Source organism: Oncorhynchus mykiss, chromosome 1, assembly GCF_013265735.2.
Source record: "Oncorhynchus mykiss isolate Arlee chromosome 1, USDA_OmykA_1.1, whole genome shotgun sequence".
NCBI classification, from domain to species: Eukaryota; Metazoa; Chordata; class Actinopteri; order Salmoniformes; family Salmonidae; genus Oncorhynchus; species Oncorhynchus mykiss.
The window spans coordinates 44235036-44523393 of NC_048565.1; the positions used below are offsets into that span (position 1 = coordinate 44235036).

A 288358-nucleotide genomic window follows, 5' to 3' on the forward strand; every position below is an offset into this window, starting at 1 on the left:
CACCTGGTTAAGCATCAGGTAAAGTATAATGACTCACCTTTGCCAGATTGAAATCTTTTGTAGCCAGGGCTGCAGATCTCCTCCTTTCTTCCTCGATCTTCTGGAGCTGGAGAGCTTGGATGTCCAGGTCCACTCTGTCCTGGTCATACTGTTGCTCTGCAATGGTGAGGCAGAGAGTGTTTGAGATGAGGCAGTGTGCATGTATGAGAGTCTAGCGACAGGCCAGTTTGTGTTGAGTTGTTTCCTACCTTCCAGTCTCTGCTGGTGTCGTGCTGTGGCCAGCTCATGTTGCTGCTGGACGGACCACTCTCTGAGCTGCTCCTGCTGCTTCTTCAGCCTCCCCTGGCTGTCTGGGTCCTCACCCACAAGCCCCGGCAGCATCTGGATCCCGTCCTGATTCATAACTTTGTCCGGGTTGTTTAAGTCATACTCACGCCGGCTACACCGCGGCTGGAAGTTCAGCCAGAAGTCCTCTATGGCTCCCTGCAGCAGACGCTCTTCCTTGAGTTGGCGTTGTTTAAGTAGACAGGCGGCCTTGTCGTTACACACCGCTTCTGCAGCTAGAGGGCATGCATTCCACAGACACAGCCTATGACACTAGCTACTAAACAGAATTCCATTGAATCTCATGAATAGAAGCTTATAGAGCTCTATTATAGGCCTATCAATCATCACATTGAATTGAAACACCTTAGGCCTTTGTGTTTTTGCCAGATATAAAAACGTCTGCCCATACTGTATTTTATTGCACTTACCATATGCTTTTAGTGACTCTGCCTCTTCTTCTTTCTTTCATTCACTTGGGATTCAAGAGCCACTTTATCTGTCAGTAAGAGAAAATTGTCACAAAATGGCTTTACAACTAACATGAATGGACAGATGTCAGACGGTTACAAAGTTGCAGTAATTTACCCTAATTGTTCTAACTTTAGCATTGAACATCCTATCTTGACGTTGCGTCTCTCCATTGCGCCTCCTCTCCAAACTATCCGCAGCAATGCGGTTCGAAAGAAATTCTATATTTTCCCGTACTGTCTCGCTGCAGTTATAATCAAAGGACGAAGGGCCGAAAGAACTCCGCCAACATATTCGTTGCTAGGATACCTTTCTTCCGGATACGTTCGGGTCTTCTGGGTCAGACTAGTATTCTGCCAGCGACACGAATGACGTTTCCTTTGTATGGTAATGAATCAAATCAAATGTTATTTGTCACGTGCGCCAAATTCAACAGGTGTAGGTAGACCTTACAGCGAAATGCTTACTTACAAGCCCTTAACCAACAATGCAGTTTTAAGAAGAATACCAACAAAAAAAGTAACATAATTAAAGAGCAGCAGTAAAATAACAATAGCGAGGCTATACAAGGGACACAGGCAAAGAGTCAATGTGCGGGGGCACCGGTTAGTCGACGTAATATGTAGGTAGAGTTATTAAAGTGACTATGCATAGATAAGAGTAGCAGCAGTAAAGGGGGGGGGGGCTAGACTTTGTGCTCTGGTATAGTTTACCATGAGGTACTTGAAATACTCAGTAGGGTCCCTACTGAGCAAATATGTTTTGTTTGAGGGGCCTGCTGCTTTTTTCCCACTCTGCCCACAATGCAATATTTTGGGGGAACTGGCTCTATGCACACTCACTGCACTCTACCCACACACACATGCTGCTGCTACTGTTTATAAAATCTGATTGCCTTGTCACTGTTACCCCTAATCGACATGTACATACCGTATTACCTCGTACTCCTTGTATATAGCCTTGTTTTGTCCTATTTCCTTTTCTATTTAGCAAAATGTTCTTACTTTTTAACTGCATTTTTTGGAAAGGGCTCATAAGTAAGCATTTCAAGGTTAAGTCTACACCTGTTCTATTTGGCGCATGTGACCATTTTGTTTATTTGATTACATTGTAAAAGACTGTACATGGGATACATATTAACTTGAATAGAACTCTTCTGTCTCAGCTTAAATGGGATGAGAAATACTCAGTAGGATCTCTACTAACCAAATACAGTTAGTTTTGGAAGGGGAGTTCCCTACATATGCAGCAGCACTTTGTTCTCCACTCTTTCCATAGCCCCCAATGCAATATACTGTACAAGGGATACATATTGGCTTGTAGAGAACTTTTCTACACCTCTCAGCTAAAGTGGGGTGACAGTGTTTTTTTGCTACACAATGAAAGTCATTTTCATGGATCCATGGAATCCATTAAAGACTAAACAGTCAAACCAAAATAGTTTTAGACTCATTTATTTATATACAGAATATTTGTAAAAGAAAACAGCACAGTTGTATAGGAGGATCAGCCTGTGGCTATAGTGATGGTGCTGGGCTGATAGACAAGCTACTCAATAGTTTACTGTCTTGGCCGGCTTGGTATCGGCCAGCTCCGCCTCCAGGAAGCGGAAGCGGCGGTGGCGACGCAGGACCTCAATGGCCTTCTGCTCTACGGAGGCAGGGACGATACCCAGGTCCTCCAAGCCAGGAAGCCCTGGATACTTCATATCTGTGGTGTGGAACTAGAACAAACATATTCATGTCATCACACAAATCCATCATAAGACAGTATAAAATAAAATAAGCTTTACAAGGCTGTTCATGTTGCTTTTTCTTACCCGATCTACTTTGTCAGGAGTTGTCCAAGGCTCGAATGGGTTCATTGCAAAGAAACTTGCAACAAGACTGAAACCAGAGACAAAGGTAAGACATTTTTATCACAGTATCTGAAAGGATCGCATTTAAACAAACCAACCAAGCTTCCTTGCCACCTCAACTAAACAACAGCTTGGCACACACCTCTTTATCAGACAGCCTATACAGTACATTTTCTTCTGAGACTAATTGAGGTTACTATGCAGAACCAGCAGTAGGTGCATACTCACTGATAGAGAGGGCGTGGGAGTGGGTAGGGCACAAAGGGCCTGTGTGCCACAGCATATACATACTCCACCAGATCATGAAGGAGATAACGGTTAGGTCTGTGTGATGGAAAAACAAAAGAAATCTAACAAGATGGCTGGCAAACAGGTTGGTTGCTACTGACCTTTTAAAAATAATGTACTGCATGTGTGAGAATGAAATTGCCATTGCACAATCTATTTTATTTTAGATTCAAGAAAAGTCCCATACCCTGGATGAGCACAAGATACAAACCAATGGCACACAAAGAGCAACTCATTAATGAGATGAACAATCGTTTATGACTTATACTAGGTTTACCTTATATTCATTAATAATTAACAGTTTCTAGTCAACGGATTGAATGTTACTTCATTCCCTGAACTGATTAATGCAATTGACACATCCCTAACAAAACAGACAAAAGTCATGCCCATATCAAAGTCCTTACCCAACTAGTGCATATGTCTTGCCATTAGCATCAGGGTCTTTGATGGCGTTGATGATAGCCTTTGCCACATCCACCACCTGAGAAGAGCAGAAGCAGAGTGAGTCTGTTGAGTACACAGGGCTGACATAATGAGGACATACACACTCACATGAACAGGCTGCTTCACGGTCTTCTTTCCCATGGAGATGAGAGGCACGGCACTCCCAAACCAACGCATGTCTGTGCAATGGGGGGGACAAATTCAAAACAATGACTGAGAACTCATCCTGTTTTAAACGATAATAGCATTGCATGAAGACCAATTGGAGCTGTTAGATCACCTTAAACAAATCTTTATTTTGGCCACACTGCAAATTCAAGTGTTCAACCATGCAACAAACAGCTCCCTCCACAGTTGTCAGTCTTATACAGTCAACAAAGGCTGTGTAATTATGCTAACATGATCCCACAAATATTGACACTGTCTGCTTAGCATTCTGACAAGTCACAAATAAAAGATCATTTCACTTTTGAACAGTTTATACACTGAAATTAACTCTATGCTCTGCTAACTCACTGGCAAAATGGTTGAAGAATCTGTCTTCCCTTCCAAACATCTCAGCGGGCTTCATGATGATGGCATCAGGGAATTCTTCTCTCACAGCCATCTCACCTACTGCCTGCAAGGTAACATCACACATGACTTCATCATGACATATTAAACCAAATGTCAAGCTTTACAGATTTTCACCCATCTGAATATTCATAATTGTTACGCATATCAGGCAATTAAATCCTAAAATGAAATATGTTCAAATGACACAGAGTTCAACCATGCCCTGCATTGGCCAGTACCTTGTTCCTAAGGTATTTGGAGGGGCTGCGGATGTCAGCGTTGAGGTGAGATACGTGGATCAGCTTTGTGATGCCTGCTTCCCTGGTGGCCTTGGCGATCTGCTGAGGGATGCTCACATAGGTGTCCTCAAATGGATAGTTCCTTTATACACAGAAAGAGGAAGAACAGAACACTGAGTACAGCCAAGTACATCAAACATTTTCCAGAAATCTGTAAAATAAGTGTAGCACTGTTGAGGTCCTTTGCTTCACTAAGGAGTAAGTCAAGCCTCACTGGTGTAGTTAAAAGTAGGGAGATTCATATATTGATGGAGTGATGGAGCAACTATTTATGTGAATTTTAACCACCAGTGGGTTCTTTTTTAGGAACAATGTATTTCTCTAAAATAATGTTCTGTGTTTAGTCAGTTGGGCCATACTTCGTCTCCCACTCTCGTCCCACCAAGTTGATAACCACATTGGAGTGCACCAACGCCTCTCTGATAGAATCCTTGTTCCTGGCATCCCACTCCTGAAATAAAGTAAGATGAAGGGGAACATATGAGGCATGAGAAAAAAAACACTTAGCTAACAGATGACGAGATGAAGGGATTTCAAAATGAAATGGTTTGAGACGTCACACCTGATAAATAGCATTTCTCTCACCATAAAGATGATCTGGCCGAGATCCCCCATGGGCCTGAGGTACATGAGGTCATACTGGTCACACCGGTGAGGAATCACAATCTGAGAACCCATACGACCTGCAAAACCACTAGACAGGTCAACAAACACATAACTGCTCCATAGGAAACCCTTGTATGCAGTCACTACATTGTATCCAAAAAGGATTAGCACATTACCAAACAAATGAAGGCATCCCTCACAATCACAGAAACATACGACATAAGTAAAGGAAGACCAAGGAGCTGCTATGTCATTTGAAAGGTTATCATGTGAAGCCTTTGGGACAGATGATGGTGAAACTTACCCAGGCGGTTGACAACATATCTGCCCAGGAAGCCAGTGGCTCCGAAGACTGTGGCTGCTACCCCACTGGAGGAGGAGCGCCCCCCTTTCCCTCTGGGGATGACAGCATGGTGGACCTTCCTCTGCTGTACTGTCAAAGGGATGGCTGACAGCACCACAGGGGAGCAGGAACCTGCAGGGGGAGCAGTGCAGAGGACGCTGTAGTCAAATTGCCCAAATCAGAAATTGTCAACCAACCAAAAACATAGGCCTAGTTAGCGATGTTGCATGGGATCACAAACAGATCTTAATTTAAAAAAATGTGTCATATCCAATTGGTAGTTAGTCTTGTCCCATCGCTGCAACTCCTTTAAGGACTCGGAAGAGGCGAAGGTCAAGAGACATGCGTTCTCTGAAACACGACCCTGCCTTCTTGACACACTGCTCGCTTAACCCGGAAGCCAGCCGCACCAATGTGTCAGAGGAAACACCGTCCAGCTGGCGACCGAAGTCAACTTGCCCGCCATAAGGAGTCTCTTGAGCGCGATGAGACAAGGAAATCCCGGCCGCCCAAACCCTCCCCTAACCTGGACGATGCTGGGCTGTCACACAGCCTGGGATTGAACCAGGATTTGTAGCCTCAAGCACTGCGATGTAGTGCCTTAGACTGCTGCGCTTCTCAGGAGGCCACAAACAGATATTTTAACTACTTTTGGGACACAACATCAGGAGTCTGTATTTGTTGGACTCCCTGAGTTGTGAATCCTTCTGGTGGGTGGCGACAGAAAACAACCCTACCAGAATATAGCCGGCTACACCCCCCCCCAAAAAATCATGTCAACAAAGTCATATGTATAATCTCTAGGAACTCTATTTACCAGATTTAAAGTGAAATGTGACCCTCGCTATCCAATAAAAGTCTGAATCCAACTTTTGTACAAAATGCACCATATTCCTGCTATGTAGACAGTGGTAGATTTTGTGGTAGGAAGTCTTGCGTGAAATGCGTGGTTTAATGGCAGCCCGCTGTCTAACTCAACAGGAATATGATACACAGCTCAGGGAGCCCAACCAATAGACAGACTCCCGATTTTATTTATTTATTTTATTTTACCTTTATTTAACCAGGTAGGCAAGTTGAGAACAAGTTCTCATTTACAATTGCGACCTGGCCAAGATGAAGCAAAGCAGTTCGACAGATACAACAACACAGAGTTACACATGGAGTAAAAACAAACATACAGTCAATAATAAAGTATAAACCAGTCTATATACAATGTGAGCAAATGAGGTGAGAAGGGAGGTAAAGGCAACGATGTTGTGTCCCAAAGCTACTTTTTACTAACCTTAGTATTGGTCACTGGGATACAACGAAGGTCCACTAAATAGGTACCACAGTAAACAACAGACATAACCTGGCATGCATATTGACAACCACGGTCTGTCTAGACGAACTAGCTAGGTAACGTTAGCTAGTTGGCTAACTAAATGGGGAAATTGGGAGATAACTAGCTAACTGTTTGGCCGTGGTGTTAATCCAGTGAAAGTGACGCAAATAACTTTATCAATTGGTATTGACTGCCAAAATGGATATACAGGACTGTCAGGAGCCTAGCTTTTTACTGGTTTACATATGACATGGTGCTAGAAACCAGATCGCTACCTAGTTAGTCGTATTCGTCGGCAAGAGTTAGCTAGCTAACCGGCTCCTGTTAGTTACCTAGCTAACTTAGCTAGGTCATATCACAAACAGGGTCACATATGGTTGCAATGTCGCTTAAAAACAATTATGTTTTCATAATAAACATTATTGTTCCCACTTTCTCTCAACAGTGCAGCTACCAGTGCATTTCTATAATATAAAATGGCATGTTTTGGTGTTACTCACTAGAAAACCTGGGAAGGACACTCGCAGGACGGCTAACGAGCACAGCAGCCGCCATGTTTCTTGCTACGGTATGACAGACCGGTCAAAAGCAAATCAACCGAAAAATTATATTCTGCGTTTTTCGTGGAGTTAATAGATTTCTGCATGTAGGTATGTATCTTGTTTGTACAGGTACCTTGTTTTATGTATGTTTGAACATTGTATAATTAACGTGTTGACAATGTAACTGCCGGTCATTTGCTATAATGTAATCACTGTTTTGAAACGTTACCAGCCAGCCAGGGGCTGAAGATGGAAAATATCATAGTGATCCTATTCAATTACTAGTATTCCAATTCATAATGCTATGGAAATTAGCCTGTCGTCAAATATGGTGTAATATTAATAAATTAAATAAAAAAGATTGATCATCGGGCATTCTTACTGATGTTATAACATATTTTTGCTCTTGCAGTGCAGTGTTCTTCTGTGTTATTAAGGTGACCAAACCGGTATGATGATGATATAACTTGATCCGGTGGAATCGATACGAGCGTTCCGTAAGCCAGAATGTTCTTGTGATCACGACAAAACTACCTAAATTTGCTAAAATAGAGATATAATTTAATTGTGTTTCATTGAAACGATGGGCCTGGCTGAGCATAGAACACTCCGTTTTCTGCCTAAGTGTGGCGCTGTTTATCGCATTTATCTGGATTATCTTGTGACCGGAACAAAGCGATTTATTTTACTGAACTAGAGACTGAAATAAATGGTGTTTCTTAATATAAAACAAATAAGAAACAGGACATTTAATGATATCTGAATTGACTCAGAAAAGTAACATAAGAAGGCTTACAGTATCACAGCTAGGTCAAACAGGTGTGCCTGAGGCTCTTGGACTGCTACTAGTCTGTTGTTTCCTACACTGGTTCTTTCTCCCCCTCAAGTCACTGACCCCACACAGACATAAACTTGCATTCCATTACTTACCATGACATCTTTATGAAAAGCCATCTTTCCAGCTGACCAGGGCTCAGGTCAAAAGTCGTGCCCTTTGGGACCCATTGCCTGTTGTATTTATTATGAATCCCCATTAGCTGCTGCCAACAATTAAAACGTTACATTTCATATTTCTGTATTTTGAAAGTTACATATCTTGATGGCTAACAATCAAAACATTCTGGGACTATGTCAACAATAGACTAATGAAACGAATACCAAAATATAATTTTGGGGTGGAATTTTCCTATAAGTATGTGCGCTCAGGCCACTACTCTCAAACACAAAATCCATGTGTATGTGTGTATGTGAATGTGCGTCTGTGTATGTGTGTGTCGCTGCACAGTCTCCGCTGTTCCATAAGGTTTATTTTTATCTGACTTACTGCTTGCATGACTTACTTGATGTTGAATAGAGTTCCATGTTGCAGTAGTGTAAAGTACTTAAGTAAAAATACTTTAAATCAAATCAAACTTGATTTGTCACAAGTGCAGAATACAACAACCTTACCATGAAATACAAGCCCTTAACCAACTTTGCAGTTCAAGAAGAAAATATTTACCAAATTAACTAAAGTAAAAAAAATTATAAAAAGTAACACAATAATATAACAATAACGAGGCTATATACAGGGGGTACTGGTACCGAGTCGGTGTGCAGGGGTACAGGTTAGAGGTCATTTGTACCTGTAGGTAGGGGTGAAGTGACTATGCATAGATAATAAACAGTGAGTAGCAGCAGTGTAAAAGCTAATTGGAGGGGTCAATGTAAATAGTCCGGGTGGCCATTTGATTAATTGTTCTTCAGTCTTATGGCTTGGGGGTAGAAGCTGTCTAGGAGCCTTTTGGTCCTAGACTTGGCGCTCTTGTACCGCTTGCCGTGCGGGAGCAGAGAAAACAGTCTATAACTTGGATGACTGGAGTCTCTGACAATTTTATTTGCTTTCCTCTGACACGGCCTATTAAATAGGTCCTGGATGGCAGGAAGCTTGGCCCAGTGATGTACTGGTTCGTACGCACAACCGTCTGTTGTGCCTTACAGTCAGATGCCGAGCAGTTGCCATACCAGGTGGTGATGCAACCGGTCAGGATGCTCTCGATGGTGCAACTGTAGAACTTTTTGAGGATCTGGGGCACCATGCCAAATCTTTTCAGTCTCCTGAGGGGGAAAAGGTTTTGTTGTGCCCTCTTCACGACTGTCTTGGTGTGTTTGGACCATGATAGATCATTGGTGATGTGGACACCAAGAAACTTAAAACTCTCGACCCGCTCCACTACAGTCCCGTTGATGTTAATAGGGGCCCTGTTCAGCCCGCCTTTTCCTGTAGTCCACAATCAGCTCCTTTGTCTTGCTCACATTGAGGGAGACGTTGTTGTCCTGGCACCACATTGCCAGTTCTCTGACCTCCTCCCTATAGGCTGTCTCATGGGTGTCACATTCATGACACCCAGGTGAAAATAGCAAAACCAACTGGGAACTATATTAATTTGGGGAGGTCAAAACACATATGAACATAACTTTCATGGACGTTTAGCTAGCATGCTGCTGTTAGCTAATTTGTCCTGGGAGATAAACATTGGGTTATTTTACCTGAAATGGATAAGGTCTTTTTTTTTGCTGGATCTTTGAAGGATTTTGACCTATTTTGACCTTGTGTTCTCTACTCCGACAATTCATCCATAGATAAAAGGGGAAACCTAGATAGTTCTTTGATTATTCTCACCTCGTTCGTTCTTCTTCTGTTGATTTTATATGGAGGTTGGCAACCAACTTTAAAGTGCATTACAGCCACCAACTGGACTAAAGTGTGGACCTCATTCATCTTCTTCTTATTTGAGATTTGGTTGGGGGATCCATCCACCTTTTAAGGGAAATACACCGCCATCTATTGTACTGGAGTGTGATGCCAGTCACTGCCTACCTACATTAAATTCTCTTCATTAGTCCTGTTCCTCTAAGAAAGGGAAATAGAGCCCTAGACACCACTTCCCTCTCATTTCCTCCCCCCACTACACCACCCAAACCCCAACCCCATCCGGTCTGTCGAACTCTTTCACACAATCTCTCCCTATCTACATCATGCAGTTCACAAAATATCAACACATGCTCCACCGTTTCCTCCAGTAAACACTCATCACACACATCTGCTTCCACCTCTTACCTACTCTAACATTGAAATCTGGGATATACACCCCTGCCCCCACCGGATTCTTTCAAACATCTGTATATATCCTTAAAAACAAATTAAACCAATTATCTATCTATATATCTCCACACCCCGTCTCACCTGATCGAACAGGAAGTCTATGATACAGTTATACAGACATCCCCCAATGCCTAATGTACTCAACTTGACCAACAACCCTTCCCTCCATATAGTAGCGTAAGCTTTCTTAATGTCAAAACTTGTTCATCTTTCAATCACCCATGTGGGTATATGCTCATTTATAACCAATGAGTAGATGGGAGAGGCGGGACTTGCAGCTAGTCAATTATATAAAATAGAACAAGTTCTGGTGCCTGGCTACGCAGACGCTCATGAGCAGTTTGGACAAAATGATTGAACATGTATACTGAACATAAATAGAAAAGCATAATGCAACAATTTAAAAGATTTTTCTGAGTTACAATTCATGTAAGGAAATCAGTCAATTGAAATAAATTCATTCGGCCCTAATATATGGATTTCACATGACTGGGAATACAGATATGTATCTGTTCGTCACAGATACCTTAAAATAAATAGGCCTCACAATGGGCCTCAGGTACTCGTCACGGCAGTTCTGTGAATTCAAATGACCATCGATAAAATGCAATTGTGTTCGCTGTCCGTAGTTTATGCCTGCACATACCATAACCCCACCGCCACCATGGGGCGCTTTGTTCACAACGTTGACATCAGCAAACCGCTCGCCCACATTACATGTGATCTGCAGTTGTGAGGCTGGTTGGACATACTGCCTTATTCTCTAAAACGAAGTTGGAGGTGGTTTATGGTAGATAAATTAACATTAAATTAACTGTAAATTACCTGGTGGACATTCCTGCAGTCAGCATACCAATTGCACGCTCGCTCAAAACTTGAGACAGCTGTGGCATTGTTTTGTGTGACAAAACTGCACATGTTAGAGGGTCCTTTTATTGTCCCCCGCACAAGGTGCACCTGTGTAATGATCATGCTGTTTGATCAGCTTCTTGATATTCCACACCTGTCAGGTGGATGGATTCAAAGGAGAAATGCTCACTAACAGGGATGTAAACACATTTATGCACAATATTTGAGAGAAATAAGCTTTTTATGCATATGGAACATTTCTGGGATCTTTTATTTCAGCTCATGAAACATGGGACTGTGACACTTAGTCACACAAATAAAGATTGAACAAGAATATGAGTGGAAAGTCAGTCATTTCATGTTATGTTTACATTTTTGTTCGGTGTTTATTTTGCAAAGCTCACACACGAGGCACAGGCCCTTTGGTCAGCAATTACGCTGTTATTTCTCTGCAAGTAAACTAGCATATGATTATATGTAATGGACTGGGTTTACATGGCATAGTCTTATAATTATACAAGACCTACAGTTTGGTTGTAATTTGTGTGTGAATAATTAAGATCAAAGACTGAGGCATACAAGTTGAAGCAACTATTTTATTTCACAATAAAAATGACTCACTTTTCCACTTATATTCTTGTTCAAGCCTGTTACTCTTCAATCTTTATTTGTGTGACTAAGTGTCTCAGTCAATTCATTTAGTTGTATATACTGTTGAGATACAGACAGATTATGGTGACTCTCCCTGTATGCTTGTGTAGCTCGTTCCTTTATCAGATGCAAGTGAAATGACAGCATACATTTCACGAAACACTGTACTCTGGCCTTACAGCTACAAAGATATTATGTCACCAATACAATGATTTTGTGTATGTTCTATTCCTTGCCATTACATTGACTTATAGAAACTGCCATGGGATAACACAAAATGATTCTACTCCCTAGCTGGATATTTCCTGGCAAGCAATATCAAGAATCACATCATTCTCATCTGATTACTTTTACATGAAGAATCGTAGTCTTTTATCCCAGGTACATACAGAGGTAACCTGGTCCCCAGGCTCGAATTGCTGGCATCTCAACAGAGAGAGCAGGTGGGTGAGATAAATACAGAGGTAAAGTGCAAGGATTCTAATACTGCAAGGCACACACTATTAATAGGATTGTCTCTGTCTAATAGTAAAAACAATTCCAAACACAAACATAATCGAGTACAAAATGTTTCTTTTTTTCATACATAGACAATACAAGTAAAACCTTGTCTACACTTTACAATAACCTGTAACATACTCCATACATTCTTATCTGCATTACATACATTAACCATCACAGCAGGTATGTACAGGGGAAACAAGCCATTACAAACATACCCTCTATGTCTGGATAAATGTACATAAACAATCCTCCGCATAATCACCATGATAATAATGTAATATCGTGCTAATCTTATTATTCAATCTAATAAAGAGGCCGGTCATAAAGGTTTGAATAGCACATTTTTGTCTTCCAGGGCACAACTAAGCTGAAAGATCAGCCGTGACAAAAATGTCTCAGCCTTTATTGCACACGCTCCTTCAGAAACGAATAGCCATTTTGTTGAATTGTAAAACCATTTAAAAGGAAGATACTTTTTTTGGTTTGTTTGTTGTTTAAGCCATGCAAAATATTGCACAACACAGCGGCTTTGGTATGGAATATCTACGCAAAAAAAGTACAGTAGTAAAAGATGAACCTAAAATAGAAATAATACATTGTAAGAAGTAAATGTACAAAGGGTAACACTAGGTGGGACTGAGGATTGTGGTCTTGGGTACAAAGGGGACACACAACAAAAGCGTAACGCTGTCGTGCGTGCCAGGGTATTCCACATCTGTCACTTCAACTGATCCTGTCTCTGAGCCTCTTTTATACAGTAAAATGGAACATCAACAATAACCTTGGTTTCAGTCAGGATTGGTAGCTTGCCAAACTCTCAATATTTGCTCTCCTCCATGACGAGTAGACAATGCAGAGTTTCCCAAACTTGGTCCCCGGGAACCCAAGGGGTGCACGATTTGTTTTTTCCCCCTAGCACTACACAGCCGATTCAATTAATCAGCTAATCATCAAGTTTTGATCATCTGAATCAGCTGTGTAGTGTTAAGGCAAAAAAAAAAAAAACGTGCTCCTCTTAAGAGTTTGGGAAACCCTGAGCGAAGGGGACTTTATTAAACGTATTGAATGCGTGTCATAGACCACAGGAATGTTACAAAACAGGAGATCCCCTAGACCTGACCACAGTATTCATTATCCACTTTGCCTCTTTGAGGATGTTAAAGTCCATAACGCCTAGTGCTGCCTGCCTGTGCTGCTACATGATAGGGGGCAGACACTGGGACGACTCCTGGCACTCTCCGTCGGTGCCCACATCTAGCTGAGGCTTGATGATGATGTGCACGGGCCTCTCCACGCTCGCCTCGTGATTGGTGTCCCTGTTGACCTTGGCCACGCCCTCACACAACTGCTCCTCTGCTGACGCTCCAATGGGACATAGTCGCTCAGCGGTCACCATCTTGCCCCCTGCCTTGGCGGAGAGGTCCCTCTTCAGCTTGTTGTTGCTATCGGACCCGATCTTCTCAGCTGCGATGTGAAATGGGAGGACATGGTGTTTCACACATACAAAATGATGTGGTTTAATCCATAAATTGATCTGACACATTGTGAATATTCGCTTTTAGAGAAAAAAGCAAGTGAGAGGCCTGGTCTTACCTGTCCTGTTAGTGACTACTTTGCGGTAAGTGGCCTTGTAGTTGTTTTCTGTGCTGCTCATGCTTTCACTGGGCTTCCTCATCATGGGTCGTGTTTTGGGCCTGAGCTTGTTGAGATGGGCCTCCTGGATCCACTCATGCTGCATCGCCTCATCTGGTGTCATACGCTTGGTTGGATCCCACCTAGATAGCACAGGAATACACAGTGAGTGTGGGTGGAGAAGATGGAGCAAATTACCAGAAATCTCATGACAACAGTAACACTGCTATTCACGACAGTGTCACCATAGCGTAATAAGCCTGTGCTGAGTGCGAGATTTCTAGTGTGTTTGGTGTTGACATACATGAGGCAGCGTCGAAGGAAGTCCAGGAACAGAGGATCATTGGTTTTCAACACACTGGCCAGGTCTTTGGAATTGGGTCGCCTCTTCTTCCCTTTGCTGTTTGTGATGTTTCTGGGGTTTCCTTTAGAGTCTGCAACAAGTCATCAAACACGCCAGTTAGAGACTTACCAAACCTCATGCTTCAAACACAACCCAGAGATTCATCTGATTAATCCTAGACATAATCCTTTGTTAAAATGTTTTATTGCTTGCATTGTATACGTCTATACGGCTGCGTTTAAACAGGAAGACCAATTCAGATTTTTCTTCTCACTAATTGGGTTTTTGACCAATCAGATTTGAAAAGATCTGATGTGATTTGTCAAAAGACCAATTAGTGGAAAAAATATCAGAATTAGGCCGCCTATCTAAACGCAGCCTACCTTATATATCCGAGCTAAAGTAACACCTTTTTACTGTACAAACCACAGAAAGTTCTTACCGAAAAACAATCTTTTCCTGGATGCTGTCTGCACAAAATCAGTGGGAGGCATACCGAATACCTAAGAAATAAAATAACAGAAGGTTATTGAATGGTGATGGATACATGGATTGCTAAAAACTGTGTGTCTGCAGGTGGCTGGCTGTGTACCTCCATGATGCAGGCGATCTGCTCCACCTCGCTCTCCCCAGGGAAGAGCGGGAAGCCGGTGTAGAGCTCAGCCATGATGCAGCCCAGGCTCCACATGTCGATGGCCATGCTGTAGGGGTGGCCCAGAATCACCTCTGGGGAGCGGTAGAAACGACTCTGGATGTAGGTGTAGACTACAATGGTAGGCAAGGAGAAGAAGAGGGAGAGAACAGTGTTTATGTTCAAGTTTGGCTACTGTATATGAGTGCGGTGGCTTTGGAGCTTTAAATATCAGACTTATACCAAGTGTAACAGGTATTTCAATCAGGTGAGACACTCACCTCTCTGCTGCTCATAACAGCTGGACCCAAAGTCCACCACCTTGATATTTCCTTGTCCTTTCTGTGACAGAAGGATGTTCTCCTTTTGTGGAAAAGAGAAGCAACGTTCATTTTCCAAGTAACCAATCAAAGTGCAGCCCAATTAATTTTCTTTATAGAGCACTGGTACTGTGCATTAGCATGTCTGACTCATCAGCCAAATAGTATTTGTGTTATTACTCTATGCAGAGCCGATATAGTATGTCTGAGGAACCTTACCGGTTTGAGGTCACAGTGAATGATCTTCTCCTTATGCAGCATCTGCAGGCACTTGAGCAGGGAGTGGGTGAAACGACGAATCAGGGCCAGACTGAAGCCCTGGAAGTTGTTCTTCTTAATCAGTTCATAAAGGTTGACTCTATAAGAAGACGCAAAGACACAATCATTTAAAGACCTGATAGAACGATAAACACAGCTTTCTGCCACTAGTCTCAGTTCTCTCTTCTTTCTCTTTTTCCCACACTTGCACGTGGCCTCAAACATTACAGTTTATTAGTCCTCTAGAGGGCAGCACTTCAGTGGTTTTTTTTTCATGCCATGGCTCTGTTGAATCTAGCAGGACCGTGCAGTTTAGTAATCAGATATAGAAACGGAAGTGAACATGCTATATCAGATTACTGAACATTCTAGAATGTCTTAACATTAAGAAGAGAGACTTAAGAAGAGAGATATTCCTGGTATTTTTCAGTACTTACGGGAAGCACAAACTTCTCTGGCCAGTGTAACCGGAGCCTTCACACCCCGAGCAGGCAGAGGATAGAGATAGGGCCCTAATCAAGGCATTAACTAAGGGGTTGGGTGACGGTAACGCTAGACAGGGCAAGGTGGCAGTCTACGACGTTTACTAAAGGTCAGCCAGACTGGTATAGAAGGGTTGTTCCACTAAATTAGTCCCTTTTGATATTTTAGGTTGAAATTGTGCACAAATATTGAATTTTAAAAGCCTGATATATTAAATGAAGTGCCCTTAAATATAGACCACAAGAACAATTCAATACATCTGTTTTTTTATATGAATAAAGGCTTGCTAAAGTGCCAAAATTCTGCATTTTGACATGTCCCTCTGTGACCCTTAGGAAGATTTTAAACCACCCACTTAACCCCAACATTTCTACAAGTTTTCACCATCATTGTAAAGCCCTCGTTATTTTGTTGCTTTGCCAATGTAAATTCTGAAGATGATTTATTTCACGTGATTTAGTGATTAATTTTAAGGTCGAATAAAAACCTCTCTCATTTTAAGGTCAACCCTGTTACGTGAACTGAACTCTTGTGTCACGTTCTGACCTTAGCTCCTTTGTTTTTGTCTTTGTTTTAGTATGGTCAGGGCGTGAGTTGGGGTGGGCAGTCTATGTTTGTTTTTCTATGTTGGTTTTTGAGTTCGGCCTAGTATGGTTCTCAATCAGAGGCAGCTGTCAATTGTTGTCCCTGATTGAGAATCAAACTTAGGTAGCCTGGGTTTCAGTTTTGGGTTGTGGGTGTTTGTCTTCCGTGTCAGTGTTTGTCGCCACACGGGACTGTTTCGTTCATTTCACGTTTATTGTTTTGTATTTCGTAGTGTTCAGTTTATGTTTTAAAATAAACATTATGGACACTTACCACGTTGCGTTTTGGTCCTCCGATCCTTCTGGCTTCTCCTCCTCAGAAGAGGAGGACGAGGTTCGTAACATCTTGTTTTTATATGTTTACACTATTAATTTTGAAATAATTACACTACTTAAAAAGGTACTCAATTGGTGTAATGACCCAGAAGACTATCTTGTCTCCGAGGGAACCTAAGGCTAGGTTGTTTGAGGCAGATTGTTCTAGGTGGGAAGCTCACTTTGCTCAAGTAGTGCAGCACATGGAGTGACTAGTGATAAGCGAGCTGTGTATGTGATAGGGGAGTTCAGGGCTTAAGTCTTGTTGTTGTGCCCTGGGAGAGGTGCCCAACCTTGAATACCTTTGAGTAACACATTCATTATTCAGGATTTAATTTATCTTCTACCGGGACTATTTTGATCGTATTTGCGTATGTGTGTGTGTGTGTCAGGGCTGGGGTCAGTTCAAGAAGTGATTCTAATTTCAAATTCAATTGAAATAAATATCTTCTACTTCTCAGTTTATTGATAAGTCATTGCAAATAGATGCCCCTTTATTCAAATGTTGAATTGCATTTCAAGTTTATTTTGTGAATTCGAATTGACCCCAGCCCTGGTGTGTGTGTGTGTGTGTGTGATCGCTTTAATCACAGCCTAATTCCAGTTGTCTTATAATAGTGTTACACACACTACACTCACCCTAGCAGCTCAAAGGAGATGCAGAGATGGTTGCGGAAGTAGAAGTATTCTTTCATATGGATGACGTTGTGGCACTTTTCCCTGTCTTTCCTCCTCACAGCATCCAGGATCTTCAGTTCCACTAGGGCCTGGTGGTGGAACCTGAAGTCCAATAAGAGTTAGTCAGGTCATGTCTCCATTCTGGATTTAACCATTCAAAACAGTATGAAAGCCCAACAAAAATAATATAATATGAACCACAGTGACAGATTTTGACTGACAAGCTTTAGTTTTGCAGTGACCATGGAAAATCTTTTAGCCAATATTTTTCAATTCCAGTTTTAATGTCCTTTGACGTGAGAAATTATGACAGCTGTAAAGAAGGGAAAAGCTCCTCTCCTCTCCCAGGAGAAACAAGACTTTTGAGAGAGGGCTTTGTTCAAGACTTGGCCACAGTGGCGAGACCAAGGCAGCCCTAAGGCTGTTCAGCGCCTATTTTGTTTTCTGCATTATTGAAGGGCAGTAAGCACTGATGACATCTGCATCAATTAAAGTCAAAGAGGAGAAGGGGGAGTTCCATTGACACACAGAGCTTTGGATCGCCTGAGAGAGGGCTCGTAAAGCAATAGCAAGGAGACCCCTTTGGACCTCCCCGTGAAAAGGTCACAAAGAGGTCCATGTTTAATGACCTCACACAAGAAGGTCAGTTTCAGAGTCTTTGAGCACTGGATGCACATTCTGTTCTACCTTTTCTTGTTGCGAATGACCTTGATGGCAACCAGTTCTTGGGTCTTGTGGTCCAGACATTTCAGGACCTGTCCAAAGGATCCCTTCCCGATTACCTCCAACACCTCAAAGCGGAAGCCAATGTGGTCGTGTAGAACCTGGATACGGGACAGACAGAACATTCAATAGGATGTTTTTTGGTGTACTGTGTGTGTGTATGGTGTGTCGGACAATATTTTTTAAATACAAGAGCTTCATTGTATGTACTTAATTAGTAGTTCATGATACAGTACAATGACATCCTTTAATGATGTTTTTTTTTAATGATTACATAATTAACATTTTCCCTACTACTTCCAGTGCCAAACACTAGTTCTGGTCATGAGTCTAAACAATCCTCACAGTGCATTGGACTGCTGTTCTTGTGCCTTAACGTCATTTCAAAGAAGTTTACCGTGAAGTTGAGAGAGAGCTCACAGCATAATGTCTTGCAAATAAACAAAAACACTCCTACTTCTTACCTTAAGGAACCACAATAATATTTGTACATTTTTTTATTTAACCTTTATTTTGACAGGGAGTCATGCTGAGACCAAGGTCTCTTTCACATGTGGGCCATGTATATACATCAATAGACATCAAACACATCAATATACTGTACACATCAATATACACATCAATATTCACATCAATACACAAAAAGCAAAACACAATCATAGAAAATAAACTCATGCTTATGAGAAACATGTATTCAAATCCTTGTTGAAATGTTACCTTGTTGTAGCTGCCGTGCTCGTCGTCGTAGCCTGCGTTCTGAGGAATCCCGTGAGAGCCCTCAAACTTTTTGGTCTCCAGACCCAGGAACCAGATCTCTGAGTAGTCCATGATCTCCTCCTGCTCAAACTCTGTCAGACGCCCCTGGAAGTGCCTCAGTGCCTCTGTGGGAGACATGGGCAGCCTCTGTCCCTCATAAAGCTTCTTCTCCTCCAGCTTGTTGCTGAGGCCCTTGGTGGTGATGGAGTCAGACAGGTTCTCCACGGAGGAGCCGAACCGCATGGGGAACTGGGAGGACGGCTTTGATCTCTCATCCTGCCAATCACAAAAGGACAGAAGAGGTCAGCTGATCTGTTCTCACAACACTTTGGCACTATCACTTAGCCTAACCCTGATGAAACAGGTCTCACTTCCTTTTACATTGCTGGGAGCGATACATGTCAGATACAGCTCAGAGCACAGGAGGCTGGTGGCACCTTAATTGGGGAGAATGGTCTCGTGGTAACGGCTGGAGCGGAATCAGTGGAATGGTATCAAATACATAAAACACATGGTTTCCATGTGTTTGATGCCATTTCATTTGCTCTGTTGTTATGAGCTGTTCCCCCTGGGGCTCAGAGGGTTCATCTGAAGATGTATAAACTATCAAGGACTTATTATTTACATGTGCATTTACAATTGACAACTGGAGTCAAGTGATCTTGGCGGCCAACAGTATAGTGTGACACAGTGTGAAATGTAGCCTCACCTGTTGTGTCTGGTAGTTGCTCTGCACCCCCTTGTTGACGATGTGGGGCAGAATGCTATCGGACTGCTGGTGGTGGAGTTTGGCATTGCTGACAACCACCTGTATCACTGGGGGCTCCAGATGGGGCAAGGTCCCCTCCGAGTTAAACTTCTACAGGAGAGAGAAAAAGGTTCAAATAAAGGAAGTTTTTTTTTAAACATGCAGATGAAAACAGTAAAAGTGCAATAACATATTGTATCGTCGTAACTAGTCTTGCTTGCCAGACTCATGGCGCTCTAACCCCAGCGGTGTCAGAATTACAGCGGCTGTGGGAAGAGACTATGTGGTCACATACTCTATGGCCCAGGTTTGGAGACGGGAGAGGAAGTTGGAGCAAAAATAAAGGGAGGGATAGAGGGAGAGATCTGCTCTGGCCATTTTAAATGTGGTGGCTCAGGTAACCAGGACCCCCAGGGTTGAGGGTGGAATTACTGAGCAGGGTGAGAGTGAGTCGGGGACAAAACATTGGAGACTGGGCCCTGACAGACCGCGTCAGCACTATCTGCTGCTGTGGGGGAGCTGAACTGGAGCAGGCCTTTCTCTAGCTGACATCCTGCTTGCTGTAGGAGCAGGTTTACATGTGTCACTGGCTGCCTTGCAGGAATAGCCAAGCTAATGATGGGGAAAGGAGACCTCTAACCTAGACTGCAACAAGGGCAGGGATCATGAGTTTATTCAGAAAATCATAAAAATGATGCATGCCGGTAACATATTTAATGACTTCCACGGTAATGACTGTATCAGCCTGTATAAATAATGTAAATACATTGATGATATTATAGACAGTTATTGTAAATTGGAACCGGTAGTCATATATCCCTTTGCTTTGGTTACAGCAGGCACAGCAGCCCAAAACAACAGGTTGAAAAGTGCACCCAAATCTTTACATAGCGGTGATATTTAATCGCACGTGCACAAGCTGCTGCAGTAGTGGCCAACTTGGTCATGACGCATAGAGAGACAGGCTGCTGCAGTAGCTGCCAACTTGGTCATGACGCAGAGAGACAGGCTGCTGCAGTAGCGGCCAACTTGGTCATGACGCATAGAGAGACAGGCTGCTGCAGTAGCGGCCAACTTGGTCATGACGCAGAGAGACAGGCTGCTGCAGTAGCGGCCAACTTGGTCATGACACATAGAGAGACAGGCTGCTGCAGTAGCGGCCAACTTGGTCATGACGCAGAGAGACAGGCTGCTGCAGTAGCGGCCAACTTGGTCATGACGCATAGAGAGACAGGCTGCTGCTGTAGCTGCCAACTTGGTCATGACGCATAGAGACAAAGGCTGCTGCAGTAGCTGCCAACTTGGTCATGACTCATTGAGACACAGGCTGCTGCAGTAGCTGCCAACTTGGTCATGACGCATTGAGACACAGGCTGCTGCAGTAGCTGCCAACTTGGTCATGACGCATTGAGACACAGGCTGCTGCAGTAGCTGCCAACTTGGTCATGACGCATTGAGACACAGGCTGCTGCAGTAGCTGCCAACTTGGTCATGACGCATTGAGACACAGGCTGCTGCAGTAGCTGCCAACTTGGTCATGACGCATTGAGACACAGGCTGCTGCAGTAGCTGCCAACTTGGTCATGACGCATTGAGACACAGGCTGCTGCAGTAGCGGCCAACTTGGTCATGACGCATTGAGACACAGGCTGCTGCAGTAGATGCCAACTTGGTCATGACGCATTGAGACACAGGCTGCTGCAGTAGCTGCCAACTTGGTCATGAAGCATTGAGACACAGGCTGCTGCAGTAGCTGCCAACTTGGTCATGACGCATTGAGACACAGGCTGCTGCAGTAGCTGCCAACTTGGTCATGACGCATTGAGACACAGGCTACTGCAGTAGCGGCCAACTTGGTCATGACGCATAGAGACACAGGCTGCTGCAGTAGCTGCCAACTTGGTCATGACGCATTGAGACACAGGCTGCTGCAGTAGCTGCCAACTTGGTCATGACGCATTGAGACACAGGCTGCTGCAGTAGCTGCCAACTTGGTCATGACGCATTGAGACACAGGCTACTGCAGTAGCGGCCAACTTGGTCATGACGCATAGAGACACAGGCTGCTGCAGTAGCTGCCAACTTGGTCATGACGCATTGAGACACAGGCTGCTGCAGTAGCTGCCAACTTGGTCATGACGCATTGAGACACAGGCTACTGCAGTAGCTGCCAACTTGGTCATGACGCATTGAGACACAGGCTGCTGCAGTAGCTGCCAACTTGGTCATGACGCATAGAGACACAGGCTGCTGCAGTAGCTGCCAACTTGGTCATGACGCATTGAGACACAGGCTACTGCAGTAGCTGCCAACTTGGTCATGACGCATTGAGACACAGGCTGCTGCAGTAGCTGCCAACTTGGTCATGACGCATTGAGAGACAGGCTGCTGCAGTAGCTGCCAACTTGGTCATGACGCATAGAGACACAGGCTGCTGCAGTAGCTGCCAACTTGGTCATGACGCATAGAGACACAGGCTGCTGCAGTAGCTGCCAACTTGGTCATGACGCATAGAGAGACAGGCTGCTGCAGTAGCTGCCAACTTGGTCATGACGCATAGAGACACAGGCTGCTGCAGTAGCTGCCAACTTGGTCATGACGCATTGAGACACAGGCTGCTGCAGTAGCTGCCAACTTGGTCATGACGCATTGAGACACAGGCTGCTGCAGTAGCTGCCAACTTGGTCATGACGCATTGAGACACAGGCTGCTGCAGTAGCTGCCAACTTGGTCATGACGCATTGAGACACAGGCTGCTGCAGTAGCTGCCAACTTGGTCATGACGCATTGAGACACAGGCTGCTGCAGTAGCTGCCAACTTGGTCATGACGCATTGAGACACAGGCTGCTGCAGTAGCTGCCAACTTGGTCATGACGCATTGAGACACAGGCTGCTGCAGTAGCGGCCAACTTGGCCATGACGCATTGAGACACAGGCTGCTGCAGTAGCTGCCTTCTTGGTCATGACGCATTGAGACACAGGCTGCTGCAGTAGCTGCCAACTTGGTCTTGACGCATAGAGACACAGGCTGCTGCAGTAGCTGCCAACTTGGTCATGACGCATTGAGACACAGGCTGCTGCAGTAGCTGCCAACTTGGCCATGACGCATTGAGACACAGGCTGCTGCAGTAGCTGCCTTCTTGGTCATGACGCATTGAGACACAGGCTGCTGCAGTAGCTGTCAACTTGGTCTTGACGCATAGAGACACAGGCTGCTGCAGTAGCTGCCAACTTGGCCATGACGCATTGAGACACAGGCTGCTGCAGTAGCTGCCTTCTTGGTCATGACGCATTGAGACACAGGCTGCTGCAGTAGCTGCCAACTTGGTCTTGACGCATAGAGACACAGGCTAAATATAGGTCCAAGCACCTGCCATAACAAGCACATGGATGCAAATACAGTATCATGCTTATGCACAACTGGATTCAAGCTGACTAGACTACTACTCTGTGTTCTTAAACACATCCAGGTCTGACAGTGAGCAGCACCATGATTTTACCCCTTGGGAGTGGTTACAAGGTAGTTGCTCCATATATTCCGTGTACTCCAGTGCCCTCCAGTAGCATGACCTAGCTAGGGTAATGAGTTTTGGTGGAGTGAAAGGGGGAGGGCATAGCACAGACAGAAATATACAGGATTGAAAGAGTGGGTCTGCAGGTGCTCAAATGCTCCGCAGGTCAGGGGTCACCTGTGAGTAAAGGCTCACCTGTAAATAGGGCCGGTTGGTTGCCTGTTGGGTCTGGAGTCTGTGTGAGTGGGGGAAGGCCTCTGGTTTTGAAGACTGTGGAGGAATATGGGAGACTTGACTTAACATTACATTTACACACAAAACTCGCTTCTATATACCTCTTTAAGTCAGTGAGGGGGTGGCGATGGATACAGCATTGCCAAGGGAATCTCTCTAAAATCAGATTCAGTTTTGTTAAATAGATTTAATATGACTCATAACAAGTCGTTGAGGTCATTCATCTGAATTATAAATCACGTATTGTTTTGAATTATAAATCACATATTTTTTTGTATCCGAAACTGATTCACTTCAAAGCATCTCTTTGAATGAGGAGAATAAACAGCCTGGTTGTTGCTGGTGGGACTGAAAGTCCCAGCACAGCGGTGGGTCCCACAGATATAAACAGCCAGTGGGCAGTGAAGTAGGATTATTACCACACAAGCAAAGACGATGCACACTCCCTGAAATTAGAGTATTTTGTGCAAGTCACTACCACAGTAACAATGGTCTCTTTATCACTCAGTTTTTCCACAACCTACAATCCTTTCCTGGAGCATTGGCTCTGATGTTCTATGAAGAGTGTAAGGGTGTGGTGATGATGGTGGTAATGGAAAGGAGAGCAGAGGGCTTGTTGATCGTGGACTTTATTTCTCAAAGCACAATTCAGTCTGGTGCCAGGCTATATATGAGCCACTGCGATTCTATTAGTTCTGGTGCAAAATTGTCCGCATAGCTATGCTAACACGTGCCTTAATCAGAGGGGAGCATGTCAACTAACAGTGTGTTGAGAGACTGAGAGACGCCGTATGGGTGGACTAAAACCTCCAGCCCAGATGGGCACAGGCTAAACTCAGAGAGCCTGAGAGGGCATGGGCAACGGTTGGCTGGGTACTTGGGCAGCAGAACAGATTTATGATTGAACTTGACCTAGACCTAGAGTAACACTATACTTTTTCACGAGTTCACTAAACGGATATCTCTTCCATCCATATGCTCATTATTCTTACTGACCCATATGATAGTATTTTGATTCCCATGCATACATACCCAGGGCCATGTATAAAAGGATAAGGCACGGTTTCTGGGGTGGATTTAGAGTAGAAGGACAATAGTGCCCACACCATTGGCTGTTTGGAATCTGAGTTCAAGGCAGCAAACACACATTCAGATATTAATGCAGGATGCACACATAACACAACCTTGGCTGCCCCCTGGGAGGTTTGTGAGAGTGAGGGTTGTACTGCAATGTGGGAAGCTACCCCATTAATTGGCTGCAGTGCACATCTTACTGGATACTGGAATGGTCCTTGAAAGGGATCACAGTATTCCAAATACACTACATGACCAAAAGTATGTGGACACCTGCTCGTTGAACATCTCATTCCAAAATCATGGTCATTTATATGGAGTTCATCCCCCTTTGCTGCTACAACAGCCTCCACCCTTCTGGGAAGGCTTTCCACTAGATGTTGGAACATTGCTGCAGGGACTTGCTTCCATTCAGCCACAAGAGCATTAGTGAGGTCGGGCACTGATGTTAGGTGATTAGGCCTGGCTCGCAGTCGGCGTTCCAATTCATCCCAAAGGTGTTTGATAGGGTTCAGGTCAGGGCTCTGTGCAGGCCAGTCAAGTTATTTCTGTATGAACTTGCTTTGTAACGTTAAGATTTCCCTTCACTGGAATTAAGGGGCTTAGAAAACCATGAAAAACAGCCCCAGACCATTATTACTCTTCCACCAAACTTTACAGTTGACACTAGACATTGGGGCAGGTAGCGTTCTCCTGGCATCCGCCAAACCCAGATTTGTCCGTCGAACTGCCAGATGGTGAAGCGGGATTAATCTCTCCAGAGAACACGTTTTCACTGCTGCAAAGTCCAATGGCGGCAAGCTTTACATCACTCCAGCCGAAGCTTGGTATTGCACATGGCGATCTTAGCCTTGTGTGCTGCTGCTCGGCCATGGAAACCCATTTCATGAAGCTCCAGACAAACAGTTCTTGTGCTTCCAGAGGCAGTTTGGAACTACGTAGTGAGTGTTGCAACTGAGGACAGATTAGTTTTATGCACTACGCACTTCAGCACCTGGTGGCAACTGAAAGCTCCCGTTCTGTGAGCTCGTGCGGCCTACCACTTCGCAGCTGAGCCGTTGTTGCTCCTAGATGTTTCCACTTCACAAAAACAGTACTTATAGTTGACCTAGGGCAGCTTTAGCAGGGCGAACTGACTTGTTGGAAAGGTGGCATCCTATGACTGCGCCATGTTGAAAGTCACTGAGTTCTTCAGTTTATTTTTTTATTTCACCTTTATTTAACAAGGTAGGCTAGTTGAGAACAAGTTCTCATTTACAACTGCGACCTGGCCAAGATAAATCAAAGCAGTTCGACACATGCAACAACACAGAGTTACACATTGAATAAACAAACATATAATACAGTCAATAATAAAGTAGAAAAAAAGTCTATATACAGTGTGTGCAAATGAGGTAAGATAAGAGAAGTAAGGCAATAAATAGGCCATAGTGGCGAGGTAATTACGATATAGCAATTAAACACTGGAGTGATAAATGTGCAGAAGATGAATGTGCAAGTAGAGATACTGGGGTGCAAAGGAGCAAAATAAATAAATAAATAAATACAGTATGGGGAATTGGCTTTGGGGGTGACCTGAGAAATATACCTGCTGGAGCGTGTGCTGTGGGTGGGTGTTGCTATGGTGACCAGTGAACTGAGATAAGGCGGGGCTTTACCTAGCAAAGACTTGTAGATGACCTGGAGCCAGTGGGTTTGGCGCAGTGCGACAAGTATGAAGTGAGGGCCAGCCTTTCGAGAGTGTACAGGTCGTAGTGGTGGGTAGTATTATGGCGCTTTGGTGACAAAATGGATGGCACTGTGATAGACTGCATCCAATTTGTTGAGTAGAGTATTGGAGGCTATTTTGTAAATGACATCGCCGAAGTCGAGGATCGGTAGGATAGTCAGTTTTATGAGGGTATGTTTGGCAGCATGAGTAAAGGATGCTTTGTTGCAAAATAGGAAGCCGATTCTAGATTTAATTTTGGAGATGCTTAATGTGGGTCTGGAAGGAGAGTTTACCGTCTAACCAGACACCTAGTTATTTAGTTGTCCACATACTCTAAGTTATAACCGTCCAGAGTAGTGATTCTGGACGGGCGGGCAGGTGCGGGCAGCGATCGGTTGAAGAGCATGCATTTAGTTTTACTTGCATTTCAGAGCAGTTGGAGGCCACGGAAGGAGAGTTGTATGGCATTGGAGCTCGTCTGGAGTTTAGTTACAGTGCCTTGCGAAAGTATTCGGCCCCCTTGAACTTTGCGACCTTTTGCCACATTTCAGGCTTCAAACATATAGATATAAAACTGTATTTTTTTGTGAAGAATCAACAACAAGTGGGACACAATCATGAAGTGGAACGACATTTATTGGATATTTCAAACTTTTTTAACAAATCAAAAACTGAAAAATTGGGCGTGCAAAATTATTCAGCCCCCTTAAGTTAATACTTTGTAGCGCCACCTTTTGCTGCGATTACAGCTGTAAGTCGCTTGGGGTATGTCTCTATCAGTTTGGCACATCGAGAGACTGACATTTTTTCCCATTCCTCCTTGCAAAACAGCTCGAGCTCAGTGAGGTTGGATGGAGAGCATTTGTGAACAGCAGTTTTCAGTTCTTTCCACAGATTCTCGATTGGATTCAGGTCTGGACTTTGACTTGGCCATTTTAACACCTGGATATGTTTATTTTTGAACCATTCCATTGTAGATTTTGCTTTATGTTTTGGATCATTGTCTTGTTGGAAGACAAATCTCCATCCCAGTCTCAGGTCTTTTGCAGACTCCATCAGGTTTTCTTCCAGAATGGTCCTGTATTTGGCTCCATCCATCTTCCCATCAATTTTAACCATCTTCCCTGTCCCTGCTGAAGAAAATCAGGCCCAAACCATGATGCTGCCACCACCATGTTTGACAGTGGGGATGGTGTGTTCAGCTGTGTTGCTTTTACGCCAAACATAACGTTTTGCATTGTTGCCAAAAAGTTACATTTTGGTTTCATCTGACCAGAGCATCTTCTTCCACATGTTTGGTGTGGCTTGTGGCAAACTTTAAACAACACTTTTTATGGATATCTTTAAGAAATGGCTTTCTTCTTGCCACTCTTCCATAAAGGCCAGATTTGTGCAAGATACGACTGATTGTTGTCCTATGGACAGAGTCTCCCACCTCAGCTGTAGATCTCTGCAGTTCATCCAGAGTGATCATGGGCCTCTTGGCTGCATCTCTGATCAGTCTTCTCCTTGTATGAGCTGAAAGTTTAGAGGGAAGGCCAGGTCTTGGTAGATTTGCAGTGGTCTGATACTCCTTCCATTTCAATATTATCGCTTGCACAGTGCTCCTTGGGATGTTTAAAGCTTGGGAAATCTTTTTGTATCCAAATCCGGCTTTAAACTTCTTCACAACAGTATCTCGGACCTGCCTGGTGTGTTCCTTGTTCTTCGTGATGCTCTCTGCGCTTTTAACGGACCTCTGAGACTATCACAGTGCAGGTGCATTTATACGGAGACTTGATTACACACAGGTGGATTGTATTTATCATCATTAGTCATTTAGGTCAACATTGGATCATTCAGAGATCCTCACTGAACTTCTGGAGAGAGTTTGCTGCACTGAAAGTAAAGGGGCTGAATAATTTTGCACGCCCAATTTTTCAGTTTTTGATTTGTTAAAAAAGTTTGAAATATCCAATAAATGTCGTTCCACTTCATGATTGTGTCCCACTTGTTGTTGATTCTTCACAAAAAAATACAGTTTTATATCTTTATGTTTGAAGCCTGAAATGTGTCAAAAGGTCGCAAAGTTCAAGGGGGCCGAATACTTTCGCAAGGCACTGTAGCACAGTGTCCAAAGAAGGGCCAGAAGTATACAGAATAGTGTCGTCTGCGTAGAGGTGGATCAGAGAATCACCAGCAGCAAGAGCGACATCATTGATATATACAGAGAAGAGAGTTGGCCCGAGAATTGAACCCTGTGGCACCCCCATAGAGACTGCCAGAGGTCTGGACAACAGGCCCTTCGATTTGACACACTGAACTCTATCAGAGAAGTAGTTGGTGAACCAGGCGAGGCAGTCATTTGAGAAACCAAGGCTGTTGAGTCTGCCAATAAGAATGTGGTGATTGACAGAGTCGAAAGCCTTGGCCAGGTCGATGAATACAGCTGCACAGTATTGTCTCTTATCGATGGCAGTTCTGATATCGTTTAGGACCTTGAGCATGGCTAAGGTGCACCCATGAACAGCTCGGAAACCAGATTGCATAGCGGAGAATGTACGGTGGGATTCGAAATGGTCGGAGATCTGTTTGTTAACTTGGCTTTCGAAGACCTTAGAAAGGCATGGTAGGATAGATATAGGTCTGTAGCAGTTTGAGTCTAGAGTGTCTCCCCCTTTGAAGAGGGGGATAACCGTGGCAGCTTTCCAATCTTTGTGGATCTTAGACGATACGAAAGAGAGGTTGAACAGGCTAGTAATAGGGGTTGCAACAATTTTGGCAAATCATTTTAGAAAGAGAGGGTCCAGATTGTCTAGCCCGGCTGATTTGTAGGAGTCCAGATTTTGCAGCTCTTTCAAAACATCATCTATCTGGTTTTGGGTGAAAGAGAAATGGGGGAGGCTTGGGCGAGTTGCTGTGGGGGATGCAGGGCAGTTGACCTGGGTAGGAGTAGCCAGGTGGAAAGCATGGCCAGCCGTAGAAATATGTTTATCGTGGATTTATCGGTGGTGACAGTGTTTCCTAGCCACAGTGCAGTGGGCAGCTGGGAGGAGGTGCTCTTATTCTCCATGGACTTTACAGTGTCCCAGAACTTTTTTGAGTTTGTGCTACAGGAGCCTAGGCCTCCCGGGTGGCACAGTGGTTAAGGGCGCTGTACTACCAGAGACTCTGGGTTCACGCCCAGGCTCTGTCGTAACCAGCTGCGACCGGGAGGTCGTGGGGCGACGCACAATCGGCCTAGCGTCATCCGGGTTAGGGAGGGTTTGGCCGGTAGGGACATCCTTGTCTCATCGTGCACCAGCGACTCCTGTGGCGGGCCGGGCGCAGTGCACGCTAACCAAGGTTGCCAGGTACACGGTGTTTCCTCCGACACATTGGTGTGGCTGGCTTCCGGGTTGGATGCGCGCTGTGTTAAGAAGCAGTGTGGCTTGGTTGGGTTGTGTATCGGAGAACGCATGACTTTCAACCTTCGTCTCTCCCGAGCCCGTACGGGAGTTGTAGCGATGAGACAAGATAGTAGCTACTAACAATTGGATACCACGAGATTGGGGAGAAAAAGGGGTAACTTTTTTTTTAAGAAAAAAAAAAGAAAAAAAGAAAAAGCTAGCCTTAGCTTTCATAACTGCCTGTGTATATTAGTTCCTAACTTCCCTGAAAAGTTGCATATCGCAGGGGCTATTTGATGCTAATGCAGTACGCCACAGGATGTTTTTGTGCTGGTCAAGGGCAGTCAGGTCTCGAGTGAACCAAGGGCTATATCTGTTCCTGGTTCTAAATGTTTTGAATGGGGCATGCTTATTTAAGATGGTGAGGAAGGCACTTCTACTTCTACAGTAAGGCCCTTCTCATGTCAGTGTTTCCCTATGGAGATTGCATGGCTGTGCGCTCAATTTTATACACTTGTCAGCAACGGATGTGGCTGAAATAGACAAATCCAATCGTTTGAAGGGGTGTCCACATACACCATATATACAAAAGTATGTATTTTCTGAGACTCATATGACACCCGTCACAGTAAAGCATGTGGAAAGTAACGCTTCAATGTCGATGATAATCAAAGTATCGAAAATACCAAGAAGAGCTGAATAAGAGCGACAAACTTTTGCTATTCAGATCAAATAAAATGTTGCATTAACTGAGGTACAGTTGGCTGGTTAGGTTATCAATGTGACAATGATGTTGCAAATAATTAATGACACATGGTTACAAGGCTAATATTCTTTGTAAACAGTGGATGAATGAGTTGCTGGTTCCCTGTCCTTGATCATGTTTGATCCTATTTATGGTGAAGCTATAGAGCTTATCTCAACACCATGACTCATAAAATAAAGTGTAGACTGAAATAGCCATGGATCATGTTTACTGTCTCAGATAATCACGACAACCTATAGGCGAATTAGCCTACTAAATGGGACACAATGTTTAGGCCTACTTCATAACACATATCATAATAGTCTGTATTTGTGAAATAAGTGGAATACAAAAGTGAATCTCCATACAATCTAAACAACAACAATTATTATTTCAGACTTCAGACATAAAAAATACATAACTTTCTGATGTTCAAGCAAAATATAAAATAAAAGTCGAGTAGACAAGAGAACAGAAAATAAATGCTGTAAAAAAATGTTTTGGGTCAAAATCCGTAGCCTAAAGAGATAAATAAATAACGGATTCATGGATATACCCAAAATAGATGATGGACCTCACCTTGTTATTAATTTCGGGAAACATGCTGCTTTGGCACCTGGGTCCTTAGTAAATCCCAATCTCAATGTAGCCTACACGTGAAAGTAACTACTGTGAAATCCAGGTAAATGCAAGGCGCCAGCACATCTTCGAAAGTCCAGACGTCACTTTCAGATTCTCTGACACTTGGAGAAAAAAACGTCAGCAACGAAAGTCCAACCGAGGAGCGACTGTCACTTGAATCAACACGAATTGATCGGGTCTTGAATCTCAAACTGCGATAGACATAATTTAGACCGTAGGGTCAGTATTGCTGTCGTCAGCAGAAGATTAGAGAAAGAGGTAAGCTGTTAGTCTATTCACCTTCACGCGTAAGTCTCTGGAGAGGCCACCTGTTCACGTTTCTGCATCTGACAGCTGGGTCTTCCCGATATAGATTTGTTTTTGGCTACCTATCCTCCCCTACATTCGACTGACACTCCTAAAATCCAATAGTGCTCGGTGAATGTGCGCCATTGCGCACATACCTATACAGTAGCCAATATTCTGTAGCCTACTGCTAAGGCACTGTGGCTAAAACGCACACTGTATCCCTGTGGATAGCCCATACTGAGTCGCAGTGCTGAGTCTCCTCACGTTGCAGGAAATGGTCGTGTGATGTGTTGAGACATGCTGCTGTCCCTAAAAATAACTATTAAATTAAATTTTTTTTTAAAAAGACTCTGTATTGAGGCATAAGACCTCTCAGGGGGTAGATACTTTTTTTGTTGTAAATATGTTAAACATTAATTCCCCCCTGCGAAGTTTTGTCCCCTTTCGACCTCATGTGTTAAAAGTTGAAATTGTAGGTTTGCACTGGCAGACACAAACAATGGTAAAGGCGTGCTGGATTTTACCTCTCTCTCTCTCTCTCTCTCTCTCTCTCTCTCTGTCACACACACACACGCACGCACACACACAAAATAAAGAATGATGCAACACGTAAAGGTAGCCTACATAATATAATACCTGCCTTCTCGTAATGCACAGCTTGTTTTATAATAGGTTAAACCACTTTTATAATAGGTTATACAAATCATCAATATGAGTAGTCCTATGCTGCAATGGAGGCTTATTATGTACCAGCACATAAAGACTAGTTGGGGAACAGTAAAATCACCTCAACTCATGCTGACCCGAGAAACGGAGTGTTTCAATGTTGTAGTGGGAGACAACACCAGGCATTCTTCACACCCGAACATCAATGATGTAAGTGTAAGATGATTTTCCATTGTAACATGGGACAAAGACCGAATGACTAATCACAGACAGCGTGAGGCGGATGAAAACAAAAACCATCCCCTTACAAAATGAGGAAGCTTGGAGTAAAGTTGCAGATGATTCAGTTGAATATGATTATAGAGTGGTTGTAATGCAACAAGGGCTTTCCAGTAATCAGACAGGACTATAGGAGGATGATCTATCCATGACGGAGAGTGCTCCTTCAGTCTACTACCCCTGTACCCTTAGTCAAACCTGTTGGAACTGGGCAGCTCTCAAGTCCTTTCTGATGGAAAACTTGCAGAACCGCCATGTTCGGCATACGCAGGCTTCATTTACAGTGGAGAACATTTGATTGAGCCAAGGCTGATAAATTCTGGTCCCATAAAATGTTTTATTTTTTAATATACCCCTTTTTTCTCTCCAATTTCGCGGACTCCAATTGGTAGTTACAGTCTTGTCTCATCGCTGCAACTCCCGTACGGACTAGGGAGAGGCGAAGGTAGAGAGCCATGCGTCCTCCCAAACACAACCCAACCTAGCCGCACTGCTTCTTGACACAATGCATATCCAACCCGGAAGCCAGCCGCACCAATGTGTCGGAGGAAACACCGTACACCTGACGACCTGGTCAGCGTGCACTGCACCCGTCCCGCCACAGTAGTCGCTAGTGCGCGATGAGACAAGGATAACCCAGACGACGCTGGGCCAATTGTGCGTCCCCATGGACCTCCCGGTCGCGGCCCATAAAATAAAGTTTTAAGTGAAGAGTGGTGGACTTAAAATAATGCAGATTGATCAAGGGATGTTGTCGTCAGTGGTTACTTTTTCACTATCCTTTTCAAAACATACAGTGCATTCGGAAAGTATTCCGACCCCTTGACTTTTTCCACATTTTGTTACATTACCGCCTTACTCTAAAATGGATAACATTTTTTTCCCCCCTTATCAATCTACAAGCAATATCCCACAATGACAAAGCAAACACAGGTTAAGACAATTTTTTTTGTTTCTAAATAAAACACGGAAATATCACATTTACATAAGTATTCCGACCCTTTACTCAGTACCTTGTTGAAGCACCTTTGGCAGCGATTACAGCCTAGAGTCTTCTTGGGTACAAGCTTGGCATACCTGTATTTGGGGAGTCTCTCCCATTCTTCACTGCAGATCCTCTCAAGCTCTGTTAGGTTGGATGGGGAGGATTGCTGCACAGATATTTTCAGGTCTCTCCAGAGATGTTTGATCGGGTTCAAGTCTAGGCTCTGGCTGGGCCACTCAAGGGCATTCAGAGACTTGTCCCGAAGCCACTCCTGTGTTGTCTTGGCTGTTTGCTTGGGATCTGTATCCTGTCGGAAGGTGAACCTTTGCCCCAGTCTGAGGTCCTGACCGCTCTGGAGCAGGTTTTCATCAAGGATCTCTCTGTACTTTGCTCTGTTCCTCTTTCCCTCGATCCTGACTAGTCTACCAGTCCCTGCCGCTGAAAAACATCCCCACAGCATGATGCTGCCACCACCATGCTTCACTGTAGAGATGGTGCCATGTTTCCTCCAGACGTGACGCTTGGCATTCAGGCCAAGGTTTCATCAGAACAGAGAATCACGTTTCTTAAGGTCTGAGAGTCCTTTAGGTGCCTTTTGGCAAACTCCAAGCGGGCTGTCATGTGCCTTTTACTGAGGAGTGGCTTCCATCTGGCCACTCTACCATAAAGGCCTGATTGGTGGGGTGCTGCAGAGATGGTGGTCCTTCTGGAAGGTTCTCCCATCTTCACAGAGGAACTCTGGAGCTCTGTCAGAGTGACCATTGGGTTCTTGGTCATCTCCCTGACGAAAGGCCCTTCTCACCCGATTGTTCAGTTTGGCCAGGCGGCCAGCTATAGGAAGAGCCTTGGTGGTTCCAAACCTCTTCCATTTAAGAATGATGGAGGTCTCTGTGTTCTTGGGAACCTTCACAGCTGCAGAATTTCTTTGGTACTGTCATGGAAATTTTACACAGGGACACTCAAAGTCAATCTTAAATGAATCCTTGTTTATTATCAGTGCGCTGGAGAGGTTCCAACCAACTCAATGCACCAAGTACACATGTCGATCAGGAGCTCTACCCGGGGCAGTCCTGTTAGTTCTCTTATATACAGGCAATCATTAACGTCATAAACGTTTGCTTCATTCATGTGACCGACCAATACTTGGTCATGCATGTGACAGACCAATACCTCATAAGGATTATTTTCTCTATGCTGAGACCTTGAAACTGAGATATCCCTTTCTCAAAACAAGGTTCTGGGCATACTGCCAAATTGCAGGTACTTGATAGTGAGGATTTGTTCAATCAGTCACTTGCATGAACACAGAAAAATGTCCATAACAGTACCCTTCCCCAAATCTGTGCCTCGACACAATCCTGTCTTGGAGCTCTACGGACATGTCCTTCCACCTCATGGCTACATGTTTGCTCTGACATGCACTGTCAACTGTCAACTGTAGAACCTTATATAGACAGGTGTGTGCCTTTCCAAATCATGTCCAATCAATCAATTGAATGTACTACAGGTGGACTCCAATCAAGTTGTAGAAACATCTCAAGGATGATCAATGGAAACAGGATGCACCTGAGCTCATTTTCGAGTCTCATAGCAAAGGGTCTGAATTCTTATGTAAATAAGGTATTTCTGTTTTTTATTTTTAATACATTTTCAAAAATGTCTAAAAACCTCTTTTCATTTTGTCATTATGGGGTATTGTGTGTAGATTGATGAGGGGGAAAATAATTTCATAAATGTTTTAATAAGGCTGTAATGTAACAAAATGTGGAAAAAGGGAAGGGGTCTGAATACTTTTCGAATGCACTGTACATGTACATCTATTCATATCTCAATGTATGCTGTCTCTGTTCCTAAGGCAGTAAGACTGACTTGCCTCTGAGTATGCTGGCATGGTGCCAAAAATCTTGTCCTCAGAGAAATTACCACTATCCTGTCAAAATATGCCTCCTACACATCTAAAACTAAACTCTCCTATCAGTATAAAAATAGCACAGGTGTTCTCTGATCAATAGGACTGAAAAGTACAAAATCTCACATATCGGTTATGGTGAGACAGATTTATACTGGTTATAACTAGCTCACACATCAGACAATCCTTTGACCAGGATCCTTGCACAGCTCCCTGTGTCAGCCAAATAATGAAACAATACTTGAATCACAGCACAAAAAATCCACACTGGCAGATAATGATGAGATAAGCTAGAGCGATGCTGCAGTGCCTTCTCCTATTTCAGCACTGTGGTCGTTATCTCCTGTAATCAAACACCGCTGTTCAAGCACTTCTGACCACCAACACGCCCCCCCCCCCCCCCCCCCCCCCCCCATGTCCACCTCATCATCTCAGCCCCTTCCTAAAATATCTTCCTTTACCCAGTTCAAAATACCTATCTACATTGCCTGACAATAAGTAGAAATATGGAGTCGATAAAATGACTCAAATTAACTACAGTTAATTTGCAATGGTTTGAGCTGAAGTGTTACAATTGTCTAGTAATCAAACTAAAAGGTCCATGTATTGCTCAACAATGTAAATACAAATGTGTTTAAAAATGAAAGATGGGGGGGGGGGGATACACTGAAAAACAGATGATTCTGTTAATGTCTCAGTCTGTAACAGAAAGGATGTTAATGTTGTTAATTATTATCAAACACCAAGTACATAAGCCACTTTTAGATCTGCCAGAGTCCATAGGGGAGACAGACACAGTCATTATGCAGTGTGTCTTTTACCACCCAGGTGACTAAGTCTGGTTTAGCGAAGCATAGCTAGCTAAAGCAGATCGAGTCACTGTGCAATGTCATCGTCACTGCGAATTTGCCAAATGTATAACATAACGTATCATTCACCACAGTTTAATTTACTTTTGTTGCTAAGAAAATGATCACGAGTGACTCGACTGAAAATAGCACCATATCAAAACAGAAAGCAAGCCAGAGAAAAGAGATCGAGTTCTAAAGATGAAGCGATTGAGGAAAAGAGAGCCTCAGTTTACCATCTAAAGTCTACCCACCAATGTAACTCCCTCTGTGCCATGAATTACCTCATGTGCCTCAGGCTGGACCCTCCTGTTCCCGCAGCCCTGGCTGCCCCAGCAGCCCTGGAGGAGGTTAAAGCCACAGCAGGCAGGCGAGGTCCCGTCTCCCCCCATAATGAAGCTCCTCCATGCTGCCACACCTCAGCCCCACCACACCCAACTGGAGGGGGTTATTTTAGAGATTAGGGTCAGATCGCCCCAGAGCAGAGGGAGGATGCTGTTCCTTAAGACTCGTTTTACAAAACCTTTTTCCTTGTCTTCGCAACACTGGTAATGTAGATTTTTTTCTAGCACTCCTTAATAAGGCTTCCTCTGGTAATTCACATTGTGGAACAGGTGGAACAGAAGCTGGACTGAGCAGGGTGGTTCCCTGTATCATCTGTATCAGCCCTCGCAGAGCCTGGGATTCTCTCTGGTCCAGGAGACAGATGGGCAGGCAGGCAGGCAGGCTCACAGACAGGGAAAGGAGGCTGCTGCTGCTGTGCTTGGTGAGGAAGGAGGAGGCTTATGTGTGGAGGGGGTTCGATGAGGGACCCATCCTGAACCGGAGTTGCCACAGCAGGGGCCTGGCGCTGGCTTCCTGTGAGAGGGGCCTCTTGGGGAAGAGGAGTGCAGGTGACAGATCCCTCTCCCTCGCAGGTGGGCTCTTCATGGGGCTGTGGAGCCAGACAGGGGCACAGGCAGAGCACTAATAGGGTTCCCAGGAGGCCCGGCTGACGCCTCTCCCTGCTGCGGTCTCCTGGAGACAGAGCCACTAAAGCTGTCATATTTCACCCTTCACCACCTACTCTGCTGCAAGCCCCACGGGATGCCGCCGCCTTGCTGACAAACAGTGCAGTGATGAAATCTTATCCTGGTGCCTGCCACGCTGCCAGCCTCCACTGCAGCAGCTGGAGGCTCCATAGTCCACACCAGGACAGAGCCCAGAGGATGACTGGCGGTGCTTTTTAAAGGCAGGAGTTTAGCGGCACTAGGCCTAAACTAAGCTTAATGTTACAGCAGATGGTCGATAGGCCTACAGGTAAGAAACTCTGTGAACTTGTGACATCACACTCAGAATATCTGAGTTATATTTTACCACATCACTCCTAAGGCCTTTAGTCCAGGCCTCACTTTAGTTTGCAATTGTTTCAGCATAATGTCGGGACAGTGGGTCTCTCAACTGACATTCATGACAGCTTGCCTCGCCAAGGAGGCAACCTTAGAAGACTTATCTTGATCCATTTTGTCTCTGGGTACTCAGTACATACTGTACGTGCAATGAGTAATGTGTCTTTCATGGTGGAAACATACGTGTGTGACTATGTCAATCAAACTACAGCTATTGTTGCATGAAACAGCTGCTCTTCCCTACTAACGTCACCAGGCATTCTGGAGCAGTGCAGAAGTGTCATCTGAGGCTGCCATTGTCTTTGTTTCCTCCTCACGCAGCCTCACACAGCTTTACCAAACAGGAACACCTGAACAGACTGCTGGATTCCCAGGGCCCCCAGATAGCTGGGGTTTATAGACAGGAGCTCACAGTCAGTAAGTTAGCCAAGCAGGGAGGAGACTCATGGGAGGGGAGGGAGGGGACAGCTTTGAAAGTATTCTATTTACATGGTGAACAGCAGGCAGGCAGGGTCTAGCAGGCCAAACCTCAGACTCAGAGCCAGAAACCCTGACCTGCAGCCTGTCGTGGCTCCCTAATAGGAGTCAGGTGCCAGGCGATAGAGGCGACGTGAGCGAGCTGCCGCCAGGTGACAAAGCGCAGTCAGTCTCTTGACGCTTGGCAGAGGAGGAGTCTGGGTAATGACCTGGCCAAAACCCAGCTCGGGGTAGAGATGTGGGTGATGATAAGGTTGCCCCTTTACAGAATTGTTTATGGCGCCAGTGTGAGTATTAGTAACCAGATACACACCACTTAGAATTTGCATGAGGCACATCAGAAATTAGGTTGAGGAACTCAATGAAATCAACATGTAAAAGACTTTGAGACCTACTGAAAAGTGTACATGTAAATGTTATCCAGACTTTTTATCATCAAGTATTTATCAATGCAAAGTTGTATACTATGCCCATCTAATAACAACTTATGTAGAGTCCTCCTGACACCCATCAAGATGAGTAGCTGACAGCATGTTACAAAGTAATTTCAATCACCAGAACCTCTCTATTTATTTATGTCCATAAAGTCAATGTGGCCCTGTGGTCACAGTGTCCTGTGTCAGAGTAGCTGTGGACATAGAGCTGCAGAATAATCAGGCTCAGGCCAAATCCCATTAACCATGTGAAGAGCCTTTCACAATCTTGGCAGGGAAAGCCAAAGCTGGCCTCCTAGCCAAAACACAAGTTTCACCCAGACAGACCAAATTGGAGGGTAGGTATGCCAATGTACTAAAGGATAACTATTAAATTATAAATATACTGTATGTGAGCTAACAGACATTGGCAGCTTTGGGCTTTTGATTACACATAAATAAATATATATATATATATATTTTTTTTGTAAATACAATTTAAGTAATCTCACAAACAAAGCCATCAAAATAATACTATTACTCTCTCTGGCTGTTTAGGCCTATAATATCTTATTGCAGGTGTTTAAGTGCTCCAGATTGGCGGTGGGCAGAGTGGACCAGTGGCTTAGTCACTCAGGGCCAGCCCTCTGGACTGACAGAACTCATATAAATTATATCCCCACAGTACTGACACTTTCCCACTAATACTGGATTCATATTCTATTCACATATTCTATTCTATTCAGTGTGGAAAACCTCTCATCACACTAACGAGGTATGGTGTTGTCATCTCTGGTTTAACCCCAGACAGACAGATCAGAACCTCGGAGTGGATAGATGCCAACTACAGACAACATGGCACACATTCTACTACGTATATAGGGAGCACCTTCTCTGGCCTGGTTTGGGGAATGAGTGTACTTTAGAATTACAGAATTGTCTTGTTTTATTTCCTTTGTCCCCTGCCGGAATCCCTCGAAACCAAATCCCCAACCTACCACGAGCCACCACTTTGTCCTACACGATCACAATCAGCAGTGTGCCAGACTATCTATGGTCTGACCCTGAACAGGAGAGAGTCATTCTCATCATCGCATTATAAATGTAATGGGTAACTAACTCCTAATGCAGCATCCACATCATTTACAGTCGTCATCATGACTAGACTCTGCATCCTGCCAACTTGCTCTTGATGACCCTGGGCAATGCAAACAATACACAGTATCAAGAATATATCAGACAGATAGGGTACCGAGACCATTTCCATACCCCTGCTCTCAGCAGAGAAGCTTCAGCAGTACAATGAGAACCAATCAATATCAGCAACATTGTGCTGGCCAAATCTGATTTAGTCAGATTTAGTTCATTAATTCCGCTGGTCTTTGCCACGCCCCTGCTACACTGCACTCTAAAAATATACCTGAATGCAATTCCCCGTGCGGGGAAAATGACCGCCAGCTGAGCGCAATTAAGGAAATGCAGGTAAGGATGTTAATGTGAATGGGATCATGGTAGGTGGGCGGGTGTGGTCACGATAGGAAGCCTACAGTAAGTACTAGACTGTGCAATAGGCTACACTGTAAGCCTAATGACAGAGAATGTATTTTGTTTGTTCTGTATTGCATTAAAGAAACCCTGTAATCTCAACACTGCTTGTTTTCACCACCAAAACATGCACACACAAACACACACACAGTAATTTTACAAGGCAAAGATCAAGTGTACAGTAGGTACAGTACTGTGTGTTCTTTCAATTTCTTATCCTTCAAATAAGCTAAATGGATCAAGAGTTGCCATGATGTGCAGAGTAAAAATATAAATATCGGAATTGATTTTTTTCAAACAAAACAACCTATTTAATGAGCTCAGGGGCACTATTTCCTGCCGATCAGCTACTGTGCAGTATTATCCTAAACTGGAGCAGACTGCAATGCTGTTGCCTTCTCGATGCCAAATGTCACACTGCTTGAAGCAGCGTGAGCAGTACATACCGCAGTAGGTCAGTAGCTCCCTGGAGGTCTTACCTCATCATCATCCCCGTCCTCACCCAGGGTCTGCTCTCCCTCCTGGGCATGTGAGCCAGCCCATGGCCCCATGTCCAGCTCCGGTTGCCCCAGAGAGCGTGAGAGGTGGCAGGGGAAAGCAGGTAAGATGGACCCTTGGAGTACTGGCTCCCTGTCTCCAGGTAAATGGCTCAGACTGAGGTCTACGGCTGGGGTGAGGGGTGGCAGGGTGGAGTGAGGTGGGGAGGTTGAAGACACTAGCTGCATTGCTGGATAGTTCTAAATAAAACCTACTGTATCATGTGAGGCTTGCCACTGGTGGTGACCTGGCTGCCCCAGACAGAGCACCTAGCTGAGCCAGGAACCTGAGGATGGAGCAGTGAGTGATGATGGCCTCGTGTCCCTCTGTATGGCCCTTGACCAAGTCCTCTGATGGATGCCCTGAAGGGCTTTGGTGCCACAGATATTAGGGGACCAAAATAGTTCATTATTGTATATTGAAATTGTTCGATGTGCAAATTGACAATAAGGAATCTGTTGACAATTGCCCTGTTTATCAAAAGTGCTGTAAAAACTTGTCAATAATCAACTGACTGGCTTTCTTGATGTGTGACTGCAACCTAAAAGGTCCTAAATGATGTCACCATTGCTCTTGATTCTAAGCAATGTTGTGCTGCTATTTTTATTGACTTGGCCAAAGTTTTTGATACGGTAGACCATTCCATTCTTGTGGGCCAGGTAAGGAGTATTGGTGTCTCTGACAGGACTTTGGCCTGGTTTGCTAACTAACTCTCTCAAAGAGTGCACTGTATAAAGTCAGAACATCTGCTGTCTCAGACACTGCCTGGCACCAAGGGAGTACCCCAATGCTCGATCCGAGGCCCCAAGCTCTTCTCAATTTACATCAACAACATAGCCTAAGTAGTAGGAAGCTCTCTCTTCCATTTATATGCAGATGATTCAGTCAAAATACTCAGCTGGCCCCTACCCGGATTTAGTGTTAAACGCTCTACAATAAAGCTTTCTTAGTATCCAACAAGCTTTCTCTACCCTTAACCTTGTTCTGAACACCTCCAAAACAAAGGTCATGCGGTTTGGTAAGAAGGATGCCCCTCTGCCCACCAGTGTGATTACTACCTCTGAGGATTTAGATCTTGAGGTAGTCACCTCCATACAAGTACTTGGGAGGATTGTTAGACAGTTCACTGTCCTTCTCTCAGCACATATTAAAGCTGCAGGCTAAGGTTAAATCTAGACTTGGTTTTCTCTATTGTAATCACTCCTCTTTCACCCCAGCTGCCAAACTAACCCTGATTCAGATGACCATCCTACCCATGCTAGATTACCAAGACGTAATTTATAGATTGGCAGGTAAGGATGCTCTTTACCATTCGGTCATCAGATTTGCCACCAATGCTCCTTATCCTCCACATACAACACCCGTTCTGCCTGTTAAAGGTCCCCAAAGCACACACACCCCTGGTTCACTCCTCTTTTCAGTTCACTGTAGCTAGAGACTGGAATAAGCTGCAAAAAACACTCAAACTGGACAGTTTTATCTCTTCATTCAAAGACTCAATCATGGACACACTTCCTGACACTTATGGCTACTTCGCGTGATGTATTGTTGTCTCTACTTTCTTGCCCTTTGTGCTGTTGTCTGTGCCAAATAATGTTTGTACTATGTTTTGTGCTGCTACTATGTTGTGCTGCTGCCATGTTGTGTTGCTGCCGTGTAGTTGTCATGTTGTGTTGCTTTACTACCATGCTGTGTTTTCATGTGTTGCTGCAATGCTATGTTGTCGTCTTAGGTCTCTCTTTATGTAGTGTTGTGGTGTCTCTTTTGTCGTGATGTGTGTTTTGTCCTATATTTTATTGTATTTTGTATTTTTAATCCCAGCCTCCGTCCCCGCAGGAGGCCTTTTGCCTTTTGGTAGGCCGTCATTGTAAATAAGAATTTGTTCTTAACTGACTTGCCTAGTTAAATAAAAGTTGTTGTTTTTTTAAATAGGATGAGTTGCTGCTCCAAGTGTATAGTGAATGACCAGTGGTCATCATAGCCTCCTCTGCCAGCCTGTACCATTCTTGGCCGCTTTCCATGGTCCAGGAGAGGTGACAATTAGAGGAGCACTGTGTCACCCAGGTAAGACGAGCGTCATGATGTCACCGCCAGCCCGTCTTTCACGTGAACTCCCACAACCCCTGTCACCTTCCACAACAAACTTTGTAAGGTGATCCCCTTAACCCCTTTTGTCACAGACTGGACACAAAAGGTGTATTCCAAAACCAGTGAGACAGGAACGAAAAGCTCCCTTCAAACTAGAACAATTACAGAACAATTACCGTTAAATGGGGGAATTAACCCGACGACATCATGTGTCAATGTACTATGGGAATGCACACTTGTTTTCTCAAGGTCCCAAAGCCGCCAAATACAAGGGCTGTTCCAAAGCGTGTAATCAAATCACATTGATAGCCGGGTCTTTGACAGAGATACCTTCACAGAGCTCCCGGGCTCCCGAGTGGCGCAGCGTTCTAAGGCACTGCATCTCAGTGCTTGACACCCTGGTTTGATTCCAGGCTGTGTCACAACTGACAACTGGCCATGATTGGGAGTCCCATATGGTGCGGCACAATTGGCCAGTGTAGGCTGTCATTGTAAATAAGAATTTGTTCTTAACTGACTTGCCTAGTTAAATACAATGTTTTTTTTATTTTTATTAAAGAAGACCCCATGGCTATCTTTATCAGATTGGGTAAGGCGCCATTCAAGCATCACTCCAGGGTAAGCCTACACAAAACAAAACCCTGGAAAAAACAATTGGAACCATTTCCTTGTTTGCCTGCTAGGTTTTATGGTTATTATGACTCGTACTGTGGTACTCTATACTGACACACTATGGCCTCAAAGGCCTTTTCTGACCAACACATTGCAATTTTAACATTGCCCTTGGAATCATTCTTTTATTTTCTGTCTCATTATGTTTGACGGAGTGTTAGTTTGTTGTTGCTGTAAAGTGTCTTATAATGTTTTTGATATAAACTCAGATATCTCAGATCTCACTTCATTCTTCAGAAATCCCTAAAATAGAGGGAGGTGAAATACAACATTCTTAATATCTTTCTGAGCAGGCAGGTGTTCACACATTACACAATGATGGTCTGGTCCCCATGGAGGAGGTGGGTTGTGTTTTGGCACTACCATCCAACCGTGCATACTCTACCATGACTCAGTGTTGAGGAACAACAGAGTTTAATGCGACAAAGCCAGTCACTAATTAACAACCCTCCTGGGTTGCCGTTTACCCAGAACTCACTGCAAATAATATGAATGTTCATTAGACTTGGGGAGCCACCCAGCTGTCCTCTTTCAGCGATGCCACAGCGACCGTGCCATGGAAACAGCGTCCAGGACAACGGTCTGTCCCATTGTTCCACAGGGCCGTAACAGCCGCCCCTGGCAGAGGGGACACCTCTTGGCTCACTGGCTTCATTGTGGTGGCAGTGGAAGAGCTCCACACGTTTGTGGCCTCGACCATGTGACAAGCTGTGACAAAAAGCCTGACAGCCGTTGTGCTCGCTGGGCACTGTGACCCTGCATACAAGCCTCAGCGACCCTTTTAACTGACACATTTCACCTCCATCTTAACACTGACTAAGCAACAAATGAAGTGGAAAGAAAATAGTCTGGAGATTTTTTAGCAAGAGAGTGGGTTGAATGAGAAAAAGTAGTTAGGATGAGTGGGTATACATATGTGTGTGATTCTGACCTGTGCGGGGATGGGGAATGTATAGGATTCTCACTTATGAATATCAAGTAATTCATGAGTGTAACTCCTTTTTTGCCTCAAGTTAGGGCTGACTATGTCTCCATCCTCTGGGCTCCTGCCATGCGAGTAAAGTGACACTGTGAACCCCCTGCTTTCTGACCCAGAAACAGCCCTGTAATCCACTGGAGGTGAGGTCTCTCTAAATTACCTGCTTTAATTCAGAGCGTCCAGTGTCAGCCGAGGACAAAGCCGCGATGAGAAACCATATCAGGGACAGGAGGCAGTGCAGTGCATACGGTGGCCCGTCCCCAGGGGGGTGGTAGGCTGAGTTGGCTAACTAGAAGTAGGAGCTGAGCCTTAGGGCTGGAGCACAGAACATGGTCCAGGCCACACAATCCACTGGAGCCAGTCTTATGAATGTGCACCCGGTCCTCCCCCTACACTAAATGTTTTACCACTGCAAAACAGAACAGGGTAGAAAAGTACCCACTAAAAAAACTAAGTATGAAGCAGTTGAGGTGTTGAAAGTGTCTTTTCATGTAATAGCACTTCTCCTCTGTGTATCGAATAATTCAGTGGAAAGTATGTCATTGCAGCAAAATACCATTGACATTTTACATCCTGCAGTGAGGCACTTCATGCCTCTGTGTCTTGTGATGCCGCAGTGGGTTTCCAAGGCTGCCTACAGAGACCAGCAACAACAACATCACCAGTCGATAAAAGAACCTGAAAGTCAACCAGCCTCTGCTAAAAAGCTCAAAAGATATCTGTTTTCTTTTGCAACAGTTCTTGTTGAACATTTCTCATTATGTACAACAGGTTCTTATTATCAACTTTGTATGTCTCTCTCTGAATGAAGTTAAACATTCTTCAGACAAACGCTGACAGTGTCAATGCCAACTAATAAAACATCCTAGCCTGAGGCTGTAATGTTAAGTTCAAAGCACTACTCTGGGAAAAAGGTCAGGGAAGGGCACCACTGCCACCATGCTACAATTAGATTTACATGAGTTAAATTAGATGATTGACATTATTCATGATTGACAATGTTAAAGGACTTGACTGTAGTAGCACATTGAAGTTTCCATATTTCTGTTGTGCCTTTGGACTGGGTAATTTATATTTGTTTGTGGTTGCTCATGTCATTTCAGAGAACATATGCAATGTTTTTCCACATTATCACAATCTGACTACATGTCATTTCTGTGCTGATTGAAACGACCAACAAGGAATTCTTAACCACTTCTAACCATTTTTCATCCAAAAGAGCCCCGTCATACTTCATAAGCTACCTTGTCTTAAGCCATTTTTCTCATTCGATCTTCCATTCCTTGTTTTTAGCCTCATTTCACACTGACATTCTGTTGAGGTAGTTATTAATAGACCCAGTCCCACGTAGCATGGAAGACACTTCCTGTTCTGTCTCACTTCAAAGAGAATTAGTCATTTCTGCCTGCAGGTGACTGTCAATTCCCATTGCAGTGGTGGCCTGTATGAAAACTTAATCAGCAGAGAGTGGAACCAGAGTGGAACTTGGCCTGGTGTTGAGATGCGCTGTATGGCCCGCATGAATCTCCCTGAGGTCCAGGTGAATGGGTCAGCAGGGGAGTCAGGTCAGGGTCCTTCCTACATGCGCTGCTGGAGCTCTCAACACTAAGAAAGCCTAGAGAGCCCTCTATTGAAACACTGTAGAATGCTATGCTGCACCCAGATTTGAATGATCCAAATGTTCCTTACTTTAGAACAAGTCTCAGTTTAGTCGTACAGGCGTATGGATGCACGCAGGGTACACTTCACATTTTCCTTTAGATCAATGTGATTTTTTCTACAAGAGTTCCATGACCATGTAATTAACTGGGTTTGTGACACGGGTCTGGTTTACTCTGTTGACAGTAAACAGGTTGTAGAGAGGGCAGAGGCGAGAATCAGCTGGTGGGCAGTCGGTATTTCTAATAGTACATGCTCAGTGAGTGTGGAGTTCACAACGGTCCATCACCCTGTCTTCCAGCCCAAGGGGCCAAGACTCCGCAGGCACAAGGGAAGAATGTCTTCATGAATAAATCAGCCAACTGAGCCCACACAATGAGCCTAAACATTTGTTTAATGGCTACTAAATGAGCATGGGCCAAATTGACTGCTGCACACACCACAGCGCCTCCCTCCCTCTCCTAACCTCCTGATCTAAAGAGCTGCTTATGGAAAGGGGGTGAATAAGAGCAGATAAGCCCTATTAGCTCCTTCTCATTTCTCTATCAAAATCAAGCCACTTTTTTAAAATGTATTTATTTTTATTTTTTTTACAGTGGCTCAGTCTAAGTAAACATAGCTAATGGGACCTTTGGAAATAACACCATCGCTTTAGGGTACTTTGAGCAGACATAAGGACCTACTGTATTGAAAAGAGTAATGGCAGGCTCACAGGCCAAATATCTGGAAAACACCCCCGTGCATTTCTGACAGTGTTTTTGTCCTACCTTTTTTAGCAGTGGTAGGGCGACATTATTCCTCTCCTTTATCAGGTTTTCCAACTTCTTCGTCATTGCATTCCTGTAAAAAACTAATTAGATTAGAGTTTATTAGTCAAATGCACAAGGTCACAGATGTAATAGCAGAGTAACGTGAAAATCTTAAACTCCGAGCTCCAAAAGTGAAGGTTAGAGAGAAGTGGATGAAATAATAATACAAATAATAATATACATATTTACAATGGTAACAATGATAAATGTCCATTGGGGGTGAGGGCAGAAATACATAATGTCCTGTGATATAACATATTTATGTTAGGTGTTTTAACAGCCTCGTTTACCTCAGAGAAACTAAAGGTTTTCCAATTCGTTTTTTTTTTTAACTAGAAAGGATGCCCTTTTCTTGGTTTGTGTAGGCTGAGGTATATAATAGCCTAATCTCTACAGCTCCTACGAGCAGGGAGCCTGGATCTGTTGTAAACCACTGACCCCCACTGGCAAAGACCTGCTTCAAAATAAAAACATTACCCTTTCTCCATTCCTTTCTAAATGGGCTCATTCTTGTTCATAACTTCTATAACACGTAATTTTTTGGGCTATGATTATATTTTTCCAACACCTGCCACCACTGCTACAATACAGTAGGCCAAGGCTAGACTATTTGGATAATATTGCAATTTCACATTGCTATTACAAATATGTCATGTAAAAATCGGACATGTAATTATAGTCAATCACATAACATGAAAAAACATGTTGTCCCCATCTGCTACGAATAGCCTACTAACCTCTTCTCCGTGGATCTATTAGTCGCACTCATGGTTTATCATAGTCTATCTACTCTTATGGTAAAAATCTAACATATTACTGTGCTGTGACGGTCATGGTTGACCAATGCTGATAACGTGAGGACGGGTCCCGCTGCGTCAATGTAGCTGAGCTGTGGAGAGGGGGTGTGCCTCCCTCGCTTCAGCCTTGTCGCTCTATGGCGCTCTCTCCGTAACCAGGGGGATGTCTCATTACTCCAAACATGACTGATCTGATGGCGTCACAGTTACATTAGTTCCCTAACGTCTATTTGTTCTAATTCCGTCCGATGCCATGAATCCTTTTGGTGTTACAGTTGAAGTCGGAAGTTTACATACACTTAGGTTGGAGTCAATAAAACTCGTTTTTCAACCACTCCACACATTTCTTGGCAACAAACTATAGTTTTGGCAAGTTGGTTATGCCATCTACTTTGTGCATGTGTAGCCGATGTGAAATGGCTAGCTAGAAATTGTAGTGCGCGCTAGTGGCGTTTCAACAGGTGACGTCACTTGCTCTGAGACCTTGAAGTAGTGGTTTCTGCGGCTTTTGTGGAGCGATAGATAACGATGCTTCGAGGGTGACTGTTGACGTGTGCAGAGCATCCCTGGTTCGTGCCCAGGTCGGGGCGAGGGAACGGACGTAAACGGACGTCCAACAATTGTTTACAGACAGATTGTTTCACTTATAATTCACTGTATCACAATTCCAGTGGCTCAGAAGTTTACATAGACTAAATTGACTGTGCCTTTAATTAGCTTGGAAATTTCCAGAAAATGAAGCTTTTGATAGGCTAATTGACATCATTTAGTCAGAAGCTACATCAGGCTAATTGACATCATTTGAGTCAATTGGAGGTGTATCTGTGGATGTATTTCAAGGCCAACCTTCAAACTCAGGGTCTCTTTGCTTGACAAAATCAAAATAAATCAGCCAAGACCTCAGAAAAAAGTCTGGTTCATCCTTTGGAGCAATTTTCAAATGCCTGAAGGTACCACGTTCATTTGTACAAACAATAGTACACAAGTATAAACACCAATGGACCACGCAGCTGTCATACCGCTCAGGAAGGAGACACGTTCTCTCCTAGAGATTAACGTAGTTTGGTGCGAAAAGTGCAAATCAATCCCAGAACAATAGCAAAGGACCTTGTGAAGATGCTGGAGGAAACAGGTACAAAAGTATCTATATCCACAGTAAAAACGAGTCCTATATCGACATAACCTGAAAGGCCACTCAGCAAGGAAGAAGCCACTGCTCCTAAACCGCCATAAAAAAGCCAGACTACAGTTTGCAACTGCACATGGGGAAAAAAGATTGTACTTTTTGGAGAAATGTCCTCTGGTCTGATGAAACAAAAATAGAACTGTTTGGCCATAATGACCATTGTGATGTTTGGAGGAGAAAGGGGGAAGCCTGCAAGCCGGAGAACACCATCCCAACCGTGACGCACAGGGTGGCAACATCATCTTGTGGGGGTGCTTTGCTGCAAGAGGGACTGGTGCACTTCACAAAATAGATGGCATCATGAGGACGTAAAAGTATGTGGATATATTGAAGCAACATCTCAAGACATCAGCCAGGAAGTTAAAGCTTGGTTCCAAATGGGTCAAATGTACAATGACCCCAAGCATACTTCCAAAGTTGTGGCAAAATGGCTAAGGACAACAAAGTCAAGGTATTGGAGTGGCCATCACAAAGCCCTGACCTCAATCCCATAGAAAATATGCGGGCAGAACTGAAAAAGCGTGTGCGAGCAAGGAGGCCTACAAACCTGACTCAGTTACACCAGCTCTATCAGGAGGAATGTGACAAAATTCACCCAACTTATTGTGGGAAGCTTGTGGAAGGCCACCCGAAATGTTTGACCCAAGTTAAACAATTTAAAGGCAATGCTACCAAATACTAATTGAGTGTATGTAAACTTCTGACCCACTGGGAATGTGATGAAAGAAATAAAAGCTGAAATAAATAATTCTCTCTACTATTATTCTGACATTTCACATTCCTAAAATAAAGTGGTGTTCCAAACTGACCTAAGACAATTACTTTTTTCTAGAATTGTGAAAAACCAAGTTTAAATGTATTTGGCTAAGGTGTATGTAAACTTCCGACTTCAACTGTATCGGGTTTGGACCAGGTAGTGTCCTTCCCCGAGGCCCCAAGGTCATAAACGTATTATAAAGAATGACCCAAATAAGAAAGGGATTTTTTTTGTCACTTGGCATGTACAGTAACTGTAGCCTACAAGGTCATTTCTACAATGGTAGGCTATGCCTGCTGTGACTTTTTTCTTCATACATCTTCACGTCTGTTGTTATTAGGAAATGATCTGATTGTCACTGATGTGTTTACTCATCATCAGCCAACAGTCCAATAAGCTACTGAACAATTCCACTGATGAAATCAATATCCTTGCAGTTGTCACCAGATGCAGTATACCCCATCAAGATAATTCCTGATTGAATTCAGTGAAACACCTGTAATGCTTATCATGCAGTCACTCCAATAAATTAAGTATGACAATAACACAGGAGTGGCTATACATCCCAATAATAGTGGCTAGGCTACCTGAGATGTTTGTTAAGTTCAGTCTATGTGCGATTTGTGGCTGAAAAGCTGTCATCCGGGATGGAGAGAAGTGTAAGAAAATCAGTTAAATACCTGTAATGGACACAGCATGCATATTTAATATGGGTCTTGTCTATGGATTGTGAAATCAAAACCTGCTTTAGTCCCTGTAACTCCAAACAGAGCCCTTCTAAGGTACCAAATGCCTGTAGAGTTCTACTACAGACACAAACAACTGGCTCACAAACAGGGCCATTAAACAAGTTTATCCCTCTAAGCCAAAGGGGCATCAGAACACAGTTCAGGTTTCCATAGATACTGTATATTGAGAGTATAGTAAGCCTAGGCTACAACAACACATGCTGTATGTTTGACTGTCATGACAAGAGTTACAAATGCCAACTGAGAAAAATAAGACTTACATTCACTGAAAGTGACTTCTGTTATTTTTGGCACTAAATAAGGTATGTGTAAAGCTAAAAATAGATAGATAAATAACTAAATTGTAAAATTAATCATTGAAGAGCTCATTTATGAAACCTTACCACTAACATCTTACCACTAGCACAGAAGCCACAGCCAAGCACATCTATAGGTACTAGTATGCTGTTTAACTAAAAACATTGTTGAAGACTTTGAAGTGTCCCTTTCTTTATTCTTCAGTGTTTTTAGGCCTCTTTTCACCTGCTTTCTTAGAGGCTGAGCTGTTTTGATTTTCTTCCCCATTTCCCACTTTCTTTCTTCCCCATTTCCCACTCCTCATTGCTCTAATCCTCCTCATCAAAAATCTGGTCATGCTCTGATGGGTGGTTTGGTGGAAACAGATTAAGCCTAATCCTAGGCTAAATTGCACTTTTAAACTGGGCTAACTGAAATTGCATTTCTCAGACATGGTTTAAAATAGTCTCAGGCTTGCCCTGGTCTAGATTGAAAAAGTCTGATTTCCAGAAGGACAATTAGAGTTCATCTAGATCTAAGTGAAGGCTTAAATGAAACCTGGCCAGAGGCAGGCTTAACTTCAGATTAATGGATGTTGGCCGCCAGGTTGACCTTGGCAATGGAGGAGAATGGATTACCTGGACTATTTCAATGATGATCAAAGAGCACCACCAAGGCCAGACAGAAAGGTGGTTATAGACAGGAGTAACCCACGGAAGGATTTTGATGAAATCAATTTCCATGACCATTTCCGTATGTACAAAGAAATTGCAATTGACATTATTTGTTTGCTTGAGCCAAGGCTTTTAGATGACTCTCTTCATGGGAGGTCCATCTCTCCTTCCCTATAAGTACTGATCACCTTGAGGTTTTTGGCATCTAGATGTTTGTGCTGTAATTGAACCGACTGTATGTAGAATAGTCCACAACGTCTGCAATGCTATGTGTGAACTGACAGTTGCATCAAGGTCCCTGATGCTGCTGCTCAAGACAACTACGAGGAAGAGTTCTATGAATATGGGTTTCTTCCATGGAGTCACTGACTGTATAGATAGATGTCATGTTCCCATAAAGTGTCCCTCTTCATCAGATGCTGAGGAGTACAGGAATCTTTAAAAAATGGTTCTCAATAAATGTACAAAGTGTGTGCACTACCAATTTGCAGTTCTCCAACATTGTTGCGCTAGCATGGCTATGATTTTCCCTATGAAGATTCATGTTGCACGGATGGATTCACTGATCAAAATAGTGCCTAACTTGTTGGCAGTGTGTGAAGATGTTTTTCTTTGTGACACCTACAAAACATGTAGCGTTTTTATTTTTTAATAAAAAAAAAAATCAAAATACAATTTATAGGCCTACATTCTTTGAATCCTAACTGAAAGATTAGCTTGATTGACACTGTCTCTTGTCTCTCTGTGGTTCTTTGACAAGGACCCAATCTTTCTTGCTGGGAGGTCCTTTCAATACAGGCAAAATCTTCATCTGATTGTACAAAAAATAATAATAATCCAAAACCTGTGGCTTTGACATTCTGTAACAGTTGGTATCATCATCATCATCCCCATACCATCATCAAGCTCCATCAAGTCCGAGTGATTTAATTGGTTCTTGGCTCTGTTGACAAGAGCAAATAGTCCTCATTCATCACACTCAAACGAAACAGTTATCATAGTCTTTGCGGCTGGGTCGTGCCATGTCATTTCAGCAAGCCATGACACCCACGATCTCAGATTGTTCTGAAATCATTTCTGTAGTTAGAAACAGATCAAATTAGCATTCCTGCTACATTATTATGGTGAAATATACTTTTATCTGAGAAATTAAGTTTATTGATTGCACCCAAATTGGCAGTTTTAATTTATAGGATGCATATAATATTAAATAAAGTACCTAACATCCGAGCTGGACAAAACTTTTTTATTTTTTCTAACAATGTGTTAGGCATGAGGTATCCAAAGGAAAGGTCAAAAGCCACCCACCCATGAAGCGTGAAAATGCTAATATAGGTACCATTGACTTGCATGGTTGCTGTCATACCTGGTCCATAAACTGCTTACAGGGTAAGAAAAACAATGTAATTTTACATGGGTGAACTATCCCTTTGTGGCCAATAAAACCAAAGCATGTTGCTGTCATACCTTGTCCATAGACTGCTTACAGGGTAAGGAAACAAATGTAATTTTGAAATTTGGGTGAACCTTTAACATTGAGGGGGATCTTTAAACTTGTTTTACCTAATGGCAGGAACAGCACCATCTAGTGGTCAGGGTGTAGTATGGGACATTAACCTAACTTCAATGACTAATTTCTCTGAACAGGGGGGAAAGAAACATTAGCAATTTCACTGGGAATACATTACATAGGATGAAGAAACAATTCTCAGAGCCATACTAAAGTCAGACACAGAGAACTGATACTGTATAGCTTGCTAACGATAGTTGCTAAATGACGTCTGAAGTCTCTTAACAGTGTACAAACTATAACAAATGAATACTAAATAACTTAGCTAAACGGCCACATTGAAATAAGTACTTGATTACTTATTTCAAGCAATCCAGCGACAAACGGAATCTGGCACATCTCTATTGTGTTTCTGTTTAGATGATTCGTTCTTTTTTTGTGTACGTTGACAAAAATGTTGAAATATATAACCTTACTGTTAATGACAATGGAAAACCATTATTCGACAAATAAGATATAAAACTCCATATGGTTCCACTTGTGTGTCCTACATTTACAAAAAAAAATACAATGACGAAAGTTGTATTTCAAAAGCCCAGCTAGCTCAGTTGTGTCAGTCAGATGATTGTCCAAACAAGGACACTTACACGGGCGTCAGTTTACATCCACAAAATACTAATGTACAGGTAAAACTAGACTTCTCCCATCTTTATTCTTCTGAAACAAATGTATCACGGCTGCAGTACGATTAGTGTCAATATTGTTGTTATTGGTTGCACTAAGCTAGGCACCGACCACTGCAATGTTAGCTACTATTGCTAAGCTTTAGTTACGTAACCTGACGCATCATGACTATATACAATACATGACCAAAAGTATGTGGACAATTCATCCTAAAGTTGTCCGATGGGGCTGAGGTCAGGGCTCTGTGCAGGCCAATCAAGTTCTTCCACACCTATCTCAACAAACCATTTCTGTATGGACCTCGCTTTGTCCGCAGGGGCATTGTCATGCTGAAACAGGAAAGGGCCTTCCCCAAACTGTTGCCACAAAATTGGAAACACAGAATTGTCTAGAATGTCATTGTATGCTGTATCGTTAAGATTTCCCTTAACTGGAACTAAGGGGCCTAGCCTGAACCATGAAAAACAGCACCAGACCATTCCTCCACCAAACTTTACAGTTGGCACTATGCATTGGGGCAGGTAGCGTTCTTCTGGCATCAGCGAAACCCAGATTCATCCGTCGGACTGATTCTTCATTGGTGAGAATGCGTTTCCCCTTCTCCAGAGTCCAATGGCGGCGAGCTTTACACCACTCCAGCCGACACTTGGCATTGCACATTGTGATCTCAAGCTTGTGTGCGGCTACTCAGCCATGGAAATCCATTTCATGAAGCTTCCTTTCAAACAGTTAGTGATAGTGAGTGTTGCAACCTGAGGACAGATTTATGGGCTACATGCTTCAGCACTTGGTGGTCCCATTCTGTGAGCATGTGTGGCCTACCACTTCGCGGCTGAGCCGTTGTTTTTCATAGACATTTCCCCTTTACAATAACAGCACTTACAGTTGACCGGGGCAGCTCTAGCAGGGCAAACATTTGTTGGAAATGTGGCATCTTATGACAGTGTCACGTTAAGTCACTGAACTCTTCATTGAGGCCATTCTATTGTCTATGGAGATTGCATGGCTGTGTGCTCGATTTTATATATCTGTCAGCAACAGGTGTGGCTGAAATAGCCAAATCCATTCAATTGGTGTCCACATACTTTTGTATATAATGTATTACCTAACGTTAGCTGAAGGGACCAATGGGGCTAACACATTAATGCTTATTGTTTTTACTAGCTAGCTAGGTATCTGTCAGCAATCATCTGTATCATGCAAGCCTGGTAGTTAGCTAAATTATTATATTTCCAATAGATACTAAATGGCCCCAGGCTATTTCTGTAGCCAGCAGATCCGACCCGGTTGCTTACAGCTGCCCTGGGGTCGGACAGGCTTCCTGTGTAGATTAAGATACTGCAGAGCCGGCGCAAGATATGGCCTGGAAACGTACCTCACTCCAGGGATGAGAAATACGTTGTACTCCGAATTGTCCCATTATCCAACTGTTACACCGAGAAGATTGAACGACTACTTGTTTTTTATCAGTCGTTCAATCTTCTCGGTGTAGCAGTTGGGATAATGCAACAATTTGGAGTACGACGCATTTCTCATCCCTAGATTGTGTTATGTTTTCCAGGCCATATTTTGCGCCGGCTCCACGGGGTCTTAATCTACACTGGAAGCCTGTCTGACCCTAGTGCAGTTGTTAGCAAGTGGGTCGGATCTGCTGCCTATAATTTCTGTAGAAATTGAGAATGATAGCTTGCCTAATAAATCAGACTATGATACAAGCTTTCTGGGTGCACAGTCTGAATTAAAGCCCTGCAAAGACTTGGAAAGTTTGCTTACAAGCCAGATTACTGTACTGGTTGTCCCTGTTTGTTCTTATTAGGGTTGAAATTAAAGAAGAATTATCCAAAGGAAAGTATTATTAAACCGACTTTTCATAACTCTGGTGCTGCCATTGAGGTTTCTACCACCAGGCACATGCTCAAAACCACGTAAACACCTGCAAGACTTTCAGTTACGTAGTTTGCGTGCATGTACTTCCGTCTTGTGCACCTGCCGTAGATGATGAGCAAGCAAACCATGATGGCCACCGACAGAGACACTCGTGTTTTAAGTCACGTTAATAATACTTATTTCCATCCGAATAACAACAAAGTCACCGGACAACATTCTTGCTAGGAAAGGGACTGTTTGGAAATTTTTGTTGTATATGTTCGAGAGGAAGGAAATTCCGCACTGATTGGAAAGGGGCAAAATGATAGTTTGAGATGCATATCTGGTATACATGACACAGGATGTGATTGCGTTCTTATTACTGTACATATACTCACTACTCTAAATTGAATTGGTTTATAACTTCTTTCATCTGCTTTCAGCTGAGAAAATGAAGAAAAACAAGGGAAAGGTGAACACCACCACTGAGAAGGAGTTTGTATTTCGGTTCAGGGCAGGGAGGAATGTCTGTGTCCTCAAAGTACCTCTGCAATTCCCTGTCCAAGAAAATGTCAGTGACCTTCATGGACGACTTATGCTGCTGCACAAAATACCTTGCTTCGTTGAGAATGGTGAGATTTCCATTTAACTAAATAAAATGAAACTTTATCTCTTCTATTCATCCAAACATACCTTTTGGTACTAATCATTTAATGTATCTTGGTTTAGAACTGAAGAGCACACTGTCCACCTTTATTGAGAGTGAAACCATCCAGGACTATGACAGAGAAGCAGAGTTGGCCCTACAGAGACTGACAACAGGAGAGGTGGACATCAACCAGCTTACAAACACATGGGCTAAGGCCTACTCGGAGGTAAAAGCAGAACTCAAAATCAAAGACAATGTTTAGAAGCATATTTTCATATTAACTTGTTTGTCCCTAAAGCTAACCCGGCTCCTGCTTCTGTCCTCTCGCTTCTTCTCCCTGATCCCTCGCTTCTGTGTGATAGTGTCGCACCCGCCGAATTATATATATATTTTTTCATTTCATCATGTTGTTCACCTCACATTACAGAAGTGGATGACACTGTTGGATGTATGAGACTACAGTGCAATCTGTATTCTTATGTTATTTTCTGTATGGAACAATCCAATTATCTGAAAGATGAGCTAGAGAAGTGTTTGCGTACTGTGCCTCCTGATAATATAATTATCTCCCAGTGTCTGAGTTGTGGTCATAGATCATTATATTGATACAGAAAGTCAGTGAGTCACAGACAGTTGACTGCTCCTTAAGTTTCGGAAACAATGTATCAAATTAGATTGGAAAGATTTGCTAAAAGTTCTCGGGAGTTGCCAAGATGTAGTGTTTGTCTTTGAGTTGCAGCTCATCAATTTTATACAAGCAAGACCTGCATCGTCATTAAAATCATTAAAACATCTGTGATCTGAAGAGCGAGATTACTAGACATGGTGGCTTTTACTTTAAATGGATGAAAGCGGAAACTCCCTTTGAAACAGAATATCTTCCCTATTTTTTTAGTCTTTTAAAGTCGACAAGATCATCGGCTTCATGCACTTCAAAGTTCTGGACTTAAAATTCTGCTGCCACTTGCTCAAGCACTTGTAAAAATTAACAAGGCTGGCGCTCCAATAAAGCTTGGTTGCTCACTGCTGTGATGTGTACAGGGTAACCATTAACATTTTACTGCACTAGTGCAGAAATACTCATGGACGCTGTCCAGTGTATTTGTAGGAACTGCGAAGGTCTTTTTAATGTATATCATGTTTGCTGCGTAAAGATCCCTGGACTTATATTAATAGAGGAAGACTCTAAACTTTTCTATGCCCATTCTAAATATGGCACAAGTACAAGGTCCCTCTCGTAGCTTCCCCTCTATTACGTTCGTTAAGGAGAATCGCCTCTTGCTTTTCACACTGTCCACTCACAATTGTTGCCCAGGTCTTTTGTACAGCACAGTCACTCACTTTTTCACTTCCTACAATTTCCTCTGATCTACTGAACAATGTCTTCCTGTGATTTTCCTTTACTCTCAAAAGGTTACTCCCAGATGCCATCATCCTCTTTTCCTTGTTCCTATTTAGACAACGCTGGAACATGCTCGTCCTGAGGAGCCCTGCTGGGATGAGGACTTTGCAGATGTTTACCACGAGCTCATCCATTCCCCGGCCTCTGACACCCTGCTCAACCTGGAACACAACTACTTTGTCAGCGTCTCAGAGCTCATCAGTGAGAGAGACATGGAGTTGAATAAGTTACAAGAGAGGTTGGTATGATCATAGAGATACGTCCTCAATTGCAAAGGAGCCAATTAAGTCATCGTAGTTGAAGTTAGTTTCATATAACAAATGCATAATGCGTTTAGCATTGTTCTGTTTTTCTCAACTCCCAGACAGGCAGCAGAGATGGACAAAGTCATGCAGGAGCTGGGAAAGACCATGACTGACCAGGATGTAAATGCAGTTGCCTCTCAACACTTCGATGCCCAGCAGGTAAGACACAGAACCAGTCAGTTTGTCCGTTTGAGCTACAAGCATTGCAATGCTCTATGCACAGAGCTACACAGTCATGAATATTCATGATTGGTCATTCTTCTCTCTGGTCAGGTGCTGGAGAACAAGTGGGCCAATGAACTGAAACAGGTGACTCATATTCAGAAGCAGGAGTATCAGGAGTGGGTGATCAAACTGCACCAGGACATGCAGAACCCCAATAACAGCACTATTAAGTAAGAGAGAGAGAGAGTGTTGGTGCCTATGTGTGTTTGCGTGCTTGTGAATGCATATGTGCAGAAATGTACTTGCTCTCATGTAGCTTTTTAGGGGGGTGCAAATCAGCATTTTATTTTTCTGTTCCTTGAAATCCTACTAACACTTTCAAGGCTCACAGTGAAGCAACATTGGTTAAATCAAGATAATGAGTAGTCGAGTCAGGTGGTTAAGTGCTTGGATGGGAAAGAAAGCTTGCAGACACAGTGGAATGACACAGCAGCACTTTCAAATGCACGCTCAAGAGGCATTGAAAGAGCATCCTTGCTGATTTTATGTTGTTGTTATATATGGTTTATTCCTTTTTATGTGCAATTCGTCAGTCCCAATGCACCTCATCTGGGGTTTGATTGATAGAATTTATTTGACAATTTGTAAAATACATACATGGTGACGCCTCCACATACAATTTAAGAAAATCATCAAGGATAACACAATAAAGCTTAACAGCTTATTTTCATCGTGGTCCTTTTGAAGAAGGAAAGGGGAAGGTGAAATACAACAAGGTTAGGCGGCAATTGTAATGACAACAGACAATGACAGACACAATTGTTGTTTGTTTCACAACACCTGATAATTAATACAATTTCCTTTCCTAATAAACAACTATGGACAGGTACATCTTCCTTGTCTCACATACCCTTAATATATAAACAGTATATATATATATATATATATATATACTAACTAACTAACTAACTAACTAACTAACTAACTAACTAGAGGTCGACCGATTATGATTTTTCAACGCCGATACCGATTAATCGGCCGATTTTTAAAATGTATTTGTAATAATGACAATTACAATAATACTGAATGAACACTTATTTTAACTTAATATAATACGTCAATAAAATCAATTTAGCCTCAAATAAATAATGTAACATGTTCAATTTGGTTTCAAAGATGCAAAAACAAAGTGTTGGAGAAGAAAGTAAAAGTGCAATATGTGCCATGTAAGAAAGCTAACTTTTAAGTTCCTTGCTCAGAACATGAGAACATATGAAAGCTGGTGGTTCCTTTTAACATGAGTTTTCAATATTCCCAGTTAAGAAGTTTTAGGTTGTAGTTATTATAGATAAATAGTCCTATCTACTGTCTAACACATTGACAACAGCCACCCTCGAAGCATCGTTACCTATGCAGAGCAAGGGGAACATCTACTCCAAGTCTCAGAGCGAGTGACGTTTGAAACGCTATTAGCGCGCACCCCGCTAACTAGCTAGCCATTTCACATCATTACACCAGCCTAATTTCGGGAGTTGATAGGCTTGAAGTCAAACAGCAGAGCTGCTGGCAAAATGCACGAAAGTGCTGTTTGAATGAATGCTTATGAGCCTGCTGGTGCCTACCATCGCTCAGTCAGACTGCTCTATCAAATCATAGACTTAATTATAACATAATAACACACAGAAATACGAGGCTTAGGTCATTAATATGGTCGAATCCGGAAACTATCATCTCGAAAACAAGTCGTTTATTCTTTCAGTGAAGTACGGAACCGTTCCGTATTTGATCTAACGGGTGGCAACCATCAGTCTAAATATTCCTGTTACATTGCACAACCTTCAATGTTGTGTCATTATTACGTAAAATTTTGGCAAATTAGTTCGCAATGAGCCAGGCGGCCCAAACTGTTGCATATACCCTGACTCTGCGTGCAATGAACACAAGAGAAGTGACTCAATTTAACCTGGATTTCTTTTAGGTAAATATGCAGGTTTAAAAATATATACTTCTTTAAGGCATTGATGTTTATGGTTAGGTACACGTTGGAGCAACAACAGTCCTTTTTCGCAAATGCGCACTGCATTGATTATATGCAACGCAGGACACTCTAGATAAACTAGCAATATCATCAACCATGTGTCATCATCAACCATAACTAGTGATTATGATTGATTAAGTTTAATGCTAGCTAGCAACTTACCTTGGCTTCTTACTGCATTCGTGTAACAGGCGGGCTCCTCGTGAGGCAGGTGGTTAGAGCATTGGACTAGTTAACCGTAAGGTTGCAAGATTGAATCCCTGAGCTGACAAGGTAAATATCTGTCGTTCTGCCCCTGAACAAGGCAGTTAACCCACCGTTCCTAGGCAGTCATTGAAAATAAGAATGTGTTCTTAACTGACTTGCCTAGTTAAATAAAGATTAAATAAAGGTGTAAAAAATGTTTTTAACCGAAATGAATGATTTCCGATTGTTATGAAAACTTGAAATCGGCCATAATTAATCAGCCATTCCGATTAATCGGTCGACCTCTAATACATACATACACAAGACAGTCACAATATAATAAACAACAGGCACCAAAAAGGCAGACCCTATGCTATCCCGGACATTTCCCTCCCTGCCACCTACTTTAATCTTACCACTCACTTTTGAGACATGCTACTATTTAGCCATTTTTTCAGTGAGAACTTGAAACAACCTATGGAGGTTATACATTTATAAATTATTCGGAAGATTATTCCAAAGAATGGCAGCCGAGTATACATTTTTTCCCTATACCACTTTTCAATCTAAAAGGAACAACGTCAGTTTCACTCCTTCCAGTTGAATAGTTATGGTTGTCCCTTACTAAATTAAGTAGTTACCTGGGGACCATACTGTGGACAATCTTATGTACAAGACACAATTTTATCTGAGCAACTCTCTCCTCCACTTTTAGCCATCTAAGGCTTTCAAAGTGGGAATAGTCAAGATGTGTGCTGGAAGTTTAAGAATAATCATGACTAAATTGTTTTAATACATTTTTTTATATCTTGGTGGCACGATTGTACCAGGAAGAGCTTGCATAATCAAAGTGGCACTGAACAAGAGCCCCTGCCAATGTCCCCATTGCATTCTTATTCAGATATTTGGAGGTTCTTGCAAGGAACCTCATTTTATGGTTCACTTTGGCGATAACATATTGTGCCATGCTCTCCCGTCAGATGGTTATCTTCGTAGCCCTGTGTCCAGTCATCTTCCAGTCCCAGATCTGTTTGTGCTGTTTAGCCAACTTCTATGCTCATTAGCGTGGGCAAGACGGCAGACACAGGTCCGGGACAAGGCTAGTCATCTTGTGAACCCTGCCCTTTACAGTGTGAGGTTGTGTTTGTCAGTGAGGAGATCAAGGTGCAGCCCAGTCAGCTGACAGTGGAGTCTGAGCCTGGGGCCAGGCTGTATGAGGAGCACCGACAGCTGGAGGAGAGCTTCACCATCCACTTAGGTACTATACTGTCTGTGTCCCCATGGAAACACTGCTGCCTGGTCCACAAGCCTATGATAAAAATGAACCCTGATGACAGCCACTGGATTTATACTTTACTTCCTGACATCGTAAAATATAAAGACGTCCCATACGTGTTGAGTGTATATTTTTGTTTGTTTCTGATGTATTTTGACGGTGTCGTCCAGGTGCACAGCTGAAGACCATGCACAACCTGCGGCTGGTGCGGGCAGACGTGCTGGACTTCTGTAAGCACCGTCGGCATGGCAGCAGCGGGACCAAGCTGCGGCGGCTGCAGACTGCTCTGTCGCTCTACTCCTCGTCCCTGTGTGGCCTGGTGCTGCTGGTGGACAACCGGGTCAACTCCTATAGCGGCATCAAGAGAGGTGAGAGGTCAGGGGCCAAGGGTCAGTGGTCAACATTAAGCAGGGGACCACACTGTTAGGCCCTGTTAGTTACCCATTTATCATTACTGAATCAATTCAATCTTTCTTATTGCCATGACCACATATGAAGATGTTTGGCTTGAGGACACCAGTGAGTTAGATGTTTGAGCATGACGATAGCTCATAAAGGTTTTGTCACAGAACATACGCCAACCCCTAACCTTCATAAACATTGTGAGATTGTAAGACTCCTCATCATGTGTTTGTGTGTGTTCCCCAGACTTTGCCACAGTATCTAAGGAGTGTACAGACTTCCACTTCCCTCGGCTGGAGGAGCAGCTGGAGGTGGTCCAGCAGGTGGTGCTTTACGCCTGGGCTCAGAGGAGCAGCAAGCACAAAGTCCAGCCGGGTGAGTCAGTCACACACACACACCAACAGGGATGAAAATGATTGGCACCCCTGTTTTCAATACCTTTCAATACATCCCCTTGCGAAGATAACGGCACTGAGCCTTTTTCTAACTGTTTTACGAGGAGAACACCTTGGGAGGGATGTTGGACCATTCCTCCATAGAGAATCCTTCCAGATCCTTGATATCCTTCATCTGCTCTTATGGACTTCCCTCTTCAATTAAATCACAGGTTTTCAATGGGGTTCAAGTCTAGAGACTGAGATGGCAATAGCATTTTTTTTGTGGTCAATTAACCATTTATTTTTGGATTTTGATGTGTGCTTGGGGATATTATCTTCCTGGAAAATCTTTTTGGCTGAAATGTCCTGCTACTGGGTAAAGTTCATGATGGGGCTCCCGAGTGGTGCAGCGGTCTAAGGCACTGCATCTCAGTGCTAGAGGCGTCACTACAGGAACTGGTTCGATTCTAGGCTGTATCACAACCGGCCGTGATTGGGAGTCCCATAGGGCGGCACACAATTGGCCCAGCATCGTTAGGATTTGGCCGGGTTAGGCCGTCATTATAAATATGAATTTGTTCTGAACTGACTTGCCTAGTTAAATAAAGGTTGAATCATTTTTTTGTTTTTGACCTTAAAGGTCCAATGCGTCCGTTTTTATCTCAATCAAATCATTCCTGGGTAACATTTGAATTACCCTACTGTGATTATTTATTTACATTTTAAATGAAAACAAACAAAAATAGTTTCTTAGCAAAGGGCAATTTCTCAAGCAAGAATTTTGCTAAAACTGGGAGTGGTCTGAGTGGGGAGGGTGAAAACTAAGAATTAGCTGTTATTGGCAGAGTGGTTTGGAATGCTCTTGCTTATTGGCCAGTCAAGTTCTTCCACACCGATCTTGACAAACCATTTCTATATGGACCTCGCTTTGTGCACAGGGAATTGCCATGCTGAAACAGGAAAGGGCCTTCCCCAAACTGTTGCCACAAAGTTGGAAGCACATTGTATGTCATTGTATGCTGTAGCATTAAGATTTCCCTTTACTGGAACTAACCCCAGACCATTATTCCTTCTCCTCCAAATTGTACAGTTGGCACTATGCATTGGCGCATGTAGCGTTCTCCTGGCATTCGCCAAACCAAGATTCCTCCCTTCGGACTGCCAGATGGTGAAGCGTGATTCATCACTCCAGAGAATGTGTTTCCCCTGCTCCGGAGTCCAATGGCGGCGTGCCTTACACCACTCAAATTGACACTTGGCATTGCGCATGGTGATCTTAGGCTTCTGTGTGGCTGCTCAGCCATGGAAACCCATTTCATGAAGCTCCTGATGAACAGTTATTGTGCTGACATTGCTTCCAAAGGCAGTTATGAACTCGGTAAGGAGTTTTGCAACCAAGAACAGACGATTTTTACGCGCTTCAGCACTCGGCGGTCCCGTTTTGTGAGCTTGTGTGGACTACCACTCCTAGACGTTTCCACTTCACAATAGCAGCACTTACAGTTGACCTGGGCAGCTCTAGCATGGCAGAAATTTGACGAACTGACTTGTTGGAAAGGTGGCATCCTATGACGGTGCCACGTTGAAAGCCACTGAGCTCTTCAGTAAGGCCATTCTACTGCCAATGTTTGTCTATGGAGATTGCATGGCTGTTTTATACATCTGTCAGATCCTGGCCCAGTAAAGTCATGTTTGAACAAGGGCAAAGTAAATGGCAAACTGGACATATGTGTTAGGGATTATGTCAGGAGGAAGAACAAGGCTCTTTTGACATCATTGCCAACGTGTGTTGTCGGAAACCTCTGTCAAGATCCATCCGTATTACAATCCCCATTGAATGGCTGTTTGAGTGGAGAGCTATCAGAGAGCTGAGTATGGAAATAGTCCTCCTGGCTATCAGGCCTTATATGACCTGTGACCTCTGTAGCTATTGTCATTTACTTCCTGAAAGGTCATGTTTGCTCACACGTTTTCCATACAGGAAATTCTTAACTCATCTCTTGTTTTCCTTTTGACAGAGGTTCCTAGGAATGGAACTAATAGTGAAGATAAAAACAAACATTTGGAAAGGAATCCCTCCAATATCTTACCAGGTAAAGTTGACTGAATATATGGTTTTGACAAATTCTTTAAGGGACGAATCCTGACATTGTGAACATTTTACTTAAATATGCACTATGCAGAAAACGCTCTGCCATTTCCTGGTTGCTAAAATTCGAATAGTTTGCCTTATTTCAAATTGTGACAAAGCAAGTATAGTGTAGCGAATTTCGTTCTACCCCTGAACAAGGCAGTTAACCCACTGTTCAGTCATTGGCAGTCATTGTAAAAAATAATTTGTTCTTAACTGACTTGCCTAGTTTAGAAATTTCATAGGGCCTCCCGAGTGGTGCAGTGGTCTAAGGCACTGCAGTGCTTGAGGCGTCACTACAGATCTGGGTTCGATCCCGGACTGTGTTGCTGCCGGCCTCGACCGGGAGACCCATGGGGCAACGCACAATTGGCCCAGCGTCGTCCGGGTTAGGAGAGGGCTTGGCTGGCCGGGATGTCCTTGTCCCATCGCGCTCTAGAGACTCCTCTGGCAAGCCGGGCGCAGGCACGCTGACACGGTCGCCAGGTGTACGGTGTTTCCTCCGAACACATTGGTGCGGCTTGCTTCCAGATTAAGCGAGCAGTGTGTCAAGAAGCAGTGCGGCTTGGCAGGGTCGTGTTTCGAAGGACACATGGCTCTCGACCTTTGCCGAGTCTGTACGGGAGTTGCAGCAATGGGACAAGACTGTAACTACCAATTTGGATATCACGAAAATTGAGGGGGAAAAAAACACACACAAAAACAAGTCATAGGCTGTCATTTCTAATACCTTATCTTACTCCCTAAATTCTCTTCTGTCACGGTCTCAGGTGAATTTTACATCTCCCGCCACTCCAACCTGTCTGAGGTCCACATAGTGTTCCACCTGTGTGTGGATGACAACGTGCGCTCAGGCAACATCACGGCCCGGGACCCTGCCATCATGGGCCTCCGCAACATCCTCAAGGTCTGCTGCACTCACGACATCACCACCATCACCATCCCTCTGCTACTGGTCCACGACATGTCAGAGGTGAGAGAGAGCCTCATATTATGTGTGTAAAAGGAGAAGATTATTTACCTCGAGGTCCCAGAAGTCAGATGCATAATGCATGTACAGTGTTGTATATTATTTACAGGTGAGAGATGACAGTTATACATATATGTATGCATAACTGGTGCGGTGTGACTTGAGTTTATGTAAGTTCAGGTCACAAGCAGTTACCATTATGCTACATTTTGCATTGTTATGAACACCAATCAAAATCGTTTTTTGGGGTCCAGCATGTTGGTGATGTTTAATAGGAAAGAGTTGTGTGAAGAGCTTTGATAACTTATTAGTTAACTGTACAGTTATATGGTGTAAACCCAGTGAACTGTACTGACCACTCCTGGTTCCTTGGTTAGATGATTAGTGGGGGAAGGAGAAAAGGATGGAAAAATAGACTGAGGAAGAAGGAAAGGCGGAGTAGTGAGGGTGTTATTTCAGGCCTTAGGAACTGATTTGCCCCTCCTGGCCTGCAGTTAAACAGTGCTGCAGACCTGGGTTCAGATGCAATTTCAAATACCTCAAATTATTTGAAATTTATTTAAAATACTTCCAATCTAAGTAGTTGATTTAGGCCACAAGATTTAAGAATACTCAAATACACAGAAAATAAGTATTTTAAATAACAAATAATCAAATACACATATATTTGAACCCAGGTCTGCAGTGCAGTGGGCTGTTGTCTCCATTCCTAGTGTCATCCTGACATGTTCCTACCCTCCCCGATGGCACATTCACAAGCCTTTGATACTGTCTCTCCTTTCTACTTCCTCCTCCACGTCTCTCTGCTTGTTTGTTCAGTGCAACCTCGGCAGTGTTCTGGCCTGTTCAGCTCTGGTTGTGAACTCTCCTTAGCATTTCCTCCATTCAGGAGTAGATGAGGGAAAAGCGGAGAGTCGTGAACATTTGTGTTTACTCAAACTGAGTATACAGCACTCTGTACACACAGAGGAGGGTAGCGATAGCATTGAAAGACAGCAGCACTCCTGAGTCCACATTAGACAACCCAGAACCTGAGAACAGCCATTTCTCAACAAGCTGCTGCCTGATGTAGACCTCCTCACTGCGGTGCAGAGAGGGCCCTCTCCTTATCGTGCCACAACATGCCTGATGAAAAGTCTTCTCTCAAGTCAAAGCAAGAGCGTGTTCACAAATGTATTCTGTATAGTATGCTCACTTCCTAAGGTGCAGGAACCAGTCTCTTTTTCAGTTGAAAGCATTTCCCTCGGGATTCTTCTTTTCCAGTGCTTTTTCCAACTGAAGAAATTGTACTTTTGCCCAGCTCATTTTATATGTACAGTGACATAATGACCAGCATAGTTTGTCAAAGGAGCCATAGAAGGCAATGAGAAAATGTTGATTCTTTATGAAAATATGCTTTTTGACAACGTCAGGCAGGCAGAATAGAAGGGAACAGTGAGGATTAGTGTGTTCCACCACCCTGTGGCCTGACTGACTCCTCTTATTCTCTCACCTGCAGGAGATGACCATCCCGTGGTGCCTGAAGCGGGCCGAGCTGGTCTTCAAATGTGTCAAAGGTGAGATAGTAAGACGCACCAGTGCCATTTTCCACTCTTGTGTCTCCTCTGAGACCTCTCTGTCCTGACTTAAGATGTTTCTCTCTGCAGGTTTCATGATGGAGATGGCGTCGTGGGATGGAGGGATCTCACGGACTGTCCAGTTTCTAGTTCCACAGGTAAGAATAGTTCTGCTGGTAAACTGGCCAGAACCTTGATGACTCAGACCTAGCTTGCACTGTATTTCAGTATTGCAGAATATATACAGTACCAGTTAAAAGTTTGGACACCTACTCATTCCAGGGTTTTTCTGTATTTTTACTATTTTCTACATTGTAGAACATTGTACAATAATAGTGAAGACATCAAAACTATGAAATAACACATGGAATCATGTAGTAGCCAAAAAACACATTAAGAACGAAAGGAATTCCACAAATTAACTAAACAAGGCACACCTGTTAATTGAAATGCATTCCAGGCGACTACCTCGTGAAGCTGGTTGAGAGAATGCCACAAGTGTGAAAAGCTGTCAAGGCAAAGGGTGGCTACTATGAAGAATCTCAAATATAAAATATATTTTGATTTGTTTAACACTTTTTTTGATTACTACATGATCCCTTCACTATTATTCTACAATGTAGAAAATTGTAAAAAAAAAAGAAAGAAAAACCCTTGAATGAGTAGGTGTCCAAACTTTTGACTGGTTGTGTGTGTGTGTGTGTGTATTTATATATGTGTGTGTAAGATTATTTATATGATTTGTTTTGGTGAGAGCTCTTATTTCTCTATAGAACCATTCCCTTTATTAATGTGGCTCTGTTACAGGTTAGTTATATAAGTCTATTGTTCTGAGGGAGTTTCCCTATAGACTGGGTTGCCTATACTATGCTTACATGTTGACAGGCTCAGGGGATAAGACCAGCATCAAGGGTTATAACAGCTTTTACGTCTGCCAGCCTTACGCTCCGATACCATTCAAAATAGAACTTCTAAAACAGCATTTTCTACACCTCAAACGAGACACAACGTCAGGCAGGTAGAATAAAAAATAGAACTTCTAAAGCAGCCTTTTCTACACCGCTAGGTCTGAAGACGAGTGTTGTGAGTGGAGACGTTAATACTTAAAATGCTTATTAGAAGGCTTGTTAGAGTTGTGACCTAACATATTCCCTATGAGAGCCATAGCTGTCAGAGCACACATGATTACAGCATCTTGACTGGTCCCACAGGAAATGGGACACCGAGCTAAAGGTTCCTGCTTAGGTTTTCGTTAACTCTTGTACACAAATAAGCGACAACAACAAAAATGTTGTGAATTTGTATGTTAAGAATTTCCCCCAAGTTGATGTTGTGCATGTAAGCCGTTTGTGTCCGTTTAGGCTACTCTGTTGGAAAGACATCCGTTCCATGCGTGCTCACTAAAAGCATTGCTGTCTGTCTGTGTTTTATTGACAGAGTATATCGGAGGAGATGTTCTACCAGTTGAGCAACATGCTGCCTCAGATCTTCCGCGTCTCCTCCACCCTCACGCTCACCTCCAAACGCTGAGGGAGACACAGGACCAATCACATTGGCTTGGAAACTGTCAACACTGAGTTCCAGCAAACATATTTAAATAGTTGCATTTCACAGGGGTTAGTGTGATTGATGACTTTAGAGCTTCCTGTCACAAGTGATTATCAACCCCCTTGCATAATTAGCATCTTGAGGCAAGGCGGCATCATCTCGGGGCAAGGTGACATCATCTTGCCAAAAAGATAGATTGTGTTGTTGTCCGAGACGAGCATTATGCAGTTTTTGTGCATTGCAGTGAATTATAGTGAAGGCTCTGTCTGTCATTATTCCTCTCCACTCGAGTAACAGCAGAGGGCACTGTTCTCAGAGACAAAGCCCCCAACTCTCTGATAGATGTTTATTCTACTTTGTGCCTAAACATGGACTTTATATTTTATTATGAAACTGACAGTTGGCATTAAAGTTGCACCCTATTGAGCATACACAGGTTCAGCACTTAAACTTTTCGATGTGGCATTCCAATGAACTCATTCCAATTTACTCCGTGTTTACACCTCGGCGGTAAATGTTTTTAGTAGAAATGTATGTAAGGAGTGTTGAAACTGTTTCAAGGAGAATGACAGGCTGTGTATATAGTCACAAACTTACATTACTGATCTAATGTGAATCTCATCTCTGTGAAATGTTTCTGATTTGACATTATTTACATTTTACTGGGGCCTGAAGCACTGGAGTATAGTCTACACCATATTGCAGTTTCTGCACAATTTTATTTTCTGTTTAGGAATAATCCACGATTGGCTAATCTCCCTGAAGCTAATATGACATAGTAATTGCATTCCGTTTCTGCTTGGATTAAGTCATTTTAGGTAGATGAAATCATTATTATTGTCAGACACTCGGGCTCCCGAGTGGCGCAGTGGTCTAAGACACTGCATCTCAGTGTAAGAGGCGTCACTGCAGTACATGGCTCGAATCCAGGCTGCATCACATCCGGCCGTGATTGGGAGTCCCATAGGGTGGCGCACAATTGGCCCAGGGTCGTCCTGTATAGGCCGTCATTGTAAATAAGAATTTGTTCGTAACTGACTTGCCTAGTTAAATAAAAAAATAAAACACTTTCCTGCCCTGAATATCAGTGTCAGTATTGAGATGTTTAAACAGATCAAGTGCACTAATCAAAACAGTGTCTTTTTGAAGTGAAAAACAGATGGCTGTTGGCATTCTCCTCCGAGCTCTCAAGTTGGTGTCGTGTTAACTTGCCGCACTTTTTATACCGTACTGCAGTGGTGAGAACCCACATAACGCTACGGAAATGTGTCACTGAATGCCTTGCATTCTTGCCATTGGTCTTGGTGGCCTTAAGTGTTGGGTTCCCTGGGGCAGAGGAACCATGGTGCCGAGTCAGCAGCATCATGCACCGGCCCGGCCCAGTGTTTGTCCTTCCTCCTCCCTGGTGTTGTGTGCAGCCAGGCAGCCTGGATTTCAGAGCCTCACACATAGGCCCTCTGACGAGGACAGCAAATCCCTTGAACAATTGACCTCCTAGGGGGGTGATTGGTTCCTGGGTTCGGGTACACAACTAGCCCCATGTGGCACGTTCATGTCAGACTAGTCTTGGTTTGACACGCTTTACTGACTATAGTCCCCATGGGGAAATGTTGTTGCAGCATCATGTACGTGTTTATATACAGTAGACAACAAATTGACAATACAAAATTCACAAGTTGCATTCAGTATATACCAATGAAAGAGACTAGCCTGCTGACCTTACTGGGTGGATAGGAACATTAGCCCGAGCTGTTTAGGAGGGATATCACACTTGGCACAAATTATTGTCTAGTTCTGTTTTTCCTGCTGGGGGTGGGTGCTCTGTTTACAGTACAGGGCCTTGGATTTAATCAAACCGGTAAACAAGACATGAATGCTCTTGCACAGCAAGAAATAAATTAATTGGAGATTATTTTAGTTTCACACTGTTGATTGATGGCTTTTTCTCTGCCAAGGAGGGTTCAGATATGAGTATGAGTATTCACTTGTATCTCGCTGTTATCTGTTTTAGTAACACTTTAATAATAGCTTTGTTATTGTGTAAAATTGAGTTTAGGGGTTATTGCTGCGACACAAGTGGAATAAGGACCATTCGAAAAATGTGTTAACACAATATTATTACTATAGAAATACTACGCCGGCATGGAGCTACGCTGAAGTTTTACTTCTGTATAGCACAGTGCATCCTGTCCACATGACGCAGAAGAGACTCTTATTGGCTCCCGAGAAGCTAACAACAGTGTGCTGTTTTATGTTACCGTGCCAATGTGGAGGATTGACACAAGCTTATGACTGTTATGCATAGAAACCATAAGAAACTCAACAGATTATACAGTGAAAATTGATTTTAAAGGAACGTTCGCAACCTCACCAGTTTATAATTGAAGTCTAGGGAATGGCCTCCGGGGGGCTAGATGTCAATGCATTAAGCATGGAGGTGACCACAGGGCTATTAATCTCTGCCTACTTTGGCTTCATTAATGTTAAATAAAGACTAGGCTAGTCTATTATTAATATTGGTAGTAGCTAGTGTTATGTTGCCCAACTCCTTATACCTCTGGGTAGGCAACATGATGGTCCTGACACCTGATTTCATTCAACATGTCTTCTGAAATTGTGTAACACTGAAGTATACTGACCCCGCAGGTGAAGAAGACGGATATGGAGGTCCTGGGTTGGCATAGTTACACATGGTCGGTCTGTGGTTGGACGTACTGCCAAATTCTCTAGAACGGCGTTGGAGGCAGCTTATGGTAGAGAAATGAACATTCAATTCCCTGACAACCGCTCTGGTGGACATTCCTGCAGTCAGCATGCCAATTGCACACTCCCACAACTTGAGACATCTGTGGCATTGTGTTGTGTGACAAAACTGCACATTTTAAAGTGGCCTTTTATTGTCCCCAGCAAAAGGTGCACCTGTGTAATGATAATTCTGTTTAATATGCTTCTTGACATGCCACACCTGTCAGGTGGATGGAATGTCTTGGCATAGGAGAAATGCTCATGAACAGAGATGAATTTGTGCACAACATTTGAGAGAAATACGATTTTTGTGCCTACAGAACATTTCTGGGATTTTTTATTTCAGCTCAGGAAAAATGGGAATAACATTGCATGTTGCATTTATATTTTTGTTCAGTGTTGATGTAATGTAAACATAGCTTTGTAATTTTGACATGTGTCCCATCTCTTTCTGTTTGAGTCAGTATTTAGAAATAAAAACAATTTCTTCAAATGCCCTATTGAGTTCACCATCAAAATAAAGTGATTCAACTGTTTGTGTTACATTGAGTATCTGATACATTGTATAATTGATAAGCTGATACATTGTGTCAATCGTATTATTACAGGTGGATGTAAAATAAAGGAGAGCAAAAAAAAATCGTCTTCACTAGAGTTCAGCATGAAGTCTACCATTGAGCCCCTCCGCACTCCTCAGGAAAACAGTCGCCTCCATCATCCCATGATCTCTCTCCTCTCTTCCCCCGCTCCATAGAATCCCTCAACGTCACAGCAGTCCTTCCTACAAGTTGGGCAACGACGGAACATCGTGAAAAGTGGACAAGTTGCTGCATGGATTTACGGGAGTTGCGTCGACAAGGTACAGTATTTCGCAATTATATCTAAGAATTGGCCATTCTTATGCCGGGTTTGTTGTGGTATGCAACATACTTTCCGTGTTTCCAAATGTAGCGCCGCAGCTCGCGATAACTGAACTACTAACATGTACAACTTAGTAATTGTATGTTTATAACTTCCGCTTTATACAACGCGCCCACTGCAGGTTTATTGGTTTAGCTTTTGAAAAATATAATGCTTTGCTTTGAAGTCCTGTTGCGGTTATGGTCTATCGAACGAACTAAAGCAATGTGATGTTTCATTCAAAATGAGCGCATGTGTCTACGACGTTGTGGTTTTTGAGGACCTTAATAAGTTGTTTCTTACTGTCTTAGTTGCCATATAGTTTGCTCTCTATAATTTGATATTTTGCCAAGTGCCATGGTGGCAACGAGTGTCTACCGATTGCAAACTCAATCAGTGGCTTTCTTTCTCCTCGAAAGCATTTTTTATCTTTGCTCTAAACATTTGGCGCTGTTGGGGTGACCCCTGCTGTTTTGACACATGGATGTGGGGGAGGAACCGTTTGCAAGTATTTTGAGGTCATAGAGATAAACCTTTTAAAATTAACTAATTGGTCAAGTGGAAAACGGTGTACTAACAGAGTTGTAATTCTTCTATTATAGTATGCTCCAATTAACATGAACCAGGAATAGAAAAATATATATATTTTAAAAAAGGGTTATGCCTAATACAAAAAAAATATTAATTCAACAGGGAAAGTAAATTGCTTTCACATACAGTGCGACATGGCAAAACTGTCCCAAACAACTTCTACGTCATAAATCTGGAGATGAATTCACATGTTATGCTTGCTTATGCAACGAATGTTTTTTTTTTTTTTTTTTAGAGTAGATCACAACAGCTGACATTTCAATAACTTGACATTTTCATACTGTTGCCCTTATATTTTCAAAAGTAATTTAGGCCAATTTCATACATTCCTGGAGATCAAACATCATGATGTTTCGTGTCCTGAATGGCGCAGTGGTCTAAGACATTGCATCTCAGTGCTAGAGATGTCACTACAGACCCTGGTTCGATTCCAGGTTGTATCACAACCGGCTGTGATTGGGAGTCCCATAGGGTGGCGCACAATTGGCCCAGCGTCGTCCGGGTTACGGTTTGGCCGGGTTGTAACTAAGAATTTGTTCTTAACTGACTTGCCTAGTTAAATAAAGGTTAAATAAAAAAATATATATATTTTGAAGATGGATCCTAGACATTCAATCTGCCTAGAGTTTCAATTTAGAGATTGGAGTGACACATTTTCTCTGTTGTAGATTTAAAAGAACTGCTCTCAATGCTAGACGAATGACTGTAGAGCCATTAGTCAAATGGTCTGTGTTTTTTTCTCTGTTTCTATTTAAACTTCCCTGGCTGGAGAACAAAATAACAGGAACTAGGTAATGCACATTTTCCATGAGACTCATTCTGTAAACAGAGGTTGTCGTATTACATGTGTATAAATGGCAATTACAACTAAAAGTTTCCAATGTTTTTAAATAGCCTATATATGGTGCTTTGGTTTTACCAGGAACTGAATGGCCAAACCCACAGTACTTACAAAGAGGATCAAAAGGTTAAACAGCTTCAACTCATGACAGAGGGACTTTTATTGTCTCTGTGGCCATGACTCACGCTACCTCCGTACAAAGGCCACTTGAGTGTGTTATTCGTGTATTTCAGTAAAATACCGACTTCCTTTCAGTCCTATTGCCTGAGTCGATCTCTCCTCTTCCATCCATATCAGTTTCTGCTCTGTTCTCAGGTAGTTACTGTGCAGTCCAGTTATAACGTCAGCAAATTAACATCTCACTTCCCAACCTATTCTTCCAGCCTAGGACTGATCATTGCTTTAAATAGACTAGGGTTGTTTTATGATCCTGTTAATAATGTGTATTAAGCTAAACATTAACATCCAATAATCACTTAGCCTGCTAAGTAATACACTGATTATCCCCTAGTAATAACACACTTATTAAAAAAATACTAATAATTGGATAGGAAGAAAAAAAATATTATTCAGAATATGCAATTAGGGACTGTGGGCAGACAAACACAGTATGTACAGTATGTTGGGCCATGGTTTTTCACCAGAGCCTGTAGTCGCCAATTGAGAGGGCCTTGGGTTGATCTTCTTAGGCCACATCTACTCCATCCTGAAGAAATGTCCTTCGCCCCGAATGCTCCTGCCTGACCAGCTGCACTGCTCCCTAATGCTGTAGCGAGCAGGATAATCACACACCACCCGGCAAGCTGCTTAAAACTACTCAAGACCTTTAAACACACATTGATAGATAGGCCTAGCCAATATCTCCTGCTACTCCTTGTTGTTAACCACATTGTAGAAGCATGTATTAGTGAAGTGTTGTTCCTAATAAGTTTAGCATGACCACTGTGAGTGAAATTAGCTCAATGCCTTTCACTGAGCTGAAAAACGTGTGTTTCAGTGGGCTTAGAGGCTATTCACTCCTCTAAGCTCTTCCTCCTGTTTAAAGCATTGTATGCTATACTGGTATCATATGATGCCATGAACAATCAGTGGTATGCAATCTACACAATGGTTGTCTAGCTTCTGAGAACTGCGTAGGCGGCTTGCATTGAAATCTTTGAGAGCACTCGCTGCCTGTTCATGGAATTGGATTTCATATTTTTTTTGTTTTGAGACTTTTACTTGTTGTCCAGACAGAAAATATGTATTATTAGGGCCTCCAGTATCAGTTTTTTAGCATTTTGTTGGCTAATATTATTGGCTAATGTTATTATTGGAACATTTTCTTTAATTTGATCCATAACATCTAGTTGCCTTTGTTGATTTTCTTTCCAAATGAGACCTTATCTTTGACCACACTTGAATATTAACAATGGCTTTGGGTTGGAAGAAATCTGAGCCACTGGGCCCAAGCAGCTAAGACAGTTTTTACATTGACAATAGCTAAGGGATATTTTCGAGAAGTTCTCAAGAGACAATACTGTTGTGTAAACTTGCAAAATTAATCGTCTCCAGCACTACCTGCGGAGGTCGTGCATGAGACTTGCCCAACAGTTGCCCCCCTGCAAGCAAGGCAGTATAAACAGAATTGTCTCATTGAGCTCAACACTCCTACGGTATAAATGGTAATAGCAGAGCAGTGTTTTTTGAAACAGCTGAAATGTATAGAAATGTCCTTATATTTGAGACTTGTTTTATTGAGTTTTAGTAACAGAATGTTTCATTCAGAAATGGTCACACCTGACTGCTGCACTGGGCCATGTAAAACTATGGAAGCCATTCCTGCCACAATTTTTTTTTTAATGTCGATACTATCAAAACATTTTGAGATATGTAAGTCAACATTTTGAGGTAGTAGATCACACAAATAGAATGTTTTTTCATTTGTAACTTTCATGGAAGAACGACTGACCCCTGTCATTGAAACCACTGAAGTACGAGGCCAAACGCAGCACTGTAGGCATTGTTAGCAGAAAACACGATCCCCCATTATAGTGAATGGAAAAATGGCAATCTTTGTGGTCAATAAAAACATTTTGGAAGACAATCATGGTACCAGTAATTAGTTCTAATACACCGGATGTATGTCCTTGAACAGATTATTTAAAAATTGCACACAGAAGCACACACTTGTTTTGCCCATTCCAACGACCAATCGAATAGTAACTGAATGCTTCGATGCCTGTCTGCATGCTTTATATACCAAGCCACAGCCACGTGACTCACTGTAGGAGCGATCCATTTTCGTGAGCTTAAGGTGTTTAAGGTGTTTCCTCTGCATTTTTTCTTTTTTGGACTATACTTTTTTGGACTATCTATACTGAGGGATGCTGAAATGCAATACAGACAGCTTGTTTAGACCATTCCCTTGCAATGCCCTTAGGGTAGATATGTCTCACGGTGGACATTTCTGTACTACTGAATATGCTCATCTGTGTTATAGCTAAGCTAAAGAATGCACTGTACATATTGTCTTAACTTTGGCATCCGAAGGATGGGCTGTGATGCACGTGTGTGTATGACCTCTTTGACTCCTTGTATGATGGCTAATCCTAATTGGTTGGAGAGACTATCATTTTAATCTGATTGGTCCTCAATGCTTTTTCTCTCCCAATTTACCTCCTCATCAAACCCTTCTTGACTTCCTCAATGGCAAGAATAAACCCCCTCCATGCCAATCTGAGTGGGAACATTGGCACCAGTTCAGTACTGCAGTGGCTCTACCAACTGCTTACCTCTTCCATCTTTATTTGTGTTTTTAATTACTTTGTAGTTTCAATTTAATTACATGTGTTAATCCAGTGTCGTCTTTTTAAGTAGATATTTTAAAGGGAAAAGATGTTAGCAGATTGGCAAATAAATAACACAACCATGAACATTTATGTTTGAAGGCAATCTCTAAAAATAGCTATATTTTATTGAGGGAATATTTTAATGGCTTTCAATTGGACTGGCAGACAAATCCAATTATTAAGGCCATGCTTGTTGTCCTTGTGCTTGTGTATGCTTAGTCTCTGCCTAGTCCCCAACAAAAAGAGAGCCTGTGATGCGACTTCTGCTTTTGGACTTTAACAAGGCGACATTCCATCTTAACTCCTCCTCCACATTTACTGGATTGGTTGAACAGTACAGAAGAGAACCTCCCCGACAGTTTTTTCTTCTTCTCGTCAAAACCCGTATGTAGGGGTTTTAGTTTCATGCATTTTTTTGACTCATGCTATGTCAGGTTAGTGTATGCTTGGGTGTTAAAAATAACCACCCCCATACGTAATTAATCTAACTTTTTAGTGGTTGATTTTGATTTTGATTTAGTTTATTACACAGTGGTAAATGCTATCGTTCTTCACTAATGTTATAAACGTACATAAGCAGAGCCTTAAAGTAAAGATTCACCCATTTTTTTATGTTATTGTTTTTGTGTATCTGAGTGACTAGCGCCCGTACCACTCACGGCGGTAGTCATGACTCACATCAACACCATCATCCCGGAAACCCTAGACCCACCCTAATTCGCATACTGCCCCAACAGATCCACAGATTACGCAATCTCAATCGCATTCCACACTGCCCTTTCCCACCTGGATAAAAGGAACACCTGTGTGAGAATGCTATTCATTGACTACAGCTTAGTGTTCAACACCATAGTGCCCACAAAGCTCATCACTAAGCTAAGGACTCTGGGACTAAACACCTCCCTCTGCAACTGGATCCTGGACTTCCTGACGGGCAGCCCCCAGGTGGTAAGGGCAGGCAACAACACATCTGCCACGCTGATACTCAACACTGGGGCCCCTCAGGGGTGCGTGCCTAGTCCCCTCCTGTACTCCCTGTTCACCCATGACTGCGTGGCTAAGCACAACTCCAACACCATCATTAAGTTTGCTGACGACACAACAGTGATCACAACTGATCACCAACAACGATGAGACAGCCTATTGGAAGGAGGTCAGAGACACTGCCAGGACAACAACCTATCCCTCAATGTCAGCAAGACAAAGGAGCTGATTGTGGACTACAGGAAAAGGAAGGCCGAACAGGCCCCCATTAACATCGACGGGGCTGTAGTGGTGCGGGTTGAGAGTTTGAAGTTCCTTGGTATCCACATCACCAACAAACTATCATGGTCCAAACACACCAAGACAGTTGTGAAGAGGGCACGACAACAGCTTTTCCCCCTCAGGAGATTGAAAAGATTTGGCATGGGTCCCCAGATCCTCAAAAAGTTCTACATCTGCACCATCGAGAGCATCCTGAACGGTTGCATCACCGCCTGGTATGGCAACTGCTCGGCATCCGACCGTAAGGTGCTACAGAGGGTAGTGCGTAGGGCCCTTTACATCACTGGAGCCAAGCTTCCTGACATCCAGGACCTATATACTAGGCGGTGTAGGAGGAAGGCCCAAAAAATTGTCAGAGACTCCAGTCACCCAAGTCATTGACTGTTTTCTCTTTCGCAAGTGGGACAGGAGCGCCAAGTCTAGTTCCAAAAGGCTCCATATCAGCTTCTACCCCCAAGCCATAAGACTGCTGAACAATTAAACAATTAATCAAATGCCCCCCATTTGTTTTTACACTGCTGCTACTCGCAATTTATTATCTATGCATAGTCACTTTACCCCAGTCTACATGTACAAATTACCTCAACTAACCTGTAACCCAACACATTGAATCGGTACCAGTACCCCCTGTTTATAGCCTTGTTATTATATTGTTACTTTTTATTTCATTTTTTACCTCAGTTTAGTAATTATTTTCATAACTATATTTCTTGAACTTTATTGTTGGTTAAGGGCATGTAAGTAAGAATTTCACGGTAAGGTCTACTACACCTGTATTTGGCGTATGTGACAAATCAGATTTGATTTGATTTGATGTTTTTAATGTGTATCTGAGCTATTGCAGTTCAAGCAGGCAGTACTTCGGCCGGCATGACGTAGCATTGTGATAAAGTCGCTCTCAGCACACCGTTCTGCAGGTTGAACATGGTGAGATTGTAGACTCCTGAATATATAGTGCAATTTGTTTAGACAATTTTACAGCTAACTAGCTACTTCACATGCTGATATTGACTTTGGTATTATTGTGTGTACTTACGTTTGCTAGCTAGCCAGCCAGCCCATGGAGAGAGCATTGCATTGTGGGTTTTGTAGTTGGCTTGCGCTGCAACAGATTTTCACATGTTCCTACCAAACTCATTATAACGACAAAATGAAAAATTTGTTCACCAAAAATATTGTTCACACATATTAGTGTTATTTATCACTGTAAATTATAAGAATTGTTGGTTTTGGGTGGATTTCTCCTTTCAGACATATGTATCCATTGAAAAGCTCTTAGTCTCTCCCTTAATCCCCCAATGCTTTTGAGAGTAGGCTAACTAAGTTACTCACACAACAATGCTCACTTCCTGGTTGAAAGAGAAATCAACAACTTACCCAACTGTTCCTTGTGCCTCATTGCAGTCTGACACCCCCTCCCTAGACATAATTGAATTTAGCAACTTTACTCAGTTCCGCCTAATTTGGTAATGTGTTTTCGTGGGAACTTGGCGTCTGAGGAGAATGCTGCAGATCCAACTCTCACGAAAGCATGGAGTGGAGGGCACAAGGCCCATCGCCTCGGCTAATTCTCCAGTAATGAAAAGCACGTCTTCAGTCTGATGCTGTTCAAAATAAAACCCCACACCACACTAATGGCAGACATTTGTGCCAGACTGAGACTGGGCCCCGCAGCTTGGATAACACAGAGGCTTGTCCTCCAACATTTTCCCATGGTGATAAGGACTTGGCCAGATGTTTTGCAATACACCCAAAGCACCAGCCATTGAATGAAGTGTGGTAGAGGGGGCTTTAATTGTACCAAGTATGGATGTCATTGCTGCCATGCTCTAGGGAAAAAAAGGTGCTATCTAGAACCTAAAAGAATAACCTTTTTTGGTATGAGAGAAACCACCTTATTCTCTTTTATGTCGTGAGCTGAAAAGGATTAAAGGCCACTGTTTGAAGGAAGTGGGAGAGACCTTTGATGTCTGAGAACAACATATAATCTGAAATGATCAAGCCCATGATTTAAATCAATATACAGTGCCTTGCGAAAGTATTCGGCCCCCTTGAACTTTGCGACCTTTTTTAACAAATCAAAAACTGAAAAATTGGGCGTGCAAAATTATTCAGCCCCTTTAAGTTAATACTTTGTAGCGCCACCTTTTGCTGCGATTACAGCTGTAAGTCGCTTGGGGTATGTCTCTATCAGTTTTGCACATCGAGAGACTGACATTTTTTCCCATTCCTCCTTGCAAAACAGCTCGAGCTCAGTGAGGTTGGATGGAGAGCATTTGTGAACAGCAGTTTTCAGTTCTTTCCACAGATTCTCGATTGGATTCAGGTCTGGACTTTGACTTGGCCATTCTAACACCTGGATATGTTTATTTTTGAACCATTCCATTGTAGATTTTGCTTTATGTTTTGGATCATTGTCTTGTTGGAAGACAAATCTCTGTCCCAGTCTCAGGTCTTTTGCAGACGATCAGGTTTTCTTCCAGAATGGTCCTGTATTTGGCTCCATCCATCTTCCCATCAATTTTAACCATATTCCCTGTCCCTGCTGAAGAAAAGCAGGCCCAAACCATGATGCTGCCACCACCATGTTTGACAGTGGGGATGGTGTGTTCAGCTGTGTTGCTTTTACGCCAAACATAACGTTTTGCATTGTTGCCAAAAAGTTCAATTTTGGTTTCATCTGACCAGAGCATCTTCTTCCACATGTTTGGTGTGTCTCCCAGGTGGCTTGTGGCAAACTTTAAACAACACTTTTTATGGATATCTTTAAGAAATGGCTTTCTTCTTGCCACACTTCCATAAAGGCCAGATTTGTGCAATATACGACTGATTGTTGTCCTATGGACAGAGTCTCCCACCTCAGCTGTAGATCTCTGCAGTTCATCCAGAGTGATCATGGGCCTCTTGGCTGCATCTCTGATCAGTCTTCTCCTTGTATGAGCTGAAAGTTTAGAGGGAAGGCCAGGTCTTGGTAGATTTGCAGTGGTCTGATATTCCTTCTATTTCAATATTATTGCTTGCACAGTGCTCCTTGGGATGTTTAAAGCTTGGGAAATCTTTTTGTATCCAAATCCGGCTTTAAACTTCTTCACAACAGTATCTCGGACCTGCCTGGTGTGTTCCTTGTTCTTCATGATGCTCTCTGCGCTTTTGACGGACCTCTGAGACTATCACAGTGCAGGTGCATTTATACGGAGACTTGATTACACACAGGTGGATTGTATTTATCATCATTAGTCATTTAGGTCAACATTGGATCATTCAGAGATCCTCACTGAACTTCTGGAGAGAGTTTGCTGCACTGAAAGTAAAGGGGCTGAATAATTTTGCACGCCCAATTTTTCAGTTTTTGATTTGTTAAAAAAGTTTGAAATATCCAATAAATGTCGTTCCACTTCATGATTGTGTCCCACTTGTTGTTGATTCTTCACAAAAAAATACAGTTTTATATCTTTGTTTGAAGCCTGAAATGTGGCAAAAGGTCGCAAAGTTCAAGGGGGCCGAATACTTTCGCAAGGCACTGTAGGTGCATTCACACTGCACCTTATTCCAGTCTCCTTAGCCCTGGGCTAAGGGAGATTTTAGCCGGGGCTAAGCGAGTGTTCACACTTGCACATTCGAAAGTGGGATAGCACCAATCTTAGCCCAGGGCTATCTGGCCCTGCTCCGGAGCAGGATTAGCGCAGACTTTTCGGGGTTAGCCCCAGAAACATGGTGCCAAAATAGCCATTCTTCCATTTGAGGACAAAAAACGAAATACTTTCAACCATGCAAAAACATTGGTTGCGATCTCTAACAAAAATGGTTGCTATGCTAACGTCTTCTCACACCAACTAAAGCTAGCGGTGAAAGACTCCCAAAAGACACTTAAATGCCTGCTTGTGCATGCATGTTCAAGAGGTCAACCGGTTATTCGGAACGGCCAATTAATTAGGGCTGATTTCAAGTTTTCAATACAAACGGAAATCGGTATTTTTGATTTTGCTGATTTTTTGTATTTTTTATTATACTTTTTTTATACCTTTATTTAACTATGAAAATTCAGTTAACTTGTTATGGCTGCAATCCCCCTATTGGGATAAGTGTCATCAACAACCGCTGAATAGCATAGCGCTACATTCAATAAATATTACTACAAATAGTTATATTCATGAAATCACAAGTGCAATATAGGAAAACACAGCTTAGCCTTTTGTTAATCCACCTGTCGTGTCAGATTTGGAAATTATGCTTTACAGCGAAAGCAATCCAAGCGTTTGTGTAAGTTTATCGATTGCACGACAAAACATTAAGTACGCTTAGCATCAGGAGGCTTTGTCACGAAAATCAGAAAAGCAATCAAATTAATCGTTTACCTTTGATGATCGTCAGATGTTTTCACTCACGAGACTCCCAGTTACACAACAAATGTTCCTTTTGTTCCATAAAGATTATTTATATATCAAAAATACCTCAGTTTGTTTGTCGCGTTATGTTCAGAAATCCACAGGAAAGAGCGGTCACGACAACGCAGACACAAATTCCAAATAGTTTCCATAATGTCCACAGAAACATGTCAAACGTTTTTTAGAAACAATCCTCAGGTTGTTTTTAAAATATATAATCGATAATATATCAACCGCAAATGTCTTTCACAGTAGGAGAGGGAAAAGCAATAGCTGTCCAAATTCTGTTGCGCGAGCAAAACTCATGTGACCACTTGACGCAATGTTATCGTTCTGGCTCATTTTTCAAAATAAAAGCCTGAAAATATGTCTGAAGACTGTTGACACCTTGAGGAAGCGATAGGACAATTAATCTGGTTCATATCCCTTTAAATGCAGCAAAGGGAGGCTATGGAACATGGAGTTTTCAAAATAGAAGCCACTTCCTGTTTTGTTTTTCCTCTGGGTTTCGCCTGCAATATCAGTTCTGTTATACTCACAGACAATATTTTGACAGTTTTGGAAACTTTAGAGTGTTTTCTATCCAATACTAATAATAATATGCATATATTAGCAACTGAGACTGAGGTGCTGGCTGTTTACAATGGGCACCTTTTCATCCAAGCTACTCAATACTGCCCCTGCAGCCATAAAAAGTTAAGAACACATTCTTATTTTCAATGACTGCCTACGAACGGTGGGTTAACTGCCTTGTTCAGAGGCAGAACAACAGATTTTCACCTTGTCCGCTCGGGGGATTCAATCTTGCAACCTTACAGTTAACTAGTCCAACGGTCTAACCACCCGCTTCTCATTGCACTCCACGAGGAGCCTGCCTGTTATGCGAATGCAGTAGAAGCTAAGGTAAGTTGCTAGCTAGCATTAAACTTATCTTATAAAAAACAATCAATCAATCATAATCACTAGTTATAACTACACATGGTTGATGATATTACTAGTTTATCTAGCGTGTCATGCGTTGCATATAATCGATGCAACGCTGTGGAATGATTTAACAAAAGCGCATTTGCGAAAAAAGCACAATCATTGGACGACTGTACCTAACCATAAACACCAATGCCTTTCTTAAAATAAATACACAGAAGTATATATTTTTAAACCTGCATATTTAGCTAAAAGAAATCCAGGTTAGCAGGCAATATTAACCAGGTGAAATTGTGTAATTTCTCTTGCGTTCATTGCACACAGAGTCAGGGTATATGCAACAGTTTGGGCCTCCTGGCTCATTGCAAACTAATTTGCCTGAATTTTACTTAATTATGACATAACATGGAAGGTTGTACAATGTAACAAGAATATTTAGACTTAGGGATGCCACCCGTTAGATGAAATAATAAACATTTTGTTTTCGAAATGATAGTTTCCGGATTCGACCATATTAATGACCAAAGGCTCGTATTTCTGTGTGTTATTATGTTATAATTAAGTCTATGATTTGATAGAGCAGTCTGACTGAGCAATGGTAGGCAGCAGCAGGTTCGTAAGCATTCATTCAAACAGCACTTTTGTGCGTTTTGCCAGCAGCTCTTTGCAAGCACAGCGCTGTTTGACTTCAAGCCTATCAGCCTAATGGCTGGTATAACCGATGTGAAATGGCTAGCTAGTTAGTGGGGTGCGCGCTAATAGCGTTTAATAACGTCACTCGCTCTGAGACTTGGAGTAGTTATTCCCCTTGCTCTACAAGGGCCGTGGCTTTTGTGGAGCGATGGGTAACTGCTTTGAGTGTGGCTGTTGTCGATGTGTTCCTGGTTCGAGCCCAGGTAGGGGCGAGGAGAGGGACGGAAGCTATACTGTTCCAGTGGCTATAAGAACATCCAATAGTCAAAGGTACATGAAATACAAATGGTATAGAGAGAAATAGTGTAACGGCTCTCTTCCTGGGAAGGAGAGGACCAAAGCGCAGCGTGGTAAGTGTCCATGGTTATTTAATGGCAGAAACTCAACATGAACACACTACAAAACAATAAATGTGGCAAAACCCGAAACAGTCCTATCTGGTGCAGAGAACACAAAGACAGGCAACAATCACCCACAAATCCCAACACAAAACAAGCTACCTAAATATGGTTCCCAATCAGAGACAATGACTAACACCTGCCTCTGATTGAGAACTATATCAGGCCAAACATAGAAATAGACAAACTAGACACACAACATAGAATGCCCACCCAGCTCACGTCCTGACCAACACTAAAACAAGAAAAACACACAAGAACTATGGTCAGAACGTGAATATTGAAGTCTCATGTTAAAAGGAACCACCAACTTTCATATATTCTCATGTTCCGAGCAAGGAACTCAAACGTTAGCTTTTTTACATGGCACATATTGCACTTTTACTTCTCCAATACTTTGTTTTTGCATTATTTAAATCAAATTGAACATGTTTCATTATTTATTTGAGGCTAAATTGATTTTTATTGATGTATTATATTAAGTTAAAATAAGTGTTCATTCAGTATTGTTGTAATTGTCATTATTACAAATACATTTTTAGGAATCGGACGATTAATTGGTTTCAGTTTTTTTTGGTCCTCCAATAATCGGTATCGGTGGTCTACAAGAGCACAGACACGAGACAACAGACACACCGGTCTCTACATTGCAGATTAGATGAAGGCACTCATCAATGACCTTGGACCACAGAAGGTATTTTCACTGCTGACAGACAATGCTTTGAACATGAAGGTTGCTTGGTCTAAAGTGGAGGAGTCCTACCCTCCCATCACACCCATTGGCTGTGCTGCTCATGCATTGAATCGGCTCCTCAAGGACATCATGGCATTGAAAACAACTGATACACTCTACAAGAGAGCCAAGGAAATGGTTAGGTATGTGAAGGGTCATCAAATAATAGCAGCAATCTACCTCACCAAGCAAAGTGAGAAGAATAAGAGCAACACCCGTTGGGGTGGTGTTGTCATCATGTTTGACAGTCTCCTGGAGGGGAAGGAGTCTCTCCAAGAAATGACCATATCACAGTCTGCCGATATGGACAGCCCCATCAAGAGGATCCTCCTGGATGATGTATTTTGGGAGAGAGTGGTAAGCAGCCTGAAACTCCTGAAACCTATAGCAGTAGCCATTGCACGGTACTGCCCTGCTCACTTCACTGTTGCTCCAAGCAGAGGAAACTGCAGTTCCGATATACATCAAAAAGCGTGAGGACTTCTGCCTTAAGCCCATACACGCCGCAGGGTACATGTTGGACCCCAAGTATGCTGGCATGAGCATCCTGTCTGGTCAACAAGGTCTATGGTGTCATTGTTACCGTGTCTCGCCACCTTGGCCTGGATGGGGGCAAGGTTCTTGGCAGTCTGGCCAAGTACACTTCAAAACAAGAGCTTTGAGATGGAGATGCAATATAGCAGTAGTGCCAACATATCTCATCAGCCACATGGTGGAAGGAACTCTGTATCTGAGGCTCTTTCCCCTGTTGCCTCCATCATCCTCCAAATCCCGCCAACATCAGCCGCCTCAGAGCAACAGGCTGACCAATACAAGGGTTGAAAAATTGGGCCTCCGGGCAAATTTGAGGCTTTTTGAGCCATCCTCAACAAGGTTGGAAAGAGACAGTGAAGATGAGGCCTCAGAGTCTGATGTTCAAGAGGGGACATTGAGGAGGTCCAGGGAGAAGACATGGGAACCTGAGAGGAAGACAACCAAAGCTTTTGTTTCTAGACATGGCCTCTGCTCCTTTTAACACATATGTACCTAGAACGGAAAGGAATTTCTGTGGGTTGATAAACGCCGAGAACCATGAGAGAGGCCTATTTTGTGAGGGGATTTTTTAGGTCTTTATTTAGAATAAGGTTAGTGATGGGATTTCTGCCAATCCCAACAATAAACAATTTGCTATAGACCATTTGATGTCTAGTGTAGTGTCTATGTTTGAGAGTGTTTGAGAGGCTAATCAACGTAAAGGAAGGAAATCTTGGTTCTAGCCATTCACAGCCTTTTGTGTGTTAAGAGCTGACGATTGACATGTCTTCTGTCCCAGCCGACTTTGACTTCCCTGCTGTGCCTCTGTAATGATTTGGGCTCACCATGAGAGTTATGTTTCAAAAGCTCTTTTATGTTTTGATTTTGTGTTTTAAGTACTTTGTCTGTATGTCTTTGAGGGTGTGGTTGTGTGATGTGAACGCTGCTGCTAAGCAACACACAAAGCGATTGTGTGTGTGTTTGTGTGTGTGTGCAAGTTAAATTTGTCAGTATAGTATGGGAAGCCCTTCTTGCCTTGTCATCTCTCACTTCACCATCTGGTTTGTGTAGAGTTTGACTGAGGCGTTAATCATTGGGCCCTGAGGCTCGCTGCAGTCTGACAACAGCTGGAGACATGGACCTTGTTGATGTCCCACCAATCCCGAGCAACAGCCAGCCAAGCTCCGGCACCCTCTCTCTCTGAGGACAGATGTGTGTTAGGTCGAGACTCTACACTCCCAGCTTACCTAACAAAACAGCTGGAAGGGTTACACATGTGTGTCATGACTCCCAAGCCCAGAAACCTCACACAGATCCCGACAAACACAGGTTTAAGTGTTCCCCAACGCATCAGAGATATACAGATTTCATTTGGCAGTGGACTCCTATAAATGCATCTCTTGTTATAGGCCCATAAGTGCGGTCTGTGCTGTCTGTAATAGGCTGTGTGTTTATTATAATGTTGGCCTGTTTTCCCAGCAGCTTAACTCATGTCCTGCAGTGCGGCTCCTTTTCACCAAGAAATCACACTGATAAGGCCCAACCTTACTCCTTCATTGTCATCGTCTCTCGGGCGCTCTCCCCAACTAACAAGCTATCTATTTAGAGCAAGCAGAGAACAATATAGCTGTATGGTTACTTGCAAGGCAACCTCTAATGGAAGCCAGTGCTTAAGCTAATGAATGTGCAGATCTGCATTTTAGCAACAGCATCACGTATTTTTATTTAAAGGTTAATTTGTTATGTGAACACACAATGAGTGATTGAACCTTCCCCCGTCCACCGACTCATATGTGATGTGGGTGACATTTAAGTTTTATTGGGTCCTTCCTCTCGATGCCAAGAGCAGTAGCATTTCTGGTATATTTCTGACATGGTGGCTTTTATCTCCTTCTCAGTTAAGTGCAGAGAAGTCTGTCATAGCTTATTATGGACTCTGGGTTTGGCTTGTAGTCCTGGAGCAGGGTTTGTGGAATATTCAAACCAACATCTGAGATGGAAAACTTAGCCTGCTGATATGTTTTCAGCCAAGACCCGCTGTCATTTATTTATTTGTATTTTTTATTTAACGTTTATTTAACTAGGCAAGTCAGTTAAGAACAACTTATTATTTACAATGACGGCCTACTCTGGCCAAACCCTAACCCGGACGATGTGGGGCCAATTGTGCGCCGCCCTATGGGAATCTAACCAGGATCTGTAGTGACGCCTCCAGCACTGAGATGCAGTACCGCTGCGCCACTCGGGAGCCCAAATTAACCATAATGAACCGTGAACAACTTCAATTAAACTAAACATCTCATGTTCAGTGGAATAGTGCTTCTAGGAAATTCCAGATTTACTGACTCGTTGCAGGTAAAATCTGGATATTGTGCTCTATGTCTAGAGCTGTAGCTCTAGACATAGACATAGATATGTGTACTTGTCATATGCTCCTATTTTAGTAATTTGGGCCAGCTGGATATAGAAATGAGACTGGGTGGCACTCTAGTTCCTTGGCGGTTTGACTTAAGTCAATTTACTCAGCACCAACCCCATTATTCTTCCTTTGTTAAAGGCCCATATGTCTCCTTTAACTCTGTCACGTACTGAAATGCTTTTACATGCTGCTTTTACTCTGTTAATGTAGAACAAAAGGGGTATGTCTAGACTCGTTTTTAGACTCTTGTTCAAGAACATCCAGTTGTATAATTATCTCACATTCACACTTATGACTGGGGACTAGGCATGGCTACCTTTTTAATAAATTATAGCCTAGTTATTAGAAAGGATCATTCGGAGACAGCCTCATTTCATTTGCCTATGGTACGTTTTAAAGCAGAATCCTTTCTGTTCATTATGCCGGGTCAATGTATCTGGATGGAGAAACAAAAGTGGAGCAAAGGCTTTTGTTAGTCAGGAGGATATGGTCTTCTAACAAACTCGGATCATTCCCTAAGCTGTGAGCTCTCTAAAGCTTATCTAATGCAATGCAAGCCACTCTTGTGGGCAAGGGACGTGTTACCAGCAGCCATTTGCTGCACTCATATTGATCTGCCCCTGGGCTCCAGGCTGCAGGAATGGAGATTCCTTAAACTACAGGCCATGCTCTAATGACTTACTCTCTCTGATTCCTCTCCACGCCGTTCCACTTCACCTGTCGGTATCTCAAATTGAAAGGTTCTCCGTAGAGAGCTGGGCCTGCTTGGAGAAGTGAGGAGCAGACATGTCAGCAGCCGTGGGGTTAGTGGCGTTAGTGTGTGTGAATGGGCCTTTGACCGAGACTCTGATCCCAGGAACAGGAGTACATACAGGGGTATGGCTTAAGGCTGGGAGGAGGTGAGAGGGCTGTCCCTGATAGGCAGTTTAACATCATACCGGGTCAGGGGCTTTTTTACAAACTTTTTGGGGAGGAGGAGTGATACACTGGGAGATGGGAGGAGGAGTGATACACTGGGAGATGGGAGGAGGAGTGATACACTGGGAGATGGAAGGAGGAGTGATACACTGGGAGATGGGAGGAGGAGTGATACACTGGGAGATGGGAGGAGGAGTGATACACTGGGAGATGGGAGGAGGAGTGATAGACTGGGAGATGGGAGGAGGAAGGGGAGCTCTGAGGTGGAACTGATATGAATTCACTCTTTGTTTCCTAACAGCCTGTTGTGCTCTGGCCAATCGCATATGTGTGTGTGTTTTAGGAAGAGGTTTGAGCTAGCGTGCCATATCTTTTCCTCCAGGAGACGATTCCTGAAGTGCTCAGGTTTTTTTCCCCCCGACTTTACAGGATGGGAGAGCGTGAGAATATAGGGAGGGCTAATACGGAGGAGGAGGGTTCATTCAGAGAGGAGACGACAAAGAGGGGGAGAGCATAAATGATATGAGTTTGGCCAGGTAGTAAGAAGAGGGATCTGTGTAGCTGTCCTCTAGCCAGTGGAGTGTTGATTGGATAAGGTGTGCATGCAAATATCCAGTGGTCAGTGTGTGAGTGGTTAGTAGACAAAACTGTGTGGTAGTCAGATATGCACTTCTGCAATTCTCTTGGACATCAGCTGTACTTCTCTACTTTACATAGTAAGTATTTTGCTAAATTCTACTACCCATTTACTTTGAATGATCATAAAGTCCTAATTGAATGCGCAAACTGGTCGGAACCATCAGACTGTGAATTCACAGATGCAAACACTGTTCTTATAGGATCCTTTTGTTATGTGTGCCAGTTATCTGACTGCAGACAGACAGTCACTCAGTTGTGTATGTTCATTGACAGTTAGGATTTGAAATATTGTCAGGCATGCATGATGCCAGTCCACGCCGTGCTCATTGTAGTTGATGATGCTTGACTACACCGGTTATTTGCTCGCATGAGGGAACTGTGCCAACACTGCCAAGAAGGAGGCATGTATTGTCCATTTGAGGGCAGACGGTTTGAAAGCTCTGTTTTTACTTAATACCATAAATATGAGCCGAGATCAATTCGGCACAGGATGAAAACCATTTAATTTCAGGTTTTTGCCTCTCAATGAACTTAGTGCAAATGACTCTATTAGGAGGCTATTTACTCATAGTAGTCGTTTGACCTTTACACACTAGGGTTTGAGGCAGGGAAAGGAAGCGTTCCTCGGGGACGTTAACAGGCATTGATTCATTAGAGGCTACATGACTGGAATCTGGATCTCCATTGTTGTGCTATTTGTGTGCCGGGTGTGATAACAGTCACCTCCCAGATCTGTTACTGGCTCCATTCAACAGTTTGAAAGGACTGGGAGGGGTGCTGGATCTTCCTCTCATCCACTCTCAGATCAGTCACCCCCAGCTTACATTCCTCTGCTCTGTGTCCACCTGATAACTGTCTGTGTGTGTGGATCCCCTATCCGTCTGTCCCGTTGTCTGTCAGAAAGGCTAACCAGCACTGCCCCCACCACCCCTGAAGGGAGAGCTGATTGGGTTTATAGTTCCACACCTGTGTGGCAGTGGACTGTGGCCTGGGGTGCAGGGATGGAGTGATGCGTGCAGGGGGGGGGGGGGGGGGGGGGAGTGATGCGTGCAGGGTCAAAAGTGGAGTGGACAATTGAGTGTTGATCTGCAACAAATTGTAATACTTTATATAGGCTACATGCATAAAGTTTCAAAACAATGAATAACAAAAAGGAATTGCCTATAACTTTAAATTAAAGTCTGCTTCATATTCAACTTACTTCTAAGATGTATTCTGAGTCATTGGCCTAATTATGTAGCTGGAGTGTGACATAGCCAAATGTATTATTAGACTCACCAGAAATAAGACAAGGACGCCTTTCCTCCTCAGCCCAGACAGAGTTCTTTCAGTCAACTGGTTGACAGCCAGCACTGTAATGTTCACTTAATTCATGTGCCAATGTCTCGCAAGAAGATGGTAATACCAGACTGAGACTGTCACTCGCACTTCGAGTTGTTCTGTTGGTCACCAGATTGGCCAAAGCCGGAGGTCATGTGTGACAGATGTGGTGGGGGGGGTAGGTTATGGGTTTGGAGGGCAGTGGGGTCAGGCAAGCCTCTCTCATGTGATGGGTGTCTCAGGCTCCAAAGAGAAGGCCTCTCAAGGGCGAGATCCTCCCCAGGCCAGTCCCCACCCTGCTCAACCTCAACTGGAATCCATCTGGAATTCACTGTCTGGAAGACTAGAGGCTAAAGCCACGCAGGCGGCCTGCTGTTGTTGGACACAGCTCTGTTCCTCTGTCTCCTGCCAGCAGTGCCTGAACAGGAACATAAAGGGGGAGAACTAGTGTGCTGTATCTCTGCAGCCATTCAGAGGGAGCCAGAACACCACAAGAGTCTCCTTGAGGTTTCTTCATCCACTGCCGAAGCAGCACTTGTGGTTGTAATGTAATGTCGCAGCAATTCTCCTCCTCCTGTCTCAGACTCACAGACACAGACTCTTCAGTTGCTGTTTTTTTTTTGACCGTTTTATATGAAACCCTGCACTAATAAAAGCCCAATTGAATGGGCCTGGTACCTCACTGTATCAAGTTACTCAGACTGGCACAATGTATACAAAGCCTGTTTTGTATTGTAATAATACCCCTCAGAGCCATTAAGACTGATTTGGGGGGCCTGGGCCTGAATGCGCCCGGGCCTGGGCCTGAATGGGCCTGGTAATGGGGCAACGGGAGTGCAGAGCTGACAAGACAAAAGCACCTCTTCCCCCTCCTCCTCCTCTCTCTTCCCCCCTCAGCCCCATCTCTCGATCTACAGTAGCTGGCTCTGGCTGCCCCTGTGCCTAGGCCCTGTGTGTGTAATCACTCCAGAAGACTCTAAGGGCTGATGCTCTGATTAAGTACGGCTGGGGTTATAACCAGACGATCGATGGGCTTGACTGGAATATATTGTGGTGCCAGAGGTGTCATTAAACTTGTGTGGAATGGTTGTTGTGTGGGTTGCTTGTGTGTGTCTCGACTACCTTGCTCTGCTCCATCCAGGCAGGAGTTGACCCCCAAGAGCTCTGCTCCGTGCCATGTTGATGTTATTTGTGACGAGTGCCAGGTTTAAACCAAATACGTGGGTTTTATTCTACACATAAGTCAGAGTTCGCTAAACATGCTGATAAATCCTCTGCTCAGTAGTCTGACTAGTCTCTCCTCCCTCACATCCCTCCCCACCTCATCCCTGACTCATCCCTGACTCCCCACCAATGCTTAGGTCAATACCTCTGCAGCCATTCCATTTTCAGCAATGGCTGGTCTCCTGATGGGTCCATTTCAGGGTGTTTGTGGCGGGTAGGAATGAGATTTGACAGGTGTGAATGTCCCTTCTCTCCTCCCATAGGAGTGACCCATGCCCCCTGCAGGTTGCTGGCTGCTGAAGCATCTGCTTTGTCCCGTTTCTACGCTCACGCTGCTCACTGACACTGTGATGATGCGATCGTTAATGGTATCCAATGCCGGGTTGAATGACCTGCTATTCGATTTCAAGACATGCTATTCTAACATTTATGCAACATTTGAATTAACTTGACTTCCCACTCTACTAACAGCCTAATGTGGTGGTTTTTCTGTTTCTTCACCACCTCTCATTGTTGTTGAACCAAATAATCACTACTAAAACTTTCCTGAAGGACACAGACTCAATTCCTTCCATGCACCTGAACAGTATTTATTTACTGTGCTGGGTTTCTCGTGACTAACTGAGTCTGTTATTGAAAATGACATATCCATTTGATTTGCTAGGGATGAACAGATGGACCACACTGGCGGAGGAATTTCACACCAAATATGAATTTAGCACCTTGTTGTTTTTGCGTCTGCGGCTGTCCTCAGTGTTCTCACACATCTCTTGCTCAGATGGAACCTTGGCAGTAGGATGAGTCTTTTTTCTTAGGAGGCTGGAACATGGCAAGACTCCCTTTTCTGTCTGACTCTGAATCAGTCTGGTACCTAGGCTGAGGAAATCGGATCCTGTATCAGCTGTTTCCATGTTTCCTACGTGACCGACTTGAGGAACACTCGATCCATGCTCTTTGGAATGGTCTTTCAATGTTCCTATACGTGATATTGCATCACCTCAGTGGATGAGCTCAGTTGAGGGTTAGAGTACGCCGCTGTGGCTCCCTCAGTCATTTCTACCTCGCTTTGTGCTTTTCCTCTTCAATTTCCTTCAGATAAAAATCAAGCTTTGCTCTCATGAGAAAATAATAAATATGACTAAAGAGGGGTATTTGTGTAGAAAGGACAATGTGCAGGAAGCAAGGCGTGAAATGGAGAATGGCACTTCTTGTCATCGTTGGGGGGGGGGTAGAGGTCCGTCAGTAAAGATTGACATGTCAGGCACAGGAGGATTGTGAGAGGAAACGATCTTGGAGATTGAGGGTGTACACTCTGGTGTTCTGTTACGCATGGGATGGAGCTGGGTCGAGCTCTGTCTGCGCGTGTGTGTGTGTGTGTGTGTGTGTGTGTGTGTGTGTGTGTGTGTGTGTGAGAGAGAGAGATGGGGCAGACGTTTGAGGAACTGTGACACCAGAATCAGTAAATTATGTAAGCCTAGATCTGTTTAGGCATCTTTGAAGCAGGATCATCAGATCAGGGTGTACTTTCCTTCTGTCTACTGGAGCGGAACTAAAGCTAAAGCCACCTCGCTCATATTTTGTTGGAAGACCAGGAAATATTATTTTGCTCTTGGAACCATTGACCCTCATCTGGACAACGTCTCATTATGCTCACTATGCCTTTTACTCCAATTTGAATTGATGACGTTGCTGCCTGGAGTCAGGGCCGTTATCAATCGGCGTAATGTAATCTTGCCTAAAATGTCGTAATGTCTCCTTTCTGAGCTTAGCAGAAAATGAGACAGAATTAGTATTCGGTCTGAGTTGATCTGCCAATTTTACTGTTCGTTGTGTGTGAGGTCTTGGTCCCCTCAAAGGAGGAAGTGGTAGAAACGGGCTAATTAGCAACGATTCAGGTGAACAATGGGTGGAAATGAGAGTGAGGTGCTCCGTGTTAGGAGCGTCTTGACTTGGCATGGTGTAATCAGCCCTGGATCGGATAGTTTAATGACAGAGCAGAGAGAAGTGGAGGGCCGGCTCCCAGACACCACCTGCTGCTGCTGCCTTGCAGGCAGGAAAGAGAGAAAGCTCCTCCGGAATGTCTCTCTCTTTCTTTCCCTTTGTCAACTACCACTTTTGTCATGCCCACCCTCCTTCCCTCCGCCTTAAGAAAACAGAGAGGGAATGATAGTGCCAAATGGGTGCATTTGCCACGTTGCCACATCGGGCTGACTCATCTCTCTGTTGTTCAAGCTGCCCTGAAGCTGAGCAGTCAAGTTGGTGTATCAATCCCTTTGTGTCTGGTTGTGGCTTTCTAACAGTCCCTGTCTCTGCGTGTTGGAGTCCTGCTCTTTGTCTTGTGAGAAAGACTCTCCGCGGCAGCAGCAATCAAGCAATTTCAGTGCCTGAGGCGTCTGACAACCAGGTGCGTTAGCCTGAGAGTGACCTATCCAGTCTTAGCTCTCAGCCTTCATGCTTTCCAAAGTGAGTCAATCAGTTTTTCTGTTTTCATCAATGCCTGTTTCTCTCTCCTCTGTTCTGTTCTTTCAGATCCAGAATGCTGAAACCAGAATGGATCCTCCAGGTCATCTGAGACAGTGTCAGTGTGTCCTCCCTGCTCTCCCTCCTTTGTGGTCCTCTCGTCCCCGAGCCTCGTACCACGGGGAACCGTCTGCCTCCTCCTGTCCTGGCAGCAGCCCCCCTGTAACGGCGTAGAGGTGGATTAGCGACCCTGTAAATATGCCTGGATGGAGGTCTCAGTGCCGTCTCGTCCTGCTGAACTCCCTGACCTGCGGCCTGGAGATCTGCGTGGCAGCTGGGATCACATACGTGCCCCCCCTGCTGCTGGAGGCTGGGGTAGAGGAGCAATACATGACCATGGTGCTAGGTAAACCGGGAGGGGGGGGGGGGGGGGGGGGGGGGGGGTTCTTCATCTACAGGGGTCCTGTCCTGAAGGGTGTAGAGGGACAGGGCTGTGCCTCACCAGCCCGTTGGATACTGTATCTAAAGCAACCTGCTGTCTCTTTGGTGCTGGCCTGATAGTACAGTGCCTCATTTACAAGAAAACTTACACACGGTCCCCCTGATGGAACAGACTCATTTTAGATCCCCATAGTTGAGTTTCTAATCTGGTTCTGGACTGTGGCTTTGGATTTGTTTTACATTAACAAGTGCAGAGAAAATCTAAAGATGTGGAGCAGAGGCCTACTCTTCCTGATAGATACAAAGATGGGTTACTGTTGTTGTTATTAGACCTCATTGCTTGCAAATCAGTGACATGCTGTTGTGTTTGACCTAACCTTAATGCTACATTAGAAGTTCAGTTTTTTGTTAAAGACACCGTGTATATATATATAGCCACCGCGCGGCAGGGCATTTTTTGTGTAGGCGATGTGAGTAGCTGCATTATCCTGTCGCGCGCAAATGGCTATCACATGGTTTGCTGTAAAGGCATTTCTTCTCTTTCTCTCAGATTACATTGTGATCAAACGGATGGAGATTGCCACTCCGAAAACGTGCATGTGGCAATTACAGCTCCAATAGACAGATAGAGTAAAATGATGTGTGTTCACATACACTCCACTATTCCTCTCTTTAAACAGCTGCATGCGAATGGGAGAAAAATAGCATTTGTGTCATCCCCCACAGCCCGTAAACCTCATCTGGAAATGGCACAAAATAAATGCTTTGCTCCCCCCCCTTAGTTTTGTCTAATGGAACGGCAGAGTGTTTAGTAATGGAGATGGATATTGTGTCCTGGGGTCTTAAGGCTAATTTCCCCAGGAGTAGTGTCAGATTCTCAGATGCAGGCCATCTACTTGATCTAATGGCCACTTCTGGATTAATACTGCCAGTTGCCACTCTTTAATTGTTTAATCGACTCTTCCCTGTCTGTCAAGAGGAAGCAAGCTTTCTGGATAGGGGCCCAGGGGCATGTCTTATGTTAGAAATTCACACGGTAGAGTTTGTACTGTATATGACTTGGAAAGCACATGGTGTTGTGTGTATACTGCATATGAGTTAGAGATAGGCTTGGGCGGTATACTGTATATACCGTATAACTGGGTATTTGGAAATAGCCACGGGATGGTTTTTCAATACCTTTTATAATAGGGCTGGGCGATATGGCCAAATTTCATATCACGGTATGAAAAATGATGGTATTTTATGTTTTTTTTAATAATAAAAGTTATACATTTGCTTTCTGAGTAGTGCGTGACCCTAGGGTGGCAACACATACATTATAAGTGATTTTAATGGGTCTTTCTCCATTCTGATTGGAGCAAAGTTAAAACAGCATCGCTGTCATCAACATTATTGCATGTGCTGCCTTAACAATGCAGACTAAACACAAATGTCTCGTAGTTGAGGAACAACAAATGCGCTCCTTGAGTGACAGGGGGCGGGAAAAAGTACAGTGCATTCGGAAAGTATTCAGACCCCTTGATTTCGTCCACATTTTGTTGAGTTTCAGCCTTGTTCTAAAATTGATTAAATTGTTTTTTCCCGCATATGTCGTTGGTCACTAGTTCACAGTAGAGCCTTGAACTTAAATGTTTTTTTTTCATCAAAATGCATTTTTTGGCAGAAATGCCTTCTGGAACATGTGAACTTTCATGTGCCTTAATAACAAATGTGTATGCCATCTGTAAATACGAATAGAATTGTTAAATTACGAGCCTAGTTGGTTTAGCCACAGAAAAAGTCAGAAACCTTCCCGCTAGCCATGATTGGCTGAGATAATGAGTGTGCTGGACATGCTGAGAGATGAGTTCGGATTGGTCTGGCATATAGCACGCTTCTGTCTATTTGAGCTGGTCAGTATGTATTGGTAATCCTGTTTAACGCGTCTTTAAAAAATATATATATTACGTTGTAGATCTGCTTAAGTGTTGCTCTCCACTTTCTGGAGGACCGAGTTTTGAAATCAGTGGAATTTGAGTATGATAGCAAAGGAGATGGAGAAAACACTTGTCTCTGGATTACATCTCAAACTAAGGGCAACCATGGCATCCGTGACACAGAGAAGCGTCCATTCCAAGTATACGGGTAAGATAGTCTAGCTAGCTACATTTTCAGATATTACATGTTTCTAATTTTGACAGAAAGTAGTTTATTTCAAGTTAACATGTACTGTTAGCTAGCTAGCTAACGTTAGCTGGCTGGCTTGCTTGCTAATGTTATGTGTATGATATTTTTATTCGTATTTCAGAGCCATTGCGTTGCTAGTTATAGCCTAATGTTAACTAGCTATTCATGCAGGGTAGTAACGTCATGAGTTGGGATTATGATTCATTGTTTAGCTAGCTAGCTTTTGTCTGAGTGTGCCAGAGCGCAGAATAAGTGACGAATTTACGAACGCTCAACACCCTTTGAATATGTCCGGTGTCAGTAAACGTTGGCAAAAAAAACACATTGTTGCCAGCATCACAGTTACAGTCACCAATACTCTGGATAACATAAAGAGTCTTGGTGGTTCCAAACTTCTTCCATTTAAAAATGATGGAGGCCACTGTGTTCTTGGGGACCTTCAATGCTGCAGAAATGTTTTTGTACTCTTCCCCAGATCTGTGCCTCGACGCAATCCTGTCTCAGAGCTTTACGGACAATTCCTTCCACCTCATGGCTTGGTTTTTGCTCTGACACGCACTGTCAACTGTGAGACCCTACATAGACAGGCGTGTGCCTTTCCAAATCATGTCCAATCAATTGAATTTACCACAGGTGGACTCCAATCAAGTTGTAGAAACATCTCAAACATGATCAATGGAAACAGGATGCAACTGAGCTCAATTTTGAGTCTCATAGCAAAGGGTCTGAATACTTATGTAAATAAGGTATTTCTGTTATTTTTTCTATACATGTTGGAAAAATGAAAAAAAATTGTTTTTGCATTGTCATAATGGGGTATTGTGTTTACATTGATAAGGGAAAAATATATTTGATCAATTTTAGAATAAGGCTGTAACGTAACAAAATGTGGAAAAGGGATACTTTTTTTACACTGTACGTGTAAAAAGCAGCATGGAGAGAGGGAGAGCAGAGAGAGATGACTCAAGTAGCGAAGTAAACTATAAAAATTGACGTTATACACAGTGTATCACATTTAACAAACCAAACATTCAAATACTGTTTTAGAAGGTAAAGTAAAAACGAAAACCGGTCCATGCATCAATACCGTTATATTGTAAAACACAGTATATCGCCCAACTCTACATTTTAATATTTTTAAGTAAATACCTGCAGTCAATTTGTGCAATACGTTAGGAGATTAAGCAGATTGCATTCTTCATTTCACCTGTCACATTATTTTACATTGTGTTTGTTTATAAATAGCACAACGGGAGAAAGTAGCCAGAAGTTGTATTGACAGGGTTTGTATTTTATATTGAATAAAAACAGTGTTTTTTTGCTTCAATAGAGTGATCAGGAACGTGTTAGTATAGTTTTCCTTCACAGAAAATACATTAAGTGTGACACATTCGGCAGAAAAAAGTGCAACGCTAATTGGCTGGCAGCCACAGAAGTAAATGAGCTAACAATTAAAAAGCAAGGGCTTTCATGGCTATCATATTTCTAATGTTTATCATAAAAAGTGTTTTGCTTAAAGTTAATCTTGCATTTGACCAGGTGTCTGGCAACACTGAGAAAAGTACCGGAGAAAAATAGCTACACATCAGTCAGAGCGCTGTCTGCTGATAGAATGCCAGTTCAGGTTCTCATCTCAGTGGAGAAGTGCAACTGAAGCATGAAATTAGTCTAATGCCGAGCAGAAATTACAATAACTAGCATTTTACATCTGCGTTTACAAAACCCAGCAAGATCATTTTTATGCGTTTTATATTTTTTTCCTGCGTGAAAAACGTAGAATTCTGCATGAACGCGACCCCTAAATTGAATTTGCTAATTCATCTAAGTACGTGGCTGAATTAACAAGGTGACGGGGCATCATATTGTGTTAGTTTTCTGGATGAGTTATTTGTACAGCTGCCACTATCTTGAATTGCTTACGTTTTTCCTCCTCTCAGCCTGTCTGCTCCTCCCCAATCTTCTCAGAGCAGGCAGGCCCATTGCGACTCCAGACAGACACAACTTGTAGCCTACACATGCAGCTCCAGAGCCAGACAAGCATGCGTCCAAACTTTGTTAATTTGCACAATGTCTCTCGTTCACATTCGCATGTAAATGTCCAAACTCACCAAAAATGACATTTGGTAGCTCCTACCTATATAGAGTATTTATAAATGTATGAGCTGGATTGCCTGTCTTTACAATTAGTTTATTTTTGTTTGCTCTCGTTAGCATACTTAGCTAGCAGCCACCATTGAAATGTGCTATTACTTGTGCTCATTTTGTTAGCGTTCTGTTAATAGATGCCCAATTGGCTTTTTTTCTCATTTTTTGGGGCGACCCCTTGTCTGCTAAGCCGGTAATACCGTATATCCAAGTATGAGAGAAGGACAATATGACGATAAGAAAATCTGGATACCGCCCAACCCTAGTTAGAGAGCACATTATGTTTGTAATGGGAATATTTAAGATGAATACAGTGTATATCCAGTTAAGAGTTATCAATGCAACGCTCTGTTTGTGCAAGGTTGTTGGTCGCCAGACTTGTTGTGAATTTTTCTCATATCAGTTGATAGTGTTTGATGTCAGACAGGGCCGAGGACACACTGATGATTTGTATTGGTGACAATCACTGTGTGATTCTGTAGCAATTGACAAAGTCACTGCCTGGTATTGTATGTGGTGTGGTGAGGTAAGGATAGCTTATATTAAGCAGTGTAAGGTTGTGTGTGAGTGAGAGTTCAAGCTGTACACACTGGATTGTTGTGATGGGCCTCCACAGCTCCTGTGGCAGCCAGGCAAATATGTGACTGAGGGTTGGACTGTAGTGATCCATTCTGTCTATCCGTCCGCCTGTCTATCTGACGCACAGTGTGCCCCTTCCTCTCTACTCAACATAACGGTGTCTTTTTTTACCTCAAGAAATGTAAGACATTTTTTCCTGAGAACGACTACATTTATTTTATTTAGTTGTGTAACAGTTTCAACAATATGTTGTTGTCAGATATCCATCAAGGTAGATTATCCCATACTTATACCATGCACTGTTGGAACACTCGTTTCTGATTGGCATTCTAGAGCATGCATTATTTAAGTGATAATGCCAGCGAAGCCGGTGTTTGAAAGATATATTGGCAAGGATGTTGTTAGCAAACCGTGCTAATATATCCTCCAAACAGCGGCTTGAAGGGCATTATCACTTTTATGTAAAGGGTTACCAACATATTCAAAAAATGATTTACATATTCTCATTAAAAACATTATTTTGATTATTTTATTCATACTATTTCATCCTTCCACAAGATATAGTCCTGACGCAAATCTAGAGTTCCTACCCAAGCCGGCTGATTGTTCATTCTATCGGTTCGGTTGCCAGAGACACGACCCAGTCGTTCGTTTTAAATGTTCCATTGCCATACTGGCTGACAACATTCTTATCCCTTGCTTCCTAGCTAGCCAACTACAGCTAACTTATTATTATTTATTTTTTTCACCTTTATTTAACCAGGTAGGCAAGTTGAGAACAAGTTCTCATTTACAATTGCGACCTGGCCAAGATAAAGCAAAGCAGTTCGACACATACAACGACACAGAGTTACACATGGAGTAAAACAAACATACAGTCAATAATACAGTAGAAACAAGTCTATATACGATGTGAGCAAATTAGGTGAGATAAGGCAAAAAAAAAGGCCATGGTGGCAAAGTAAAAACAATATAGCAAGTAAAACACTGGAATGGTAGATTTGCAGTGGAAGAATGTGGAAAGTAGAAATAAAAATAATGGGGTGCAAAGGAGCAAAATAAATAAATACATAAAATAAATACAGTAGGGAAAGAGGTAGTTGTTTGGGCTAAATTATAGATGGGCTATGTGTACAGGTGCAGTAATCTGTGAGCTGCTCTGACAGCTGGTGCTTAAAGCTAGTGAGGGAGATAAGTGTTTCCAGTTTCAGAGATTTTTGTAGTTTGTTCCAGGCAGCAGAGAACTGGAAGGAGAGGCGGCCAAAGAAAGAATGGGTTTTGGGGGTGACCAGAGAGATATACCTGCTGGAGCGTGTGCTACAGGTGGGTGATGCTATGGTGACCAGCGAGCTGAGATAAGGGGGGACTTTACCTAGCAGGGTCTTGTAGATGACATGGAGCCAGTGGGTTTGATGAGGAGAATGAAGCGAGGGCCAGCCAACGAGAGCGTACAGGTCGCAATGGTGGGTAGTATATGGGGCTTTGGTGACAAAACGGATGGCACTGTAATAGACTGCATCCAATTTGTTGAGTAGGGTATTGGAGGCTATTTTGTAAATGACATTGCCGAAGTCGAGGATTGGTAGGATGGTCAGTTTTACAAGGGTATGTTTGGCAGCATGAGTGAAGGATGCTTTGTTGCGAAATAGGAAGCCAATTCTAGATTTAACTTTGGATTGGAGATGTTTGATGTGGGTCTGGAAGGAGAGTTTACAGTCTAACCAGACACCTAGGTATTTATAGTTGTCCACGTATTCTAAGTCAGAGCCGTCCAGAGTAGTGATGTTGGACAGGCGGGCAGGTGCAGGCAGCGATCGGTTGAAGAGCATGCATTTAGTTAGACTTTTATTTAAGAGCAATTGGAGGCCACGGAAGGAGAGTTGTATGGCATTGAAGCTTGCCTGGAGGTTAGATAATACAGTGTCCAAAGAAGGGCCAGAAGTATACAGAATGGTGTCATCTGCGTAGAGGTGGATCAGAGACTCACCAGCAACTTACAGTCACGTCAAACAGTGAGCCAGAATAACAACAAAGTAGCTGCATTTGTTTAAGCTGTTTTCTAGTGCTATTTATTTGGATACATCCATAACAATGAGCGAATGATGCACGATTTTGCCTGGCATAGAACATGTTCTCTCTCGTCAGGACATTGTTCAGAGGAGCTAGCCAACAACACCGCTAACACAATCACTTCAAACTGAAGCTGGAAAGACTGCAAACTAGCTGCACTTCGTTTCTTTTTTACCAGTTTTCCATAGATTTTTCTTTGTATATATCCATAAAAATAATGCTAATTCACGATTTGGACAGGCTAAGAAAAGCTGCCTCCCGACATGTTAATTTCCATGTGACCGTTGGAGATCGAATTTGAATATTGAAACAAGGTTGCAAATGTTGGAGAGACAGATAGCAAGGTTTATACAAATCTCCCCTGTTGAAAACTAAATGTTAGCCTAAAAGAAATGTGAGATATAATCTTGATGCTTTGTGGAGATTAAGTTTATAAATTGCCTGGTTAGGCTGATGAGACAGTGGTTTGTGCAGTCAGATGGAACAGAGTAAATTTTAACTCATAGATTTAGCTGGTGGTTAACTTGTGGAATAGACACCATCTGGAGTGCAGTTTTAACCAATCAGCATTCAAGATTAGACCCACCCGTTGTATAATTCCCTATAACGCACCATATAGTTTCATCTTACATGTTCTATGTTTGAGCTGCTTTTGAAATAAAAAAAATCTAATTGAAAACATTGGCATTATTTAATTTGATTTTCACAATAGCAAGCTAGGACTGATGGTTTGGTTAGCTAAACAAGCAAGTCTGTTTGTTTGGTTACAAAGGCAGCTACTGTACAGTTGAAGTTGGAAGTTTAAATATAATTAGGTTGGAGTCATTAAAACTCGTTTTTCAACCACTCCACACATTTCTTGTTAACAAACTATAGTTCTGTCAAGTTGGTTAGGACATGTACTTTGTGCATGACACAAGTAATTTTTCCATCAATTGTTTACAGGCAGATTATTTCACTTAAAATTCACTGTATCACAATTCCAGTGGGTCAGAAGTTTACAAGAAAATTCCAGAAAATGATGTCATGGCTTTAGAAGCTTCTGAAAGGCTAATTGACATAATTTGAGTCAATTGGAGGTGTACCTGTGGATGTATTTCAAGGCCCATCTTCAAACTCAGTCCCGCTTTTCTTGACATCATGGGGAAATCAGCCCAGACCTCAGGAAAAAAAATGGTAGAACTCCACAAGTCTAGTTCATCCTTGGGAGCAATTTCCAAACGCCTGAAGGTACCACGTTCATCTGTACAAACAATAGTACGCAAGTATAAACACCATGGGACCATGCAGCCGTCATACCGCACTGACCTAAGACAAGGAATTTTTACTAGGATTAAATGTCAGGAATTGTGAAAAACTGAGTTTAAATGTATTTGGCTAAGGTGTATGTAAACTTCCGACTTCAAATGTAGCTATCTAGTAAACTTGCTAGCTACTTCAATGGAGGTTGAGCACATACCTTCTTGCAAATGAACACATTTCTAGCGTCAAATGTGTTCAATTATAGCCTTGGTATAAAAGGGATAATCAACTCTGGGAAATAATGCAACTCCGTGGAAGGTTAGTTCCACTCGGCTAGCACATCATGGAACACACCTTCCACGTCGTTCATTATTTTCCATAGATCGTTGATTATCCCTTACATAAAAGGTCATTGTCTGGGAATGGAAAAATGGAATGTACCTATTCATACAGTACTCCAGTCTACACACATATTTGATCAGAATGACCCTCATGGCATCCCTCATGTGGATCCAATTAATGTCATATTTTTCATCTCTATGGAATTTTAAACCATGTTTTCAAAACAAGCCTCCTATGCATGCTCCTATTGTGAAACCAGAGGCATACATCTGGCCATTGTGGGGAATGTAAGTTGAATGTAAGTTGGGTTGCTCCACAAGCATCCTTTGTCATGGGGTGTTTTAATTAGCCCAATCCAGCAGTGGGGAAGAGAGGGAGGCTTATGGTGGGTTAGCTTGGGGCACAGAACCATCTGTAGGCAGCCTTCACTAGCACTCAGAGAGATGGATGGAACAGTGATGGGGCCAGTGGGCCACAGACCCCCGGAGATCCTGCCTCCAAGCCCTATCAGCATGGGGAAGGTAGTAAACTGGAAGATACCAGACAACATCAGATGCAGCCAGGACATTTGTTGGATTAGAGTTCACAGGGAAATGTTGTGGAAAAACTCAAATCCAATAACTATTATGTTGGCTTATACGCAATTGTTCTTGAAGGGAATTTCAATCAGTGTTTACCTATTTAACTATTTAATGTGTTTGTGACTATTGCTTTGATACTGATAACTAAACTAACTGGTTTTACACACCAACCTAGAAACCCTTTGACTTTGTAACTGACAACCAATGAATCAACATCACTGATGCCCTCCTCTCTCTCTCTCTCTCTTTCTCCTCCCCCAGGTATCGGCCCAGTGTTAGGTCTCATCTTCATCCCTGTGATTGGCTCAGCCAGTGACCACTGCAACAGCAGCTATGGCCGCCGTCGGCCCTTCATCTGGCTGCTGTCCCTGGGTGTCCTCCTAGCCCTCCTCATCATCCCCCATGCCGACCTGCTGGCTGCCTACTTCACCTGGGGCGGACGCACCCTAGAAGTGGCCTTCCTCATCCTCGGTGTGGGCCTGCTTGACTTCTGTGGCCAGGTGTGCTTCACGCCTCTAGAGGCGCTCCTCTCGGACCTGTACCGCGACGAGGAGGACTGCAACCAGGCCTTCGCCATGTTCTCCTTTATGGTTAGCCTCGGGGGCTGTGTGGGCTACCTGCTGCCTGCGCTGGACTGGAGCCGGGGCCTGCTGTCCGTCTACCTGGGCGGCCAGGCAGAGTGCCTCTTCTTCATGCTCATCCTCATCTTCGTGATCAGCGTGCTGATCACCATGAAGGTGTCGGAGGAGCCACCGTGTGCTGGTGTGGCGGCCCTGGAGCCAGCTCCTCTCCTGGAGGCGGGCCGCTGCGGCATTCCACGCTCCTGCTGCTACCTGCTCAAATGCAAATTGCGGCTGCTCAAGTCGGGGCCGCTGCTGTGCCTGCTGAGGACGTTCTGGTCCATGACGCCAGCCATCTACCGCAGCTACTGCCACGTGCCCCAGGTAATGAGGCAGCTGTGCGTGGCCCAGCTCTGCAGCTGGATGGCCGTCATGTCCTTTATGCTCTTCTACACAGACTTTGTGGGGGAGGGGCTGTACGAGGGCGTGCCCAGTGCCGCTCCCGGAACCGCCTCCAGGCAGCGCTACGACGACGGTGAGTTGTCTTTCTTCTCTGTGGATATACTGTGTGATCTATCACTTACTTTGGCGGATTGCCTCTTCATCTCTCATGTAGACAATATTTGATATTATCACATACATACTTTGGCTGGGAAAGCTCTGCTTCATTATATCCTTGATCTTTGATGTATTCACAATCAGAGAACCCAAAGTTCTCAAACGGCCACGTCCAATAGAGTGATTTTGTATAGGGAAAGTTAGAATCCTCCCCCAACCTACTAGTGGGGCCTCAAAGTGCAGACAGCCCCAGTCCAGTTCACCCTGCCACTCCTGTCCTCAGTCCGCACCTTCACCACCACCACCTGGCCACTCAGCTGCTTTGCTGGCTTGGACAGCTCCCTCCGCCACAGCTGGGCCGGATGCATGCACATTCCAATGGCACAGGTGGGAGGTAGTCAGGCAGAGGAGCAAGCTTCGGTGTTGCCATAATATTACCTAGAGTTTCCAGTCACTGTACCTTTCTCCCTGGTAATAAAGTGTGCATTAAGAGTCATTAAGTGTCTGGCTCCTAATCCCCTAGAATATTGCATTGCTTTATTGGATGAGGAGAAGATGATCAGTGTAAAAGAAGACCTTCAAACTTCAAACTGCGTTGAATCTGACTGACATAATACCCCAGACTCACAGCAGAAAAACAGAGATAAGAGAGACAAAGTGAGAGAAAAATGAATGGTGAGAGGGACAAAAAGAAACCTTCTTCTCCCACACTGAGAAGTTTCCCAGGTCTGTAGTGGAGCTCTGCAAGGCTTCCTGCTTCTCCCCCACCCTCATCCCTCCATCCCTCCCTCCCATGCCTGCAGGACAAGGAGGAATGTCACACTCACAGTGCATTAATGTCAAACAATCCGTGTACAAAGAGCATGTTCATTCAGGTGCAGGGCAGAGGCCAAGCACAAAAGTCTGAAGCCTGACATATTCATTTAAGTTATTTTAATTGTATTTATTGTATTTCAACTTTTATTTAACTAGGCAAGTCAGTTAAGAACAAATTCTTATTTACAATGACGGCCTACCAAAAGGCCTCCTGCGGGGGCGGGGTCTGGGATTAAAAATATAAATAAAGTAAATAAAAATATAGGACAAAACACACATCAAGACAAGAGAGACAACACTGCATAAAGAGAGATCTAAGATGACAACATAGCATGGCAGCAACACATGACAACACAGCATGGTAGCAACACAACATGACAACAATATGGTAGCAACACAACATGGCAGCAGCACAACAAGGTAGCAGCACAAAACAGGCTACAAACATTATTGGGCACAGACAACAGCACAAAGGGCAAGAAGGTAGAGACAACAATACATCACACAGAGCAGCCACAACACAGTATTTACTACAACACCCCATAATTGAGATTACCTTTTTTACCGCAATGTGGTTTATCCTCAGTGCAAATGTGATTGTATACCCTGAACTTCCAATGCTGGTTAAAGCTAGTCCACTATCTCATGCAGTGTTTGTAATGTGGGCATGGTCCTTTGCTTTCAAACAGCTAGTCCATCCACATCCTTTCCCCATGTAATTTTAGCTGGCATGTTGCTGAACCTGTGTCCTATGCACTTAGGGGGAAATTCAAACCTTGAGTTATGTGTGCATAAATTAAACTTAATTCCCTTTTTATGCACTTTTCTCTCTACGCAAATTATTTTCTGTGAACAATTGTTTTTTATTGGGTCACAAGGGCAATCCAACCATAAAACTAAAATGACAATTTTGACAATTTTTTTATATAAATATATTGTTAAAAATGTAAATAAACAACACGCACTACACTAGAATATACACAGCAAAGTCAATTTGCTAATACAACACCATCAAGTAAGAATTTTACATCACATCCAACAGTTTAGAGATTTCTGAGTCGGCTGCTTCGCATGTTTCCAGAGTGCTAGGACTGGCTTTATTCATACAAGCAGTGGATAACTCCAACATAATTACGTCCTGAAAGTATGCCGGGGCGGCAGGGTGGACGAGTGGATAGAGCGTTGGACTAGTAACCGAAAGGTTAGTTCAAATCTAACCGAAAGGTTAGTTAGTTCAAGTTCAAATCCCCGAGCTGACAAGGACAAATTTGTCGTTCTGCCCCTGAACAGGCCGTTTAACCCACTAGGCCGTCATTGAAAATAAGAATTTGTTCTTAACTGACTTGCCTAGTTAAATAAAGGTACAAATAAAAAATCCTTATATTAAGGTCATGTGGTGACAACTAGCGCTGAACATGTTTTTTGGCAGCAGTCAACCCAGCCAGCCAAACTTTTAGCAGTTTCTCATTCAGCTGCATACCTGTGTCATCGTTAAGCAACAGCGTAATTGGTTCAAGGGGTACAGTTTTATCAACCATGTCAGAGAGGATATACGACACTTTCCTCAAACTCATAAACCTCAGGACAATCCCATATCATATGTTTGTATGTACCAAGTGTATTGAGGTTACATAGGTCATAGAATGGGTCTGTTTTGCATGAAATCTTACAAGTGGTGTCCAGTACGATCTATGACAAAGTTTCAAATGAATGAATTGCTGGTTTGGGTTCTTTGATGAGTGAAATATATTCTCCCAGACATTCTCCCAATCAATAGCCTCATCATCGACAGCCAAATCATCTACCCATGCTTTAACCGTTGAGAGATCTTTCTGCTTTAATCGTTGTAAGATGAGAAGAAATAGCAGACACAAAACCTCTGGACTGGAATGTAAAAATCCACTCTATCACCGGGTGCCTTCCCCACACCCCATGGAACCCCACAGGCACATAGCGCTGACTGTAGTCTTAAGAATATAGAACGAATGACGACCCTTGCAAATCAAAACGAAGACAAAGTTCCTGAAAACAAAGAAGACCCTTTGAGTTGCCTAGTTAAATAAATCAAATAAATCCAAATATATCCCCTAGATTATTGACCCCTTTTGCAGGCTATGCTCTAGACTCTGACGGTTTATTCCTGGAAGTGATAGCCTTGTTATGCCATAGAGGGGTTTGGAGGTGCCATTTGCAGGAAACACCTACACACTTCTCAACCTTCCTAAAAATTCTCTATTGTGTTTGAAATGACAGGACCAAAATACAGCATGCATTTCCTATTAGATATGCCAGACAATAACACATCCTGCAATCTAGTAGGGGAAACAAGTTCTTCCTCAATAGTTCTCCAAGAGACTGATGTAGGCTGATCAAGATTGGTGGTAAATACACACATTTGCTAATGCAAGTCCACCGATTACACTTCTGCCGTTGTAACACCTCAAACCTAATTTTTGGATGTTTGCCATTCCAAAGATATGTATGTATATGTTTATCAATCATTCCCCAATAGCCTACAGGTGGAGGGAGTGGGATCATCATGCTCAGGAAACTAATACGTGGCAACACATTCATCTTTATGGAAGCGATCCTAATTTGTAAAGAAGCAGGCAACTTCTCCCAAACTGTTAAATCTCGTTCAACCTCCTTGTAAATTTTCTCATAATTACACTTCACCAGACCATGCAGAGATGTCTCTACGCATATTCTGACTATTAATTTAAGCACGGGCAAATGCCAGTATCAGCCATATGTTTAGGCTACTACATGATACTCAAATTTTCCCTATACCCATCATGATGTTGCTACAACCTAGCCTTTAAAATAAAGTTTACAACGTAGGTGCATACATATCGAGTGAAGTGACACATTCAATACTGCCTTGCACACTCTTGCCTGCATCTCTCTGATATAGGGTGTAATCATTAGTTCAACAGTTGCAAACAAGAGTTTCTATTGTACAAATTCAGGTATATTTTATCCCCGTTTCGTTTGCTTCCGTTCAAGAAATGTTTTTGCACAGAATCGGCGGAATGAATACACCTCTGATCACGCGCAAACACAGTTCGCCTTCTTAGCAGCCACATTGTATTCCTTCTCGCATCTATGCCCTCTCCAGCTCTCACCTTTTCCCTTCGTTTGTGGACTTCAATGCACTACACATCAGCTGTATGTGACCAGGTGAAAAAACCTGTCTAAGCCAAACCATATCAAACCCGCTGCACACAGACTACATCGTTGTCCCCATATTAGCTATAGTAATTTCCTAGTCAACGTATCTAATACAATCATGCAGTAACATTAGTGTATAGTCAGTAAGCAATTTAGCAGTTCACCGTCAGGCCCTGGTTGAAATAAATGTATAAAACCAAAAGTCCCCTTGACTTGGAAGAGTTCCAGTGTTGTGTTGGATAGTCATAACCTGTTCAACTTTTGTCTTTCTCTCTCTTTGAGTCAACTACTCACCACATTTTAGCTGTAGCTAATGCTTTCAGTAATATATTAATTCTCTAACAACATGTCAGTTCATGCTCCAAGAGTTCCGATAGGTTGGAGGACGTCCTCCGGAAGTTGTCATAATTACTGTGTAAGTCTTTGGAAGGGGGTGAGATCCAGTAAGGGACCAAAATCCTCCTGTATTGAAATCAATATACCAAGAGGAGGACCGAAGCTAGCTGTCCTCCGGCTACACCATGGTGCTATCTTACATGGTGCTGTTGAGGCTACTTCGTAGACCTTCATTGCAAAGCGGTGTGTTTTAATAAATTATTTGGTAACGTGAATATATTTAGTATAGTTGTATCTAAAAAGTATATTTTAAAATGTTTTAAACATTTTATTTTTATGAAATTCAATGAGAAGGATGGTCCTCCCCTTCCTCCTCTGAAGAGCCTCCACCAGTGTCAGCTATTGATAAGAGCTAGGTAAATTAGTAATCTGTTTGGAGAAAGGGATTGTAATTACACTTAGCAATTGTTTTAGAATATTTTTCCTTATGATCCCTGAGAACGAAGGTGAAACCAGTCATATGGAAGCAAACTGAAAATCACATCAACAGGTCATGTATTATGGCCTCTACTCCACAGTGAAGTAAGCTATAAATAGCTGTGCCATTGTTCAGAATTGTAATTGTATGCCCTCATAATTTGCCGGGATGAAATTTGGAGACCCAAGCTATAGACTTCTGTAGTGCCAAACCTGCCGAGTTGATTTATGTGCTTTAGAATGTTTAATTATATGCCTGGGCTTTTCTCAGTTCTATCTTACAATTTGTATCATGTTAAATATTAACCACTATCGGGAGCCACCGCCAGTAACCACATTTCATCCACAGCTTTTATGCGGGTAAAGTCATACCGTAAAATAAAAATACAAGACAGCTGTGATGGAAACAGGAAGTCTCTGTAAAATGTTATAGATGCCAACAGATCATTTGTTCATTCAACATTATTAGGCTACAGATTTAAATCAATTCTGATGGATTTCTCAGGGTGGTGAAAGGGAACGGTGATGACCTTGATGCTGCTTTCCAATAAATATCTACGGTCTTATTCTGGTGACATGATGATCAATGATTGACTGCCGTTTGACAAATAAAAATATCCAGAATAATATCCAGAATAATCTCATCAAGTAGACTAGCGTACCCGCACGGACTACCTGCACTGTATCTGTGAGCTGTTGGCTAGAGAGCAAGTGCCAAGACCAGAGTAGGCATATGTTATTTAGTGAAACATGTTTATGTAACAAGTTTAAAATGCTTTGAACTTTCGATTTTTAGTCATGGTTTATTGGCCATATACCACAAACCCCTAAATTGGCTTATTGCTCTTATAAACTAGTTACCAACGTAATTAGAGCAGTAAAAATAAATGTTTTGTCATACCTGTGGTATACAGTCTGATATACCACGGCTGTCAGCCAATCAGCATTCAGCGCTCGAACCACCCAATTTATAATACAAAGCAAGCTCCAAAAGTACACACATTTTTGTTGTTTTGGCTCTGTACTCCAGCACTTTGGATTTGAAATTATACATGACTATGAGGTTAAAGTGCAGACCGACAGCTTTAATTCCAGCACTTTTTGTACATAGACCCTCCATTTTAGGGAACCAAAAGTATTGGTCAAAATGTACTTATGTGTATAAAGTAATAAAAGTTTCATATAGGTTCCATATTCCTAGTACACAATGACTACATTAAGCTTGTGACTGGATGCATTAGCTTTTTTGTGTGTGTGTGTGTGTTTCAGATTATTTTGTGCCCAATAGAAACTAATGGAGTCACTGTTATTGTAAATAAGAAGAGAATATGTTTCTAAACACTTATACATTAATGTGGATGCTACCATGATTACAGATAGTCCTGAATGAATCGTGAATAATGTTGAGTGAGAAAGTTACAGACACACAAATATCATACCCCCAAGACAACCTCTCACCATTACTATAACAGGGGAGGCTAGCATTTTTGGGGGGAGGGGGGTATGATATTTATGCATCGGCGCAGGTTAGTTCTGAAGGATTCGTTGTCATAGACATTAACCTGGCTAAAAGTTGAGACACTTTCGTGGGACAGGTTATCCCAAGTTGAACTCAGAGTTGACCAAAGTTAACTAACTCCTCAACCCTGATTCGTAGATTAGGGCTCTGATCTGTTCCGTGTGTTGATCAAATCAAATTTTATTTGTCACATACACATGGTTAGCAGATGTTAATGCGAGTGTAGCGAAATGCTTGTGCTTCTAGTTCCGACAATGCAGTAATAACCAACGAGTAATCTCACCTAACAACTCCACAACTACTATCTTATACACACAAGTGTAAAGGGATAAAGAATATGTACATAAAGATATATGAATGAGTTATGGTACAGAACGGCATAGGCAAGATGCAGTAGATGGTATCGAGTACTGGCATGAGCAAACCGAGAATTTAAAACACATAAAGGTCCATTCATGCGCCACAGTAAAAGCAGTTTTAGGTTAATATATGGTGAAGAGTTCTGTATCTTTAAACATGATTCAAGTATTATGTGTTGTTGAGACTGTGAAATGGAACACCCCCCACTAATAACTGAAATCATAAATACCCCTACAGGGGTATTTTTTAATAGTAAGTGTCCGGATGAGGTTACTGGTCGTATTTTGCATTTGCAACCACAACCTGTTGTGGTGTTATAGTACCGTATGTGGGACCTTGTTCTTTGGTTGTGTCTGTTTGTCTATGCATGAATCTAGGACGATTAGCTAGTTAACTAACTAGAATTATAATCATGTAGAATTATTGTACCCATAAATGTTAGGGACATAATTGATATTACATAATCTTGTGTCTTAATTTGTTACCACAACTTCAATCCTGTCTTGCAGGCATCCGTATGGGCAGCCTGGGCCTGTTCCTGCAGTGTGCTACCTCTACTGTCTTCTCCCTGCTCATGAGCCGACTGGTCCGCCATTTTGGCTCGCGCCGGGTCTACCTGAGCAGCATGGTGAGCTTCACCATCTCTGCCCTGGTCATCTGTATGTCCAAGAGTGTGGTCCTGGTCACCGTGATGTCGGCTCTGACCGGCTTTGCCTATGCCACGCTGCAGACGCTGCCGTACACCCTCACCTGCCACTACCACAAGGAAATGGAGGTAAGGACAGAAAGGCACACATACATACAGTACTCTGTGGTCCCTGTACTTCCTGAGCGTAGTGTACATATGAAATCATATTTTAACTGTGATACAATTCTGTTGACTCCTTTAGATGCCGTAGGAGTCAACAGCCATTTATCAGGGCTGAGTAAACAGCCATGTATGTTCCAATACAAACAAACGCTCACATCGTGGTCATAGTCATATCATTTTTCTCCCTCCCTCCGTACACATACCCAGTCCAGCCCTACACAAACAAACTCCCTTGCACACACTGCCTAACCCTAGACTGTGTATTGAATTTACTTCTCTCTCTTTGCATTTCAGGTTTACATGCCAAAAAAGAAAACAAAAAACTTGCTTAAGTACGGGATTGTGATCATGCAGGACTCGATCACGCATTTGACACCCGTGGCTGAGGAGGGGGGACTGGCCCACAAACTGGGGGGCAACAACGGGCATGCCTTCTTCAGCCAAGACGGTTCAGACTACTACCCCCCTCCCCACGGCCAGAATGGGTCGTCCCACAAAGCCACGGGCCCCGAGCAGGATGAGCCAGAGGGCTACGAGAAGCGCGGCGTAGGGTTGGACTTTGCCATCCTGGATAGCACCTTCCTCCTCTCTCAGGTCTTTCCCACTCTCTTCATGGGCATGATCGTTCAGTTCACAAAGTCTGTCACTGCCTATATGGCCTCCTCCGCCATCTTTGGCATCATCGCCATCTATCTGGCCAACCACATCATCTTTGACCAAAAGGACCTCAAGAGCTGAAAGAACCAGGAACCAAGAGTGAAGGAATGCACCCCTGGCTGCACTACCACTCCCTGCGCTTGCAACGCTCCAGTGTCTTCGCTGACCGTTGCCATGGCATTACCAATGGATTGCAATGAGGCAGCCCGTTTATACGTTTGTGTGTATGTGTGCGGCAGGAATGAAAGGAAAATGTATACCCATGACAATTGTTCCCTTCAGAATTTACTGCAGCTAGTTACTGTGTCTACAAGAGAGAGACTGTGTCTGTGTATTTAGAGTGTCTCTCACCTTGTTCCTCTCAGACACGTAGATGGCCTCTCAGAAGGGTCATTTCTCCTTCTCCTCAGGTACAGCTAGCTTCACAGCATGAGCGGACTCCATCGGCCCTTAGACAACTGGAATACAGATTTATTACCATTTCACTCTCATCTATGTGAGGAGTTTGTCAATGCTATATATTTAAAACAGTCTGCTGTTAGGGCTGGATTTAGTCCGTACTGTGGAAGATCTGTGTTAAAATGTAAATGTCATTTCAGAATAAGCCGGCAGCATTTACCGTGAATGCAGTACGCGGGAATGCGGGAACATTGCCTATAACGTGGATCTTCCGCGATTCTTCTGCAATATGGATCGAATCCAGCCCTTAGTCAAAGTCAACAGGAGATTATTGCCCACTTCTCATGCAGACTGGCCAAGAGAGAAAAATACCCAATCTGGAGAGCCCATCACCTGCTTGGGAAAGGATCTGGGCTCACATAGCTCCATGCTGCTAATGTAGGGGCATTTCTGTCTGTTTGTTATTCTCAGCCAGGTTGTGCTTGCAGTCACAATGGGTGGATTATGCATTGCTTACCGAAACATACATGTTATCACACACGTGATAAGTCCAATGAGACCATTGGACTTGTTTGTCAAGAAATTGCAAATAGAAAAATTGGGAATAACTGGGGTAACTGGCCCCTAGGGTAACTGGCCCCTAGTTTTGGATGGTTTTTGGTAATAAACAGGTTTACTGTATATATTTTGTATATGAATTCATATATTTATATTCCTATGGGAATTTCTTATGCAACCTGTTTGGGTGAGGTCATCTGTGTAACTGTGGTGTTGTTAGAATGAAGTGGCTCAATGGCATCGTTGCATTTTTGTTTGAAGTCTGTCATCTCAGGATAGTCACCTCTTTTCTAGAAGTTTCAGACAGTGCCATATTGTGCTATTTATTACATCATTTCTACTGCCATTATCACGATCAATCTGAAATGACACTAGGAAAGTAAATGAGGTGAATTAACCAATGCTGTAAAAAATTCAGGTGCACTTCTTTTTGGAAACTCAATTAATATTCCCATGAGCAAAATACCAAAAAGTCATGCTAGCAACACTGCAACGTTACGGTGAACTGGGTTACTGAAAATAGTTTTGGTATGCAAGATGACAGTTTTTTGTGTTCTGTCATATTTTTTATGCTTTTCTCTGTGTATTGTACATCTCTTTTGAAGGTCAACATGGGTCTGTGAAAAGGTGTGTGTGTGTTTTTTGTTGTTGTTTATTTTACTATCCTTGTGGGGACCAGAAGTCCTCACAAGGATAGTAAAACAAGGAAAATTCGAACAAGTGGCAACATTCCACAGGTCCCCACAAGGAAAAAGGCTGATTTAGAGGTTAGGGTCAGAATTAGGGTTTGGAGTAAGGGTTAGGTTTAGAGTTAATGTTGAGGTTTAGGGACTCAATTGTTTGGTCCCCACAAGGATAGTAAAACAAACTTGTGTGTGAATTTCATAGTGCAGTGGAGAGAGCAGGGCAACATGACATGACTTTGGATGCAGTCTCTCCTGGAGTTCCAGTCACCTAACAGAATACTGCACACAAATAATAGCTATAAGCTACAGACTTTCTGTATCTCATCTGCTGCTGTACACTGTGGCCAGTTTATTAGGTACAACCATTTAGTACTGGGTCGGACACCCCTTTGCCTCTAGAACAGCCTGAATTCTTCAGGGGGATGGAAAATTCGCTCAACTGTTACCGTTGACACCAAGCAGGATTGGGCCATGGACTCATACTGTTTACGTCAAATCCGGACACAACAGGAACTGTGATTTGTCAGATCAGGCTGTTTCTCCACTCCTCAATTGTCCAGTGTTGGTGATTGCGTGCCCACTGGAGACGCTTCTTCATGTTTTTAGCTGATAGGAGTGAAATCTGGTGTGGTGGTCTGCTGCAATAGCCCATCCGTGACAAGGACTGACAAGTTGTACCGTTATTTTCCTGTTTGTGACCCACCTGTTAGCTTGCACGATTCTTGTCATTCTCCTTCGACCTTTCATCAACAAGCTGTTTTCACCCATATGACTGCTGCTAACTGGATGTTTTTTGTTTGTCGCACCATTCTCGGTAAACCCTAGACACTGGCCGGCCGTTTCTGAGATACTGGAACCGGGGCGCCTGGCACCGACGATCACACCACGCTCAAAGTCGCTTATGTCACTCGTTTTGCCAATTTGACCGTTCAATCGAACAGTAACTGAGTGCCTCGATGCCTGTCTGCCTGCTTTATATAGCAAGCCACGGCCAGGTGACTCACTGTCTGTAGGAGCGAACCATTTTCATGAACAGGGTGGTGTACCTAATACACACACAGCAATCAAAATATATTGTGGCCTTCAGTTATTCTTCAAACTTGGAGTTTTGTTAGTAAAGCGCTTGTGTTACAATCAATATGTTATGTTATATGCATTCTGTGTATGATTTGCCTACATTTTCTGACTTTCAATCAGAAATATGGCTGTATTAATAACCAAACATAATGTAATAGCTCATTTATGCAATGATGAGATTGGCTAAATACAGTTGGCCCTATTGGATATATACTCTCATTTTGAGAATGGGGTCAAAATGAACTTGTTTTTTGTAATATTTCATTGGCAGTTAGTGAAAGATAATACCACGTCACTCATCGTTGAAAACCAATTACTAAACAGACATGGTAACTTTTTGAAAATAACAGTTGACTTTGAGAAAATTCCCCCAGCACACAGACAAGTAAATACTAATCTGACGTACTGTAGAGCATATGGACATACTGCCGTGCCCCTTGGGAATATAGCAACGTTTTGCAAGTGCCTCTAGAAATGTTTTTATTTTTTGGACATAACTATTTATTTATTGTTCTTTTAAAAATCATAAGCACATATTAAAGTATTTAGCATTATTTTTTGTTGCATCTGTCAAAAGTGTAAAGGGCAAAAGCTATTTCTGTGAAAAACAATTATAAATTGTTATTTTTTGTGTAGATGTGGTAAGAGACATCTTGACTTCAGCGCTATAATTTATTTGAATTTTCTTCCATCCCACTCGTTCATCGTGTGTTGCTTACACTCAGATAGCTTATTGATCTCGACTGCTGTCAATGTGTCCCTGTAGGATGGCAAAGTTATACTGCGTATCATTATTTCATTGCGGCACTGTAAGTTGTCAGGAATCCAACTCAACTCACAAAGTTGATGATTTCCTGGTTTACCTTGCAGAATAGTACATTAATATTTAAACACATGGTTTTGTTTCGCTTTTAAGTTGTTGGTTTCATCCTGACTATTTCCTCTATGAGTTATGGTTTTAAAGGAGCAACTTTGCTGGATGTGCATGTCTTCGTGATGACTAATACCTTTGCAGAGTATGGTAAACAACCTATTGTATCCTTATTTATTAGTAAACAGGAAGTAGTCGATACTGTTGCATCAGGATAATTTATAACCACTGTATTGTTTCTCTGTGTTGAGTTTCCCCTATATTTCGTTTTGTTGATATTTGTTAGACATACACTATATATACAAAAGTATGCGGACACCCCTTCAAATTAGTGGATTCTGCTATTTCAGCCACACTCGTTGCTGACAGGTGTATAAAATCGAGCACACAGCATTTCAGTCTCCATACAAACATTGGCAGTAGAATGGCCTTACTAAAGAGCTCAGTGACTTTCAATGTGGCACCGTCATAGGATGCCACCTTTTCAACAAGTCAGTTTGTCAAATTTCGGCGCTGCTAGAGGTGCCCCGGTAAACTGTAAGTGCTGTTTTTGTGAAGTGGAAATGTCTCGGAGCAACAACAGCTCAGCTGCGAATTGGTAGGCCACACATGCTCACAGAAAGTTGCCACCGGGTGCTGAAGAACATAGCGCATAAAAATCATCTGTCCTCAGTTGCAACACTCATTACCGAGTTCCAAACTGCCTCTGGAAGCAACGTCAACACAATAACTGTTCATCGGGAGATTCATGAAATGGGTTTCCATGGCTGAGCAGCCGCACACAAGCCTAAGATCACCGTGCGCAATGCGTCCATTGGAGTGGTGTAAAGCTCACTGCCATTGGACTCTGGAGCAGTGGAAATGCAGTCTCTGGAGTGCTGAATTACGCTTCACCATCTGGCAGTCCAACGGACAAATCTGGGTTTGGCGTATGCCATGAGAATGCTACCTGCCAACTGTAATGCAGCCAACTGTAAAGTTTGGTGGAGGAAGAATAATGGTATGGAGCTGTTTTTCATAGTTCGGGCTAGACCCCTTAATTCCAGTTAAGGGAAATCTTAACGCGACAGCATACAATGACATTCTAGACAATTCTGTGCATACAACAGTTTGGGGAAGTCCCTTTCCTGTTTCAGCATGTCAATGCCCCTGTGCACAAAGCGAGGCCCATACAGAAATGGTTTGTTGAGATCGTTGTGGAAGAACTTGACTGGCCTGCACAGAGCCCTGACATCAACCCCATTGAACACCTTTGGGATGAATTGGAACGTTGACTGCAGGCCTAATCGCCCAACATCAGTGCCCGACCTCACTAATGCTCTTGTGGCTGAATGGAAGCAAGTCCCCGCAGCAATGTTCCAACATCTAGTGGAAAGCCTTCCCAGAAGAATGGAGGCTGTTATAGCAGCAAAGGGGTGCCAACTCCATATTAATGCCAATGATTTTGGAATGAGATGTTAGACAAGCAGGTGTCCACATACTTTTGGTCATGTAGCGTAAGTAACCATTGAATTTCAATAACTTAACAACAGTGTTGTGGTCCTTTAATTATGTGTCCAAATGCCCAGTGTTTAGGTTAGTTGGGTCTCAAGATAGCAAGTGCCAAGGGTCACATTTAAGATGGCTTTGGTTAATTGACAAAACTGTTTTGTAAATGTGCTGGGGTGTATAAGACTTAATCAGGGATCTATTCACATTGGTCCTATTTGCTGAGGACTGTATGATTATGAATCTGCAATTATGTCCTCAGTTTTAATTGATGCTCCAAATGTGTTGTTCTTTGTGTTTTCAGCCTTCATAAAAATCATATAATATTATTTTGATTATAAATCCCTCAGCTTGGGTATTGTGCAGTCACCAAATAGATTTTTTTTTAAATACAAAATAAATGTACTGCATTGAAACATGCTTGTCTGAGATGTTGTATGTCACTGAGAACAACTTTGTCGTCTGTCGAAATGTTTCGAACTATGGTCAATGATGGTTGCGCATGAAGCACAGTTAAAACCTTGGAGATAGCGCCATCTATTGGAATTCCCAACCAACTGGATGACATTGAGGGGACCGGTGGAAGCGCGCCACTGACGTATAGGCAGGCATATGCTCCATGGTGTCATCATTACAAAGAAAATATGATATGCATTTATATTTCAGGGGAAGGAATAGTCTATGAGAGACGTTTCGGGTAACTAAATTACGCACCACTGTGCTCATCAATGCATCTTACTTTAATTGTAAGCCTATTCAAGTGTTTTAAGAGAATAATTGGTTTGGAAAGTTCTTGAACCAGCAGCATAGGAAGTGGCCCCCATGGGTGCCATTGCTCTCCGGTGACAAGTGGACTGTTTTTACACCTTCCTTCTAAATAAGGAAGCAGCCTGTCAGACATATGACCACCGACCCAATTTGGGAGCTGCCAAAGTGTCCGTCATGTTCCGCAGTTGCTTAACGCCACCAACGTCTCCCTTCCTCGGTTTCACGGGCGCTGTGACAGTGTTCGGTTGAACTCTCCACAGACTTGGCACTGCAATTCAGCGCCTATTTTCTTGCTTGCTTGCAACTTCACTCTCCCCATCCTCCGCCCTTGTATTATTCGAGGGGGCAGCAGTGAACTCAGCATGATGTAATCTAGAGATGCGATAGCCTGGCAAGGTGAAACAGGGTTTTGGTGAGAGGTGTTCTCCACGGCCTGCGTTGCCCACAGAGAGAGGGAGGCGCGGGGCTGCAAAACATGGTAATCATCACCGCCACCATCTCAAGCACTGCCACGCGCACTCCCATTTCTACTCCTCTGCATTGGGGCTGTCGTCTCATGCCCAGACCCCTGATCAGCTTTCCAAAAATAATCCTCTGCCAGCATGCCGAAGGAAGAAAAACAAGAAGAGTGGTATTTTTAGGGCCATTCATTTTGACCACGTGCCCCGAAGGTAAACCGGATGGCCATTGCGCAAAGGTTCCTCATCAGTATGTCCTACGAGGCCAGCACGCACTGGACGTTGACTGCGATTGTTCTCTTGGGGTTCATAGTAGGGATTGTGTCATCATATCCTATTCCGAGCAGGACAAATGCAACGTTATTGGAGAAAAGATGGGAGACCCTATTCTCCCGCTCCATTCTGGGCATCTCGGGGGAGAAATCGGACCTGAACTGGGAGAGTGACTATTTGCTAGGTATCAAAAGAGTCAGGAGGCTCTACTGCAACGCGGGTATCGGGTTTCACCTCCAGGTCCTCCCAGACGGGAGGATAAATGGTGTACATAATGAAAACCAGTACAGTGAGTTGCTTCCACAGATGTAACGCAATATACATCACATAAAGGGGCCGTCGTCGATAATTATGGATCTAACAGCATCTATAGCCCATTTTGCATGATATGTCATCAGCCGCGAAGGGAGCATTGAATGTCTTCTAGAGCAAAGACAAATATATTAAAAACAGTATCCATCAGTGCTAACTGTCTCCTTAATCTCAAACATGACATGAATGTATGGACGTATTTAGACAACAACCTATTTTTACACTGGCTCCTACAGCGGCCCAGAAACTAACAGTCACCGTGTACGTTCAAAAGGGCAATTATTAAGTCCACATGATAGCCTAAACCTATACATTTCTGAGCATATGTCGAAAATTGAACGTGGGAATTTATATAGAACAAAGACTCAGCATCCTGCGTAGCAATCTGCAAGGTTACACCCACAGACGCACAGCATATGCTATAACCACTATGAACCATATGTTGTACCTATCTGATCGGATGTATTTTTCCAATATCTAATATCTGGTATTTTGTTCAATTAGGTCTAATAGAGATCTCAACGGTAGAGCGAGGAGTGGTTAGCTTGTATGGGGTAAGGAGTGAGCTGTTTGTCGCAATGAATAGCCGAGGAAGGTTATACGGAACGGTAGGTATGCACAGTTGGCTATTCCATTTATTTTCCTGCAATATTTGTTAATGGCTCCGAGAATAGTGGTCTTTGCTATTACGCTATGACTGGTCGGGTTTTATTTGCATGTCATATTAACTATTGGGTGTGCCAATCTTAATAACGTGTGCTGTGAATTATGTGAGAATAAATATGATAATGGAATGGTAGGCTATTTGGTATTGTTAACGATATGTTCCCCCAATCTTATTATGCATTCTTTTGAAATTATAAGCAGTAAATGAGCTAAGGGCCTGTTAATGGTCGAGTTGCCTTCGGCTATAATGATGAGGTTAACAGACGCATGAGTGTGTCACGCGCTGTAATACGGCCCTGCGTGCGAGGGAAAGCCCCCCGATACTCCAGAACCTGTCATCGGGACCTGGGACTGAATGCAATTAGTCCTTTAAATATGAATATTAGGCCTATTTACATGTTAGGTTACACTCATAGGCTATGGCTATCACTGATCGAAGTGCATCCTTTGATTATGGACATTGAACCAGGAGTCAGGAATGATGATTTCAAAAGTGATTCCATTAGGGTATCTCTGACGGACGTCATCAGGCAGTCTTGTTGGAAGTCCCAGCACATCCCGTCTTCACAACGTATTATTGCAGAACATTTTCAAAAATGTCTATCCAACAAATACTCTGAAAAATATTGTTAGACAATTGTTTACACAATTAAACACGATTAGCAATGAACAAAGTGCAAGGTGCGCACAAGAAGGCCCACAGCTCTCCAATTGCGCATGAATGAACACTCCCCCCCAAAATACACTTACAAAGTGTATGCAATTAAAAACCTTTTGACATCGATCATTTCACAAATAACACATTGGTTAATATGCTAATTAATTACCCATATGGGTGAGAAATAAGTGTCACAGCAGTGCTACCTGTGCGTAATACCCCAGTTATTGATGTTTAAAGGGATGGTTCACATTGGCGTCATCATATTAAAACACAAAAATAAGTCAATAGACCCGGGGAGTAAGCAAACCAACATTTGTTTTTGTTCAGTAAGCTGCAGTTTAGCATTGTCTTTATCAAGCACAAAGTATGGGAGTGGTAGGGCCTCTGTTAGCATGCTCCCAATAGCACAAATTACTCCAAAACAACAACATTCACATTGTAATTTCCTTTGAAATTGAAAGAATATGATATGTCAAGATGATCTCAGTTGATTTAAAGTTTTGAGTTCCAGTTTTCAAAAAATATGTGGTAAATGTAATTTTCGTTAGATATCACCTCAAGGACATACGTTTACGGTTTTATAAACACTTTTATTTCTTATGAATTTTAGATTGAGCAAGAGATGTACTAGTCTTCAGAGACAAAGGTTTGCAGGTTCATGGCCTGCTATCAGCCCCAAATGTGCTCCAATATATTAGTGCATGGCTCCCCTACTTTACATGTGAACCAATCCTGGATGAGGATGAAATGATTGCATGGCAAGTATTTTTCTGTGCATCCTGTACAACCATATCAAACTGCTAGCTGTGAAACTAGACTTGGCCACGCATTTTCTTAGGCTTTTTCTCCTTTGCTATTTTCAGACAGTCTTCCATGATGAGTGCAAGTTCAGAGAGAGCATGCTGCCAAACAACTACAACGCCTATGAGTCTTCCGTTTACAGAGGCTCCTACATTGCTCTCAACAAGCATGGCCGTCTGAAGAGAGGCAAAAAGGCCACCACTGCCATGACTGTCACACACTTCCTCCCCAGAATATGAGCAAAACTGGCAATAACTCACTTATTTGCACATGTGGATTGTTTTCCAGGTAACAGTATACTGTATACACGCATACACCAATACAAATGGACTGCAAAAGAAAGAAATACCACTATATATGATGGTATTTATTCAGTCTTTTATATGTACATTTCGGTAGCTTACTTTGTTTTACAACTTATGGATGTGCCATTATTTGCTGCTTGTGATTTTAATGAGTATTATATTAGGGGTGGAGAAGCTTCGTCTGTCCCCTCCACTTGATATGGGTGCTTGCCATATCTGGTGGAGACCTTGCCCTGTCAGTGGATGACAGCTCAGCCTCTAGAAGTGAAATGGATACTTTTCATTACCTCAAAGCGCCACGTCACCGAATGGAAAAAAATGTGTGCATGAAATTTCTACTGAGAAGAATGCCTGTTTACTTTGAACTTTTGTCGTTATCAATCAAGGACTAGACATTTTCCATCCTCTGTGTCAACATTATACCATTGTATAGTAAGGGTAACTAGAGCACTTGTTTGTTTCCTTGCTTTGTGATGAGATGGTGTGTGCCTTTGATTCCCACTTGAGAGCCCCTTCCCTTGCATGCGAGAAATGCGCCCCTCAGTCAGAAATAGGGATGACACGCAGGTCATAACTAACCTCATACACTCCAGGGGGCTTTAGCCCGATTCCTAAAGGCCCACAGGTATCTTCAGTTTCTTTTCTTTTCAGAATAACGTCAATCAAGTAATTGAGACTCTAATTGAGACTGTGTCCGAGCTCATAGCCATTGATGTGGCAAGCTAGAGCTGGAGACCCACCATCCTAGGGGGCTTGACAATCCTGGCTTTTATGAGGCTAGATGGTCTAAGTGTATGACGGCTAGATGGTCAGACCAGATTGAAATGTGTGTATGTGCCTGGTCTTGGACTAAAGGGAGCCTGCTGTACAAATCAAACAGTTTGATTCCTTTTGAAACTGATGAGGGTTGAAACCTTAACTTGTGGGCTGGTTCGATGTCTGTTGTTGCACTTACAGTATCTCCATTTCTGCAGTAAATGTTGAGCTGCAGAAATGGTGCTTGTTTTCACATTCACTCTGGAAATGAGGGTCAGCTACATTCATTTGAAGTAATGTCAATATTACATTGAAATTTTTTTTTGAGAGATGTTGCTTATTTCACGCAACTGAGATTTGCTAACAATATTTCAGGTAGCTAGTGCAATCTGTATTTTACATATAATATCTGATAGTTAGATCATAAGGATTGTACTCATAGGTACCCGCTTCTCTCTTTCATTGCTTATAGCAGTTATTAAGATGTAAGGTCTTGTGTGAAAGAAAAACAGAAGCAATGTCTCAAAGCATTTCCCCAGAGGCTTACAGTAGTGATGTTTGGGCTTTGTGAATTGAAGTCAATGCTTGCTTGCTCTCCTCCTCGAATACTGTACGTTTCCATAGTGGAGCGATAAACCCATACAGTGCTGTACTGACATGAAGAAGAGTACTTATATGGGACTGTGCATGTGGTACCCATTGTTCTTTTAACCTGCTAAGGATGCAGATCATTTTGGACAAGCTACTCCCCAAATACCCGAGCAGACCCCCCTTGTCCAGTTGACGCTGTAAAAGCCTTTGTTCAACAATGGCCATGAGATTCCAGAAGTATCCTTCCTCTCCCATCCGGAGCCATTTTAGTCCAAGGTCAGAGTCATAGACTTATTTCACTGTGTCTAGGCACGTGATGTTCAGGTTGACCCGGATCTCTTTTCCCCTTTGACCTACATTCGCTCTGTTATTCCTTTATTTATTCATGGTTGATATGTAGCTCGAAGAAAACCTTGCATGAATGACATACAGTGATTTTTAGGTGTAAGTGGTTTGATGATTCTGTACCTCTCTTTGACTGGTGGGCTATGAGCATGGACTTATCGGGAATGGAGTGGCATAATCTGATTTAAAGATGGTTTATCTTTGGTTATTACAGTGCAATAGGTATGTTTGGTGCGTCAGAGTAAAATCCATAAGATGTTGTCATCGTTTACCTCTTTTACATTTACACCTGTTCAGTTCTTATTCCAACACAGCATTCATCGGTAGCCAACTGTCAAATGGATTTGAGCTGGTACTTACCTTCCCCCCCCCCAAGTACTTGTAGTAGGAAGAGACAGGCTGCAGGCGTGATGCAGTGTCTAGTTGAGATGGAACACAGAAAGCATCCATGTGTACACCCATCATACTCTGTATCTGCCACAGCAAAAGGGAAAGCAGGTGTTATCAGATCAATTTACCTTGAGTCAGGAATAAGATGGAATTGTCCTGCTGTGCAGTGCTAGCAAAGCACTACTTCCAAGGAAGATGGTATACAAGGAGGATGGCAAACAAAGAGGATGGCAGACAATGAATATGAAGTTTTGTTCAGTCTTCCAAGTAGAGTTATCTCTACAGATAGTACCAGATCAAGCCTACCTATATTGTCACAATGTAACGGAAAAATGTCTTGAGAATGATCTATTCAGGATTGTGGGATGAATGAAAACTAGCTTTTCTACCGTTTTGCATGTGTCTTTCTGGGATGACGTAGCAGGATTCATGGTTTCATTTAATCTGGGTGGTGCAACAACATCCTATTGTATTTATCATTCATATTTTTTGGGCCGGTCCATATGGACAACAGGACACTATCTGGACAACCTTGAGATTTTGTATGAAAAGCGCTATATAAAATAAATCTATTATTATTGTTATTATTAACAAGCAAATACATGAACTGAAATAGAGATATTTGGAAGTGTGAGAATTGTGCCTCAGTCAAAATGGTTTCTTATGTCATAAAGAGCACCTAGTTTAGTGTACACCTGTTAGACCTTCACACAAGTCTTTGTACTAAATGCATTAAAGCTGCTCAAAGAGTGTTAGATACGCAAATGGTGTTCAAGCCTACAGTAGCTTACAATGCAATCCATTGTGGGCTCTCCAACGTGTGCAAAGGTGGCGGTAGCGAGTCTGTGTGTGCCCTGTGTGTCTGCAGCCTTAGTTTGTGTTCTCACTCAGTTTTATATTCCTGTACTGAGGGGAGTGTGCATCCTCTAAATCCCCCTCGTCTTTTTTAACATATACCTTACCTTCTGCCTTAGTTCCGATTTATTGCAATGATTGTAAATTAGTTTGAAAAACAGACTTCTCCAATCATTTGTTTCTGGGGGGGAAAAATACGTTGACGAGTAAGAATACTAATATATAAAAAATGGTTTTCCTTTTATTTTTGTACGTATGTGCTGTGCACAACAGTCAACTGTGTTCCTGCAATAATAATAAAACATGTTTTATATGGGTTGTTGTTATGCCTATGGTTCATGTCAATTGTGAACTGGATTTATATGATAGAACCTCCTATGTATTGATTTTGTCAAGGCCACCCTGAGTATTTTAGATTCAGAAGTGTATTATACACTATTCAAAATAAAATAAACCAGCGAGTGTTTCTTTGTGGCAATTGATAAGTAAACTGAACTCTTTGAAGGATTATACTGCACTTTTTAAGCACACTCATATTACTATGATGTGTGTGTGCAGCTGGGGCTCCCCCCTCTGGCAAAAATAAATATATCCACGTTTTGGGAAGAATATGGTTCCATTTGGTCCCCTACACTCCAGATGTGTTCAGGGATAAACCAAGGGACAAAAACTGGACAGAAGTGTGTGTGTGTGTGTGTGTGTGTGTGTGTGTGTGTGTGTGTGTGTGTGTGTGTGTGTGTGTGTGTGTGTGTGTGTGTGTGTGTGTGTGTGTGAGCAAGCACGAGAGAGATTTAAAATGTCCAGTATTTATAAAGAAGAGAAGAGGCTAGGGGGAATAAACAAGAGAGCCCAGACCCTCAGGTAGGCAACCTCTACATGCAGGTAAAATGCAAATAAACTGTACCAACCAATAGAAATGCAGACCCCTGTAAAGGCGATTGCTCAAGCAGAGAGCAGGAATGGCACATGGGCCAATTACCTTTGAGGTGAGGGTGGTGAAGTTCCCTACTAATGTAGGATTTAAACGATTCCATACATAATTTCCCGCACATATAAACTACATCATTCTGTTGACCTTGGGAGTTTTTAACACGTTTTTTTCTAGGTAGAAGCGAGCATAGTGTACTGTTAGCCGTGTTATATAATGAGTTTTTTAAACTCAAAGTAACCTCCGGTCAGACAAAAAAACATCGACTGGATTGGGCCAGTCACAGAGCTGTCAATCTTCAAATATAACTTTTGACCTCTTTTCCCGTCAATTGTTGTCAACACTGCAGCTAGAGCACCTCGCGGATTAGCGTGTGAACCCGCACATTTCCCCAACATGCACCCGGCTTTCTTCGCGATTTGGCTGGCTGCTCTACACCAATCAAAGCCGGTAAATTGTTTCCCTGTGCACCTAGACCCATCGCAGCCGTGCAAAACAATTAAAGGAACGAGCAAGCGCTCAGAGTCTGTCGATTTAGGAGATGATTTATTGAAGGTGAATTTGAATGGACATGTAAATAAAGCCATCGCCATAAACTCTCTGGGTAAGTTTAGTTTTCTGTAATAAACCATTTTCACACTATGCTTTATTTTAAAGTTATCTAGTTATGAAATGTAAGTTTTCACTCGTTTTTATTTTACACACAAACTAAAAGCGAGTGTTCAATTTACACTGCCAACTTATAAACGAGGACATGTTCTTTTTCTGGAGTTGAACAGCTGTGTAGGCATTGCTTAGGACATCTGAGCTGAAGTTTTGTGGTCAAGGATTTACAGAACCTGTCCCAGTGCAGATTTGTAAATATGTCCATAATTTTTCTTGTTTTTTTGTACTTGTCTATTGAATGTATTTTACAGTTGTTTCCGTTTCTCAGTAGTTTGTCATTCTGTTTGCAGCGTTTGTATCAGGAGTTATCAAAATTGCTGTTGACGATCCACAGCGTTATGCAGGCTTGTCTGTTCTACTCAGCGGTTCATCAAGACCATGAATAGCAGAATCAGGTGTAATATGGAGTTTTCCCACCTTTGCTGCTATAACAGCCTCCATTCTTCTGCCTCCAAGGCTTTCCACTAGATGTTGGAACATTGCTGCTGGGACTTACTTCCATTCAGCTGCAAGCACTGATGTTCGGCTATTAGGCCTGGCTCGCAGTCAGTGTTCCAATTCATCCCAAAGATGCTCGAGGGGGTTGAGATCAGGGCTTTATGCAGGCCAGTCAAGTTCATCCACACTGATCTCAACAAACCATCTCTGTATTTGTTTACCTTTATTTAACTAGGCAAGTCAGTTAAGAACAAATTCTTGTTTTCAATGATTGCCTAGGAACAGTGGGTTAACTGCCTGTTCAGGGGCAGAATGACAGATTTGTACCCTGTCAGCTCGGGGATTTGACCACTAGTCCAACACTCTAATCACTAACCACCTGCCGCATATGGACCTCACTTTGTGTACGGGGGCATTGTCCAAACTGTTGCCACAAAGTTGGAAGCACAGAATCGTCTAGAATGTCATTGTATGCTGTAGCGTTAAGATGTCTCTACACTGGAACTAAGGGGCCTAGCCCGAACAATGAAAAACAGCCCCAGACCATTATTCCTCCTCCACCAAATTGTACAGTTGGCACTATGCATTGGAGGCAGGTAGCGTTCTCCTGGCATCCAAAAAACCAAGATCCGTCTGTCGGACTGCCAGATGGTGAAGCGGGATTCATCACTCCAGAGAACACGTTTCCACTGCTCCCGTGTCCAATGGCGGCGAGCTTTACACCACTCCAGCCAATGCTTGGCATTATGCATGGTGATCATAGGCTTGTGTGCGTGCGGCTACTCTGCTGTGGAAACCCATTTCATGAAGCTCCCAACGAAAAAATTTTTGGGGGGTATTTTATTAGGATCTCCATTAGCTGTTGCAAAAGCAGCAGCTACTCTTCCTGGGGTCCACACAAAACATGAAACATAATATAGAACGACATAATACAGAACATCAATAGACAAGAACAGCTCAAGGACAGAACTACATACATTTAAAAAAAAGTACACATAGCCTACATATCAATGTATACACAAACTATCTAGGTCAAATAGGGGAGAGGCGTTGTGCCGCGAGGTGTTGCTTTATCTGTTTTTTTAAACCAGGTTTGCTGTTTATTTGATCAATATGAGATGGAAGGAAGTTCCATGCAATAAGGGCTCTATATAATACTGCACGCTTTCTTGAATTTGTTCTGAATTTGGGGACTGTGAAAAGACGCCTGGTGGAATGTCTGGTGGGTTAAGTGTGTGTGTGTAAGTTGACTATGCAAACAACTTGGGATTTTCAACACATTAATGTTTCTTATAAAAATAAGTGATGTGCTGATTTTGCTTCCAGAGGCAGTTTGGAACTCGGTAGTGAGTGTTGCAACCTTCAGCATTTGGCAGTCCCTTTCTGTGAGCTTGTGTGGTCTACCACTTCGTGGCTGAGACGTTGTTGCTCCTAGACGTTTCCACTTCACAATAACAACACTTACAGTTGGACCGGGGCAAATGTGAACTATTGTTGCATCACAATCTTTATCGCAAAAAAAGAAAAACAAGTACAAACCTAACTTTAAGCTACACATTATTTTAACAGAAGTAATGAACTGTATATTGATCAGCACAGCGATTTGATAAAACAGGACCATGTTTGAAACACAAGTGGTTCTGAGCTTAATTCAATATTACACAGGTGAGCTAATAGTTACAGAAATCAGGAATGCAGGCAGGCTATATCTATCTGAGCTACTGTGTCTAACACACAGGCACCTACTGACCAAAAAAGGATGCTATTATGATAAAAAATGTTAAATGACATGTATTGCTAAAATAAAGGTTTAAGGAAATACAGGCATGACCCACATTACTACAAGACAAAACCGCTTAAACAAGCCTGATGGTCTGGTACATATAAAAGCAAAGTTAGCTTTCATTTAGCTTGAAAAAGTAGCATAATGGGATAATGTCTTACTGTGGTGTGTGAATAATCCAATGCTTTATCTTCTATGCGGTACAAATCACATTATTGTGGAAGCACCTCCTCTAAGAGCCTGAATTAGGCTGTTTGAGAAGGTTTGAATCCTAAGCAGCCTGCCTACACATAGTTTGAAGTACAATAACAACATAGCTACTGTAGTAGGTCAAAGCTGTGTGCTGGAAAACCTTGGTAGAGCATGGGTGAAATAGGCATTGTGGTGCTCATGTGAATTTCCTTTGTTTTTCGGCTTCAGACCAATGCCTAGTCTCACTTAGTTTTTAATAGATGATTTTGACATGCATTGATTGCCCCAAACATATTCACTTGAAATGTTACTACTTAACTAATTAAAAATGTTCTCTCTGACCAAGTGGATTATTTATCTTTAGGCTCCCATACTGGTTTATATATGTAAAAAAAGTGTATACATCTAATTTCATTACATTATTTATATATATACAGTGCATTCGGAAGGTATTCAGATCCCTTGACTTTTCCCACATTTTGTTACGTTACCGCCTTATTCTAAAACTGATGAGGAAAACAAATTATTTAATCAATCTACACACAATACCCAATAATGACGAAGTGAAAACAGGTTTTTAGACATTTTTGCAAATGTATAAAAAAAAAAACCCAGAAATACCTTATTTACATAGCTGAATACCTATGACACTCAATTGAGCTCAGGTGCGTCCTGTTTCCATCATCCTTGACATGTTTCTACAACTTGATTGGAGTCCACCTGTGGTAAATTTAAATTGATTGGACATGATTTTGAAAGGCACACGCCTGTCTATGTAGGGTCTCACAGTTGACAGTGCGTGTCAGAGCAAAAACCAAGCCATGAGGTCGAAGGAATTGTCCGTAGAGCCCCGAGACAGGATTGTGTCGAGGCACATATCTGGGGAGGGTACCAAAACATGTCTGCAGCATTGATGGTCCCCAAGAACACAGTGGCCTCCATCATTCTTAAATGGAAGAAGTTTGGAACCACCAAGACTCTTCCTAGAGAGGCCGACCGGCTAAACTGAGCAATCGGGGGAGAAGGGCCTTGGTCAGGGAGGTGACCAAAAACCCGATGGTCACTCTGACAGAGCTCCAGAGTTCCTCTGTGGAGATGGGAGAACCTTCCAGAAGGACAGCCATCTCTGCAGCACTTTGTGGTAGAGTGGCCAGATGGAAGCCACTCCTCAGTAAAAGACGCATGGCCGCACGCTTGGAGTTTCCCAAAAGGCCCCTAAAGGTCTCTCGGACTATGAGAAACAAGATTCTCTGGTCTGATGAAACCAAGATTGAACTCTTTGGCCTGAATTTAATTTTAATTTTACCTTTATTTAACCAGGCAAGTCAGTTAAGAACAAATTCTTATTATCAATGACGGCCTGGGAACAGTGGGTTAACTGCCTGTTCAGGGGCAGAACGACAGATTTGTACCTTGTCAGCTTGGGGGTTTGAACTCGCAACCTTCCGGTTACTAGTCCAACGCTCTAACCACTAGGCTACTCTGCCGCCCCAAGCATCATGTCTGGAGGAAATCTGGCACCATCCCCACGGTGAAGCATGCTGGTAGCAGCATCATGCTGTGGGGATGTTTTTCAGGGACTGGGAGACTAGTCGGGATCGAGGGAAAGATGAACGGAACGAAGTACAGCGAGATCCTTGACGAAACCCTGCTCCAGAGCGCTCAGGACCTCTGACTCGGGCGGCGGTTCACCTTCCAACAGGACAATGACCCTAAGCACACAACCAAAACAATGCAGGAGTGGCTTCAGGACAAGTCTCAATGTCCTTGACTGGCCCAGCCAGAAACCAATAATGTTTTAAGTTTCTAAATAGGGCATTCACCAGCACAAAATGCACAATCTTCCATGGGCACTGTGAGGCTGGATAGGCTGCGCTTCAGCTCTCAAAATCCATTCCAATATCAACTGCGCTATCGTTAACTAGCTTATGTGGGTCTTAACCTCCCATTAGCGCTGCATGAAATGGTCAGTTTTGCACTTGGTTTTTAAGGACACACCTCAACTATTACCACCCCTTCCACTCAGCACAAGCGAGCTGTTGTTAGACAGGTTGGCGTTAGGGCTGGAAAATGCCAGTGCGCCAGTTTTTTTACATGAAGAAATTGCAAAAACACATGCATTTGACACTTAATGCCAGCTGTAAATAGAGCCCAAGTGTCCTGACCATGTCCAAATTAACTAATTCAACAAAGTGCCTTATTTTGTAGGATTGTTAAATAATTTGCCTAAAGGAATAAATTGTCTGTCTCCATACTTAGTGTGAAATTTGTTTTGTTTTTATTTTCCCGTAGTTGTCCTCCCAATAAGAACAGAAACAAGGGACTGTGTGCCAATATTGGACTTTAAAAGTAAACACTTCTTATGTGTGGACATCGAGGGAAAGTTGTTCAGTTCTGTAAGTATTGCATGGCAAGGTCACCCATGGATGGCCACTCTGGGAACAGTCAAATCTGCTCTCCCAAATCACTTCACATTCATTGTAACATATGACTTTGTAGATTTAATATGACCTATTCATGTCAAATTCAAGTTGTTTCTGTTGTCACTCCCCACCAGATGGACAGCAGGAAAGAGTGCCTATTCCAGCAGCTGCAGATGGAGAACCATGTTGACCTGTTCTATTCATCTAGCAACGGACTGTTGCTCCACCTGGAAGGGGCTAAGATCCATGTTAAAAGGCATAACTTGCTAAAGAGACACCTGGTTTACAGAAAGAAGAGGAGCCAACAGGTCAACGCAGAGAACCCAGAAGCAGAGCCCATCATGTCTGATCAGGATATGCAACAGGACCAAGAACGAACTGGTGCTGTTTCCAAGGAGACCATCACTTCTTGTGACGACCCTTTGCGGGTGTTGCATTCCAATAGCCCAGGCAGTCCTATCAAAACTGCTGTGGAAAAGACAGCGAAAGAGTGAAGTACTGACCAAGAACTTGACTAGGCAGGCCAGAGAAATGGGCTTTGAGTTTGAAGCAACCTTTTGCGAGATAACATTAAGGGAGATATCTCCATGCACCAGTGCCTCAGTCCTAGTGAGTTTGTGATTTGGAATTGTCTGGATGGAGTGGTCACAAGACAATTTGAGTAAGAGCATGTTAGATTGAAACAAGGAGGTGAATTAGAAAGATGATCTGTGCCCATCACTAGAAAGAGTCTTACAGTATATGTCGAGGTAGTTCTTGCTAAAGTCAGGAATGAGTTGATGAGGATAGGTGGATGAGACCGTGTGTATAGCACAGTGAGATACCAACATTTTGGTTATGCAAGGGCATGATGCACTTTTAAATATTTACATTGCGGACGGTGGGAGTACGTTGAACGTTTCAAACAGTTGTGTTTTCTATTGAGTCAGGGATGAAAGTCCGATTTGAAATCATGAAGATTCAGGCCGATCCTGAAAATGTGCAGGCCCTTCTTGTTTTTGTTACGGCCTATAAACAATTCAGGCAGGTCACCCATCATTTCCTTATCTACATTCCAAAGTATCTTATTTTAATTAATACAGAAATACATGTTTGAGTAGCAGTTCATGAGGAGCCGGCCAGTTTGGCAACATTCAAGGTAATTCTTCTCTCTAATGGTATGACAGGGATGAAAGTGTCGATGTCCTTTCACAAAGTTAAATTTTAAACTGGTTTGGCATTGAGCCTGATGATGTTGCAATATTTTAGGCCGACATAGGAAAATCTCATGCAACTATGTCAAAATGGACCAAAATTGCTGTCTTAATTATTATTTTGTACAAGATTGCATTGTAACTTCTATTAATTGCAGGCCGTTTTTCAATAGATATGGAATGACTATATTTCGTCAATATAAAGGTTGTGTATGTTAACTATGTTTAAATATACTGTACATGTATCAAGTACAGACATGTGGCTGAATGATGTTACTTCAACACCCAGAACAAATTGTAGCTGGTGCTGGACACCATTAGGAAAAAGCAATGAGCCATAACAATATTAATGTTTATTTATTCAAATGTATTCACATATTGTTATTTATAATGTTTGTTTTGTATGGATGCTTATTGTCTTAAAATATATTGAAACATTAATAAAATATAAGATTCTGACCGTAATCATTACTGTACATATCATTTGAAATAATGTTCATTTTATTAGGTTAATACCCTTGAATGTTTGATAAATATATCAATAAAGTTCATTTCCTTCAGCATTTTAGAATAAAAACATGACGTCCTTTTCACACTCTAGGCCCAGGAATACACCTTGTTCACACTGTTTTCAATGCAGCTCTCCGTAACACTACATTAGTAGCCTGCTTTTAGATAGGTAGCCCAATTCTGTTATGTTTTTCACTAATTGGCTCTGAAAAAGATCTGATGTGATTAGTCAAAAAAACAATTAGTGGGGGAAAAAAATGTTTTTTTAAATTTAGCCTTTATTTAACTAGGCAAGTCAGTTAACACCAAATTATTATTTACAATGATGGCCTACAATATCAGAATTGGGCTGCCTGTGTGAACGCAGCTGTAGTAATGCTGTAATTCAAATAAAATTGGATTTGTCACATGCTTCGTAGACGTCTTCCTCCCAGACAAACTAAACAGCTCCTTTGCCCGCTTTGAGGATAATACAGTGTATACATCTGGCCCTTCTTTGGACACTGTTAACTAACCTCCAAACAAGCTTCAATACCATACAACACTCCTTCCGTGGCCTCCAACTGCTCTTAAACACTAGCAAAACCAAATGCATGCTTTTCAACCGTTCGCTGCCCGCCCCCGCCCGCCCGACTAGCATCACTACTCTGGACGGTTCTGACCTAGAATATGTGGACAACTACAAATACCTAGGTGTCTGGCTAGACTGTAAACTCTCCTTCCAGACTCATATCAAACATCTCCGATCCAAAATCAAATCTAGAATCGGCTTTCTATTTTGAAATGAACATTCTCGAGGCCATCAAACTACTACGCTCTGAGATAGTTGAAATGAAAACAGAGGTAGTTGCTATGATTGAGGCCTGAATACAGGATGTTTCTGATACTTTAAAAGCAGATCTAACCATCCTGCGGAACGAGACAGTGCCGGCAATCACATCATTAAAAACAACAACAGAGTTGCACACTACGACGATTGCAGGACTGGAGACCTCCTCTACCAGTGTCTCTGACCTAACTACCTCCCCCTGGAGGCTGACGTGAAACACCTGGCTGTGAATCTGAAAAAGGTACAGGAGAGTTGTGTGAGTTTAGAGGGATTCTCTTGCCGCAATAACCTGAGACTGGTATCGGTCCCAGAGTCAGCAGAAATGCCTCGCGTCACGGTTTTTGTTTCTGGGTTGCTGAAGGATGTTCTTACCATGGATGAGAAGCCCATGATTGATCGTGCCCACAGGCCACTGCACCCAAAGCCCCGGGATGGTGGAAGGCCCCGTGACATCATTCTTCGAGTGCACCTTTTCCATGAGAAGATGGAGATTCACCGACGAGCCCGCAATACCACTCTGAGCTTTCAAGGACAGAGCTTCTCCATCTACCAGGACTACTCCCCCACCGTGTCCAGGCAGTCACAGCTTTGGAGCTTTTTTATCAGGCCTCAATTTCATTACTATTAAAGAAAAACAAAGACCCCTGGAATGTGGGATCCTATCGCCCAATCTCGCTTTTTAACTGTGATTACAAAATCCTAGCCAAGTTCTTAGCCATCCGTATGGAACGCTCGCTACACCAAGTAATACACTCTGACTAGACTGACTTCATGAGAAATAGGCATTAGTTTTTCAATATTAGACGCCTTATGAATATACTGTACTCCCCAGCGCCGGGGGACCCGGAGGTGGTGGTCTCGCTCGATGCGGAAAAAGCTTTTGACCAGTGAGTGGGACTACCTAACAGCTGCTCTTTATAGATTTGGCTTTGGACCCAAATTCATTCTGTGAATAAAGATTCTTTATTTTTCTCCCATGGCTTCGGTACAGACTAACAACTTGTCCTCTGACTATTTTCCCTTGCACAGCGGATCCAAACAGGGTTGTCCACTCTCCCCCTTGTTGTTTGCTTTGGCAATCAAGCCCCTCGTCGTCGCACTGCACTCTAATGATGCCGTTCAAGGTATAATCAGGGCGAACTTAGAGCAGAAAGTCTCGCTATATGCTGACATCCTCCTTTTGTTTATCTCCAACCCTGATACCTCATTACCTTATCTGTTCTATCTATAATATACATGATCTATTCTTAAAAAGTTTTGATCAATCTCGGGGGAAAAGGTGAATCTAGGCAAGAGTGAGCTTTTTCCTGTAAACAAGGCTGCTTTAAAGTGCTCTTTTACAAGTTCTCTGTGACTTAAGGGTTGGATGAGCATTTCTTTGTGGGTTTTTTGGGGACAAAGGTTGATGATGTGCCTATTGATTCCTATTGAATGTGACTTGCAGATGCCTTGTTCATCTTGCCCTGTCAGAGGCTAAAATGTGAGCTTGTTTTGCCTTGTTTTTTATTTCGTTCACACTTACATCAAAAAAATAATTTTAAAAAAGCATTGTAAACTTTATCTTTGGATGGTTGGTCTGTGGCCATGACTTTCTGTGAGTGTGAGTGGTTGCATTTCTCCACCCGTCACTTGTCTGTTTACAGGAACAATGGTGAGGTGTCCGCTCTTTCCCTGTACTACAGTTGCCCTTCCACCTTTGTAGCCTTCTGCCCGGTGTGTTTAACTTGTCTAACCTTTGTAGCCTTCTGCCCGGTGTGTTTAACTTGTCTAACCTTTGTAGCCTTCTGCCCGGTGTGTTTAACTTGTCTAACCTTTGTAGCCTTCTGCCCGGTGTGTTTAACTTGTCTAACCTTTGTAGCCTTCTGCCCGGTGTGTTTAACTTGTCTAACCTTTGTAGCCTTCTGCCCGGTGTGTTTAACTTGTCTAACCTTTGTAGCCTTCTGCCCGGTGTGTTTAACTTGTCTAACCTTTGTAGCCTTCTGCCCGGTGTGTTTAACTTGTCTAACCTTTGTAGCCTTCTGCCCGGTGTGTTTAACTTGTCTAACCTTTGTAGCCTTCTGCCCGGTGTGTTTAACTTGTCTAACCTTTGTAGCCTTCTGCCCGGTGTGTTTAACTTGTCTAACCTTTGTAGCCTTCTGCCCGGTGTGTTTAACTTGTCTAACCTTTGTAAGCCTTCTGCCCGGTGTGTTTAACTTGTCTAACCTTTGTAAGCCTTCTGCCCGGTGTGTTTAACTTGTCTAAAGTAGAGTATCTTTATAGCTATTCAGTATTTTTACAGCTATTATTTTTTCAAGTTGAATATATTATTTATATTGTTTTGTGTTATCTGATGTGTGTAAAACTGAATAAACAAGAGTTTTTAAAAAGATCATCAAGGACAACAACCACCTCAGCCACTGCCTGTTCACCCCGCTACCATCCAGAGGGTGAGGTCAGTACAGGTGCATCAAAGCTGGGACCGAGAGACCAAGGCCATCAGACTGCTAAATGGGCATCACTAGCACAGAGGTTGCTGCCTACATACAGACTTGAAATCATTGGACACTTTAAAAATGTTTACATATTTTGCATTACTCATCTCATATATACTGTATTCTATACTATCTATTGCATCTTAGCCTATGCTGCTCTGTCATTGATCATCCATATATTTATATATTCTTATTCCTTTACTTTAGATTTGTGTGTATTACATATCTGTTGTGGAATTGTTAGATATTACTTGTTAGATATTGCTGCACTGTCGGAAGTAGAAGCACAAGCATTTCATTACACTCGCAATAACATCTGCTAACCACGTGTATGTGACCAATACAATTTGATTTAGACTAACAGTGAAATGCTTATTTAAGGGTCCTTTTACAACAATGCAGGGCTAAAGAAAAAGAATAGGAGTACCAGTAGAGTCAATGTAATTGAGATAGCTACGTACATATAGGTAGGGGTAAAGTAGGGGGTAAAGAGACTAGGCAGCAGGATAAATAATAGACAGTGGCAGCAGTGTGTGTGAAAATGTGAGTGTGTGTGGTGTCAGTATGCATGTGTGCACGTGTTGTGTGCACGTGTTGTGTGTGTGTGTGTGTGTGTGTGTGTGTGTGTGTGTGTGTGTGTGTGTGTGTGTGTGTGTGTGTGTGTGTGTGTGTGTGTGTGTGTGTGTGTGTGTGTGTGTGTGTTGGGGTGTCAGTGTAAGTATGTGTGAGTAGAGTCCAGTGTGTGTCCATAGAGGCAGTGCAAAAGAGTTAGTGCAAAGCTATTTTGACTAGCTATTTAGCAAGTTTGTTTAGCAGTCTTATGGCTTGGGGGTAGAAGCTGTGCAGGGTCCTATTGTTTCCATACTTGGAGCAATGGTACCACTTGCCATGCGGTAGCAGAGAAAACAGTCTATGGTTTGGGTGGCTGGAGTATTTGACCATTTTTGGGGCCTTCCGCCAACACCGCCTGGTATATAGGTCCTGGATGGCAGGGAGATCAACCCCAGTGATGTACTGAGCCCTACTCACCACCCTCTGTAGCGCCTTGCATTGCCATACCAAGCTGTGATGCAGCCAGTCAAGATGTTCTAAATGGTGCAGCTGTAGAGCGAGATCAAACCAGCGTCCGGGAACAGCCGGTGCTCTCATACATGGTCAAGTGTTGCTCTAAAAGTGATTTAGAGTTGCACAGGTGACATGCCAGTAAAAATGTGGTAAAACTGATTTCAGTTTCCCTGCATTAACATCACAGGCCATTCAAAACGCTGCCTCTGTATGTGCATTTTATTGCTTGTTTATGGCTCTATACAACTCGTTAAGTGCAGTCTTAGTGCCAGCATCGGTTTGTGGTGGTAAATACCCACTGGAGACAGATGTCAATTCAACGTCTATTCCACATTGGTTCAACTTAATTGTATGGAAATGACATGGAAACAACGTTGATTCAACCAGTGTGTGCCCAGTTGTTAGACAGCTACAAAAAATATAGATAAACTCTCTTGGTAAATGGTATAGTCTGCAGCTTATCATGAGGTATTCTACCTCAGGCGAGCAACAATTCTAGACTTCCTTAACATTAGACATGGTGCACCAGATGTTAACAAAGAGATGTATATTATCCAAGTCATTCAGCCACGACACTGGGAAACAGCTTTTCAGGTCCCGTTGATAGGATAGTCTCGAACGGAGCTCATCCAGTTTGTTCTCCAGTGACTGCACGTTTGCCAATAGAACAGAGGGCAATGGCAGTCTATTTGCTCAATGACGTAGTCTCGTCAGGATACCACCTTGCCTGCCTCTCTTTCGCTGTCACTTCCTCTCTCGAGTCCCAGGGATTAGGGCCTGGTCCGGAGTAAGCAGAACATCCAGAACTGACAACTCGTTGAAGTAGAAATGTGCATCCAAATCGAGGTTAATGATCACTGTTCTGATGTCCAGAAGCTGTTTAGTGTCATAGGAAATGATGTCGGAGACATTATGCACACAAAAAGTTAAGACCAGCGTAACACAAACAATAGCAGAATTAGTCAGGAGCCCATAAGGCGGCTACTATCCACTGCAGCGCTATCTTGTTAAAGTTGTTACATAAGTATTTTCTAATAGCATAGAAATGGGTTTGAGTGGTTGAAGTTATTATGCAAGTGGAATAAGGAACAGTCACTATTCCTCTTTTGTAAAGGCAAAAACTCCATTAATATGCAATTAAAATGCAATTAGCTACAGTGGCTCTTCCTTACAAGTTGCGGCGTATTGCACCACAGCTTGCGGAGTGCCACAGAATTCTATGGCACATTATTTAAATATCTGCCATTGTTGCCAGTATGATGCAATTTACCACAATCTGCTACCATCTACTACAAACGGTTGCGTCATAAACTCAAAACCTTTAAAGGAAGAACCACTGTACAGTACTGAGTACTATGTATTACCGGCAGTAGCTATTTTAGCATGTAAATCTTGGTGGGGCAAATGTTTTTTTATTATTTTGTATTATGTATGCCAGCAAAGCCACTACACAACACAACCCTAAACAATACATTCATTGCACTATAACGGTGACAAACGGTGCCCACAAAACTGTTAGGGCCTACATAAAGCTGTCCCAACAGCAGTCCCAACACCTTACAACTGCTACACCTGGCTATCAGTAGAGCCTTGTCTCGTAGCAAAACAGTTCATTCAGCCTCATTTACTGCCTTAAAAAAAACATAGCTGATATGGCTGACTTGCTTAAACAAATGTGGTTTTTACTGACAATTGGGATGCACAAACTATGACACAAGGGAATGACGAACGGATGAGAGGAAATCCGAGTTAGGACAGACAGTCTAACTAACAGCCTTCTACACAACATACACTTAGTATTACTTTCTTGGCTACAGTGTACATATCTCCCTGGTATACTACATAATTTATGCAGCAGCATACAAGACCTTTTTGGACTCATCTTGTTCTGTTGTGGTCACTTGAACAAGTGGCGCGCCGGTCCTTCTTGTGAGCTCTAGAAAGAGGTATGAGTCCCCGATTTGTAATTCCGAGTTGGATGAGCGTTCAAAATACATTTCTGTATTTTCCCAGTCGGAGCTAGTTTTTTTTCCGATTTCCCAGTTGTCTTGAACTCACTGAAGTCTGAGATTTCCCAGTTCCAAGTTTCCAGTTGTTTTGAACGTGGCAGAAGTCATGGTGGATTGACAGCATGGCCAATGTATTCAAACTTTACTAATTGGATATCTTGAAATTTGGGAGAAAATTTAAAAATTTAAACATTCACGTGCAACGCCATGGGCCAGAATTTACGATCTTGTCTCATCGCTGCAACTCCCCTACAGACTCGGTGAAAGCCAAGAGCCAAGCCGCATTGCTTCTTGACACACTGCTCGCTTAACCCGGAATCCAACTTGCAGATGCCCAGTCTGCCACAAGGAGTTGCTAAAGAACGATGAGACAAGGAAATCCTGGCCGGCCAAACCCTCCCCTAACCTGGACGACGCTGGGCCAATTGTGCGCCATCTCCCGGTCACGGCCAGCTGTGACACAGCCTGGGATGGAACCTGAGTTTGCTATCACGCCTCAGCACTTAGTGTTGAATTTGCGATTTCCAACTTGTTGTGTAATGTTCCAATGGCCGACAAGCACCGATACTTTTTATCTATAATTTCTCTTCATATGACAAGGTTTGAAAAAGGATTTGCCAGTAGATTGTCAACTTGATTCATGATGATGACTGCTTGTCTAGATTGCTAGTTAAGATTTTGAAAGTATGATGTTGTTGACATGATCAGTCCAATCAAAGCTATGGTAGATATAACGTGATTTGACGTTATTTTATCTGTGGCCAATGACCTTGAGCCTTCTTGGATGGGCACTTCTAATGTAAGTCTATAGCAGCACCCAAGGGGCTTGAATTTTCGAGCTCTAACCGTAGATTTTGCAGTGACGTAGTGTCCCCATGAGTGACAGAACACGAAGCCAATCACGGCGCAACTAGAGAACATTACAAACTCCTACTCTCCGTATTTTCCGCTGACTGCCCCACCACAGAAAGCACTGAGTTAGGCTGAAACACATGCATTTTGGAGTTGCCTTACTCAAGAAAGCAAAAAAGAGATCATGTTTGTATGTGGCTTTATTACCTCAATTACGATTTTTGTTCAAATTGTTTGCAAACTGATGTGACACATATTAATGCCAAAATAACATGCACAATTATTATTGTTATATTATATATGATATTATATATAATTATATTTTTTGCTCTGAATGACACGTCGCAACTGATTATAGGTGTAATTAATGTTACCCATGGTTCATTCATTGACTATGGAACAATAGGAGGTAAGTTGACTCTGAGAAACTAGTGGTAGTGGTCAATAAACTTGGATTCCAAGAGGTAAATCTGTGGTCAATCACGCATTACCTTTCAAAAGCATGAAGTTCTATTTTTCAGTCTGGTGACAAAAACATATAGAACGTGATGTGAGTAGTTTCAAAAAGGAGATGTGCTGTACAGTCTGATTAGATACATAAATAAACAAATTAACCCAGTCAAAAGTTGATGTAATACAAATAGACATTGTGCCTGGATAAACAAGTCTGGAACCTCCATTCTTTCCTAAAGTGTGTTCTTTACTTAACAGCGATTTATTTGAACGTTTGTGCAATAAGCCACATTTCTACATTTCATTCACCAAATAAACAACCAGTAAAATAGCTATAGAAAATTACACCATTAATTGTCACAATCGGAAATTGATGGAGATAACCTCAAAGGTAAGAAAAAGGTCAACTCAAATACTTATCAAGTATGAGCATACCGTTGCCTATTTAAGTGTCTCTTGTCTACACTAGTGGTAATTCACAACAATAAAACAATTACAAAATGTCCAGTCAACAACAGTAGTTTCACTTAGTGTCCCTCCACAGTTTTAACCATAACACAGGAGGATATATACTGAACAAAAAATATAAACGCAACATGCAACAATTTCTAGGATTTTACTGAGTTACAGTTCATATGAGGAAATGTGTCAATTTAAATAAATGCATTAGGCCTTAATTTATGGATTTCACATGTCTGGGAATACAGATATGCATCTGTTGGTCACAGATACCTTAAAACAATGGGCCTCACAATCGGCCTCAGGATCTCGTCACAGTATTCCTGTGCATTCAAATTGCCATCGATAAAATGATATTGTGTTTGTTGTCCGTAGCTTATGCCTGCTCATACCATAACCCCACTGCCACAATGGGGCACTCTGCTCACAACGTTGACTTCAGCAAATCGCTTGCCCACACAACGATCTGCGGTTGTGATGCCAGTTAGACCTCCGGCCAAATTTTGTAAAACTACGTTGGAGGCAGCTAATGGTAGAGAAATTAACATTAAATTCTCTGGCAACAGCTCTGGTGAACATTCCTGCAGTCAGCATGCCAATTGCATGCTCCCTCAAAAATTGAGACATCTGTGGCATTGTGTTGTGTGACAAAACTGCACATTTTAGAGTGGTCTTTTATTGTCCCCAGCACAAGGTGCACCTGTGTAATGATCGTGCTGTTTAATCAGCTTCTTTATATGCCACACCTGCCTCACCTGACACCTGTCAGTATTATCTTGGCAAAGGAGAAATGCTAACTAACTGGGATGTAAACAAATGTGTGAATTTGAGAGAATGCATATGCGTATGGAACATTTCTGGTATCTTTAATTTCAGCTCATGAAACATGGGACCAAAACTATACACAAAACTATATATTTTTGTTCAGTGTACAATGAGTGTACAAAGCATTAGAAGCACCTTAATATTGCGTTGCGCTCCCGTTTTCCCTCAGAATAGCCTCAATTCGTCGGCCATGGACTCTACAAGGTGTCGAAAGCATTCCACAGGGATCCTGGACAATGTTGACTCCAATGCGTCCCACATTTGTGTCAAGTTGGCTGGATGTCCTTTGGGAGGTAGACCATTCTTGATACACACGGGAAACTGTTGAGCGTGAAAAACCCAACAGCGTTGCAGTCTTTGACACACTCAAACAGGCCCGCCTGGCACCTACTACCATCCGCCGTTCAAAGGCACATAAATATTCACCCTCTGAATGCCACACATACACAATCCATGTCTACATTTTCTCAAGGCTTAAAAATCCTTCTTTAACCTGTCTCCTTCCCTTCATCTACACTGATTAAAGTGGATTTAACAAGTGACATCAATAAGGGATCACAGCTTTCACCTGGATTCACCTGGTCAGTCTAAGTCATGGAAAGCCCATGTTAATGTTTTGTACACTCCGTGTATATAGAAGCAGAGAGTGATAAGAGCAAAGAGCCGCACCGGTTAACAGTGAATCAATAATTATCAGCAGCCTGAGAGGAACGCAGTGATGTCAGTACATTGCAACACAGAAATGGGAACTGAGGTTAAAATAAGGCATTCAACTAAAGTTATGAACGGCTGAATTTAGATGGTGTCAAAGAATCTGAAATTAGAATTTTAAGGACAGGTTTTTAACAAGTCAACTGGTTGAGCAGTGATGAGATGGGAAAGCTTCAAAATATGACTGTTTATTTCCTCAACCTTGATTGTTTTAAATAATGTACATTGACAAAGTACGAGACAAAACAAATACATATATGACTTTAAACGATTTAAATCACTTTAAACCAGATGCCTGTGTGGTGTCTGTCTCTGTGTATATCTTAGTTAGCACTTAATAGCCTGATCCACACTATAGGGCCAAGCCGAGTGAAGCCAAGCTCCACTGTGCTGGCTTGGTTACGCATCCACCATAGTTGCTGAAGCCATGCTGGAAAGGACAATGTGAAAAGAACATTTCCTAAAGAGCACAATACGGTTCGTCTGCCCTAGTGTGAACAAACCAGGAGATGTGTTCCTCCCTTCAACCCCTTCCACTCTACCCCATTTACAGTTGAAGTCGGAAGTTTACATACACTTAGGTTGGAGTAATTTAAACTCGTTTTTCAACCACTCCACAAATGTCTTGTTAACATACTATAGTTTTGGCAAGTCGGTTAGGACATCTACTTTGTGCATGACACAAGTCATTTTTCCAACAATTGTTTAAAAACAGATTATTTCACTTAGAATTCACCTTTAAACTGCTTGGAAAATTCCAGAAAATGTCATGGCTTTAGAAGCTTCTGATATTGTAATTGACATCAGTTGAGTCAATTGAAGGTGTACCTGTGGATGTATTTCAAGGCCTACCTTCAAACTCAGTGCCACTTTGCTTGACATCATGGGGAAATCAAAAGAAATCAGCCAAGACCTCAGAATAAAAATTGTAGACCTCCACAAGTCTGGTTCATCCTAGGGAGCAATTTCCAAACGCCTGAAGGTACCACGGTTCATCTGTACAAACAATAGTACACAAGTATAAACACCATGGGACCACGCAGCCGTCATACAGCTCAGGAAAGAGACGTGTTCTGTCTCCTAGAGATGAACGTACTTTGGTGCGAAAAGTACAAATCAATCCCAGAACAACAGCAAAGGACCTTGTGAAGATGCTGGAGGACACATGTACAAAAGTATCTATATCCACAGTAAAACGAGTCCTATATGGACATAACCTGAAAGGCTGCTCAGCAAGGAAAAAGCCACTGCTCCAAAACTGCCATAAAAATAGCCAGACTATGGTTTGAAACTGCACATGGGGACAAAGATCGTACTTTTTTGGAGAAATGTCCTCTGGTCTGATGAAACAAAAATTGAACTGTTTGGCCATAATGACCATCATTATGTTTGGGGGAAAAAGGGGGAGGCTTGCAAGCTGAAGAACACCATCATGTTGTGGGAGTGCTTTGCTGCAGGAGGGACTGGTGCACTTCACAAAATAGATGGCATCATGAGAGAGGGAAATTATGTGGATATATTGAAGCAACATCTCAAGACATCAGTCAGGAAGTTAAAGCTTGGTCGCAAATGGGTCTTCCAAATAGACAATGACCCCAAGCATACTTCCAAAGTTGTGGCAAAATGGCTTAAGGACAACAAAGTCGAGTGGCCATCACAAAGCCCTGACCTCAAATCCTATAGAAAATTGGTGGGCAGAACTTAAAAAGCGTGTGCGAGCAAGGAGGCCTACAAACCTGACTCAGTTACACCAGCTTTGTCAGGAAGAATGGGACAAAATTCACCCAAATTATTGTGGGAAGCTTGTGGAAGGCTACCTGAAACATTTCACCAAATACTAATTAAGTGAATGTAAACATCTGACCCAATGGGAATGTGATGAAAGAAATAAAAGCTGAAATAAATAATTCTCTGTTCTATTATTCTGACATTTCCCATTCTTAAAATAAAAGTGGTGATCCTAACTGACCTAAAACAGAGTGTTTTTACTCTGATTAAATGTCAGGAATTGTGAAACAACTGAGTTTAAATGTATTTGGCTAAGGTGTATGTAAACTTCCAACTTCAACTGTATGAGGGCCCCATGGCTGACCACCAGCGCATGGCAGGGATGTCTCTCGCAGGCTTGCCTGCGAGAGCCCCCTCTGTCTGAGGAATCCCTGTCTCCTTCTGTTCTGGTCCGCAGTGGTCAGCCACCATGCGCTGGAACAGGTGCTCCAGAAACTCTTCGATCCGTGTCTTTATCTAACACAGAACAAAGCACTCTTATTCACAACACAGACTCGTCCTTCCCGTTCTTCTCCTACACCCACACAACAGACTGGTTGACACCGGTTCCATCCTGATTGAGGGGCCTACAACATGTCCTGGGTGGTTAGAGAGATACTGAGGTCACATACCATGGCAGATCTGCATCATCATCTGGACAACGTGTCTCGTAAACTAGCTGTTGGATCACACTGACACTGGACGTATGACCTGCAAGCTAAGTCCTAATTGCTAAGTCTTAGCTAAATGTAAGTTCTTGGTCTCATTAGAACACCCCCCCCCCCCCCCCCCCCCCCCCCCTCCCCCACACACACACACACACACACGCCCACACTGTACATTTGTTTTCTCCGACTGAAGTACTGACTTTCTCATGGAGACAATAAGAGGTGTGGCACCAAATACCTATGTACTTTGATCCCTACTTCAAAAGCATCAAGGAGACAAACCTCAAGCAAATGTATTTGATGAAGGCACCTGTTATGGAAAACATTTATTTGGCATATTCATAGTCAAGAATGGATTACCCTGTAATGCATGCCAACGGTGCCATCTAGTGTTGATAAAATGTATTGCCTCTGGTCTCCAATCAGGAGAAGCATATAGAGAGGGAGAAAGAGGCAGACAGACACGCTCCCTTAGGATCCCCCAGAATGACTTACATGCGCTATAGTCTCTCTCCCTGGAGGACGGAAGTTCAGCCACGATAGACCAGCTGCTGTATCCATGTACTTCATGTCCACCACCAACCACGTCTATCACCTGGCCGGGGGGATTGGGAAATTCCCAGGATTGGAGTGACACTGCAAACCTCACAGTGTTAGTGATATGCCACTGAAACATGACATCTAGGAAATCTATTGGGATTATCTGTTCCTAAATTTCTACCTTGTGCTGTTTGACACATTTCATTCAAGGCTCTCTAATGTATCCAAAACGGTATGAAAACAGTAGCACCAGATGTACTTTTATAGTAAATTACACCTTGTAGAAGGTATTTTCTATTCCATTCTGTTTCACCACTGAGGGAAAAAAATGATATATAAGCATGAAATAAGACAATATACCATAGAATACAATTCAATACAGAAGACACCATCTAGTGAGAAACACATCAAAACGCATGGCTTAGTTTAGTAGGGTATTTCTCCAGGCATATTGTATAACTATTGAAGCAATGATCTTAGTTTACTCGATCCATAGACTGTTCTCTCTGCTTGTGCATGGCAAGCGGTACCAGTGCATCAAGTCTGACATCAACAGGCTCCCGAACAGCTTCTATCCCCAAGCCATAAGACTTGCTAAATAGCTAACTAAATCGATGACAAAATGGCTACAGACTATCTGATTTGACCCGTGTATTTATTTTTTACACTGTCTCTATGCACACTCACAGGGCCCTACAAACACTCACACATATAATATGCACTTACATTTATTCTGACTACACACACACACAATCATCATATACTCTGCTGCTACTATTTATTATAAACCCTGATGCCTAGTCACCTTACATATCTACTTCTATCACTCCAGTATCCCTGCACATTGTAAATACGGTATTGGCACTGACCCTGTATACAGCTTACTTACTTTCTCGTGTTCTTCTTATTTCTCGTGTGTTTAATTTCGACCTTGTTATTTTTAGTATGAAATGATTGATTATTTAATTGTTGGATTTAGCGCTTGCAAGAAAGACAATTGTGCACGTGACATTACAACTTGAAACTCCTTGTTTTCTGAGAAGCAGGGCTAAACATTCGTAATCAGTTTGACCTTTTATCTGGACATGCACTGGAGAAATGCGACACCAGCTCAGTACAGAGCGTTTGTTGCGGTGGCGTGCACTGATTGTAGCATTTAAACCGTTCAAATTCTAAAATGTACAGCATTATGATAACCATTCACCCATTTTTGTCGACTTGACGTGTACCTTGTCAATACCCGAGGGCTATTTGCCATTCACTGTAGTCAAAAGTAGCAGCCTATGCAAACGTCAACTGACACTGAATAGTAATGAAGTGACCGAAGTATCTTCTGAATAATTCACATTTACTGTTGGACTATCGTTATGGCAAAGGTAAACTAAGCATTAAAGTAGTTGATGCACTTGAAATTACAGTTATTCAAGTGTAGCTAGCTCTCTTCCAAAACCACCCGCAAAACACAGCATACACGTGGTTAGTGTTATCTGGGATCCTTGGGACGACCCCACCCTTAACCTTGATCTACCCTAACCCCTTTAAAAATCAATTTCTATGGGACAGGGACGTCCCAATGATTCCGTATAGTAAGGACCCCACCCTCAGCGGGTTCGGGATTAGAAAAAAATGGTTTTCAGGGGAAATGGAAAGAGAGCCTGTGACGGGTCTTCCGCTTTTGGACATTAACAAGGTGACAGCGGAGAGTAAGAGGCGAAGAGAGAGGGTATACTCCGCCCAAAATCTGTCCACGAAAATAATATCACAAAGACAGGACTTTTTGTATGGTCAATGAGTGTCAAATTTGGTCAACAACATTTTTTTATTGCTAATTTGCTATGTGAGGCTTATTTGATCGAATTTAAGTTTTGTAATGATTAGGTTGTTACAAATGCACTGATATAAGCAGGGGTGAAAGTAGGTTTTATTTCTTCCAGGTATAGGACCTCAAGCACGTGCCCCACATTTTTCTAATGGACCTGATACATACAGTACCAGTCAAAAGTTTGGACACGCCAACTCATTCAAGGGTTTTTCTTTATCTTTACTATTTACTACATCGTAGAATATTAGTGAAGAAAAAAAACGATGAAATAACAAATATGGAATTTGTTATTTCAAGTCAGTTAAGAACAAATTCTTATTTACAATGACCTACACCTGCCAAACCCTAACCAGGACGAAGTTGGGCCAATTGTGCTTCACCTATGGGACTCCTGATCAAGGCTGGATCATGTAGTAACCAAAAAAGTGTTGAACAAATCAAAATAGGTTTTATATTTGAGATTCTTCAAATAGCCACCCTTTGCCTCGATGACAGCTTTGCACACTCTTGGCATTCTCTCAACCAGCTTCATGAGGTAGTCACCTGGAATGTATTTCAATTAACAGGTGTGCCTTGGTAAAAGTTCATTTGTGGAATTGCTGTCCTTCTTAATGCGTTTGAGCCAATCAGTTATGTTGTGATAAGGTAGGAGTGATAGCACTATCTGGTAAAAGACCAAGTCCATATTATGGCATGAACAGCTCAAATAAGCAACGAGAAATGACAGCCCATCATCACTTTAAGACATGAAGGTCAGTAAATCCGGAAAATGTCAAGAACTTTGAAAGTTTCTTCAAGTCGCAAAGACCATCAAGCGCTATGATAAAACTGGCTCTCATGATGACCGCCACAAGAAAGGATGACCCAGAGTTACCTCTGCTGCAGAGGATAAATTCATTAGATTTAACTGTACCATAGATTGCAGGTCAAAGAAATGCTTCACAGAATTCAAGTAACAGACACATCTCAACATCAACTGTTCAGAGGAGTCTGCATGAATTCCCAGTCATGTGAAATCCATAGATTATGGCCTAATGACTTTATTTAAATTGAGTGATTTTCTTTTATCAACTGTAACTCAGTAAAATCATAGAATTTTGTTGCATGTTGCGTTTATATATTTTTTTCCAATGTAGAATCCCTATTAATTCAATAGCTACTGTGAGCCTAGTCCTAAAGATTCACCATTTACATTTTTAAATAAATGAGCTTTTATTGTGGCATTAACACAACCAATCATGATGTTGTCAAAAAATCACTTCAAAGGGCTCCTTTACTAGGCTTTCTGCTCAAGTTCATCCACTAGCAACATATTTCTAGCCTCCAAGCAGTGATGAATCGAAAGTGACATCTGTTACACAAAACACCTGTAAAGAGTAACAGCATTTGGCGATTGTCAGTTGGTCAAAATGTATGCGTCCACTGCTGTCCACGTGTGTCTCTGTGTCGGCCACTCATCTCTGCCTTGGCAAAAATGTTACGTAATCCTCGAACCACATGGCATTTTGGAGTATAGGCTATACCATGCGTTCTCAAGTCCATTCCCTAACTTTTCATGCCTTGGACATACATAATGATAAATAATAGTGTAAAAGCCTAAATTTTTCTTGACATTTATTTGTATTATTGTGATAGGCTCATGTATTTTTATTTATTTTTAAAATCCTTTTTATTGGTTGATCTATTTGTCGTTGTTGTGTACTTTTAACACTTTTTCTCCCAAATGTTCATGATATCGAATTGGTAGTTACAGTCTTGTCACATCTAATTATTTTGTCCGGCTCTGTACCTAAGAGTACCGCTTTACTTTCACCGCTGGATATAAGTGGACACACGTGGCATTTCGTATCTTCCCTTTCATTGGCTAGAAGGGTCCCACCTGATCTCGCCTCCTCCCGCCTGCCTTCCATCTTTGAGGATATACATTTCAATTGTTAGAGCGGACACTCGACTATCTTGTCAATATAATAAAACATCTTTGTTAACATTCCATTTGAACTCCTCCTCCACATTTACTGGATTGGTTTAACAGCGCAAAAGAGAACCTCCTGAAAAGTTTTTTTTCTAGTCAGGACCAGAAAGAAAGGAACACAGCTCAGGCGTTTCTTTCACGCCTGCTACTTTAGGGTATTGTCTACGGGGAATGCACTCTGCAGTCGAGGAAATATATAAAAAGTGTGAGATAGCATTGTATAAATTGTATTTAATTTCAAATGAAGTCAAACTAATTTGTCTGTACATAATGTATATTATTTTTTTTTAAATCCATGAGTAATGTAGCCTACATCATTTATTATTTTCTTTCTAACAGTTTGTAATATAAAGGTCCTCAGAGACTTTATGAGTGAGAGAAGATTTTATAAGTGAAAGAGTAAAGCAATTTGTCATAACCATAAAAAGAGCAGAGACAATATATTTAATTCATGGTGAGTTTATTGATTGTACAGCATGCCTTGACCCTTAACACTTTAAAAGGATCCTTTCAGACAGACCAATAAAGAGCTGATTAATCATAAACAGAAGTTATCAATACTGAATTCAACGCTAACTTCGAAACCAACTTATTCACTTACTAGGCCTACATGATCCAGTCCCCCTAAAAAACAGCCCAACAAGAAGCTGCATAAGAGTGCCTTAGGGCCCCCGAGTCAGAGGACAAACTCAGACAGACACCAATATCCCACTTGCTTGAAACCTGACTGATTAGTGTGTTAACACTTCAGAGGACGTCATACAGGGGAAGCAACAGAAATAAACACATTCTTAATAGCAAGTTTTGGTTGGTATTCAAGCAGGGGGTCCGTCTTCTTAACTTTTGTTTTAATACGTTGTTGTTTTTTTGCCCTTAACCAGACTGCAGTATCCTCAGTTGCCCCACAATCTCAGCTCCACTCCACTCCACTTAACAGCTCTCCAGTCCTCTTGGTTTCATGACTACAGCAACCTCTAGTGTTCACCTCACTGTATGTACACAATCACGTCCTACAATCTGCTCCACTAACCATAATAACATACAAAAAGAAAACAGAAATTAGAATAACATTGGACTGGTATGGTGTCAGACTCTTTAAAGCAGAAGTTTATTGAACAGAGGTTGTGCAACCGACATTTCTGAGGTACATTATGTAACTTCTAGTGGAAGGGGGACAACTTAAGGGAAATCCCCCGCTGTTGAAACACACTTCCTCATGTCAGATACAGTATGCGGTGAGCTTTTTGATTGATTGGTTTAGCCATTTTGTATTGGTTTTCCAGACAATAGGACCACCTGGAACACACAGGTCAACTAAGCTCATCAAATCAAGCTTAGGAACCAAAATCCATCGACATTAATTGGAACAAACCATGTAATTAATCATCAATGATATTTGAGACATTTTCACATTTGTCTTTGCAATGACTGTCACACGAGTCTCACAATTAGCACCACCATCAACTTAAACTGACCAAGGAAGTGTTGACTTGTTGTTGTGCACCCTCCACTAGGGTTTAAGTCCAGGCGGGAGCCTTGCATGCTTGCCACTCAACAAGGTCAGTACATTTCACAACAGACAAAACCACTGTGCTTTCTACTGTACTGTTACCCTTCACAGGCTCCCTAAAAAACTGTAGAGTTGTGAGGTATTCAGATATTCTTTTTATGTCCAGTAAACCTGAGGTATAGAGATACCGCAATGTGACTGAGAAAGTAGAGCAAAATAGATCAAAAGGAAAAGAAACATGCTATCTAAGCAAACTGTACAAAGAACATTTCCAGTCGAATACTCATGTCATGTTCTTCTATTACCATCTACTTCAGTATTCTGAATGTATCTCTTAAGCAGTAAAATAATTATATTATAATACAAATGTTTATAAAATAGCAGCACACTCAAGTGACACATCACAACTAAGTAATGTCATTTTTTTTTTTGTATATAAGAATGAAACAAAATCATAGCTTTTAGCAGCGCGAAAAGACAATAATAATAATAATAACTCAATAAAAATATTGACACTTTGATGTCTTGACACCTCCTCTATCTCTCTTCACTTTGGAATACAGTATCTAACCCCTTACAAACGCTCTACAAACTGTTTTGAGGGTCTGGACACCCCATAAAATAAAACAAAACACAAATTGAAGGTGGTCTAAATACAAATTCAAACCTAACACAGTCAACTACTTTGTAAAAACAAACAAATCATCATCTATGCTCAGAATAGAGCTTGCAGAGGAAAAAAAAGGGCGGACATCCTTGACAATGATGAACAGGGGCTAGTTTTGGTGAGGTTGAAGATGGCCTTTGTTTATAAGATTGGTTTCTAGAAAACGTTTTCCTGAAAAACATTTATTTTGAGTAGCCTGCTAAAACACTGAATCCTCATTTTCCCCTCATACCTACCACACATGCACACAAACAAACGTACACACACACACACACACACACACACAAAAAAACACACCAAAACCTCGATCCACCTTTAAATGTAGCAATGAGAATATTGCCTGATCAAGCCTGTCTTGTGCTGGCGATGTACCCTGTGTCAGTCTTGGAAGTGAATTAGTCTAATTCTGACGTCTGGGTGACTGATCAAACCCCATGCCAATGAAGTGACTGAAGCAGCAAATCTCACTGGACGAGAGGGGTACGCGCAGAGATAGAACTTTCATAGAGTTTTATCACTACGGGTTCACAGACATCAGTCAGGCCTGCACAGCCTCGGGGACAGCACAGCCACACAGGGGCATCACCTGAAGACAACAGGCCAGGCTCTACTAGCAAAACCATCAATAAGGTAGAGTTGAACATAGAACAGCTCCATCTTTTTGAAAGAAAACCTCATTTGCCCTCGGAACACCAGATGTTCTATGATAACGTTTTCTGTATTGTTCCCACCCACTTTATGTTGTTGTTGTGAAGCAGGTCAAATAGAAAATTCAAGTAGAACACATATTTTATAATGTGATAACTTCTCAAATAAAAACTAAATCATTAACCTCGTCTGTAGCCTTTATTTTTTTTTAAAATTGGCATTAGTTATTTGTATTACACACGAAAAATGGTCAGACGCTCCTTTCACCTTGCACTCTTCTTTATTTCGGAATGTTTTCAGATCGGAATGTCCTCATGTCATAAGGTGTTAGGCATTATTTTGACACCTGCTTGCTAAGTGGGTACATCTGAATGTGGGAAACCAGCCCTACAAAGTAAAAGCTAACGAGAAAACAGAAAGCATCCATAGATCCCCACACCGTAACCATTTCATTTGTCCATTGGGGAGCGTGTTTTCAAAGTGCTTTGCTGTTGAAATCACAGGCGCGTTGAAACAACTCTATGAGGGACTACAGATGCATTGATCACAAATCTTCCCCTGCTCCAATACATTTTCCTCTCTTCTAATGAACCCAGAAAGTTCATTCTCAAATAATGAGTCTGGTTTTGATCCTAATTTGCCACCCGTGGCCTCAGTCTGCCCAAAACGCAGAAATCAGATAGATGTCATATGAGGCCATTAGGCTCCTCTCCTGTATCTTTCAGCAACTCCACTACATCTCCTTCCTCTACACAGCAACATGCTTCTGGACTGCAACAAACCCTTTGTTTCCATCTATACCTGTCCACCCCCCCAGACCCCATACAACCACCACAGACCACAGGCCTCCCCTCTCCTCTGAGATACTAATGTACCATCAAGAGGGGCACACACTCCTCCCTGCTGACGCTAAGCAGCCTGAAGCTCCTTCCGTAACAAAATAACAAAAAAACTCAACAACAACATAAAAATACAAACACTATTTGATTGGTATGTTGGCAGTGAAAAACACAAACACCTCGAATGAAACTTCTGAAAGCAGATGGTCCATTGCCAAACTCCTCTAGACAAAAATGAGGGAACACAGCCGCCCCTCTCTCTCTCTCTCACCCACTAAGTGGACTCGGACCCCCAGCTTTTTGTCGGCCGACAACGCATATAACATAGATGCCCTGCAGAGAATGAGTCTTCTGCCTGTTCCATAGTCTACCACTAGTCTAGTCTTTCCACTCAAGCGCCAAGCCATAACACTTCCATACACATACACACACACACACACACACACACACACACACACACACACACACACACACACACACACACACACACACAGTTGAGCTGATACAAAACTCACATCATGGCAGTTACACCCACCCACCCACACACACCCACACACACCCACACACGAACAATCAGCCTGACAAAAAGAGCTTATTGACATCTATTACTCTGTATTCACAAATACGTTTCTTAATAATAATAATCATAATAATGTAATTCACTATTATATACTTGGCTGTTCCATGGACCCTACTTGTCTCTTTCTTAGCACAACACTCTGCAATTCCTGCAAAGTGCTCCCCTCGTCACCAACACACAGCCAAACTATGCCACGTTGAGACCTGCCATTCACGGTCAGCGGAGCCCTTACTGGGCTCCTATCTCTGGCAGACCAACATTAACCAAAAGAATGAACTAAACAACACAGAAAAACCTTGCCCCGATTGTGATCCCATATATGCAAGCCTGGAATGGTCTCCCCAAACATTTTTCAACTCCTCATTAAGCTATTGTTGTCTTATTCGATATAACTTTATTATGGCTCTACAATCAAAAACAGAACGCAACATATAACTGGCTTGCCTTCTGTATATCTGAGGCACCATAGAGCGTCCATATATCAATTCATAGCTTTTAAAGTATATCTATTTTATATCTAAAAATAGCTTTCCTTTCATACAATACATGGGCGCATGTTTTTATATAACAAAATAAAAAAATCTCTAAAAAAAATTAGCAAGCATTTTTTTTCAAGGGGTAGTTTGTTTTTGTTGTTTTTGTTTTTTGTTGTTTTTTTTATGCTGATTTGATGCGTATTCCGGATGCGCTGCTTCTCTTTCTGCAGGCTCACAAGTTGATGTCGCGAACATCCGTTGGGGTGCTGGACTGATCCAGCTCGTCCATGGTCTTACTGCTGGGGCCACGCTGGACCTGCTGCTGCTGCTGTTGCTGCTGCCGACCCTCTCGCAGGCTGCTCACCAAGACCCTCTCAATCTGCTCCTGACACTCCTTCAGACAGTCCTGCAACACACAACCAAACAGACATGTCCGTCAATATAGGAACCGTGCACAGTACACATGGATATGCAAATACCATACCAGATGAACATTATATATATATACGCATGCACTCACACACGCACACACACACACACACACACACACACACACACACAAAAACCTCCCAAATTATAGCCAAAGCAAACATTGGAATATTTTGTAGATTACTTGATTAATATATAGGGTCACAGCCACTTATCTGCCTGTTATTTTACAAGGTAACTTATCCTTTCCATAATACATAGCCCCAGCCCTGACAGTGACACAGACCTTCAGTCTTCAGTCTCCTGACTGTAAGGAGCCCCTGGGAACCGGGTCCATGCAGGGTTTGGATGACCGCTACCCTGCCTGCCGCCCCCACAGACAGCTAAGGCTGAGCGGAGAAGAGGACCAGGCCAAGCATTACCTCAGCCCACTATGGCCCAGCACTGAACGCCTCCCCCATCTCCCTATTCATCCCACGCACAACACACCAGTAGCCTTGACAACAGTGAAAACACAGGTATAGGCCCCAGTGCTGAAGCTCAGCTATGTTAATTACATCCACTATCCTGTGGGAACACAAAGGTGGTGCTTTTTTAACGAGAGCCAGTCTCTGCCTGCAGGGGGCCACCTGAGAGCCAGGCAGATTGGGTTTCAGCATCAAAGAGAGCCGACGGAACCTGAGAATCCTCCAGAGAAAGCACCCTCTCAACACTCCTGAGCCCCCCGTCAGCCTGCTGTGGCCTCAAGGTTCAGCTCTCAGGTTGGAAGTATTAAATAGGAAGACTTCTGATCTGACTATTAACATAAGATTGCCCTGTAATAACTATGCTTATGGCTTGCAGTGTATGACACTGCTGCCCTCTGGTGGTTTAAAATAGCAATGCACACAAAGCCTTTCCTCCCCCTGTCCTCTGTTGGTCTTAAAGGCCCATTATCAAATCATCGCTGGGTAATTAAGTACCTTACTATATTCGTTTTCCATTAAAATTATCAAAAGGAAAAAGTTGCTTTTTAGCAAAAAACTATTTCTCAAACTAACATTTTGCTAGGACTGTCTGGCAGAGAGATTTAGAACTCTCTTGGTTATTGGTTAATTAACTAATATAGCGCTTGGAGATGTCCCCAGGCAAACCAAAACCCCACCCACGCGAAACCTGCTGATTAAAAAGGTAATGTGTCGATTGTATTTTCAAACAGGAACTATCAGAAAAAACACACTGACCAAATGTTCTCACACTTTTACAGCGTTTAGTTTTATCAGCGGTTGTTCCGATATGATAGAAAACACAGGCAAAACTACATTTTGACTGCACTGGGCCTTTAAGCACATAGGGGTGGTTGTGGGAAATATGACTGAGAGAGCCCCATGGCCAGAAGCTTATGGAGAGGGGAACATTCCTTTGACATTTACAGGTAATTTAAACCTGATGGGCCACTGTTTGAACCTGGTTTATATGGCTTCTGGGCCTGGGCAAGTGTTGCCTGCTGCCTTGGTGAAATGAGAACAGAGGCCTATCACATGGGAATTGCTCCTCAGGAGTTGAACGTGGCTGAGTGACGAAAGGTCACCGTGTCAAAGGTCACAATGCCAAAATCTCCAGGAAAAGCCTTGAGCTAACGAACGCCACATCTATAATGCACTACTTAGGCTAGATTAACTGAGCATATTATTATGATTCTGTATTTGCGCCCAATTGAGGACAAGGCAAATGAATCAGATCAATGGGCTCAATTCATACCTAAATAACAGTTAAGACATTTCTTTGATTTTCTACCTGTAGTGACCCTGGATGGGGACAGATGTGAGAAGGCTGTGTGAGGGCTAGGGTTAGTGGGCCTAGGAGTGGGGCTGTAACATGTTGAGGGGGCCTCAGGCGTCTGGCCTGGAGGAAACCCGACCGTCACCCAACTTCCCACCAACATGTGCTCCATTAGTTGTAAAAAAAAAGAAGAAAAAAAAAGCACAAAACATGTTTTGTGTTTTACCGCAAGAATGCAGTTCTTTACTTCTTAAAAGACATTCCCCTCTCTGCTGCTCTTTATAGCTGCAGATTGGACCTAATGCCAAGGCCCACAGGCTTCATTTGAGAACCTTTAATGGCTTCAATGTGTGACTACTGGAAACACCAATATTGTTTTCAGATAGGTTTTTAGGTATCTAGATACTAAGGAAGGCAGCGCTGGAAATACACTGGAAACAAAGTAGGAATTCTGTACCCAATCCTGAGTCCCCATTCCCTCACTGCCACCCCTTAATTCAAGTCCGACACCAACAGGCTCCTGAACAGCTTCTTCCCCGAGCCATACGACTGCTAAATCACTAACAAAATGGCTAGTTGACCCTTGTATTTGATTTTTGCACTGTCTCTATGCCCACTCACATGGCCCTACACACACTGACGCACGCACGCACGCACGCACACACACACACCATACTGACGCTACACACACGCCCATCCACTCGCAATCATCATATACGCTGCTGCTACTCCGTTTATCTTATGCCTGATGCCTAGTCACCTTACCTTTATACAGTACAGTATCTACCCCTACCACTCCAGTATCCCTGCACATGGGGTAGCAGGTAGCCTAGTGGTTAGAGCGGTGGACTAGTAACCGAAAGGTTGCAAGATCGAATCCCCGAGCTGACAAGGTAAAAATCTGTCCCTGAACAAGGCAGTTAACCCACTGTTCCTAGGATGTCATTGAAAATAAGAATGTGTTCTTAACTGACTTGCCTAGTTAAATAAAGGTAAAATATATATTTTTTAATTGTAAATATGGTCCTGGAACTGACTGACCCTGTATATAGCATTCTTACTTCTCATGTTCTTGTTATTTTTTATTCTTTTTACCTTATGTTATTTTTAGTCCTACACTGATATTGTTGACGTTATTGTTGGGTTCAGAGCTAAAAAGGCGTTTCACTGTACTTGTGCACGTTAAAACTTGAAACTGAAACGGAACTCCACCCAAAAACAGCCACATCTATAAAGATGATTTTGACAGTCTAATCAAACAGCCATGTGAGGAGGAACCACGCTGCTCGGATTATCCACGGGCATCCACCGTGACGTCACAGCGCCCAAAGGAGGAAGTCGAGCAGACCGCCAAAACCAGAGGGAAAAATGTGTGAAACCGTGGAATTTTTGAACTACTGTACCACACTAGGCAGTGCTACTCTGTGCCGAGACCGAGGCTGAGACAGCATGCTGTGTGTTTAGGAGGTGTGTCATGCCCTACCCTGGAGGGTATGCCCAACCCATGACCCGATGTAGAACCCATGACCCATGACCCCATGTTGAGCAATGTCATGTTTGAGCATCACAAGGTGCTATCCCATTCCCTTTGGCTATAGTTCTAAGAGTGACAACCACATTAATAGATACATCATTGTTCAATATACACAAATTCCAGATGAAATTAGAAATAACTGGCTAAGAGAAGATCGCAATGTGAGTCAGGAGGGCTGGATGATGAGCGGAGGGGCGCAGGAAGGAAGAAAAGGGAGAGAGGGGGTCAGGGATAGAATGAAGGGGCTGTGGAGGACAGGGGTGTGTGTGTGTGTGTGTGTGTGTGCGTTTCCTGTGTCCTGGTGAGCTACTCTGAGAGAAAAGATGAATGGGAGAGAGGGAGAGGGGCAGCTTGCCAAGAAAAGCAGACAAAAACGAGGAAACAGTATTCTAGCCCCTCCGTCTCCCCCTTCCTCTCTTCCTGTCTCAGCCTGCTGTGTGCTAGAACAGAGAAGGACCTTCTGCGCATTGAGCTTCAATGGATGTTTCAGATTAATGGAGCTACAGTATGTCTTCTGTCAAACCACTTTCTATCGTCCTACCTTTCACTGGCAATGCTTCCGGCTTCTTGGATGTTGAGAATCAAAACAGACGCACCAAATGGCAGACGGTAGCACCGTAGATGTCAGCAAAGCAAAAAACCCAGCGACAGAGAATCCCTCAGGTTTTACAGGAAATCCCAACAAATCGAAACCTCCTAAAAACACAGTTTTCATTCTTCCCCCGTGCCAGCCTCTTGCCCATCATGGCTTGGCGTGAAGTCTCACTAACTGGCTGCTGTGCCCGACTGGCTGCTCTCTGTGCCACACCAGGTGTATCTAAGGCTATACACAAATTCCTCTGGGCGGCGGCAGGCGGCGGGAGACGGTGACTTGGCCCCCTCGCATGTCCTCTCTGAAAACCTCCGGCTCTGGACACCACAGATGACAGTGGGGTGCCAAGGCATCGGCAGCCAGACTTTACTTCATATTTTGCCTGGCCATCTCCGTCCCAGCTCTGTGCCATCTCCCCAGCCGGCGCGCCAAACCAAATGTGTGTGCACTTTCCTACTCCGTTTCGTACCACACTGATGACTGTGTTCAAATCGATCATTGAGGTGGCGGTAGCCATTAGGATCGGAGCACTAAGTCGCGGAGCTTGGAAAAGGTGGGGTATGTGTGACACAACCAGTAATCACCAACTCCTGTTTTTCTGTTATAGCGAGACCATAGACAGAGCAGTGCTAAGTCATTGTCAAGCATCTTCTTTCCAAAAATGCTGTTCTGGCTACTGTAGCAGCGTTGTACTAAAGCTCCTCGGACTCGTGGCATACGTTGCATCACAAGGGGCGTCCCTGCTCTGGTGTTTTCTGAATCCATGGCCTGTCTGCATCCAGGAATGTGAGGAACTGATCATGGAGCCAGCAGTCAACTCCCTTGCCTCAGACCTAACACCCCTGGGTCCCAACACACACACAGAGGGCCTGTGCTGCTTAGGCCAGCTATTTGTTTTTCCTCGGCTACGGAGCAAGACTTCAGCAGAGATGCATTATTGGGCATGAGAGAGAGGGGGTAATCATCGCAAGTGAGGCGGGACACTGGCCATGCTTCCCTGGTGTCCCTTTTCACACTTCAACAGCTTTCTCCCCTCCTATCCTCCTCTCCCCACAGCGGGAAAGGCCTTGTGAGGCTCAGAGTCCGTCTCTTGCTCTGTCTGGCGTTAAGTTTAGCCAGAGAGGGCCAACCAGAACAGAGGCCCATGCAGCCTTGGCCTCCCACCCTCATGCCCCTAGGTCTCCTCTTCCCCAAGCCACAGCAGGGTGGACTGGCATTACAGGCCCCCATTCAGGACAGAGCAGGCAGCCCTCAGGTCACTCAGTCCGGCCTCCCAGGAGGAATGGCCACAACACACGATCCAGGAATGTTAGGATGCTACCGACAGACGAGGTTAGCGCCTGACATCAGGGAGTCTGTTTTAAATGACAGCACTGTTAACCACCCCCACCCCGCACCCCCAGCCCGCCCTCCCTCACCAACCCCCATCCTGCAGACCCTTCCCCCACCCCCGCAGATAACCCAGCTAGCTCCGCCCGCTCCCCTTCTGACGAAAGCCAGGCACAGGAGCCAGCTGAGGCCCAGCCTGGATGTCTGTGTTTGGACTGAGCTGAGCGCCCCTCCACCACCACCCCGCCGCAGTGCTGCTCTCCCCCCAGAACCACACATAGGGCGGCCTGGCTCTGCTTCCCCAGTTTGCGTGGATTAACAGCTCTTTTATATCAGGCGTGGGCTGCTGCCTGGGCTGTCAGAAACTAACCTGGATTGAAGGGGGAAACCACAGGATGTCATTTCACTACCTTTGCATAGCAACTCCATGCAGATGTGGCATGTGACCTTTTAGGATGAATTAGGTGAAACATGAGCTACGTTTCGATTGACAGACCCTGTCAAAGGCTGTCTATCAATCGTAAATCAGTGGTTGAGGTATTTCTGTATGGGCTGGCGCAGCGGTCTAAGGCACTGCATCTCAGTGCAAGAGGCGTCATAACAGTCCCTGGTTCAAAGCCAGGCTGTATCACATCCGGCCATGATTGGAAGCCCCATAGGGCGGCGCACAATTGGCCCAATAAAAAAAAAATCATAATTTGCAGGAGATGCTGATTGGCTGAATGGATCAAAGACTTAGTTGTGGTTCAACTTTGACTCACATATTTCAAATGAACTTTACTGTAAGTGCAGGTACTCAGATATACCCAACTGAATAATGCTTCTGAGAAAGAGTCCGTGAATAGACGTCAACCTCTGCTCTTACTCTACTGATCAGGCTGAGAAAATATCCACCATTTATTTTTTTTATCATTTGAAAGAGCATTCTCCTAAATCAGATTTGGATAGAAAGACAGGTCACTCACCACTTCAGTGTTGGTGATTTTGGCCAGTAGGTCTGTGAGACTGTCCCCCCACTGTGACTGGTCACCCGAGTCCAACTGGAGGCCACAGATAGCCGCTCCCACACTGCCTGTGGCGATCATGGACGGGGGGTACATTGCGAAGTTGAAGTCTGTCGGAGGACAAAAAAAACACGCTGATGAGTCATATGCAAATACACGCATGAAAAAGTTGTACTTTAAGGCTAAATGGCTGTAATGGAGGAAGCATTTGTCCATCTGCTCAAAAACAGTTCTATAGAGGTAAAACCGATTTCAAAAAGGTACCCAGCAGTAAAGCTTTAAAACATGTCCATTTTAGAGGAACATATCCCCCGTTCAAACACTTTTACACTGATTCACACTTCCAGAGATACACACCACACACACACACCACAGGTGAGCCATCAAATGCCACTACATTTAATGAGTGAGACGTGAATAGTTTTCTTCAAGGGACACAATAGGGGTACAGACAGTACGCTCCCCCTAGAGACAATCTGATTGGCTAATCTGGCGGTCATAAATAATCCACTTTAGCTCTGGCTCCCACTAATGACCAGGGCCCTGTGTAATGAGGGTTGTAAAAAGAGCTGAAAGGCAAAACCCCAAACCCCCCTGCTCCTCCACCCTTCTGCCCCAATCACCTTCCCTGGTCTGGCACCTTTTCTTCCAGCTCCTGAGTAAACCGTGCGCTGGCTGAAAAAAAGCCCCATAGCGCTTAGAAAGGGTGGGATAAAGATCCACAGTCCCTCTGCCAATGCTCACTGCTGTAGGTCCTTTTTCCACGTGTGGTCACAGGCGTGCGTCTCAAAGACCAATAACCTTGTTAGCTCCCCTCACTGTCATTCATAATGCAAATAAGACTTTGTGAACGGGCCAGGAGACCAGGAAGGGAGAGAAAAAAAAATCCTTCTACTCCTTTAAGCCTGTCACCCCCCCCCCTCCAATTTCTTCCCTCCATCACTCCACTGTCTATCTCTCTTCTCCTGTATTTTTGTCCCTTCTTTCCAGAAACAAGCTGGTTGAGGTGACATACATGCCCAGCTCCTTGTTACTACAACAGCCAGTGACCTGTGTTATCGGAGCTCCTATTTATTTGCATATTGATTGAGTGCAGCCAGCGGCAGGCCTGAGAGAGGAAAGGCAGAAGAGTGTGTGGCTCCATTGTTTGAAATCATCACCTCATCTCACCCAATTGAGAGACCAGGCAACAGACCCTCTCCACTGATACCAATTCTATCCGACGGCTGTACAAAGAGTAGTGGGGGAGGGGGGGGGGGGACAACGCTCTGCTGCACATTGCTCTCTAGTCCGTGTCCGGGCCCTTTTGGAGTTTTTGATAGAAGAAAAATGTCGCCCTCCCACCTCCCCCCACAGCTATTGCACTGTAGCCGGACCACCTATGGGCTTGAGGAGTGGACAGGGCCATAGAGAAACAGCCGGCACATTTACATACTGCCATACTCCACAGCAGAAGCAAACTGTGTGTGTGGCTCTGAAGGGGAGTGCTTCCTTTTCTCTTTATTCTCTCTCCAAATCAAAGAGGTAGGTCCTTTGATAGCAGCCTTTTTAACGTGCGGAGCCAGGCGCTTTCTCATGTTGTGGCTCAGTGTTGACAAATAAATTAACTTATTATACACCCCTGGGTTAGCTGCTGGGCCACTGCCACGGGCCGATTTATCAAAGACAACCTCCAGCCAACAGGAACGAGGGCAGAGAACCCAGAGCTTTACATCACGACTTTAACAGCAGAGCATTCTATAGTGAAAAAAAGGGACAAAGGCATACATGGACCTATTGTAAGCCTATATGTGCGCACGCTCACGAACACACAAAATAAGCAAGGGGCCTAAGTGGGGCAGTGGGCAGCAAGCAGGACAAGACAGGTCTGTTGCAGAACAAGGGGCATACGCGTGCAGCCGACGGAGCCTGTCACTCTGGGGCTGGTGGGTCAGTGGTGACTGCTGCGTGTAGCGGGGGAAGAATGGCCGTAACTTAGGCTAGCCTCATTGATATTCATGCAGAAGATAAACAGTGTATGTAGCCTGAGTGGGGACGCCTGCGACGGAAAGCTCCCTGCGAGCAGCGGCTGGCTGGCCCGGCCTTCAGATCTCTCACCCCCTCCACAGCATCCATCCCTAGGCCTCCTCTCCGTTCCACTCTGCTCACCCAGCCTGCCTGCCTGACCTGCCATGCTCACCAGGGCCAACTCCTGGGTGGGTGAGATGCACTGTTTACACATTTAAACTTGAGTAACAGCCAAAAAGTTTAAAAAAAAGAATGTCTAGCGCAACAAATCAAAAGCCTGTGTTCTATACAGATGTGTATCATTAAAGTGTATTATTATTTTCCTTACTAGGTACATTTTGAGGACCTGGGCTCTATTGATTCATTAAGGTCATAGACAAACATCATTTTGGGGCCTGGCATTATGCTGTTTCTCACCACTAATGGAGAGGGCCAGGTAGCCAACACAACGTTCACAGACGTTTAGTTAGACTGTAAACTAGCATGGGTTAGAGAGATGAGGCACTACAGGCTTCACAACTGTGAACTTTGACTTGTATTGCAGTATGCTTACTGTAGCATAGAAAGAGAAAGTTCCTTTCCTATGAAATATTCATCTGCCACTCTTATCTTCGCAGGTTTCATAACGTTGCCTATTCCATAATAGCAGATCGACTCCAACTGAAAAAAAGAAACCCTGAAAGACGAAAGGAGTTTTGGGTCACCACAGCACAGCCCCAAAGGCACAGTGATTTGCCAGAAACAAAAACAGGAATCCTCCTTAACGGTTGGATCCTGTAACAACTTGCTTCAGTGTTGCACCACCGTGACCCAGAGACTTGAGCAACAGCACTCTGGCTTAGCGTGGGAGGACGCAGACCCCTCCGAACTGGAAGAATATGAATTGGCAGCTTTTGTTTGGAGCCCAGTTAGAATCCCTCATCCCTGGCTTTCTGTTCTTGTGTTTTGTTTCTAGACAGGATTCAACCGATAAGATTGGATAAACAGCTGACCCGAGGCATCTTTACCCAGAAACCCCAGCTGTGCTCAGGGAGATTTCTCATGTCATGAGAACAACATTCAGGTCAAACTCAAAACCCACCAGCCACTAACATTTACTTTACTTCCAAACCTCAGATGTTATTCCTCGTGGATAATGTCCGCCCCCTTAGAAAAAAACTCCTAACATACACCTTAGCCAAGTACATCTAAACTCAGTTTTCACAATTCCGGACATTTAATCCTAGTACAAATCCCCCTCTTAGGTCAGTTAGGATCACCACTTTATTTTAAGAATGTGAAATGTCAGAAAAATAGTAGAGAGAATTATTTAATTCAGCTTTTATTTCTTTCATCACATTCCCAGTGGATCAGACGTTTACATACACTCAATTAGTATTTGGTAGCATTACTTTTAAATGGTTTAACTTGGGTCAAACGTTTTGGGTAGCCTTCCACAAGCTTCGCACAATAAGTTGGGTGAATTTTGGCCCATTCCTCCTGACAGAGCTGGTGTAACTGAGTCAGGTTTATAGGCCTCCTCGCTCGCACACGCTTTTTCAGTTCTGCCCACAAATTTTCTATAGGGTTGAGGTCAGGGCTTTGTGATGGCCACTCCAATACCTTGACTTTGTTGTCCTTAAGCCATTTTGCCACAACTTTGGAAGTATGCTTGGGGTCATTGTACATTTGACCCATTTGGAACCAAGCTTTAACTTCCTGGCTGATGTCTTGAGATGTTGCTTCAATATATCCACATACTTTTACGTCCTCATGATGCCATCTATATTGTGAAGTGCACCAGTCCCTCCTGCAGCAAAGCACCCCCACAACATGATGCTGCCACCCCCGTGCTTCACGGTTGGGATGGTGTTCTTCGGCTTGCAAGTCTCCCCCTTATTCCTCCAAACAAAACGATGGTCATTATGGCCAAACAGTTCAATTTTTGTTTCATCAGACCAGAGGACATTTCTCCAAAAAGTACAGTGCAGTTTCAAATTGTAGTCTGGCTTTTTTATGGCTGTTTTGGAGCAGTGCCTTCTTCCTTGCTGAGCGGCCTTTCAGGTTATGATGATATAGAACTGGTTTTACTGTGGACATAGATACGTTTGTCCCTGTTTCCTCCAGCATCTTCACAAAGTCCTTTGCTGTTGTTCTGGGATTGATTTGCACTTTTCACACCAAAGTACGTTCATCTCTAGGAGACAGAACGTGTCTCCTTATTGAGCGGTATGCGTGGGCCCATGGTGTTTATACTTGCGTACTATTGTTTGTACAGATGAACCGCGGTACCTTCAGGTGTTTGGAGTTTTTTCCTGATGTCCTGGCTGATTTCTTTTGATTTTCCCATGATGTCAAGCAGACGCACTGAGTTTGAAGGTAGGCCAATTGACTCAAATGATGTCAATTAGCCTATCAGAAGCTTCTAAAGCCATGGCATCATTTTCTGGAATTTTCCAAGCTGTTTAAAGGCACAGTAAAATTAGTGTATGTAAACTTCTGACCCACTGTAATTGTGATACAGTGAATTATAAGTGAAATAATATGTCTGTAAACAATTATTTGAAAATTACTTCTGTTATGCACAAAGTAGATGTCCAAATCGACTTGCCAAAACTATAGAGACATTTTTGGAGTGGTTGTAAAAAAAGTTTTAAGGACTCCAACCTAAGTGTATGTAAACTTCTGACTTCAACTGTACAAGTACAACTTCCGACTACACCCGACACAGCCAGAAGAGGACTGGCCACCCCTCATAGCCTGGTTCCTCTCTAGGTTTCTTCCTAGGTTTTTGGCCTTTCTAGGGAGTTTTTCCTAGCCACCGTGCTTCTACACCTGCATTGCTTGCTGTTTGGGGTTTTAGGCTGGGTTTCTGTACAGCACTTTGAGATATCAGCTGATGTACGAAGGGCTTTATAAATACATTTGATTTGAAGTAGGTAGAGGCTCAAATCAGAGACTTGCTAGGACAAGTGCAACGTCTACAAATGAATTCCTTGGCCTTATGGTGGATGTATGGGCGAACTGCTCCCAGTCTTTCAGATGAGGTGCTGATTACCACAGTAAAGTGAGGCTAGCTCAGGACATTCCATTCTATGACACACGGTGTATCACATTCCTGTGTGCATACTGTGAGAAAGCTTCCTCCATTCCTCCATTGATGCTCAATGGAGTTGGAGCGGACGGAGACGGAGAGAGGATCGTTGGATGGAGGAGAAGGAGGAGGGCAATTTATTGGATGCTCTGACTAATCAAATCGGAAGCTTTTTCAGTTAACACACACTGGTAATAAAGATGAAGGACCTCTGCCATGCAGTCCAGTAGAGTCTGAATCGTATCTCACTAGAGAAGCTATGGGACTCTCCAACTCTCCATCCAACAGGCATTCAGGAAGAAAATGAGAGGGCATATTTGAGATACCTAACGACTGACTCTCCCTAAATACAGCAGGAAACCTATTTACACGGTATTCTACACTCTAATCAAGTGCTTGGGGAGCCCAAGAGTGTCCAAACAGGCTAACTGACAACCTGATGGGGTCTAACAGATCCATTGTGTTAATCCATCTTGCCTATTAACCCGGGTGGACTTCAGGGGTTCGTGACACACTAGTTTAGGTCACGGTCACACTAACTGCTGTCTCCTTGCATGTTGCAGCAGGTCTCTTCGACCATGTTTGACCACACGGCGCGGTATCTCTCAGGATGACTCCAGTAGAGTAGGATAGATCTGATTATTATCAGACATGTTCAGGCCTATCTGTTTCGTTCCCCAACCCCGTCTTTAAGTCTATTGAAAGAGAATGGGACAAGAGACCAGGGGGAGGGGAGGGGGGACAAGCAGTGCTTGGTGTCTCTGTGGAAGAAGGAGGCCATAATCTCCCTTAATGAGCTTGTTTCTCCACCATTATCCTGTAGGCTGCCCTGGGGAGAAGCTGGTGTTTCCTATGGAGTGCCCCCGCTGTGCTGACCCTTACATGCTTCTGCATATGAAATGTAGGGCCGGATCTTTGTCTCCTTTCTCCTGGGCTCTAGCAGAGCCCTAGACTATTTGCATAGTGCTGAATGGACCCTCCCGCGTTATTAATTAATACTGAAACGGCCTGCGCCGCTTGGCCCGCCGTCGCCATTTGACCAGATCCCCACCGAGTGCCTCGAACGGAACTTTTCCATCAAAAGAGAGGAACCATTAAAAGGAGAGGCGTTTTTGTCTCTCCACCTCTCCTCTCTCTTTCTCTCACTCCCTTGAAAACAGAAGGCTTGGTTTATGCAAGTTTCCCAAGAAGAGGGGGTGGAGGTGGGGGTGAGTTCAATCTCTTCTATGCATGAAATACTGAGGCCCCAGGTGATCCTTTGTCAACTCTCTTGCAAATAGCAAAGCCTTAGAAACCTCCTCTTCTAGCGTCACCTTCTCAGCATGTTTGGAGGGGGATTCTCTGGGAGGATTCTCACCAAATAGTTGAGTTGATTTATGGCTGGGAACGTTGCACAAAATGGGTTTTGAATTCCCAGAGATCTTCGGATGCAACAAATTGTTCAACTCACTCTTTGCCTGGATACAGATCCGAGTTCTGAGGAGAGTATTCAGACAAAATGGCTTGCTGCTAATCCCAGTTATCTGCAGCAAGGCTCCCTTCTGCAAGACGTCGGGAAGACATCTTCCTCCACGAGACTCGTATATGTATATCCACTGCCTCATTGAAGCAATTAAGGACAAAGTGCACTGGGAGCCTTGCACAATGTTGCTTTGGGAATAGGTCCGATCACTGACACAGTCGTTCCTCACAGTAATCTCTCCATTGGCACAGAACAGAAAGAAGGAGAAAATGAGAAAGAGAGAGAGGTAGGAAGAGAGCGAGAGAGAGGGAGAGAAAGAGAGGGAGAGAAAGTGAGAGAGAGAAATGGAGAACAAGAGAGAGGCAGGAAAAGAGAGTGAAAGAGAGAGTGAGAGAGTAGAGTGAGAGAGAGTAGAGTGAGAGATGGAAAATTCCATGTCTTCAATGGGACTCTGGCCAGTTCCCATGGAGACCATCAATGTGCTCTCCGTCTTTCACAACATACACTATCAATTGCACAATCAGAAAAGGGATTCCACATCAAAAGTGGCAATGTTTAGAGACCTGTCACCCCAGCTCCCTTCCATCCATCCATACACACACTTCTCTACAACCACATGGATCTCACCCATAAAGGAGTGTAGGGATCATTCCTGTGGGGCCAGAGGTGGAACACTGGGGTTGAGTCCGGGGGGGCCTCGGAGGGAGAGGGAAGCCTTGCTGCAGCTCTGGATCCCATTACCCCCCATACTGCTGGGGTGTGTGCTGGGAGAACCTGCCCCACAAACACTCCCTGAACATGGGAAAGTCATCATGCCCCCAAGCAGTAGGGAGGCGTGAGAAGATGGGGAGACGAAGAGAGCGATGACGACATGACGTGCCTCACTATCCGGCACTGCAGGAACAATATACTCCTCCTATTTCTCTTTTTTTTTGCTCTCGCCCTCCTCCTCCTCCTCTCCAGTTCTTCAGATCATATCTCCTGTCACTCCCACGGCTCAATGTTTGATCTTAAAGAAACAATCCAACCTGGAGAGCAGAGGAGACAATGTCCAGGCCCCACCCCCGTCAGGTCGTCCCTTGGTCGCGGAGCACACGGGAACACGCAAATGTCCCTTAAACCAGGCCCCTGCCCTTTGAAGTGTCACTCCATGCTCTATTAGCCACTGATATGCCTCGAGAACATGACCGTACCAGACGCCACAGCCGGGAGAGAGAAACATGACGGACGCGGACATGAGACCCTCACAGGTACACGTCCTCCATGACACATGCTTTTCTAGGCCGCACACATTTACACAAGGAGGTAATACATCTCACGTAAGTTATAAGGCGCGACGACACTGCATTGACGGGGCCCACAAAGCAACCTGAATGGGGCTCCTCCAGTCATTGTTGATCAGAATGGGATTTTGATTTTGCGTCGAGAGAAGGGGAGACGGGGATATTTTGCAACAGCTGCAACTATGTTGACGCAAGACATCAGCACCTAATTGACTTGGCAGCACATCCATTATCACTCTGACTTGCAAAACGTGGCTCGGGAGCCCAAAAAATAAACGCAAGACAAAAGTGATATCAGATGGCAACCCACATCCCCATTGGCTCATCTGTTGAGAACGTAAATGTTTCGAATCAAATGCTCTCATTGTCCCCCAGAGAGACTTTAGTAACAAGACAGAATGCAACATTGATTCCTGTCGTACCTGTAGCACAGAGGGCAATGAAGGTCTGCACGTGTTTGCGTATCAGCACTAACTTCTCCTCGGGCAATGGCAGCTTCCTCACAATGTGCTCTATGAAGTCATTTGGAGTGACAGCCGCCAGGTTCCACTTCAACTTCCCCAGCACCACCAGCTCCCACTCCTAAAACAGAAAGTGAGAGAGAGGAGAGACTGTGTTAGGATGAGAGAGGCTATTAGGCTAAACATTCTGTATAAACACGGCACCACCCTGGCTGACACCGAGCCAGGCCCGAGGAGGCTGTACTGTGTGTGGCAGGCTGTCTCTTTGCCTGTGTGAGCCCCTAGCCTTGCCCTAGCCTTGCCCTAGCCTGGCTTACCCTGGCCTACCCAGCATAGAAGGTGGAGTGGTTGAGAAGACAAAGATCATTATTATATTACTCTCCCTGGCTAGGAAAAAGAGCAAAGCAGGCAGGCTGAGGCAACAGCAGCTCTGACACCCGAACACAGGTGACCTCACAACATTCGTCTAGTAGTTTGGCATATGGGACTTTCCTCCGGAGAGACCTGTGAGGTCTGGGGATTGGATGGGGGTGGAGGGGGACTCTGAGACTAGCTCTTACTAACATGCTCAAGCCAACAGAGGCAATGAATGGGTTCCGAGCTATATGGCTGACCTTTTGGTCAACTGTCTATGCAGAATGAATGACACAGTATCAATTTGACATGTACAAATGCATGACAAAATGCACAGCAAATAGGTTAGCACAGGATAGCATGGTTTTACCTTCGTCATTAGCTGCTGGGAGCCATTCCATTTTCCACAGTTATGGCCTGCTTTGCTACTTTGGGCACCTAACAATTCATTTCACCCCATCTATATGAACATTGATACTGCCTCTGTATTCGATAATGTTAAACAAACGCCAAACAGAGCTAATTTACAACGATTTATAGCTCACCAGGAACACAGACAAAACAACTCTATACCTAATGTTGGACATTTAACAGCATAAAAGTAGATGCTTCAAATAAAACAAATGCAACACTATAAGTGACAGATTCACCAGACCTAATTAACTTTAACTTTCAACTGTGAGCTGTAGCCTCAACTGCCCTTTCCCAATGTCTAACAGTAATAGCCAATGACATTTAGGCCAAGTTTAATTTACATGGGGGGGGGGTTATGTTTGAGTTGTACGGTTGCCCTCGCTTTCTTAGAGAAGAAAGGGTGAGTAACGGAAGGAGCTGGTGACTAATTTGGGGGGAATTGTGTGGTTCGGACTGTCCTTGTGACTAGTAGCTAGTGATTTTCCCCTTCAGAGAGCCACATGGTTCTTAGTCATGAGATGACGCCGGTCCAATGTGGCAGCCATTAACTGCTCTCAGAGCTCCATGACACAGTAACTCTGGACCGATGACTAAATTTGATTCCCAATCTCAGGTGAACTGTATCTCTCCTCTCTTCTGAAAGGGGACCACACACTGGATGGCGCAAGCGGCACTTAACATCCAGACGATACTTCCCTATGATATCCCCACTTCAGTTTCACAGGGTGTTGCATTTCCCTATCAACTTACATGGAACGGTTGCAAACTGCTAAGGTTCAGTGTGTCACTTCTTAACAATACCACAGATACCGCTGTGAAAGAGGCCATTGACAAATTTGATTCTGCGGTTAGAATTCAAGGACTCAATTAGGAATTGTATGGATAGATGGATCTGACTACGACCTAACTCTTGTCCGCACTCCGCAGTGCGGAGTGTCGCCCTCTCTCTCTCCCCAGACAGAGAGACAGACAGAGAGAGAGACAGAGAGAGAGACAGAGACAGACAGACAGACAGAGAGAGAGAGAGAGAGAGAGAGAGAGAGAGAGCTTTGCAACACACCCTCCATGCAGTGCTTCCGGGTCACACCTTCTGGGTGACATTGTGGTTTCTTTTACAAGAAATTGTTACCAAAGATGGGGCCAAAAAACTATCACATGGGCTGAGCAGCTGATCTCCTGTTTCCTGTGCCTATTTGTGAGCCAAAAGACTGCCTTATAGAGAAGCTGGCTGTGAACACACCCAGGCAGCCCACATGAAACCATCTCAAGGACAGGGTTCACCACTTCTCCTCTCACCCAGGCCTAAACAACATGAGTACGGGTGGATACAGCCCAGCCCAGCCCGGTTCCCAGCTAAAGGGAGTTCTTCACCTGATGTTAATCCTGCTTCTGTCAGCATGTCATATAATGACAAACAATGATAGATAGTTGCTGAGGTTGTCTCGCCTAGCCAATAAACTGGTCCAGGGCCTGTCATCACAGGGAATGGCTGGCATCTCCAGCCCATACCTACTTAGTAACAAAGAGTTGGGATCAGCAGCACCCCATCTTAATTAACACTGCCGCTGGCTGCAGGAATCAACTGAGGAGCCAGGCCAGGCCCAGGCAGGCCCTGAGCTCTCAGCCTCCACGGCTGAATCATATGTGACTTATTTCACATCACGAGTGGGATTCACTGTTGTTTATTAAAGGATGTTTATAAAACATTGCAGAGGAAATACTTTTCCGATGTGAAAAACAGACTATTTAAATGTTCACCTCCACCGCTTGGGGGTGAACTATCTAACAACTGGTACGTCTGGTCCACCATGACCCTATGACCTTGCCAAGGGCTCTAACTTTGGGGTACCAAGGACTGCAGAAATAACCATAACCAAGACAAGCAGGATGTGATCACACCAGGTCAAGTGAAACCTTGCCGTGAGCACCCACAGCCAAGTCATCCAACTAACAAATCTCATGCCGAATTGTAATGTCAAAAGTATTGTATGCATGTAATAAACATCTTTATTCTGCCACATTGGAAAATGTGCTTTTTGAAACAGGATCTACAAAAAACAGTAACAGTGTCCATTCTGTGAGGACAAACCTTGAGTGAAGCAAACTTTTGAGGTTAACGACAAAACTGTGTTTGCCAGGACCATCAAAATGTGAGACTTCCTCTCTGTAGACTACAGCCTCTGAAGATCACTCACTCGATCCAAAACTTGGCTTCAATTCAACACTGACCTCGACCTACTGCAAATACTTGCCACTAGATGGCGATGGAGACCACTGTACAAAAACCTACTGTACAGTCCAATATTACAGAGCTCTTGGGGGACAAACACTCTGGGTCCTACAGTGATGGGGCCAAAAATGGTCATATAAACAATTGATTTACATGGAATCTAGGTTTGCTGATAAATCTAGGATTGCGGATGATCTCCATGAATCTCCATGCATGTAAACGTAGCCAACATAGTTTTTTACAAGAAAATAATATTAATACATATAAAACATATAGGTGGCTTTTGAGATATGGCTCATAGCATAAGCATTGATTACATTAACAATTAGCTATGAGTTTCATAGAAATGTTAACAAATGTCATAATAACAATCTGAAATGGAATCATTTTGTTGGCAGAAACCAACTGCTTACCAGCAACTCCTGTGGTCTGATGGAGTTATCTGTGTAGATGCAGAGTTTCTCTGCAGTTAATGGACGAGTTTCTTTCAGTTTGGATGCAAGGAACATGCAAACTGCTCCAAGAAGTTGCAGATTACACTTTCTGGTTGGAACCACGGCTAAAAATCTGTCCAAGTAGTTCATTGCCAAGGGAAAAACCTCTTCCTCACACTTCTGTTCTTCACAAACCTAGAGAGAGAGGCGACAATGTGACAATGTGCAGCATTTGGCATCATCAAATTCCAGTTATTTCAATTAAAATGTCAATTGTTCAATTCATGTGAAACATAAAAATCATAACGAAATGATGGAAATAATGTAATAGCCAGATATGCATATCCATTCTTTGAAACGCTTTGGGACTTGGCCAAGAACTGAGCCCAGCCCAGAGTCGTTTGTTGCGACATCATCAATACATTCTAAATGGATTATTTTCTATGTTTGAAAAAGGTCTCCGGCACAGGCTGTCAATGCACTCGACTTCCTTCAGTTCATTCAGTAAGAAATGAATACAAGTCACAATCACCCCAGCCAAAAAACACCCAGGCACCACAGTAGCCTATACGGAAACTCTTTTTTTTCCTTCGTCATATTTTCATAAAATATTTAAAAATATTAATAAATTGTCTACATCTATTGTTTTCACATCATAATGAACACCAATGTCTTTCACATCAGACCCGACAATTGATAAACATGACATTTGAAGTTCAATGCGAAATAATTGTCAAATTGAAAACGAAGTAGCATGCGGTTGCTCTCGAGTGCGTCACCGCCAGTTCGAAATCTTTTTTCCTAAATTAATATAAAATCTTTAATGAATCCTAGTTAAATAACTCTTACATGAAAATAAAGCTCAGACGGTCGGGTTTCTTTTCAGACCATTCTCAACTGATTATGTCAAACAAAGTGTAAAAAATCTAACTTAATTCCTGGGTGACGGACTTCAATGCGGAGACCAGAGGAACAAATAGGCCCGCGCCCCTTCCGCGATCCGATATTTAAAAAATAAATAGAAAATGTTTGCTACATATTTCGGCATATTTTCAATTATGACTATGTAGTTTAGACACTGCTCTTTCACTCTGGACACTTTTCAACTGCTGTTATGGCGTTTATGACACTGTAAAATCGTCAGAAAAACTGCAACAGTTCCAATAGAAACCAATATGGCGTTAGAATATAGGCTAGAATAGGGCAAGGATTAACTGCATACGTGTGCATGGAAATATTTTGGCAATCTAAAACATAACAAAATAATCCAGGGCACATTTCATAGATCAGACATATGCAAAGAACAACTTTATCTGGTGATATACACCACTGTAACCACATGTCTATATATCTCTATCAAAATCGTCGGTGACTTGGTTGAAATATGCTACAGATAATAAAATCATATAAATACGAGTAGTTGATTATATGCTATCACGATTGTCTATTTGGCAATGTGATATGCAACCCTCTTTCTCACACCATGCAAACCTGACAAAATGACAGTGAAAAGTCCGATGTTAGTGTTTTGAGATGAGTCGAAGGCACGGAAATAGCCTAGAGTTGAAGTGTTTCGGTACAAACCTCCAGCATCCAAGTCGCAACCATCCTCCTCATAAATGGCTGAATATCTTTCTGAACGCACTTGAAATAAGAACATTGTGGAAGAAAACGTTCTTCAATGGTCAACAGGCTTTGTAATACCCTGTCATCACACAGAAGATTCGGATCAAGACTAGCTCTGACGATGGTGTCCACTTCGAGGCAAAGCAGCTCCATGGTCGTTTCAGTTTTGAAAAAGTTGGGTTATTCTTGTGAAAATACAATAGCAATATTACTAGATGCAAATAAACTGGAAAGAAAGTATTTTGGAGGCATAAAGTGAGACTGCAGGGCTCCCAAGAGTTGTCCTGCCTCTCCTTGCGAACTTTTTCCTCTCCCCCACAGTTCACTTCTACTTTCTTCTGGCTGGATACGTTTGAAGCCTGCCTTTACTGACCATGACGCAAGCCGCAAATCTCATTATGTAGAGCAGTTGCCCAGACGCAACATGCTCTCATCAAACATTTGTTACTCTTTTCTCTAGGCTACACTTTTACTTTACAACTATATACTTTATATTTATTTATTTTATCATGATAAAAATCTATATGACCACAAACAAAACCCCACCCCCACCCATGTGTCAAATGTACAAATAGAGACAATTCACTTGGATAAAAGTCTATATTTATATAAATTGATTAATTATACGATTTTCATGTATGCATAAATAAATCCAGCAAGTACTTTGAGTTAAAACTCGTCAGGGGAACAGTTTCTCTGCATTCATAGGGGATGTTGCATGTAGGCTATGCATGTAGGAATAGTAATAGTTCCAATTGTACAACTTTATAAACATGCATTAGGATAATCTTATTTCTCTATTTCAGTTTATTAAAAGCAAAACTACTCCTTGTTCATTTGCTTTCTCTTTTATCTGATGAACTTAATGAACTTATAGTCAGTCGCCCTCTCCCTCGCAGACGTACACACGCCCGCGCAGACTCGCCGACAAACACACGCCCGCGCAGACTCGCCGACAAACACACGCCCGCGCGCGCGCACACACACACACACACACACACACACACATACACACAGGTGTACCATATACAGTATCTTTTATATAGCAGCAGAAGCCGTACGCATGTGGTTGAATGAGATAGCGTTCTAGGAAATGTATTGCAGCATAGAAAAGTTGTTGCGACAAACTTATTTTATAGATAACACCACGACGACAGCCTATTGGACAACAGTATGTATTAATATATAAATATAATACCTATTTTTGCAAGTTGTGATCATAACACTCATATGCAGAAAGTGATACATATAGGACCCATGTCAGAATTAATTATAGGCAACCATAATCTTGCTGTGATAGAGATCAGTTAAATAGGTCTATGTAATCTTGGAGGAGCACTAAGCAGATCTGATATAGTTTGTCAAAAAAAAAGCTTAAGCTTGTCTCTAATAATAAACTACCCCCAAAGATGAGTCAACTAGACTATCCTGCATTGATTGTGTTTCAAATGCAGAGGGGGCAGTCTCCCGGTGCGATCAAAGTTGTTAAATTCCATTCGAGTGGGTCTCTCTATCGGTCTGAATGGCAACACTTTTGTTCTTCTACTTGTAAGAGAACTAGGAAATGATTCTTTAGAGCATTTTTTTGTCTCGAGATTGTTTCCTCCCCTTGTCACAATTTGCATATAGCCAATAGGTATTCTGCGTGCGACCGAGGCTTGCCGATTGTTACTGGGCAGACTTTTATTGCATAGGCTACCTTCGGAGCACCAGGGCTGTCCAACTCCTGCAATGACCATTTATCAATTCACACGATTAGCGGATGTTATTGTACCCCTAGGATAGAGTGACATCGTAAAATGATATCCAACTATCAAGCAACAAAAACATTGGAAAGCAACACATTCCATATGGATGAAACCTCCACCTCACACACGTTTTAAAGTTTAAACTAAAAAACTATTTGACTTGGAAAAGTATAAAGCAGTTCTATAAGCTACTATAATATTGATCAAAATTGCTATAACATGTTTACTACGCAAAAATGAGAGAAATATAGCATCGGCTGCAAGTAGGCAACTGTTTCTTAATTAGTTCCATGATAAAATGTTACGTCACAGCAAAGGAGATCTGCGCTTATATGATAAAGAAATGGATACAGGATTAAAAGCTATACCAAACCACACACACGGAGAGAGGATAGGAGGGATATCTCGAGAGCCAGCTCCTGCAGAATATACACACCAGTAAAATTACATTATTCATGCAACGATGGCCTGCCGCAAATTCTTTAAACGTGCTCTTATCTCATTAAGTCCCCAAAACAAGGGCAAGAGCAACATAAGAAAGGTTCATTGTCATCTCCCGACGTCTTGTGGGCGAGGGGTGATGAGTCTGAAGGGGCAAGGTGAATACCATATACCCTCCATGTTAGGGAGATGAATCGATGCTGCAGACAGACGCACCTGCTTCAAACTTGTTCATGCTACGCGGGGATGGTTACAAGTTACAACCGGTTACAAAGTTGCATTAGTCTGGACCTACAATATTTGCAGTTGCCACAAAAAGCTTGGGAACAGACATGATCAAGATAAGGACAAAACGCAACGAACAACACGTAACTGTATTTATTGGTTGTCATGCAACAAATCTTCAAAACACCCAACTGTTTCTTAATTGGTTCCATGATAACCTTTTATGTTATTGTGACCATCAACAACAAGAAAAACTAGCCTACATGAATGAGGCATTGAGTGATTAAAATATTCCCTTTATTTTGGAATGTTTTGGACTACAAAAATGACAACGTTTGAGTAGGCATCAAAGACAATACGGGACGTTTTTCAATGAAGAATAGTTTAGGCGTTTAGCCTACCAGCCAACACATCCAGCAAGTTGCTCGTTGTGTGGAAGCAGTGTATAAGGGGGTTGCCCCTGCTCCTCCAGTCCCTGACGCATCTCAACGAGTCACTCTGGTAAATTAATCTCCCATAGGAGAAACAGAATAAGCAATCAAAATTCTACATCGTGCAAACCCATCCGCGCCATAATAACTGATCGTGAATGTTCACATAGGATGCATAAAACTATGCAGAAGCAGAGTCAAATTGAGCCAACAGGTCCACAATCATGTCCGATGGAAGTTTCCACCTCACCAGACCGGACAGATACTCTTTGATGGCCACGCGTCTCAACCAAATCCTCCGATGGCAAAGTACATTTGATTTGTTATAATGCCCAATAAAATGCAAATTTCAACTTATTTCTCATATTTCCGCCTTTCATAACGGTGATTTATTCAAGGCGGCTCATGTTCTGAATGCCTGCATCTCATGACTTGCTCATGCACCTGTCACTGCCATCAGAAATTACTTTTTAATATCAATTACTTGGACAGCAGATGTCTAACAAAAGGTACAAATACAGACAGCAAAATGAGCCCATTTCCTATATTCCAACAAAGACAAAAGTTTTGCCGCAGCTTTATCGAGTTTGGAAGAAGTATGAAAGAACCATGCTGTATTTTCGCGGAGTAATGACGTCATCACAGGCGCTGAGCGTCAAACGCAGAATTGGGCCGAGGCGCATGTTATTTCCCGGATGCATGCAATTAACATTATATCGAAATGGGGGACACACGCACACACAAGGCAATGCAACGTTTGTTTTGAACTTTATTCGGAGTTAAAAAGGTTTAAAAAATATCTCACCTCATAGTGTGACTGCAATGGTTTGTCTCACTCAGGTTTTGAAATAATGGGAAGATAATGCTAGCATTTGGGCTAGGCTAGGCTGCATACCAAAAGCACAAGTAGGTTGCTGACCAAAACAAGAATTAAGATGCTTTTAAACTCTGTCAAACAAACAGACAGGGGCATTTTTATCAGGAAGGAACTTCATGAGTTTAAGGGTTCAATGCTCCACAAATGACAGCAGTAGCCTAAACTATAGGTTGTGAGTCTCTGCCTCCTTTCAAACAAATTAGACTGAAAAAAGAGGATATTGAAATCAGAAGAAAAATAAACATTTTTAAGTTCACAATTCAGAAAATGAACATATTTGAAGTGAAAACCATGTAGAAGTTCTATACCATATGTTATCTTTTCAAATTCATAAAAAGCATTTAATTTTACAACAACAGTTTATAACATATTTCTGACATTGTTTATCTTCCCTGTGAGCATGTTTACAGATAAATTATGCAGCAATGAAACAATCATAATGTGTTGATTGGGCTTTTACATGGAACTACATTTGAAACTACTACAAAATAATTATCAAAACAGGTTCAAAAATAGGTTCTAAAAAGAAGGTATTTCCACAATCTTACTAAACTAGGCTGTGTGAAAGTTGGCTGATTTATAGAGAATGTCAATTATGGCATGTGATAGAAGCATGTTTTGAAAAACATGTGAAATGTGGGATACCTAGAGATCATTCTAACACACCTGCAGCTATGTGCAACAGCGGCAAGCTGGAATTAGTGCAGTTCTGCCATGAAAATAACATCTTTCTAACCAGATAATTAACACGAATGAAAAAACTCATTAAGTTTTTCACTTTTAATTAAACAATCAAATAAATGGAACTCGTAACTAGATTTGTCTCCCATACCATATTAGAGGGCAAAAAGGCAGAAAGAGGCAAATCCACTCTGTAGGTTCTTGGTTTGAATGCCTTTATATCATTTCAGACTGTAGGTACAAATCATATATGTTATGTTTGTCCTTTTATTATGCTTTATCTTTGAAACTATTTTTAAAAGACTGTGGAAATGTTATTGATAACCTTGTTAATAGTATTTAAAGAATTGGTTGGTTGAATATAAAAAAAAATGAAACCATTTAATGATTTATAACATAATATATGAATAAAGTTCACTAATTCATTTCCTAAATTAAGTTATATACTAATGTTATTTATAGAAGTAGATTTTGTTCTCTTATTCCACACTTTTGGCCTGGTGTGAACATGTTTACTGTTTATGTTATAAAAACAGCACAAATGATTGGTGTTACATGTGACAACTGAAAAGCGGAGAAAATATTCCCCAAAAAATGGCCTAATAAATCTAACAAGCAACCATGACAGGGTCAGAAATGCTGAATGACAAAAACCACGTGCATACACTGTTAATTCCAATTAATAGGAGGTTCAACCACTCTGCCCCACTCCATGTTTACATTTGTTCACTATTCAGTAACTGCCACACTGGCTGACTTGAAAAACAGTTGACGGCAAAATAATAGACCAGTGAAACAAACACACCATTCAAATAGTCCATTACAACGTTTTAACACTAGGAACACCCCTGACATTGTCATCTCAAAAATATCATCTGTGCACTATAAAGCAGAACCTTATCAGGCAAGTTATTTTTGTTTACACTTCCAAAGTAATGCAAACCATTTCCTGCACTAACCTGAGCTTGAACATCTGTTATAACTCCCAAGTCTCCTTAGCTTGTCGCATACAAGTAACAAAATAGACTAAATGACTACCACCATGTAGTAACACTGCGTGTTAGGTGGTCATGAGACATTCACTTGCTACAAAATATGCATATGATTTATATTCGCTACATGTTTTTATTTCAAAACACCTTATGCATGCTTATCCTTTTCTTACAACGCATTGGTCAGAGCTCACAACTGAGCTCGTCCTTGGGTTATTTTGTTGTGGTTGAACAACTGCAGATGTCTGAGTAAAGCAATAACAAAGGATCTATCCATGCCATGATACCCGGCTGTATGCAATGCTCCAACGATCATTCATGTTATTGCTGATATCCACAAAGAAGTGCCAATACAACTTGGGTGATAACAATGTCCTGTATCTCGTCTAATCGTAGAATACAGACAGAGTACAGTTCTTAGGCTACCTGGACAATAACAGACAGAATCAGAAAGCCAGGTAGGTTCAGCTCGCATGACCACCCAACACTGCACATTTCGCAAAAAAAAAAAAATACACATATTCTACTTTTAACCTCACACACTAGATTAGGAACACATGCATCCATGTTTGATTCAATCAAACAGATTCGTTTGACTTGATTCTATTTTCGACTGCATTTCCCTAAGATGGAATGGCATAACGTCACAGCAAAGGAGACCTGCGTTTATATGTGAGAGCAATGGGGAGAGGATGGCAAGTTATTTCAAGCCATACAGATGGAGAGAGGACAGGAGGGATATCTAGAGAGCCAGCTCCTGCAGAATAAACACACCAGCCATAGGACTATTTAGTGGGAATAAGTACGTGCAATAATGGATTGATAAGCAAACGCTACAGACTACATTCTCAACCCCTTTCCATACTCTGGACGTCTTTCAGAAACCAAGCTACTCAGTTCGTGAGGGTTGTCCCTGGAAGCTCAAGCACCTGTGGGATGGTCTCAGAATCGTGTTTTATTCTCACCATTCTATTACTGACGTTACACTGCAACGTTGGCACCAATGACCAGGGCTGTAGACTCCCTCAGACATTCTTTATGCAAAGATGTCCTCCCGAAAATGATTTCTTATCTCATTATGTCCAAAAACAAGGGCAAGAGCAAAATAACAACGTTTATTTGTCATCTCTCCACGCCTTGGGGGCAAGGTGAATACCCTCCCTGTTAAAGAGATAAATCGATGCTGAAGACAGAGGTACACGCTGCAGACCTTCTCATATGCTATGTGGGCGTGGTCACAACCGGTTATAAAGTTGCATTAGTCTGGACCTTGTGTCAGAGTCGTGTGTATAGGTGGCAGAGAAGTCAGGCGCAGGAGAGTCAAACAGAGTATAAAATGGAGTCTTTTAATGAATGTCCACGTAACATGCTCCATAACACTAATAAGAAATGAATATAAACAAACATGGGTACGAGGACCCGTCGCGCACCTATACAACAAACACAACACTGACAATAAACAATCTCTGACAAAGACATGAGGGGAAACAGAGGTTTAAATACACAACAGGTAATGAATGGGATTGAAAACAGGTGTGTGGGAAGACAAGACAAAACCAATGGAAAATGAATCAATGATGGCTAGAAGACCGGTGACATCGACCGCCGAGCACCGCCCGAACAAGGAGAGGCAACAACTTCGGCAGAAGTCGTGACACCTTGTAACATATGACTGATATTACAATATTAGCAGGTGCCCCAAAAAGCTTTGGAAAAGACACAATCAAGATACGAACAAACAAAGAGAAAAAAACAAACAACGTGTAACTGTAGGCCTATTCTCGGTTGTCATACAACAAATCTTCAACATTTTCTTGCTTTGAAAATGGAAGGGAAAAAACGAGGCTGTCGTTTCCTCCCTTCCGTTTTCAAAGCAAGAAAATCAGTCAAAGAAACAGCTCTTGAAAAGTTTAGAAAACACAAGTTAAAACATCATTAATAACTCAAAGCAACCTTTTTACATTCAGCCAGAATCTATCAAAGGGGTTGCTGACAGCGCGTTGAGGGACATATGGGTGTCTACACAGAGAGAACATAGTTGGTGTTGATCTACCTGCATGGGACAGACACTAAGGATGTCTGTACAGCACCAGCCAGCCAAACCCTCCCTCAGACAACAGAGAAGAGCCAGTCTGCTATTCATTTACCTTTCTTTACCCCCCCCCCCCCCCCCCCTTCTACCCTCCTCTCTCACATGCTTGACCCTACCTTTTGAACTCCACCAACAACCTTTCAATGACTCATCAAAACTGGGGAGAGGAGAAGATCTGGGGTACAGTTTGACAAGGACAGTAAATATTCCCTTGGCCGTCCAGAGGATACTTAGTATAGGTTTTCCTTTCTTTCTCACACTTGTAGAAGAACACAACAGCACATTTCTGAGTGGAGAGGCTCATCTGCTGCTTTGTCTTCACCCCCTGCTTCCCTAGGATTTTCCCATGTTCATATCGGTAGCCCTTGAGTTTGTCACTCATGCAACAGCTGCTTACTGATACTATACCAGAGCCCAAGCTTTTCCCTCCCTTCCTTTGCAACCCACACATAAGAACGAAGGCATTGTTGCTCCGAGGGGCCTTGAAACAGAATGCAAGGACTCTCTGAGGGCAGGTTGTGTCCCTCACGGTGTAATTCTGCACAAGGCGGCCCTCCTGATTCCTGGCAATTTGGAATGTTGGTCCAGAGGGAGTAAAAACATCCTGAAGACGTTCAGCTCCATGTACAAACCAAATGTGCATCATCCCAAACATTTATTGTAATGCAGTACTGTCCAATGGGTAGTGTTCATTAGACACCAAATGGAAGGAAACAGACTCAAAAAGGGAGCGACTACCTGGACCTGTCCAATAAGAAACACACATTTTCCTTGTCTGTTGCAAAACTTTTAAAACATTTTCTGTTCTGTGCCCTAATGAACTGATTGTCCTAATGGCTACTTCACAAGGAATACTTACCCTTTATTGTCTGAGTGAAAACTTTGTATGGCCTTCAAACTTCATACTTCGATGTCTCCTCAATATGTTTCCTCAGACAGATGTCTGTTTGAGACAGACAGAACGAGAGATTGAAAGACAGATGGAATGACTGGCAGCCAATCCCCTGGGAGGTAATGCCATTTTGTGTCTCTAAAGACCAATACATATATTGAACTATGTGAATTGAAGTCAATGATTCATAAACACGTCAACTGTAATTATGATCATACAGCATACAGTAGAGAGAGATATTTGCATTCAAGTTGAGAGACACCCAGTTTTGACACTTGCTGCAAATTGCCCAGAAAGAAAGAGAACTGTTGTCTCTGAGTGAGGCATTCATGCGAATCATATTTAATGTATGATTCATGCACCCCTCCCTGTTGGGAACAAAGAAAAACGCTGCCTATTGACATTATATTTGTCAAACGGACAAAAAGCATTGCAAACATGAAACATTTAACTATGTGTTCTCCACAAGTTGAGAAGGTGGGAATAAGGTAGCAGTCCTGTCTCACAGAAACCTTTCTGACTGCAGCTGTGTTTAAGAGGCTCTCCTATTGACTTTGAAACAGATAGTCTTGGGGTTTCAAGGGTTGATGGGCTCATTGTCATCAACTCATTGTTGATTCCCAATGCCAACACCTGCACACACACACACACACACACACACACACACACACACACACACACACACACACACACACACACACACACACACACACACACACACACACACACACACACACACAAAGACACACACAAAGACACACACACACACACACACACACGCACGCAAGCACACACACACACGCGCACGCACGCACGCACGCACGCACACACACACATACACAGTGGGTAAGGGCACCATCTTCATGCAGTGTGTGTGGTTAGGTTAGGGCCCCGGAGGTCTCCAGCAGAAACAGATGGTACATGAGAGCAGGACCTGGGTATAGTAGAGAATAACTAGATTACTTAAACAATTATACCCCTCTCATTTTCCACCCATACCCATCAGGTGTTGACTCATCTGGTATATCTAATAATAACACGGAACAGTCTGGGAAGATTACAAAATAACCATAACACACGTGCTGCTGGTTGAATACAGACACTGGCACAGATGTAGACATTAATGATGAGGCACACCCACGTTCACGCAAACGTTCACACGCGCACACACTTTAATATACATTAAAAAAACAATTCATAAGAACAATAAGAACACACCTTCTTATCTTCATTGTATCTGATAAAGACAAACGACAGCTCCGCCTGCCCGGCCTCCCTCCCAAAACTCTGGACCTCTGCAATGACAAATCCAACCCCTTTCATCATTATTACAGTACCACCCATGAATGCACTACACCGTACCACACTTGGACAGGCTGCAATAATCTGATCCTTTTGGGAAACTGGAGTGTCAGAAGATCATTTTATAGTCCATGTCTTTCAAGTCGTTCCTTTGCCCCGCTGGTGGCGTCAGCCCTGGGTGCTGCAGGGATGCTGTGTGTGTTTAATGGCAACATGTGTCACTCCTTATCTCGTTCTTCGAGTGGCACAAAGGTAAAGGGAAGCTTAACAGCCTGGGAAAATGTTGAACAGTGTGAAATTACCTTGATCCAAAGATTCCTGCCACATACCAGGCCAATGAACCCATAACAGCACAGGCACTAACTCAGTCAGCGTGGCCCTGCAAGGAACAGCTGAGAGGAGGGGGAGATAATTAAATAATTAAAGTAAAGATGTCCCTCCAGTAATAGCCAGCAACAGATCAGAATTCCATTATCTAGTGTACAACCAATAATATAAACCTACATCCCAAAATATAGACTTACATCCCAAGCTATACAGTGCATTCAGAGAGCATTCAAACCACTTGACTTTTTCCACATTTTGTTACATTACAGCTTATTCTAAAATTGATTAAATAAATGTTTCTTCCTCATCAATCAACACACAATACCACATAATGACAAAGCGAAAACAGGTTTTTAGAAATTTTAGCAGAAGTACCTTATTTACATAAGTACTTAGACCCTTTGCTATGAGACTCGAAATTGAGCTCAGGTGCATCCTGTTTCCATTGATCATCCTTGAGATGTTTCTACAACATGATTGGAGTCCACCTGTAGTACATTCAATTGATTGGACATGATTTGGAAAGGCACACACCTGTCTATATAAGTTGACAGTGCATGTCAGAACAAAACCAAGCCATGAGGTCGAAAGAATTGTCCTTAGAGCTCCAAGACAGGATTGTGTTGAGGCACAGATCTGGAGAAGGGTACCAAAACATTTCTGCAGTATTGAAGATCCCCAAGAACACAGTGGCCTCCATCATTCTTAAATGGAAAACGTTTGGAACCACTAAGACTTCCTAGAGCTGGCTGCCCGGCCAAACTGAGAAATCGTAGGAGAAGAGCCTTGGTCAGGGAGGTGACCAAGAACCCGATGGTCTCTCTGACAGAGCTCCAGAGTTCCTCTGTGGAGATGGGAGAACCTTCCAGAAGGACAAACATCTCTGCAGCACTCCACCAATCAGGCCTTTACGGTAGAGTGGCCAGACGGAAGCCACTCCTCAGTAAAAGGCACATGACAGCCGGCTTAGAGTTTGCCAAAAGACACCTAAAGGACTCTCAGACCATGATAAACAAGGTTCTCTGGTCTGATGAAATCAAGATTGAACTCTTTGGCCTGAATGCCAAACGTCACATCTGGAGGAAACCTGACACCATCCCTACGGTGAAGCATGGTGGTGGCAGCATCATGCTGTGGGGATGTTTTTTAGTGGCAGGGACTGGGAGACTAGTCAGGATTGAGAGAAAGATGAACGGAGCAAATTACAGAGAGATCCTTGATGAAAACCTGCTCCAGAGCGCCCAGGACCTCAAACTGTGGCAAAGGTTCACTTTCCGACAGGACAACAACCTTAAGCACACAGCCAAGACAATGCAGGAGTGACTTTGGAACAAGTCTCTGAATGTTCTTGAGTGGCCCAGCCAGAGCCCGGACTTGAACTCGATCGAACATCTCTGGAGAGACCTGAAAATAGCTGTGTAGCAACGCTCCCCATCCAACCTGACAGAGCTTGAGAGGATCTGCAAAGAAGAATGGGAGAAACTCCCCAACTACAGGTGTGCCAAGCTTGTAGCGTCATACCCAAGAAGACTCAATGCTGTAATCGCTGCCAAAGGTGCTTCAACAAAGTACTGAGTAAAGGGTATTTTCTAAAAACCTGTTAATGCTTTGTCATTATGCGGTACTGTGATATCATTATGGGGTATTGTGTATAGATTGATGAGGGGAAAAAACAACGGAATCCATTTTAGAATAAAGCTGTAACGTAACAAAATGTGGAAAAAGTGAAGGGGTCTGAATACTTTCTGAATGTAGCGTAGATCTTCATCCCACAATGAAGTTGTATCTTATAGGTCGCCATCCAATGATAAAGGGCTATTTATCTACTATCTACAAATAAAGTGGCAAGCGCCTCCGCAAAGTGACTGAATTGATTGGTTCGTGGCGTCCATCCAGAAAATGTCCTTGCCCCCCGCCAGGCCCATGACTGTGTTTGGGTTTATTTCCAAGAGAGGACAGGTCGTTATGGCTGGAATTCTGTTGTGTGAACGATGAAGAAAGCATTGGGGGTGTGTACGACTGCTGCCGGTACCTCAGTCACAACAGCAAGGGGCTAACAACAACAATAAAGGAGCAGCGTGGAGAGTCAAACACCCCTCCCTGCTGAATGCATTTCCTCTCCGCCACGTACTGTCTTCTTAGCTTCCTAAGACGCCATTTTGATAAGAACATCTTTAACCCTCACTTAAAACTGCTGTGTCTGTGTCTGCCTCAGTTTGGTTTTCCCACTTTATAAACACAAAGTCTTCAAGGATTCAATGTATGTTACGCTTTTATCTTATGTATGAGAATGTGGTTCTATTCAATAGATTTTGTATTAATAAGACAATTCTCTCCACCAAAGGAAAAGTGGAAATGAACAAATGCCTTGGAATTCAATGACTCCCACAATAAATGTACCTCTACATTTCTTGCCGCACCCTATAAAAAACATCAAACATTGATCACATTAAGTTTGTGTCTATGACTGCAGTTGCACCTGTTCCACCTCTTAACCTCAGCCAACATGTTCTGCATCTCAATGTCTTCATGAGGCACATGTGTTTTTACCGGTTTGAGACAATTTCTAAAGATGCTTCATGAATTAGTGAGTCCTCATGAGTCCTCATACAAATTATGAACAAATTATGAATGAAAAGCTTACACACACACACACACACACACACACACACACACACACACACACACACACACACACACACACACAGGCTACTTCAATGTCCCATTATCACCCTGCAAGTTGGGCCTGAATGATTTTCGTGGCCCAGAGGGATTTGTTGTCTTTGGTCCCATGCCAAGTCTCAGTAGATATTTATCAAAGGATACCTACAAGTAACTGACAAAATAAAGGAAACACCAACATATAGTGTCTTAATAGGGTGTTCGAGCCACCACGAGTCAGAACAGCTTCAATACACCTTGGCATAGATTGTACAATTGTCTGGAACTCTATTGGAGGGATGCAAGACCATTCATCCACAAGAAGATTCCGTCATTTGGTGTTTTGATGGTGGTGGTGGAAAAAGCCGCTCCAGAATCTCCCATAAGTGTTCAATTGGGTTGAGATCTGATGACAGACATCCATGGCATATGGTTTACATCGTTTTCATGCTCATCAAACCATTCAGTGACCTCTCATGCCCTTTGGATGGGGGCATTGTCATCTTATGGGGGCATAGCCATGCTAGCCAAAATAATGGCCTGCCCAGCATTTCTATACATGACCCTAAGCATGATGTGATGTTAAATGCTTAATTCAATCAGGAACCACACCTGTGTGGATGCACCTGCTATCAATATACTTTGTATCCCTCATTTACTCAAGTGTTTCCATTATTTTGGTAGTTACCTGTACATTCACAGGGAAACATTTATTTTTCCCCCCCTATTCTTTCCTGGGAAAATTCACTTTGCATTGCTTCATCAAGATACAATAGAACCAGGCCTCTAGGGTGGCGCAGCAGTCTAAAGCACTGCATTGCAGTGCTAGCTGCATTACTACAGATCCTGGTTTGATACCGGGCTATGTCGCAGCCGGCCGTGACCGGGAGACCAATGAGGCGATGCACAATTATCCCAGCATCGTCCCGGTTATGGGAGGGTTTGACAGGCTGGGATGTCCTTGTCCCATCGTGCTCTCGCAACTATAGTGGCGGGCCTGGCGCATGCGCGCTGACACGGTCGCCAGGTGTACGGTGTTTTCTCCGACACATTGGTGCGGCTGGCTTCTGGGTTAAGCGTACATTGTGTCAAGAAGCAGTGCGGCTTGGCGGGGTTGTGTTTATGGAGGACGCACGGCTCTCGAACTTCGCCTCTTCCGAGTCCGTACGGGAGTTGCAGCGATGGGACAAGATTGTAACTACCAATTGGATATGACAAAATTGGGGAGAAAAATAAATAAAAATAAAGATACAATAGAATTTTCAAACTCAACTCTGGACCTCAAAGCCAGTTCCACTATATTTGTTCATCGTTACCATTTAATCAGGAACTGATTTAGATATGGGACACCAGGTGTGTGCAATTAATTATCAGCTAGAACAGAAAACCAGCAAGCCCCGGACCTCATATGGTGTTGAATACCCCTGCTATAGAACATGGAGGCAGTGTAGGTAGGGGTGGATGGGCTCTCCTCACATCTGTCATAGCTTCACCGGACAACTGTCTCAGCATGACAAAAAGGCATTGAGCCCAGCTCGCAGGCTGGTTTTCACAAAGAGCCCAACAGAGCGTGTGCTATGGCATGTTGATAATGCCGAGCTCAAGCAGCCATGCAACAATTCCAGGGACAGAGTTCATCACGGTGCAGTATCAGTATCTCACACAAGAACAGGCATCAGAACCGCTGCCAATGCCGAAAAGGTTTTAAACGCAATACAATCTCTCAAGTAAAAAGCTACAGTAATGAACATCAACAAAAACATAGATTTTACCTGGAGAACAGATAAGGCACTAAAGGAGAATTGTAGAGATGACAGTTTACTGAATCAGATTTGTGAATGATCTCCTGCATGGCTCTGCTGGAAAATGACTCCGGTGTCATTGGGTCTGTGTTAATTGAGTTGGTAACCTGTCAAGCACCATCTGGATGCTTAACCATTTCTTCCCTCACCTTGTAAAAAAAAACAGTAATGACATTTACCCTTTACCAGAAATGGGCCAAATTGGTTTGATTGGCCCACTGTGATGACTCTATTCATGGACAGGACGGAGAAAAAGCCTGGGTCTTGAGGGCTGAGGGACAGGGACAAGCGGAATGATAACTGGTTCTGGGCAGCGTCCCATAATAACACTGAGAATGAGGTGAGGAGGGTGAAACTGTAGGTGACTCTGACTCCACCTAGCTCCTCCTGCCTTGCTCCTCCGCCTGTCTACATGTACTGAGGAGGCCTCCTTTCATGATCCATTACCTCTGGAATTCCAGCAGTGGAACAAGGGAGCAGGGTCACCTTTCAATCACTGGGCCACTGTAATCCCGTTAGCGCATACATAATTTCAATTACTGACAGGAGTGTGACCCTTGCCTTCCACAGGACTAATATAATACATGTGTTTCCTCAAAGACAGAGGGACACGTTGTTTTGGGGGATGGGGGAGGGGGGGAACACACAGAGGAGAGATCTACCAAGCTGTGTCATGCCGTGGCTATGAAAAGGGAGGCTGGCGCTCTGGCTGATTCAGCCTGTGAACCAAACAGCTGTTTTTAGCCTATATGAAGAGCCAGCAGTACTAAGTGTAAACAGTTCCCAGGGCTTGAGCGAGAGAGGGAGAGAGAGAGGGAGGGAGAGAGAGAGGGAGAGGGCTTGGATGACTTACAGGCCCTCCTGGCTGCTTGTCTGTCTGTCGGGGCGGAGCTGCTGCTGAGGGGCCTCTGGAATCTTGCCCTCACACCGGCTCCAGGGTCAGCAGAGTGGGGAGAAAACGCCAGCATCGCGCTCTCTCTGTTGTAAATCAATCTCTCTCCCCCTCCCTAACCTCTCTCCCTCCCTCCGGTAGGGTAATCCTCAGCTGTATGTCTACCTCTCGCTATTTAAATCTCTCTCTCTATAATTCTATCCATTTCTATTTGTTCTTAGCAGGCTAGGTTATGTGCTTGGTTATAGGCCTGTCTGTCATTATTACGGGGCAATTTGTGTTCATGCTAGCGTCCCATTCATCATAGAGAAAGGCTTGGGCTGGGTCCCAGGGTCTTAAATGCCTGAGCCCTCACAGGTTCACCATGGTGGCATCCTGTTCTCTCACAGTAGGTCAGAGGTCAGAGCCCTAGACCTCCTGATTGATCACTAGCCCTCTTTTCCCTCTCCCCTCTCTGGCATCCTCTTTCCCGTCTCAAGCCTCCACTTTTTAAGATTCTCTCTCTCCTCCTTCATCTCTTCTCCCCCATCTCCTCTCCCCTCCCCTCCCCTTTCCAAGATCCCCTCAACCATGGCCGGCCATGAGCTGCTAGGGGGCCCCAAACCTCTTTTTGGAACTCAGTAGGGGTCTCTACTTATTGTTAAAGGGATACTTCGGGATTTTGGCCCTTTATCTACTTCCCCAGCGTCAGATGGACTTGTGGATACCATTTGTATGTCTCTGTGTCCAGTATGTAACACTTCCTTTGGCCACCTTTCCTTCCAGTTCTCTGCTGCCAATGACTGGAACGAATTGCAAAAATCACTGAAGCTGGAGTCTTATATCTCCCTCTCTAACTTTAAGCATCAGCTGTCAGAGCAGCTTACCGATCACTGTACCTGTACACAGCCAATCTGTAAATAGCACACCCAACTACCTCATCCCCATTTTGTTATTTATCCTTTTGGTCTTTTGCACCCCAATATCTCTACTTCAAATCAAAAAATCAAATCAAACTGAACTGAATTGGTCCACTCACACAGACAGCATACTTGCACATCATCATCTGCACATCTATCACTCCAGAGTTAATGCTAAATTGTAATTATTTCGCTTCTATGGCCTATTTATTGCCTCACCTCCCGACTCTTCTACATTTGCACACACTGTACATAGATTTTTCTATTGTGTTATTGACTGTATGTTTGTTTATGTGTAACTCTGTGTAGTTGTTTTGCTTTATCTTGACCAGGTCACAGTTGTAAATGAGGACTTGTTCTCAATTGGCCTACCTGGTTAATACATTTTCTTTTTTTATGAAGGAAGTGAGGTGGTGTGAACCAATAGTAGCTAGCGCTAGTTAGCAACTTCCTTCAAACTGCACGCAGAGACATACAAATGGTATCCACTAGTTCATCTGACTCTGGGGAAGTAGATAAAGGGCCTCATTGCCAAAATCCTGAAGTATCCCTTTAAGAGTTAGTAATGTCAGTCACTGACAGTCATCCAATTAGCCCATGTCAGTTATTTTTTTTTAAATTGGTAAGTTAGTTTAGCCAGCTATTGACACCTTGTAGTAATCATAGCCAAATTACTGACCAGGCACGCAGGGCATGTGCCCAGGGGCCCTGACCTTGAGGGGGCCCCCATTGATTTTTTCCCTCGCACTCAGATATCATTTGAACATGGCAAAATATGTAGAATTGCAGGAAATATGCTTTAAAATTACAACATTTTCTCTATGCCCCATGGCAAAATGCATAGAATTGCAGGGAATTAACTTTATAGCTTAGTTTTTTTCTCTCCGCCGTCAAGAGGGGGACCACTAGAATGTTTTACTTGCGAGGTGTGGGTCCCCAAAATAAATATTGCTTAGGGCCAAGAAAAGCTAGAACCGGCACTGCACTCATCTCCCCTCCTCAGTCCCTGCTCCCATCTCCTCATTTCCACACAGGAAGCCTGGCTTCCATTGTCCTGATAGGTGAGAAGGGAACAGATTAGGAGTCAGACAAGTAGAACGGGGCTGGTCCATAGACTAACTCAGACCTCTCTACTCTCTACCAATAATGCTTTAAGTAGGAGACCGTTGAGGAACATTTTTGCCACGCCCTGTGTACCCCCCCCCCCAACCCCCGTCTCCATCCCACATCACATCAATGGCCGACAGACAAACACGATTTACGGATTTCACTTTAGCCAATATTTTCGTAAGCCCTACCAACCTAAAGCTTAAGAATTCAGTATCTGAATGAATTCTTGTTGTCCTAAAGATTCCTTTGCTGCAGGCGAGGCGAGGGGAGTGTGGAAGCAGGCAGGCAGGAGGAACGAAGGCATGTGGAGCATGCAGGTCCTCCTATCTGCCAGCTCCTAATTACGCCCAATTACACCTTGAACACAAGTGGGCTGCTGTGGACGTTTCTCAGGGTGTGAGGTCAAGCATTTCCTGTATCTGTGAATGGCCCACGTCGGGGGAATTGTCTTGCCGGCTCCCTCCCTCCCTCTCCCCATCCCTCCCCCTCTTCCACCACCAAACTTCCACCATTCATTCCAGAGGCAGATAGGGCTTTTAACCCTTTGGACACTCTCCCTGGAATTCTGTGCCTGGCTGCGACACCAACAAAAAACAAACATGCAACACATACGAAAGCATGTTGACATGTATTAAATTATTCACATATGACTCTAATAGATTAAAGTATTGGGGTTGGAATCAAATATATATATTTTTTACTGTATTCTATTGTATCCCATCCAATAATCTTATTTGAACAACAGCCCACCTATTCAAACAAGGTAGTTCTGCCTGTGTCCTGTTTGTTAGGGATGCTGCTTTCTGTCTGCCAAGGAGACATTTTTTTCCCTTTATACGCATGACTTCCTCTTTACATCCAACACTCATCACAGCACACCTTGAGCTGGATCTAGAGCTGGATCTAAATCCTCTATTTGTTAATTGAAGATGTCATCTCCAGGTCTTGTGAGAGCAATGTGATTCACTACTTATCCCAGCATAGAATCACCCCTAGTCGGATGAACCAGACAGCAGCCTCAGTCACGATGGTAGTGTACCAACAGGTTTGGTTCCCACACCCAGTAGGAAAAATAAAATACTTCATAATCATTGCCTATCAAAACACGTAACACTGGCTGAACTGAAAGTGTGCATTCCATGGGAAATCCATAGCGAGCAAGTACATGCTCGCTCCTCCGCACTGACATTTCAGAGACACAAGGGAGAGATTAGCTGCACATATGGGAGGGTCAGAAAGCAGGATGAAAGACGGTCTGGGGAGATGGGGGTTAGGCCCCTTTTAAGAGCTGAATAGATGGCCATCTTAGATGAGCTAATTTAAGTGAAGCGAGTATTTTAGTCAAAATATCATCTGCTGTGGAGGCACTTGCATGACGCAGTTTTGCTGGACTCCCGCATGGTCGAAGTTCGGGCCCCCCCTTCCCCCTCTCCCCCGCCCTGAAATATTTACTAAATTTACTAAACTAAATAGCCACTCACAAAGAATAAGCTACCGATCACTGTCCATGGTGCTGAAATTGCGACATTGAATCGATGAAAGGCTTTCTGTGGTGCCAGGGCATGTAGCCTATAGCTTTGCTTTAGCTAATGGATAAATGTTTATTGGTATTTGGTTGTCATGTCTCATGTTAAGCCTAACATTTCACAAAGCTATACACGGTGTCGCTGGCGTCAATAATGTAATTACTTGTTCAGTAATTAAAAGTTGGAAATTCATACGTTGCAGGTTGTAAAATGCATTTTCAATGCAACAGCAAACTAATCATCTACCAATAGATTTTTTGGAATATACAACTGTCATGTATAGCCTACCTGAACCTGTATGGTATGGGCTGTCCTGCGCTCTATCTCAGCTTGGATAGAAAGCTGTGCGTAAAACCATTCTATGAATGCCAAATATTACAGTCAATCCACCCTCAAAACACTAGCTTGCTAGGGATTGTTTCATTATACATTTTAGGGATGGTGCCATAGGGATGGTGCCAGGTTTCCTCCAGATGTGACGTTTGGCATTCAGGCCAATTAGTTAAATCTTGGTTTCATCAGACCAGAGAATCTTGTTTCTCATGGTCTACGAGTCCTTTAGGTGCCTTTTGACAAACTCCAAGTGGGCTGTCATGTGCATTTTGCTGAGGAGTGGCTTCCATATGGGCACTCTCCCATAAAGGCCTGATTGGTGGAGTTCTGAAGAGATGGTCGTCCTTCTGGAAAGTTCTCCCATTTCCACAGAGGAACTCTGGAGTTATGTCAGTGACCATCGGGTTCTCGGTCACCTCCCTGACCAAGGCACTTCTTCCCTGATTACTCAGTTTGGCCGTGAAACAGGATGCACCTGAGCTCAATTTTGAGTCTCAAAGCAAAGGGTCTGAATACTTATGTAAATAAGGTATATCTGTTTTTTATTTTCAATACATTTGCAAAAATGTATAAAAACCTGTTTTCAGTTTGTCATTGTGGGGTATCTTGAGGAGATTGATAAAACAATTTTAGAATAAGGTTGCAACGTAACAAAATGTGGATAAAGTCAAGGGGTCTGAATACTCTCAGAATGTACTGTATACAGCCTACCATATTTAGCTGCTATTTACAATTTTTTTAAAACAAATTACACATCAAATAGCTTAACTTTGAGGAAAAAAATAGTCGGTTTAGAGTTTAGATTCACCTATTATGAATGTTATTGTTTTTGTGCATCTCTGAGTGATGTTCTGTCGATTTCCTTGGGTCATTTCATTTTTTCATGTGTATCTGAGCTACTGCCTTTCAAGCAGGCAGAAATTTGGCCGGTATGACGTAGCATTGTGATAAAGCAGCTCTCACTACACTGGAAGTTAACAGGAATAGGATTTTTAGATTCGGAAAACATCTATCATAGATGTCAGATTTCAATACTGTCCGATGTCATATGATTATATTTTTGCGATATTCTTACCTCGAGAAATGTGTAATTTAACAGGGGATCTAACATTTTTCTCCTATTTGTCTGCCTCTTCAGTCCAGGGTGCATTGCATGGTGCCGTTGCGATTGTCAGACTCCACCTTGAGACACATCGATATGCAGGTTGAAAATGGTGAGATTGTAGACTACTAAATTGATAGTGCAGTTTGTTTAGGCAAAGTCACTGACCTCCTCCTTATAGAATGTCTCATCGCCGTTGGTGACCAGGTCAAACACCATCATGTCGTCTGCAAACTTAATGATGGTGTTGGAGTCGTGCACAGCTAAGCAGTCGTGGGTGAGCAGGGAGTACAGGAGGGGACTAAGCACGCACGCCTGAGGGGCCCCCGTATTGAGGGTTAGCATGGCGGCTGTGTTGTTGCCTACCCCCACCACCTGGGGGAAACCCATTAAGAAGTCCAGGATCCAGTTGCAGAGAGAGGTGTTCAGTCCCAGGGTCCTGAGCTTAGTGATGACCTTGGAGGGCCCTATGCTGTTGAATGCTGGACTATAGTCAATGAACGGCATTATCATGTAGGTGTTCCTCTTGTCCAGGTAGGAGGGGGCAGTGTGGAGTTCAGTAGAGATTGTGTCATCTGTGGATCTGTTGGAGCGGTGACATTTGGAGTGGGTCCAGGGTGTCTGGGATGATGGCGTTGATGTGAGCCATGACCAGGCCTTTTAAAGCATTTCTGGCTGTAAATGTGAGTGCTACATGGCAATAGTCATTTGACAGGTTACCTTGGCGTACACAGGGACTATGGTGGTGTGCTTGAAACATGTAGGTATTAAAGACTGGGTCAGGGAGAGGTTGCAAATGTCAGTGAAGACACTTGCCAGCTGGTCAGTGGATGCTCTGAGTACCCATCCTGGTAATCCATCTGGCCTTGTGAATGTTAATCTGTTTAAAGATCTTACTCACATTGGCTACAGAGAGCGAGATCACACAGTCACGCGGAACAGCTGGTGCTCTCATGGATGTTTCAGTGATGCTTCCCTCGAAATGAGCATAGATGGAATTTAGCTCGTATGGTAGGCTCTTGTCACTGGGCAGCTCCCGGCTGGATTTCCCTTTGTATTCTGTGATAGTTTGCAAGCCCTGCGACATCCGACGAGGCTAGAATCCTACTAGCCGGTGTAGTAGGATACTATCTTAGTCCTGTGTTGACGTTTAGACTGTTTGACGGCTCGTCGGAGGATTAGTGTCCCGCTCCTTGAAAGCGGAAGCTTTAGCCTTTAGCTCAGTGCGGATGTTGCCTGTAATCCATGGCTTCTGGTTCTGTATGGGATATGTGGGGACGATGTCATTGATGCCCTTAATATCAGTACACTAGAGAACATATTGATGCACATACTCAAGGGGGAAATGCAGGACTAATGGAGTGGTTTCCATCAGGTCCGTTTTTTATTTATTTTAATACATTTGGTGACTGATGTGGTAAACCCCTCTTGGTTATTGGAACATTATTGGATAGACCACTTCTGTATTGAGCGCATCATTGGTATTTCCTGTTTGAGATTTTGCTTGTATGCAGGAATTAGGAGGATAGGATTATGGTCAGATTTGCCAAATGGAGGACAAGGGAGAGCACTGTATGCGTTGCTGTGTGTGGAGTAAAGGTGAGTTTTTCGCCTCTAGTTGCACAAGTGACATGCTGGTAAAAATGAGGTAAGACAGATTTCAGTTTCCCTGCATTAAAATCACCGGCCACTAGGAGCACCTGCGCTGGATGTGTATTTTTTTGTGTGCTTATGGCCCTATACAGCTCATTGAGTGCGGTCTTAGTGCCAGCATAGGTCTGTGATGGTAAATAAACAGCTAAGAAAAATACAGATGAAAGCGCTCTTGGGTAGTATAGTCTGCAGTTTATCATGAGGTATTCTAACTCAGGCAAGCAAAACCTTGAGACTTCCTTTACAGAGATTGCGGACCAGCTGTTGTTAACAAAGAGATACACACCTCTCCCCCTTAACCTTACCCGAAGCTCACGTTCGGTCTTGCCGATGTATAGAAAATCCAGCTAGATGCATATTATCCATGCCTTTGTTCAGCCAACCTTACCGTTAGGGGGGGTCAATGTTAATAGTCCGGGTGGCCATTTGATTAATTATTCAGCAGTCTTATGGCTTGGGGGTAGAAGCTGTTAAGGAGCCTTTTGGTCCTAGACTTGGCGCTCCGGTACAGCTTGCCGTGAGGTAGCAGAGAGAACAGTCTATGACTTGGTTGACTGGAGTCTCTGACACCGCCTAGTATATAGGTCTTTTGATGGCAGGAAGCTTGGCCCCAGTGATGTACTGGGTCGTACGCACTACCCTCTGTAGCGCCTTACGGTCAGATGCCGAGCAGTTGCCATACCAGGCGGTGATGCAACTGGTCAGGATGCTCTCAATGATGCAGCTGTAGAACTTTATGAGGATCTGGGGAGCCATGCCAAATATTTTCAGTCTCCTGAGGGGGAAAAGGTGTTGTTGTTCCCTTTTCACAACAGTCTTGGTGTGTTTGGACCATGATAGTTTGTTGGTGGATAGCAAGGAACTTGAAACTCTCGACCCGCTCCACTTCAGTCCCATTGATGTTAATGGGGGCCTGTTCAGCCCTCCTTTTCCTATAGTCCACGATCAGCTCCTTTATCTTGCTCACATTGAGGGAGAGGTTGTTGTCCTGGCGTCTCTGACCTCCTCCCTATAGGCTGTCTCATCATTGTCGGTGATCAGGCCTGCTGTGTCATCAGCAAACTTAATGATGGTGTTGGAGTCGTGGGTGAACAGGGAGTACAGGGAAAGGGCAGTGTGGAGTGCCAGTTCTTCAGGTGCCGTCTATAGGATAGTCTCGAATGGAACTCGTCCAGTTTGTTCCCTAGTGATTGTACGTTCGTCAATGGAACAGAGGGTAGAGGTGGTTTATTTACTCATCGACTAGTCTTGTCAGGGAGCCCGCTGGTTTGCCTCTCTTGTGCCTCTTCCTCTTTCGAGTCCCGGGGATTAGTACCTGGTCCAGGAAGTACATCCACAGCTGCCGACTCGTTGGGGTAGAAATCTTCATCCAAATTGAGGTTAATGTCCAGAATATTTTTTCGGTCATAGGTAATAATAGATGAAATATTTTGTAAAATAAAAGTTGTGATCAGCGTAAAACCCACAAAATAGCAGAATTGGTCAGGAGCCGTAAGCCGGCAGCTATCTACCTCTTCAGCGCCATTTCTGCAGCTAATCCAGTATCCAGACGACCTGTCCCGAGAGCTTCATATACAGTTTCTCTTTCCGGTACATGGTGAGGTCGGCAATTAAGGAGAACGAGATCAATTAAAGATGTTGCAGAACTGCTGCATTTGAATCACCACTCCTTTCTGCCAGGTTTCCCTGATGTTGCTACGGCAACCAATATGTTTTTACCATCCCTGTAACTGTCACTTTCACTTTAGGCTCTCGGTCTGATATGCACCTTTGAACACCTGAGAAAGCGCCACTCATTACACTGGCACTGTCATAGCCTTGGCCAAGGCATTTGTTGACTGATATCTCCTTTCTTTCAATCAGTTCATTTTTTTTACATTTTATTCAAGGCCTGAGGCACTTTTTCAGTCACATTCCTGAAGCCCAAGGAAAAAAACACTTAGCTTCCTAGTACATATGGAAATGAAAAAGGTTTATAAATTATCTTTTGGAGGGTTACTGTCAAAATGATTTATTAAACAAACAAAACAATAGACATCGATGATAGCTGCATGGGCCCCCAGAGCTTGTCGGCCCCCGTGCCTTGCGGGCGGTGCAGGCGTGTCCAGTACACCAGGGCAGTCAAAACGTGTAAAGTTGTTTTATGGTATGTATAATTGTGTTTTGTAGGTGTTATCATAGAGTTCATTCAATCATCTAGCTATTTTCAAATGTCCCGAGAAAGGTAACATGGATGATGCAGCAGCCTATTGGTCTCTTCTCTAATACTCACCTTTACTTCAAAAGAGAAATGTTTCCTCATGTAGATAAACAAAGGAAATCCTCAGAAAGGGAGTGCCATTGTCTTTTGGTGAACAGAGAAGCTCATTGGCTGAAAGGTGTGCTTTGAACACCCCTTTTTCTGCCTTCCAGACGCTGACCGCCCACCCACTCACCCACGCATGGTCTGCACTGGCCCCAGTGGCTGCCCGCCCACCCTCCCAGCCAGCAGATTGAGTTACAGTTATGAGCTTGCAGTCTGCCCTGCCAGAAAGACAGGAGTGGAAATAAATACAAGAAAAAAAGGAAAACCGAAAAACCAAAAGGGAAAAATGGGTGTTTTAAATGCTGAGTAGAGGAGTTGGGTTATTACTGGGAAAAAATGAAAGAGGTAATTCATGACAAAGAGCCAAGACATGAGGAAACTGCTCTTGCACGTCTGAAACAGTCCTGGACTTCGGGCCAAGTCCTGCCTCAGCTCAGCTGTTGTTCCAGGCCCTGCATTTATCATACATGCATTTCCCCAGCAAGAGCAGACTTTGCACTACTTTTGACAAGAGCCCTATGGGAAGCCTTTGGGCCCTGGTCAAAAGTAGTGCACTATAAAGGGAACAGGAATAAGATGCAGCCATTCATAGTCACTCAGACGCAGCAGGTCCGTCAAGCGGGGCGTCCAGACGACCCAACTGCCGGGGGAGTGCAGGTCCAGGTCCCAGCTTGGAATGAAAGGGGACCTTGTCCAGGGGCTGTCTAAGTGTGGCTCTAAGTGGCATCCCAGTTCAGGTAGAGCGAGTCCTAAAGAGAGACAAACTACCTGGCAAATATTTGTGTATTGAATTCACATCCTGGGCCAAATCAAGGAGGAGAAGCTGAACTTGGATAGATTTAGGCCATATTCCACCAACACAATTTTCCTCCCTGGATTCTTCACCTTGAAAGAAAAGAACAAAATAGAGAGAGGGAGTGAGAGGGAGAGACCAAAATAAAGTATTGTGTTCAAAATGTCAGTTGCTAACGATTATAAGAAAGCTTTTCCAGGTTTTCGCCATCTGTCACTTCTATGAACAGCAAGGTAGGAAATTGGGTGTTTTTGGTTGTTTGGCCCGAGAATAAGGAGCCTACTGAAAATTACTGTTTTAGATGACCACTCAGCACCGTCCTCATATGGACCCAATTGAGCCGCACTCCGCCACTCTAGGATAAATCAATCTGATGATTTGGGAAAGGGGAGGGAGCACAGGAGTCTGGGAACAAGGTAACAACATCCGCTGTGCCCCGGCATGAAGGTGCTGGAACTCCTCTCAACCAATCAGAGTGCAGCTCAGGGCTGAGGGGGTGGGGGGCTGAGGGAGAGGGAGTCTCAGTCTGCAGCCTGTTATCAGCCCGTAACGCTCAGCCCCCTATTTCAGCAACATGGGATTCAAGGCATATGTAGGCTGTTTTGTAAGTGGGGGACTGGATGCCCCTCAGACAAAACACTAGATAAGACTGATCGTGAGACACATTCCTTCAATGGATGATGCATATCCAATGAAATGCCACTGAGCGCACTCTAACAGGCTGACATGAGGGTATTTTCATAGATATCGGGTGAACCGTTAACAAATTACAGTACTTTGTGTACATAGTCCCCCTATTTTAGGGGACAAAAAGTATTGGTACAAATTCACTTACATGTGTATTAAAGTAGTAAAAAATGTGGTATTTGGCCCCATATTCAGCACGCAATGGCTGCATCAAGCTTGTGACTACAAATTTGTTGGATGCATTTGCTGTTTGTTTTGGTTGTGTTTCAGAATTTTTTGTTCCCAACAGAAATGAATGGTAAATAATGTATAGTGTCATTTTAGAGTCACTTTTATTGTAAATAAGAATATAATATGTTATTAAACACTTCTACATGAATGTGGATGTTACCATGATTACCATGTCATGGAAAGATAATGTTTTGCAAACTCAGTGTATATATCCTGAATGAATCGTGAATAATGATGAGCGAAAAAAATGTACGCACAAACATCATACCCCCAAGACATGCTAACCTATCACCATTACGATAACAGGGGAGTTTAGCATTTTTGGGGGAAAGGAAAGGGGGATACCTAGTCAGATGTACAATTGAATACATTCAACTGTAATGTGTCTTAACCCAACTCTGAATCAGAGAGGTGCCGGGGGCTGTCTTAACCCAACTCTGAATCAGAGAGGTGCCGGGGGCTGTCTTAACCCAACTCTGAATCAGAGAGATGCCGGGGGCTGTCTTAACCCAACTCTGAATCAGAGAGGTGCCGGGGGCTGTCTTAACCCAACTCTGAATCAGAGAGGTGCCGGGGGCTGTCTTAACCCAACTCTGAATCAGAGAGGTGCCGGGGGCTGTCTTAACCCAACTCTGAATCAGAGAGGTGCCGGGGGCTGTCTTAACCCAACTCTGAATCAGAGAGGTGCCGGGGGCTGCCTTAACCCAACTCTGAATCAGAGAGGAGCCGGGGGCTGTCTTAACCCAACTCTGAATCAGAGAGGTGCCGGGGGCTGCCTTAACCCAACTCTGAATCAGAGAGGTGCCGGGGGCTGCCTTAACCCAACTCTGAATCAGAGAGGTGCCGGGGGCTGCCTTAACCCAACTCTGAATCAGAGAGGTGCCGGGGGCTGTCTTAACCCAACTCTGAATCAGAGAGGTGCCGGGGGCTGTCTTAACCCAACTCTGAATCAGAGAGGTGCCGGGGGCTGTCTTAACCCAACTCTGAATCAGAGAGCAGCCGGGGGCTGCCTTAACCCAACTCTGAATCAGAGAGCAGCCGGGGGCTGCCTTAACCCAACTCTGAATCAGAGAGCAGCCGGGGGCTGCCTTAACCCAACTCTGAATCAGAGAGCAGCCGGGGGCTGCCTTAACCCAACTCTGAATCAGAGAGGTGCCGGGGGCTGCCTTAACCCAACTCTGAATCAGAGAGCAGCCGGGGGCTGCCTTAAACCAACTCTGAATCAGAGAGGAGCCGGGGGCTGCCTTAAACCAACTCTGAATCAGAGAGGTGCCGGGGGCTGTCTTAACCCAACTCTGAATCAGAGAGGTGCCGGGGGCTGCCTTAACCCAACTCTGAATCAGAGAGGTGCCGGGGGCTGCCTTAACCCAACTCTGAATCAGAGAGCAGCCGGGGGCTGCCTTAAACCAACTCTGAATCAGAGAGGAGCCGGGGGCTGCCATAATCGACATCCACGTCTTCGGCGCCAGGGGAACAGTGGGCCTTGCTCAGGGGCAGAACAACATATTTTTACCTTGTCAGGGTATGAAATTTGTGCATCTGTAACTTTCTCACTAATCATTATTCAAGATTCATTCAGGATATACAGTATACACTGAGTTTGCAAAACATGATCTTTCCATGACATAAAGTGACCAGGTGAATCCAGGTGAAAACTACAGTATGACCCCTAACGTCTCCCGTTCAAACCACTTCAATCAGTGTAGATGAAGGGCAGGAGACAGGTTAAAGAAGGATTTTTAAGCCTTGAGACAAATTAGACATGGATTGTGTACAGTATGTGTGCAATTCAGAGGGAGAATGGGCAGGACAAAAATATTTAAGTGATTTGAACGGGGTATGGGTGTAGGTGCCAGGCGCACCGGTTTGAGTGTGTCAAGAACTGCAACGCTGCAGGTTTTTCACACTCAACAAGAATGGTCCACCATCCAAATCACATCCAGAACAACTGTGGGAAGCATTGGAGTAAACATGGGCCAGCATCCCTGTGGAATGCTTTTGACACCTTGTACAGTCCATGCCCTGACAAATTGAGGCTGTTCTGAGGGCAAAAGGGGATGCAACTCCATATTAGAAAGGTGTTCCTAATGTTTTATACACACAGTGTATTTAAATGCTTTTTTTGTATATAAACTCATCAAAAAAAGAAACGTCCCTTTTTCAGGACCCTGTCAATGATCATTTGTAAAAATCCAAATAACTTCACAGATCTTCATTGTAAAGGGTTTAAACACTGTTTCCCATGCTTGTTACAGGGAAGACATCCTCCTCCCTCATGTGGTACCTTTCCTGCAAGCTCATCCTGATATGACTCTCCAGCATGACAATGCCACCAGCCATAGTGCTCGTTCTGTGCGTGATTTCCTGCAAGACAGGAATGTCAGTGTTCTGCCATGGCCAGCGAAGAGCCCGGATCTCAATCCCATTGAGCACGTCTGGGACCTATTGGATCTGAGGGTGAGGGCTAGAGCCACTCCCCCCAGAAATGTCCGGGAACTTGCAGTTGCCTTGGTGGAAGAGTGGGGTAACATCTCACAGCAAGAACTGGCAAATCTGGTGCAGTCCATGAGGAGGAGACGCACTGCAGTTCTTAGTGTAGCTGGTGGCCACACCAGATACTGACTGTTACTTTTGATTTTGACCCCCCCCTTTGTTCAGGGAAACATTATTAAATTTCTGTTAGTCACATGTCTGTGGAACTTGTTCAGTTTATGTCTCAGTTGTTGAATCATGTTATGTTCATACAAATATTTACACATGTTAAGTTTGCTAAAAATAAATGCAGTTGACAGTACTGAGTTTACTAGTAGTATAAGTAGTATAGTATAAGTATTGTGTGTTTCTAGTTTGGTAGTTACTTCACATTTTGTATTTTCAAATTCAAGTGGCTGCATCTACTTCTAGCTAACGCTAGCCAATTAAGTGATAATGCCCGAGAAGCCAGCATTTGGAGGATATATTGGCATGGGTGTCACAAGGCCTGAGCCAATATATCCTCCAAATGCTGGTTTCGAGGGCATTATCACTTTTATACAACGGGTCAAATAATGATTGACATATTTTAATAAATAATGTTATTTTCATAAATATATTCATACTATTTCATCCTTCCACGAGATATAGTCCCAACACGAATCTAAGGTTGCTACCCAAGCCGGCTGGATGTTCGTTCTATTGGTTTGGTTGCCAGAGACGTGACCCAGTCATTTCAATTTTGGAGAATCTCTTATACAGTGGGTTAAAGCTATGTATAGTAACCCTATGTGTAAAATAGTAAATAATGACTACTTCTCAGAAAGTATTCAACTGTCAAGAGGAGTAAAACAACGTTATCCACTATCGGCATATCTATTTATTATGGCCATCGAAATGTTAGCTGTTAAAATCACATCCAACAATAATATCAAGAAGCTAGAAACGGGGTATGGTTGTAGGTGGCATAAAAACAAAGGTGTCATTGTACGTTGATGATTCATGTTTTCTTTTAAATCCACAACTTGGATCTCTTCACAGCCTCATAGAGGATCTAGATACTTTTCCTAACGTCTCTGGATTACAACCAGATGATGATAAGTATGATACAGTACGTATTGGATCTGTAAAACAGACAACTTTTATATTACCAGGTAGTTTACCAATAAAATGGTCTGACGGTGATGTGGACATACTCTGTATTCATATTCCGAAAGAAATAAATGATCTCACTACAATATTTTTTAATAGAAAGTTAACAAAAATAGGTAATCTTTCTACCATGGAAAGGAAAATACCTGTCCATTTGTGAAAAAAAATCACCCTGATTAACTCTTTAGTCATATCCCAGTTAACTTATTTGCTTATGGTCTTGCCTAGCATTATTATATGAGCAAAATATATTTAATTTTATTTGGAACGGCAAGCCAGACAAAATTAAATTGGCCTATTTATATAATTAATATGAATTCGGAGGGCAGAAATGATTAAATATTAAAGCATTAGACCTCTCGCTTAAGGCTTCAGTCATACAAAAGTTATACTTAAATTCGAACGGGTTCTCTAGCAGATTAGTAAAAATGTCTCACACCATGTTCAAGAATGGCCTTTTCCCCTTCTTCAGATTACAACCTCTCATATTCGCTGATTTGAAAATGAAATTGCTATATTGCCATTTTTTAAAACAAGCCATAGAAAGTTGGTGACAATTTCAGTTTAATCCACCAGAAAAGACTAAAAACAATACAACAAATAATATGGTTAAACTAAAATATACTAATTGATAAAAATCCATTATCTTTCAAAATTGTTTAAAAATAAATGTATCATCTTTGCAAATGATGGGTTAGGGTTAAATAGGACTGGTGGAGTTATGTCACACATGCAGCTAACAAAAATATATGGACATTTCTGCTCTACCCAAAATTACAACCAATTTATTGCAGCATTATCACAAAAATGGAAGAGGCAAGTGGAAGGGGGAAAGTAAGGAACTTGTCTGTCGTCCATGCATTAAAGACCAAACTTGGTTAAAGAAAATTGTGATAAATGAATAATTATACCACTTTCATTTTCTTACCAAAGCATTGTCAGCTGTGCCATATAGATTGCGAAATAGTTGGGAAGAGATTTTCGATGTACCGATTCCATGTCACATGGTTAATGAACTGATACGCAAAACAACGCCAGATTCAAAACGTAACATTTTCTATTTCAATTATTATACAAAATTCTTGCAACCAATAGAATGTTATATATATGGGGGATACAACCATCCCAGCTCTGCAGATTTTGCTGCGAAGAGACAGAATCACTAGATAATTTGTTTTGGCACTGTCTATATGTAGCTTGTTTTTGGTCACAGGTCCAGGAATGGCTGAAGAATTGCAACATTTAACTGGAGCTAACTCTGCAAATAGCACAGCTGAATGATTTGAAAAGTCAATGGTCAATCGATCAATAATATAATAATACTTTGAGCAAAAATGTCTATCTTTAATTTACAATCTGTGGAATCTATGAGAATAAAAAGGTTCAGAACTTTTGTGAAACATCACAGCACAGTCGGAAAATATATGGCAAGTAGAAATCAAACTGGATGGTCTTCAGAGATAGATTGAAGGGGTTGAGGGTAGTTGAAGGATTGGATTTAAAACAAACAAAAGATAGCTATTGTAAAATAGATTGTGTCCGTAAAAAATGTATATAGGTTGTATAAGCTGGAAGTAGAAGCCTAAGTGTTGTTGTCCATTAGTTTACTCCAATTAGGGGAGAGGAGTGGTAGGGTTAGGGGAAAATATATATCTACATATTTCTTTAAAAATAATAATTGTATATATATATATATATATATATATATATATATATATATATACACAGTACAGTACCAGTCAAAAGTTTGGACACACCTATTCATTCAAGGGTTTTTCTTTATTTTTACTATTTTCTACATTAAAGAACAATAGTGAAGACATCAAAACTATGAAATAACACATATGGAATCATGTAGTACCCCAAAAAAGTGTTAAACAAATCAAAATATATTTTATATTTGAGATTCTTCAAAGTAGCCATCCTTTGCGTCGATGACAGCTTTGCTGGCTCAAAAGAGGTCTGATAAGGACTCAGCAAAAGCATACATTTCATCATTAACTACCTATTGATAACATACAATACAAGTTATGTGTTGGTTTAGAGTCATCAACCTACCTAGTGTAGAATTCTATGTCCTCATCTGATCCCGCAATTTGCTGCAGACCAAAACGACTTCTCTTCCAGCTTTCCCCTAAGCCTAGCTATCTCACTCTGCATCTCCTCCTTTCAGACCGGGCCAAGTCAACTGCTGCTGACGCAGGTACAGCACAGTAGTCGTGGTCCTGGGCAGTCAATATCATCATCATTAACTTCATCTCCACAATCCTCTGCATGTTCAGTGCTCGGTCTCTCGCACATCTCGCCAAACATTCGGCCTTGAGGGAAGTGGCACTGCCCCCTCTTCAGATGCAGCCCTCCCGGTATTGGCTCAACTGCACCCCCAGAAAGGAATACCTGCCACAAACAGAGCTTTTCCCGAAGGTGAAATTGTCTCGCCGAATGCTAATCACCCACTTCTTTCGTAGCTCATCATCAGCAGGGAAAGAGTGGAATGACCGACTGGAGAATCTTGCAGAGGAGTTGCACAGCGGCACACAGCAATGTTCAGAGGAGCTGGCCTCTCTTCTCTGAAATGTTATCCTTTCTTTCTTCATGGTACATGTCTTGATGTCCTTCATGGTGATGTCCTTATGGTCCAACAGCTAGCTAGCACCTATCAGCTAACGTTAGCTAGATAGTAGTAGATGCTGCCACTTGAATTTGAAAATACAACATTTGAAGAAACGAACAAACTACAAACACAATACTTATACTAACTGTACTACTTATACTACTATTATATACTAAGTGGTGTTAGTCTCGCAAGGGGAGGGTGCACAAAGTTTTGAAAACAGGGGGGCCAATAATTTTGACACCTATCTTTTGTGATTTGTTTTTATTACTACTCAAACTAACAAAAATGTCTGAGTAATTGTATTAGTTTAAAGGAATATAATTGTTCATATTTTTGTGCATACAATACAGCTCAGTATTTGTATTATTTATTTTACACAGTATTTTTTGCTCATCTTTATCAATGGTGCCAATAATTCTGGAATTGACTGTAAAGTCATTTTTACAGTGGGTATTTACCCTCGTTGCAGTAATGTAAAGTAATGTTTCCACATACAATATAAACACAGATGAAGCAATAAGATTGTCACGTCTCAGGGTGCACCATGCATGTTTTAGAGAATAACCCCAAACGGAGAGCCAATAGGTAGAAGCACGGGTAGGATAAAAACAGCCAGACTTCCTTGATATTTTGCCATAGGGCTGATCAGCTGGAAAGCACTGCAGATTGAGACACTTAGCCTCCCTGTTCTTCCAGGTAAAAAAGGAATGTATTTACATCTAAATAATACTGTATACAGTAAGGTCAGGTATGCTCCAGCACAGTAGTTCCCAACCAGTACCACCAACTGAATTTTGCTCTGCCCAAAGTACCCCTAAAGTACCCCCTCAAGTGCATTTTATCAGCGGGCCTAAGTTCTCATGCGTTTTTTTCAAGTACCCCCTGTGGATTGATCAAATACCCCCAGGGGTCCTAGTACCCCTGGTTGGGAACCACTGCTCTAGCAGAATCAGTGAGAGTGGGGCCTGGGGATATCCTCCTGTTAGAACATTTGACAGTTTACCCCTGTTGACCTGGTGCCAATTTAATGCCCTCAGAAGGCTTATCAAGCTACAGGTTTATATTTGCAAAGTAATGACATCGGTATGTGTGTCGTATTTCACAGGCCCTGAGACTACAGAAATTCCCATGTCACTCACCTTTACTATCCCCATGTAGGTGTGGACTCTAGACACATGACTTGGGACTCGGGTCTGACTTGTGTCTCACATTTGATGACTTGAGACACGACTTCAAAGAGCATACAGCGCCTTCAGAAAGTATTCACACTGCTTGACTTTCCCCACATTTTGTTGTGTTACAGCCTGAATTTAAAATGGATTACATTTAGATTTTGTGTCACTGGCCTACACACACACTACCCCATAATGTCAACGTGGAATAATGTTTTTAGACATTTTTAGAAATTAATAGCAAAATGAAAAGCTGAAATATCTTGAGACCCCTTTGTTATGGAAAGCGTAAATAAGTTCAGGAATACAAATGTGCTTAACAAGTCACATAAGTTGCATGGACTCACTCTGTGTGCAATAATACCCCACACATACAATTATCTGTAAGGTCCCTCAGTCGAGCAGTGAATTTCAAACACAGATTCAACCACAAAGACCAGGGAGGTACTTCAATGCCTCGCAAAGAAGGGAGCCTATTGGTAGATGGGTAAAAATGTAATAAAAATAGACATTGAATATCCCTTTGAGGATATTTTGTCATTATATTATTTTAATAATTATTTTATAAATCCTTAGCCCTTCTCTGAAAGCGTAGAAGGTCCATTGTTCCTCACTGTGTTTCGGTTAGTAATAATTTGTAGTGGCTCTATTTTACCTCAGCATGCATTTTTCACTTTTCTGAATGTCTAAAGAATCCACATGTTGTTCTGAAATATGAACACAGAAATACTGGACATTTTGAACTCTAATTATGGTGGTGATTTGACAAAATTACAATCATGGTCTTGAAACAGACTCGCATTTTTCTGGTTTCGGTCTTGACTTGGTCTCAGATCCCTTGTCCCCCTATAGTTCTAGGTCTTGACTTGGTCTCAGATCCCTTGTCCCCCTATAGTTCTAGGTCTTGACTTGGTCTCAGATCCCTTGACCCCCTATAGTTCTAGGTCTTGACTTGGTCTCAGATCCCTTTTCCCCCTATAGTTCTAGGTCTTGACTTGGTCTCAGATCCCTTTTCCCCCTATAGTTCTAGGTCTTGACTTGGTCTCAGATCCCTTGTCCCCCTATAGTTCTAGGTCTTGACTTGGTCTCAGATCCCTTTATATATTTAATATTTAAATATTCCAAAACATGCATCCTGTTTGCAACAAGACACTAAAGTAATACTGCAAAAAATGTGGCAAAGCAATTTCATTTTTGTCCTGAATACAAAATGTTATGTCTGGGGCAAATCCAATACAACACATTTCTGAGTACCACTCTCCAAATTTTCAAGCATAGTGGTAGCTGCAAAATGTTAAGGGTATGCTTGCAATCGTTAAGGACTGGGGAGTTTTTCAGGATAAAAAATAAACAGAATGGAGCTAAGCACAGGCAAAATCCTAGAGGAAAACCTGCTTCAGTCTGCTTTCCACCAGACACTGGGACATGAATTCACCTTTCAGCAGGACAATAACCTAAAACACAAGGCCAAATATACACTGGTGTTGCTTACCAAGAAGACAGTAAATGTTTCTGAGTGTTTTAAGCATTTGCCTTCGATTCCAAAGGTTGCAAGTTCGAATCCAGGCCGAGTTACAGTTTTGACTTAAATCTGCTTGAAAATCTATGGCAATACCTGAAAATGGTAGTCTAGCAATGATCAACAACCAATTTGACAGAGCTTGATGAATTTAGAAAATAATAATGGTCAAATGTTGCACAATCCAGGTGTGGAAAGCTCTTAGAGACTTACCCAGAAAGACTCACAGCTGTAATCACTGCCAAAGGTGCTTCTACAAAGTATTGACTCAGGGTTGTTAATTCTTAAGAAAATTAGATATTTTTGCAAACATTTCTAAAAACATGTTTTCACTTTGTCATTATGGGGTATTGTGTGTAGATGGGTGAAAAAAATATATTTTGAATACAGGCTGTAACACAAATGTGGAATAAATCGAGGGGTGTGAATACTTTCTGTAGGCACTATAAAATAACTTGAGACTCGATTTTGACTTGACTGATGACTTGAAATTATCTGGCCAGGTTTAGTAACCTTTCGTCACAAATTTTGAGTCACAGAGTCTCCGTGGATTACTCTCCAAGCAGCCAGCCTCCTAGCCAGCAACCTAACGTAGAGTAACCTAACGTAACAGCCAGAGACAGTATCGCACTTCCCAAAAAACTGATTGGCTAGTGAAATGCACACTCGGCCCTCTGATTGGACCAGTAAACTGTCAATCAACACAGGTCGGGTGAGCTAACACAGTGAGAACGTTTTGGAGGTTCGCGAGTGTGAAACTAAATGGGATCTATTTGTTTTATACTTATTTGAATAGGCTACATATAGCCTACCATGTGTATTCTGTATTTATACCTTTGCTTATTCGATCAGGTCCCTAACATAGGCCTACTACCAAATTTGTTTAAAAAACATCTCATATGTGCTTAAGAACCAAAAAGTTGTGTCTCTTGACTTGACCAATGACCAGTCATCAGCATTGGTGCGCAAAGTCTGGCAATATGTCCAAATTAGTGACCAGAAAGCACTTGTTTCTAAAAAAAAATTGAGCAGCCTACCTACATTAATATTATCCATATAAAATGCAGTTTAACAATCTGCTATGGACACATCTTTGCCACAACAATAGGCTACCTATGTGATTTCAGCGATCATTTTCATATTTCAGATAGGCCAATTTTGGTGGGTTATAAGATAATTATATACCTCAGTGATGGTACTAGCTATATGTCTAAAGATAGCTGTAACATTAGTTATATACCTCAGTAATGGTACTGGCTATATGTCTAAAGATAGCTGTAACATTAGTTATATACCTCAGTAATGGTACTGGCTATATGTCTAAAGATAGCTGTAACATTAGTTATATACCTCAGTGATGGTACTGGCTATATGTCTAAAGATAGCTGTAACATTAATTATATACCTCAGTGATGGTACTAGCTATATGTCTAAAGATAGCTGTAACATTAATTATATACCTCAGTGATGGTACTGGCTATATGTCTAAAGATAGCTGTAACATTAATTATATACCTCAGTAATGGTACTGGCTATATGTCTAAAGATAGCTGTAACATTAATTATATACCTCAGTGATGGTACTGGCTATATGTCTAAAGATAGCTGTAACATTAATTATATACCTCAGTGATGGTACTGGCTATATGTCTAAAGATAGCTGTAACATTAATTATATACCTCAGTGATGGTACTGGCTATATGTCTAAAGATAGCTGTAACATTAGTTATATACCTCAGTGATGGTACTAGCTATATGTCTAAAGATAGCTGTAACATTAATTATATACCTCAGTAATGGTACTGGCTATATGTCTAAAGATAGCTGTAACATTAATTATATACCTCAGTGATGGTACTAGCTATATGTCTAAAGATAGCTGTAACATTAGTTATATACCTCAGTGATGGTACTGGCTATATGTCTAAAGATAGCTGTAACATTAATTATATACCTCAGTGATGGTACTGGCTATATGTCTAAAGATAGCTGTAACATTAATTATATACCTCAGTGATGGTACTGGCTATATGTCTAAAGATAGCTGTAACATTAATTATATACCTCAGTAATGGTACTGGCTATATGTCTAAAGATAGCTGTAACATTAATTATATACCTCAGTAATGGTACTGGCTATATGTCTAAAGATTGCTGTAACATTAATTATATACCTCAGTGATGGTACTGGCTATATGTCTAAAGATAGCTGTAACATTAATTATATACCTCAGTGATGGTACTGGCTATATGTCTAAAGATAGCTGTAACATTAATTATATACCTCAGTGATGGTACTGGCTATATGTCTAAAGATAGCTGTAACATTAATTATATACCTCAGTGATGGTACTGGCTATATGTCTAAAGATAGCTGTAACATTAATTATATACCTCAGTGATGGTACTGGCTATATGTCTAAAGATAGCTGTAACATTAATTATATACCTCAGTGATGGTACTAGCTATATGTCTAAAGATAGCTGTAACATTAATTATATACCTCAGTGATGGTACTGGCTATATGTCTAAAGAGCTGTAACATTAGTTATATAGCTGTCCAGTAGCCTCAATAAATAGACAAAGATTTGTAGTTGAACAAGTCGTTGCATGTATAGATTTCTTTTTAACTTGACTTGACTCGCTCTTAGAAAGCACGACTTGGACCTGACTTGAGACTCGAACCTTAAAACATGCTTGTGACTCGAAAAATAGTCACTTGGTCCCACCTCTCATCTTTTGGTTTCTTTATCTTTACAACCTCCTCCTGATCCGTCTGCCCTCTTTAATCGCAACCTGCACCCTTCATCACTGTCTAGTAAAACTCTCACCCACGGGGGAGACCCTCTGGGCAGCAGACTACTGGTCTAGGGGGCACAGGTGTGTGTGTGTGTGTGTGTGGGGGGGGGGGGGGGGAGTGCACGGCTGGTCTAGGGGGGACTGGAGATTAGAGTCGGTCCCCGTCACTGGTGGTGTTGTGCCTCAGCAGTGCAGTGTTTCTGTCTGGTGCATCTGCTGCCCCATATATCTGTGACCCAGGCTGACTGACAGAGTCCCTTTGCTCCTTAGCCAGGAAACACAAGCTGGCGTACCCCATCCCAGCAGCGCTATCCCTCTCTTTTGTGGGCTTGAGTTATGACGTGCCACAATCATTTGCTGCTCGCAGACAGCTGCCCTGACAATTGGTGACAAGTAAGGCAGTGTATGAAGGGATGGCATAGCATGGCTGGTAGCTGGACCAGAGTGTGGGGGCAAATAGGAGAGAGCCAACAGATAGAGAGACAGCCTGTTGATTAAGTCTGTAAAAAAATAACAGTTTTTAATAACAAAAAAAACGACTGAGTGTTGAACACTGGTCCTGTCAGCAGTCTTTAGTATTAAAGCTCAGGGCTGTCCCATATGTTCACATGTCGTTAGCTCGCACACAACGGTAGCTAATGCACCCTAGCGTAGCATTACTAGGCTAATAATGAATGAAAAGCATTAACAAACGTTCCTGTTTTTCAATGCCAAAAGGGACTTATTGCTCAGCCCACAACGAATGTCCTTTGCGCATGTGGACTCCACATCGCGCATAAGAGAGAACCAGTTAAAAACAATAACAGATGCTCTAATAATCCATTCAAGAGATTTGTTGGTTTTGGTAAGTTTGCGTCCCTAAAAAAATACTTGGTTTACCAAGTGTAATGAACAATGAACGGCATGCTGTCCAGTGCCATTTGGGGTCGTTAGTCAACCAGAGACACAGGGCCGTTACAACTTAGCCACTTACACTGTTGCAAAACACAGTTGGGATTGTGAAGGTCACAGAATAAGATTGAGATACAGTGCTGCTCAGTACAGTAGAGTACAGGACACTACAGTAGAGTACAAAACACTACAGTAGAGTACAGGACACTACAGTAGAGTACAAAACAGTAGAGTACAGGACACTACAGTAGAGTACAAAACAGTACAGTAGAGTACAGGACACTACAGTAGAGTACAAAACACTACAGTAGAGTACAGGACACTACAGTAGAGTACAGGACACTACAGTAGAGTACAGGACACTACAGTAGAGTACAGGACACTACAGTAGAGTACAAAACACTACAGTAGAGTACAGGACACTACAGTAGAGTACAGGACACTACAGTAGAGTACAGGACACTACAGTAGAGTACAAAACACTACAGTAGAGTACAAAACACTACAGTAGAGTACACTACAGTAGAGTACAGGACACTACAGTAGAGTACAAAACACTACAGTAGAGTACAGGACACTACAGTAGAGTACAAAACACTACAGTAGAGTACATGACACTACAGTAGAGTACAAAACACTACAGTAGAGTACAAAACACTACAGTAGAGTACAAAACAGTAGAGTACAGGACACTACAGTAGAGTACAGTAGAGTGCAGGACAGTAGAGTGAACAACACTATATAGCGGGGTCATTAAAATCATCAACAACAGTTTCCGCTGCACACCTACGGTAGCCTACATCCTCTGCCCACCTACGGTAGCCTACATCCTCTGCACACCTACGGTAGCCTACATCCTCTGCCCACCTACGGTAGCCTACATCCTCTGCACACCTACGGTAGCCTACATCCTCTGCCCACCTACGGTAGCCTACATCCTCTGCCCACCTACGGTAGCCTACATCCTCTGCCCACCTACGGTAGCCTACATCCTCTGCCCACCTACGGTAGCCTACATCCTCTGCACACCTACGGTAGCCTACATCCTCTGCCCACCTACGGTAGCCTACATCCTCTGCCCACCTACGGTAGCCTACATCCTCTGCCCACCTACGGTAGCCTACATCCTCTGCCCACCTACGGTAGCCTACATCCTCTGCCCACCTACGGTAGCCTACATCCTCTGCACACCTACGGTAGCCTACATCCTCTGCACACCTACGGTAGCCTACATCCTCTGCACACCTACGGTAGCCTACATCCTCTGCACACCTACGGTAGCCTACATCCTCTGCCCACCTACGGTAGCCTACATCCTCTGCACACCTACGGTAGCCTACATCCTCTGCCCACCTACGGTAGCCTACATCCTCTGCACACCTACGGTAGCCTACATCCTCTGCACACCTACGGTAGCCTACATCCTCTGCACACCTACGGTAGCCTACATCCTCTGCCCACCTACGGTAGCCTACATCCTCTGCCCACCTACGGTAGCCTACATCCTCTGCACACCTACGGTAGTCTACATCCTCTGCACACCTACGGTAGCCTACATCCTCTGCCCACCTACGGTAGCCTACATCCTCTGCCCACCTACGGTAGCCTACATCCTCTGCCCACCTACGGTAGCCTACATCCTCTGCACACCTACGGTAGTCTACATCCTCTGCCCACCTACGGTAGCCTACATCCTCTGCCCACCTACGGTAGCCTACATCCTCTGCCCACCTACGGTAGCCTACATCCTCTGCCCACCTACGGTAGCCTACATCCTCTGCCCACCTACGGTAGCCTACATCCTCTGCCCACCTACGGTAGCCTACATCCTCTGCCCACCTACGGTAGCCTACATCCTCTGCCCACCTACGGTAGCCTACATCCTCTGCACACCTACGGTAGCCTACATCCTCTGCACACCTACGGTAGCCTACATCCTCTGCCCACCTACGGTAGCCTACATCCTCTGCACACCTACGGTAGCCTACATCCTCTGCCCACCTACGGTAGCCTACATCCTCTGCACACCTACGGTAGCCTACATCCTCTGCCCACCTACGGTAGCCTACATCCTCTGCACACCTACGGTAGCCTACATCCTCTGCACACCTACGGTAGCCTACATCCTCTGCCCACCTACGATAGCCTACATCCTCTGCACACCTACGGTAGCCTACATCCTCTGCCCACCTACGGTAGCCTACATCCTCTGCCCACCAAAGCGGATCCTTAGACACACCAAGAACCACCAGCAAGGGACCCGTGCAACATTACTCTGCTCTATTTGTTACAGTACAGACAGGAACTAGGAAAAGAGGCAGCACGAGAGGGAAGGAGAGAGATGAAGAGAGAGAAGGGTTCTCTGCACAAAAGAGAAGACTGGATTAAGTCATGAGCAGCAAGCGACATAGGTTGGATTTTTAACAGATGAGATCACATCCTCTTCCCTAAACAGTGAAGGAACTCATCCTCAGTCGGACAGCGGAGCGCCAAGCAACAAACGCTGTGGACATCCATTACAAGGAGAGTGGCATGCAGCCGTCCAGCACGCAGGCTGGTCAGAGCTGCCACACATTTCAGCAGTCTGGGGGGGGGGGGGGGGGGGGGGGGGTTGTGCATGCATGTGTGTAAGGGTTGACTCCATGGAGAGGGCCAAGTAGAATGAAAATGCAGCATGTGTGTAAGGGTTGACTCCATGGAGAGGGCAAAGTAGAATGAAAATGCAGCATGTGTGTAAGGGTTGACTCCATGGAGAGGGCAAAGTAGAATGAAAATGCAGCATGTGTGTAAGGGTTGACTCCATGGAGAGGGCAAAGTAGAATGAAAATGCAGCATGTTTCTTGTGCCAAGACTTCCTTACAATCTATAGATCATAACTAATCGCTATTTCATATCATTCGATCACAGGAACAATCTGGGGGACGCAGATCAAACTAGATGTGTTCTGAAGTTGAAATCTGTCGCTTATTTTTACATTTAAGGCTGAAAAGCACCGATTTGGATCAAGTGAATATAGCATTCCTTTATCACACTGTTGGCAATGGATGAGCTATTGATAATTGAATTAGGAAACAAATGTTACGTTTCAGGAACTGATGCTGAACGCAGTTCTAATCAAGATCTATGTCGAGCAGAATCGGTTGAAGCGTATTCCTGTACAAAAAAAGCAGCTTTGCATATCTATGATCATCCAATGTTGGTTAAATCTGGGCCTGGGAAATTGGCCCTTAAAGACCACAGCAATACCTTGAATTGTGTGGAGCAGAACTGTGTGGACCCCTTTCTACCCCCCTCCCATCTCGTCCCCAGACACAGACATGACCCTACGTCTAGAGCCTAAAGGGTGGGGTAATGACATTCTGGACTGGTGAGCTGAGCGGAGATGGTGCACAGATGGAGATACCCTAGACTCAACACCATGAAGACGACGAAAAAACAAATCAAAAAACAAAGGAGGGGGATACCAAAATAAAACGACAACCGTGTGTTGTGGGAATTTTCCTCCATTCCTCAAATATTTTCTGTATGGACCAGTTGCCTGTTATTCGTTCTCTCTCTCTCTCTCTCTCTCTCTCTCTCTCTCTCTCTCTCAGCCCCCCAGCCTCTCCTCTCCAGACTGGTTTTCACTTTGGGGGGCCCTCATCCACCCTGGACTGACCAGAGAGCTTTTAAGGTACCCTGATGGATGCTAATGCCGGACTCTTTCAGATCATTTTAAAGGTAGGCCCTTTTAAAGGTAGGCCATTTGATCTGTCAGCATGCCTCTCTCTCTTTCGTCTCACTTCTCTCTCTCTTTCTCACTCTCTCTCCTCTCTTTCACTCCTCTCTCGCTCTCCTCTCTCTCCTCTCTTGCTGTCCTAAAAACATGTAAATCCCCTCCTCACAGACACCTGGGACTAAACACCCAGAAAGAGTCAGCAAAGAACTTGCTCTCTGAGAAAAAATATGCAAGCTGATTCCAAACTTTAGATTGAGAGAAAGATTGAGACAGAGTGAACAACAAAGAGAGATAGACAGAGGTAGGCTGACAGAACAGAGACAGCGAGGACATGCAAGAGAGAGGAGAAGGAGGTGGAGGAAAGGTTAAAAGGATAAAGAGAGAGAGAGAGAGAGACAAAGAGGAAATACAGACGGAAGGGAAAAAAACAAGAGGAGGCAGGGTAGAGCATTTTGGGGAGGAACAATGTCGGCGAGGCGGTTCGGTCACAGCCAGGGGCGGATGTGTCTGTGCAGTGGATCATTTAGGAAGGAAACACTGAAAAAGGAACAGTCAGCAGCAGCGGCCACAGCAGCACTCTGAATGGTGAGGGTGCCGGGTGGACAGCTGGAGGCAGCTGATTGGCTAAGAGGCTGTGGAACTCAGGACTGCTGCTGCTTCCTGCGGCCAGCTGCTGTGCCCAGGGCCCCCAATGACAAGGCTTATAATTGATTACTAGCTGGCAGTTCAATGGGGTGGCCAGAGAGCACAGCACAGAGACAGTAAAGTACTGTAGCTACATCGGGACTCACTGTATCCTCCTTCCAAGAAAAGGCCTCAGAGATAGAGAGAGAGAGAGAGATTCCTCTGCGGCCCTCGATGCGATCACTCTCTCTGGCTGCTCCGGCAGCGCGGCCTTGCACGTGCTCAAACCACTCTCAGCCAGGCAGGCATTTTTTTCTTCCTACTTCCCTTCCTTCACCACACCAGCGTTTCTCTCCCTCGTTCTACAACCTCCAGAGAACGACGGAGGAAATGGATGCCTTTCAGTTGGAGATGAAAGTGCGTTGAAAAGTGCTCAACATCAAAGCGGCCCGGGGAAAGTATATGGATGGCTTGCTGGTATTGCTGCACAGAGTTAAACAGAGCTGGTTTGCATTGCTGGAGACTGTCGAGCTTCCTGTGTGCAGCCAGCAGCGCATGCTGCCAACCCTGGGCCCCATACTTACTGCAGATAGATATAAAGAGCTCTTGTGAGGCACATTCAGCCGAGGACTTAATTCACTTTATTACTTTCATTGCTTTATTAGATTGTGAAGGGGGAAAGAATCATCTATGTTTCTAAAATAAGATATTTCCCTGCCCTACTGGAGGCAGAGCAGAGGGCTGGGCTGATCAAAGCCTTCTGGAGGCCTGAGGCTGGCCTCACCAAGTGAACGCACCTCCGCTTTGGTAATGGTCCTGTCCGTCTCCCTCTCTTACCCTCTCTCCCTTCCAAACACACAGGCATGATGTAATCTCTGTGGTTCCAGGAGGAGAGCAGGAAGCAGAGCAGTCCTCCTCATTGTTGCTTTGGTACAGTAGCAGCATCCCCCTCTACAGGACACGACCGGCCCCCAGGGGCCTCTCTCTGTATCAGGGGGAAGGAAGCAGCATCTCCAGCCCATCCAGCTACCAGAGAGGAAGGGAAGTGTCAAAGAGTTATCTTAGCTGGAGCTGATCCCCTCCACTGGACCCTCTCACTATAGAGAGACTGGCTGTGTGAGAGGGGACACCGCCAAGCAGGAAGTAGCTGGAGCTGATCCACTCCACTGGACCCTCTCACTATAGAGAGACTGGCTGTGTGAGAGGGGACACCGCCAAGCAGGAGGTGTGTGTAGCTCAAGACCAAACAACTGGAGGACAAATAGACAGGTTAGAGTAAGAAACAGTACTACTGCTCATTTCAAAACTGTCCAGTCCATCAAATGAAAAGTGTCATTCGGTACGGACTGACTCACTGTTTCTGTGGCTGAGAAATCGTAAGTCAAGTGTCAACCAGACAGTGGGACTTTCCCTGAGTCACCACTTTGAATGGCAGCGTTGAACTAGGACGCTTCACCACCGCGATTTTCTCCATCTCAAACAAAGGGCCCGTCTCCACCTCCACCGAGACAATGCAGCCATCTAAACCCAGGCCGTGGAACCCGCACCTCCTTAAACGGTGAGGTAAGCGCAAATACATAGTTTGCTTCTAAGAATCAGTCGTTCACCTAGATGACAACACAGGAAACAGTTCTAACACACTGGGCGGCGTTGTCGATTTGAAGTCACACCTGTAAAAGTCAAACGGACAAATGTAAAAGCTTGCTTCAGTCTCTCAGTCACAATCCTCTACTTCTGCAAAACGAGGAAGTCGGAGAGAGAGAGAGAAATAACGGTGGCCAAGAATTGATCTCTTTTCTTTCCCTTGGCTTTGTCGTTGAGGTGCACAGATGAGAAAGTGGATCGGAGCTGGAGCTGGAGAATGGAGAAAGGCCTTTCTTTGGTGAGAGCCAGCGGCCCAACCTCAGTGAGAGCAAAGAGGGGGGGGGGGGGGGGGGGGGGGGGCTGTGTATTCACTGCCAGGTAGAGAGATGCCTAGCCTCATTCCATGGTGTCTGCAGGGTGCAGGGCTGCAGCTGAAGGCAATCCTGCCGGAAGGAGACCAGGTAGGGAGACACCTCTAGCCTGCAGGACCTGGCCCTCCCCCTTCCATGGTCTTGGCCCCAGCCCAACTGCAAGGCAGCACAGATACTGTATCCAGCACGACCTGGACCCATCTATGACAGAGAAGTCATATTGATCACACCCAACTACTCGTCCTATATAACACCGCTTTCACACACTTCTAAAAACCTCTCTCTAGATGGGAATATCCCATAGTAAAGTTGACATGTAACATTGGTGCCATACCAAGAATACATGAGCATCTGTGACGTAAGAGAGAGAGAGAGAGCATTTTTCCCCCTCTGCTATAATTGGCCAGCTACAGTTACCCTGAGGCTACATCAGTGCATCACTTCCTATGTGAGGGCATTCATGTTTTGTTTGATTTATAATTGTATTTTTTGCTGTTGTGTGCGTTTTCTTTTTTGCTGATAAGACGTGGGCTTGCAGAGGCACATCCTTGACTGCTCTTGTTCTGCGACTAAAAATAAGCGGTGAAGTAATGTGAAAAACTCTGCTCTATTTACATTCTGGTGAGTTAGGGCTGCTGAGAAGTGGAATCTCTGCTAGATGACTTAGGGGGAATTTCACTCTGGCTGCACTGTGCAAGCAAGCAGACAAGAGACACAGAGAGAGAAAATAGAGAGAATACAGGGGAACACAGAGAGAAACAGAGAAAGAAAGAGAGAGAAACACTGAGAAAGAAAGATGGAGAGAAACAGAGAAACGAGAGAGAGCAAGGTAGAGAGCGAATATAGAGAAAGAGAGCTGTCACCAGTACAAGGTGCTGTCCCAGAGGGGTGTGACAACAATTCCTGTGTAATAGCCAGAGACAGAGTGTGTGTGGAGGGGGGGCAGAGACGGAGAGGCAGAGAAAGAGAGGCTGAGAGCGAGGCAGAGAGAAAGAGGCAGAGAGAGAAAGAGGCAGAGAGAGAAAGGCAGAGAGAGAGGCAGAGAGGGAGAGATTGGCAAAGAGAGAGAAAGACTGAGAAAAAATAGAGAGAGAGAGAGAGAGCAAGGGAGGGAGAGAGAGAATATAGAGAAAGATAGAGCTGTCACCAGAACAAGGTGCTGTCCCTGAGGGGTGTGACAACAATTCCTGTGTAATAGCCAGAGACAGAGAGTGTGTGGAGGGGGGGGGCAGAGAGGGAGAGGCAGAGAAAGAGAGGCTGAGAGAGAGAGGCAGAGAAAGAGAGGCAGAGAGAGAGTCAGGGAGAGATAGAGATACGCAGAGAGATAGAGGCAGAGAGAGATAGAGATGGGCAGAGAGAGAGGCAGAGAGAGAGAGGCAGAGAGATAGAGATAGGCAGAGAGAAAGAGAGAGAAAGAGAGAGACCTGTTACTACAATAAAAGGGCAACCAGTGAAGAACAAACACCATTGTAAATACAACCTAGATTTATGTTTATTTTCCATTTTGTACTTTAACTATTTGACATTACTACAACACTGTATATAGACATACTATGTCATTTGAAATGTCTTTATTATTTTGGAACGTTTGTAAGTGTAATGTTTACTGTTAATTTTTTATTGTTTATTTCATGTTGGAAATGTAAACATATGTTTCCCATGCCAATAAAGCCCCTTCAATTGAATTGAAAGAGAGAGGCAGAGAGAGAGAAGCAAAGAGAGAGAGACAAAGAGAGAGCGAGAGAGAGAGAGGCAGAGAGAGAGGCAAAGAGAGAGCAAGAGAGAGGCAGAGAGAGAGAGGCAAAAAGAGAGAGAGAGAGGGAGGCAAAGAGAGAGCGAGAGAGAGAGGCAGAGAGAGACAGGCAAAGAGAGGGCGAGAGAGAGGCAAAAAGAGAGAGAGAGGCAAAAAGAGAGAGAGAGACAGACTTAGAGAGAGAGAGACAGACAGAGAGTGAGACAGAGAGCGAGACAGAGAGAGACAGAGCGAGACAGAGACAGAGAAAGAGACAGATAATAGACGGATGGCGGGTCTGATGAGGATATGAATCTGGCCGGCTGGTGGATTTATGAATGATTGGGATCGCAGGGGCACGTGGACGGATGTGCCTGACCCGCTTCCCCTGCCCTCAGATATCCCCAGTTAGCAGAGAGACTGTTAGAGAGAGAGAGAGAGAGAGAGAGAGAGAGAGAGAGAGAGAGAGAGAGAGTGACAGAGAGAGAGACAGAGAAAGAGACATAGAGAGAGACAGAGAGAGAGACAGAGAGAGAGACAGAGAGAGAGACAGAGAGAGAGACAGAGAGAGTGACAGAGAGAGAGACAGAGAGAGAGACAGAGCGAGACAGAGACAGAGAAAGAGACCGAGAGCGACAGAGACAGAGAGACAGAGACAGAGACAGAGAGAGAGACAGAGACAGAGAGACAGAGAGAGAGAGAGCGACAGAGAGACAGAGAGACAGAGAGAGAGAGAGAGAGAGAGTGACAGAGAGAGAGACAGAGAGAGAGACATAGAGAGAGACAGAGAGAGAGACAGAGAGAGAGACAGAGAGAGTGACAGAGAGAGAGACAGAGAAAGAGACAGAGAGAGAGACAGAGGGAGAGACAGAGCGAGACAGAGACAGAGAAAGAGCGAGACAGAGACAGAGAAAGAGACCGAGAGCGACAGAGACAGAGAGACAGAGAGAGAGAGAGCGACAGAGACAGAGAGACAGAGAGAGACAGAGAGAGAGAAAGAGAGAGAGAGAGTGACAGAGAGAGAGACAGAGAGAGAGTCAGAGAGAGAGACAGAGAGAGACAGAGAGAGACAGAGAGAGACAGAGAGGGAGAGAGAGACAGAGAGAGAGACAGAGAGAGAGACAGAGAGACAGACAGAGATAGATAGAGAGAGAGACAGAGAGAGAGACAGAGAGGGACAGAGAGAGGGACAGAGAGAGGAACAGAGAGAGAGACAGGGAGACACAGAGAGAGAGACAGGGACAGAGAGAGACAGAGAGAGAGACAGAGAGAGAGACAGAGAGACAGAGAGAGACAGAAAGAGAGACAGAGAGAGAGACAGAGAGACAGAAAGAGAGACAGAGAGAGAGAGACAGAGAGAGAGACAGAGAGACAGACCGAGATAGATAGAGAGAGAGACAGAGAGAGAGACAGAGAGAGAGACAGAGAGAGAGAGAGGACATTAGCGCAACATTGTGGCGCAGCATTTTCACAAAGCTTGAACTCACTGCACTCAGTTAGCACGTCTGATGATGACACACACATTCTTGAACAAGGAAGTCATTTGCAGTCTTTCTATTTGTATTTATTTTTGGTGTTTGGTGCTTTCAATGAGGAGCGGACAAGAACATAATAAGGATGACCTGTATATAGGGTCATCATGTGGATCATAAAAAGCTTACGAAATATGTGTGCTGTGCTCTTCCCAGCTTCAACTTGAAAGGGAGGCCAAGCTACAGCGCTGTAGCAAACCAGAAGGCCCGTTCCCATCAAGCCTGCCGAATATCTCGACTGATCTCCCTCGAAGCTGGAAACAATTTTGGAGGTCTTGGGTGAGTAAAATAATCGTGTAATACAGGCTTGATTAAGCCACTTAACGGACAGAGCGATGAAGGTCCAACTGGGCAACAGGTTCTGGCTACTAACAGTGAAGCTCTTTGAGACAGACAGACAGGCATGTAGAGTACAGTGCAAACTAGCCGTGGACACTTACAAAAACATCTCAGGAAGACTACGATCACTACTAGTGCAATAATGTCAAATCGAGTAATGAAGGAATCTCACAGGGAATCATGTATTCACTCCTGCTCCCCAACCACTCAATCACATATTTTCACCACCACCCCACCCCTCCCCTCCCCTCCCAAAACCACAACAACAACAAAAAAAGAAACAGGAGAATGTTTGCACTTATCTACAGGAAATAGCATTAGCTGAAAGTGGACTCTGGGGTCGGGGCATGAAAGGGATGGCATGGCCGAGGCAATCATTAGCGCTGTCCCCCGACACATGGCCTGCCCTTGATCCTGAGCCGGGCCCTGATGGAACATGGAAGGTGGGCAGGGGAGGGCCCGCTGCCCTGGGTGGGCTCCCCGCTTGACCCTCGCACTGGGACCGGCCCCCATCAGCCTGGTATGTCGGTATGCATGATGAGGGCGCCCGCTCCTATGCCCATGTCAGGGGACTCTGCCCATTGAGCCGGCTGAACGCAACCTTGCCCACCGCAGCACATCTCATCTCTGAAGGAAATCAAGCAAACATAACAAGACGGAAACTGAACTTAGATGGAATTGCAGCTGGTCATAGTTGGCCTGTGTTTCGCATCCATTCCTCCATGTTTTCTCTTCACCGGGTAGTCACTCACGCATGAGGACCAAAAACTCTCTCAGTCCGGTCCCACAATGCCCTGCCCCACTACCAACGGCAGTCCGTCTCTCAGTATTTTCCCAGCATTTCTCAACTCCAGCAATTTCTTTTCCCATGGTCCCTGTTCAGGGAACCTATTTGAGGCAGTCTATCAAACAACACTGGAAAAAGTACCTCAGAAAAATCTGCAATAAGAAGTCACTTTCCCTGGCATAAATCAGTTCCCCAGTAAGCCGACGCTGAGTGGGTCTGTTGTTGAGTTGACTCTAAATCTGCACAATCGTTCTCCACTCCCTCTGACAGCTTTCAGCAAGCATTATTATCCAACTAGTGTATTGTTGTGAATAGGATATTGAACCGAGTCAACTCACAGGATGAGTGGTCGGTTCAGCCAGAAGAGGACTGGTCCCCCCTCAGAGCCTGGCTCCTCTCTAGGTTTCTTCCTAGGTTCCTGCCTTCCTAGGGAGTTTTTCCTAGCCATCGTGCTTCTACACCTGCATTGCTTGCTGTTCGGGGGTTTAGGCCGGGTTTCTGTACAGCACTTTGTGACATCAGCTGATGTAAGAAGGGCTTTAGAAATACATTTGATTGATTGATTGCTACAGTATTTCCTGTGCATTCAGGGCCAATATGTCATTTGCACAGCAGAAAGCCTGTAACTATCCTTTTGTGACCTGTGTATGTGACAAAGGTAGATGCAAAGCCATGTCGGAGATAGGTTCCTCACCCTACCCTGGCTTCCGAGCATGTCACCAAGTGGCTAAAACGCTCCCAGAGCTCCGGGGCTCAATCTGTCACAGCCCAACAGAATACCCAGTGTCAGGTTGTCCCTGATATACCACTCATGTGTCTGTCACGCATTGTCAACGCAGACGCAGACATAGTATCGTGCGAGTGACATGGTGAACAGCTCACCGGGCTGAACAGATGAAGGAAGGAGGCAGGGAAATGTATTCCCTAAGATCTCTTTGATTCTATATCAAGAGGTTCTCACAACAACTCAAGATGCTGTGACACCACTGGCTTATCAGAGGCACTATTAATACTATGGGACCTCAGGGAACAACGACCCTGTCCCCCGTCCCTGGAGAAAGAAGGAGGAAGTCATTGATTCTTCCCACCACAATCTCTGGGAAGAACAGATCTTGCTTTTCCCTTTCAGTTGATGGGGTTATTATTTTAAAGGCTGTGAGAGACAGAGAGAGTACTAGCCCACACTAGTTTATTTCTGTGTCCACCCGGGCGAGTGGACAGGATAGGACCCAATGGCTCCAAGACAGGCCTGTTTTACGGCCACTCCTTCCCAGGATCGTGACCTCCTCCCTGGGTATTATTCTCACAGTCGCAGCCTCTGTGCTCCATATCTCCATACCCCCAGGATGTAATGTATAGAACAGCCCAGTGGCCTAGATGTAGTGCATCACCCAGAAGACATGTTAGTCACATTCACAAGCTACACGTGCTTATTAGCAATGATTTGTTACAGATATCTAGGACAAGGATCTGTGAGAAAAATAGCCCTCGCTATGGTTAGGGATCTACCTGAAGTCACATCTTGACAGGTTTGAGTTACGGCTCTACGTTTAACATGCAATTAGCCTCCTGAAAGCTTGCTGAACTGTCTTTGAGTCTATTGACTCAGGAATGAAGAGACTTTTCTACTACGACACAAAACTGATCTCAATTCAGCTGTAGGTCCAAGGGACATTCTGCTGCTGCAGACGACCAGACATATTCTGTTATCCGGTTCAAATCTGTGAGCTCTTCCCCCTCTGCCAGTCTCTTCCCCCTCTGCCAGTCTCTTCCCCCTCTGCCAGTCTCTTCCCCCTCTGCCAGTCTCTTCCCCCTCTGCCAGTCTCTTCCCCCTCTGCCAGTCTCTTCCCCCTCTGCCAGTCTCTGCCAGTCTCTTCCCCCTCTGCCAGTCTCTTCCCACTCTGCCAGTCCTATCCCCCTCTGCCAGTCTCTTCCCACTCTGCCAGTCTCTGCCAGTCTCTTCCCCCTCTGCCAGTCTCTTCCCCCTCTGCCAGTCTCTTCCCACTCTGCCAGTCTCTTCCCCCTCTGCCAGTCTCTTCCCCTCTCTGCCAGTCTCTTCCCCCTCTGCCAGTCTCTTCTCCCTCTGCCAGTCTCTTCCCCCTCTGCCAGTCTCTTCCCCCTCTGCCAGTCTCTTCCCACTCTGCCAGTCTCTTCCCCCTCTGCCAGTCTCTTCCCCCTCTGCCAGTCTTTTCCCCCTCTGCCAGTCTCTTACCACTCTGCCAGTCTCTTCCCCCTCTGCCAGTCTCTTCCCCCTCTGCCAGTCTCTTCCCCCTCTGCCAGTCTCTTCCCACTCTGCCAGTCTCTTCCCCCTCTGCCAGTCTCTTCCCCCTCTGCCAGTCTCTTCCCACTCTGCCAGTCTCTTCCCCCTCTGCCAGTCTCTTCCCACTCTGCCAGTCTCTGCCAGTCTCTTCCCCCTCTGCCAGTCTCTTCCCCCTCTGCCAGTCTCTTCCCCCTCTGCCAGTCTCTTCCCCCTCTGCCAGTCTCTTCCCCCTCTGCCAGTCTCTTCCCCCTCTGCCAGTCTCTTCCCACTCTGCCAGTCTCTTCCCCCTCTGCCAGTAACTTCCCACTCTGCCAGTCTCTTCCCACTCTGCCAGTCTCTTCCCACTCTGCCAGTCTCTTCCCCCTCTGCCAGTCTCTTCCCCCTCTGCCAGTCTCTTCCCACTCTGCCAGTCTCTTCCCCCTCTGCCAGTCTCTTCCCACTCTGCCAGTCTCTTCCCACTCTGCCAGTCTCTTCCCCCTCTGCTAGTCTCTTCCCCCTCTGCCTCCCCTCTGTGTCTTAGCTCCCTGTCCAAGGTGGACCAACTACAAAGGGATGAGTATCACCCCATTCTGCTCTCATTCTCTCCTCACACTCATTGAATGGGGGATTTCCATTGTGAGAACCGATGTTCAACGGGAGCCCACCTAACCATGTCAAGACACACAGCGAAAACCCGCACTCACTTGTAAGCGCGCACAGCTGAGTGAGCGCCACGTCTTGGGCTAGGGTTATATGCTGTATGCATGTGCAGAGGCATGTCTTTGCTGAGAGAGAGAGAGAAAGATGGTTGTCGCTACACTGATCCAGGGGCGGCAGCTGTTATGGTGGTGGCAGAGGGACTGAGGGGTTGGTGGTGGCTGAGGCGGGATGAGGGGAAGACGGCAGCAGTTGCTCCAGACCCGACTGACGTGCACAACGAGCTACTCTTCCTCCTCCCTGTCTGTCTGGATCTAGTGCAGCCAGCAGGGCTGCAGAGGAGCAGATGTTTCCTTTATTTAGCCACCGAGCTACAGACAAACCGGGGGCTAACCTGGCAGACTGTCTGTCATTGATGACGTGGTACCAGAGTGTAGCTCGCGACGAGCAGCTAACAGAGGGGCCTTTTCTTGGTGCCGCTCATCCTGATCTTTTCTGGAACTCTGACTTTAGCACTGGATCCCGGAGTCAGGACTGAGATAACCAGAGAAAGATAGACAGGAAGGGAGACAGTCTGGCACAGTGGACCAGAGAAAATGATTTTCAAAAATATATAACGTTATACTGTTTATATATATTTAAAAAAAGGCAAATATAAATGGGTCTATTTTTCAATATTCATGTTTATACGTTTCAATATTCATCAATGAATGTAAGACAATTGTTAATGAAATCAAAATACTACTCATATCACTACTCTTCACAGCTTCCTTTGACAGACATTTTTTGCTCCGTAGTATCTACAGATGAAGCATTATGGTGTCTTAGAGGAGGCTTGCGTATGTCCAAAATGGCACAAATCTTCCAACTTCAATTCATTAGTCCTCAATTGCTTTAAAATGCAAATGTAAAATATATGTCAACAATTCTTTCTCCAAAGGACCCTTCTATGGATTACATCTTGTGAAAATCCCCCCAAAATCCCCTCCTCTGGGAGGAATCACCCAGTAGCGACTGCCCAGGGTGGCTGGTGTGGAATAGATAAGGGGGGGGGGGTCCAGCACCCTGAGCCCAACCTCTGTTCTAGAGCCCTGGTCAGTCAGCTGTGGGGAGGCAGCAGCTGCAGAGACTAATCCGAAAACGAAACGTATCTGAGCACAAGTGTGCTAGCACATGTCCAAAGTGTCGAGTCACTCTGAGCAGAACCACTTCACTGAGGGATGACCTGACACACTGGGTGTCTGTCCTATGCCTCCATCCATAGACCCCTCATCTTAGGGTCCAAGAGAAATCCGGTTCCTCGCCAAGAGACTCAGGCAATGGTGTGATACTAGGAATGTGTCTGTTTGTCATGTTATGACCCAAAGACAAGCGGCAAATGTTTACTTAGACCTATCAGCTTGATACCCGGGCGAATGATTTAGCGACAAATTATTTCAGGACACTTCTATTTAAAGTGGATGGTTCTTGATGTATTGAAAAAGACTGTATAACTGCTGTATAACATCAAATGTTTAAAAAAAAAAAAGAGACATGAGAGTAGCGGATGGGACAGAAATCACCTGACCGCCATTTACAGGAAATAAAGCCTGTGGAGTTTCGGTGGTTTAGAAAGAAAGACACAGTGCTGGTATCAGATCATTTATGGTAGTGAAAATGACAACAACATATGTGACCACTAATAGATTATCATATGACCTTTACCTTCAAAGTGGGCACTGGCTCCCATGCAATCCAGCCTCCGTGAAGACATGAAAAATTACACCGGTTGGCGAATCGGACTACTGTCATTGATCAATTGACCACCGACTGTGGAGTATCTGAAATGTTCTGCGGAGTCAAGAATTAGATCTCAGCGGGTATATAGATTGTGTTGAAATTCCTTTCTCGATTCATTAACTGTGTATACTAAAAGAATCTGCCGACAGCCACTATCGACTCGTGAACAAGTAGGCTTCGTGGAAATATGAAATAGTTATCTACTAACACTCGTGATATAAAGTGACAATCGAAAATACAGACAGTTTCATTTCTTATAGACACACTCATTGTTATTTCCAACAACGTTGCACATGAACAGAACTTTCCATCCCTGTAGATAGAAGACTAGAACCACCATAAGTGATCACAGATATAAAGATCTATACGAAAGCTCTTGAACCTCATTCCTAAGGGCAAGACAGACAAGCAGGAGAGACTGGTTTCAATCAAAACAACAGTGCAGAAACAGCCTTCCCCAATCTATAGTCAACGATACGAGGTGGTATCTAAGAATACTGAATACTCAGTGTATACTCTGGGAAGTAGAATGACACACGTGCACTAGAGTACGTGCACACAAAAACACACACAAAAAAACACACACACACACACACACACACTCACACACACACACACACACACACACACACACACACTTTATTATATCCTGTTTCATCTACACCTCTCGTATACTACTACAGTCTGGTGTTTAAGGATATTCTATTTCTCAGATGGTCATCAAATTGCCAGAGAGAATCCGCAGATACAGGGAATCTTTCTTATACTTCTTCCTTACAGCACAACACATGCATCATGCCCCTCAAAAAGCCCAAGATCTTGCTGTGCTACAATGTCTTCATTGAAAACAGTAGCCTTCCCATGTGAAAGCAGCACCTCAAATGTACAACGTAAACCACAAGAGCTAAGAGTTAAGTCTTACCTGAGATGAGCCACACCCGACCAACCACCATTCCTGACCTGCTCCAACGCTCCTAGAACAACAAACACAAAGACACCATTAAATAAACTGAGTGACAGCCATCTTATAAACTCCAAGAAAGTACTGCTCAAACTTAGTTTACTATTCTCAAGACTTTGTATCTGAGGAATCAAGTCAATCAGACTGATGACGTTGACTGCATGGAAAGTCCTATTCCTCTGGGGGAAAAAAAACTCAACATGCAACAGATTCAACCATTTTACTGAGTTACAGTTCATATGAGGAAATCAGTCAATTGAAATAAATTCATTAGGCCCTAATCTATGGATTTCACATGACTAGAGTGGACCTGGGAGGGCATAGGCCCACCCACTGGGGAGCCAGGCCTAGCTAACCAGAAGGAGTTTTTCGCCACAAAAGTTTTTTTTTATTTCAGACAGAAATACTCCTCAGTTATATCAGCTGTCCGGGTGGCTGGTCTCAGATGATCCCGCAGGTGAAGTGGAGGTCCTGGGCTTTATACACCGGGTACCAGTACCGAGTCGATGTCCAGGGGTACGAGGTAATGGAGGTAGATATGTACACATAGATAGGGATAAAGTGACTAGGCAACAGGATACATGTGTGCACAAACTTAGAGAGAAATAAGCTTTTTGTGTGTATGGAACATTTCTGGGGTCTTTTATTTCAGCTCATGAAACATGGGACCAACCCTTTACATGCTGCGTTTACATATTTGTTCAGTATAATTGGAATTCCCCAGTAGTCTACTGACTTTTCAGAGTCATCATACCTGTAAATTCCCTGTGTGGGTGACTGGGAGCTCATGTGTTCACACAATTACACAATCTGGATCTGAAGAACAGTGTTTTAGCCTGTGTAACTGTGATATGGCTGAATGCTCAAACCCAACCCATCTAGTTTACCGTTTTTGAACGAGGCATCGACTTACGCAAGAACAGAGATGCATTCATTACGCACCAAACGGAAGAAAACGGACACAAACAGGGTGGCACTACCTGAACTTAACATTCGTTATGAATATGACCCTGATTAAGAAGGACAAGCCATCATTCTATACGTTTCAAACTGTCCAGATTCTACAAGGTTTATTTTAAGACTCAAAAGACATTCAACTGATGTTACAAGAATGTTCCCAGAACACTTTTCCACTGCGGGGCCGTGCCGTGAATATCACAGTTCCTATTTAATTTCCACTTGATTCCTGGAACCGAGTGAGATATTCAGCCTCGTTTGATACCTGGTACTGACCTCTCGAACCAAGTAGTCCAGGTGGGTGGGGTTACAAATGGCCGTACTCAACGATTAGTCTCACGCAAATTACGTCACAGTGTCACGTATGTTAATCCTCATGCACTCGTCACTGGCGTATTTATTTTTTTTACAAGAGAAGGCAAATCTAACATGATGACGCCCCATCAGCGAAGATCAGCACTGTAATACATTGTTTTTTTTCTAGCTAGCTACCAACGTCTTTAGCGAAGCTAGCTGTAGCGGGTGAGAGTGAACACTGTACAAGACATGAACCAGAGTCGATAACTTGTCATATAAACATCCATGGAAGGCCAATGCCGTGAACATAGTTACCTGTTTGATGTTGGCCGGAGTATCTGACTTATACAAACAACTCCGAAAGGCTCTTCTGTCAACATTCTTGCAACATCAAAGGAATGCTTTTTGCACCCAGATACAATCAAATCTGAAAGTCAGTTTGAGTGTTTTAGGAACCAATCTCTTGTCATAATCCCACAATGTTCGCACAACCTAAAGAAATATTCTGGGAACCTTTAAAGAACAGATTAAATGTGTTCTGGGAACGTTCTTGCAATATCAGTTGGGTGTGTTTTGCATCCTGAATGGAACATTATGGAATCATCCGCACATCTGGACAGTTTTTGTGTTTTGGGAACAAATCTTTTTGTCCACACAATGTTCACACCATAGTGTTCTTCCCCACAGTGATCAGTTTAACAGGGCCGGCGATTTGATTTATATATTTTTATTTAAGTCAGTTAAGAACAAATTCTTATTTACAATGACGGCCTACCGGGGAACAGTGGGTTAACTGCCTTGTTCAGGGGCAGAACAGCAGATTTTTACCATGTCAGCTCGGGGTTTCGGTTACATTCGGGTTACTGGCCCAACGCTCTAACCACCAGGCTACCTACCGCGATGCCTCAGGTCCTCCAACCAAAACAGGTCAGCGAGCTAAGCTTACATCCGAAAGTTAATGCCCCCAATCCATCGCAGGAGGAGGAGAGAAGGAGGAAGAGGAGCTTAATTGAACAGTAAGACCAGGTTCACTTCACCTGGAAGGAATGCAAGGTGTGGGAGAGGGAAGGAGGGAAGGAGGGAAGGAGGGAAGGAGGGAAGGAGGGAAGGAGAGAGGGGTGATGTATCATGAAAGCCAGTGAGATGTGAAGTTGTCAAAACAGATTTATTTTCAAACAAAGTGAATATAAAGTGCGAACACAAAGATCTTCAATAGGCAACGGGCACTAATAGATCCCACAACTTCAAGAGTCAGGAAATGGGATAAGATAAATGGTGAGGGGGACATCTAGAATTTAAGTCCCTCCATTGTCCCAGCTCCCTTTTTAAAACGTCTTCTATTATTTAGAAATGTCTTTGAAATCTGAGCACTTGGCAAAGCATTATTGGTTATAAAGCAACTCTCTGTACTTTACAACTCTTTTCAGGGCCGCAGGTTGGGGAACCCTGGCCTACAGGGAGGAGGTCAGAGACCTAGCAGTGTAGTGCCAGGACAACAACCTCTCCCTCAACGTCGGTAAGACAAAGCTGATCGTGGATTACAAGGAACACAGGTGGAGAGCATCAAGTTCCTTGGTGTTCACATCACTAAGGTACTATCATTGTCCACACACACCAATGGGTCCTCTGATCCTCAAAAATTTCTACAGCTGCACCATAGAGTACCACAGTATCAGTCAAATTACCCAGAAAACCTAGCGGTCAAACAGGGAAATGGTTCTAATCGCTTTTCCGCCATTCATTTTTCCCATAGGGTTTTTCAGAAGTTCCGTGTAGGCTTACCCTGGCGTGATGTTTTGATAATCATGTAAATCTCTCTAGGACAAGGTAACTCCCTGCCACCCAGGACCTCTATACCAGGCGGTGTCAGAGGAAAGCCCTAAAAAGATTGTCCAAAGCTCCAGCCACCAAGTCATACAATGTTCTCTCTGCTACCACATGGTAAGCGGTACCAACATACCAAGTCTGGAACCAACAGGGCCCTTAACAGCTTCTACCCCCCAAGACATCAGACTGCTAAATAGTTAGTTAATTGGTCCGGGTAGCTATTGGTTAACTATCTACAATGACCCTTTTTGCACTAACTCTTTAGACTCATCACATACGTTGCTGTTTACTATCTATGATGTATCCTGTTGCCTAGTCACTTTATCACTATCTATGTGTACATATCTACCTCAATTACCTCGTACCCCTGCACATCGACTCGGTACTAGTACCCGGTGTATAAAGCCAAGTTATCGTCACGCATTGTGCATTTATTACTTGAGTTATTATTTTACTTTTTTTTCTCTCTGCATTGTTGGAAAGGGCCCGTAGGTAAGCATTTCATCGTTAGTCTACACCTGTTGTTTACGAAGCATGTGACAAATACAATTTCATTTTATTTGAACTTCGTTGTTGAGGAAAATGTTTTACTTACTACGACTGTGATATTTTAAGATGAATGCACACACTGTAAGTCACTCTGGACAAGAGTGCCTCCTAAATTACTAAAATGCTGTAAACAATGCTGTGAACAATGCTGTGAACGATGCTGTGAACAATGCTGTGAACAATGCTGTGAACGATGCTGTGAACAATGCTGTGAACAATGCTGTGAACAATGCTGTGAACGATGCTGTGAACGATGCTGTGAACAATGCTGTGAACGATGCTGTGAACAAGGCTGTGAACAATGCTGTGAACAATGCTGTGAACAATGCTGTGAACGATGCTGTGAACAATGCTGTGAACAATGCTGTGAACAATGCTGTGAACTAATTTTCCCCAATCCTCATTCTCTGGGCCCCTCATCTCTAAACGAAGAGATCAAGACAGCTCTACTTTATCAGGGTGACTGGAATGTCGCTCTCTTCTGTTTTTGGTGTGTGTCTAACGCAATGCCATATGTCTAACGCAATGTTATCCAGGTGGATATCAATAAAGACGGTGTGCTTCAGGTAGAATCCCCCCACCGTTTCTGAAGCCTAATCTCTCTATTGAAGCAGCTGCATTGATTTGTGATTGGTACAAAGGCTGAGTAAACAGCTCGGCCAATGCCACCCAAGGAAGGACTGGAAGTGACTCCGCAGTCAAGTGCTTTAGTCTCCTTTCGGATTTGTTTGGAGAAGGGTTTGCTTATCCATTCTATCCATTCAGACCCTGCTAACTGGCTGCATCAGTGGATTAACAGAGTTCTGGATCTCCTCTGGATCTTTGTCTGGGCTTTTTGTTTGTGGCCCTGTTAGAATTCCCCCCCTGTTTTTGTCTCTCTCCGCTGTTGTCAAGCAGATGTTCTCTCTCTGTGGTCAAGAGACACACACTGAGACACGCACGCTGAGACACACACACTAAGGCAGGCACCCAGCCACGCACGCACCCACCCACACCCACCCACACACCGAGACTGCTTTGATGGCAAAGTTTCAGCTCATCAAGGAGGGTAGTGTAGGGGCAGTAAAAACAAATGGCAGGAGAAAGAGAAAGGTAGAGGAAAGCAGAGGTAGCCACTAAGGACATGCCACATTCCTCTCCTGTTTTTGCAGTCTCTTGTATCCTTTTGTTCTATGAGAGTGAGCGTTGAGCGTTGACATGGGGTGAGATGAGCCACATGTTCTGGTCAGTCAGAGAGAGAGAACGAGAGAGACAGAGAGAGAAAGACAGAGAGAAAGAGAGAGAGAGAGGGACAGACAGAGAGGGAGAGAGGGACAAAGACAGAGAGGGAGAGAGGGGGGGAGGGGGATAGAGAGAGAGAGAAAGAGGGTGAGAAAGAAAGTGAGAGAATGGAAAAGAGAGAAAGAGAGAGAGAGAGAGACCACTGAGCGGGACGAAAGAGTGGAGGTGTGGAGTTCCGATCCGTGGCCCCACAGAGTGCCTGGCCTCCACTAAACCATACAGCCATCAACATCCTTCACAGGCCACTTAGGCTGACACCTGCACTGACAGCTCCGTCAACTAACTACAGCCCGGAGGGTGGGAACACATGCCGAGACAGGAAGTGGACGGTCAGACAGGTCAGAGGGGGTCACCAGAGGTCAACAGAGGTCAGCAGATACAGTGTCTAAGAGCATGACACATACTGTAGGTGGCCAGGTATTGGAGATGTTTTTACAGGCATCGGGTAGTAACAGGTGGGTTGGGTTCATTTCTCACTCATTCTGTCCATGATTTCACGTACTGTCACACACACATCTATACAAGAGCAGGCAGGTGCAAGGTACCCAGGATGAAAACGCCTCACAGTTAATGAAATGTTCAATGTTTCAATAATGTTTTATTGCATAATGGGACATAGACGCAAGAAGAAATTATACAACGAGCAAAGTGATGATGCTGTATGTGACTGCTTTGAAAGTATGTGCACGGGTGATCAGGGGTGTATTCATTCGGTTGATTCTGTTGCAAAACCTTTCTTAAACAGAAGCAAACGGAACATAAGAGGGAATTTGTGAATTTGTCCGATAGAAACTCTTGTTTTTGTTGCAAAATGGAAAGTTTTGCAACTGTTTGGACAAATGATTACATCCCAGATCAGCTCGATGCAGGCAAGTGTGTGCAAGGCTGTATTGAACGTGTCACTGTCTGTCACCTTGATTACTTCAACTTGTCTCTCGACCTGTGCACCTACACTGGGCGAAAAGGGTAAATATCAGGGGATATCTTTATCTATATATTTCCCGGATATTTGACATTTGGAGTAGATATGCTCCAGATACGCATGTCCTTAATGTCATAGGGTATTATGCTGCATAATGGGAGTTTCTACATGTACCTCTGAAATCTTCCCGCTATTGTATGAGTCCAGGGAGATATCTGGGACGAGATATGGTCAGGACACGCACCCGATGTGCGTGCACCCACTTACATTTTTGTTGAATATTCTAACTCCGGAAAGGGTATGTGTCAACACGCTGACATATCTAAGTCTTTACACTTATGCTTGAACGAATCCACATATTTTCAGAAATGTATCATATCTGTATTGCCTGATAATTTACAAATGTTAATTTCAATAGATATCCTCACATGATATGTGAATTATAGATATGTTTCTATTCATCCCCATATGTCTGATCAAAAACGGGCAAAGTCCGGCTCATGAAATGTCCAGCGGCCAAATTATTTGACCCGTTCAGCCGCCAAAACCCATTGTGCTTCTTCATTTGAAGGTGACATATCTGAGCAGACATTGCACCATATTCAGTAGTAGGCTATACAATGGACAGAAAGGTAAACATTGTCATATTTAATCCAAGTTGCTATTTCCAATCTCTGCTATTTCTGTTTTAAAAAATGCAGCACAGCAAATCCAGAGCTCCAATCAGAACACGTTTTCAGGAAATATGCAAAAAAAAGTCTAATCTTTGCAAAAATGGTTCATTTATTTGACAGAAAATAAAAGTAGCACACCCCCAGTAACCCATCCCTAGGGCTGTGGCGGTAATGACAGGTTGTCCGCCGGTTAATGTCATGCAAATGACTGCCAGTCTCTCGCGGTAATTGACCGTTAATTAACATAAACACGTTTAACATCTCCAGGCCTCCACGCGTACAAGCCGCTGATGTGTGCCTTTGGAACATCGACATTATAAAAAGTCTAATAAATCCATTTAACATAGACCATCACAATAAATCCATTATTTTATTTAGGCAGGCCTAAATAAACATTATGATATGAATAAAATGTATTTCAGTAGAACAGAATATGAGTTGGCCTACTGTATGTTATCTGGCTATGCGCCATGCTATAGGCTGTAGGCTAGGTCATTTAGCAGACAAGGTATGCTTATACAATGCATTCAGAAAGTATTCAGACCCTTTGTCTTTTTCCACATTTTGTTACGTTACAGCCTTATTCTAAAATTGATTAAATAAATAAAAAATCCTAATCAATCTACACACAATACCCCACAATGACAAAGCAAAAACTGGTTTTTAGAATGTTTGCAAATTTATAAAATATAAAAACAGATATACCTTATTTACATAAGTATTCGGACCCTTTGCTATGACACTAGAAATTGAGCTCAGGTGCATCCTGTTTCCATTGATCATCCTTGAGATGTTTCTACAACTTGATTGGAGTCCACCTGTGGTAAATTCAATTGATTCGACATGATTTGGAAAGGCACACACCTGTCTATATAAGATCCAACAGTTGACAGTGCATGTCAGAGCAAAAACCAAGCCATGAGGTTGAAGGAATTGTCCGTAGAGCTCAGAGACAGAATTGTGTCAAAGTACAGACCTTTGGCAGGGCACCCAAAACTTTCTGCAGCATTGTTGAAGGTCCCCAAGAACAAAGTGGACTCCATCATTCTTAAATGGAAGAAGTTTGGAATCACCAAGACTCTTCCTAGAGCTGGCCGCCCAGCCAAACTGAGCAATCAGTGGAGAAGTGCCTTGGTCAGGGAGGTGACCAAGAACCCGATGGTCACTCTGACAGAGCTCCAGAGTTCCTCTGTGAAGATGAGAGAACCTTCCAGAAGGACAACCATCTCTGCAGCAAATGGGCAGGAACATGAAGAGGGGGAAAAAAGCATATCATTTGTATGTACTAGAAAAGCGAATGAAGGCCGCTTTCCCTCAGTTTGGGTAGGCTAGTCCAGTTTTAGGCTATAAAACTGGAGTAGAATAGAGTAGCAGCTGGGATCCTCCTCTTATTAGTGGCAACCATCAAAACTCTGCTTTCTCACTGGATTGTATATAGAAATCTCTGGGCTTGCAACAATAATTATTTACAATTTTTTTAATGTGTTCAGAGTTTTTTTTAAATTATTATTATTGCTAGGTATTACTGCACTGTTGGGAGCTAGAAACACAAGCATTTCCCTGCACCTGCGATAACATCTGCAAATCTGGGTACGTGACCAATAAACTTTGATTTGATTATTTCACCCCACGCATCAACCACTGTTTGAGGTGCATGCAGCCTCTCTCTGGGTCACAGGGGATATTCCGTCCAAACTGTATGCCATGGGCTCTCCAACCCTGTTCCTGAAGCTACCCAGTGCTTAATTTGGGAAACCAAGTCAAATATTTTCGGGAACATCGATAGTAACATGTTTTCACAACAAAACATATTTCATTAAATTGTTGACAGTCCCGTCCTCTGCGCGATCCAGAAAGTAATAAAGGTGAGAGAGGAGTTGGAAACGCACATTGGTGAGATGTTCTGTAGCTAAAGGTAATGTGTCAGCCTATTAATTACTAGGCTATTCAACATCAAAATACAAATTCACTATAAATGTAGGCTAACTCTGTAAGAAACCCTGCACAATCAATGAACCAAAGGCATTGCCTAGTCCTATATGTTCTCTCCCAGACTCATGGATAGAACGTTTGGAGCATAGCATACAAGTCAATCCAGTATGCACAATAATATAGTCCACAATACAGTCTACACTCAAAGGCGATTACTAGAACTAGGCTAGAACAATTATGTACCAAAGACATCTTAAATCCTTTTTAAAAAGGGTTTTCTGCCATGTGTAATATATGGTAGGCTATTAGGCGATGTATTGTATAACAACACAATCATTCTTTTAAATATTTATTTTGGCATGGGCTCATATATAGGCGTCATCAAAAGCTCTAATATGCATATGGGGGTTTTGAATTATACATCACCATGGAAAGTGCTCTCCATTTCGTTGTGTTTGGCTTTGAAACAACATCCACAATGACCATGTTTCCACTCAGTATCAACCTGCTCTTGAACTTCTTTCTTCAAATTGATCATCACAGTTAAGTGAGTTATAAAAGCACATACTGTTTTGATGATAAGTGTTTGATGTGATTTTCTATTGCATTTGCATTGATGTCGGAGTGGTTAGAGGGACAATAGAGCCCTGACTACCAGAACATTAGGTAGGACCTGACGGAGGGACAACAGAGCCCTAAGTACCAGACCATTAGGACCTGATGGAGGGACAATAGAGCCCTGAGTACCAGGCCATTAGTGACCCAACGGTCATTTGCGAGTTGGATACCAACAACGCATGTCCAGAGTGCATAAGAGGAGATTACAGTGAATCAACGATCACGTGGAATTGAACTACCACTCATGACTGCTGATGTGGTGGTAATACCGTCACTGCAACAGCCCTATCCCTGCCTGCCCTGTTTGTTAACATGGACCATACGATGGGTGCAGATTGAATCCTCAGTGGCGATCCCTCGCAGTCCAGACCGAATGTGGTGGTAGCGTTGGTCTGTGATCCACTCCAAACTGTCTAAATTATTATTTCAGATATTGCAAGAAAATATAGTTATTTCATATAACCATACCACAAGGTAGCTACTATACCTGCTTCACTCATGACGAGAAAACAAACTGGAACTAGCTAGTACGACAAGTTGCTATTTCGTTAGCTAGCTAGTTAGCTAACGAATCCTCCTCTGTTCATCTGGGATGTAGAGGTTAACCCAGGTCCTGCAGTCCCCAGCACCACTCCCAATCCCCAGGTGCTCTCATTTGTTGACTTCTGTAACCATAAAAGCCTTGGTTTCATGTTAACATTAGAAGCACACTCCACCAACCCTGATGTCCTAACCGTGTCTGAATCATGGCTTAGGAAGGCCATCAAAAATCCTGAAATTTCCCTCCCTAACTATAACATCTTCCGACAAGATAGAACTGCCAAAGGGGGTGGAGTTGCAATCTACTGCAGAGAAAGCCTGCAGAGTTCTGTCATACTATCCAGGTCTGTGCCCAAACAATTCGAGCTTCTACTCTTAAAAATCCACCTTTCCAGAAACAAGTCTCGCACCGTTGCCGCTTGTTATAGACCCCCTTCAGCCCCCAGTTGTGCCCTGGACACCATATGTGAAATGATTGCCCCCCATCTATCTTCAGAGTTTGTACTGTTAGGTGACCTAAACTGGGACATGCTTAACACCCCGGCCGTCCTACAATCTAAGCTAGATGCTCTCAATCTCACACAAATTATTAAAGAACCTACCAGGTACAACTTGCCCTCTAAATACACTTCTGCTGTCTTCAACCTGGATCTCAGCAATCACTGCCTCATTACCTGCGTGCGTAATGGGTCCGCGGTCAACTAACACCCCTCATCACTGTCAAAAGCTCCCTAAAACACTTCAGAGAGCAGGCCTTTCTAATTGACCTGGCCCGGGTATCCTGGAAGGATATTGATCTCATCCCGTCAGTAGAGGATGCCTGGTTGCTGTTTAAAAGTGCTTTCCTCGCCATCTTAAATAAGCATGCCCCATTCAAAAAATGTAGAACTAAGAACAGATATAGCCCTTGGTTCACCCCAGACTTGACTGCCCTTGACCAGCACAAAAACATCATGTGGTGTTCTGCATTATCATCAAATAGCCCCTGCGATGTGCAACTTTTCAGGGAAGTCAGAAACCAATATAGTCAGTCAGTTAGGAAAGCTAAAGATATGTTTATCAAATAGAAATGTGCATCTTGTAACACTAATTCCAAAACGTTTTTGGACACTGTAAAGTCCATGGAGAATAAGAGCACCTCCTCCCAGCTGCCCACTGCACTGAGGTTGACACTGTCACCACCGATAAATCTACGATAATTGATCATTTCAATAAGCATTTTCTACGGCTGGCCATGCTTTCCACCTGGCTGCCCCTACCCTGGCAAACAGCTCAGCAGCCCCCGCTTCTCCTTCACCCAAATCCAGAGAGCTGATGTTCTGAAAGAGCTGCAAAAATCTGGATCCCTACAAATTAGCTGGGCTAGACAACCTGGACCCGCTTTCTCTAAAATTATCCACCGAAATTGTTGCAACCCCTATTACTAGCCTGTTCAACCTCTCTTTTGTATCGTCTGAGATCCCCAAAGATTGGAAAGCTGCCGCGGTCATCCCCCTATTCAAAGGGGGAGACACTCTAGACCCACACTGTTATAGACCTATATCCATCTTGCCCTGCCTTTCTAAAATCTTCGAAAGGCAAGTTAACAAACAGATCATCGACCATTTCGAATCCCACTGTACCTTCTCCACTATACAATCTGGTTTCCGAGCTGATCCGTGCACCTCAGCCATGCTCAAGGTCCTAAATGATATCATAACCGCCATCGATAAAAGACAGTACTGTGCAGCCGTCTTCATCGACCTGGCCAAGGCTTTCGACTCGGTCAATCACCGCAATCTTATCGGCAGACTCAATAGCCTTGGTTTCTCAAATGACTGCCTCGCCTGGTTCACCAACTACTTCTCAGATAGAGTTCAGTGTGTCAATTCGGAGGGCCTGTTGTCCGGACCTCTGGCAGTCTCTATGTGGGTGCCACAAGGTTCAATTCTCGGGACAACTATTTTATCATTATATATCAATGATGTCGCTCTTGCTGCTAGTGATTCTCTGATCCACCTCTACGCAGACGACACCATTCTGTATACATCTGGCTCTTCTTTGGACACTATGTTAACAAACCTCCAAACGAGATTCAATGCCATACAACACTCCTTCCGTGGCCTCCAACTGTTTTTAAATGCTAGTAAAACTAAATAACGATTATCCTTCACTCATGCTGCCATACATAAGCTTGTAAAACTGACTATCCTACCGATCCTTGACTTCCGGCGATGTCATTTACAAAATAGCCTCCAACACTCTACTCAGCAAACTGGATGTAGTCTATCACAGTGCCATCCGTTTTGTCACCAAAGCCCCATATACTACTGCGACCTGTATGCTCTCATGGGCTGGCCCTCAATACATATTCGTCCCCAAACCCACTGGCTCCAGGTCATCTATAGGTTTTTGCTATGTAAAGCCCCGCCTTATCGCAGCTCACTGGTCACCATAGAAACACCCACCCACCCGTAGCACACGCTCCAGCAGGTATATTTTACTGGTCATCCCCAAAGCCAACACTTACTTTGGCCACCTTTCCTTCCAGTTCTCTGCTGCAAATGACTGGAATGAGTTGCAAAAAATCACTGAAGCTGGAGTCGTATATCTCACTCTCTAACTTTAAGCATCAGCTGTCAGAGCAGCTTACCGATCACTGTACCTGTCCACAGCCAATCTGTAAATAGCACACCCAACTACCTTCACCCCCATATTGCTATTTATCCTCTTGCTCTTTTGCACCCCAGTATCTCTACTTGCACATCATCTGCACATCTATCACGTCAGTTTTAATGCTAAATTGTAATTATTTTTGCTTATATGGCCTATGTATTGCCTTACCTGCCTACTCTTCTCAATTTGCACACACTGTACATAGATTTCTCTATTGTGTTCTTTTTTACATTTTTATAATTTTAAACATTTTACCCCCTTTTCTCCCCAATTTCGTGGTATCCAATTGTTAGTAGTTACTATCTTGTCTCATCGCTACAACTCCTTTTATTGTGGCCTTTTATTGTCCCCGGCACAAGGTGCACCTGTGTAATGACCATGCTGTTTAATCAGCTTCTTGATATGCCACACCTGTCAGGGTGGATGGATTATCTTGGCACAGGAGAAACAGGGATGTAAACTCATTTGTGCACAAACTTTGAGAGAAATAAGCTTTTTGTGCTTATGGAACATTTCTGAGATCTTTTATTTCAGCTCATGAAACATGGGACTTTACATTTATATTGATATTGTTGTTCAGTGTACATGTCTAAAAGACACATCTGGATTCAGAATTTGTCAGGATATGGTTCATATCCAAATATGCATTGGAAATGGTCTGTATTCTCCAGAATATCAAAAACGTGTCATGTAAAGATATCCCCTGATATATGGACCCTTTTCACCCAGTGCTACATTCTAAACTTTCATTGGTCGGCTAGGTTGTAGCAACCTCATTATAGGTATAAGGCAAACTCAAGTATCATGTAGTAGCCTAAACCTATCTATATTACATTGAACTGGGTGAATGGAATATGAATGACAGTCATTCAGTGTGCTGTAATAGAAATAAGGCCATGTTCATAAAAAAAAAGTGTCCTCCATAATCTTAAACGTCACCGACCGCCACTGCACACACAGGCATGCACCCACACATGTCCAATTTGTGTAGGCACTCTCACTGCCACAAAAACCCATACCTGCACACCCAAACACAGACACACACACATACACACAGGAGATACGCAAGCATGCACACATATAAGTTAAAACGCACGCACAAACACGCAGACAGACACATTACCAATTATAAGAACAAACGTGAGCCCACACACACACACACACACACAATATTTATAGAGCATTCAAGCTCTCGCGCCGACAAGAGAAGTAAGCTACCTAGCCAAGACTAGGGGCACATTCTTGCTGTCTCCTCACTCAGTGCTAGCACAGCAAGTGGCTTTGTGCCTCCCTCGCCGACTGCTCCTTTTAAGAGTGCTTAATGGGTCAAACACAATGCACTTTGTGTTACAGAGCAGTGAACCTCCTGTGAGGGGAGCTGCCATGTCACCAGGGTTCAGGTGGAGGGGTCTGAAGGGAGACCCATGATGGGTTGGAGTAATTGGCGACAGGCAGGGTTGGGTAGGTTCCTTTCGAAATGTACTCCGATACAGTTACTAGTTACCTGTCCAAAATTGTAATCAGTAAGGTAACTTTTGGATTACCCAAACTCAGTATAGTAATCCGATTAGTTACCATTGGATTACTTACCCCTTGAAGGACAATTCCACCCATATTTGGTATTTGTTTCATTCATCCATTGTTGACATAGTCCCAAAATGTTTTGCTTGTCAGCAATCAAGTTAAGATATGTAACTTTCAAAAATAAAACTACGGATGACACGTAACTGATTACTCCCCAACCCTGCCGAAAGGGCAGGTCTCCTCTGACTGGGGCCACACAGAGTCAGGGGCCACACAGAACCTCTAAGCCCCGGCTGCTATTCACTCAGAGCAAATGGAAGATGTGGCGGGAGAGTACAGGGCTCAATCACAAAGTCAAACACTCCACACACACATGAAAGAGGCATTGTAAGTTCAGGCCCCACCACCACCCCTGAGCCAACGCTCAGTCCAGCACCACATAGCATGTCTTGGCCTCCCCTCCCCTCCTCTCCTCTGTCCCCCCTCCTCTCTACCCCCAACTGCATGCAGTCCAGGAGACTCTCTCCCCCGCTTTCTCTCCAGCCCTGAACCCTCTGAACAGCCCTGGACTCTGGGCCCCAGCACACAGGGCCCCAGGCAGCACACTGAGGGTCACCAAGTACGGAAATGTCCAACAGTGGGGAACAGCTGCATGGGCTGGCCTGGACTGGGCCCAGCCACCTCTCAGCCACAAAGGGCTGTTTGTGCCCCGACTGGGTGGAACATAAAACACAAGAGATAAGCTGAGTGACAGTGTTTGCCAGGGCCAGTGGGCCTCCACAAACAGGAACTGAGTGCAAGTGGCTGACACACACACATGGCAGGGTCACTGAGGGGTGCAAACAGGCTCCCAAAAAGGAGTTGCACTCCTGTCTTTGTCTGGGGATTCCAGTGGGAGTCCCCTGAAAGGGGTCAGAGGTGGTGGTGTGGAGTATGAGTTAGGGTATGATTTGGGGGGCATGGGGTGTGAGGAGGAGTATGAGTTGGGGTATGATTTGGGGGATGGGGGGGTGTGCGGAGGAGTATGAGTTAGGGTATGATTTGGGGGGCATGGAGTGTGAGGAGGAGTATGAGTTAGGGTATGATTAGGGGGAAGGGGGTGTGAGGAGGAGTATGAGTTAGGGTATGATTTGGGGGTAGGGGGTGTGATGAGGAGTATGAGTTAGGGTATGATTTGGGGGGCATGGGGTGTGAGGAGGAGTATGAGTTAGGGTATGATTTGGGGGGCATGGGGTGTGAGGAGGAGTATGAGTTGGAATATGATTTGGGGGGTAGGGGGGGTGTGAGGAGGAGTATGAGTTAGGGTATGATTTGGGGGGTGGGGGGTGTGAGGAGGAGTATGAGTTAGGGTATGATTTGGGGGGTGGGGGGGGGGGTGTGAGGAGGAGTATGAGTTAGGGTATGATTTGGGGGGCATGGAGTGTGAGGAGGAGTATGAGTTAGGGTATGATTAGGGGGAAGGGGGTGTGAGGAGGAGTATGAGTTGGGGTATGATTTGGGGGTAGGGGGTGTGAGGAGGAGTATGAGTTAGGGTATGATTTGGGGGGTAGGGGGTGTGAGGAGAAGTATGAGTTAGGGTATGATTTGGGGGGCATGGGGTGTGAGGAGGAGTATGAGTTAGGGTATGATTTGGGGGGTAGGGTGTGTTGACACACACACATGGCAGGGTCACTGAGGGGTGCAAACAGGCTCCCAAAAAGGAGTTGCACTCCTGTCTTTGTCTGGGGATTCCAGTGGGAGTCCCCTGAAAGGGGTCAGAGGTGGTGGTGTGGAGTATGAGTTAGGGTATGATTTGGGGGGCATGGGGTGTGAGGAGGAGTATGAGTCAGGGTATGATTTGGGGGGTAGGGGGTGTGTGTGAGGAGGAGTATGAGTCAGGGTATGATTTGGGGGGTAGGAAGTGTGTGAAGAGGAGTATGAGTTAGGGTATGATTTGGGGGGTAGGGGGGGTGTGAGGAGGAGTATGAGTTAGGGTATGATTTGGGGGCTAGGGGGGGTGTGAGGAGGAGTATGAGTTAGGGTATTATTGGGGGGTAGGGGGTGTGTGAGGAGGAGTATGAGTTAGGGTATGATTTGGGGGGTAGGGGGTGTGTGAAGAGGAGTATGAGTTAGGGTATGATTTGGGGGGTAGGAGGTGTGTGAAGAGGAGTATGAATTAGGGTATGATTTGGGGGGTAGGGGGGGGTGTGAAGAGGAGTATGAGTTAGGGTATGATTTGGGGGTAGGGGGTGTGAGGAGGAGTATGAGTTAGGGTATGATTCGGGGGGTAGGGGGGGTGTGAAGAGGAGTATGAGTTAGGGCATGATTTGGGGGTAGGGGGTGTGTGAAGAGGAGTATGAGTTAGGGCATGATTTGGGGGTAGGGGGTGTAAGGAGGTGTAAAATGAGGTGAGAAAAGCTGTCCTTTAAGTTCCTAAAAAGTCACTAATTCTACCACAAGACTAAATGAGTTAGTGTCACTCTCTGGCAGCCATGTTTGTCACTCTTCATGGTGCTGAGTCATGCTCAGTCGCTCATCACACACAACCATGACACAGCACTGGCTGTGTATCCAGGCAGCCCTGGCTCAAGGTCCAACCAGGGGGGATGGGGGGGGATCTCCCCAGAACGTGACTGCTCACTTTATCCTTATCTCTGCCCTTCTTTCCCACCCTATCTATCTCACTATCCCCCTCTCGCTCCACCTTTGGTTCAATCTTTTTCTTGCTCTCTGTAAATACCACATTGTGTGCATGACACATTCATAAAAGTCGGATCCTTCATATTCTTCCGGGGCTGACTGAGTGAATCAACTCCGCAACCTTTTCTGTTTTCAATATTTATGTCCATTACGTCAACAGGGTGTGCGTCTCTGAGGCCCGACTAGAGTCCTGCAGATTAAATGGAGCATCACATGCAGTTTATTTGAATAATTTCAGCTGTCTGTGCAGCTGTGGGCCATTGATAACCCTAACCCCCCCTCTGCTCACCCCCACCGACCTGGAACTGGCCCCCTCTGCAGGGCGCCACACACAACCCTACCGCTAGATAGATACAGAGCTCCAACATGACTGAAGGCGCTCACCAAACAAACAAAGGGACACACACACACACACACACAAATTCCAATATGAGGGCCAAAGTGTCAAGCAGATGTGACAACCGGACCTTTAAACATCGGTCTATGCAAATGAGAGGAGAACACTATGTTATGAAACACCTGGCACCTGTTCCCTAGTGGGGACACTTCCACAGCATGGTCCTGCAGCATTACAAATGTACATTGTCTTGAATGTCTACTTCCACAATCAGACATATCAGTCAGCAGACCATACACAGTTCTGAGGCTTCTCAAAACACAGTGTTCTTATTTGTCTGTATCTATTCTAATGCTCCAATAAAGGGTCAACATGACTAGGGCAACCATGCGTAAACTATTATGGAAGAAATCCTACCATCATAAGTTTGTTAAATTAATCAGCATCGGCTGTCAGTAACCGAAATTGTCAACCGAAGATATGGATCCACGAATTGCAATATGTATAATTCTATAAGTGACCTATTATAAGGGGTTATATATGGAAGCAAAGGCAGTCTCCAGTCCGGATGTTGAAATCATGTGATACACCGTAGGCCTGTACAAACAATGAGATTGAGTGAAATTGCTTTTGTATAGGACTCTAAGCAGAGAAATGGGTCTGTGACACTAATGAATGGAATTGAGGTTGGGTCATACTTGTACTTTCAGATTCCACTCATTCATGTTCGGTAGAAAGTAGAACTTTAAAATAGGGGAAGTTGAACAAAAAAAATGGAATGCACCACTGATCTGTTCCCTAAAGTCCACTTTTAGAACACAGACCTTAATGTTTGAGCCTAAATGTCATCACTAACGAGTTTCCCTTATAATACCAAGGCGGATTAACACACTGGGACAAAGCAACATTCTCCAAATGACTTTCTGATTAAAGCCAATTCAGACGTCACCTATCTGTGTCTTAAAATTCCACTGGTTCCCTGGTTCTATTTTTCTCGCAGTTTAGCCCAAAAAAAGCCTGTGATTAGTCTGAGTGGAATGTCCTTGCAAAAGAACTCAGCTCCACTCCAGCCATGCTGCCTTCACTCAGGGAGATCTGACTAAACTTTAACTGTTGTCAGGCAAAAAAAAAATAGCGCAAATGACAGTAGGAGTCATTCCCATGTGATTGGTTGATCATTGCCATGTTAGGGAAATTTGTTGGGATCAGTGCCACTCACAGCTGATGGACAATTTATAGTAATCGAGAAAGGAAAGGTAAATTATATTATTGATTGATTGAACTCTGTCCAGTTTTGGGCTTGTTTGTGGATTATGATACAGTAATGAGGGACATCCCCCAGTAATGAAGGCGATGCTGGAATAGTGTGCTGGTTCAGTGGCTATCACTGAGGAAGTTGGGAAGTAATGAATACTGTAGGTACCGTAGCTACTGTACTCTGTCTGATTCCATTGCAACACAGTCAACAAAAAACTGATGTAGCGTTATGACCGTGGTGCACTATTCTGATTCAAAAACAATGTGTGGGCTATGGGTGAACCAGACCTGGGCTTGAGACGAGATCTCCTCTGGCACCCAGGATCCTTGAATTCAAAGTCCCATTAACCAGCTCTGCAAACTTTATCATGTCAAAATCTGTTCGGTACTCACCAAAATATGGAGTTTTGCAGAGCAACTATCATAATTACTGCCATTCCGCACGGTATGAACTTCTAAAAAAGGTCTAAATATAAATGAAATCAATGACCTTTCGGTATACTGTACTGCTGCTGGATCAGCCGACCTGAATGTGGCAGTAATGAGGGATTTTGTTGAAAAATGCCCGAAGGTGGATTTGGCACACACGCACTAGGTCAAAAACAATACTTCTAAATTCAACCTTTTCTGGAAGTACATATCGTGCATAACGGCAGTAATGATAACAGCTGCTCTGCGAAACTCCATATTTTGACTATATAACGTTTGCAGAGCTGGTTAATGGGATTTTGAATTCAAGGATCAATAGCTGAAAAACAATGATGTTGTTATAGTTACGATACATCATGCCACTCCCCTGTTCTAGCAAACAGGATGTCTTCAGTGACACTGACTCAGATTAGAAGGAAATTAAAAAGGTGAGGACTCTGTCATGAGGAGAAGTGTGAGCTACACCGTTGCCCCACGCCCTGCCCCTCCCCTGTCCCTGCCCCTCCCCTGTCCCTGCCCCTGCACAGGTCTGTGTATCTGAGCTGTAGTACAGTATCTACTTCCTAACTCAGCAAACAAGAGCTGCTCCTCTGTCTATCTGTGTCTGTCCAGGCAACCCTGGCAGCGTTCAATAGAGTCTGCAGTCAGGCTACAGCTCATTGGACAGGGCTCTCCCCTGCATCTGCCTTGCTTGCGCCCTCTATGGGAAACTGGGGTTAGAGGAGGCTGCTGTTGGACACTGCTTTACCACCAGTGGCAGCAGCTGCAGCAGAAGTGCTGGTTCTTCAAACAGCTGCTCTGCTATAGTACTCCTATACCTCTCGACATAATCACACAGGAGTTCAGTTACATCCCTATTCATGAATTCAGTCATATAAAGTGTAGATTTAGGGGTGTTTATGATATAGCCTAGATATCATTCATGATATACAGCAGATACAATGGTTTGTGATCAATGCCACTTTATTTACTCATATGTCAAATAAGCAGACCATGGGGTTTACTGACACGATTCAAACCATAACTTCTCTTTTTTTAAATGTTGTAATTTTTTTTTACAAATGTCATCTTCCTCGTCATAACCATTGAACACAAGAGTATGCGGTATAGAGCCTGCTGAGTGCGTGTCTGTGCATGTGCCACTTCTGAGCTATGCTTCACCACAGAGCCACCGATAAACAAGGCTTAGAATAAAAACAAAAAGCAGTGTGTCCCGGATGTTCTCATGTTAAGAGTGCGAGTAGTAATGTGCTCAGTAAATGAGACATATAATGATTCTATATGGCAGAAGGAAAAGGGAACGGGGTTGTTAGGCATTAAATATTAAATACGTAGGCCACCAAATGAAACACTAGGGTTCGCAACAGCGATTTTATTAAAACGACTTAATAGGCAAACACGTTTAGGCGGGGGACAGCAGTCCTTGGTGGGGCGCTTTCTAGGTTTGACTAGAGGAAACACTTTCATTCAAGTGTTTCCACTATCCATCCATTTCAGTGAAAAATATGTTTGCCTCACCATTTTTATACTGTAGGCTCCACATATCTATCTCATCTCTCCAGAAGTACAGCGACACGCAAATACTGCCTCTACTTCATTCAAATAGCAAACCGTGAATTTAAAATGATTTTAAAAACATGAAAATTACATTCCATGTCATAACACCTTTCTGACCTAAATGAATTGACAACTAACCTTATGAGGAGATAAATACAGCCCCATAGGTGGGGAAAGTCACAAAATGACTCTCTTCGCATGAAATAGCTCATAATGAAACCTGATCTTTCTGGTAATGTCATTTTATAAGCATAATGTACATTCAATGGAAAATGAGAAGAACAGTCTTTCAGCCTGCAGACAGTGTAGGTTCAAAATCAGAGTGTTGGATCAATCATGGTATTTAGGCAAGTATTTATAGCTTGGTGAGAGATAGATCTGGAGAGAGTCTAAAATGTTTTTTTAACATTCCCTTGTTATTACCAGTAATAACCTTGAAGATGAACTATGAGTCCTGACAAAAAGAGAAATAAAACAAAATAAAGGTTTTACAATATGATAAATAACAGAATATGATAAAATACAGAGCACACAATCTGGCTTTCATACAGTAGCTGTCAATACTTCGATTACGATGGCAGACTGATCTTTGAGATGACAGAAATCACACAATTGAGTCTTCAATATAGGACATGGAAATCACAAGGCTCGTATCAACATGACTGTCTGAGAGCCTGTCAAGTAATCACCGCTCATATCTCGATCTCTTTTATCGCTCTCCGTTGCATGAAAACCAGGTCACTTGGTCTGTCATCCCAACCTCTCTAACTGTCTGATATAGCCCTCACTGTCAGTATCCCCTTTATATCCCCCCCATGCTCTCCACCGCTAATAATAATTCTCACATGACAGGCAAAGCAGTGTGCTAGTATGGTGGAGAGATGGATGGTGGTGGTGGGGCTGGAGGAGGTTGGGGCTGTGTCCTCTCTCTCCTCTGCCCCCCGGACAGGGCTCAGCGTTTGGCCGGGGCCAGCTAGGCCAGATAAAGATGACGGCCAGTCTAATCTTATCAGCGGCAGCGTTGGTGTTATTTCCGCTGGCACCCTGTAACACTGCTGTTTGCTCAGGAATGGCCACTCCACTACTGACACGGCTGGGGGGCCACTTATCAGTGTGAATAAAGTGCTTCAAACGAGAACGTGACCACCCGGCTGGCCGGTTTCCTCCATGAAAAACATGACAAGTCCTTGCCAGGGTGGCAGCCTGGAATGCATCACTAGAGTTTGAGGTTTCTGTAAAACAGTACAGTACATAGATTACACACAGGTAAAAAACAGAAGTGTAGATAGAGGGACTGCTTATAGTTTATAGTAATTTCCTTTCTGTCTCAGAACTACTGGGTCCAAGACCCAGCAACTATGATCCAAATGTGTCTGTGCCAATGCTTGTGTTGCTTCACAGTCCCTGCTGTTCCATAAGGTTTTTTTAAATCTTTTTTTTTTTAAATATCATTTTACTGCTTGCATCAGATACTTGATGTGGAATAAAGTTCCATGTAGTCATATAGTATTGTGCGCCTCCCATAGCCTGTTCTGGACTTGGGGACTGTGAAGAGACCTCTTGTGGCATGTCTTGTGGGGTATGCATGGGTGTAGGAGCTGTACAGACAGCTGTACAGACAAAACAGACAGCTCGGTGTATTCAACCTCTCACAAATACAAGTAGTGATGAAGTCAATCTCTCCTCCACTTTGAGCCAGGAGATATTCTCTCCTCCACTTTGAGTCAGGAGAGACTGACATGCATATTATTAATATTAGCTCTCTGTGTACATCCAAGGGCCAGCCATGCTGCCCTATTCTAAGCAAATTGCAATTTTCTAAAGTCACTTTTTGTGGCACCTGACCAGTAGTCCAGGTGCAACAAAACTAGGGCCTGTAGGACCTGCCTTGTTGATTGTGCTGTTAAGAAGGTAGAGCAGCGCTTTATAATGGACAGACTTCTCCTCATCTTAGCTACTGTTGTATCAATATGTTTTGACCATAACACCTCAACTTGCTCAATTTCAACATTATTTATTACAAGATTTAGTTGAGGTTTAGTGAATGATTTGTCCCAAATACAAGACTTTAAGTTTTGTAAATATTTAGGGCTAACTTATTCCTTGCCACCCACTGTGAAACTAACTGCAACTCTTTGTTAAGTGTTCCAGTAATTTCAGTTGCTGTAGTAGCTGACGTATATAGTGTTATGTCATCTGCATACGTAGACATAAAGCCAGTGGCTTGTCGTTAGTAAAGATTTTAAAAAGTAAGGGGCCTATACAGCTGCCTTGGGGAATTCATAATTGTACCTGGATTATGTTGGAGAAGCTTCTATTAAAGAACACCCTCTGTGTTCTGTTAGACAAGTAACTCTTTATCCACAATATAGCAGGGGGTGTAAAGACATAACACATTCGTTTTGCCAGCAGCAGACTATGATCAATAATGTCAAACGTCACACTGAAGTCTAACAAAACAGCCCCCACAATCTTTGTATCATCAATTTCTCTCAGCCAATCATCAGTCATTTGTTCTGTGCTTGTTGAATGTCCTTCCCTATAAGTGTGCTGAAAGTCATTTGTCAATTTGTTTACTGTAAAATAGCATTTTGTTTTTAGTAGTGGCACGGTTTATGCGCTGTAGTGCTTGCCAATGGCGCCAATGGTGTTCAATGCATAGGGAACACCAGGGCTAAATGTAACAGTGTCAGGTGTAACAGCCTACATTATATTATACATCAGGTAGGCCTACATCATCCTATACATCATCCTTAGTTGGCTGAGTGTCAGTGCAATGTTTTTTGGGGACATTCAAGTCATCAATATGTTGCTAACTAGCATCACGGTAGCCCAATGTTTAGACTTTAAAGTTTGTGATCAAGCTAATGATTAGCCCAATGGGGTAAATGCAGATGGGCAACCCTCAGACTATTTATTCATATGCTGCATCAATTGGGCTACATTAAGTGATGATGCATATTTCTAAATGGCACACATGCCTGATAATATGGATCAATATGTTATTGGGCTCATTTCTGGAGGGGAATTATATTTGAGATGTCAGCATCATTTTAGTTGCAGGTTGATATTTATTGCCATGAATCTTGCCCTGGAGGCAGAACTGTGTGATTTCAGCTACTGTAGATGGGCCAGCTGCAAAGTAAAAATGGTCTATATCTTAAAAACGAATGAAAACATATATTTTATTTTTGTTCTTAATTTAAGGTTAGGGTTAACAGTGTGGTTAAGGTTAGGTTTAAAATCAGATTTTATGACTTTGTGGCTGTGCCAGCTAATGACCTATTGGCGAATGTACAATCACTGAATAAAAAACTGGATGAGCTCCATCCTATCAATGAGACTTGAAGAACTGTAACATGCTATGATTCTCGGAGTTGTGGCTGAACAACGACATGGATAATATATATTTAGCAGATTTTTCTATGCATCGTCAAGACAGTATGGCAGCATCAGGTAAGGTTAAGGGGGAGGGGTGTGTCTCTTTGTTAACAACAGCTGGTGCGCAATCTTTATTAAGGAAGTCTCAAGGTTCTGCACACCTGAGTTAGAATACCTCATGATAAGCAGTAGATCATACTATTTACCAAGAGAGTTTTCATCTCTATTTTTTGTCAACGCAAACCGATGCTGGCACTAAGATCGCACTCAATGAGCTGAATAGGGCCATAAGCAAACAAGAAAATGCTCATCCAGAGGCGGCGCTCCTAGTGGCCGGTGATTTTAATGCAGGGAACTGAAATCCGTTTTACCTCATTTCTACCAGCATGTCACTTGTGCAACTAGAGGAGACAAAACTCTAGATTACCTTAGTCCACACACAGAAACGCATACAAAGCTCTCCCTCGCCCTCCATTTAGCAAATATAACCATAACTCTATCCTCCTGATTCCTGCTTACAAGAAAAAACTCAAACAGGAAGTACCAGTGATGTGCTCAATACGGATGTGGTCCGATGAAGCAGATGCTACAGGACTGTTTCGCTAGCACAGACAGGAATATGTTCTGCGATTCATCCGTTGGCATTAAGGAGTTTACCACATCAGTTACCGGCTTCATTAATAAGTACATTGACAACGTCATCCCCACAGTGACCGTACGTAGATATCCCAACCAGAAGCCATGGATTACAAGCAACATCCATACTGTGCTGAAGGCTAGAGCTGCCGCTTTCAAGGAATGGGACACTGATCCGGATGCTTATAAGAAATCCTGCTACGACCTCAGATGAGCCATAAAACAGACAAAGCATCAATACAGGACCAAGATCAAATCCTACTACGCTGGCTCTGACACTCGTCGGCTGTGGCAGGGCTCGCAAACTATCACTGACTACAAAGGGAGACCTGGCCGCGAGCTGCACAGTGACGCGTAACTACCAGATGCTCAATTCGAGGCAAGCAACACTGAACTATACACCAGCCGTTCCGGATGACGGTGTGATCACGCTCTCCGTAGCTGATGTGAGTAAGACCTTTAAACAGGTTAACATTCATAAGGCCGCAGGGCGGATTACCAGGACGCATACTCAGAGTATGTGCCGACCAGCTGGCAAGTGTCTTCACTGACATTTTCAACCTCTTCCTGACCCAGTCTGTAATATCTACATGTTTCAAGCAGACTACCATTTCCCCTGTGCCCAAGAACGCCAAGGTAACCTGTGTAAATGACTATCGCCACATATACTCACATCTGTAGCCATGAAACCACATCATTCCAGACACCCTGGACCCACTTCAATTCGCATACTGCCCCAACAGATGCACAGATGACGCAATCTCCATTGCACTCCACACTGCCGTCTCCCACCTGGACAAGAGAAACACCTATGTGAGAATGCTGTTAATGAATCCTGGACATCCTGACGGGCTGCCCCCAGGTGGTGAGGGTAGGCAACACATCCGTCACGCTGACCCTCAGGAGTGCGTGCTTAGTCCCCTCCTATACTCCCTGTTCACCCATGACTGCGTGGCCGCACACTACTCCTGACGAAACGACGGTGGAAGAGGCCTGGAGGCCTGGCAGTGTGGTGCCAGGACAACAATCTCTCCCTCAATGTCAGCAAGACAAAGGAGCTGATCGCGGACTACAGGAAACGAAGGAACCGGAGGGCTGAGCACACCCACATTCACATCGACAGGGCGGTAGTGGAGCGGGTAGAGAGCTTCAAGTTCCTTGGTGTCCACATAACTAAGGAATTATCCTGATCCACACACACCAACACTGTCGTGCAGAGGGCACGGCAATGACTCTCCCCCTTCAAGGAGGCTGTGGAGTGGTTGAAAAACAGGTTTTAATGACTCCAACCTACAGTAAGAGTATGCAAACGTCCGACTTCAACTGTATAATCATACATTACATAGTTTTCCTTCAAAAGTCTGAGATCTTGTGAAAACTGCCCGAGCCACTGTTTTAATATAGAGAGGGTATCGAGAGAGGCAGAACAGTGGGGTTTCGTATCGTATGTCTTACGTTTCCATGTCTCTGACATTCCTGCTTCCCTGAGCCGAACATTCTCATCCATCGTCACGCACAGGCCATACATTACAACAGTTCCACCAAGAGTCCCTGCCAACGCCACCCACCCAATGAATGGCCATACAATACCAGGATTCTTACTTCCTCTCATGAAGAGTGAAGTATTCAATCCTTCCCTGAAAAATAACACTAAAACCCAACTCCCAGGTAACTCAACAGTATCGTTGGCCAAGCAGGATATTGGAGCAGCTGATCCTAACAGCTGATAAGCTGACTGCGGTGTTCTCCTGATGTGAGCCACCCTTCATGAATGTCTCAATAGCCTCTACAGAACCCCAGTGCAGGCCCAGACCCAAACCTCTGCTCTGGGCTTCCTACCCTCTCGCAACCTACCTACCGGCAGGCAGGGTTCAACTGAAACAAAGGAAAACAAGCCGGCCTGTGTCTGTAACCGGTACCATCTGCTTCTGGTTATTCAGCAGTGGGGTCTCTGGGGTCTGTGCAGTGGAACAGGGGTGCAGACTGACCTCCAAACCTGGGGGCCGGAAGAGCCGCCGTAAGCTGAGAGCCCAACACATATGTACGCATGCACACGCATGCACACACACACACACACAAGCGCAGTCTGGAAGTGTTAGAGTGATTCCTCATGGAACTAGAACAAAAAAAAGCTGTTTTGTATTTATGAAATGTAATCCACAAAAGGGTCCTTTGGAGGAAGGCTTTTGTATAATTTGTATCTTCAAGCATAATTAAGAAATAATTCAAATGTGACATTTTGTCCTTATCGGTAGGTGCAACAAAGCCAATATGTGTGTCATATGAAGCGTTACAGTACCTCTTGCTGTGTAATGAGTAGTAATCTGATTTCAATTACAATTTTATTTTGTAAAATCTAAAAGTTTTGATGTGGCAAAATGTTGAACATAATACTCTAGGGGCATGTCAAAGTTCCAGAGTGGGATCTCCACTAGTTTTAAAGTTATGACTAATTTAATACGTATAAATTGAGATATTGTGCAATGTAACTAAGCCCTCCATTTACTTATATCACTGCACATCCTATAAATCACCAACAGGGGGTGACCATTTTGAATCCATTTTCACATTCACTCTGTTAGTAATGTTGACAAATTGGATCATATCTTTAAAAGTAGCAGAGATCCCACTCTGAAACTTTGATATGCACGTAGAATACATTATGATAAAAAAAAAAAATTGAAGTCGGAAGTTTACATACACCTTAGCCAAATACATTTAAACTCAGTTTGTCACAATTCATGACATTTAATCCTAGTAAAAAGTCCCTGTATTTTAAGAATGTGAAATGTCAGAATAATAGTAGAGAGAATAATTTATTTCAGCTTTGATTTCTTTCATGACATTCCCAGTGGGTCAGACGTTTACATACACTCAATTAGTATTTGGTAGCATTGCCTTTAAATGGTTTAACTTGGGTCAAACGTTTCGGGTAGCCTTCCACAAGCTTCCCACAATAAGTTGGGTGAATTTTGGCCCATTCCTCCTGACAGAGCTGGTGTAACTGAGTCAGGTTTGCAGGCCCCCTTGCTCGCACACGCTTTTTCAGTTCTGCCCACACATTTTCTATAGGATTGAGGTCAGGGCTTTGTGACGGCTACTCCAATACCTTGACTTTGTTGTCCTTAAGCCATTATGCCACAACTTTGGAAGTATGCTTGGGTTCATTGTCCATTTGGAAGACCCATTTGCGACCAAGCTTTAACTTCCTGACTGATGTCTTGAGATGTTGCTTCAATATATCCACATAATTCTAATTCCTCATGATGCCATATATTTTGTGAAGTGCACCAGTCCCTCTTGCAGCAAAGCACCTCATGATGCTGCCACCCCTGTGCTTCATGGTTGGGATGGTGTTCTTCGGCTTGCAAGCCTCCCCCTTTCTCCTCCAAACATAACAATGGTCATTATGGCCAAACAGTTCTATATTTGTTTCATCAGACCAAGGGACATTTCTCCAAAAAGTATGATCTTTGTCCCCATGTGCAGTTGCAAACCGTAGTCTGGCTTTTTTATGGCGGTTTTGGAGCAGTGGCTTCTTCCTTGCAGAGCGGCCTTTCAGGTTATGTCGATATAGGACATTTTACTGTGTATATAGATACTTTTGTACATGCTTCCTCCAGCATCTTCACAAGGTCCTTTGCTGTTGTTCTGGGATTGATTTGCACTTGTCGCACCAAAGTACGTTCATCTCTAGGAGACAGAATGCGTCTCCTTCCTGAGCGGTATGACGGCTGCGTGGTCCCATGGTGTTTATAATTGCGTATTATTGTTTGTACAGATGAACGTGGTACCTTCAGGCGTATGGAAATTGCTCCCAAGGATGAACCAGACTTGTGGAGGTCTACAATTGTTTTTCTGAGGTCTTGTGATTTTGACCGTATGTCCAGCAAAGAGGCACTGCATTTGAAGGTAGGCCTTGAAATACATCCACAGGTACACCTCCAATTGACTCAAATAATGTTAATTAGCCTATCAGAAGCTTCTAAAGCCATGACATCATTTTCTGTTTAAAGGCGCAGTCAACTTACACGGAACCCAAACCGGCTGCGTGCCTGCGCCATTGTGCGCCATCGTGCATACATTTATTTTATCCCCCTACACCAAACGCGATCACGACACGCAGGTTAAAATATCAAAACAAACTCTGAACCAATTACATTAATTTGGGAACAGGTCGAAAAGCATTAAACATTTATGTCAATTTAGCTAGTTAGCGTGCACTTGCTAGCTAATATGTCCTATTTATCTAGCTTGCTGTTGCTAGCTAATTTGTCCTGGGATATAAACATTAAACTGTTATTTTACCTGAAATGCACAGGGTCCTCTTCTCCAACAATTAATCCACACATAAAACGGTCAACCGAATCGTTTCTGGTCATCTCTCCTCCTTCCAGGCTTTTTCATCTTTGAACTTATATGGTGATTGGCATCTAAACTTTCATAGTATTACCACGACGACCGCCAACACAGTTTTGTCTTTCAATCACCCACGTGGGTATAACCAATGAGGAGATGGCACGTGGGTACCTGCTTCTATAAAACAACGAGGAGATGGGAGAGGCAGGACTTGGAGTGCGATCTGCGTCAGAAATAGAAAGGACTTCTATTTTAGCCCTTGGCAACGCAGATGCTCGTTTGGCGTGTGCGAGCAGTGTGGGTGCAATAATTGAATAACATAGATTTCTACATTTATTTGCAACGCTCGCGCACGTGAGCGGTGTAGTCAGGGTTATTAGTGTATGTAAACCTCTGACCCACTAGAATTGTGGTACAGTGAATTATAAGTGAAAACATCTGTCTGTAAACAATTGTTGGAAAAATTACTTGTGTCATGCACAAAGTAGATGTCCGAACCGACTGGCCAAAACTATAGTTTGCTAATAAGAAATTTGTGGAGTGGTTGAAAAACAAGTTTTAATGATTCCAACCTAAGTGTATGTAAACTTCCGACTTCAACAATATATATATATATATTAGCCAAATCAAAAATATTTTATTTTCAATATTGATGTTTATATATTTTTTTATATGAATAAAATGTATGTAAGAAAATTGTTATTGAAATCAAAATACTACTCATATTACAGAGCATGCGGTAAAGCTTCATGTGACACCGATTTATGCTTTGTAGCACCTACAGATGAAACATTATGGAGTCTTAAAAAGAGTCCTGGTAAGGCCAAAACGTCACAAATAATCCAACTTCAATGAATTCTTTCTCAATTATGGTTTAAAAGCTTCAGCAATGAAGCCCTTGATCTACTTCCCCAGAGTTAGATGAAATCATGGATGCCATTTGTGACTCTTTTCAGGAAACGAGGCATATGTCGCACGTCACTACTTCCGAGTGGCGCAGCAGTCGAAGGCATTGCATCTCAGTGCTAGAGGCGTCACTAAAGACCCTGGTTCAATCCTGGGCTGTATCACAACCAGTCCAATAAAGAGGAGCGCAATTACCCCAGCGTCGTCAGGGTTAGGGTTTGGCCAGGGTAGGCCGTCATTGTAAATAAGAATTTGTTCTAATCTGACTTGCCCAGTTAGATAAATGTTAAATGAAACAAAAATACAATTTACAATGTGGCATTTGAACATAAACATCAAAATGCTTTTCTTTGGCAGAAATGCCTTCTGGAACATATTAACTTTCATGTGCCTTAATAACAAACTTGTATCCTATCCATAAATCAAATAAAATTGTAAAATTACGAGCCTAGTTGGTTTAGCCACGGAAAAAGGCAGGAACCTTGCCGCTAGCCATGATTGGCTGAGCTAATGGATGGGCTGGACATGCCAGGAGATGAGTTTGGATTGGTCTGCCATGTAGCATGCTTCTGTCTATAACGTGAGCTGTTCAGTATGTGTGGACAGTCCTGTCTATAGCGCCGTTTTTGAAAGGCATAACATTAGCCATCGAGAACTACAAAAATGTTCCTACTTTTCTCAACAATATTGATGCCCTCGATTTAGGAGGCAATATCAACAGGTCAGTTGGAAAAAGTGATGGGCTACTTTCTGCACACGCCACGGTTAGTGTGAACCGGAGTGACTTGACACAACGCTGGCCAAGCAAGATGTAGCTACAAACAGAACAGAGTTAAATGGTTCCAGTCTGCCGTGAAGCATTCGTCTGTGTATACGGGTAAGAGTGTAGCTACATTTTCAGATATACGTTTCTAATTTTGAAAAAAAAGTGATAACACATTTCCTGCCCCCATCATGCAGCTGGGTCGCCTATGGCCCAGTTCAGGGTTTGAAACATACTGTTACGGTAACATAATTACAGTCAAGACCAAATATCGTACCGAATGATACTCTCTAGAAAGGAACTGGGCCATGGATCTTTTCATATGACCTTAACACACACTTACAATAGCTGAGACATACTTCCCAATTGACTGATGTGGGGATTTTACACAGTCTGATATACAAAATGATACGGAAAATAAATCAAAAGAAGAGGTGGTACTGTAGGAGTAGAGGTTCAGAGGGGAAAGGAAGTTAGTTATTTCCATTCTCTTATAACAATGAGGTGGGAGATTCTCCATCCAAGGCTGAAGATTGAAAACCCAATGCAAATGACAACCACAAAATAAATACTGTAAGAAGCCCATCAAATGAAATTGTGAGAAAATCTCCCTATAAGCACAATAAGTAACATATTTGACTTTGGCTCTCTCTTCACTTACGTAACGGCAAGGGAACACAGTATTGTTGATATTTAGTTTAGGCAAGGGACGCTATCAATCATGGGGAATTGACTTGTTGTATAGCAACAGCAAGTGTTTTGAATTTGACAGAAATTGGGCAACTGGATTTATATTCATTATTCAGGAATGTGACGGAGAGAAAAGGGAGAATAATAACCCAACATTGCTTGGGAATCGTCAAACAGTGTGAACTCTCTCAGCGTTCCTCCAGCAGAGATTCTGAGGGGGTAGCTGAAATGTCAGAGAGGAATCAAAATAGAAACTATGAATTATGGATTGTGCTATCATTTACATGCATGATTCTGAAAGTCTACAGAAAGTCTAGGACAAAAATACACTGGCTCCACATAGCTAGTGCCGGATCAATAGTTACAATTTTGATATAACTTCAGACACTTATAAACAAGCACCTTCACACTCATAGCATCATTGTTTCCATCTTTTTAAAGGGAGCGTAGCCTAGCTGTCCCTTGCCCAAGGCTGCTGACTTGCAGTTTGCCTCTGGCAAGGACTACAAACAGATTCCTGCTTCCAGAACTCTCCTTTGACCCTCATTCAACCGTGGGGTCAGGTTCAACATGTGGGTCAGTGTTTTCAGGGAGAGGAGAGAGGGCCTGCTACTGGCTGAGCTCGGGCACACAGGCACAAACCAACTGGACCGCACTTCCTGACACGGCCCCGCCTCTTCTCTCTGACCATGATACGGTGTTGCGTCACACGCCGCGCCACGCAACACACACGTCAACAGCCTCCACTGTCACCACAGATCACAGGGCTCAAAGGGCTTGTACAAGCCCCAAGAAAAACAATAATAACACGCCAATAATAACACTGGTTATCCATGTGCAGAAAGCATAAGGCAGTCAGAAGGGTGGCAATTAGTTGATGTTAAAAATATGGAGCCTTGTGAGGAATTTGAGTCATTACTCATGCTGAGCTAAGCAGACTGGAGGCCTGGACTGGAGGCCTGGCACTTTTTCAGACGGGACCTTTGATTTAAGAGATTTGACTCACATGATGACTGGACTCACATTCTTTTCCATCACAGCAATACCATCTTTGATTGATTTTGATTAGGCCTATTGCATTTTTTCTCTCTTGATCCCCTAAATATGCACCATTTAAGTTCTATTGCTGAGCTCCCACAGAGAATTAAATGTTAATTTATCCACTAAAAGTTGTTTTAGAGAATTTAGTAGTCCAACCGGCCTCACAACCACAGACCATGTGTAACCATGCCACCTGCGGAATTGTCTGAGACCAGCCACCCGGCAGCCGATGAAACTATGGGTTTGCACAACTGAAGAATCTCTGCACAAACTGTCAGAAATCGTCTCAGAGAAGCTCATCTGTGTACCCGTCATCCTCACCGGGGTCTTGACCTGACTGCAGTTCAGCGTCGTAACAGACTTCAGTGGGAAAATACTCACCTTTGATGGCCACTGGCACGCTGGAGAAGTGTGCTCTTCACAGATGAATCCCAGTTTCAACTGTACCGGGCAGATGGCAGACAGAGTGTATAGGGTTGTGTGGGCGAGGGGTTTGCTGATGTCAACATTATGAACAGAGTGCAACATTGCTGGTGGAGGTGGGGTTATGGTATGGGCAGGCATAAGCTACTGACAATGAAAACATAATTGCATTTTATCAATGGCAATTTGAATGCACAGAGATACCTTGACGAGATCCTGAGGCCCATTGTCGTGCCATTCATGCCCAGCCCTATGTCACAAGGAGCTGTACACAATTCCTGGAAGCTAAAAATGTCCCAGTTTTTTCATGGCCTGCATACTCACCTGACATGTCACCCATTGAGCAGGTTTGGGATGCTCTGGATAACGTGTACAACAGCGTGTTCCAGTTCCCACCAATATCCAGCAACTTCGCACAGCCATTGAAGAGTGGGACAACATTCCACAGGCCACAATCCTTATCAACTATATGCATAGGAGACATGTTGCACTGCATGAGGCAAATTGTGGTAACACTAGATACTGACACATTTTTTTGTCCACCCCCTACTTTTTAAAGGTATCTGTGACCAACAGATACATATATGTATTCCCAGAAATCCATAGAATAGGGCCTAATTTATTTATTTCAATTCACTGATTTCCTTATACGAACTGCAAAATCCTTGAAATTGCTTTATGTGGGTTTTATATTTTTGTTCAGTGTAGTTAGATGTTGTACCTATGAAAAAGGGACACTGTTACGTTAAGCAACAACAGGGTGAGACATCCAATGTTCAGACATGGATGGCCATGATTGGCCTCAAAGAGACAAAGTTACTCATGAGGATGATTCCTCTTTTGTTCCGTCTCTGTCACCTAATCAATTTTCTTTGGCATGTGCTAAATAAAGTCATAAAGTGGTACTAATGTTTTAATACAGTGCCATGTGTCTGTGGCACGATTATGTCCCCCTGTCCCTGGTGTCCCCCACTGGCGCCCCTCATCAGCCAGGCAGAGGACCAACAGTTGCCCCATGGCTGGACAAGAAAGAGCAGAGAAGAGAGGAGCAAAAGAAGAGACCAAAAAGCGGAGGTGGGAAGGAGGAGGATAGGGCAGGTGGCGGCGACAGAGAAGAAGAAGGAGTGACAAGAAAGGAGGACAGCGAGGCAGAAAGACCCTTCAGTCAAACAGTCCTCCCACGGCGCCTCTCTGACAGCAACACTTTCCCTTTTCAAATCCCCAAAAACCACAAGAAAAGCATCCTGGAGGAAAGAAGAAGAAACAGAAGGAGAAGGGGTGTAAAAAAGTCTGCCCATCTGAAGGACTGCTGGGCTCAGCAAGTTAGCGATTACTGATTAGCCAGTTTGGTCCTGCAGTGTGGGGAGGCCTGCCTGTCTGTCCTTGGCTTGGGAAAACAACATCAAAGGGAGCCGGCTGTTTTGTGAAGGGGACTTGAAAGCGCGCTAGCTATCGGAGACATAAGCCTTATCAATGGCTGGTGCACTAGAGTCGAGCTATATGAAGCAACAAGGGCACAGCGTTTCCAGCAGAGAGATAACCGGGTGCATACCTTGGTCCCCATTTGCATGTACCACGGCAACGGGGGGAAACAATATAAGGCCAGGAGGAGGGGAAAATTGAATCCTAATTTTTTTTCTCCCAAAGATGGCAGGGTGGGTAGTGGTGCCAGGCGAACTCCAAATGCCAGTCAGTCACTATGGCCTGCCTGCCTGCCAGGTGGGACTGGCACAGGACTGCTGTGACCGGCGCTACAGATCTGTCACATCTGCTGAGCCGTGCTGTCCTGTCCTTGGGCGACACATATCAGATCCTCTCCAGGAAAAACAACTCGCTAACTCTGACTGGGGTCAGTCAGTATAGAGCCTGGAGAGAAGAGCTTTCTCTCACTCTTAAGCTTTCTATCAGAAACGTGTCGCATCTGGCTTTTACAGTTTGTAGCCTACACTCACTGCTGATCTGGATAGGGGCTCAGGTCAATAAGTGCAAATAGATCTTTCAATCATTTAAGAGGCCACCGTGGCACTGTGGGAGAAATCCTATGTTGGGGAGTTAAGGTAGATTTTTCCATTGGGCTCAAACCACCCGGCTAATCTGTTTAACTTGAGTCAGTGGAAAAAGTCAGGTCAAAAGGGGAGAGCGAATGATAGTGCATTTTGATAGCGACAGAGTGAGACATGCGATAACATTCGGAAAAGCCCTGTTGTTACTTCAAAGCCACTGGACCAGACCCCCCCCCCCCCCCCCCCCCCCCCCCCACCCTCCCACCTCTCTGTATTTGTGCCCATTGATTTTTGGTGGTAAGGTCATAATGAACAGCTGCAGATAGACCTGATCATTCAGTGCAGAGGGTCATTCCCATGTGTATTGTACAGCCGGGAGAGGCAACATCAGCTACATGATAGCCTGTAAACTAGGTCCATGTGCTAATACCCTATGACACTGTATCACGGTCACCTGGCCGTGACGTAACTTACCGTACAGTCATTTCTCTGTTGCGATCACTCAACATCTAAGCAGTCAATGCTGTGGCTTGCTGCTTGTACGTGTACACAAATGTGGCTAGGATAACCTGAGAGAAAAGGAGCTCATGACAAGCAAGGTGAAATGGCCTAAAACTGACAGTGATTGGAACAACAGACTTCATTCACGTGCGGGTTTTGAACGCTGTTACACATCCAGTGCCACTATTTTTTCCTACGCTAGCCAACATGTCTTCATGTTGCAATAAATGTAAAGGTCAAACTTGTTTTCCATATACTTCAATTTATCTTTCCCAAAACATGAATTCGAAATGTCACGTTGACATCCAGAGGTTGCAGGTGATGTTTGCTGTATTTGCAGTGCACAAACATCCAGATCAAAGTGCAACAAATGAGCACGATCCCAAACAAACACAACCCACTCTCCTCTACGGACCAAAAGGAGCAACATCACCACCTTCAGTGCTTTTCCCCTCACTCAGCTGACTGGCTGGCACACATTAGAGGGGCCAAAGTCTAGACGGGGGGGAGGAAGGAAAAAACACATCGAAGGTCCCTCACTGCAATATCCTCCCACTGTACACCTGATAAAGCCCTCTGAGCATGAGAAAGCAGGAGAGGGCATTCAGTAGCCTTTGATCGCTATGGTTGCATAGTAGACCATATCCACATTCTTCAGGTGGCTCAGTAGAAATACAGTATTGGCAGTAGGAGTCAGATCTATTGTTGTTCTATTTGTATCAAAGGGCTAGAGGCTATATAAAAAAGAAAAACTAACTGCCTGGCCACCCCAGAGCTCAAACCTCTCCTAGCGTACTCTGAGGCCCTCTTTCACCCATTTGCACATGATTTGGATTGGTCTTTTTAATTTCTTAGGGCTGCAATCCCGTTAACGTGATCGATATGACAACAGCCAGTAAAAGTGCAGGGCGCCAAATTCAAAACAACAGAAATCTCATAATTAAAATTCCTCAAACATACTGTTTGTATATAATGTATCTTATACCGTTTTAAAGGTAATCTTGTTGTTAATCCCAACAGTGACCGATTTCAAATAGGCTTTACAGAGAAAGCACCACAAACGATTATGTTAGGTCACCACCAACTCACAGAATAATTCAGCCATTTTTCCAGCCAAAGAGAGGAGTCACAAAAAGCACAAATAGAGATAAAATGAATCACTAACCTTTGATGATCTTCATCAGATGACACTCATAGGACTTCATGTTACACAATACTTGTATGTTTTGTTTGATAAAGTTCATATTTATATCAAAAGCTCTCTGTATACATTGGCGCGTTACGTTCACTAGTTCACTAGATATTGCAGAGAGCCACATAATTTTACAGAAATACTCATTATAAATGTCGATAAATACAATTGTTAGACATTGAAATATAGATGTACCTCTCCTTAATGCAACCACTGTGTCAGATTTCAAAAAAACTTTACGGAAAAAGCAAGCCATGCAATCTGCCATGTTGGAGTCAACAGAAATCAGAAATCACATTATAAATATTCCCTTACCTTTGACAATCTTCATCAGAATGCACTCCCAGGAATCCTAGTTCCACAATAAATGCTTGATTTGTTCGATAATGTCCATTATTTATGTCCAAGTAGCTACTTTTGTTAGCGCGTTTAGTACACAAATTCAAACGCTCCCGCAGGTCCATCCGAACGTCGGACGAAAACTTCAAAAAGTTATATTGCAGGTCGAAGAAACTTGTCAAACTAAGTATAGAATCAATCTTTAGGATGTTGTTTTCAGAAATCTTCAATAAAGTTCCAACCGGAGACTTCCTATGTCTGTAGAGAAGCCATGGAACGCAGGTCGCTATCATGTGAAATGCGTATGACCAGGACCTGGCTCTCTGCCAGATCACTGACTCAAAGAGCTCCCATCCGGCACCACAACACAGTAGAAGCCTCATTCAAGTTTCTAAAGACAGTTGACATCTAGTGGAAGCCCTGGGAAGTGTAAATATATCCATATCCCACTGTGTATTCAATAGGGGCTGGGTTGAAAATCGACCAACCTCAGATTTCCCACTTCCTGTTTGGATTTCTTCTCAGGTTTTTGCCTGCCATATGAGTTATGTTATACTCACAGACATTATTCAAACAGTTTTAGAAGCTTCAGAGAGTTTTCTATCCAACATTAATAATAATATGCTTCTTTTAGCAACTGGGACTGAGGAGCAGGCCGTTGACTCTGGGCACCTCTGAGCACCTTTCATCCAAGCTACTCAATACTGCCCCTGCAGCCATAAGAAGTTTTAAAAAACCATTCACACTCCATTACATCATGCAATGCAAAACAGAGATAAATATCTCCACATCATGTGGTCCTGTTTCTCTTGTACACCAGTCAGTTGAGTTAGACAGTATGGTAAGTCCAGCTATACCACGAGTGCTGAGTGTGGTGTTGGGAGCGACCGGGGCAGAGGCATATTGGACCGTGTAGGGAAAGAGGGGGATCAGTGAGGAGTTCAGACATCTCCGTCCCTCTATCCCTGAAGGGGGGAACCAGAGCGCTTTGTTTTGTCACCGCACTTAACTTCTAGCCAGTGGAGAAGCGCTCCACTGTGCCTTATTCGATCAAGCCGCGTAGCCTGTGTGTGCCTCTCCTCCGACCATCGCGCTGCGCTAATGGCTCCCACATCAAGCACCCAGTCGCCTCGGTCGCATATGACTGCCATGCTTCCCCATCCAAGTGGCCTGGCCGCCACAGGGCCAGTCAATTAGTAACAAGTAGGGGAAAGGAGTACTGGCTACTGAGGGCCTCCCAGCAGGGTGCCTCTAACAGATTGGCCAGGGAAACAGATCTGTATTTACTAAAAGGCACATTCGGCAAGCACTGATAGTAATCTTACTTTAATTGAAGTGGTAAAGTGGGGATGTAAGGGCTGGTTGGTGTGTGTGGAGAGAGCAGGGTTGGGGGGGGGGGGGCAGATCTTGACTCAATCACATCATTAGCCCCATAGAGTAGATCAGGGTCCAGATCATTGTTTCACTGCACGTGTTCGGTACAGCATTATGTTCTAGTTCCTCTGTTCCAGAGGAGGAGGCATACACACGGATGTGAGAGGAAAGAAAGTTTATTAGAGGGAAAAATAAACTGTTGGACCAGGCATTGTGTATGGCTGTGAATCGTCAGTACACTGGTGAGATGCCATCCTCCTCATTCCTCCACCGTTCTCTAGTTGCAGATTGAAATGTTTGATAAGCAATTATCTAGCCATATATGTATATACCAGATTCATTGATAGATGGATGTGTTGCTACCCCACACCAAAAGGATTAAGTTGTATGTCATGATGTCTCCCTGTGATTTGGGCTGTATCTGATCCTCCCACAGATCTAATCTGAGTAACACACTGCAGTCCTGCAAAAGCACAGTACCTCTATGGTTTCTAGAGACAATGTGCAATGAGCAGCATATGGATTTGAGATACGGGCCTTTGGAAAGGCACAGCAGGAAATGTGATGCGGAGGTATTCTATTGAGCCCAATTCTCCGCCGTGGGGGGGGGACGGACGACGGACATGGAGGCGGATATCAATGGTGGCCCGCTCAGTTCAGCTTCAGTCTGGAGCACAGTTGTTTGGCTGCCTTCATCCCTCAGGGAAACAAACGGCAAATTGTACTTGGCCCAGTCCAACCGCTAATAACACAGAATGTATTTTTATGATTATTTTCTCTTAATGTAAAACAGCTCGTTGACTTCATTGTCTTCCTGCGCATTGAGTTCTGTTTACGTTTCCTATAGCATACTTGCGAAGTGACATGATTGCTTTATTTGTCTTTTTGACATGGTTTAAATACAAAGACCCCCCCCCCCCCACCCAAACTTCTGGGGTCCAGACATATTCTCCAATAGAGATGAAATGAACATGTTCAAATGGACTTTAGGCGACATGCTTTATGACTTGTTATAAGCCTGTATGAGTCTTTATAATGTCTTATATGTCTTGCCGGGAATGTGCAAATACTGTAGGACACTTAAAGTGTGTAGCCTATGAATGTACACCCTCTGGTAACAGCTACACCTGTGTCTATCCACAGGAGAAGCCCTACCACAGGTGGAAAAAATAAAACACATATTGTGTTTCAAAAGCCAAATACTTGAGTCTTTTTAATACTCTACTTGGTCTAAGATGTCCCCACATGTTTCTAAATCTGTGATAGTAATGTGCATGTTCTTGCTCATCTTGATTCCAAGAGACCCATAATTTGGAACGCTTTTACAATCCATCCGCTACCAGAAACATCCGGGAGGGGGGAGGAAGGCCATAAGACGAGCTCAAAAAAAGATAGCCAAGTACTACATGCTCTAAATGTTTGGATTGACGTTCATCCTCATAGCAAGTACCTTTACCAGTACAGTTCCTACTGACTTGTGTTGAGTCAATCCATACAACGACCCAGTCATCATTTCATTCCCATCCAGAGTCCCCACGGGAGCACACATTGACAGTGGAGTTCACACATGCCACAGTATAGTGTGCTAAGTATAGGAGGCGTGGTGGGGGATACGATTAGAGCCAGGGAGCTTCAAAGGACCTTTCCAAAGGCAGGAAACGAACATGTCCGCCATTCGCCAATCATTAAAGTGCAGATGCTGAAGCTACTGTTCAAGTCTCCCCGACCACGATCAACACTCGAGCAGTAAAGCATGCCATGTTCTCTTGCTGCCATACTTGTGTGTGTCTAGTTAGTCTGTAGAATACTGCTGCCTGAAAATGGCTAAGAAACCAAAAGAAAAGTGGGGGAGAAACTAAAGCGCAAATCAACTCAAACTCATCCCGGAAACCTACTTGCCGGTTTAAATTGAACAGGGCCCCCCGGCCCTAAACATTTTACAGGATATCCAAAAAAGCCTAGGCCTACAGAAAGACATGAATTTACAACCAATAGTTTTCATAATGTCAATGAACACACGGAAATACTATATTGGCCATGACGTCAAATTATAAGTTAAAATACCATAACCTCCTAGATATGCTATGCTCTTTTCACTCTTTCAAGACTTGTTACGCTGAGGTGCAGATCAAACGCGGTGGCTGGGGTGGATTATATCAGATTCCACGTTGTTACGAAGGCCTGCATTCATTTTCTGACATTTACAGTCCAGGCCCGGCCCTTGTGGGGGCCCCTCAGTGTCAGGCCGACAAAAAAATTAAAGAAAACCAAGAGCATCTGACTTCTATTGCTGAGTTTGCCGCACGTTCCGCTTAACCTCTGGTATTTTGACGAGGCGCACGGCGCCGTTACCAGAGCCTGTGCTGAAACGCACATGATGTCATTGAGGTTCCATCATTACAGAATACAGACGATTCAGCTCTGAATGGGCCAGGTCAGTTCCCACGCTAGTTTGGCAAAGTGCACTATGGAGCAATAATGCAAAGAAACTCCTGGACAAGATTAAAGATTGGAGAGGCAGAAGAGAGGAAGAAACCAAAGAGAGGGAGAGAGGGAGAGAGAGAGACCAGAGAGAGGGAGAAAGAGACTTAAAAAAAAAAAATCTCAATGGCTCTCATGTTACATTCTATATTGAAGCATCTGTCCATGAGGCCCTCTGCTCTCTCAGTCCTCGGAGGAGTCCCAAAGGCAGAAGGCAAACAAAGAGCAAATTAACTACTTCCTGTGGAGACTCTGCCAAAAGAGTGAGTTCTTTGGTGACAGCCTACATTTCCTTATACTTCAACATTTGCTGCCGTAATGAAAGGTGATGGACACGTTGACACACGTTGTGTTTTAAGTTGACTAAAATAGCTAGTGAAGTACTGAGATATCGAAAGCAAATGTTTAACTCTGTTCGTGCTGGTAATCTGACAAATTGTGCATTGTCATCAACGCTGCTGGTTTTTACAGCATGGCATTCCCTCTATGACAGGTTTACAGTGTGTGGGTATTACTGTATATCCAGATACTGTACTGCCATCCAACGTGGACGCGCCATATCACAGAGCTTGTCTGAAAGGAATTCTTCACTTTAGACAAGGTGCACAGGTGATCTCACCAATCCGCTACCATATGCCCGTTCCCACCGCCACTCACATGGTGAGTTATAAATATAAAGCTTCCAATCAGATTGTACAAAGTCAGGGGAGATATAAGGGCAGCAATACAATTAAACTATCGAGAGCTTTGACACTGCAAGTGCTGCCCGGCAGAGGCAGGAATGTGCTCTTTGAACCATCTTTGTTTAACAGTGGAGCAGCATGCATGCGCTCAGCACGCCCTGCCTCTGCCTAATAACAGACCCGCAGACCCATTCGCCCCCGGCACGTCAGACTCGGGCCACCGGGTCAGGGAGCTGGCATCTCACCCCTGGCACAAGTTGTTACCCTCGGTGGCGAGACGCTGACACCGGGCTCATGGGGAGCACCAGACAGACAGGGGCCTACCAAACAGCTTGTGACCATAACCAACAGTGGCAGGAACAATGAATGCAATTATTTACCAGAACACAGTCCAAGTCTCAGAGTCCTCCCCAGTCCCATCAAAGTCTGTTTACTTTGAGTCTTTTATGGGGGTGCATGGCGGGGCACTGACCTCTCCAGAGTCGGCAGGCTTTTTCAACTCCTCACTCGTCATGTTTTATCACCGTCACCCATGACAAGTGTCCAGCTGGACTCTTCATTAACCAAAAGTGCACTTTTTTCAAGAACTCAAAATAAATCAAACCGAGTATAAGGCCAATTGCGTGAAAATAAACCCCAGTCAGTGTGAAATGAACAGGGGTTTCTTAAGCACAATGCTGAGGTAATGCGGAAAGATTCGCCACAGTTCAAACAATAATATGTGGTAAATCACTGCTTTCATGGGCTATTAGGAAGGAATTTATTTTTACTGCTGAGGACCCAGGATGAGCCAATGAGAAGCTGATAACGGTGGGTTTTAGAGTTTGGGTCGAGCTCAGAGCTGAGTGTTTGAGTAGGCACTCACCACTACCTGTATAGCCAGGGACAGGCCCACCAGACTCACCTAAAGGTGCGTTTCCACTGTGACACTCCCCCCCTGGGGAAAGACACTGCTCAGACCCCTCCTTCCCGTGCACTCCAGCTGAGCAAATAACATGCACAACCTGGAAGTTACTTTGGACCAGTGGATAGAATATAAAATAAACACCACCAAAGGCCTAACATGCTCCTCCACCTCCACTCAATGGATAGGCAAGACAGCACTCATTGCTCCTAATATCCAGAGCCTCAAAGCCCTTGACTGTTCCCCTTTCAGGCAGATGAAGAGAGCATAAAGTGTGGTCAGGAGGCTTGTCATAAACAATAAACAACAGATATCTTGTGCACGACCGTCTGTGTCAAGTGGCACACAAAGCCAAGCCGAGCATCTGAGAGGCGTCTGCTACTTTCTTCCGCCTTTGGTCTCCTCTTTGAATTGCATTTGAAAAAATGTGTGTGTGTGTGTGTGTGTGTGTGTGTGTGTGTGTGTGTGTGTGCAGCAGCACAGGGCTCCTCTGTATTGTGTTCTGGAGCTGGCTGGAAGTAAAAAGGCAGAATTATCAGTGGTGGGGGGCTGCCAGCACACTGTAGAACTGCAGGGAGCTCTCCCAGATCCCAGCTGCTCAAGCCTGGCTGAGAGCTCCAGGCGAGTGCCAGGCTTCCACGGCCCTCATGGTGTATGGCCAACAAGACTGGGAGGAGTGGGAGGTAAACTGCAGAAAGAAATCCCCAAATAATGTCTGGGCCTATATAAAGTAAACCTCATGAGTCGTACAAGGCTGAGTCATACAAAAATAAAAAATAAAATATATGCAGGGAAACTTTTATAGGGCAAAATGTTGAAATGTTCATGAAGCAAGTGTTCAAATACCAATTATTTAACTAAGGTGTTTCTTTTCTGATTAACTAGCAAGACTCCCTGCATCTAGTGAAGTGGTCCCTACAGTAGCAGATGTAGGCCAATGGCCTCTCTAGTCTATAGGGGCCAGCAGCACTGAGTAGAATCCAGTTTATCTGAAACTGTTTAATGCATTATTTGTCTAACAATCAAGAGGGAGAGTTTATTTTGCAGATAATTATAGCTTTTGTTGAGTTCGATGGCCTAGATAAGCCAGAGTTCCGAACCATTAACTAGTGTGCTTATTCTGGCAGGGTGTAGCTCAGAGCGTACCCAAAATGCTGGCAGACAGCTAGAGATCCCTGACACGAGGGGGTAAGATTTCATACAGTGCCTTTCAATACCTGGTTAAAGTACAGTTTGGGGATGCAAACGGATCTACACTCATATTCGTGGCTAGTCGCATTCCATTCATACAGTACTCCTCCTTTCACGCTATGCAACAATGCAACAATTCGATTACATATACAGTATTGCGAATGGTGACATTGCCATCCTACTGTATATCTGTGTACAGTATGTGTGCAGCCTACAGTGAATGAGGATGATACAGTTTTAATGATGTTTGTAATAATAGCCCTACCTGGCTGATGCCTGTGGAATTCCCCCTACTGTCCTGCGTGTTGACCCAGGAATGGGCTGGTGATTATCATGGCCTCTTGGCAGAGCGCAGTGCGTTTCCAGAGGTCCAGGGAGAATGGCTTGCCTTTGGAGCCAGGTAATCACAACAAGAACAGATCCCGCAGCAGCCAGTGCTTCTTTGTCCACTTCAGAGAGAGAAACTATTTCGGGCCTTGTGCACCGGCAGTAACCAGTGACCCACGGGTCACCCTGCGCTGCACTAATGTGTGCTGTGTTAGTCATTGTTCCCACCCAGGTCCCAGGGACAGGAAAGTAGTCTCATTATGACGAGGGACCAACTCATTTAAATGCACAGGCTGTTTCACCCCCTGGGCCAAAGGAAACACTGGACATACCATTAATGCATCATTACTATAATATCATCAGAGTAAAATGCAGCCCAAAAATGCATCAAGAGCCAGGTAGGTTTTAAATATTTTCACATAATTATATAGTGCGTCCAATGAAAAAGTGTTCCTAGATGACACTTTCTCAAACTACACTGAAGGTCAGCATTTCTGCTACAGGCCGTTTTCTTCTTTAATGGGGCCCAAAGGAGCTGGCCTTGGTACAAATACGTCTGCTTGACTGACTGCCCGCCTGTCCAGCCTGCAGGGCTCTACCTCTCCCAGAGGGCCCCAGGTGATGTCGTGCCTGCTCCTCTCCACCCTTCATATATCCTTAAATTCTTGGCCCTCATATTCACAACTGTACCTTTGGCAAGCAGATAGCCACGCTCACTTCCTGTGTCAGAGTTATGACGTATTCCGCCCCTGTGTTTTCCGTGATTGGATCTTTCCTTTGGACACCTGGACTCTATTTGTAAAGCCAGCATGTGTCCGTGGAGAGCCATTTGGATTGCATTCATTACAACTGATGACACTGTTCCTATCACCCTATTATTAAAACTACTAGCTACACTAGAGACTGGTGCAGTTGGATGTCTAGTGAAGACATCAAAACTATGAAATAACACATAGGGAATCATGTAGCAACAAAAAACACATCAAATCAAAAATATATTTTATATCTGAAATTCTTCAAATAGCAACCCTTTGCCTTGATGACAGCTTTACACACTCTTGGCATTCTCTCAACCAGCTTCACCTGGTATGCTTTTCCAACAGTCTTGAAGGAGTTCCCACATATGCTGAGCAGCCCACAAGGGCTGCTTTTCCTTCACTCTGCGGTGCAATCCATCCCAAACCATCTCAATTTGGTTGAGGTCGGGTGATTGTGGAGGCCAGGTCATCTGATGCAGCACTCCATCACCCTACTTGGTCAAATGGCCCCTATACAGCCTGGAGGTGTGTTTTGGGTCATTGTCCTGTTGAAAAACAAATGATAGTCCCACTAAGCCGAAACCAGATGGGATGGCTTAAAGCTGCAGAATGCTGTGGTAGCCATGCTGGTGAAGTGTGCCTTGAATTCAAAATAAATCACAGACAGTGTCACCAGCAAAGCACCCCCACATCATAACATCTCCTCCTCCATAATTTACGGTGGGAACCACACATGCGGAGATCATCCCTTCACCCACACAGTCTCACAAAGACACGGTGGTTGGAACCAAAAATCTCTCATTTGGACTCCGGACCAAAGGACATATTTCCACCGGTCTAATGTCCATTGCTCGTGTTTCTTGGCCCAAGCAAGTCTCTTCTTATTATTGGTGTCCTTTAATAGTGGTTTCTTTGCATCAATTCAACCATGAAGGCCTGATTCACACAGTCTCCTCTGAACAGTTGATGTTGAAATGTGTCTGCTACATAAACTCTGTGAATAATTTATTTGCGCTGCAATTTTTGAGGCTGGTAACTAATGAACTTATCCTCTGCAGCAGAGGTAACTCTGGGTCTTCTATTCCTGTGGCAGTCCTCATGAGAGCCAGTTTCACCAGGTTTTTGCGACAGCACAAACTTTGACAGCACAATCTGTCAAAGTTCTTGACATTTTCCGTATTGACTGACCTTCATGTCTTAAAGTAATGATGAACTGTAGCTTGGTCTTTTACTAAATTGTGCTATCTTCTGTATACCCCTACCTTGTCACAACACAACTGATAAGCACAAATGCATTAAGAAGGAAAGAAATTACACAAATGAACTTTTAAGAAGGTACACCTGTTAATTGAAATGCATTCCAGGTAACTACCTCATGAAGCTGGTTGAGAGAATGCCAAGAGTGTGCAAAGCTGCCATCATCAAGGCAAAGTGTGGCTATTTGAAGAATCTCAAATATAAAATATATTTTGATTTGTTTAACACTTTTTTGGTTACTACATGATTCCATGTGTGTTATTTCCTAGTTTTGATGTCTTCACTATTATTCTACAATGTAGAAAATATATTTTTTTTAAAAACAAAAAAACAACCTTTGAATGAGTAGGTGTTCTGAAATGTTTGACCGGTAGTGTAGCTATACTGAAGAACAGAAGCAGCTCAATATTTCCCTACCAAAACACTGGAGTGTATAATCATAATGATGACTGCATTTCTGGCCCAGAAGGAATGGAGTGATTTCCCTGTACTCTCCACATCAGATAAGGTGAAACTGCCTGTGACTGTGAACCATTAACTTCATTGATTTGCAAATTGAACCAGGGAGCCACTTCAGTGCATCTCTAGCTGTTGTAGTGGGATGCGGGTATCCTTGCCTCCAAGGTAGGGTACTGGTGATTTTTGTTGTTGTAATTGTCTCAGACCAATCATCAGACCAATCATTGGGGCAGAGATAGCTGACCTAGCAGACCTATTATCACTTTCACCTTAATAATCATCTTATCGTTCCAATTCGTCAACAAAGGGGAGGATGCTAAGATGACAATTACAGGTGAATGAACTCCAGATGATTTCTCGACATGCTGCATGTCGGTTCCCGCAGTCAAAACAGAACGTCCCCCATTTCAGTGGCAGACCTGAATAGTTCAGTGACATATGTGTTGAGGCTCTGGTGACAGATCCCACGCCAAGCCACTTTTTCCTCCCTCTCTGCAGTTCCTAGTGATCTGGGTGATAAATGTCCCGACGCACAGGAGCATGGGAAAAACTCATTTCCTTCTTCCTTTGAAAAAACGCCCCTAGAGCCTCATTCAGTAGGCGTTGGGCAGTGGGTACAGACACAGAGACCAGAGGGGAAACAGGAAAGATAACCTTACCATAACGCCCACCCGACATGGCGCCAACCCAGATACTCACCTATTTGACAATGATTCTCTATAACGTTAAAGATATAGACCAGACAGATGCGTTTGAATGTTAAGTTTGAGTGGTCTGACATTTGAGAGATGCTCGTGTCCACATCAAACCACACTGAACACTCTTGTGTATCACATAAAACAACACGGTACACTCTTGTGTATCACATCAAACCACACTGAACACTCTTGTGTATCACATCAAACCACACGGAACACTCTTGTGTATCACATAAAACAACACGGTACACTCTTGTGTATCACATCAAACCACACGGAACACTCTTGTGTATCACATCAAACCACACTGAACACTCTTGTGTATCACATCAAACCACACGGAACACTCTTGTGTATCACATCAAACCACACGGTACACTCTTGTGTATCACATCAAACCACACGGAACACTCTTGTGTATCACATCAAACCACACTGAACAACATGATAACGGAGTTTAGAAACACTCATCCGCATACACAACGGACGTTCGTTGACTGCCATAGCGGTGGGTATACTTTAAGTAGCAGTTGTTGTACCTACTTCACTGGGCGATGCAGCACTGTTGATGACATCATTCAGGTTGGCCAGACCTTTCGTCTCCACCGTCGGTCAAGGGACTAGCGTCACGGTAGGAGTGACCTCACCTGCTGGAAGACAATGGCCTGACCGAGGCCAGAGGGCTGACCATCTCTTCCGATGCTCTCCTCCTCCCTTTGGAGAGATAGGTAGACCTTGGCACCATGGCCTGGTCTGTGTTGCGTATTTGAGCATCTCTCTTATTGAATGATCTCTGCAAGATAAGAACATGAAAAACACATTTAGGGAAATTGAAGAGAACATTGTTTGGATGGAAAAGTGAACAGTTTTTGCCTAGCGTAACAATTTCCCGTTAGAAGAGATGAGAAAAGCCTTGAGGTCAATACGTAAGGCTTAATAAAGAGCAGTGATACCAGCAAGAGCAGTGTACTGGGTTTTTCTTATTCAACTGTTACCAGGCACCTGCGACTGAAATGACTGCAACACTCAACAAAGGGCTGCAGTTAGTTTCAGAGTGGGTGGCAAGGAAGAAGCTAGCCCAACATTTTTCTAAAACTAAAAGCACTGTATTTGGAACAAAACACTCACTAAACCCTAAGCTTCAACTATATCTTGTAATAAATAATGTGGACATTGAGCAAGTTGAGATGACTAAACTGCTTGGAGTAACACTAGACTGTAAACTGTCATGGTCAAAACATATTGATGCAATAGTAGCTAAGATTGGGAGAAGTCTGTCTATAATAAAGCGATGCTCTGCCTTCTTAACAGCACTATCAACAGGGCAGGTCCTACAGGCCCTAGTTTTGTCGCATCTTGACTGCAGTTCAGTCGTGTGGTCAGGTGCCACAAAAAAAGACTTGCAATTGGCTCCGAACAGGGCAGCACGGCTGGCCCTTGGATGTACACAGAGAGCTAATATTAATAATATGCATGTCAATCTCTCCTGGCTGAAAATGGAGGAGAGATTGACTTCATTACTACTTTTATTTATGAGAGGAATTGACATGTTGAATGCACCGAGCTGTCTGTCTAAATTACTGGCACACAGCTAGGACACCCATGCATACCCCACAAGACATGCCACGAGAGGTCTCTTCACAGTCCCCAAGTCCAGAACAGACTATGGGAGGCACACAGTACTACATGGAACTCAATTCCACATCAAGTAACTGACGCAAGCAGTAAAATTAGATTTAAAAAACAGATTAAATAAAACACCCTATGGAACAGAGGGGACTGTGAAGCAACACAAACATTGGCACAGACACATGCATACACACACACACACACACACACGCGCGCTAACATACACACTATACATACACATGGATTTATTAATGTAGATATGTGGTAGTGGTGGAGTAGGGGCCTGAGGGCATACAGTGTGTTATGAAATCTGTGAGTGTATTGTAATGTTTTAAAATGGTATAAACTGCCTTCATTTTGATGGAGCACAGGAAGAGTAGGGGGATCCATAATAAATACAAAATACAAATACCTGCAACAAAGATGTGCGAGTGCCATTTGAATCCCAGCTAGAAGAGATCAAATCCAACATACCGTGCATTCAGAAAGCACTCAGACCCCTTGACGTTTTTCACATTGTTCCGTTACAGCCTTATTGTAAAATGGATTACATTCGGGTTTTTTCTCATCAATCTACACACAACACCCCATAATGACAAAGCAAAAACTGGTTTTCGGAATGTATAAAAATGTACTAAAATACAAAAAACTGAACTATCACATTTACATTAGAATTCAGACCCTTTACTCAGTACGATGTTGAAGCACCTTTAGAAGCAATTACAGCTTTGAGTCTTCTTGGGTATGACGCTACAAGCTTGGCACACATGTATTGGGAGTTTCTCTCATTCTTCTTTGCAGATCCCCTCAAGCTCTGTCAGGTTGGATGGGGAGCGTTGCTACACAGCTATTTTCAGGTCTCTCCAGAGATGTTCGATCCGGGCTCTGGCTGGGCCACTCAAGGACATTTAGAGACGTGTCCAGAAGCCACTCCTGCTTTGTCTTTTCTGTGTGTTTAGGGATGTTGTCCTGTTGGAAAGTGAACCTTCGCCCCAGTCTGAGGTCCTGAGCACTCCGGAGCAAGTTTTCATCAAGAATCTGTGTACTTTGCTCCATTCATCTTTCCCTCGATCCTGACTAGTCTCCCAGTCCCTGCCATTGACAAACATCCTCACATCATGATACTGCCACCACCATGCTTCACCGTAGGGATGGTGCCAGGTTTCCTCCAGACAAGACGCTTGGCATGCAGGCCATAGAGTTCAATCTTGGTTTCATCAGACCAGAGAATCTTGTTTCTCATGGTCTGAGAGTCCTTTAGGGGCCTTTTGGCTACCTCCAAGCGGGCTGTCATGTGCCTTTTACTGAGGAGTGGCTACCTTCTGGCCACTCGACCATAAAGACCTGATTGGTGGAGTACTGCAGAGATGGTTGTTCTTCTGGAAGGTTCTCCCATCTCCACAGATTAATTCTGGAGCTCTGTTAGACTGACCATCGGGCTCTTGGTCACCTCCCTGACCAAGGCCCTTCTCCCCCGATTGATCAGTTTGGACGAGCAGCCAGCTCTAGGAAGAGTCTTGATGGTTCCAAACTTCCTCAATTTAAGAATGATGGAGGCCACTGTGTTCTTGGGGACCTTCAATGCTGCAGAAATATTTTGGTACCCTTCCCCAGATCTGTGCCTCGACACAATCCTGTCTCGAAGCTCTACGGACAATTCCTTCGACCTCATGGCTCAGTTTTAGTTCTGACATGCACAGCCAACTCTGAGACCTTATATAGGACAGGTGTGTGCCTTTCCAAATCATGTCCAATCAATTGAATTTACCACAGGTGGACTCCAATAAAGTTGTAGAAACATCTCAAGGAAAATCAATGGAAACAGGTCACCTGAGCTCAATTTCGAGTCTTATAGCAAAGAGTCTAAATACTTATGTAAATAAGGTATCTGTTTTTAACATTTTAAAACATTTGCAAAAATGTTTAAAAAAAATGTTTTTTGCATTGTCATTATGGGGAATTGTGTGTAGATTGATGAGGACTAAAAAAAATCTATTTTAGAATAAAGCTGTAATGTAACTTAACAAAATGTGGCAAAAGGGAAGGGGTCTGAATACTTTCTGAATGCACTGTATTTCCAATTTTCTTTCTGTGAATGTAGTTTTAACATCATCTGCACTGATCTATACTAACACTGAGTGATCCATTATGCCAGGTACTAGGGCTGGGCGATATTACGATATATATCGTGTGACGATTTATATTATGCTCAATCGGTTATTTAGTTTATGGTCGCAAATCACACTCTTTACGGCAAAAAAAAATTGGCAATTGGGCAACGCTTTGTGTGGAAGGAAATTTGCAACATAAATAAACATGGAAGAGAGTGAACGTGACACAGGGCACTGAGACATGAAGCTCGTACCTAAAAGAGGGGCAACTTCAGTCGCATGGACGTTGTTTGGGTATGAAAAGTCTGACACGTACCAGAAAACCGTCCTCTGAAAAATATTCCGCAGGCCGGTCCCGACAACAGGCTGGATGAGACCCCAAAAAATACAGTCGAGTGATCAAAACAAACCCCCCCCAACTCAAACGTTGCAAGAGGCTTTTGCCCGAGGCACACAATATCGCGAAGAATCACGAAGATGGAAGGAGATAACAGCTGCCATTACAACTTACATCTGCAAAGACATGGCCCCAATTTACACGGTTGAGAAACGGGGGTTTCGTGAGTTGGTGCTAACACTCGACCCAAGGTACCAAATGCAAATTGATATGTGACAAGTATTAATGCCAAAATAACATGCAAAACAGGCAAGCCCCAAAAATATACATATACAGTTGATGTCGGAAGTTTACATACACCTTAGCCAAATACATTTAAACTCAGTTTTTCACAATTCCTGACATTTAATCCTAGTAAAAATTCCCTGTCTTAGGTCAGTTAGGATCACCACTTTATTTTAAGAATGTGAAATGTCAGAATAATAGAAGATAATTATTTATTCCAGCTTTGATTTCTTTCATCACATTCCCAGTGGGTCAGAAGTTTACATACACTCAATTTGAATTTGGTAGCATTGCCTTTAAATGGTTTATATTGGGTCAAATGTTTCAGGTAGCCTTCCACAAGCTTCCCACAATAAGTTGGGTGAATTTTGTCGCATTCCTCCTGACAGAGCTGGTTTAACTGAGTCAGGTTTGTAGGTCTCCTTGCTCGCACACACTTTTTCAGTTCTGCCCACAAATGTTCTATGGGATTGAGGTCAGGGCTTTGTGATGGCCACTTCAATACATTGACTTTGTTGTCCTTAAGCCATTTGCCACAAGTTTGGAAGTATGCTTGGGGTCATTGTCCATTTGGAAGACCCATTTGCGACCAAGCTTTAACTTCCTGACTTATGTATTGAGATGTTGCTTCAATATATCCACATAATTGTACTTCCTCAAGGATGCCATCTATATTGTGAAGTGCACCAGTCCCTCCTGCAGCAAAGCACAACCACAACATGATGCTACCACCCCCGTGCTTCACGGTTGGAATGGTGTTCTTCGGCTTGCAAGTCTCCCCCTTTTTCCTCCAAACATAACGATGGTCATTATGGCCAAACAGTTAAATTTTTGTTTCATCAGACCAGAGGACATTTCTCTAAAAAGTACGATCTTTGTCCCCATGTGCAGTTGCAAACCGTAGTCTAGCTTTTTTATGGCGGTTTTGGAGCAGTGGCTTTTTCCTTGCTGAGCGGCCTTTCAGGTTATGTCGATATAGGACTCGTTTTACTGTGGATATAGATACTTTTGTACCTGTTTCCTCCAGCATCTTCACAAGGTATTTTGCTGTTGTTCTGGGATTGATTTGTACTTTTTTAGGAGACAGAATGCATCTCCTTCCTGAGCGGTATGATGGCTGCGTGGTCCCATGGTGTTTATACTTGTGTACTATTGTTTGTACAGATGAACGTGGTACCTTCAGGCATTTGGAAATTGCTCCCAAGGATGAACCAGACTTGTGGAGGTCTACAAAAAAATTGGCAGGTCTTGGCTGATTTCTTTTGATTTTCCCATGATGTCAAGCAAAGAGGCACTGAGTTTGAAGGTAGGCCATGAAATACATTCACAGGTACACCTCCAACTGACTCAAATAATGTCAATTAGCCTATCAGAAGCTTCTAAAGCCATTACATCATTTTCTGGAATTTTCCAAGCTGTTTAAATGCACAGTCAAATTACTGTATGTTAACTTCTGACCCTAAGGAATTGTGATACAGTGAATTATAAGTGAAATAATCGGTCTGTAAACAATTGTTGGTAACATTAATTGTGTCATGCACAAACTAGATGTCCCAACCAACTTGCCAAAACTATAGTTTGTTAACAAGAAATTTGTGGAGTGGTTGAAAAATGAGTTTTAAATGACTCCATCCTAAGTGTATGCAAACTTTCGACTTCAACTGTATATATTTTAGGCCTATATTTATTTTGTTTGCAACTATAGTTGAAGTGTTTTCTATTTACCTTTTTAGATTGTCTACATTCGTATTTTATATTTTGTTACATGCTTAATTGAAAATGTGCACAGGTTCTAAATAAAATAAATAATCAAATATGAGTAAGTACCGTTTTATTTGTTGAGTATAATTCAAAATGTAATAAGAAATAGGTCTTTACATGTGGTCATTTTATATAAACTATTTATTCATTGAATTTACAGAAAATGTGCTGTATCGTGATATGTATCGTTATCGGGATATGAAATGACCTATATCGGGATATGAGATTTTGGCCATATCGCCCAGACCTACCAGGTACCGTAGAGACAATTGATATTACTCTAAGGCAGACTTGGGCTGTAGAGGAAATTCTCATGATCATGTTATTTCAAGGCTATTAAGAATTAGAATGAGAGCTGGAGTACATTGCCCTTTCCTGTACCGAAGGATACTCCGGGTAGCCTGCATGGCCACAGCCGAATGTGGCCTAAATCATTAGGCCTGGCAAGGCATTCAATGGAATAGGCTATACGTAGTCTCTCAAACAGATATTTACAGTATTTTTCATTGTACATTTCACTTTCCTTTAGGAATAGATTGAGGTTGACATTACTTATTTGAATAATTAGAAGACTATACATGACTAACAAAATACTTTTGATTCTTTCAAAGTCTCTGTAATCAGAACTTACGCCATATCATTGCAACAACAGTAATGGGAACCTCTTCGCACCATCACTGTCTCAAGTTACAAATTGTGAAATACAATGTTAATAACATGTCAATGTTGCTGTGTGTGTGTGTGTGTGTGTGTGTGTGTGTGTGTGAGTGAGTACTTTGAGGCCCTCTCTTTCTGTGTTTCGGACTCCCACCAGGTGATGAATGGTCTCTAAGCCAGACCCACAAAGTCCTGCCCACCCTGCTGCAGGCACTAGCGCAGCAAAGCTGACAATTATTATTTACCTCAGTGCCCTTGCTAGCAAGCTGACAGGATGGGCAGCATTTGTCTGGCTAATTTGCTTACTGAAGAGAAAGATGCATCCTGTATACCTCCAGATGACAGTCTTTCTGCAAAAGTTTATTAAAAAAATATATAAAAACTCATACTAACAATGCATTGCGTCTCTGACATCAAGAGATGGTGTTGGTGTTGGCAGTGGACTCTTTCCTGACATTCATGTTTGGTCGAAATGCGAGAAGATGGGAAGAAAGTTGTACCACTTCGGGCAGACTGGGTTATGGGAATCCCTGACACTAAGTCATATGCGGGCCTCACTTAATCCCAAACAATTACGATGGCTACCAACAGTAGAAGAGTAGATTCGCCATGAAGCCGAGGCTAAAAAAGGTTTGTGTGGCCACAGTCAATGTAGGCTCCAAGTCCATTGACCCCACTGGTATTACAGAGTCATCGCAGGCGGCTTAGGTTATGGATGTGAATTGGGTAAGTAGGTACTAAAGTGCCCAAAGAGTTTTGTCATGTTATGTTGCTAGTAGATGATTAAAAAAACGAAGCTAGCCAGCTATATAAGTGCACCGGGCCATGCAAAACGAACTGGCCCACATGGTGTTTGGGGATGGAATAAGCTAGCTCGCTAGCTAGCTCGCAGGCTAGCTACAACAACTCCAACAGAATACTGCACATTTTGCAGGAATCAATGGTCAAATACCAATCGGATTCACGTCATTGTTTATTCCAAGGTATATCGTTATTTTTGCTGAACTGACTTTTAGTTGGAAGGACAAAACAAATCAGAATATTTAACAGCAACCCAATTCTGCAATCGTCCTTTTAAAATAGGAACTAATGCTTGTTTTATTCAAATGTTTTTATAAAGTAAATTATATAATCAGGACTGTCGCAAAATGGGGATCAAACGAGTTAACAACAAAACAAAAAACATTTCCAATCAGTACATCTCCAGAGCAGAGAAGTGATGACACTGCCCCCGGTTTGGGGCAAGCCCCTCACTGACTGTGTCTCTGACTCATCCCAGGATCCTCTCATGATGTGGTCTCCTCATATACCTCCATCCTCAACACAGACTGTTATTCACCCACTGGGTGAAAGGCTGTGTCTGCACCATCCTTTTGAGACTCATCTCAGATTGATGTTGTGGATAGGCAAAGGACGGACCCATGGGGGGGCTGTAAATGGCTTCTGAACGCTACAACATGCCGATAATGAGGGATATCACACTGTAACACAGATGGCTCTGTCACGTTAACCTCTTGGGGTTGTTTTGGATAACATCCTCATTTGAATGCTCCCTCTTCTGACAATTGAGTGTTTTGCCCTCAACAACTTCATCAGCTGTTGTACAGCAGCAGTTGAGCAGAGACCAACTGAACCGGAATAGCTTGTACTGTACTCAAATACCACTAGTTGTACACAAACGTTTAAAACCGGCAAAATGTTCTTTGAAAGACCTGTCAATTAGTCTAGTTAACAGTTTTACTTCTCTTGTGAGAACTGAGTGAACCTTCATTCATTTCTAGTCCAATAACTCAAGGGAAGATGTTCAAAGTGACAACATCTCACACAGACGAAGGTCAGGCCAGCCGACACAGACCAATGGAACTGTAGCAAAACCAGCTCAGCGGCCATCCATCCACAGGCAAGACAGCATTCTGGGTGAGGACAGAGGGACATGCATGGTGTGGAATGGATCAACAGTGCTGGGGAAGAGAGGAGCAGCTGGAGAATTGTAGAAGAAAAGAAGCTCTAGTACACAGTGTAGGACAGAGAGGCACCAACAGACCCTTTAGTATCCATCCAAAAATAATGCGGCCATTCTGACTTTGTGCACAGTTAGGTCAGGTCTGGGCTGGGAAAACTCTGGAAGACCTTCTGTCTCGAATGGCATCATGGAACACATTCCAGTGAGTAGTATCCATTGATCCAACAAATGACCCTTAGGGATGGACCAATGTAGCCCACTGCACAAGCTTTGCCAATGCTATGGAATGGTCAATAAAAATAATACCCACAATTCATAAAGAGGCCAGAGGATTTGATAGCCCATGTAATCTCCAGTAAGAATCGCATCTCATCTTAGACATTGAAGCTTATGAAACTGGAGCATTCAAAGTCCAAGCGACCACTTGCCTCAGCTTGGACCAGATCCTAGAACCTTTTGACATTGATGTCAACAAGACAGGCTGCTCATTGAAACAAACTCTTTCCCCTCTATGGCTTGAGTCATGTTCTCACAATAACCAAAACATGTGTAGCAAAACAGTGGTCAGCATTTAAGAGGCTCAGACAAATGAAAGGGGATCATTCATGAATATTATCAAAGGGGTTCCATGATGTAAAACATCCAAATGCAATAACAAGTTCGATACTGAAATATTTGGGAGTATTGTTCTCTTCCATTTATGCCCTTGTGAACCTAAATCACAATGTAAACAAGAGAAGCAACAAAATACGCAACTGAGAACACCTGATGACACGAAAAAAGCATGTATTAAAAAAAAAACCTGTGGCTGAGTTGGGGTGTTTATTGATAGGTTGTAGCCAAGGTTTCCTGCTGTGGGGTGTCAGTACACGGGCCTTTCTACCCTGACTCGCAGCAGCACCAGCCATGGCTTAGGCCTGTTGGGCACCTCAGCCCCACTGACCATGTCTAACCCCATCCCATTGCCAGAACACCTGAGGTTATCAGCCTGGCTAGCTACCTCCCATACAGCATATTAAAATAAGCCCTATTCCTCTCCCCAATGGCAGGGCGCTCGGCTGTTGTCACGACAATCCTCAACCACTGCTTCTTCCCCTCGGAGGCAAAGCAGAGTAATCCCATTTACTCTCTCTCATCGCTCTTTCTATCATTTTCTCTCTATCACTCTCTCTTTCTATTGCTCTCGCTCTATCTTACTATTTCTCTTGTTGTTTTTCATATTGCTCATTTTATTTCAATCTTTCTAATCTCTCTCTCTCTCTCGCTCTCTCCTTGGCCCAAATCACCATTTTGAATATTAATAAGGCCTTTCTGATGAGCATGCTAAATGGGTGTCATGATGATTTGGCTGGATTGTCTCTGATAAACTAGGAGTACAAGGGGACATGGAGGAAAAGCGGCGATGTAGTGTCCACAACTAAATAATCATTGTGGAATCTGAAAAGACACATACTCCGAAAGCATTATGGTGGACTTACTCCGTGCACATGCTAAAAGAAAGGAACGAGGAGGGTAGATAACTACGTGTGTCATTGTAGAAAAGTATTTCTATACTAAAAAAAATGTGTTCTATTATCTATAGAATAGGCCACAATTGATTTTGGCCCAATAGGCCTGGCATATTCCCACGTTCAAGGAGCTTTCCTAAAATTCTTAAAATGAATTCAAAAAGGAACTAATAAGTCATTTTCATTTAATTTGTATTTAATTCCAAGTAAGTCACAGCCTATATGTGCAATTTATAGACTAATGATTAAATACAACAAAGTGTTGTTTAAAAGATGAGTGCTTTATGTCCCTACCAGCCTATTGTGTCACACTCGCAAATGCTTCACAATGTATTTCTTTGTAAGCTATTGCCTTGAAATAATTGAAATAATATAGCCTAAATAATTCATTTGAGGCTTCCTGTCTGGCTCCTGACCTATTTAGAGTGTTTATATGCTGTTTAATATGACATGTGGCCTATTTGAAATGATGTGCGCTTCTTACATTCACCTTTTCCATGTTTCTTCAAATACTTTTCATTCAAATCCACATGGTTCCGTTTCAATACTTCAAAACCAAATGGTAGGTCCAGGTACTCACAGAAACAGAGAGTGCTGGTTAAATAGTGGTTTTAACGAATGGAGTGAATTTGGAGCGGTAGTGTTTTTCCCTGGGAGCTTGGAGACGTTTTTGGTCCCCAATTACCAAAACTGACATAACCCGAGAACGATTGGGAAATAATGTCATTTGTAACTCAAAATGGGGGCAATGGGGCTGAAACATCCCATTCAGTCCTGACAGATTCTTCCGTTTACATGCAGAATCTGTCCATGAGAAATTAGATTCAGGCTAAAAGCTTCCCCTGAAATAGATGTATAAGACAACCTGTAACTTTTACATTTTATATCGCAAAATTGTGTGATTTGCATAAAAGTATGCCATTTTCAATCTGTCTTCACTTTACAAATAGATTATGTTTCTGTTTGGACGTTCTTTAGAGCACATTTTCCCTTGCAGTTAAAACTGTGGTGGGAAAGGACGCACAGTAAATTGATTTAGTGTCTGTCTCCTCTCCATGGATTCCTTCTTAAACAGTCAAAATGCAATTCCAATCCCAGTCAATAAGACTAAATCATAAACAACGTTAGTTCATTTGTCAGGAAGCGCCGTTGTTTTCTATAATCGCATAATGGGTTACCCAGTACGAAATGTGAAGATTATTTTCCTTTGTTTGTTTTTCTTCTCATATTATTTTGGCTCGGTCTACACATGCAGCCTCACTGCATCGCACATGAAACACAGGATAATAGGAAACAGTGACTTCTTTATTTGATAGTACTCCTTTTCGATTTCTGCAACTTTCCTACAAGCAAGTGAGACAAAGCCTAGTGCATAAGCCAAAGTCATTGTGTATTTGCTTGTAATAATATGCAATGGACAAGATGTCCAGGCCTAAATGTGAACAATTTTTAGCTCTCTTTTAAAAATGTCAAAGAAGACATTACACCTGCGAGTCCACAAGCTATCCTGAGCACATCAGTAGTTGAATTTAACCAAGCTTCTATGTTGGTGTGTTTTAGTAAAAAGCTGCTTGTCAAAGTGTCAATAGATAAATGACAGGAGGATAAAATGCCATGCGACAATTAATTGATCATAGCAGGTTTAGCCCCCCCCCAAAAAATCACACATTCACTGTCTCCGGAGAGGTTTGTGAGCTTGGCTCATTCTAGGCCAAGTGTCCACAGCACATCTGAGCTCTGACAGGCACAGCCTCTGTCCCCGCAGTCCAGACACTGTGAGGCCTGCAGGGTTGGCATAGCAGGCATTGTTCCCCGTGTCAGCCCCAGAGCACCAACTCATCTGGCTCTGCTGTCAGCCTTGCCCACAGATAAAGACCACCACCCACACTCTGCTGCTGTCCCAGCTCCCAGCCCCTGCTTACGCCCCACACACGGGAGTCAAAGGAGGGAAACGACGGTCCACCCAGCTCACACAGCCTAGAGACGGGTGAGACTTGTGGAAATCAGGGACCAGCTCTATAATCTGCACTAAATCTGCCCGGCCAGCTTTATCTGTCTTTTGTTATTAGCGTTGGGACTGTTGAATGGCGAGGGGTCACGAGGGTAAGACTTATTTTCCTGCATTTGCTCAAAGGGGGGGGGGGTTGAGAGCAGAGTGCGGCCCGGGGGCACACCCCCACTCTGATATTTTTGGAAGATCTTTTTTTTTCTCCAACTTTTCCTTTCTCCTGAACCCAAATAAAGTTTGTGATGGATGAGCGAGCGGCGGCAACACCTCCCCCATCAATCGAAGAGAGCAAGAGTTCTGTGCGGAGGGAGGCCGATCCCCTTCACAGGCCTCCAGAGTACCCTGTACACCCCCCCCCCCCCCCACACACACACATCTCAGCAACACATACACACAGCTCCCCCATAGTCCCGCCAACCTCCACCCCACAGCCCACAGAGAGCTGATTTCAAACATCATGTAAAATGGCCATAACCCAGACAGGAAGGGGAGTGAATATAAAAAAAAGAGTGAAAGCTGGGAAAGAAAAAGGGGTAAAGAAGGAGAATGCAGA

General features: G+C 43.5%; 8 protein-coding genes and 3 long non-coding RNA genes across 19 annotated transcripts in view; 5 read left to right on the forward strand and 6 right to left on the reverse strand.

The window, feature by feature from the left end:
• The window catches only part of LOC110523431 (RIB43A-like with coiled-coils protein 2), a 3093-nt gene extending 1802 nt beyond the window's left edge, over positions 1-1291 (reverse strand). For 2 of the 4 annotated variants that reach the window (XM_036978017.1, XM_036978015.1), the window contains exons 1-3: positions 756-1291; positions 249-560; positions 38-156 (exon numbers count right to left, since the gene is read on the reverse strand). In XM_036978017.1, coding sequence (XP_036833912.1) covers positions 38-156; positions 249-402 — 273 coding nt within the window. In that variant the 5' untranslated portion in view covers positions 403-560; positions 756-1291. Of the gene's footprint in view, positions 1-37; positions 157-248; positions 561-755 lie in introns of those variants that run through there. The other 2 variants (XM_036978013.1, XM_036978018.1) reach the window with 2 other exon arrangements.
• Positions 1292-2233: 942 nt separating this feature from the next.
• LOC110523440 (NADH dehydrogenase [ubiquinone] 1 alpha subcomplex subunit 9, mitochondrial) lies at positions 2234-7172 on the reverse strand. Its single transcript, XM_021602128.2, has 11 exons — positions 7019-7172; positions 5153-5323; positions 4828-4925; positions 4602-4693; positions 4183-4324; positions 3905-4007; positions 3497-3567; positions 3349-3425; positions 2882-2977; positions 2615-2681; positions 2234-2518 (listed from the first exon to the last, which is right to left on the reverse strand). The coding sequence occupies exons 1-11, from the start codon at positions 7071-7073 to the stop codon at positions 2348-2350; spliced, it is 1143 nt and encodes a 380-aa protein (XP_021457803.1). The 5' UTR covers positions 7074-7172; the 3' UTR covers positions 2234-2347.
• Positions 7173-11802: 4630 nt separating this feature from the next.
• Positions 11803-47374, reverse strand: LOC110523448 (dual specificity tyrosine-phosphorylation-regulated kinase 4). 3 transcript variants are annotated; one of them, XM_036978022.1, is made up of 14 exons: positions 47247-47374; positions 46468-46540; positions 23389-23463; positions 19642-19791; positions 18894-19208; positions 18141-18277; positions 17415-17555; positions 15355-15493; positions 15097-15178; positions 14777-14949; positions 14627-14687; positions 14146-14275; positions 13803-13984; positions 11803-13673 (listed from the first exon to the last, which is right to left on the reverse strand). In XM_036978022.1, exons 1-14 carry the CDS (start codon positions 47276-47278, stop codon positions 13405-13407), a joined length of 1959 nt encoding a protein of 652 aa, XP_036833917.1. In that variant the 5' UTR covers positions 47279-47374; the 3' UTR covers positions 11803-13404. The 3 variants fall into 3 exon arrangements, with proteins under 3 accessions (XP_036833917.1, XP_036833921.1, XP_036833923.1); XM_036978026.1 differs by lacking the exons at positions 46468-46540; positions 47247-47374 and adding an exon at positions 30905-31565; XM_036978028.1 differs by lacking the exons at positions 23389-23463; positions 46468-46540; positions 47247-47374 and adding an exon at positions 30905-31565.
• A 5670-nt stretch (positions 47375-53044) lies between these two features.
• Positions 53045-71255, forward strand: LOC110523466 (protein C12orf4 homolog). 3 transcript variants are annotated; one of them, XM_021602172.2, is made up of 14 exons: positions 53045-53144; positions 55452-55640; positions 55738-55883; positions 57116-57297; positions 57424-57523; positions 57638-57759; positions 60905-61011; positions 61200-61397; positions 61678-61806; positions 63827-63901; positions 64710-64912; positions 66408-66465; positions 66556-66623; positions 67903-71255. In XM_021602172.2, the coding sequence occupies exons 2-14, from the start codon at positions 55460-55462 to the stop codon at positions 67993-67995; spliced, it is 1662 nt and encodes a 553-aa protein (XP_021457847.2). In that variant the 5' UTR covers positions 53045-53144; positions 55452-55459; the 3' UTR covers positions 67996-71255. The 3 variants fall into 3 exon arrangements, with proteins under 3 accessions (XP_021457847.2, XP_036833947.1, XP_021457855.2); XM_036978052.1 differs by having other exon boundaries at positions 70660-71255; XM_021602180.2 differs by lacking the exons at positions 53045-53144; positions 55452-55640 and having other exon boundaries at positions 55750-55883; positions 57071-57297.
• Positions 71256-71471: 216 nt separating this feature from the next.
• LOC110523455 (solute carrier family 45 member 3) lies at positions 71472-112902 on the forward strand. Of its 2 annotated transcripts, none has more exons than XM_021602153.2 (5): positions 71472-71617; positions 93883-94219; positions 103644-104477; positions 111689-111954; positions 112285-112902. In XM_021602153.2, the coding sequence occupies exons 2-5, from the start codon at positions 94072-94074 to the stop codon at positions 112726-112728; spliced, it is 1692 nt and encodes a 563-aa protein (XP_021457828.2). In that variant the 5' UTR covers positions 71472-71617; positions 93883-94071; the 3' UTR covers positions 112729-112902. The 2 variants fall into 2 exon arrangements, with proteins under 2 accessions (XP_021457828.2, XP_021457835.2); XM_021602160.2 differs by lacking the exon at positions 71472-71617 and adding an exon at positions 93596-93757.
• Positions 112903-118715: 5813 nt separating this feature from the next.
• On the forward strand, positions 118716-125223 carry LOC110523475 (fibroblast growth factor 6). Its single transcript, XM_021602195.2, has 3 exons — positions 118716-119514; positions 120042-120145; positions 121728-125223. The coding sequence occupies exons 1-3, from the start codon at positions 119175-119177 to the stop codon at positions 121902-121904; spliced, it is 621 nt and encodes a 206-aa protein (XP_021457870.1). The 5' UTR covers positions 118716-119174; the 3' UTR covers positions 121905-125223.
• A 676-nt stretch (positions 125224-125899) lies between these two features.
• Positions 125900-132995, forward strand: LOC110523481 (fibroblast growth factor 23). The gene is made up of 3 exons (XM_021602208.2): positions 125900-126439; positions 131207-131310; positions 131472-132995. Exons 1-3 carry the CDS (start codon positions 126232-126234, stop codon positions 131829-131831), a joined length of 672 nt encoding a protein of 223 aa, XP_021457883.2. The 5' UTR covers positions 125900-126231; the 3' UTR covers positions 131832-132995.
• An 11677-nt stretch (positions 132996-144672) lies between these two features.
• On the reverse strand, positions 144673-147190 carry LOC118959056. The gene is made up of 3 exons (XR_005048017.1): positions 146579-147190; positions 145645-145785; positions 144673-144958 (listed from the first exon to the last, which is right to left on the reverse strand). It is a non-coding gene; the product is annotated as an uncharacterized LOC118959056 (long non-coding RNA).
• A 2736-nt stretch (positions 147191-149926) lies between these two features.
• LOC110523486 (G1/S-specific cyclin-D2) lies at positions 149927-174583 on the reverse strand. The gene is made up of 5 exons (XM_021602222.2): positions 174155-174583; positions 172550-172765; positions 169100-169259; positions 160814-160962; positions 149927-154609 (listed from the first exon to the last, which is right to left on the reverse strand). The coding sequence occupies exons 1-5, from the start codon at positions 174347-174349 to the stop codon at positions 154436-154438; spliced, it is 894 nt and encodes a 297-aa protein (XP_021457897.1). The 5' UTR covers positions 174350-174583; the 3' UTR covers positions 149927-154435.
• Positions 174584-183347: 8764 nt separating this feature from the next.
• Positions 183348-184505, reverse strand: LOC118964636. The gene is made up of 3 exons (XR_005051831.1): positions 184180-184505; positions 183794-183870; positions 183348-183509 (listed from the first exon to the last, which is right to left on the reverse strand). It is a non-coding gene; the product is annotated as an uncharacterized LOC118964636 (long non-coding RNA).
• A 37718-nt stretch (positions 184506-222223) lies between these two features.
• LOC118964638 lies at positions 222224-233424 on the forward strand. Its single transcript, XR_005051832.1, has 3 exons — positions 222224-222662; positions 231827-231991; positions 232221-233424. It is a non-coding gene; the product is annotated as an uncharacterized LOC118964638 (long non-coding RNA).
• The last annotated feature ends 54934 nt before the right edge of the window (positions 233425-288358 follow it).

Bases quoted from the DNA above. Each gene is read 5' to 3' on its own strand.
- LOC110523440 (XM_021602128.2), bottom strand. From the start codon at position 7,073: ATGGCGGCTGCTGTGCTCGTTAGCCGTCCTGCGAGTGTCCTTCCCAGG. The intron at 4,325-4,601 runs GTATGGCCCAAC...CTGTGTATAAAG, and splicing joins GGACGAGAGTGGGAGACGAA to GAACTATCCATTTGAGGACA. The intron at 2,519-2,614 runs GTAAGAAAAAGC...TGTTTGTTCTAG, and splicing joins CTCCTGACAAAGTAGATCGG to TTCCACACCACAGATATGAA.
- LOC110523448 (XM_036978022.1), bottom strand. From the start codon at position 47,278: ATGAGTGCGACTAATAGATCCACGGAGAAGAG. The intron at 19,792-23,388 runs GTGAGCCTTTAC...TCTCTCCTGTAG, and splicing joins CCAACCGGCCCTATTTACAG to AAGTTTAACTCGGAGGGGAC. The intron at 15,179-15,354 runs GTAAGGTTCCTC...TTTCCACAAAAG, and splicing joins TTCACTGTGACCTCAAACCG to GAGAACATCCTTCTGTCACA.
- LOC110523466 (XM_021602172.2), top strand. From the start codon at position 55,460: ATGAAGAAAAACAAGGGAAAGGTGAACACCACCACTGAGAAGGAGTTT. The intron at 63,902-64,709 runs GTAAAGTTGACT...TCACGGTCTCAG, and splicing joins TCCCTCCAATATCTTACCAG to GTGAATTTTACATCTCCCGC. The intron at 66,466-66,555 runs GTGAGATAGTAA...TTCTCTCTGCAG, and splicing joins GGTCTTCAAATGTGTCAAAG to GTTTCATGATGGAGATGGCG.
- LOC110523455 (XM_021602153.2), top strand. From the start codon at position 94,072: ATGCCTGGATGGAGGTCTCAGTGCCGTCTCGTCCTGCTGAACTCCCTG. The intron at 104,478-111,688 runs GTGAGTTGTCTT...CCTGTCTTGCAG, and splicing joins CAGGCAGCGCTACGACGACG to GCATCCGTATGGGCAGCCTG. The intron at 111,955-112,284 runs GTAAGGACAGAA...TTTGCATTTCAG, and splicing joins ACTACCACAAGGAAATGGAG to GTTTACATGCCAAAAAAGAA.
- LOC110523475 (XM_021602195.2), top strand. From the start codon at position 119,175: ATGGCCATTGCGCAAAGGTTCCTCATCAGTATGTCCTACGAGGCCAGC. The intron at 119,515-120,041 runs GTGAGTTGCTTC...TTGTTCAATTAG, and splicing joins ACATAATGAAAACCAGTACA to GTCTAATAGAGATCTCAACG. The intron at 120,146-121,727 runs GTAGGTATGCAC...TGCTATTTTCAG, and splicing joins GAGGAAGGTTATACGGAACG to ACAGTCTTCCATGATGAGTG.
- LOC110523481 (XM_021602208.2), top strand. From the start codon at position 126,232: ATGCACCCGGCTTTCTTCGCGATTTGGCTGGCTGCTCTACACCAATCA. The intron at 126,440-131,206 runs GTAAGTTTAGTT...ATTTTCCCGTAG, and splicing joins CATCGCCATAAACTCTCTGG to TTGTCCTCCCAATAAGAACA. The intron at 131,311-131,471 runs GTAAGTATTGCA...ACTCCCCACCAG, and splicing joins AGGGAAAGTTGTTCAGTTCT to ATGGACAGCAGGAAAGAGTG.
- LOC110523486 (XM_021602222.2), bottom strand. From the start codon at position 174,349: ATGGAGCTGCTTTGCCTCGAAGTGGACACCATCGTCAGAGCTAGTCTT. The intron at 160,963-169,099 runs GTACGACAGGAA...GTCCTCCGACAG, and splicing joins CATTGCCCTCTGTGCTACAG to ACTTCAACTTCGCAATGTAC. The intron at 154,610-160,813 runs GTGAGTGACCTG...TGTGTGTTGCAG, and splicing joins AAATCACCAACACTGAAGTG to GACTGTCTGAAGGAGTGTCA.